Here is a 288358-nt window from a genome sequence, read left to right as displayed (position 1 = left end):
ATGAACTAATACAACATGGTATATATAATGGCATGCCGTTGTATGTGTTTAACATCCACTGTGCTCATCACAATCTGCTGGGACTCACGAAGGCACCTTCATTCAAATAAGATACTAATTAAAATATAACAACCTTGTTTTGCTAATCAAGTCACAACCCTGATGTTGCCTTGTGTGCTTATTCATTGCCCTCACTACGAATAATAATGATAACTTGATAATGTCCAACTCCTGATTTATAAAATATAGTCCACTCTTGCTATTTTCTATGTTTGCTGCCTTTACATGTCACTTGTTGTCACTGTGCACACATGAAATACATGAGTTTATTTTCTCCTTTCCTTGATCTGTGCTAAAACCATGAAGATAATTTACACAAGCAAAATCAATATTTTAACAACTGAGGAGGTATATACAGCCAAATTGTTATTTTATCTTTAAGGTAGCATGTGCATATGAGCACAAACAGCACAATCATACAATCAAAGAAACTGTACTATTCACACAAAAATGAGAATTTAGGCTGCCTGTGACACTGGACATCTCTTTCATCCAGTCCTCCTTTCCTCTTGCCCTGAAAAAATTGCCTCTACAAAAGTTCCAAGCACACAGGCAATTCTTATTTTCCTTTCATTGTCCCTGCAGGACAAGACAAGCAAACAAGGCTTGAGAGCGCATCATTTCATTTCCATATAGATGAAAAGTGTGCAATGAAATAAACAAGTGTCCATTTGTACACAAGGCACAATGGTTTTCATCTTGATGCTTCAGTATTGTTCGAAGTGCTCTTTGAATTACCTGAACAAAACACTAGATAGGATGATATTCACTGCATTGTAATTCTAAAAGGGTACTAATAGATTTTGCCAGTGTCCGAGCACTTGAGACATGAAACAGGTCAAAGCAACATGGGAAGTGAGATGATAGTATCCCTCTTCAGTCTTATTCACACCAGATGTCATTATATTCACTTATTGCAGCACCCATTCAATTCAGTTTAAGAGAAATAATAAATTGCACAAACTTCTCCACCAAAACGAGACTATTCTTTCAAGAAAAATGGCAAAAAAGCCCTTGAGAGGCTGTAGGAATTATCATTCTTGTCCGTCAAAGAAAGACGCAGTGTCATGTTGTTATAGAGACACAAGATGTAGGTTGGGGTGGGGGTGGATGGATGAACAAAACATCAGACTTTGACCCAAAAGAGAGTTGTTTGTTTCCTATTTCCAACCAACAGTCAGTGCTGGTTTATTTTAACCATGACTATGGTAATACTCAAACCTTAATAATGTGGTTATCATTTTAATTTAACAAAGACAGTCCCCTTACCGTAGCAAAGTAGTAATTATAACCCAAAACGTGCTCTTTCTCCATGCCTAACCAAGTCTTTTTACTGCCTAAGCCTAAACCAAACATTAACCATAGCAGATCATAAAACAGATGTAATAGTTTTGGGAAGCACTGACAATGATGTCCTGTGATGCCATATCTGTAAACGCTTGCTTGTGCTGTTCTTAAAGGATAAAGAATGTGTTTTGGCATAAACAGTGTGTAGTGTGAAGGCAGAGTAACAGATATGGTTGGATATATGCAATGAAGCAAGCACTGCAACCAAATAAGCATTTACGTAAAAATCTTGGTGTAAATTTTGATGATGATTATACTCAATCCCAAGGAAAAGAGAGGCTGAATTATTGGTGAAAGGCTTCTTTAATCTGTTCAGACTGCAGAAACCTATGGGGAGCTCTGATAGATGCAATGATCAAGGTTTATATTCCTTTGATCTGGACAACACCGGTTCTTTACCAAACCTCTCAAGACCAGTTTCCGAGCTTACACACACCAGCATCTCTCATCTTATGATGAAAAAGCTTGCGCGGCACACACAGCTAAACAATATTTTGCTCCCAGGTTCCAGGTCCCATTTGAGGAGATCACATCGGGACATGAAAGCATTCTTTTTTCCTTATATCCAACCACACTCATGTTTGCCTGAAGCGTCGATCCTCTGATGGTGGTAAATGAGTTAGAGACAATCCAAGTCTTGGGTTAATGGAGTAGTGAGCTGTTAATGCTGCTCGAGTGGTTGTAACAAAGCACTGAAGAGGCATAAAATGCAGAAATCGAAAAAACACCATACTGTCTTAGACATGTTGAATGATTGGAGATAAGCACAGGCAACGCATTTGCAAGATGCTCAGAACTGAAAAAAGTCAATGTGCTACATCCATTACAAATGAACCCTGAACTTACTTCAGTTTTAGTATCCAAGTGTTGACAACAGAATATGTGGCAATGTCTAATTAAGCATCCTGGAATAAATTATGCTAATGTACCCGTTAAATAACTTTTCTCCTCTCATAAGAGGTTAGTTGTTTTTAATCTCGCCCAATTAGCACATTAAACACAAAGTGCTACAGAACCGAGCAATACTGGAGCAAATGAGCCCACCAATCTAATTGGGAATTAATGAATGCTTTAAAGTGCTAGCAGCCAGTGCAATTGTAATTCAAAACAAGAGAAAATTAATCACAATAATTTCTGGGAGAGAAAGTTAGCATTAACATAATTGAAGCAGAGAGGATAAAAAGGCCATGGCAGCGTTGGGGAGCACGACTAATCAGTAATCCTCCATGGAGGAAATTGTTTGTTATTCCAATTAATTATCCACTGTACTTAATCACCTAAATTGCAACTGAAAACAATTTTTTGCCTTTTTCTCTAGCTTTCATATTACAGAAGATGAACTGTCCAAGGGTGTTTGTTGGTGGGTGGGAGAGGGGTCACTGCAATGGGAGCAAAAAGATCTGAGTTCAGATTTTGCTGTGACAAAACACTGTTTAAGCTCAACACTGGCACGTTTAAATTTCAACTTACTTTTCTTATTCGTTTCCCTCAGCTTCACTTGTTAAAGAGTTACTGCCTATCACCTTTGTATGAGGCTAGAGACCCATTTTTACACCCATGGTTCATGAATAAATGGCTTGAAAAATTGGAATTCATTGGCAGTGATACAGTCTGCTGTATATCCTTTGTGTTTTACAGTCTCATTGCAGGTATGATAGTCCTGAACAAGCAGCAACATTTATCCTGGACATGGGTAGGATTGTAATGATGTTGGGAGAGAATGTATCTGTTGCTTTCAGAGCATCTGTTGCCAATGCAGGCACAATGGCATTAGCAGCAAAAAGCCATGGAACATTAACCGCTCCCAACAGAACTTCCAGATGGATTTTGTTCTAATGGCATCATTATACGCTAAATTAAAAGGCGGGTAAATGGAAGTGCAAAAATTTAAATGACTGAAAAAAAATCTCTCAAGCTTGAGCTGTCTTTAGTGCGGGCCTCCGACAGAGAGATTGGGAGCTTAGCCACGCAATGAGTGTTAATCATACGCATATATAAAATAGTAATGAAGGAATGAATAGTACAGTAGGGTGGCAGTACACATTATGCTCAGTTATGTTTAACGCACCAGCCAAGACTGAAATGGCTGCTTTGCAGATGATGCGCTTGGCTTTTACTTGTTAACCTGTTAGATACTCTTCAAGTGATTTCCAAAGCTAATGGGGTAATTTTATGAAATCATCTTAATTCATATGTTATGCTGACATTGGCTGTAGTTCTTCATTGTTTTTTCAGTCTATAATGATATTAACAATAACTATAATTACTGCAAAGCCAACATTTATTTTCTTTTAAATATTTTTCTTCTTTTATTCTCATTGAAATCTGAAAATAAGCTGCCCTTTGCCAAAAACTGGGCTTATGCATTTGATAAAGGTGACAAAATATGATTATAAAGCTTTAAGCCATTAAAGTCATTAAGCCAAATAAGGACATATTTATGTCTTATATATGTCTTATACATTATGACGGCTGTATATGAACTAATATTCTTTTTGTCCATCACAGACTATTAGCAATATCATTGAGATGATAAAGCAATATCTTTTTAGCTGTTTACGAGGATCTCTGGGACACCAAACAGGATATTTAGATTAATATCCTTAAATGTTGTCTATAAAGACTGTCACTCACTTTCTCCTACTTCTCTGATAAAGTTGGGAAGCCACGGTGACAGTATTGCATAGTCCAAAGAAACAATGCAACACGCAACTGTGAGTGCAGACTCTGGGTCACCTGGAGCCCTGACCCTGACTGAGACCTTGTGACCTCTGTCTGGGCCTCGACAGACACTCGTGGCCTTAACCTTTAGCCTCTGACAAGCTGTTGTGTCCAAAACCATCTATAAGCTCCCTGTGTAAGGTCTGGTCCTTTCCTGGATCGATCAAACACAAGGAATGAGCTTTTGCCGGGAAAGAACAAGGTCATCGGCATATAGACATCATCAGACGATACATTGCGTGACGGTTCTCATTTTCTTGGAGATTTGATCACCCTTCAAATTAATACTTGATTTTCAATATCAAAAAAGGCAAGTTGTCAGATGTGAAACAGAAAATCACAGCAAGCAACACCTAGTTTATATGCTTTTCATGCTATCACAGTGTTTCTTTGTTTAAATTGCTTTCAGAAAAGAGCTTCAGAAAAAGTAATTGAGGCTATGTTTTACACCCGAGGTACAGAGTGTTCTGTATTGCTGCGGGAAGGGTCGGCAGCACTCACTGTGGTGAAGAGGGATGAAAGAGAGGGAGTTTGAGCTGCTACCCTCTGACCCGATAATTAAAAAGGAGAGATTCAACAAAACGCCATTATCAAAACAACTCTCCTAAACCCATTCAACATGACTTATTTCCTGAACACATAACAGATAATGTAACTGAGCAACCCTCTTGGTAATGATTGCTACTAATGTTCATATTGTCTACATTTAGCATGTTTTTTTTTAATTGTGTGGGTCATTTTTTAGTCACCGCACTTATGTGGCTATGACTGCTATCATTCACTCTTTATCTCTCCAAATAGGCAAATTTCAGTTCCAGTGTTTTCTCTGGACCTTGCATCGCAACTCCACTTTTACCAACATTTATGTGAATTTAACTTTCACGTGAAAGATAATTTTTGGATGATTTCGCCGATATCTACCTCCTGCTCCTCGCCCCCTTTTGAGTGTCCCTCCACCATATTTGTCTGCCTTGACAAAAGCTTCATCAGAGTCCCAGCCATTTTTGGTAATTGGGCCCATTTATTTCAAAGGTAAATTTAATGGTGTCTCTTATTTTTCAGCAGCGTGCTGAGGAATAAAGTAGACAACAATGCCCCCTTTCTCATGGTTCTATTTTCTTAATTTTAAAGGTGGTCAGTTATTAATTTATTTTCACTTTTTCTTTCATCTGCAACATACAATAAATTGTATGGAGCTCTTTAGTTAATGGTGGCAGTGGCAGTAGGTGTTTGTGTGTGTGCATGTGTGTGTGCATGTGTGTGAGCATGCATACTCATGTGTGTATTTGTGCATGCCATTTTGTGTGCCATCATGCATATACTGTAAATATGTGTTGTTTTCTTATGCAAGTGTGCACTGCATGCTTTTGTGACACCATGCATCATTTTCTGTCTGTATCTTGTCCATTTACTTGTTTGTGTGCGTGTGTGCGTGTGTGTGTGTGTGTTTTAAAGGGCATTTCCATATCTACTGTTCACACTGCAGCAGAGGGGGGTCACGCCAGACACCCCTCAATCCTTTTATTACACACCACAAAACATCAAAAGCCACGTAAGCAACCAAGGTGGAGAGAAATTACTTGTGTGTGATTTCTCTGCCTCTGACTCTCATGTCAGCTCTCCCCTTTATGTCAGTAATTGTGGGTGATTATTTTAACTGTGAAAAGGGTAGCAGGTAATAGAGGCTGATTAAATCCAATGGACAGCAGCCCAGACAACCCTTAAGACACAGCCATATAATAATCGTGAGAGCCAGCATCACCTACACAGCCTGTCCACTCACCTTATTTGCCGTGACACGAGGCCAGATGCAATTTAATGCATTTATTGTGGTGTTGGTCCCCATATTGACAGCTGTAAACAGTTGTGGTTAAATTGAATCTTGCAGCCCTGCCATGGTTCTCTATGGTAAAGCTTATGTTACAGTGACAAAATGTGCTGGCATACTCCAAAATGAGAAGAATGCACCTACACACTCGCACACTCAACACACACACACACACACACACACATACAGGGAGATGATATACTATCATTTGGCAACCGCAGGCTGACACAACAGGGATTAGTGTCAGTGCCGAGGTCTTTCTTTCAAAAAAACTAATATGAAAACTATTACTGCCAAGAAGCACGAACTCCTCATTTTTCATTCCTAACACCTTGTAATCTCAACTGGAGATATCCAGTTAAAAGGCCTGTTGGAACAAGTGCAATACAGTCATAATAGATAACCAAATAACCCCTCAATGTGAGCTGCTTATGATGTGCTAATTTGTTTATCTTATTCAGGGGTAGCGTTTACATGACAGATTACACAGTGAAAAATGTATCATTGTTCAACCATGTAATGATTAATATTATTATCATAAATGCTTTATGATTGTTGTGAGTATAGTGTTGTGTGGATTTTTACAGAAATGTATCTTAAGCTTGCAAGTGTTCATAGTCTCAATGGAATTAGAAGAGTGAAGTTTTAAAAAATTCATAAATTTTAGGGAAAAACAGGGAATACTTCATGCAAAAGTCCACATGAAAAACACATTTTGTGTGAACAGGTGGTTTGAAAGCTGTTAGTTGGTCACAGGGATTAAAAGAAATGACAACTTGTATGTATGCAACACAATCCCTCTCACAGTTCTGTTTCTTTTCATGCACGAATTTCCAAAATCAAAAGCCAGAATCAACAAAAGTGTTTTTTTTTATCTCAGCTCTGATATGTTGATATTTTACACCAGTGTGTTGCATCCTCTCTTGCAAAAGTTTTACACCAGGAACAGTGAAAATTCAGTCTTATTGCCTGAGGTTACGTCCAAAACATGGGCGACTATTTATTTAGAAAAACTCTCCAGAAATTAAATCACCATCTACTGAGTTTGGAATGAATTCTAAATGTGATCTTTATTGATGAACGAGGCTGGTTGAGTCGGCCATGAGCACAAAGAAGTCAGTCTGTTGGTGGTGGTGCCAACACTGATATAAATCACGTCTCCCCCATGCTATTAACTTTTGGAGCTATAGGGAGGTTAGGAGTGAGGCTGCTACAGGAACATCCCCTACAGAGACCCTTGGTGGATGGGGGACTTTACACCCAAGTAAACAACTCTCCCTGCCCAGAGGGCAGCACCAACAATACCCCATCCATTACAAAGAGCAGAGAAAGAAAGAGGGTGGGAAGCAAGGAAGGGAAAGAAACAACAAACATTTATTTACTGTCGCTGTTGTCACTTTTTCAGCCATTTTTTTCATGATTTACGATTGACTCCGAGAAGCTTGAGGTGAATTGATTGGGCCAGGTAAATTTAAGAAAGATGTATTGGCTCTGGTATGGAAGCAGCTCAGAAGTTGCTTTTAGAAAGAGCTGGAATATACATAAGAGATTAAACTTTCATCATATTACATGACATAATATGAAAGGCCACTCTGTCAAATGCTTGCAGCACTATGACACAATAAACAAAAGAAAAAAATGCATGATAATATCCCAGGTATTATCCAGAAAGTAAAGACTGCATCTCAAACACTCACTTAACATGAATATGAATGCTTTTACAAGAACATCTAACCACAACTATCATTACAGAGAGAAAAGCGCCGTCTCAGAAATAAAGTTCTCATTATTTAGCCGACAAAACCCCAAAGAATTTCGCAATCAAACACAAGTCTTCCCATTCATGAAGGAGAGGCACCTGTCATCTCCTCATCTGGCTTGTGTGAGTTATGAATTATGTCTTGGCTCCTGTGGGTTGTGTGATAATGGGAGTATGATTATTTTAACTACTGCTGTCCACCAACCACCTCACCTAAAGAGGATAAACTCACATTCCAGAAATGTCTGTAGCTGTGCCACAACTTCACTGAATAGCTTGAAAACCACTGTGACATTACATGACATACAATATTCATTGGCCTTGAAATCCACGTATTCCTCATCCAGAGTGAGCAGGAGAAGGTAAAATCGGATAATAAAATCACATACATACATTCCAGCAAGAACAATATAACTCTACTGCAGTAGTTTCTACTCTGTTTAATCAAAGGACTTTGAAGTTTTGGTCCTTGGCAAGTGTGAATGAACAGATTTAGTTATGTTGTGTCTGGTGGTACAGAGCATGTCTGGGATGGAAAGTACAGTATAAGGTAACTACGTCTTCCAGCTATGAACTCACCTGGATAAAGTGACCTGACACAGGATGTATCATCTTTGCCTTCAAAGGCCAAAGTAACATATTTTATTATTGATTTAAACTTATGTCTAGATAATGACTCAGATGTTTAATTTAGCTGCATTTTTACTTTTGTCTCTTTGATTCATATCGCTGGTATCTGTCATGTTTTACTGTTATTACTAGAACATCTACTGCCTCTACTTTATAACAGCAAATATAGGTTTTTCATTAAGATGCTGAATAAGCATGCTAATGCTTGTTCAGATATGAGACCAGCATGCCAAATTGCCATCAGAATAACGTAAAGGGGTTCATGATCTTTTTAGACTTTACTGTAAATTCTTTTTCATTTTTGTGGACTGAAGACAACTGACCTATGAGCCAAAGTTGCAGAGAGAATTGGAAAAGTAAAGGCAGAATGGCAGTGGGGAGAGAAGGAATGGAAAGAAGAGGTACAGCAAGTGATTATTGAGAAGACAAAGACCCTGCTGTCTTGGGCCTGACAGCACCCTCTACATCAGGTGCCCCCCATCCCTCCCTCCAAGCTCACCATCCAATTCCATCCAGACAAGGGAATTTCCTCCTCCCCACCACCCACCTATCATCCATTTATCCCTCCATTCATCTCTCTTTTCCCCAACAAATGAAAATAATAACACAAAACAACACAACAACCAACAGTTCGCTGTCCCTCCTTTCTCCAATCTCACATCCAAATCTCAGCTCCTCAGCATGACGGGTCTTTTGATCAGACCTCTCAAGTCGGTCCCAATGGTGGAAAGAGATACGTCTGAATCACGCAAAGAATGTAACTGGCAGGTTTTGGTGTGGTCTCGCCATCCTGTCTGCCAGCGAATTCCGCACAGTGCAGGCCAACAGTCGAGACGCCTGCGTTAACGCAAGTATTCAGTGTCGCAGACAAAGCTGGTTTTGCATTACATTAGTTTAATCAGACACTTTGAGACAACCGGCCAACTCACAATAGAATTACAGATGAAGCGCTTGCTTATAGAGGTTTACATTCTTCAGATAAGCAAGGACAGGAGTTGTTGACTGTGTGCCTAAACATTGTCTGGATCGTTTCCAAAGGACATGAACTAGATGGCTGACTACTCTTACCTGTGGATTTCCCCATGCCTTCAATCACTGTTCAGGCTGTTATTGAGTAACGTGTTTGTGAAGTGTGAGTCACCTGAGAGAGAAAAATTTTTGACTCACAAACACAAAAGTATCACAAAGTGTAAAAGGTGGAAGCAGAAAGCCAATCAGTATCTGTGGTCAACTAATGGCGCAACCATTCTTTAGAAAGTAACATCTGCTTCTTCATCACCAAGCACGAGTCTAGATGTAGACAGATGTATGAACGCTGTGGAGTCAAATGTCCTCTGCTCTGCTCTCCCTTTTCAGCTTTTTTGTAAGCACTTTTTCTGTTTCTTCCGTGAATTTACAAATTTTCTGGGGTTTTTCATGAGCCTGTCAAATTTTAGATTTTGACAGTTTTCAGGAAGAAAGGTTAAAAGTTTTTGTTGCAATGTTTTTCCCACGGATCAGTTTGCAAACAAACAGTACAGAGAGTCTTTATATTAGGATCAAGTTGGTGATATTCTATATTTTTGTTATTGTCACCAAATCCAATGAAAAGACCAAAACCATTTCCTAGTCAATCTTGATACTTTCTGAAATCGCCAGTCTGTTTGCTCCAAGCCCATTTGTTCCTACTGTAGACATACTTCTTTAAAAATTGGTCATGAATATATATTTTCATTTTCTAAAACGGCTAAATACCTTTAACATCCTTAAACAGCCAGGTGCAGTAGCTTTTAGGAAACATTACTCAAATAGATGTAAAAGGAGTAAACGTTTGTCGGGGACAGTTTTCAGCTGCAGATTCCAGTCTGCTACCGAGTCGTGTACAACAGCAGGATGGTGTGTGAAGGGTCAACTCAAAATAAACTACAGTGCCCATGTTTATGGTAATAAAGGCAGGCGGTGGTGCAATAGCATCGCTCGCTAATGTGTTTTATAGTTTTTCAACAACAATGGAGGAGTCTGGCACAGAGGAATAAGCTTTGCTGGGATTTGTCTACACAGGAAATATTAGTCATTGGGATCAATTCATTGTTGGTTTTGGTCTTTTTGTGGGATTTGTTAACAACAAGAAAAACATACAATATCATCAAAACTATCCTTTAAATATAAAGGGTTACAAAGTTCACCCCACTGTACTGAACCCCAGCCACAGGCAATGTGGACATGAAATAAAGTGTTAAAGAAAAAAAACACGCATTCAGATATCTTTCCCTGCCAGGAGATCGGGCCCTTGGGGCTCAGACATTGGACAAAAGAGTTTTAGCTCACACTTGTGACCCAATGAGCTATGTGCCCTACAGCGTAACACACAAAGGGAACAACACAGGTGATTCTACACATGCTCCCGTCCTGCTTTTTCAACACTTGTACTCTCTGTCTCTGTCACCCCGTGCTACTTACTGACATCAACCTTTGGCACACTGACAACGAAGTCCGGGTTTCAATTTACACAGCGACAGTTAACATCCAAGAGGTCTTCTTAGCTCTCTATACAGAGTCCATCCTTGAGTCCAGTATCATGAACTATTCCATTGTAATCAACAAATAAAACTTTTAGTTGGCAGAAACATAATTACAAATTCACGGGGAATTTTGGACAGCGGTGTCGCTTTCTTCCTCTCTGAATTTAGTTTCAATTGTACCAATGGACAATACAATAGTCTCTAGAGATGTGGCAATAAGAGGTCAGGACCTGAAACTGAACCCATGTGCGTAGAGTTTCAGGCGTGGGTAATCTTTCGCATTATTTTCATCCTCCACAACCAATGAAATTCATATTTGGATCACTGACTTAATGTCTTAAACACTTCTTAATGGCTCTTTTCTCGATTTGAAAGCTACACATGTAATCATCAATCAGTCAAAGTATGAGTGAATGAGACCGACAGCAAGGACAAAATGCACAGACTGGAGAGAGATATCACAGACAGTTGTTCGACTGACAATTTAACTGGCATTGAGTAATGACACATACCTTGTGTATGCCGGGGGATGTGTCATCACCTGCATGTTTGCCATTCAATCCGCACAGCCTTTTCCTTGTTAATTTACACAATAGCTGAACATGAGCATGCATGGGGCCGCAGTTTTACCTGGAGCCAACAGTGCAGAGTTACAAGTGAACCCAGGACAGAAAGGTAAAGCCACACCAGCAAGGGCTAAGAAGCGCAGAGTTCAAGGAAGGAAATGTGTTCATGTGTGCATGAGTATGAAGTCAGTGTAGTATAATATCTAAGGTATGTGTCACAGTAAAGTGCAAATTTAGTGCATCGGGATAGAAATTTACAGATAATGTTACAGAAAAAGGGATATACGTCACATAGCAGTACCCAGAAATGTGCATCGTTTATCTACAGTACTTTATCATTATAATATCATCATGTATGATATATAACCACATTATAGTGTATGATATGGACACTGTTTTTTTCCTGCCTTTTGTCAGATTTTGGGAAAGACACTCTTAATTTAATCCGGCTTTGGGAATTCCCAGAGTATTTACGGCTATCATTATCGTCTGGGATACGTTGTGTGATGAGCTACCTGATGCAACCAGACAAACGGTAAGCCTGCACTGACAGCATTAAGAAAACTGAATGAAGCAAACACACGGGTGGGTTTTTTTTATGCGCACTTACACACAAGTACACATGCAGAGATTTTTGGCAGGCTATATCATTCTACTGCATTGTTTGGTCAAAAGCCATCCACTCCAACCCACACCTGCTCTGCAACTCAACTTAGTATGTAAAGCACTAAAAAAATCTCTCGACAAACATCTGTTTTCAGAAAAAGCCCAATTAGATGTGTTACGTGCTGTTTGGTGACATGCACCCTTTGGCTTAATCACCAGATTTGCAAAGTTATGACCTCAATCACCGTTTCCAACTTTAAAATAGCTCTGCCTTCAGCCTGACTTGGCTAACAGGAAACCATTAAAGCACCAGCAATTACCATTCCCATCCATCCACACGGTCCCTATTTTATTTTAATCTGTTTAAGTGCATTTTCTACGCAAGGTTAAAATATGAATCCCCGTCGCCCCCTCCTCTCCTCGACGAGGCAGGGTTTTTCTGGTTTACTTGAGAGCACAATTTACGACTGATTTAATTTAGCCTCCGCAAACATTTCTAATGACATTAGGCCCAGTGCATATACTGACTGCCTCTCCCTCTTATTCCATTAACTCCTAAATCAGGTTTAAAGACCATACTGATGCTGGATGCTATTATGGGTGATTATCAAAACAACAGACAATGGGGCAAAGTGTTTACTAACTGGTTTAGCCATAATTTTGCGTAACCAGGACAGATGGGAACACTACAAATTACAAATCAATCTTTTCAATAATGAAGGACCCTACAGTGTGCTCACTCGGTCACATCTATTGTCATATGAAGCAACACAACATGTACAGTTCGTACTAAACCATTTTTTGCCTGAATTTTTACCGTTGGATGAAGAACATCATGAAAACAGATTCTGTTTTGACTCGTGCAGATAAGAACAAAATTAACACCCTCTATCCTGTGATCAAGCTGATCTCAAAACAAGCAAAATGCCGGACCTTTCTCAGCTGTTATTCATTCATGACTAAAACCTGAAGTGCTCTCTTAGATCACGCCTATTCAGCCTGTTTGACAAGGACTAATGACGGCCGTCCATCTGCATACATGCCTACAGCTGTCTCCCATCCTCATCCAGGTAATGATTGTGTTATTAACCCTGAACCCTTTTTCAAATTGTTATTAACTGCACAGGGAGAGAATGGGACTCAAACTGTCTCCGCTCACCTGTCACCAAAGCACCGCTGAGGATGATTTGATCCCGGCTGGCTATCAGTCACTGCCAAAGTTAGACCAAGGATGGAGAGGGATCATATCCACAAACGGACGAGACCCTTATGAATTCTTTTTATTACTGATTGTTTTGGTGCAATAACGAATGGGACATTTTATTTTCATCAACACTAACAGCACTCATATTGTATAATAGAGATCCATCAGTCTCAAAAATTACAAAAATGTATGTTTGGCATTTTACAAACAGTACAGGTGAATTTATTCTACACAAAGGGACATAAGGATCCTTGCTTGTCTAGTCCACCAGCAAGAAAAAAAAAAAAAAAAATAGCTGTGTTTGAAATCAGATGTTTAATTTATTTTGAAAAGTTAATACCACCACCTTATTTTCTGTCCATGAGTTTTGTTAAACTTTACTTTACAAGACTACTTTTTATACACTAAAGTGCAAAAAGAAATGCTCAAATGATTTTTAAACAATTTTTGAGGCATTGTTGTGTCTTTATATGGTCAAATTACAGAAAATAAGGGGAGGCTGATGAGTTTGGATGTTTCATGAGAATAGTAGGAAAATACTCTTAAGAACAATGCTGCTCTCACACCTCTATGGTAAACAGGTAGGTAGGGGGAACAGCTAACCTGGCTCTGTCTGAACAGATCCCACTAATTAACACCTTCTATCTCATTTGTTTGATTTGCAAAAAAAACAGCAAGCACCGTTCTTCCTGGGGTTATGTACCACACTACGTCTTGGCTCATCTCTCCTCCCTTATTTCCCCATTATATCTGTCCAATGATCGAATAATACAAACATTTTCTTTGAATATGAAACAAATCTTAGGCTTCTTGGCATCGTTATTGACTTTTGCGGTACCTGTATGACACGGTCATGCTACTGCTTGTTAATATCAGCTATGATCTTCATATCTGTGCCACAGCAGCAGGTAGTTAAACAAGAATTTCCTGTTCAAGAGTCATCTACTCTTAGTTCACACAGTTCAATGTGTGCATCTGTGTGGTTTATATTAATCTACTATGCTAATGTGATTGAGGTTAGCTATGACTGTGGCAAACTTCCTTTCATTCTCAAACTTTATTTTTACAGCAAAATGTGTTTCACTCTGTATGCTGTCATTTGTGTTTCAATCATCATGCAATCTTCTAGTACATAGTATATAATACAATACTGTACAACACAAAACAAGAAATCTTTGCGAGCTAGCCACAACATGCAACAATAGTTTGAAGGTTTAGACAGCTGGAGCTGAGGAGCTTTTACTGCAAAAGTACGAATCAAAACCAACAATTTCTTCAAAATACAAAAATGTGCCAAAATGTTATGTGCTGCAACCCCTGAATGTCTCATCTTGTTGTGCTAAATATACCACTATACAGATCAAGGCTGCCTCAAAAAATGTGATAAAAGTGCTTTTCCTTTTTGTGATGTGCAGTACCAGTTGCCTGTAAATACCTTTTAAATGCGTCCGTCTCTGTTCTCCGAAACCCTTCCTCATTCCAGGAAGTTTGCGTATCAGACACCAGTAAATAAATAAATAGATGTGCATCTGAGTGTATTTACAGTAAGTAACCAGAGAAAAAGACACACAAAAAAAGACACAGACTGACAACATATGGTGTGTGGCTCTCTGTGTGTGGATCTGAAGGGTTAGAGGTGAAGTGTAAAGCCGCAGGTTGGACAGGACCTTGAGGCCTCTCCCAGTGATAAATATGCAATACACCCCCCCCCCCGTTCACTCCACTTCTCTCCCTTTATTTCCCCCAATTAACGCAAACGCCAGTGAGACTGTAATTAAGCTGTGTCCAGGCAAAAGACTGCCTGCTGCTTTTAATGAATCCCCATTGATTCTTCCTTTATTTGCTATTGGTCTCCCTATAACATCCACAGGCCTGAAATAAATGGAAGTTAAAAGTTCAGCTCTTCCCATCCAGGTTGTACATTGTGCTGGGCTGTTTAATTAAAAAACCAGCAGACGATCGCTCTAAGCACATACACCATATCATGTGTGTATGTAAGTTTGTGTTGCTCACACTCTTGTATGTGTGCACATGAGGCTGTGTATGTGTGTGTGTGTGTGTGTGTGTGTGTGTGTGTGTGTGTGTGTGTGTGTGTGTGTGTGTGTGTGTGTGTGTGTGTGTGTGTGTGTGTGTGTGTGTGTGAGTGTGTGGCTGCAAATCACGACCCAGCTGGTCTGTGGGCTAATGAGTAGAACTACTGTGTCCCTCTCTCAAGTCTGAATGGGTGAGAGCTTTACAAGTTTCCAAACAAAGGCCAGGCAGACTCTCTCGTTTGTGAAAAAGGGATGACCTTGTGTAATCAATACCTTACAATTAAAAAAAATGCTGAAACCAATTAGCCAGATTGAGCTATTGCTAACGGCAAAATTGGTCTGATTGGAAGTCCAATGTGAGCACAATTAAAGATAAAAGGTTTGGTCAGGCAGAAGGGCAGAGTCAAACTGTCAATTGACTAGAATCACAGCAGGAGATACTCCAATACAGCCGCTGCAAACCTAAACATACATTGAATTGAAAGAATTACAATCTAAATTTAACATTAGGATGTTAAAGCACAGTTAACATTGTGAGAAATAAATGTTTTGCTGCCAGTGCTGGTGATATGGTTCTGTGTAAGTCACAAAACTAGTAACATGCTCTGTCATCTTTATTGTGGTTTAAATGCACATTAAGTTATAAAGTGCATCTGTAACCATCGTTTCCAGTCATTTCAAAACGTGACAAAGTGTAACGTTTTTTCTGTTGAATAATGAGTCTACAGTATTTTTTTCTTTTTCCATCTCTGCCTTCTGCTTGCTTCCACATTACAGCCTCTCAGACAGCTTTTTCTTGCAGCACGTAGGCACTTGTGTCAACTTGACTTGAAAGATGAGTAAGACAGGTGTCACTGTAAACTTCAAGCTTCATTTTTTTTGTCATATTTAGATAAGCTTTGTACGTTAATGTAATTAAATACATGGATTAATTCAACGAACCTGCTCAAGCCCTAATGTTCAAAGACACTCCCCAATCTTGCTCCATAAACTTGCATTTCTTCCCGCTCACTGTAACTGCAGTGCTCTGGGCTGACACTTGTGCTCAGCGAGAGAGAGCAGGTACATCAGCGAGAATAGAATATGAATGAACTGCGCATGTGCGCCAATCACTAGAGAGAAATTATTTGATTTTGTTCTAATTTACAGTACTTTATCCAACTTGAGACCATTTAAGTTAATTCTAATTTGTAACTTAAATTACTCTCTAATTTACAGCAGTTGGTTCGTCTCACTTGCTTTCCCAGGCTACACACATCTCACTTTTCTTAGGTGTAGATTTAGATGAGTAGCAGCATGAATAAAGGTTGGTCAAACGTCTGCTCGGTTTAGTTTGACCTCAGAATGCATTCAGTTCGTGTTAAGTGCACAAACCAGTTACTGTAATTGTAAACATGTAAATGTATCCGTTTGCATGGCCTTCAACCATGCAGGGCTTACAGTAACTGTTAACTGCTAACACGTAGACATGATGTCAGTGTTGTAAATGTGTAAACGTACTATAAATAGCTACTCTCTCTTTCACAGGCATCTTATCAAAAAAATCCTCCTTCAGCACAAATTTGAATATGCAAATCACTCGTACATTTATGCAAACTAGCACAACATGTAGCGACTTTCTGTTTGTTTTCAGTTTACGCTGCATGTCCTTATCTATAATACAGGAACGTGAAGTGTGCCCACATTCAGTGTCAATGTGCTCTTACTACCCCTCACCAAAGGATACGGTCCTCCTGAGAAAAACAACAGCATCAAACACCCCCAGACACGACATGTGTTTCCGTTGAAGTGAGATGGCTCTGTACAGGCCGTAGAAATTTGGACTCTTGTCCATCAGGAGCAAAGGAGGAAGTGGAGGCACGTTGTTGTAAAGCCACAAAGTCTGCAGAGGCAGGAAGTCAGGGTGGTTGGATGAGTCGAGCAAACATTGGATTTTGCAGATGGTGTTCACAGTCCATTTCCTACTGGCAGTCAGTGTTGTTTTTGTTAACCACGAGCATAATTGTTCCGTAACTCTGACAAAGCAGTTATTATTTTAACCATGACGACAAAGGCCGAAGTTGTATTTTAACCCAAACCACAATGATTTCCTGTTCTTAACCAAGACTTTATGAGGCACTAACAAATGATTTGGTCTTATTGATAGGGGCATCACTTACTAACAGTGCATTTTTTTTGGTTAAATGGAGGACTTGTGATCAGACTGCACACTGGTCATTGTTGCAGAAACACTCACTGAACCCCTCTGAGGTACAGATCTTCCACAACTGCAAGCAAATTACTTTTCAAATCCACAGACCACTCTCAATTTTTACTTATTTTTCTCTGCTTGGACAAAAGTAATGAAGTGTGAATGCGGAAGATACATGCAGAGTGCTTTCACCATTCTTTTTTCTTTTTTTTTTTTGTTCAGTCAACTGGCATGTTAACGAGGCCAATATTAAAAACACATTTCTCAATACAGCAGCCTGTGTATAGCATTGTAATGGGTATCACATCAGAATTGAAGGCACATTAGTTTAAATGCAGTGCAGAAGCTTCTCGCTCGTGCCTCCTATGCCTGAAATTTGCACTGAAATTACCCCAAACGAATATCACCCTCTAATGGATTAATAGCAAGATTTGATAAAAAGCTATTATGAAGAGTAAACCAACAACAAAGAAAGATCAGGATGGTGGAGAGACAGAGAGAAAAAAAACTGGTTGGTGCACCAAGCTTAATGGTTTTCCACCTGGGGGAAAGAGTAATTTAAACACATATATCGTACTCTTATTGAGTACATTTTGTCTCGCTCACCACAGAAAATGGCTCCAGCCTTCTTTTTACATTGATGAACAAAAGAAACCACACAAAGGAACAGAAACATTTTAAAGCCCAGCATCACATCTACAGAAGGCACCATCAACAAGCTCAAAATGATGCCCCTCTCCTGCACTTCTTTTTCGCCATTCCCCCAGCCTTTTGTCTCCCCTTTCTCTGCGCTAAGTAACCACCCTTGTTATATAATTAAAAGCACAAGTAGTTAATGTAACTGTTGTCCTGTCAGCCTGTCTTCCTTTAGAACAGTGTAAACTGGTTTGGATACTGGCCAATGTGAAGAATGTCACTGGCAAGAAAAATTAACAAGCTTAATCCAAATGCAAACCTCTTGAGACAGATATGAAATGCATTTTCAATAACAAGAGGCTGATAATGTACTTCTCTTTCTCTGCCAACACCCCCTCCTCTCTCTGCTGTTTTTCTCCTCCTTCCCCCCTTTTCATCCTCCCTAACAGATCTTCCGATAAATTAACTGCTTTTTAGTTTGCAGCTCCGGTCCCCATTAATCCATATGGGGAGAAGTGTAGTCAAGTTACACTAGAGAGAAGAGAACTGGTACATTTTAGCGATGCAATTAGGGCCCATTAGTCTTGGCTTTAATTAGAAGGCTGAAGCGTTGATATTTCAAGTGCTGGTTTGTGCTGGTGTTGTGTTTCCCCACAGCGTCGCTCGTCTCCGTCCTGGAGTAGGAGTCTGTCTGGCGCGTGTGCCGTTTTCTGCTTTTTTTTTTAGTTCTGTTTCTATTCTGAATCTGCTTCTGTGCTAAGTTCTGACTTTCCAGCCTGACAGACATTTTTCAAAAGCAGAGAGACAACATGTCTAATGAAGGGAAAAAAAACAAGTAAAAAAGGCAAAAAGATGATTAAGCATGAGGTGCATTAGAGGAAATTAGAGGTGTTAATGTGCCAAAAGGGAGAGTCCAAATAACTCCAGGGGAGAGAGAGAGAGAGAGCCAGAGAGAAAAAAGTGAGTCAGAGCTGAGTGAGGAGTTAAAACCTGAAGCCTCAAAGTCAAATTGATCTGCTTGAGGTGCCACATTTAATTGTTAGCCAACAGACAGACATGACATCTTAGCTCCGCTGCTCTCTCCCCGGCCACATTAGCCGACCGCACCGCTTCATGTTCACAGAGTGGAGGCAGACTGTCTGGAGGAGGAGCAACACTCATCCCTCCATCCTCCTTCCTGACTCATCACTGCTCTTCTGCCCTCAGCGGCAGGGACAACAGGAAAGGTCACAGCAGACCAAAACCACGGGGCAGAATTGACATTTCCCTCTTAGAGTATATGGAAAATTGGCAAATTCATATACAAAGACGTACAATCTTACTGTATAAATTTAAAGGGGGAAATGCATAGCTGCCCTCCTACATGATGAAAGATCAAGACGTGTTTAAATTAAACCATCAACAGGATTTTTCAGCTCAAACTACTCTGCCCTGCCTTCTACCACTCTACTTGTTCGACCAGGAATAGTTTATCAAAAACAACTGAGCTCATTATAGCCAATTAGGTCGTGATTCAGCTGTCTAGATAAACAAGTGGTGGCATGGTGGCACTAATGTGATAAGCAGCCTGTTTTTTCGGCTGCACACATGCACAAAAAAAACAGACACACACGCACATTAGGTAAAACACACATTTGTAGCAATAGACAGAATAAGAACCTCAAGGAGACAAATGCCAATAAGACAATATGTTACAGCTTGCATTAAAATATTCTGATATTGCAGCTTTATAGGCCGATATGTTTTACAGCTTATGCTGTAACAGTAAGAACAAAACATACATGTAGTTCATGCATATAAAATATCTGCCAAAGCCAGCTTCAGCTATTTTAGTTGTAAAACTAAACTATAACTGTGTCTTCAGTCTGCAACTAAAGTAAATTAATATCCATGTATTACAGTACATTTTTAACAGTACTTGTTCTAAGTGTAGCTCCTATATTTTACTAAAGAGGCATCCTTAAATATAGTTAATTCATTAATTAATATTAATTATGTTAATTAATATTAATTAACTGCAGCCTACTTCTTTTTTTATTAATTAACTGTAATATTAATCTCGTTAAACTCTCTATATATTGCTCTCTTATATATTGCTATTTATTATCAGTGGGGGTTACGTTACATTAGCGGTCAATAAAATTAATATACAATTAATGTCATAGCATAACTCATTCTTTCAGCCTTACTTCACTGCACGGAATAATTAAGTTCACTGCGGGATCTTTGAACAGTTTAATGTTGTATTGTCTTACGTTTGTGAAAAGTCGTTAACAAACAATAAAGAGTGCGAAGCAGTCATTACAAAGCTGTATTGTATATGACATCTCATTCACACTGCAGAACCTGTTCCGTCTGCTCAAGGCACCAACTGTAAGAGGAGTTATTAGATCCTGCACTCAGACAACAAATCTGTAACCTTTCTAGATTACAACATACCCTCAGCACTTCCTTATTGGCCCATCTGTAGCTAACTATTTTTCCATAGTGGTTTTATCTTTCCTCTGAATATGCTGTACAATCTAATCAGACTTTCACTGGTGGCTGGGTAGCCCCCAGCGGTGGGCTGTCAGCCTGGTCACAGACCTGTCGTGGCCTTCATGTTGACAGGCCAAGAGGAGGCCCCAGGGGATGAGGGGACCCAAACAACAAGAATCTATGGTGTCTCAGTGTCTCTCTCTCCCTGTCTCTCTCTTTCTCCCTCTGTGTGTGTGTGTGTGTGTGTGTGTGTGTGTGTGTTTTCTCAAACCTAAGAGAAAAAAAATAGGCTTGTCATTGTGACTAAGAACATCTGAACATTGATGGTAAGTTGTTAGTCATAATCATAATACAACCCAAGTGTTTACCTAAAGTTTTCAATTACATAACACTGGCAAAACTATCATTTCATTTGCCATCTAATATGACGGTGTAGTGTAAAACAAAAAATGTGTCAGAGTCAGGAAGGTGACTGTGTCCATTTTTCAGCCAGAGAATCTTTGGCAGCTCGGAGCGTGGTCGAGACCAAAGCTCCTTCATGTCTCTGTCTGTTTACAGGGCGAGCAAATCAAAGATGCGTCTCATTTCAGAGGCTGTAAAAGTGCGCCTGGGGATGGATCAGGTGTCTCTGATACACCCAATCCTCCCTGAGCAGCCTCTACTTACAGGCTACCAATCCATGTATCCTCCAAATGAACACTGCAAACAAGCAGTATAATTAAGTGTTCTCAGGAATAAAGTGTGTTATCCTTTCAAGTTATCTCGAAAATAGCATCCTGGTCATCATAACTGGATGGTCTGCTTGTACTCATTGGAACTGGTGCATTCCTGTCTTATTAAGATTTTAACCGCATCAACACCAATGTTGATTTGCAAACCAGCCTCTCTGAATATTGTGAAATAATTATCGACTGAACCTGGAACATTTCCGGGTTTACCAGCTATGACATTTTAAGCTTTCCACTGCAACAGTAACACAAACAGGGCATATCAGCTTATCATATGAAGCTCTATTAGTCCTTTTAGTGCATCACAGCTAAGGGCTTTTTCCCCTCATTCTATGAAAAAAAAAATCAATGGAGGTTTTCTGTTGAGTTTTCCCTTTCAATATTTTGTTTCTTGTGGTGTATTTATTTCCTGAGTGGTCACGAATAAAGCCCATCTAATCGAAACATCAATTTATTATCTGAAAATGCTTGTTCAAAAAAAGAAAAAAAAATTACTGGAAATTTCGCAGCCTCACATCCGCTTCAGCGTTGCTCCAAGAAGCTGCCTGAAATGAAATATGACTTAGTGTTTTTGATGCACTTTCAGGCATCAAAGTTCTCGGGGATTTCATTTCTGTGGCGGTAAGTGAAGGAGCTGTTAGCTTGTCTTTAGCTGAGTGATTTAAAGTCGCAGAGTGGACGTGTTGGCTGACTGGATGAGACAGTAGCAGTCCGGGCCAGGCGTCTGGGGCATACATCTCCTGACATTTATACCTCCTGGTTTGCATTTCCAGCCCTCCATCCCAAAGATGGCAGGGTGGGAAACAGCAGCATGGACAGGCCCATTACAGACAGCCAAACGGCCTCCATTTACAAATATTTTTTTGTAAATACCATATCATGTTCTTAACACAGCAGGTCCCCTGGGCTGTGCAAAGAGCCCTGTGAGAGTATGGCTGGATGTCAGTTTTGGGGCTTGTATCGAACTGCAAGCATCTGGAGGCTGGAGGTGTCTGTCCCATGTTCATGAGGGCAGAGAGCCTCCATGGATAACGTCCTGGGGGATCCTGCCTTCTGCTGCTCTAAGAGATTAAGAAATGCAAGCAAGGCCTTTCCTACCCCCTACACATATACACACACCTGCCACCACATAGACTCAAGCATATACGCACACATTATACACACAACACGTGGTGGCTCTCTGTCTTTCCATCCTTTCCTCCCCCTTCCCAATACATACATGGACACACATGGTCTCTCACACACAGCCACAAACTCCCCCTCCTGATTAGCTCATAATGGACGACTGATGTCCCAGAGACCCTAAGGACCTCCCCTGGGAGCCCTCCAACTCTGACCCCTATCTCCACCCTGCACTCCACCTTCTTAAAACACACTAAATAATCTTTCATTTGACAGGAGGTTGAATGAAATTCAGCTTAGAGCCGCATCATTTGCCCCAGACCATAGAATATTGATAAATGAATCACTGTCGTGCTAAGTTTTTTTCTCCTTTTTTTCCAGCTAGAAGGAAGGAGATGCCGGCTGATTTTGTCATTTTTGGTTGCACTGTAACATGCACATGAGTTATCACCAGCTCGTGGTAAAAGACTTGGATATCAGTTAAAACTGCAGGTTATTTTCAGGACATTTCATGCTGTAAATGTGACATTTCCAAGGCAAATAAACATGTATTCATAAACCTTGTGTGATTGGGCCTATGCCACCATGGAGACAATATCCGGCAGACTCATCAGAGCAGGCAATTAATCACCTCACTCTAAAATAAACAAAACAGGGATCCTAAACATGAGCCTATTAAATCAGCAAGCGGGGTTGGATGGCTGCTTTTAGATGCAACGTTTACATGTAATTATCTTCTTATATAATTAAGTGCATTCAGTTAACAAGCATCTTGCTAACGGGCCACATTGCTTACCCAAACGAGCGGCGGGCAGCCCAGAACGCTGAGTGAGTGAGTAATTAGAGCTCAGCATGCCAGTGTTAATGGAAGTGATCAAAAAAATCACTGCCAGAGAGAGAAAGAGTGAGGGAGGGAGTGAAGGAGGGAGGGAAGGAAAGAAAAGGGGGAACAGATCAGGAGAGGTGAGGCAGAAACGAAGCTTCAGAATTTGGGATATTAATGGAAAGGGGCAGATGTGTGGGTGTAGTCATTGAATTTTCAGTTTGATGACCCCCAAATTTCATCACCGTTGAAATGAATATCACTCAACGTGAAGCTGCATTTTGGCAATTAAGCTGTAATACACTGCACCGACTACTTCAGAGTGAGCAAACATACTGAACCTTAACACTTAATCTCAAACTGCAACACAAACAAATAGAGTTTGAGTGCTGCTGTCTTTAGCTGCATCCACAGTTTGAGTACAAAATACTGAACTTGAAATATAAAAAAATATATAAGATAAAAAAACAGAATATATAGTAATTATCACCAAAATAAAAGACATGATGATTTAAGAAGACATCATTAGACTACCTGCCTCAGCCCGCTCCCTAAAGGAATAGTTAGACATTTTGGAAAACACCGTTTATTTACTTTCTTGCTGAGTAACCATGTCACCTAGAAATGACATCTTTCCTGGACCTTAACTAAGTCATATCGCCAGTGTCACCATTTTGCAAAAATGCAATCTGACCAGCAATATGTCTCCTTCAGAACGTATCCGCTGTTGCAAATGAGTTGGGTATAAAAGCAATTTCATGTTTTTAAAAAATAGATTAAGGATAACAATATATAATGTGTTGATTAGTGAGGTTTAGTGGTGCTGGTATTGTACCCCTGAACAAAGCCAGGCTAGCTGTTTCCCCCTGATTTCAGTCATTATGCTAAGCTAAGCTAACCATCTTCTGATTCCAGCTTTATATCTAATGGACAGATATTAGAATGCTGTTGATGTTGTGAACCAGCTCTTAGCAAGAAAACAAATATGCATATTTGCCAAAATGCTGAACTATTCCTCTAAGAATCTAAGTGATTGACAGCTATTAGAAATGAAAAAGAAAAGCCAACAAAAAATGATACCATTCTTGTGTGTTGAGTTTTACATGACAGCCATTCATTAACAATGGTGAGTGACTAGTGTGTGTCTTTTACTGATCTGTTCATTTCAACCAAACACTTTTCTCTGCTCCCATAGTGCACAGCCATGAGCTCATCCAGCCTGGGGCAACGGGGGACAAGGGAGTGAACTTTGTCACACTCTACTCTGCAATATCACTTACTTATCTGTCTGAGAGAGAAACGTATGAACATGTTTGATTTCAGGTGTATTCCTAATCAAAACCCTACTGATACATATGGAAGTGTGGAAGTAGTGGATGTAGAATTCAAATGAATGTTCTCAGCTGTGAATAAAGTTCTTTTCTATTCTATTGTAAAAGCATGAATGGCTTCAGTATTTCAGGTAAACTATCTATATACTGAAGAACATTTCTGGCTCCCCAAAATCTCAAGAAATCCAAGCACTCTCTCTCTCTCTAGTTCTTAGCCTGCAGCTTCACATCACAACAATGAACAACAGCCTTCTAATGTCATGTCAAACCACAATCCTTCCAGTGCTCACCTCACTCTGTCAGCCCAGTCACAACCTCGCCACATAACCTCATAATTCCACACATAAAACACCCTCAAAGTCAACGCCATTGTTTGAGTTAGTATTGGTCCATAAGAGTGCCCAGGTGGAACCCAAAATACAAGCGGGCCAGCTAGGGTTCAAGGGGCCACATTGAATAGCTGCCAAAATTCCTCACACAGCACCGATTGCTACAGCTTACGGTGAAATTATGATACAAACTATGCAGCAAGTGAGTAAAGAATATCAGGTCCCTTTGTCCCGGCGCTTTCTATTGAGTTCAATAAACACTTATGCACTCTAAAGGACTCAAGCTCAAGGAGGGACAATGGCTCCCTTCAGAACTCGACACCAGACCTTTAACAATACAAAAATACTCTATCCTCCAAAGACTAATTGATGTTATTCGCCTTTTGATAAGTCAGAGGTAGGCAGACGTAATAGTAAAGAATATACGCACTGCTTTTGATGGCCTGTAACCTGAGTAACTGGAGTACAAAGAGGAAGAGACAACAAAAATGCTCAGTTTTTGGTTGCTTATCACCAAAGCCACGATCATTTGTGTTTTCAGGGCAACAAGAGTGTAATTTGAATAGGGGCAGACTTTAAAAGGGGAATTGCCGCTGTGTGCTGAGAGGACTTGGAACCGTCGGCCACTGGCCTGTGAGCATATTGGTTATTGATATTCTCTCCCTGTGTCACACATGCGCTGCATCTGGCCATCTGAACACAACGGCTGAAAAAGCCCTCAGAGCCAGGGTGAAACAAATACATTTGCACTTTTTTTTTTGGCAGCTGGAGCTGGCAGGTGAAATTGGTGGCTGTGCAGCCTGACAACTTGGCTGCAGTGCCATCTACTGGTGAGGGACACCAGGGCTGGGACGACCACACTCGGGAAGCAGGAGGTGGATGGAAATAACAGTGGAAACAGCAAAAGGGTTCATACTTAAGCTGAAAAGGTTTCAGATTTTACAATGCCATATGTGTATCTGTGATTTTGTCTTTCATGGTCAACCGCCATAAGAGGTACCATTTTTTCAAGAGCATAAAGCATGTATTTTCCAAAGCAGAAACGTCATTTTAGACTTGTGTGGGCAGGATCATTTCTCTCTCAAACATCCATGGTTCATATGCTGAAACAACGCGTATGCCATCAGGGACTAAAAGGGAGTGAAGCTGCGAGGGAGACCGAAGAATGACAAAGGGATCTAAACTTTGACTTTAACTGCTTGCCTAGCCCTCCAGGGGACCGGAGAAGTTTAAACATCACCAAACCACAACACATGGGGGAACTTGAACACAAAAGCACCATTTAAAAAAGCCTTTCACTGATGACAAGATGACAAGTCTAATTGAGACTGGTGATGCACCTGGCAGTAAAATGTAGCCCTTCAGTCATGTGACAGTCCCACAGACACAATTCACGCTCTGTGCATGTGTAATACAACATGTATCAATCACTATCAGATGAATGCGTAAGAAGAAGAAACACACACATACGCATTTGGCTTCATAGGAAGGCTGATGGCATATTCTATGTAGTAAACAAAGGAAAACATTCCATGGCTCTGTGTTTGATCTAAGTATATGCTGTTTTTGTCTTTTTTTGCCTCAGTGTTAAGTATCTTTATCATCCTTCAGTCTCTGCAATACATCACTGACCACCACAATGAAATGGGACTACGATGACATCATGCAGCAAGCCTGGAGGACAAATATAGATCATGTTTATCTTTAACAGATGATTCATTTGTGACATGGTAAAGAGATCTCCACTGACTGCTAAGGAAATGTTGCGCATTCAACTGATTCACTTAGCTGGCAGCCGTTGGATGGTCATCTCCATTGCTGCAACGGTAAGTTTTTTTTTTTTTTTTTTAAAAAGTACAAAATTCAGCATTAAATGATACTTTTTTTAGATGGAATATTTTAAATAGATGTTTGTACATGCTCTGTCCCGGGTTGTTGGCGAGCCAAAATTGTGCATTGATTAACAATTAAACAACCAAGCTGAGAAAAGAGATTATTATGAAACAAACTACAAAATAGATGAGGGACAAAAACAAAAGGCATAATGCAATCTTTCTTACAGTTCATTTTTTTCACTTCTTGTCCCCCTCCTCATCCCCCAAACCCTTGGGAAGCAGCACTCCAAGGTCTTTCATTTGAGCTTGTATTATGCCCCCATATCTCTGCTCATTTTTCATCCGCATTGCATTAAGTATTGATATTGATTTCTTGTAAATGGTGGCGAAATGGATGGCTCGCACTTTTTTGTGTTATTGTTCTGCAGCACTTGTAGGTAATTTATTATGGCTAAGGGTCCGGTGAGGCCTCCCAGTTCTGTGTCCCTCCTCCTGATGGAGCGTGCCAACCTGACTAACACAACACACCATGCACTGAAAGGCCACTCAAGAGGAGAATGAAGCATGAAGAAAGTGTGTATGCACGCTAGCACCAAGCGTGCACATGCATGCACACTCCGTCTCACCCTCAACATCGCTCACATTCATGGTCCACCATAAACCAGCACACATAAGCGGGTCCCTTGGAAAACATGCAGCAATAAACTGAAAAGTGCTAACTTTACAGGCATTTCTCAATCCTAACATTAGAGTTGTGCAGTGGGCAACTATTTTATTTCTCCTTTCCTCCTATTTTTGAATATTATTCTTTTTAGTGCTGTAGCAGCACTTGTACTGAAATCCATTCCCAGTTTTGTGACAAAGCGTGGCCTTCTTGACAAACTGGAGTGGTTTACTTGCATTGTCATCCTGGCCAATTTCTTTTCCCTGCTGCCGCGGCCCCAGCAGTCTATTTGCATTTCAATAGCCTCTCTGTCTGCCTCTATATTGCCTGATATTATGTCTGCCTTGTATGAATTCGAATTCAATGTCTGCATCTGCTGTTCCACTCGCAAGCCGTCCTCGTAAAAGGTGAAACATGAAATAAGGCTCGCAAGCAAAAGACATTGATAGTGTGTGATGATGTAAACCAAGACAAACGCATTATGGGGGCTCGTATATGGATTTCCTTTTATAAAAAATCTGTTTACATGCATGCTTTGCTTTTACATAAAACTGCAACAGAACAACCTTATAGCAAGATGATTGTGTGATTTCCATGGCCCTTAATAGAACTATTATTACCTGCAGGCCTACCAATAAGTTTTCACTTTTTCATGCTCTGTCTTAGCTACAGTAGCGGGGCAAAGTACAGCACGCACTTACAATACAGAGAGTAAGATCTGTTCTGAGGTAAAGCAAGGCGCTGAGATAAAACCGATACGTCCTGTTTACCGTCACCACAACACCAGCACTTGGCCACAAACCCTGGCTGGTGCCACAGTGTCGGACACCATGGGTCACATGACCCACACTAGACTCCCACAGAGGTCCCATAGGTATCCCAGAATTTTCTCTCCCTCTCTCTCTCTCTCCGTCTCTCTCGCGCACACAGGATGGGATATATGGGATGTCAGAAGGCCACAGGCAGCTACTGTTAAAGCAGGAGGATTTACTGGAATTTCTGCTTTTAAAAGATATAAAGCACCAATGGCTGATTAATCTCCGTTCATGGGATATTGGAGAGAAGATGTAAAGAGGAATATCAGTTGAGCTGCACATCCTGTGCTCCCTCCGGCAAATTGTGTTTTAGATTTCACCTTGGGACCACAGGGCTGCAACCAATCCTTTTCCAAAAGTGCAAGATTTTTGTGGCACTCTGATAATAATAAAAGAACATCAGAACAACAAAAGAACAAAAAAGTGAAAAATGCTGCATTATTAGTTACATGTTTTCTTCCCTCCTCTTAATGTTAACCTCTGCCAAATGTAGCTTCTGTTCAGAAACAATTAATGCCAACCAGTGTTGGGGTGCGCAGGCAGGCTAACAGCTGTGTTTGGGCCACTTGTTGTGCCTCCAGCACAGATAATTACAGCAATCCAAAAGCAGAGCAGCCGCTCGGGGAGTTTAATAATGTACAAGTAGTCGCTATCTCTTTATAGATCATGTTACTGCAGCACTCACTGACGTGTAATTTAGATCAATCAAAAAATATGGCAGGGCTATGAAACCACTGCCTTTGATAATAGTTGGCAGGTAGTAGTCACCCCCTGTTGTCGAAGCAGCTGATATAAAAGGCTTCATTCTGCCCTCCATCAAGGGGCCTGGTGTGCTACCACGTGTAACCCAGGCAACAGATACATAAAGCATTATGGGACTTGATTTAATTTGTCTAAATGGGAGCTGGAGTATCTTGGTTCTCAGTTCGAATGTCATTGTTAACCACCACTACAATGTAATGGGCTCCTCAACTTGGAGCTGCTGATTGTGTCCTGCTGGTATAGGAGGTTTTCCACTATATGCTGTTTTCTGACTCTGTGTGTGTGTGTGTGTGTGTGTGTGTGTGTGTACATGTGCAAGCATGCTGGGTGCATGCAGACAATATGGTGATTTAAAAAATGGGTGCTTCAAAGATATTACTAAACTTCTCTGTCAAGTGTTGCACTAGGGAACAAATATAAAGCCATAAGAACAGAGTCGCATCGTAAATAGGCCATAAACGATCATTTGATTCCTTAAAGTTTCCTGCCTCGAAAATAGTTTGGGGTCAGTAATTTACCTGCAGGCCAAAGCTTTATTCAGCATTATTTAGCTTTCTATGTATCTAAGGCATCGCAGGTCAGGCTTTGTTGTGAGGTATGAACTCCTTTGCTTGATTTGATCCATTGTGTACTTTCATATGAGCTCCCTGTTTCAGGCCATCTGAAGAACTATTTGAAGTGAGACAATTTAGCCAGTAATACCTGGGTATCATTTTCTACCTGTGCATGGGACTCTCCTTGCCTCTGGCTTGTTTTAAACTATCGGTACAATTCAAGTAGCTTCCTCTCCTTGTCCTACTTCTAACTTCCCCTCTTCTCCCTCCTTCCTTGCTTTCAACCCATGGGTCTTTGTTTTAAATGGCAATTCATCCCATTTGTCCGCTCAGCCACATTAAACATCAATTTCCTCACCGAGCACACATTACGACCCAATAGAAGAAATAAAATCTCAGCCATTTATTGTGCAACTCCCTCCTCCCTTTTTCTGGCATCGCTATCCACCACTGGCACCCTCATCAAAGCAGCCCACATCCAACAACAAGAGAGCAGCTACACAACAATGCCGATGCCATTCAACTTCCTCTTAAGTCGTTTTATACTTACTGCAAAACAGTAACGATTTCAAGGGCCTTTGAATTCCTCCAAGAGCCACCGGGTTTATAAAACATGCATGAGGTGTTCAGTAAACAATGCCCAATGGTCTTATTCCTTTTAAATAAAACTATTTCCATGAGATGTAAGAGAGACTTTAATATTGCCTTAAATATTAAAAGAGAGAACTGAGCCTCATCAATTTTTCATTTATTGGGCCCGCGTGTAAGGAGTCATCAATCTCAAAAGAAATTACTGACATTTTCATTTCAAATAAAAAAGGGTACACTTTATCCAGCGGTAATAGGGATTGCCACTCTTACACAGGGAACATTAAATGGCTTCTGGAGTGCTGAAAATGAGAAAAATTTCTTTTTTTGTCTCAGAACAGATTGTGGTTTTTAACCTTGTGAAGCAAACATGCATGAAATTGCTAAATAAAATGCAACATATTACACAGCTAATGCTCTAGCTTTTAAAGGGAATGTAGCTCATTACAAATCAATAATAGTGTGCCTTTAACAAGTGCATATTCTGTTTTCAACAAGCCCCGACTCACTGTGAAGTAATAACCGCCTGGTTGTTTTGCTGCTCGTTGATATTGATATCCTGTGACATAAATTCATTGTTTGATTCCATTGCTGTTATGATATATTGTTATAAATGTCTCCATCATTACAGCACCTCTCCGCCTGCTTGCCTTTAGGCTTGAAGGTTTGTAATTACTGCACAATAAACAAATGGTTTGGGTAATGGGGGAAAAAGGTCTGGGGCCTACAGGCACCAGAGAGGATTACAGGGAAAAGAGACCACTTTTCACCCCCAAAAACCCCTCAACCCTCACTGCAAGGCCTGTCCCACATCTCACCACAACTCCCCCTGTGGAATCACCCTCGCTGAATTATTAATCACTGAGCGGTGTTGATATATCATCAACCGTGTACATACATCGTGGAGGGAGGGAAACAAGGGTTACAGTAGGCCAAGATTTATAACAAAAGCTTGACATATGCTGCTAATTCACCTTGACAACACTGTCACTTCCTGCTCAGTGAATGATTGTCCAACAGAAGAAGAGTTTGTACGCAGTCTCGTTGCTAGGTACTTCCCGACACACACTGCTCCACCCATAACGGATGAATATTTGTTTATAATTTCTGTACACAAGTCTAGTTGTCAGTCCCCTGCTCACCCCGCGTGCTGCTGTCTCATTTGCATAGGTAGATTGAGACGCCGCAAGCGTAAGGAGGTCGGCCTGCGTGTTGGTGATGGAGGACGGTGATAAATAGAGCTCTCTCCCCATCATGGCACCTTTGTAAATGTTTGATTAGTTTTGAATGGATTACTGTTAGATTATCGGGTTTGGGGCCCAAACCTAGACATGGCTCTGCTACTCTGAGACAGTCCCTTACGGGTGTCCCTTGACAGAACGGTGGCTGCGTGTTGACAAAGAGCGAGAAGGGAGGAGGGCAGAGGCCATGTTTGTTTATGCAGAGTTGTCAAAATGTTTGAAAATGCCGTTGCTAACCCCTCTGGAATATCACGGATGTGGAGATAAAGGATCGACGCATCGTGAGGTTAGAGGTATGACACATTGAGGTTAGAGTTGACACAGTATAGAAAAAGAATTGCTCTCATTTTTTTTCAATTTGCAAACTTTTATTGAGTCTTATTCCATATTTCTGGAATCACGCTTGTTCCATTGCTCCCATATCAGCACAGCATTCCAGGGATATTTAACGGGTTGGTGGGAATCTCATAGTCAGACGGCTATAAATTTTCTAGGGCTGCTGTAAGACGCTCTTATATTGCTTGTGTGGCAATCAGACTGGTGATTATATGGGTAATGAAACATGTGCCTCCTCCCGGTGTCTGCCCCTTCCATTGCCTGTCTCTTTCCATCTCTTTCTCTAACTTTTCTTCCCCTCTCTGGTTAAAGCCTGTGATGGATGGGGCGTAACTATCAGGGGGAGTAGTAACCCATCACTTCTGAGGCCTATTATGCACAGCTGGATGCTGGGTATAGAGGGGGTACGAGCCGTGGAACAGTGACACCGTTGCGGGCTGCCTCACGGGTTAATGCTAACTCCGCTGCCCACCCCTGACGCCCCCCCAAATCTAATCCATTTGCTGGAAAACTTGTCTTGCATCTTGACAGCCCTGCCGCCATTGTGCCTCCTCTCTCTCAATCTGTTTAGCTTCCTGTTGTGACCTTTCATACAGTCAAATATATTAGCGAGTGGTGCACTCTCATTAAAACAGTGCATTAACCAAAAGACTCTTTGGAGTCTAAATGACAGCCGAAGGAACTGAAAGCTAATAGCCGTGGGCAGTTGGGGAAACTTAACTCATGAATCAGTGCGCTAATGCCAGAGCAGCAAGCCTGGAGCACTGTAAGCGTATGGCACAATCTTCACTCTCTCTCCCCTCTTGCTTCCTTGATCTCCTTCATTTTCCTCACTGACTCCCTTTTTTCCTCTCACCCTTTCCTTTTCCCTCTCTAACTGCTACTTATCTCTCATATTCACTATCACCGCTATGTTCATATCCCACTTCTCCCTGACACATTTATTCTTTTCTATCACTCTTTTACTCGATCATCCTTCCCCTGTCCTGCTATCTTATTTGTTCATTTCATTCTTTGTTCCCCTATTGTATTGCGCTGGTTGGTGCCATCATTTCTATTTTCTGCCTCCCTGCTCTTACAGTTCTTTCCCTGCGCTCTCCCTGACTCTTTATCCTCTCACATTGTTTTCAAAGAGGGGGCAAAGAAAGGGGAAAAAAAAAAAGTGTAGAAAAAAGACAGAGCTAAAGAGAGATGAAGATAGAGGAAAGAAAAAAAGAGCTAGTACAAGAAAGAGGAGAGTGAGACGAGTAAAAGAGGAGAGACTAAAAGCTCATTACTTTCCCCCTGATGGGAGAAAATGAGTGAGGGGGCAATAATAAAGCTTGAATTTTTCAATACTGTTAAAAATGGGGCTCTGACAGCTCACCGCCAGTGCAAGGGACAGGCGCCGACAACGCATGGTGAGCCACCGAATTAGCAATACCATACATCATAAAATCTAATTAAATCAAGGAGCAGAATCAAATTAGTTTTCTGTGACTCAAACCGCCCGCCAAAAGGGCTCTATTAAATGAACTGTAGAGAGGGAATTAAATAATTCACAGTGAGGGATTTTGCATTTATACAAAAATTGTGCACTTAATTGTCCGTGCTATATTACAGATTTGGCCTTATGTTAACAATGAGCCTAAAGCACACTTACTTGTGCGCACTGGGCACACATTAGGGCCTACATGGTCGACAAGGCTTCAAACTAAGGGGATATTAGAGTAACCATTGGCTCGATGCCACTGGTATAGTACAGCATAGGGGACCAGAGCAGGCAGAGGGTATACTGATTATACTCCAATGAGCTAGAATATGTAGAATGGAAGACAGCAGTGTTGAAAATAGGGTTAAACAGTGATTTAGATGTGAATATTAAGCAAGATATCACATTTGATGCTTCAGAAGTTATGTTTGGATCAGCAGTATGATGTTGGCTTGGACGTATTGAGAAACCCACAAGTAGACCATCAAACTAAACATATCAGATGAAGTTCTGTCATGAAAATGGAGCACTTTTGTTACAGCGCTGGGCGAGCGTTCAACCATCCCAGCTATTCTCTTCGTCTCTCACCCCCATACACCCTTTCTTTCAATCTCTCCATCTCCTGCGCTTCCCTCCCTGGCATCAAAACAGCACAACTTTATTATAGTCGCTGTCAATACCGTAATAATAAAAGAACGCGGAGGGGAGAGACTACCATATTACACTTTTAACGAGAATATAGCAGATGCACATTGAGTGAATATTGAGTTTTAAAACTTGTCGGCATGTGATTTGTGGCCCTGTCAGTACAAATATTTTTCAATGTCGTGGCAGCAAGCCGGGGCTGTCACTTCAGCGGTCAGCTGGGACGGGGGGAGGCAAAACACAATGATCTGGCCCTTAATGGAGAACCGCTGGGACTGGCATGGAGGTGATGAAGCACTGTTTAGTTTGCGGCTGCCATATTTCTGCTTGGGGACGCTATTATAAAACACAGTGTTATTTTGTCAGATTTCAATCATGAGCCAGGTTATTTGTCACCTGCTGTCACATTGTTGGGGCAAGTCAGGCTGACGGTGAATTATGACCTGTCCCAGCCCAGCCCCCCGCTCTGGTGAAGGCCAGAGTTTTCTTTAGTCTGGAGGTAAAACTAAATACAACTATATAGATCTGTTGTTCCACTTTTTGTCTCATTGTACTTGTACAGAAGACAAGGAATGCCATTAAAATGAGGTTTTACTTATCAGCACAACAAAGAATCAAAGAATCTTCTTTTTAGACTTCCCTCTTCTTCTTCATCGTCAATGTCCAATCACTCCTTCGTCATTATCCGTCTGTTATTTTCTTTTCAGTTGCAGTCTCATGGGGAGCCATCTTCCAGAGTAATCATAGGTCTCAGTGCATCTTTGTTAAGCAGGAGTGACAATGTCAAGTATCCTCATAGAAGAAGCCCCAGGGAGCCATGGTTTAATTTCGGCCAATAAAAAGTGCTATTTAGGTGGGCCAAATTCAAATATGACCTTATTGTGCTTCTGTATGGGCTAGTTATTAAGATAATAACGGTGTTCATCCTTTCTCGACACCCCATGTCCATCAAAAGAAGTGATCACAAATGGCCGGCAGGACATAAAAACATCCAACTGGAGGTCAAATTCTAGTCTTGGGAGCATCCATTCGTTGCTAATTCCTTTTGAAGCATTATATGATTTAACAATATCTTGCTCAATATGTTCATTTTTGTTTGAGGGTGGACTACAAAGTGATTCAAGCAATCAGTTCAGTGACATATGATGAACACTATGCCCCACATTTATCCCTGACAGATACCATGTAGAATGCTATTTAATTTTCCTTCTCAGCGGTTACATCTTCTGTATCTGAAATAGAAAGGAAAACAAGAGCCTGGCTCCTTGATTTGCTTATTGACATTGAAATCTGCTTTTCAGTTCACTGTACATATCTGCGACTCAGACACCCCTCAGTAACTTCATTTCCAAATCATATCAGTTTTATTTCCTTGTTGCCCTTGTGTTTGAACGTCATGGCCTCTACCCAAATGTAGAAAAGGTATAATACATTTGTGTCAAATGAACTGCCTGTATGCACCAATACTTTAGAGTGTTTATAGATCCTAATGATACCAAACTCAGCTGATATAAAAAATATGCAAATAGAATTTGATTACTAACACTGCCCTCTGTTAGTTGAGAGACAGGGGTGACATTGTGTACCTCCATCTCTCTTCCTTCTCCATGAATAAAGCTGTGTTATTGCTTCTGAAGGCAGTCCCGCTCTCTCTGCATGTCTCGTCTACATTATTGGAATGTTTAACAAACCACTTTTGTGAATTAAACGAAATATGTAAAGTGACAAACTTGTTCCATGTAACTGCCTTGTAAATGCCTTTCTGCATTTGAATCCCTCGACTGATTTAGGGATAAGATGGCTCTGACTCAGTAAATCTTCCTCTTGCATGCACAGACATGTAGAATACAGTATAAAACACATACACATGCAGCACAGCGGGCACATAAGCAAACACACACAACAACCATTAGCTTTGGCTGACACGATAGCCATTAGCACACTGTTTCCAGTTGTGTGTGTTCTATTCCAAAAGAAGAATCATTTACATAATGTCTGTTTTCCCCAAACGGTGTGAACAACCAGCACTCTGTGTAGGTTTCCTGCTGGCAAATGTTTCAAACTGACCTTGGGAAACGGTCCATCCGCAAACGCTACGCAGTTGCATCCATAATGGGCCTTTTACTTGTTTTTGCGTATATGTGTGTGTCCGCAAGCATGGGGATGTGCGTTTGAGAGAGTGTGTGTATCTGCATGTGCACACTTACACAATCCTGTGTGTGTCTACAGCTGATGACTGTGTGCCAGCCGGACGGCTTTTATACGTATTAATATTAATATGTGCCTGAGCTGCAGCCCATCACATACCTGCCCCTTGGTGCAGAGTGTCCAAGGGCGGCCATTATCACCCTGTTCTGACTGTCAGTGAACCTGGAGGAAAGTAAGACAGGCATGTTGACTAGCGTGCCAGGGTCAAACAGTCAGGGTAATACAGCTCAAACAACCAGTAATGTGGAGGATACTGCATGAAATGCATTTGGATGACTTGCATCTATTTGGATTGCAATTCATATACATGCTTATTGCCTATACATACGCATTCCAGCATAAGAAGGTGTACCATATGTGTACTGTGATAGAAAAATCCCTTCATGCTGATGTTTATCAGGCACCTTACCATGTATAATCTATGACAAGTACTATTCTTTTCCGACCAAGTTGGTGTCTTGGTCCAGAGGGCAGTATTGATGATAATGTTAACCATGTCCCATAAAATCAATCAATCAATGGAATATTAAATGTATATGTCTGGGAGGTTGTCAGTGAAGCGCTCAGGGGTGAATCTCCAATAGCCTGTCAGGGTTTATTGCCTTTTATGTGGGATTCACCAATGCACTGTTACCATGAAAATACACCTGTACAGTATATCAAAGACGCTGTGACACAGACAGAAAGTGAAGACAACCAAACACTCTCCATCTCTTTCTTTTCCCCCTCTCTTTTATGCACACAGACAGAAACGCACCCTACCACTACACACCAAAATAGATGAATTTTGCTTCAACAAAGGCAGTATGGTAATTAAATGTAAGATAAGACCATTCAGAATGCCCAAGACTGTGCCAGGCAAATATCCTGATCAGCTTAAAATCAACCAAGTGGAACAGAATAACAAAAATCCAAATTGGTTGGTCTAGATCAGCTTGATAGGGCTTTCAATATAATACACAACAATGGGCAAAATGAATAGGAATCAAATTACGAGAGCCGTGATATGGCATGAAACTGCATGGGGGAATTCAAGCACAATCACTTTTCAATGTGGCTTCCAATATTGCAGCCAATCCTCGCACGATTCATATCCGATCACAAATAATGTTTATCACCCTCATATCTCTCTCCCTAATGGAAAAGGCCTAGTGTTGGGGTTTAAGGAGTGCATTCATTTTTAATGAGGTCTGGGCATTGGCCAGAATGAAATGAACAGGCAGAGTTTTGGGCCGCGGTATAGCGACCATTGGCAGTAAAAGGTCGATCCATTCTATCTAATTTGACCAGGTAATGTGCGACTATAAGTTGCTAAGTTATTTATTACAGCCGAACAGCATTTTCTCTGTGATGTTACAGAACTGTTCAGAAAAATTGTGTAAAGCTCAGTTGCTCTTGCAAAGGATCACACCTTGGTAAAAACATGGAATACTACCTACAACAAAAAGCACAACAGTGTCTTTGTGTGGTTTCAAATCTATAATAATGAGGTCAGCGCTTTTACATACCCTTTGTCGTTGCTGCGTTTCCCATTTGTAAAACTACCTAAGTGTCGTATAATCTCTGCTTGTATGAATTATATATTCTATATGTTCATCTGATTTTCAACCAACAAAATTATGCATTGTCAGTGCTGGGAAAGGAAGCTATGTCACTTCAACCGAGTAATTCTCTACTGTGTTTATGTGTTCAGAAAGACCATCAAATTTCATGTAAAATAAGCTCTCATGCAGGAGAAGACACTCGTATTTTATGTCTAATTCTGGAGGAAAAGATGTATTTCCTGCTTCCCCAGGAAGCATGATTGGTGTGTGACTGCGTGTCGTGATGAGATCACTTGGCGGGGCTGAGGATAAAATGTCGCTTAGGATAATGTGATTGCCCTTAAGGTACAAGGAGGTGAATTATATTCCCTGATTTATAATCTGAAAATTAAAGACTCACTCATTTTCTAATTTAATTCCACCTTCAATGGAACAATGTTCACTCTGAGCCAAATTGGCGAATAATGTTACTAATTCAGATGCAGATGTAATTTCTATTCGGGGGGCTGCGGTACGTGGTGATGAACGAGTCCCGGATGGATCGTTGCCACTCCTATCTCCCCGTCTCGACAATTCCCCAGCAGTTGTGATAATAACCTGAGCAATAAAGGAGGGAGAGGCAGTGCTACCCTGTTCCACTCCTCATACCCCAAGTCATCTGATACTTCATCTAATAGTATTTCTGTCCTTTCCTGTGTCACTCTGTCTTAAGGCAGCTGACACTGTGCTCCTCCATACAGGAAAACAGAGTATGCTGAACATTATCGATGTAAAACTGCATTAAGGGGAAGACTCTTAATAACCTGCATAATTACTGCTGCCTTCTGCAATACAAAAAAGTCATTGCAATAAATCTGCTGTTAAAAACTTGATTGAATGCAGGGTAAATGTCAAGGTAATTATGAGGCGGTGAGGGTTAAAAGCAACGTTAAATCCTCCCACAGAGTGGTGACATTCAAGTAAGGGAGGAAGAGATAGTGAGGCAGGAAAGAGAGCGACAGGAAGAGAGCCGAGTTTGTAAATGTGTGAACCAGTACGAATCTAACAGTTCCTCACTTGTCACTGCCCCCTTATTTATGAATGCGAACCATTTGAGATATGACCCCTGTATGACTCGTTTCTTCCTGCACGCTAATGGGTCTATCACAGACAGAGTTCATCATGTAAAATATCATAATGACACAAACACGTTCAGCCTGCACATATGAGCACTGAATCACTGAGTCCTGGTTTAGCCATTTCCATTCTGGCTCACTTGACCTGGGGCTAGGGAGCACTGACCCTCAACACAAAACTCTCTCCAACCCAACGGCGTGGAAGGTCGCCAAGTGGATATAAAAGGGGACAAAAGGAAATGTGCGCATCCTCTTTTTTTTTTTGCACTCATTTTGCTCCCTACGCCACCCTGGGGATTAGAGAAGTGTCTGCATCCGTTCATCCATCTCAGCATGGAGCAGCCGTAATACAAGTATTTAGCAGGGGGGCTGTCTTAGGTCAGGTCATTTACTCACCGCTCAGCCTCCGTGAGGAGTGGAGGGATTGTGGGGTGGGAGGGGGGGGGGTGGCAGCACAGCTGAGAGGTTGTGGGTGCTGTGTCGTGTGCCTCCTCTTCAGAGCCTAATGATCTGCTGAGCATAATGACCCCAAGACGACGCGGCCTCTACAAGCCTTGACTAGGCATACTCTCGCCCCTCCCCACACTCTCTTCACTTCAGAAGTAATGTGAAAGAAAGGATTCTTTTTCTTGCTGTTTTGTTCTCCTCCGATCTCTCCCCCTCTGCTATCCCCCAGCCACTGTACCAGCCAAGGCTCTGTGACAAAAAGCCAATAGAGTTAGCTGCCAAGGCTTGGAGCTCTGAGAGGGATAACTGGCGCAGAAGGTTAAAGCAACAATGTGCTCAGCCCCATTGAGCTGCTCCTTCTGTGTTGATGGTGAATGTGTGTGTGTGTGTGTGTGTGTGTGTGTGTGTATGTGTGTGTGTGCGCGCGCATATGTGTGCACATATGCATGTGTGTGTGTCAAAATCAGTGTGTACGTAAGGTGTCAAGGGTTGTTAAAATGTATATGCTCTGATATATCTAAAAGAACACCTGTTCACTCGTGTATTCTACTGCTACCTAAATAATGAGGCCCTCATTTGATTTCAATCAAACCTTAGTTATGAGTTTAAGAGTTTAGGAGAAACTCAATGTGTGCATTGTGTAGAAGGAAAGAGCGCGAGGAGTAAAGCGCACGCACAGGCTTTGTAATTGCCTCGGTCGAAATGCTAATTATTTGCTCCTTTCATTTTGAAATGCTGACCGAAATGCAGTCATTTGACAGACTCTGAAGTGAAAAGCAAATGTCTGGGTTTTCAGATTACAAATGGCTCTCTTTTGCAGGTAACAATTTCAAGGCTGCTGCTTTTCCACAGAAGGGACACAGCTACAATGAAAGGTGTGATATCCCCTCTCTGCAAACCATAATGGTGCCTTGTTTGAAAATGACAGGTGTACGAATGAGGCCCTCTCTTTTCCTAAGTACGGCAAACCGTGGTCATTCACTCTGCTTTGTTTTTAGCGTAATAGCCCCATTTACAAAATGTCGGTGAAATTAATGTGGGACAAACGCGGCGGTAACTGAGCCAACTAATTTTTGCTCATTCAACTTGAATTATTAATAGGTGAGAAATATACCATATGCTTTCGGAGGAGCGGCATACATTCATTTTAAACAGAATTGCTGCTGTTTTGTGAAAAGTATAAGTAGCTTAACTGCTCTTTTCAAAAGGGGTGACTTATATGGAGGCCTTAATGATGTATAAATCAGCCTGTGTAATTACGCTTCCAGCTGCTGCCTTGGGCCGGGCTGAAACTATAGGCCCTCAGCACCAAGACAAGAGCCTTCATCACCTAAATCCCTTTTAATCAACCAGCACTGGTTTTCTCTCCACAGATCACATTATTATGAGTTATTTAGAGGGAGGGAGGAAAGGGGCCGTGTGTGTTCAGAGCTGTATGTTCTTATATGTGTGTGTGTGTGTGTATAAGAGAGGTTTAAAAGTTAGTATATGTGTAAATGTGCTTATATGTGTGAATCTGTCCACATATGCTTATTCACCATCACATACACAAAATGCATTTTTCTTACTCTGTAACTTAGGTAACCAATCGTATAATTTCACTTTGTCTGAAAATAAAGAAAAACAAATAAAATGACAAACACCATGCATCAGTGTTGGTGAGTTGATATGCTGTCACTCACGACTAACGCTTCATCACTCTGCTCACATGCACAGCACAGTCATTACAGGTTTAGAGCAGGGTTTAGCAGAGAAGTACCACCATGCGGTTCAGTCTTGGTGAAGAGACGGGGCACCACCTAGTGCACAGTCACTGCCACAGCTTCCAGCCTTATCTCCCTCTGTTGGACCCTTTGTTGGTGATTACATTTTTACATGCATTACATCCAGCACACATTGCAGACACCTGCAGTAAGATCGGCTACTGCATTTAACATCTGCAGTAAAATATAATTTCTGAAGTCCCTTGCCTTTTGCAAGAGCCTGTTGATGAAAGTTGAAACATGCCCAAGTGTGCTGTGACTGTGCTATAGATGACGGAGTGGGTGTTAAACATCTAACAGCTATTTCCCCGTCTCCCCTTTACATCCAAAACGGGTGAAAATGCTTCCTTGGCAAACACTCCTCGGCAGGGATACCAGCTGTGTGTAAAACTCTGTTCAAGAATCAGATTAGAAAACATTGTAGCAGCGGTGATGTTGAGGAACATGTCTGATGTCTTTATTTGTATGAAGTTCTGTCTTTGAAAGCCCACGTTTTGAGCATACAAACTCCACTTGTTTTGCAGAGCTTAGAAAGATGCAAAGCACTGTGGTCACGCTGGCGTACAATAAGGTCACAAACAACAACAGCCAACCCATGACTGATTGTAAATGTACAACAATGTGTTTTGAAATGTTCCCCTTCCTAAGAAAAGGTTAGGTAAATGGCATTGAAATTTAAATGTGGAAACTGTGGATGTCTGTCTGTATCCTTTTGTTGTGCAACACACTACTTCAGTTATCATTTACATGTCACCCTTATTCTGAGGTCACAAATATCTTTTGCATGCAAATGAGTTCTGTATAACCCTGACACATATCTACAGTCATCGTTCGAGTAATTTAAAATAATGCACAAGCCTGTGAGTAAATATTAAGAACTGAGAGGATCTATCATTTGTGACTGACAACAAAAATAAATAGCTAATTTGAGGCAGTAAACAAATCAAAATAAATAATCTAAATAGTCATACACACAGACTGTGCCTACCACAAAGCAAACCAATGGAAAATTGTGTCTGTTTATTTGTCTCTTGCCTTAAGCATACTCTGCCGTGGATGTTTGTAACAAAGATGGACATCTTAATAGTAAACAGAGTGAAACCATATTGGGATTAATGACCAAGCACCTTCTTGTTAATAGTCACATCAAACAAACAGGTCCTAATTGGCAAAGGTTCCAGCTTGGTGCTAAGTGGACACAGAGTGGGCGCTGCCTCTAAATCGGTCTCTTTGTCTGCTTTCATTAGTTGGTCAAGCCCCTACATTAAGGAGCCCACACTGGAGTCGTGTTTTCTTTGGTGGGTAATGAAACACACACCTGCTACTCTCAGGCGATGAATAGAAACTTGAAAATAATATCACCATCATGGGGCTTCTATTAGTGTTTACAATGCCTGTGTTTTGTGTTGGTTTTGTATTTGTCTCACTGTAGATGCTTGTGCCTCTATTTGTGCTGCAGTTTTAAGAAGACAGAGACAGACGAGACAGATATAGAGTGAGAGAGAGGAATAAAAGAGCAAAAGGAAAGGAAAGAGACGAAGGGAGCAAACTTAGATTCAAGCAGAGGTCAGTCCTGAGTTCAACTTCTCTCGTAGTCTGCAGTGCACCCTTTCTGGCCTGCAGCTGCCTGAGGGAAAATAATATTTACTAGAATATAATATTTATTTTAAGATTATACCCTCGAGACAGTCTTACATTTTATGATGTAAAGATTCCTGTGATAACATTTGCACAACAAAGTATTCGGACTGATTGTAGTATGTAACTGTACAAACACAGGCCCAATCAGAAAAAAATAAGAAAAAAAGCTGATATGAATATTTGTTTTCTGATACTATGAAATTAAGTGAACTGGTGATGAAAATTAAAATTAGATTGCTTAAATTCTCTTTGTCAAATTTATATACATGCGCACACACACATATGCGCACACACAAACATGCTGCTCCATCTTGAAATGCTAATTTATGATTAGCATCATTATGCATAAGTGTAATTTCACAAAAGCCTTCCCACAGTGGTGCACAAAAGACTCATTCACCGCCAGAGCTGCTCTGTGTGGGGAAGAATTATGGCACGCAGATGAATTCATTCATGTGGGAAAGGATTTATTTGATAATTATAGACCTTCACAGTTTTAATGCCACTTAATGAGGAGCTTGCATAGTGTGATTCCTACTTGGGCTGATGAATGGATGTTGGTTTTTATTCTGGTGTTTTCTGTTTTGCTCCATACAACATCTGTTAGCCTTTCTATGCTGAGAACTAGCTGAGGCAGTGCTTGTGGGGCCTGATTTGTCTCGTTGCGTATTCTACATTAAGTCACATTAAGTAGGCAGTTAATTAATAGGGTGGTGGTCAGGTGTGAATAAATATGGCAATAATGGTGCTAATATGAATACAGATACCATACATATAATTACTATTATAAATGTAATATTAATACTGCAAATTCTGGGAAAATGTTCAACCTAATCAAATGAATATATATATTTTAAATAACCTTACTTACTGTTACTTTTCACCTGACATTATAGGTTACCTCTGCTAGCAGCTAGCGATAAGCACAGACTCATACATCATCCTGTTCAAAGCTGCCGCTCTCTTACAACAATGTTTACCATAATACCAGTCTTAATGCTTCATAGCCATGTTGTTGTGGAGAGGTAATTAAGTTGCCAAAGTTTAATTGCTCAATCATCAGCAGTTAACAAAGAGGCGTCAGTGCCCCCCCTATACTTTCAACCTACTATATTTATAATGGCTAACAATTATAGCAAGGGCCCTTTAGCTGGGATAGCACTAGTAAAAGCTGCTGGCACTAATGAAAAGCTATAATCACTCCACCCACAGCAGTTATTAGTAGCAAATTATGGGTCAGTTGAAGGGCTAGCAGTTATATGCATTAAGATAAATAAAACGGCTGCTTGTGGCAAGTACAGCAAATGAATGAGTAGCATATGTACCTCTACTTCTACCCATAATGCCTACAACTTTTATTCTGGGGTTTTAAAATAGTTCATCTTTATAACATATATATATATATATATATATATATATATACACATTATACATATAACATTGTAAAGCTCTGATATGACAATCCATGTTTTTTGTAATTAAAAAGTGTTAACAGGTATATGTGTGTATTAATATATTGTATGCCTGCACATGAATATATACATATATATATACACGAATAAGAAACAGTTAAAACCAGTAATTGACCATCGCAAACTGAAAATCTCTAAGTCTTGATGGCCAGACTTCCAATGCATTTTCTTTTGCCAATAGAAGTATGCTCTACAAACTCTCTAATTGCAACATTACTATGCAGAGTGGCGTATAACCCCTTTCTCCCCATCATGCCTTCTCTCTCTCTCTGTTCCTTTGCCCTCTTGTCTTTCTTTCAGTCCTTCTCTCTGCCCTGCTCCTTCATCCTGTTTGGTTGCCAAGACAGGCCCATTGGAATGCTACGTCTCTTTGATCGAGTCTTCATTATCAGTGACTTTGTGACGCTCGGCTGTCTGAGGCTATGGGGGCTAGCTGAGGGAGAAGTGTGGCCTCCATGTGCAAGAGGCCTCTCCACACAAGACTGAACAGTCACTAGGCATCCCGCCTCCATTAATGAGAAGCATCCCCATCCACCGCAGTCCCCAGGCAGCCTCCACCAGGTGGAATGCTTGGCCCCTGTCACTCATAGCATTGCTGAGGGCTATTAGCAATTCATTATGTGACTGACTGAGCAGCTAGCTGTATCAATTAGGGGATAGTTGATATGTCTGTTATTGTCAGACTCTGAGATTGCACTGCTTTTCATTCAGCGTATGCTTTCGGTTTTGTGCTCAGTCAGAGTTGTTACATTTGTAGTTTTTCTCTGTGTGTGTGGGCTTGGCATAGCAATAGTGGGCAATAACACCGAGATGATAAAGAGTTCACCGATGAAAAGATATATGTTGATTAGCAAATTAGAACAAATCATGCTCTTTGCAGCACGGAGAAGTATATATATATAAAAAAACAATACATTTCTTCTTATTTGTTTTGGTCTCTGAAATCCTCCTCTTGAAAGCAGGAAAAGGAAAACTGTTGCCATCTGGAGGTAAAATGAAGTACTGTCAGAGTCTCTGTTTATCAAAGTCTGCATCATGGCAAGACCTGGGCCTCTGTTGAAGATAAGTTAGGGTTCCATTTGTTTTAAAACTGCCTTTGTATTATTAAAATACAATCCTTTCCATGTAACAGACTGTTTAAACTGTCACTTGAGGTACGCATGGCATCAACTGACACCCTACTACCGGTAAATCGGTTATATTATGCAATCATGACTTAACAGGAACAAGAAATAAACAGCAAGTATGCCAAAATCTAAAGCAATTACTGGTAATGTTTTGACAAGGTGTAATACTGAATATATAAAATTTGTTTAACAGCCAACACGCTTGCGGCCTGGCCTGGCTAATATATAAAATATCCTCAAAGAGCAAACCATTGTTTAGAGCCAGCTAGGCAAATCTCAGGCAAATTGCCCTTGTTGTTCAAAACATGATTCCTCATTTCACTCATAATGCATTTGGATAAGAGCATACCTCTTTGCATGCATATCTGATCATTACATATGTAGATTCAAACTGTGATGACCTCCATCACTGTTGGTACACATAAGGCACTCGATGTAAAAGACATATGAAACGGTCGTATAAAAATAGCTGTGCACATGTTGATTTACTCACCTAGGCCTTATTTGCATTAAAAACTGTGGAGAGATAGAGTGTCATTTGGGTTTGGTGGCCTGAGTTAACAACCCCTCTCTATCATTCTCTAACATGTCACTGTCAGATCTGCCAGCAATGTATGCAGACAAAGCATGTCACACACTCCTCTGGGCTCAGTGTGCGGTGCAAAAACACTTAGGTAGGTGACAGCAGAACACATTCAAAAACTGTCAGATGTCGACTCCATTCTGATCAGAACGATACATGAAAAAGCAACAAAAGACACGATGATGATAATAACACCAATTATCACATTTTGCTCAGGGATCAGAGGCAACAGCATTAAACCAGGTCACCATTACCAGATAAATGGCAGAACAAAACTCTTTTCTCTCCTGTGAAATTGTTTGTGAGCCATTAGCAATGCAGTGTAATGCCAATGGTTGACGTTGCTGTCTACTTAGCAGTGACGAGGGATGTGTATGTGTACGGGGAGGGTTCAGTAGTCTGGTGGGGGAGCAGTGCAGGGGATTGATCGGGGTCTCCGTTGTTGCCAAACCGGGGGTGAGGGTGTATTGGCGCGTAGACAATGAGCCTCGGCCAGCGCTGAAAGGCCCATTCTGCGGATCCCTGTTAGCTGTCTATTATCCTCGGTCTCCAGGGGGCTGCTAAATAGAGGGCATGTGTTAGGCAGACATTTATCATGTAATTACAGCACTAGGATCCGTTTCTGATGGTGTGTGATGATTACTAATAATTACTGTGCATTTCACGCCTCCAAAGGGCCCAGATGGGGTCCCAGGGCGTCAATACAAAGGAAGGGAGGGGGCAGGAGAAAAACAGGGGATGAGGGAGGGAAATGTGAAGAAACAGAAAGACAGATGAAGAGAAACTGAGGAGGGATAGTGTCTCGCTTTTACCATTCAGAGGTGCTCATTAGCTAAATGAATTGAACCATATGTGTCCACTTCCTAATTAACTGGATGAAAGGAAAGGAAATGAAAAAAAGAAAAACAAATTGAACACACTTGTACTATGTATGATTGTTGATATACGGCAATTTATATGGCAAATTAAAAAAAATATATATTTTTCAGAGTACAATTATAGATTATATTATTATCATATTAGCACTATTCTATTAAATATATAATATAGTATATAGATGGTGAAAACTCAGCCACAATAATGGAGGAAACACTCTTTGATATGTGATTTCCTGTAGGCATCCACCTATTGCTTTGTTTCAGAACCAATATACACATTTACACTGCACAAAAATAATAGCAAGGTTTCCTGTGGCTTGATTTGTGGTATCATGACTGATATACAATCATACTCAAAAGGTTCCATATCTGTAGCACTGACTAAATGAATGGGCTGAGACTAGGTTTTAAATAAAAAAGAGAAACACCCTCTTGTGAAAGCAGCCATCTTGCCTCCGTCGGAGTTGGAACCAATGCGGGTGAAATACAGTGGCTCCCAGTAGTATTTCTGCCCTCTACAGGAATCTGGATAAATCAAAGAGGTCAAACTGCCACTGATATGATGTAGTAAGGAAGCACAGGGATGGGCTATGCTGTAGAGTGTGCGTGTGTGTGCTTTGTGTGTGTGTGTGTGTGTGTGTGTGTGTGTGTGTGTGTGTGTGTGTGTGTGTGTGTGTGTGTGTGTGTGTGTGTGTGTGTGTGTGTGTGTGTGTGTTGCTGTGCGTCACTGAGACCTGCAGCCATGAACTGGAAAGGACAGATCAACGGTAGTACATGTCCCTGAATGCTGTAGTCAAGTTTTCGCTCTCTCCCAACCTTTAGTTTTCATTGTACCTGAAGCCCCATGTGCCCCCCATAAATACTCACATTAACCTGAACAACAAAATGATGGGGTCCTCTTTTGCTCTTTCAGGGGGCCTCTAGTAAAGACTACAAGGACTCCACCTGGTCAAGGTGAGCTCAAATGAAACCCACTGACTGGCAGGGTTTACCTGCAGCACAAAAGCCATCCGAATCAACATGGGAGGGGAGGTAGGGGGGTCGGTTGGGGAAGATGAGGACCGTCCTGTTTAATAGAAACAAATTGCTCTCCACTTCCCGGTGACACAGATAGCAGACCATTTGTGCCTGCTGGCCTTTGTTGGGAACAACAGAAAGGAAATGTACTCATCCTGGCCAGGGATAAAGTTCGGGGCTTTTTGTTACACGCCAGTTACCTTAGCCTCTGTGCCCACCCCCTTGAACAAGCACAGCGGTTAAGTAGTTCAGGTGCCTGCTACATTCTGTTAGATTAAAGGTCCCTGCTTCTGGTCCGAGTTGAATTGCCTCAGCTGGAGTTGAAGGGAGAGGAGGGGGAGAGGCGGGGAGGGAGCGGCGAAGTTGTAGGACCATGGGCCATGAATGGACATCTTGTGCGTGCTCACGGAGGCGAAACGTTTTGAGACAGCCGGCCGGCCTCTCTCTACACCAAGAACCTGAAAGAAAGTCTGTAGGGTGGGTTGGCGAGTAGGGCTGGAGGTGGGGGGTGGGGTACTCACCCTCACTCCTTTGCTCACTCCATATCTTCGTCCACATTTTCCCCAGGTTAGTGGAAAGTGGTACATTTGTTTCCAACAAGGACTAGGGCAGGTGGGTAGGATCTCAAAGGTCTTTTTGAAAGCTTGAACCACAGATTTTGTTGCCCCTATGGAACATGGACGTAAAGAAAATGGACACAATGCACACAGGACATGAGGGAGGGGTCTGTGTAACTGTGCGCCAATGCGCACCTGTGCTACCCATTCAATTACAGAGCGCCAGTGGATGCAGGGTCCAGAGAACAGTGGGTTGAACCCCTGAGGATAGAACAAAAGGTGACTGACATCTGACACATAGCAGGTTTAACTTACACACCAATTATTGATTGGCAGATGTGTGTTTGATTCCTTTGAACTCCACGGCTGTGTTCAGACTGTCCATTGGAGATTAATGTTTCACTACTGCAAAATCCACTGTTGAGGTTTGTATCATATCAGGTGTACTGTAAAGGTGTGTCACCAGGCAGTTATTAAAATCTCCAACACACACACAAGTGCACACACACACTTCTATTACTTTCTCTCCCCAGCCAGGTCTCCCAAATCAACCTGAAATTGGTCAAGCGGAGATGCATAACAGAGTCTGAGCATGTCTGACTTCCACAAACTCATTCCCAAGGTACAGGGTCAAGTGCAAGAGTCAAAGGTGAAGTCTGCCCTACAGGATTAAATTCCAGTCTGTGGGGAAACACGAAAACAAATTTTATTGAGTGTGCATGGGCAGGAGTGGTCTTTTAAATATTTCAGATGCTTGTATTTAACTAAAATAAAATGTTTTAGTGCAGTAAATCATACACACATTCATGCTTATACTGGGCTTCCTTCATTTCTTGGCTTTGACCTGTTTAGTCTGTCATTGTGAAGCTGCACTGTCCAAGCCCTGCATCTGTCCTCCAAACCCAGTAACACTCAAATGCACAGAAGTTACCAGCACGTCCCTTTGGATAATTATATCACGTGACAGGATTGCAAGAAGGTCAGAGTGCTGTATCACTTTATAGAGCAAGCCACATGCCTCTGTCTGTGTGACATGAAGTAAATGTTCAGTAATCCACATCTTAATCTTGTGCCGCGCTCAGTGCAGCTTAAAGAAACTGATACTCCTGTGACTACTTTAGCGGCTGATTGTGTTACCTTTACAATTCGGCTTCCCCTCCTTCCTGTTTTGTACCCTTGGAATGCCCGATAAAAGTATCCCCACTGTGGCTTTCCACCTGCACAGGAGAGGATATGGCAGTGGTCTGGGGTCAGCATTAATATTCAGCCCCATGAGGAATCTGCACAATATTAGCCTGTGACAAAGGTTACAAGGTGATATTGATGAAATTAAAAAAAATAAATAAAATAATATATATATGGTGATAGGTAAACAGAACTTTGAACTATGAAAAATATATTCTATATATATGGTGATAGGTAAAACAGAACTTTGAACTATGAAAAATATGCAGAAAACTGAACACAGTCCGCACAGGGAGTCCAGTGGTCATGACAATACGTTTAGGCATGATGCTATTAAATGTAACTATAGACTGTTCAGATTGTGCCTGGATGTATTATATCATATCACAAATATGTAAATACAGGCCTGGATCAGGAGTATCAGTAGAGTACCTGATTGTCTGACCAGCTGATTGGCCTGGACTGTCAGGCCCAGTGTTAAAAATGCAAAATGAAATGGGGAAAATCAATGCAAAATCATCACTGTGGAGGTGCAGTCAGAACTGTAGACCATCAAAGTGAAGACACTTGGCTGCTTTTAACTATTCTGAATGTTTTTGATGCAATTTATGTGTGTAGTAGTTAAATAAATTAACTTGCTAGCATAAACAGTATACAGAAAGAAAACACTGAAACAAAATGGTTATAGCATATGGTGAAAAAACTAGAGACAAATCATTAATAAAACCAAGTTCTTTCATGTCTGTTAACAGTTTCCTAAAAAACAAATCACTTTGTATGTTGTGATGTCTAATACATGTTTTCTGTTACTTTCTATACAATAAAAAGCATTCATATGCAAAGACTGTGGTTGTGGTTGTCAGCAGACGGTAACATATTTCTTTTCTTCCTCTAAATTCTATTTCATTCTATGCAGGGGGGAGGCAATTTATCTGTCATGGCTTCCAAAAGAGGCAGCTCACTTTGCCCCCCTCTGCCCCATTATACTGACAGAGGCCTTATTAGCCACAAGGGAAACCGGCCGCCACATGAATTTAGCCACTGTTCACCTCTGGGGCCAGGGCAAACCTCTTTTTACAATAGCGCCAATGATACTGAGATTTTCTTTTCAGTTATTAATTTGATAAATATATTAATTATGACCTGGAGATGACAGTCCAATCAGATTGTCAGGCGTCCAGCCGTGGGCCCCCACCCTCCACTTTGGTGATAAGTTCTCTCAGGTTTCTAGAGCTGTCATCCAGTGGGCTTGGGCTTCTTATCAGCACTGGGCCCATTCTAGGGATAATTTCCTGTGTGTCGTAATTAAATGGTGGCTCTCTGATGGTGAGCGACTCGTCTTTTAAAGCAGGAAAATGTTTCTGTGGGTATAAGTTGGGGGGCGGCAAACCTTTGTTAAGGTCAACATGATACGTATGACCAGAAACACTAAAACATGGTTGAGTGTCCGTGATAATTTCTCTGGATTTATTTGTTTAGGTTTGTTGGTATCAGTCTAACGTTAATCATGATCTTCTACTCTTGATTTTTTTCTATTTCACTTAGTCAATCTGATATGATTGCCTAATTTCTGGTAATTGTCCTAATAAAGAAGAAGGTATTTGTGGCCATTTGGACATGACTGGGCAGCAATGGACATTATGCAATAGGAACATCTGCTCATAGTCAGGGGAAATTCTCTCTCTCGCTCTCATACACACACCACACATCAAGGCAAAAGCACTTCAGAGTTCTGACATAAATAGGATATTGTGTGAGCAGCTGTGTGAAACTCAAACAAAACACACTTGGATAGTAGCCCGACCATTTCACCAATTTACCACCTTTAATTAAAAGTCCAGAGTGTTTTGAGAGAGGCACAGCAATCAGAGTCATGGTGTATTAGTTTACTGGCTACCACAGCTATGCTGTATGCACATCACCCATGGCCAAAAGAACTCACAATAATGCCATTACTGTAATATCTATAGAAAGTTTGAAATAATAACAATAACGTTGCTATTAGGCAAACTCATCTTTACTCTGTTTAATTTGTAATTTGTCTCTTTTTCTGGCAAATTAAGAGCACTCAAAGTACGAATGAAGAGAGAGAACCACAACCATAACTGTATTAAAACATACAAAAAGAGCAATGAAAAAAGGCAACAAGAGATCAACGTCTGCCATCAATGCAATGTCAACTGAAAGAAAATCCTTTGCGAGCAGCAGGGGAGAGAGTGTTTGTGTGTGAGAGACCGCAGCCTGACAACTAACCACTCTGATAAAACTGTGATTTATAGCAGAGGCTGGGAAAGTGCTTGATTCTGATTGGCTGCTGGGTGTCCATTATACAGTGATATAAGACACCTACTAAGTAGACACGGCTCTATATTAATGACTAACCAGGGCAGCAGGGACACAGTCAAAGCCTCTGCTTACAATTTAATGCAACAACCTAACTTATTTCCAGCAGCGAGTGTCTCATATTCTTATCACCACAGGATGGAGACTATCACTCGCACGCTGCAGGAAGTAGACTGCCCCTCTGAACCACACCATCACATCATTAGTTTGTAAAAACCTTGATATTTATTAGGGAACAATGGCATGGCTGGTTAGCTTGCTAGTTGTTTAAGTAAACATACTGTGAGACTATATCTACTATTTATCAATCGTAGGCAGTGTTATTGACTTTGAATCTTGCTAGCATAACATTAGCTTTCAGGCTAATGGCTGAGCCAAACGGTTCTATGAGCTTAGCGGACTAGAAAAGTAAATAAGATTTGTCCTATTTATTTTGTGAACAACATTTTCAGTTACCACGGTGCAACGTTAGTGTCAAATCCAGTTACATGGTAGCTGCAACAGCACAGTAACAGTAACTACACTACTACAGCTAAGACTTACTTTCTCAACCGCGGTGAGATCTTCAGGAGATGGGGACAGGTTGGCGGCTTCATTCGGCATTTCCTGCAGAGTGGGGTGTCTATCAACATCTTCTGTTCGACGGAATCCAAAAGAAGTCCCACACAGGCAAGCTAACTTTTATTCAGGTTACCGTAGAGTGTCTCTCGTCAAACATCTCCTCCGGCATGTTTTTGATGGGCCTTCAACCAATTCTTCTTCTTCTTCTACTACTACTATTATCACTGCTACCAATTCTTCTTCTTCTACTATTACTACCACTGCTACCAATTCTTCTTTTTCTACTACTATTAGAAATTCTTTTCCCCTACTACCAATTCTTCTTCTACTACTACCACCAATTCTTCTTCTACTACTACTAGACATTCTTTTTCTACTACTACCAATTCTTCTTCTACTACTACCACCAATTCTTCTTCTTCTTTAGGTTTTAGGGCGGGTTGCAAACATACTTCTAAGGCGCAAACCGCCACCTATTGTACCTGAGTAAATGAATGTAGCATTAGAATAGCTAGCTAGTTACTGTGTCAGGTCAACGTCTGTGTGTGTGAAGAGTGACAATGGACTGAAATGGAAATGGTTATTTACATGATAATGGATTATTTAGACTACAATGCCAAATGTGTGTTTTTAACATGATAACAAATATTTTATTTTATTTTATTTAAAATATCACAGTTGTCTTCAATACTGGTAAATATCGACTCCCTTTATGCAAATCCTCATGAACCCTCTCATTAAGTATACAGGAATTTTTACTTGGATTGTCTTCACTAACTTTTTCAGCAGAGAACAGCCCTTTAAAAAGATGGGTGTTTTCAAGGTTTATCTCTCCACATTTCTTTTTAAAGGAACCACAGGGTAGAAACTCATGGACAATCCCGACAGACCCAGGGATCCAGTGTGCCAGCACAAACGCAGGTGCACAGCAGTTCCTGGTATTAGAAATGGTGAAGAGCCACACAAACAGGCAAGTGAGTCTGTGTGAATGAACATGAAGCTAATTTGTTTAAAGACTAGCGAACCCATTGCCCAAGGGAGAGAGGTTAAGCTGGGGTGTGGTGCTCTTCAGGGTGCTGTTGGGGGACTGTAAAACCTGAAGGAACGAGGGAGACTGGTGGAGCAGCTCAGACAGGCAGAAACACTCAGGCAATATAATGTATAATATGCACTATAGACATATTAGTCAGTCCTGGCCAGGTTCTTAACCTAGCAGCAAGAAATGACGGGATCAGAGTGTAGCTCTGACAGGACCTGGAGTTTGACAAGACCACAAAAGCACAATACAAATACACTACAGTAGTCGCACTGGTAGTAGTAGCAGGACGCACAGGCTGGTGAGTAAATTAGGTGATCACAAAAGCAGGAAAATGTACTGATGGTGAAAAGATGTGGGTAAGATCTGAGAAACTGCAAAGCACACTCAGACTATAGGAAAAGGAACAGAAGAGGACGGATGTTACAGATATTTCAGTTACAAATATTTGTGATATGAAATTTATTGATGGTATTATCAAAGCACATTCTCAAATACATATTTTTAGGCCAAAAATTGAAAAACATGCCCCATCACTAGGTTTATTCACACATCAGCAAACTATAAAAACATTCCTGATACACATATGGGACATGGGGAGACAGAGCTTTCCATGTAAATCGTCCCCCGTGCCACCGGGCCTTGTCTGACAGCCGTCTGGACTTTAAAAAGGGGTGATAACTTAATTCTACTCATGTCAACACTACTGCAGGGGCCAAGAGGAAACTGTGGGCCTATTGTGTGTCTGTCATATCATCCTGCATTTCGTGGCCCCAAGAATGAAAAATATTTAAGTGGCTTTGATGTCCTGGGTCTTGTTGAACTGCTCTGATGGTCTGAAAGCATTTGAGTCCGGCTTTCCTTGATGCTCATCTTCCTTGTTTTATCCTTTTATCCTTTGCATATAAATCATCAAATATCGTGTGTGTACAGGCACTGCTTGCTTGTTGTGTGTGCAGGTTTAGCTGTGTGTAGAGCTGCTTGCACACAGCCTGCAATAGTGCCACATACCCTTGCTGAAGCAAACACAAGTGCAGGGCTTATAGTGGAACAACCCTGAGCTTGACAGCGTTGACAGCAGCTTCTATCTGCCAATCTCCCTGTGGATATTGTTGCAGTACTGGCAGACAGACAGCCAGGGCTTGTGGGCTGACAGATCCCCTCAGTCAGCAGGTTATCATTTCCAATTAAACCCTTTCATCTAAACGTACAGTCAACTCCTTGGCAAGCCAAAAAATGACCCGAATAAGACGTTATTAGACTATTTCAACAGGTAGCCATTTTTTTCAACCTCCGCCCTGTAACTGGAGGGGTTGGGCAATCTTTTAAAGCATTACGGTTCTAGATTCTTCAGCTATCTTGATCCAAATAGCTCAGGACTTCAACCGTCTGCGGTGGTCACGTTCTGTTTAGAGATAAACTTTCAAAATTGCTTTGGATTGACACACCGGCATGTCCTCTCTAACATGTGTACCAGCACAAGGGCCTTTTTGTCTCGCTTTGTTCTGTCGAGACCCACTGTGGACAGCGCTGTTACTATCCACTATGCAGGAGACATGAAGGAATGCATGCAGAGCTCAGTAACTGTCTGTTGAAAAAGGCCTCACAACGTCTCATTTCCTTTAATAAGATGGCCTCTAAGGCATCCGGATGGACCAACTAAATACAGATTAACCCTCAGCATCATCAGCAGCCACTCAGTCAACATGACTGACTCACTTGTGCATGTGCGTGTGTGTGTATAAGTGTACTTAAACTTCATAAGACTATACAGGCTTTGGCAGTGATAAATACTGATATTATATTTGATTTAGTAAAAGAATCTTTGACGCCACGTTATTCTACATTTTACATGTACAGACTGCAGAACTCTTTTTTTCAGTTACATAGGCTCAATGTGTGAACTAAGCACTGAATCTTAAAGGGAGTGACTAAATTGCATTGCAGCCACCTATTGGCAATGGCTCAAAAAGTACACGTCTGCAGTATTTGTTTTCTGTTTAAATGTTGTAATTTGTTATTTATTAGAAACAGTGAACGTCTTGGGACACAATTTGAGAAGAATATCCTGGTAATAAAGTGACATTAAATCATCGCTGGCACTGAACATTGGCATTTGACTTAATTTGTGAAGTGCTAATTTGTCCGATATAGCCATAATTCTTAGGGCAATAAAATGGCTGCATACTTAGAAAGCCCCCAGACACAGCACATTTCCCTTTCATATCACTTTTGTGCAAAAATCGTTCCATAGATGCTATTTCAGTCGAATCTCATAAGCAGAATTTGTTGTTTATGACCTCTAAATAATCTGACTGCGGTTGGTTGTGTGCTGGTTGAGGCGAGTAAAAGCATGCTCCCACAGCTTCAAGCAATAACAAGCTGCAGTACAGCTTGGCTATAACCTATTCACCTACCTGCAGATCCCGGCCAACCGTTCTGGCATGTGAGTTTGCTTTGCGCTTCGTCTAGTTTTACAAAGAGGGGTTTTAAGTGCAATTCAATTCACAATTTCCTCTTTTAGTTCTACAGTAAGATACACTCTCCGAAATGTAGCCCCTCTAACCCACACCAACTTCCTGCTCAAAGACACAAAAGTGTACACTATGAAAGCAGTCAAGAATTCAGATAAGTGCAGAATTAAACCCAATTTCAGATTGACTCCCTTTCCATCTGCTTAATCTGCTTTAATCGGACAATAATACTTTATTTATTCAGAGCAGGGGTAGTGTTGTCCGTTGGTGGGATGGAGAGGTTGCACTGTTAAGAATTTAGATAATGCAGAAAGTAATCCTTGGAGAGAGGGGGAAAGTTGAGAAAGGGAAAGAAGGTGAAAATAGGGAAAAGAAAGAGATAAAGCGGGAAAGACTGAAGAGAGGAAAGGAGGAAGAAGGAGAGAGAGGGAGCAAAAGAGGAGGGAGAGTGTTATCGGGCCACCTGTACCTGAGGTAAAGAAACACCGTCAGAAATACTAGGATAATCCTCTTGGTTTTAATGGTTTTGAAATGCTATGAAAGATTAGGTAAACAGCGCATTTGATTAATGGGAAAAGAAGTCAATTGGCCATGGAGCATGACGCAGCACACAATGCTCCTTTCATATCCTTGGTGCTGCTGAGAGCAGAGATGGTCACAGGGATGTCTTGGCACAGACAAGATTTTGTACATACCTCCCTCAGAGAGAGTACACTCTCACACTTTTTCAAGATTTGGAAACTTGAGTGAGCACGAGGAAGTATTGATGTGTGAAAAGCACACACTCAGAGAAGTCAAAGTGGATACGGAAATGGACGCAGAGCGATTAGGGATGATGCCATTCCGGTTTTGATGACAGGATTTCATGCGACGCTAAACGTTTCACTTACTCATCCCTGAAATTTTGAAACCAACTCTTGACAAACTGGATCTCTGCAGCCTCCCCCACCGATCCCTCTCCATTTCCTCTCTCCAGGTAAAGGTCAGCTAGCCCAGGTGCTTGCCCTCCACTTGACTCCTTTCCAGCAGACTGTGGCTAAAGTAGAATCTGCAGTGACCCATTCTAACTCAATGTCATCTATGCATGATCAAATCCCCCCAAAACAGCTTAGCTGGGCCGAACCCAGGCCTCGGGCCTATGGCATTAGTCATATGGCAGCAAGAACGGTGGAGGAGGGGAGGAACAGATTAGACTGAGAAGCTTATTCAAAAGTGTTTTTCATATGTAGCTAGAACTCACATTATCTACATACAAACATTTTGTTTGGGAAACCTTCAACAGTTAAGATTCATCAGCTAAGATCCAGCACCATATTATCATATTATCATATATGAACCATTATAGAGAAACAGATTATGGTTATAGCAAACAAAATATGGTTAAGATATGTATATACATAGTGACAGGCAACAAAAACACAAGCTTAGGAAAGATCATGGTTGCAGTTAATAAAAACACAAACATTTATTGTCTCCTGCATGATAGTAGAACCTCTATATCCCTACTTTCTACCTGCTGAACGTTGGCACTAGACATATTAAAGCATATATGCAAATTCCTAGTTATTCAGTCCACCAGTCAGAGACCAGAAAAACAGCGACAATAATAAAAACATAGCATAAATATAATAGACATGATATAAACATATAAATATAATATAAAAGTATCACAAATAGTCCAATAACCCTAGGGTCTTGCAAGAGAGGGTGTTGTGCTGTGACCAAAGGAGTGACTTTTATTACTCAATCAATCGCCTTTCATTTTATTGTCTCTCTTTATAAACCTACACCTTATTGCGCAAACGCATGCATTCACTTCCTTTAAGGTCACCCTTAAAGGTCCCATTGCCTGTTTAAGAATGTATTTGAGAGCTGGTTAATTGCTGAAAACAGTAAACAGGATGATTTGTTTGGTTTGTCGGGACTCTTGACCTCGACCCGACGGCACATTCTTGACTGACTGACTGCAGGATCAGAGGGAAGAGTTAACCAGGAGAAGACCGGTGTTACATAAACCACTTATTGACCTTGACAACCAAGTCAAGTCCCTATTTGTGTACATTTAGAAGAGAGGACGGCTCAATATTATGGGACAAACAACTCCTTCGTTGTTCATATGTGAAAGCCAGTTTTATTTTTTTGCCATACATTTTCATATGTAAACAATTAAAGAGCGATGACTCAACATGCTTCAGGATACCAGATAATCCACAATGGCTGCTAATCCCGCGTCCATAGCCAGAGGCAGCACAAGGCAGCATAAGCTCTCCTGTCCTCCCTGCTATCACCTGCCTATTTACTGCCATGCCATCCCTACGGCGCTTTCAGCCACTCTCCTTCTCTTTCTCCTTTCCTCTTTCCATCCGCTAATCCTCTTTAAGGACATTACCTGCTAATATATCCAGTCAGAAGGTATAAAAGCCCAGCTATCTCTTTACTGCCATCGGCAGTACGCTAAATAGGCCATTAATGGAGGAAGGCAAATGAGGGATACCATGGTTTTGACCCTAAATACCATTCAGATCCTGATCTATCTGAGTGGCAGTCTGAGGTGCACCATGTGTTGGGTCACAAGGAGCTGATGGAGAGAAAGGGGATGATGGCAAAAGCTAAAGTGTGGTTGGCCTTTAGTGTTTGAGACATTTCAAAGGATCAAATGTTTTTTGTGTCAGTTGTGAGGGGTTTGTTAAGGGCACATATAATGCCAGATTCAAACTCAGGAAAATCAGGAAATGATACCATATTAACATTGTTGTAAAAATAATGTTACGCTTCATTTTGACTGTCACTTGGAAGCTACTGTGGAAGTCAAATGGGGCAATTTCACACACTGGTGCCACCACATGGCAAAGAGTGGTAACTAAACAATTTCACAAACAATTAAGTTATTCATGCCAAATAACGCGATTAAACACACGTGTCTAATGGTTCATCTGTGATTTATTTAAGCAACTAAAAACTAAGCAACTACACTATGAATAGAGAATGATAGAGAATTTTTTTTATTTTTTTACCTATATCTTGCTTTGAGCTTTAAATGCTGTGTTTTTCACGTAGGATGGCAGTTAGTCAAACAGTGAGTGTGCAATATGTGAGTGCAACTTCATATACATCCTATCAATTCTCACTTCAATTTCTCAGTACAGACTTAAATCTGAAGTTATATATTGTCTTAATCCAATGCCATAATTTATAATGTGACTTGAAACAGTTTTAAAGACCTTCTGAAAAAACAAAACAAACAAAGTATGTTCTCTGTTGCTCCTTGTAGCAGGTTAACCTGCAAAGTTCACTCGTTGACTTGGCTTCGAGGTAGGGCAGCTGTTGTCCTGCTAATGGAGTGCCACTGACATCACTTTAATGAGACAGCACTAATGAGTGCTGACAGCTCAGGCAGCACACCACCCCATCACCTCCACCAGGTTCAGCAGGCAGAGTGTACAGAGAGCAGAGAGTGCCCCCCTTTGGTCAAAGCATGGAAATGACCACCACAATGCCTAGAGGTGCTTCAGCAAATAGATCCCCTCTCATTTCCTGTCTCTGTCATCTGTTAATATGAAGAGTTAAATAGAATGATATTGCATGTGAATTATCTTGTGTGAAAATCAGTTTAAACGCCATAACAACTGAGTTAGCATGACTATAGCTTCTATTAGTTAATAGACTAGAATAAAACATTTGCCTCTTCATTAACAGGTTTAAAATGAAATATTTGTAATAATTTGTATTAATAGCATTTTATGTCACACAAGTATTTATTTAAAAGCAATCAGCATCAGAGTAATTTATTTCATATAGTTTCTCATCCACTAGAGGGTAGCACTGCATCAAAAGTGTTAAAGCTACACAGTCCAACACTTCATAATGGTAAAGAAGACATGAGAAGTGCATTTGTTACAGTAAATGTCTAATATTCTAATAAAATAAACGGTCTGCGTTAATGTTTTTTTCACAAAATCAGGAGTCCTGTGAACTGTTGCTTGAAGAATTTTTGGAAAGATGTCAAAATCATTTAAAGCTCATTTCCCCACCATCGTCAGTGTGTGCTCAAGCAGCTGTATGTGAGTGTAATGAATTGTAGCAGCAGCAGAAATCCTGACTGTCAGTGAGGGTAGGGGACAGACAGATCAACACGTCTGTCCACCCACAGCTCAGACTGGGTGGGTGCGAGGATTGGTGCCACTGCTGCGTGACAACAGTGGCTTCTTATCACAGCGAGGAGACAAAGAAACAGGACAGATCCCACTTTCCTCATATCCCGCTAAGGGGCGCAGTCATGTCCTCCACACACCGCACCGAGGCCATTAACAGGGCTTTTCACTAAGCTGAGATGAGTCAGTGAACCAGCAACATTCAGCTATTCAATCACATTTAGTATCACACTGCCCTCACTTCTCTTTGAGTTTTTATGGTCGGAGGTAAAGAAGACACTGAGTTATAATGAGTTGCATTGACTGTCTGAACAGCCTGAACTGAAACATTACCAAGGTTTCTTTTTTTTCATGCCTTTTGTCATGTTTTTTTTTCCCCTCCTGTCAACGTAGCAGCTGTACCTCTCTGAATGGTCATGTTGCATTACGTTTCTGGAAAAAAGGACTCTTTCCCTCTTAAACCCATTACTTCTAAATGCTCTGTACACTTGAAACCATCATCCTACATCCTAAGTGGAACGTCTGTGCTTCAAAAATGTACAACCAAGTCAACACAAAGCACCTACAGAGAATAGTTGAGATAAGAGAAAATAAAATCATTTATTTTCATTGCTGAAGGAAAATGTTTGCATCTGTTTTTCTGAGAAATGAAAGAAGTGTCAACGGGTAGTTCCTACAAGTCAAGACTTCACTTTGTCTCCCAGTGATTTTTCTGAAAACTTTAAGTGAGTGGAGCAAATCAACTATGACACCTTGTAATCAGAGCTCTCACCTCCTGTGGGGCGGGCAGCTCTGCCAAGGAAGGAGAGGTTGTTTTGATGATGTATGGCTCAGACGCCAGTCAATCCTGCTCTTCAGAGGTGTTTTATTTTATGTAACAAGTGTGAAGTGAACGATGCTACCCCAGCATTATAACAGCTCAGGAGCATAAAAGAGAGAAACGATTAAATACACACATTAGGCTCAGACAAGCTAAATTATACGTCAGAATAATGCAATATTATGCAGGACTATATCTCAGAGAATCAGGGAAGCATCATGTTTTTTAGCTCATATTAGCAAAAATGACATAAGTATGAGTATTTGTTTTGCCCTTCAAAGAGCCTTTGATTTATTTTTAGGAGCACTTCATCAACTAAAGTGAATTCAACTAGTTATTACAAATACTTTGTGTGCTACTAGTGTGTGACCTTCATGGACTGTGCATTTACAACAAACTATCCCCTCAAGAGATTAAAATGCAGAAACATACTTGCATGCCTACGATTTAGCTGTTGCTCCTCTGAGTCACCAAACCGTTGTATGAAGGCATGAATCATGACACGGACAAGCAGGCCGGCCATGTATGTAGATGTGAATCTTACTCTACAGAAGTGAGACGGCTGTCCAAGCACAAACAAATAAAGAATAATACGAAAAGACAGCCTCTGAAATTGTGCATGAGCCAGTTGGGGCAGCAGCCAGGCGTGTTTATTCAGCCACAGGCACAAGTCATCTATTGCTAGCACTGCTCTGCTTCGTGCAAACTGTATAGTCCTTGCTCTGCTATGCTCGTGAGAATGTTTTACAAACTAACTTGTTCCTTTTTTTTTTTTAAATCAAGAGTCAACCGATATCCTCTATGGAGGAGAATATTCCTGTCTTTGAAGATACTTCAGATTCCCACAAGAATTAAAGGTTATGCACACACATATATGCAGATTTGTAGCCGCCAGCAGAAACCAGATAACAATGGAGTAAAGCCAGTCAGCTTCAGGCACATGAATCGCATGCACACACAATTAAAGAAAAAAAAAACACACATGCCCAGTGTATAAAGGTCCTGATGTGCACCATCATGATCTCTCATTAAGACTCCTCTCTTCATTTAAAAAACTAGTGGGAGCTGCTTACTGTCATGCTCGTGTACAGCGATGTCACGCTCATTACCAGAGAAAGCACATCAAAGCAGATGGGCGAGCACGATTAACTGAGCCTGGAATGGATGCAAGAATTTATGTACAGCCAAGATACAACCACCAGCCAACAGAAAAACCACAGCCTTTGAATCTACAGTAAACTGAAGATGAAAGTGGTCCTACAACACAGAGGGTACACAGTGATGCTGTCAGAGGAAGGACAATGCAGTTACAAACTGTATGCTTTTGAAAATCAGTTATCATGGCTGAACTAGAGTCACAATCATTTTATGGGAAATAACTGTGAGCTTTGCTTCAGGGCCAACATGAATGGTATCTACTTGCGCAGCAAATGTGCAACACAAGATGTCCTGCTGAGAGAACAGATCAATATTAAAGTCAGCTGGTATTAGTTAATCCATACAACCACAGAAAACAGACAATGATATTGCTTTGTTAGCTGAACACGTAATGGACTACAGCTTGACCTTGTGTATCGTTGGGTTTTCAAAAGACTCAAGAGCATTCCACTGGTAGGCATTGCGCGCTGTGTCATTCGCCCACGGCAAATGTAAAGCTCCAAAATGTCACTGCTTCAGGAACAAGAAACACAGCCTTGTTTTCAGCTTGACCACCCTGCGTTTTCGCTTCATTCAAAAGGGTTTTGAACAAGCTTCGTAAGACAAAGCAGGGTGAAGGTTTCTCAACCCACAGAGGAAAGCAAGCAATCAAACTTAGGTTAAAGCTGCATCTTTTTTTCATCCTACCGCTGAATGATGCCAAAGAAAGACATTTACAGATCATACACGTAGAGACTTTAATAACAGAAACAAAAGAACGCTCACTTAAATTAACTTTCTCTTCCTTTAGAGCACAAGTTGTCCCTGGTTATATACTTGATCTGCCATAAAACAGTAGTGAAAAACAGTTTGCCAGAAGATAGAAAACAAGAATGGTAGTGGAACACTTTTTTCATAATTCACATTCACAGCAGATATATTTTTATCCTAATAACTCCTCCAGTGATTGCAAAAGTTACAGGAGCTTGACGAGACTCCTGGAGGATTATATGTATGGCCTCGTGTAGCTGTAACCTTTCACCTCATTAAAGTCTGTAAGCAAATGAAGTTGAACTTTTTCCTATTTAGGGGAGCACTACAGAGACTTGAATTTCACCATCTGTTCCTTCACTATGTGGAAAGGGCAGAAGTGAAAAAATTTCACTCTCTCTCTGGAATTAATTAGAAAATCTGAGCAGCCACTATTGTCAATTTGTCATTCCTGATAATTTATAGGGTGGCGAGACAGCTGCACATGTGACCACTGTTATAACAAATAGACTGGTTTCTCTTATCCTTGTAGCCAGACAGCAGAGAAATCTCTTTCAATTAAACACTATAGATCACATCCATGCTTTTAATTTTGCTCCTGGAACTAATATGGGGAAAATCGTCTTTTTTGCAAATGAGTAATTTTAACTTTCATCCTTATTGGGGTTCTCAGTGAGCCTGTTAATTTGAATTTTCAACGAGCTCAGATGTATGGTGGTCTGTGACAGTGGTAAATGAGTCTATTCTGTATTCAAAGAACAGGTGAAAGTAGGAACTGCTATGTGACTAAAATAATATAACGGTCATAGATCACAGTCTTCACATGAAAAAACTCAGTCTGTAAGTTCATTCTGTAACTTCTGTTTTGTTTATGCAGTAGATCCTTCACCGCCACATTACAGCAACTACAGGATGAGGAAAATCATTTACGTCTTCTCCCATCAGCAGGACGATCAGCAGGCTTGTCGTCTGGGTCCTATGCCTCAAACATTACACTAGACCTGTATCAAATAATAGGCTGTTCTAATCTACGGGAGTACAAGATCAGTGGTCTGCACAGTTACTGCAAATCATGCAAAAAAATATATTCACTACTCTATCTACTGCCTGCTTGGCAATGCTCTGCAGCACAGTTATCAATAGAATCGCAGCACCTGTAGAACTTCATGCACTACTACAGACAATCGCAGTCTAAACTGTATTCCATCTGAAATGTTATTTCAATTGGTTGTTAACTGAACTGAGAAGAGGACACAATTTGAATATGTAATTCCTCTGAAGCTCCGCTTGCTATTGCACACGAGGCTCGCAATTCAGAAGTGGCTATTGTGCTATCTCTACACAGCAGAATTATATGGAGTGTGCTTGGAGCAACACTCTTTATAACCAGAAGAAATGATTTAGTTATCAGCAAGGTTAATGTGAAGGGTGTATGGGCAGTGAACTGCAGCCACAGCAACAGAGCCATAGGATTTGTATTTATCAGTTGTGGAAAGTGAAGTGAATACGTTCACCCAAGTACTACAATTTTGACTTTACTCGAGTAATTCCATTTTATGCTTCTTTATAGAGTTACTTTACTTTTTATTCCACTTAAAGGTCCAATGTGTAAGGTTCATTAGGGGGCTCTGTTGAAAAAAAGTATTCATAACTATGCTTTCAACTGTCCGATCTTCTATGATATGCAAAGCTGCAAGTGCAACAACTATATATTTCTGGATATATTTCCAAGACTATAAGAATCGTGAATTCACTTTGCCATAGACACCAGTTTCACAATTTGGTCAATGTTATTTCTCGTCTATGTGTGAGATCTGGATCTGTTCTAATATTTAATGGGTTCTTCCTTGGCCCATGCTACACCCTTCCACCAAGTTTCATTAAAATCGGGCCAGTAGTTTTTCCTTATCGCTGCTATTACCTCTTTGGTGGAGGTAATATTGAACCTTAGTGAAAGTTCAGTCTGAGAGACAGACCATCTTCACGCTCACTCATTATTTACATCCTCTTACTCTCTGTCTCTCTTTGTCTCTCTCTCCTGCTTCTTTCACTCCTTCATTTAAAGCTTTTTTTTGCCGCAGCTTCCATTAGCAGATCATCTTGTGGCTCTCAAAAATTAAAACTGTCCTTCTCTCTGCTTGCTGTCGATTGTCATTTCAGTCAGATCAATGCAATCCTCCTCCACACCATTCACCTCCAGTCCTCATCACACTCAGCGCCCAGAAGTCCTTCCACCGTGCTCATCAGAAATCCTGCCCCGCATCACATCCATCCAGCTCCACCCACCAGTGTCTAGACTTCATCTGGAGATTATTCTGTCCCTCCTGTGACATCTGTACCCTCTTCAGAAGATCACAATAGGCTCTAATTGCCCAAGACTGAAATTATCTTCATTATAAGCACATGTCAAATAAATTATTTTGATTCAGATTTCAGGTAAGTCTCTCCTAATTGAAATCAGTGAAACCAGTTGAAAAACCACTCACAGGAATAGTACTTTTACTTTTGACACTTATTTTGATGCATATTTTGCTCATAAAACATATGTACTTTTGCTGAAGCTACTAAAAGTAGCTTTTGAATACAGGAGTTTGAGTAAATACTTTTTCCACCACCTGTTATCTATGGGGGGCAGCATTGTGCTGCAGTGGTTAGCACTGCTGCTTCACAGCAAGAAGGTTCCAGGTTTGAATCCGCTGGTTTGTGGTTTGAACCTTGAACCTTTCTGTGTGGAGTTGACCTGCTGAATAAGTGAAAATGTTTTGGATACACTTTGGGTATTCCAGGTGCAGTTCATACAGTAAAATGGGCCAGACAGTAGGTCCATGGCCTGAGGTGGTTTATTCAGTTCTTCCACTCTGCCCTGCATATGATATGTTCAGGTGAGGGGGAGACAGGCTTTGGACCACATGATCCTGTGTTCAGGAGTCTCCAACAGGGAGACTTTGTCATCATCAACATCCAAAAACAAAGAGTCAATCACCATGTGTAAGTAAACCATGATTCTGAATGGAATCACTGTTAGTGAGACACTGATGCGATGTGAAGTAATGCAATCAATACTTTTACTTATTGCAGGCTAAAAGTGTGAACGTGTGAAAAGGCTGGGGGCTGCATACAAACAGTGCTGCTGTTTGCACAAACACTACTGCTGTATGTCCGAGGCACTGCTGTGGACTTAATAATCTGGATGGCGAAGTCCAGCTACACTGCTTCCATTTAAAGCGCCATATAAGGCTTTAAACACCGCACTGATGAGGCTCTGGGTCTCCCTCTATCGCAATGATTTCTCAGCTTTGGATTAAACTGTAAATTGCTGCTGAGAAATTTCAACAAATGAAGTGACGATGGTGATGTAGCTCAGTCTGGACAGACACTGATGATAATTAATATTACGATTTTAATATTCACGAACGTATGTAGTGTTTGCACAGAATACCTCATTGCCAAACCTGCTGTGTTCAACGTGATGTTCATGACATCAGCCTCAACACCAGTCACGCAATCGTGCGTCGAGCTGCTATTTTTACACTAAACGTCTATTTTTGAACAGGGGTGCACCAACGTGCCCCAGACTCTGGCAGAGAAGACAATATATAAGAAGCTGGAGAGACCGACAGCCTGAAGCACTTTCATGTCCTTTACAGAGCTGCCATCATCTCAATGCGCAATTGCGCAGCCAGGAAACCCTGAGCGATGCGACCAGCGGCATGCCAAGGGTGCTTGAAAACTACCGCAGCGCCTCACGAGAGCAAGCATCCTGCAGTGACTCCGTTCCCATGAAAAGGACTTCCCAATCTCCTCCAGAATAATGAGGCGAGCTGTATGAATTCCCTTCGATCTAATCGTGGACACCGCTGGAGGGACCGCTTTTTCTGTTGAAGACCTTTGGTTCTGCGGGAGCGTACGCATGGCAGTGTGTTGGATATGTTGTGACTGCAACTCGCGATGACAGTTTGCATCAGGACTGTGGATGCACTCATCAAAAGTCCGGATATTTGAGAGGAGGCACCATGGACGCAGCGGACATCGTTGCTTCCGTGTTGCTTTTGGGGATCATAGTCGTGTCGCTGCTGTCCAACGTGGTGGTGCTGATCTGCTTTGTGTACAACCCGGAGATCCGCAAACAGGTACCCGCACTTTTTACTCTCAACTTGACGTCTTGCAACCTGTTGCTAAGCGTGTTCAACATGCCACTAACTCTGGTCGGGCTCATCACCGCGGGCCACCCTGGAGGCAGCGGCTTCTGTCAAATTGTGGGTTTCCTCGACACTTTTCTCACCACAAACTCCATGCTCAGCATGGCAGCTCTCAGCATCGATAGATGGGTGGCGGTGGTGTTCCCGCTGAGCTACCACTCAAGAATACGGCACCGGGATGCAGTGATGGCGCTAGGATACACGTGGATACACTCACTTTGCTTCTCCACAGTGGCCACCTGCCGCTCATGGATCGGGTACCACCACCTTTACGCATCGTGCACTCTCTGCAATGTCAGGGCGAAGGAAGCCGGGACGCAGTTTATCATTTTCACGGTGGCTTTGCACTCTCTCACTTTCCTCCTCACGCTGATCGTGTTGTGCGTAACGTATCTGAAAGTGCTGAAAGTTGCAAGATTTCACTGTAAACGCATCGACGTGATCACAATGCAGACGTTGGTGCTGCTTGTGGATATTCACCCCAGGTAAACCTTCATTAGAGATGCGTTCAGCTTTATCCATTTGTCATTTTTAATGCATGTTTGTCCCTGTTCCCCTCATTTCCCAAGCATTTCAGGAGGAGCACGTTGACCCTGTGGTTAAATCAGAACACGCTCCAGTGAGGGTTAAGACATTTTGTCTGATTGAGACACAAACAGTGATTATGCCAGAAGACGTGCACTTAGTGTTTCATACAAAACATAAACAGGAGATGATGGTGCTGGATTTTCTCTGCTCTGCCTCACAAACAATCAAATCAGTTTTAATAATCAACCAGCTTGAGGATTTGCTGCTTTACTCTGTATTATGTAATGTTCATTAAACATCTTTACATATTAAATGTACTATATAAATAATTAAATGTAATTTAAACATAGTTTTGGATTTAGGAGAGGTGATTAGATGAAATAAACCCTTTAAAACTCTCACTTAAGATTGTGGATTGTGGCCTGTGATGCACATCCTTCAATACATTTTTATTAACCAGTTGATTGGTTACTTACCAGTATGGTTTTAATATTAATTGATAATTTAAATCAAACAGTATATACACAAAACTATCTGAAGTATCCCTTTAAGTGACTCCACATGAGTTTGAAATGCTGCTGACTGAACTCTGTCAAGCCTGCTGTGTTTACATTATCTCACAGGGGTCAGCGAGGCCTTCCTCTTGTTTTGTGTCACTGCCATCCATCCTGATCTAGTCAAATAATTACACCTTGAATTGCTCCCCATTTACATAATTGATATCTGTGCAGTGTGAAATTCCCCCACTGTAATCCTCAGCGGGAACAGCACACAGCTCACTGCTTTCTTCACATCCATCCCACATGTTTCCTCCGTGGACTGCTTCATTATATCTGCATGTCTCTGTTCATGCCTCCTGGGTACATAATGGTACCTGTGTGCTTTGGCAGTGTGCGTCAGAAATGCTTGGATGAGCAGAAGCGGAGGAGGCTGAGAGCTACCAAGAAGATCAGCACATTCATCGGCACATTTGTGGTGTGCTTCACCCCTTATGTGATTACAAGGTGAGTGGGGATTTATAATATTGTATTGGTTTCCTGCCTTTCTCTGCCTTTTGAATCACAAGATTGAAAAGAAACATACAGCTTCAAGGATGGAGACCATTGAACTGTGGCTGAATCCTAGGCATTTTGTCTTTGTTCAGAAATGCAAAAAGAAATGTAAAATGATCTTCCTAGTTTGGCTTAATAAGTAGAACAACTCTCTCAAGACTCATGCTCCTTGATGGAGGGATTTGGGTTTTCACATACCTTCTTGTGGCCGCTAATGTGTTTATGCTTGGTTTACCTTCAGAATACAGATGATGATTAGTATTGTCAGTCCTGTCTTGTTATCTTGTAACAATTTTACCATTTGTTACTGCTTTCTTTTCATAATATCATAGTTTATTGGTTCAACACACTTTTTTAATCCTTGTCGCTGAGCCTCCACAACTGGGAAGATGAGAGGGACAGAGAAAGAGAGAGAGAGAGAGAGAGAGAGAGAGAGAGAGATAGCAAATGAGTCAGTGATCGTATCACTGGCTCTCATTAGTATTGGTCCCACTATTAGTGGTGGCGACCTGTCAGAGGCTGTTAGAATTGCGTTATGGAAATAGACAGGAAGCGCATTAGGAGCTGTGCGGTGGTGAGACGTGTTAGATTTAAGCAGATCACGCTAATTAAGAAGACAGATTAACAACAAAACAATGTGCCTTTTGACTTTTACTTTGTCTTGGCTTTAATTTGATTTATTGGGGCAAAGCAAGTGTCAGGCGTTGGATTTGTTGTAAAATGATTTTTAACCAGCTAGAAGTCCAGAAGCAGAAAAAAATGACACCCATCAGTTCACATTCCCCAACACAATGATGACATTTCAGTGAAGTGAAATGATGACATTTTCACAATATTACAGCACTGAGGGAGGCTCATTTGCCTCAGATGTCTTCCACTCCAATTAAACTGATCTAAGAATTGGCCCAGTTGCTGCCTTTTGCCCACGGATGGTGTGTGACTTTTTTTTTCTTCTCTTTTTGCTTTATTTGAGGTAGAATTGTAGAGCTCTTCTCCCCAGGACCCTTAAGCCCTCACTGGGGTGTCCTGTCCAAGTGTTTGGCCTACAGCAAGGCAGCAAGCGACCCGTTTGTCTACTCGCTGCTGCGTCACCAGTACAGGAAGACCTGCAGCCTTCTGGCTAACAAAGTCCTAAAGAGGAGTCCACTCAACTCCTCCTCACTCAGGATGGAGAACAACGCAGAGAGGAACAACTCCAACACTGCAAACAACATCCAACCACCTACCAACAAGCCACTTAGCCAGTGAAGACAGCCACTTTCAGAGACAACGAGGGGACTTTTCAGTGCTAAAGGTGTCTTTGATTTTTGACTACTACTTTGAACACTCATGAAAACAGGGGTATGACAGAAGATTGACCTCTGTATGATGGTGTAAAATCAGAGTGAACAAGCTTGTCACCTAGATACTTGCTGAAGGACAAGGCTGGCAGTATCTTATATTCCTCTTATTGCCAACAAATCCCATGAAAAGACCAAAACCAATGATGCAAAAGTCCATCTGTCGTTACTTTCCCAGCATGTCTGTTGCACTCAGCCCCAAGCTAATTTGTTCCTACTGAGAACATAAGTCTTAAAAGTAGGTCACATATTAATAATTTCATCAAATATATTCCTTAAATTACTGGGCACTTCAGTTTTTCAAAAGTGTTCCTGAAACAGGAAAGTGTATATATTAAAAAGGTGTATTTGTAAGACACTACTTTCAGCAGCAAATTTAGTACACAAGTGAATATCCACAGCAGCAGGACTGTGTACAAATAAAATACAATTCCCATATTCATGTTAATGAAGAAACATATCACATAGTATGGTACAGAGGAATAAGCTGTATCAGGCTTTGGCTGCATAGGTAATAACTGTCAGTAGGATCAATTCTGTGAAAAATATAGAGTATCACAAGCCTTTAAAGGAGAGTAAACCGACCACTTTTGTAGGTTGTGTGTGTAGATTGTAATGGCATTAAGTGTAATAAAGTCTTTCTCTGCAAAGAGTGACAGTTTCTAATGAGACAATTTTGTAGCATACTGGTAAATTTGTGTCAAATAGCTTGTGTAACATGGAGATCAACTTTATGGTGACTAATTGTGTCATTAAAGGCACAAACTGCAATCCAAATGTGGACAAGAGTGTAGCCCCACGTCCAAAATTCAGACCACAGCAGCCTGCTATCACTCTCAGGTTGATTAGCAGGTTCTACATGAGAAGTAACACCAGACAAGAACTAAATATGAAGTATTAACATCCTCCGATGCTGTCAAAAATTTGGTTAAATAAGTAATGTATTACCACAGGACTGAAGCTCAGAGAATTTTCATTACCTCAAGTTAGTATAGTTGTAAAGTATGTGGTCTACAAGCAGCACAGTTTGGGTCTTATAATGTAAGAAGTTTTACATTCAACCTGAACTGAATGACTGAATATCTTGATTGAAAGTCAACCATAACTTCTGACCTCAGTGATGATTCTCTGGCTGGGTAGTCCATGTGTTCAAGGGATAATATAAAACAGATGATGATTTTGACAGTACAGTCATGTTATATGCACAGTAGTGCACTGCGCTGACTGGTTTAATTGAAATGACTGTATGTTGTAGCTGTGAGGCCTGAGTTCTAAAGTGCCTTTTTGACTGAGATCTGATCAAAGGAAACCTTTCACATACTGTCATTTTCTGGGTTATTCTGTGCTGTGTTTAAGCGTGATGATAGAGCCTGTTTGGTCAAATTGTAAGAAAGTAAGTAGTTTATTTTGTAATACCACCACATTGTATTGTTGCATCAGGAAAAACAGGGTAAAATATTGTTTGAATGTGGTAGCAACTATTCAGTGATGTGTAATTAACATTCCAGCTCATGCCATACAGTATGAGCGGCTGTGTGACGTCTGGGTTGTAAAAATGATTTATTTTGACAATCCTGACAAATCAGGATGTTGTGTTTTTACTTTACTGTGACAGTATGAAGCCTTTAAAAGGTGTAAAATCTATTTATTTTTGTCAAAACTGTGTCTGATTTTTTGCTAAATACGTTTGTGATTATATTGCAATAAATGCTGTGCATTTTGATATTTTAAAACCTCGCTGAGTTTCTTCTTATACATTTATTAATGCCTGACTTCACTGCTATATCACTTGAAATGATGCACAGCTGAGCAAATTTTAGCTTGAACAATGCTTTACCAAAAGACAAGTGTGCCAAATCTTAACACCTTTATTCTCCCACGCTGATTAAGTCAAGGAGAAGGAATAATTAATTTGAAAAATCATTTAAGATGTGTTCCACCCACCACTGCTGCTGTTGATGTGGCAGCAGAACAAAGACTTTATACAAAAGCATCAGGGCTGAGAGTTAAAGGCTCTCTTAATTGCAGAGCTTCTAGAAGGAGTGGGAAAAGACAAAAAGGAGGCGAGAAAATGAGAGTAAAGTCGGCACCACTTCGACAAGATCAGGCAGCTGTCACTGTACTAAAATATTCTGGGAATCTGTATCCTCCATCCTTCTTGCGTCATTATAAATCAAATTCCTATCATCGATCCCTCACAGTCTCTCTGGATAACCTTCTTCTTTCCCTTTACCCACTTTGGTAACAAGTACCTGAAACGATATCTGTTCTGGCTCTGTTAAAAACATGAAACAACCATGGCTTGTCACCCATCAAAGCTGCTTCCATTGGTTTGTCTTATTCACCAAGGTGTGTGTGTGTGGGGGGGCAGCTTTTACCACATCACTGTACTCACATTGAACAACAACCAAGGCCAATTAGTGGAAAGTATTTAGAAAATTTGAAAGGATTCCCAGTCTGAAGGTTTGCGTATAACCTAATCTCCCAGGGAGACTAAGTGAGTGGGTGAGAGGCAGACACAAACCTGCCACACATGAAACACAGAGTACAGACCTGATGATTTAGCCAAGATGCGTAGGAAGAACAAGAGAGGAGGGGAGGATAGCAGGGAAGACAAGTGCACCAGCTAACTTCACACAACCCAGATGTTATGGCAAAAGGGACTCTCCTGGTCTCGGGAAGTAAAAGCTGTCCCTTAAAATCATCATCAAGGCTTCGATGAGGTAAAATTCCTCACAAAAGATTTGACATGCTAAGTGTTTGGTTATCCTCGATAGATGCAAACATATCCTGCTGGACCATTAAATGATACTCATTTGAATCATGAGAATTAGAGCCGCTGGAGAACTAGATGTATTCTATACATGCATTTTTAACAGACTGCGAAGTAAAAGAAAGCGGCTGTCAAATTGTGCAGAACATTCAGACTCACCCATGCACAGCAGCTTCTTTTAATCAGCAGCAGCGACATTGAACTGCATAAGTAATGAATCATCCACCACACACTGAGAAAATGTAACTGATTGATCTTTTCAATTTCTGTATGCCAACTAAAGAGAAAACAATGCATTCTACTGTACGCTCCCCCAGGTTTTCTCGTTAATCCTACTAATACACAGCAGGTGTTACTCATCGGTCTGTGTTCAAAACTTTGCAAATCACTTAATCACAGCAACCAAAACATGAAGTGATAATGAACACTGAAGGTGTGCTTTTACATTATGTCTCATCTATTCCCAGTCTGTCGTTTCTTCGCCCTCAATCTCAACAGCAGCCTGACAGACTTGTCTGTAATTCTGCCAGTGGAACCATAGGACCGACTACTGGCGTGTAATGTGAATTATGGGAATGTTGTACCCAGATGTCATGGCATTCCCCGTGCCCCCAAGCAAACAACCCTGCACTGCTCACAGAGCTAATAAAAAGCGAACATCTATTTCTGTCCTGGAATGCTGTGTTTGTTTTTCTTTTGTGCTTTTTTTTTTTTTTCGTCTCAAATGCCTTTGCAGCAGTGTTTAAAGAGAATCGTTGCCTTGAAGAGAAAATCTCGTATCTCTAAATACATTTTTGAGTGCCCTGAAGGACTTCAGACAAATCGCTTTGATTTTAGTCTTTTGATTTTAACCAACTCATTTGGAAAAGCTTTCATCCGCATAATTATGTCAATTCAAAGAGGAGATAACCCAGAAAGACTGGAGTCATGTTTCCACAGGAAAACATTCATAAGCAGCATTCATAAGTTGTTTGTTTTGATATTATGTGTAATCCACCATATGCTCCACATGTCCTTGTCTACAGCAAAAATGTCAAGCTAATATTATGGTAATACCACTACAAGTGTATAATGTTGCAGCCATCTGGTCAGCGGGTAAACATTTACTCTTCTTATGAGTACACTGCTGTGTGTTTTTGTATCTGCATATGTGAGTAAACGTGGTATACTGATCCCCAGTTGCTTTGTTCAAAATTAGACTGAATTTAACAAGCTAGCTACAGTGGCCTACAACATAAACCTACAAGCATTGCACAAATGAAATGTTTGAGCTGATGATGGCACAAGATGAATTTAGAGATAATTAACTGTCTGCATGGCATGGTAATCCATCCAATAGTTGTCGAGACATTTTCTCGAAGCCACAAATGTCAACCAGTTAATGACACCAGAAGAGGGATCAGTGGATCACCAAACTCAATTGGATATTGAGATATTTTACCGGATAAATGAAAACCCTTAACCTGATGATTGTGCTGGATGAAAAGTCAGAGGATCATTTTACAAAAAAACATAAATGCCAACCTTAGTCATTGGATCACTTAAGTTCATCATCTGGGGAATATGTGACATGTGAGAAATTGAGAATTAAGCAGATACTCTAATGCTACACACATACATGTATTGGCTATACAGTAATCTATGTTCCATAGACGCACAAATCAAGATGCACCTGGTTTTTCTTCTGTAATAATTGGTAATCGTTAAAGCTATGAGATCTACAGCACAAAATCCACCTTTATCCATCAGTTATTGCTCCAGAATAATCAGCGGATGGCTTAAAAGAGACAGATTTAGAGTGCATTTAGATGTACAGTAAATAAAAGATGGGAGACTCTTTTCTTACAAAAAAAAAATACAAAAATACAATTCTTCTGCGGCTGCATCATGTTTTTCAGTTCAAGCAGAGACACTCGCTGCTCCTAGAAGTGTAGCTTCATCTCTGAGTCACATCCAGCGCTGAGTAATGCTGCCCTGATTCAAACAACAAAACTCCAGGGGAGGGAATTCTGCTACACTTTGAGCTTAAAATAGATCACAGGGTGATGCTCCGTATATATATATTTTTAATTCCTAATGAAAATTCTAGACCAGACAGCAGACACATTAAGGTGGAATCACAAGACTGTTATTTGCATGTGAATAGAGAATAGAGAATTGATTTGCATTCAAATGCTTGCAATGGGTATACTCACGTGTACTCAGTAATATCCTGCATAGCCACATTTACTATGGCCTAGAGTGACTTAAACTGTGCCTGCTGCTCTGAGAGCTGTGCTGCTGACGGTTAATGAGAGTGTGATACATGTTGCTTCAGAGTGAGTCATTTCCAACCATCTGTTTAATGATCAGAGGATACGATTACTGGAGAAAGTTTCAGTGGATATGTGATTTGGATGTACAGCAGATGGTTCCCGGTGACGGTTTTGATTTGTATCAAATGATGAAAAACACAATGATGCATAGTCGGGACATTTAGAAGGAACATTTGATTTATTTAGCAAGATTTAAGACAACATTTGACGATGTAGGTTAGCTAGAATAGCAGCAAATATAACACAAGCTGATAATAAATAAAGAATAGACTGTGACTTAGTTTTTATTATCCACATGGTATGACTTTCCCTGCTGAAATCTAGGTCTCATGTAGGGAAAAAAGCTTTACTGTTTTTATCAAAGTCAGTGCAGGGCTTGTGTGGGAGGCAGAAAGATAAATATTCTGCTGTAGCATGCCATATACAGAGGGCTGAATAAATGTGCTATAGATTAGAATTTGGTATGGTAAGATGCAAGATGACTTTCCTCTGTAAAACCATGTTCAGTTTTTCTTGAGTTGACTTCTTTAATAAGCTTGTACACGTTATATGATCTGAGCTGAGGAAGCACAATATATCAGCTGTAACACAGCTGCATCTGAGCACCATCTTCTAGATGTTTTAAGTCAGATTCAAACAAACAGATACCAAGCTAAGTGCAACAAACACTGTCTTTTCTGACCTTCGTGTCTCCAGTTAGCATGCTGCCCATGTTTACCAGTGCTGCCCAGTATACAAGGCACATATTCAGACAGCCGCATCCTACTTCATTGATGGAGCGCTGCACGCAGACTCCCAACTTGCTAAAATCCACTAACTTGACATGGCAGTGTTTCAATTTAAATGAAAGCCATTTCTTTCACCCAACATTCACACGTTTGTCACAAGCAATAATTGGAGTAATAATCAGTGCTACAGTGGCACTACAATGTACATCAGTGTAATTATTGTATGAAAACTGTTGTTTGCAATCTCATAACCATTCACAGCCATGTATTTTCCCAACATCATATAAACACACTGCTGCACCTTTGTCTAGTGTCATTTTTCTATAAAACCATCAGATAAACCTAAGGCTAAAAGCTGATGCTATGAAATGCATCTGACAGATGATTCCACCTTTTCATTACACTGCTGTCAGCTGCAGTGAAGGCTATGTGCGATAAAAATGTGCCAAAAAGACCCACTCTGACATGAGGTACCATTAAAAATCCCATCAGACAATAATTGAGACCAAAGAGGGGCACATCTAAACTGACACAGGGAGGACATATCCTTTTTTTAAGGTACGATAGAGCTCAGAGAGGGTTAAAGGTGAAGTAGAAGTGAAGACACCACTCAGGGTTGTGTTATATTTTAACAGATAGCAGTTCACAGTTTCATGCCCTGGGAGAAAAAAACACAGAACATTTGCTAATGCTGAGTGGCACAATATGGTGAGGAGAGTGTGATGTTCAAATGTAATAGGATGTGACTGTGACTCAGAAATCATATATGTTTTTCAGCTGTGTTCCACTTAGTCAATACTCTAATCCATGAGGAAATCTAACAGAGAAATGTACGGAGATTGTCATTACATGGAACAGAAAAAAACCTACAGGGGGGGAGGAATCTATCAAAAGGACGGAGAACAAAACTGATCCAGACAATCATTGGTTTGGCTAGCTAAGAGCCCGTGGCTTAGGGAAAATCCATCAAGTCATTTCATTAGGAGAGATCTCAGCAGTGAAAAGATCTAGAGACAATGGAGCCACTTTCTGGAGAACGGTGGTTACACAGGAATAAGCTGCTCTCTCAGAGGTCAAATGGACAACTAAGCTCAAGTCCTGTGAAAAGGAGAATTACTGTCAAGTGAAAACACTCGATAACAATAAACAAGAGAGACCTGGAATTGCAGATGCGTCTCTTGTAATTTCCCTGAGGTGAAGTCTAACAGTCCACGGAAGAAAAACGTTTGTCTAACGAAAAGGGAGGTGATCTGAGAATTGGAAAGGTACTCCAGTTCCATGGAAAACATTTATTTTTTCACTGTTGTCACAGACAGAATTTCCTGGGTTTGTCCACTGGCCTTTGGCAGTGGACATGCTCCCCCAGTGTCTGCATGTGTTTCCTCTAAGTGCTCCAGTTTCCTCCCACAGTCCAAACACATGCAGGTCAGATGAATTGGAAACTGTAGGTGTGATTGCTTTGTGACAGCCTTGTTAGACTGCCAACCTGTCCAGAGTATCTGCTTCTTTCCCAGTGTGCCCTGGGATAGGATCCAGCCCCCCGTGACCTTGCACAGATTGAGCACTGATAATGGACTGATGGAACCAATTTCAAGTTTGAAAACATCACCCAAAAGTTTTTCCACTGGTTTATTAGCGCTTTTTGTTTTCTAATCTGTAGCAGGTGATTACATCTTATTACATATTTTCACTTGTGCAGGCAGAACTACTTTGGTCCTTAATACTCACTTTGTTGATACTCCTGTCCTCTAGCACCACCACGAGTTTCTAATTGTTGGATTGGAATTATCTTATGACTTGCCAGGACATTCGGTACAGACATTCATGGTGCCTTGTGAATGAATTTTAACAACATTGGCAAATTAGCAGAATTTTCCTTTAGTGCCACCAGCAGATGAAATTGTTCACGTCTTCTGCAAAATAATGCAACATTCACAAGGTGGATCCGCACATTCATGGTTTCCAAATGATGTATCGATCTGACTTTTGTGATCCCACTTTTCTTATAGCACCACCATGATTCCCACATGAGTGGTTTTCAGTGAAATGTTTCAACATTTGGATGGATCGCCATTACATTTTTATGGGCTTTAATGGTCCCTCCAAGAATTCTAATCACTTTGTTGATGGATTAGACATCAAGTGCTGTCATGAGGCCAAAATTCAAAACTTGTCCAACACTTTGGTTTATGACCAAATACCTGCAAGATTACTGGTATTTCCGTCAACTTCAGCTGTATTTTGTGTTTTTGACAACTAAGAACACCAGGCGGCGGGACAAGCAGGACAGAGGAGCAGCCGTAGTGGACGGCTCCTCTCGCTGCGGCTGAGGACTGAGCAGTAAAGAGGTTCCTTTGTCCCCGGAGCCATCAGACATCTCAGTCAAGGGCAGTGGCTCATGACCCTCTCTCTCTCTCTCTTTCTACTGACTTTTATGACTTTTATTATTTATTATTTGTCCATTTTAATTTTATGGAGTATTGTCTGTGTGTATGTGTGTGTGTGCGTGTGCGTGTGTGTGTGTTACTTCTGTCTCCTTGCAGACTGAATCGTGTGCAAAGTGGCATGCATGTATATGGGGCACCAGTGAGCCCCGTCTCAATCACTATAAGCAACACCAGCACTGACAGCAGTGGACACCCATTAGTGGGCATGTGTATGCAGATGTGTGCAGAGAGAACTAAAATGGAAGGGGAATAATGGGACTGGTGTGACATTAACCCTGACAGAAAGGAAACATCATCACCTGCTGTGAACTATGAGGGTTCCTCGTCCATTCCCAACGGTCCACTGGCCACATCTCTCACTAATAAGGTGAGAGAGGAATGAGATATGCATGTTTGTGAATGCACGGAAAAGATCCAACCTGATCTCATGTACTTGTTAATCATGATGATAAAAAGACATGGTATCACAAGTATGTATACAGTATGTGATATCTTTTAATGATTCACAGGCTCCTGGAAATCGCTTATACATCACATAACGTTTATACAAATCTCCTCCAGATATTGTGATATTCTTGTTATTCACATAAAATGTGATAAATTCAAATGTAATAATTGTGTGATTGCCAAATGTCAAAATTGAAATGCAAAACCGACATAATAAACAACAGCAAAACAGATTAGTATTCCACACAAATCTGAGTCACATTATCACTGTTATTAATTTGTTACATTATCACATTACAAAAGCTGCTATCATTGCATTTCAAGTTTGACATAATTACTATTTGGGACAAATGAGATGAGTCAGACGTAAATCAACGCAGCAGCTCAGATGACAGGTGCAGATTGATATCGACAAGTACTCAATTGTCTATCTTACACACCACACACCCAAAAATATGACAGGAGACAAAGTCAAATGCCATTTTATATGTCAGCTAGTGTTTTTTTTATCACTGCATACTGTAATAACGATTAAACTGGTCACAAGACCTGTAATGTATGCACATTGTCCGTCATTTATTTATGTATTTATTTATTTATGTGTTTATTTATTATCTTGTTTGTTAAACATGAAGTAACAATTGTGTCAAGTAAACATCAAAAATTAACACTGATAAAAGTGATATAAGCATATAGACCTATACAAGCAGCAGTGACCACAATCTAGCAGCATTACTTGAGTGATGAACAGCTAACATGACCCGTTACTATTCTAATGATATCCTTTAAGATGTCGCTTCTCATTTCCCCCCTTCTTCCCTTACACCTCTGTCTCCTTCAGCAGCTCTGATCTTCTGGTGCTCAGGTCCGGGCTAATGATTTGTATTCACTGTGTTCTCTATTGATTCACTAATCAATGAGATGAGGATGCTCCAAAGCTTCAATTGCCTTTTATCTCCTCAACATGCACAATTTACCTCATGTCATCACAGATGAGTTGTACACAAGAGCCAAAGAAAATGACTGAAAAGATTTTTTAAGGATCAACTGAGTGAACACAACACCAAAAATTAAAACATAACCTGAGTTGCCATGGTTTCAGGGCCATGCAACAGGACCGTCTGTGTGTGTGTGTGTGTGTGTGTGTGTGTGTGTGTGTGTGTGTGTGTGTGCTATTTAACATGAACACATCTTAACCCCTCATTCAGTCCTCTGCTATCTGCTGTAACGTCTGCTATCTGTCCCTGAGGGTCACATTGTCAAAGCACAACAACACATGACATATCCACCTTTATTAAATCTGGGCAGTTTTTTGTGGGTTGGTCATCACTGATGTCAGAGCTGATGTAGTCTTCTCATGTACTTTATCTGACTTTTGGCAAGAAACATGTTGAGACGAGACAGTTTTGTATGTCTGGTAAAAAACAACAACATTGACGCGTGCACTTATGAGGCAAACTGATTTTCCATGCATTGCTTCCAGCAATTAGAAAAATCTAAATGTTTCCAACATTGTAGATGTTTTGGTCTACCATTAGACCTTTATAAGATTTCATTTTAAGTTTAATTAACTTACATGACATAACATAACTTACATAACGATTCAAACATTCACTGCACATGGGCGTGGATCATTTATGCTGACCATGCACGTATTTGCATATTCATCTTTAGTTTTAAGTGGAAAAAATTATGCATGGAATGAAGAAAAGAATATCAAAACCTGTCAAGCACAAAACTGAAAACTCTGTAAACGAATAGAAACACGGCATGTTATAGATTCTCGTCTCAAGAGGGGTTAGTGGTTTTATGGACAAAATTGTGATTTTGAGATTTTTGTTTGGTGCAGTTGTTAAAAAAACATGTTATCTTGGGTATCAACACATCCCTCAATGTAAACATAATGTACTTTTAATTAAATATTGGAACAAGTAGATACAGAAAATAAATGTCAGTCAGCGTCCATACAGTGAGGAAAAATGTTTCTTCTTCACTTAAAAACTAAGGGAAAATTTAAGAAGAAAACCTGAGTTCAAAAGGATAACCAAACGTTTCTTAAAAGAAACTTCTGAGCTCTTATATACATCAAATTTTAATGCAGACTGAGACATGTTAAATTATAAAAAGATAGAAAACCTTAACCTTTTTTGGCTCTTTGTTCCTGTTTATGTATTTAGTTTAATTATGTGTGCTCTTTTACTTGTGTGTACTGTCATACTAAAAGGCACGGAACAAAGTAAAGAGACATGTATGAGTAGACACATATAGCTTTTAGCACAGTGTGATAGTGCAGCATGTGTGTATTTCTTTGTAACACTGACGTGAAATGTTGCATTTCTCCATTTTACCAGATTGAAATAAACAGAGTCCCAGCAGTCCCAGCAGTGGCTCTCTCTATTGTGCAACCAAATGAGATAGCAGGATGAGTTTCCTCTCACTGAAATGGAAGTCACAGCACAGTTCAACCATGACTGATTGCCTCTGCTCAGGCCCAGCAGTACACAGAGATTTATCTCTATCATTCTTTTACTCTGTGTGTCCCTGCAAGCGTAAAACGAGACATGCCGCCTTCTGATATCGCTGACTGTTGTTGCTGCTGATGGGCGGCCATGCGGAAACAGATACAATACACAGGGTCAGATGTTTGTATTTAGTTCTGTGTGAGTAAAACATTTTTAAAAAACCCTGTAAATGTAATTCACCCATTTTTCTTCTATCAACAGAGTTTAGATTTTTAATTCTAAGCCAGTATTTGAACAACAGAGAGAAAGGCTGCTGTGAGAAATCCTGATGCTGCTTCACATATTTGACAACTCTTGGGACATCTTGTTTTTTGACATTTTCTAATTCACAGTCGTAAGGCTGTCTGCGTTCAAACTTGATTCCTTCTGACATAATTCAATTCAGTTCAATTCAATTCAATTCAATTTTTATTTGTATAGCCCAATATCACAACAGAGTTGTCTCACAGTGCTTTACAAAGTTCACTGAAATAAACAAGTGTAAGCGAACAAACAATCTAATAAAGAGTCCAGCAGTCGATGAGGCCAAAGGATCAGTCCGGTGGATCAGTCCGAGGCATCACCTGCCCTTTATGACCCTCCTTCTTCGGGAAGGAAAAACTCAAAAAACCCAGTGGGAAAAGAGAAACCTCCGGGAGCACCACAGTGAAGGAGAGATCCAGCTCCCAAGGACGGACAGGCTGTAGCCTTGGACAGACGCACATCCATTGGCTGGTGGAGAACCACATCAGCGGGACCAGGACCAGGATCCATAGGAACCAGGGAGCCACATCAGCAGAACCAGTTTTGGCAGGAAATTCTAAAAATGTATTGTAATACGGCCCACACACATGGAACCTGCGCTGGACTGTATTGTACTTCTTAGTCTCACCACTAGGTGGAGTAACTGTCTTGAACGAGGCAGCTTCTCCATAAAATCAGTAATAGAAGAAGAAATGTGCCACAGGTGACCCAAAATGGCAGAATTAAGCAAATGTAAGAAAGCAAGTGAGTGTAGAAAGTTTCAGACAGGGTGTGCGATGAGAGCACAGCTAATAACTGATGACGATCACTTTTGCATTACGGAGGAGCTGCTTGATGTTAGCAGGCTAAAGAGCACCACGACGGGTGAGGATGTTTTTGAAGCTGTGCCAGATGCAGTTGGCATGATGGGACTTAAATGGGACCAGCTGTGTGGAGGTACTATGGATGGAGCTCCAGCTGCACAGGCGAGCGCAAAGGAATCTACGGTGTCCGCCGAGGGTCAAGAAAGTGGAGGTAAGGCTGTTAATTCAAGCACCAGGGCTCTAACACTAGTGATGTGTCGGTCGCGAACAATCCGGTTCTTAGAGCCGGCTCTTTGAAGTGAACGACGGGAGCCGGCTCCTGATTGGTCTGTGTGTCCAAACTGAGCGGGGGCGGGGCGGGGGGGGCATGACGACACATAGCGCAGTGAGCACAGGAACTGGAGTGAGTGAGGGGGAGAGATGAGAGCGTGAGAGAGTATTGCTACATAGTCAGAGACTGCACACAGGACAGGTAAAAGACAAGCAAGGGAACCAGCTGTTAATGAAGGTGCCAGTGTGTCTACTGCTCCTACATTATCTATAGCATCATCCAGGACAACACCACAGCCACCAAGACCTACAGCCCTGAGCTCTATGAGCCAGTAAAACTAAATAATTTAAAATTAATAAAGCAATATAAATAATACATATTCTATATAATGTGTTTTTTACATTAGTAATTCATTTTACACATAATTTGGCAATAAATTTATTGAAGCAACAAAAAAATCTGAGGAGCCACTTGGGAGCCGAAACAGCCGGCTCTTTTTAGGGAGCCGAGCCCAAAGAGCCGGCTCTCTAAAACGAGCCGAAATTCCCATCACTATCTAACACAGACTATTTCAAGCTTCCCTCTCTGATGCTGGGGCTGGTGCTGGTGATGGGGGGGGTGTGCTGGCTGTGAGCTGGTTAAGTCGTGGCTCTGTGCTGCAGCGGTTTTATTCCCTGAGATCAGAAATGGACCAGTTTTGAAGAGAGAAGGAGCTCTTCATGAGCTCAGTGACCCTCTCTGGTTGGCATGTTTAGTGGATCTCACTGATCACCTTAACACACTGAACAAGAGCCTACAAGGCAAATACCAGCTTGTACCACAACTGATAAATGAAAGCCCCCTAATGGAAAGGCTGTTTTTTTCTTGAATCATTCAGTTATCAAGCAGAATTTACCTCCATTTGATTGATTTTGCCAACTTTAATCTACTAGAGGTGAGGCGATATACATCACCTCTAGTGGATTAAAGTTAGCAATATAGCTCACTTCTAGTGAGTGGCCCAGCCCTTTGTGTGTTTTTCTGAGAAGTTTGGACACCCCTGCTCTAGAGGACATCATCAATTCATGTCTTGATGCTCTGATTTCCATCTGTGGGAGACTTATATTTAGATACTGATGTTAAAACAGTAGAATTGAACTACAGAAATTCTTTTTTAAGGTGGATCTCTCCTTTAAGACTTTGTCCTGCCTTGTAAGGGTTCTTGTGTCAGCTGGGGTCTGTTTTATAAATAATCTAATAAAGACTTAATAAAAAATCTTCTCTGTCCAAGTCATAGAGTCCTATACTGATAATATTTTAGTTGGTATTGGTTGTTTCTTGTAGTTTGAAACACCCTGTTGTCACATGTACATACACACAAATCACACAAATGTGTTCCAATCCGCTTTAACAACCTTCAGTAAAACTAACTACGTCACTAAACTCCAACAGGTGACACAGTCTCTGCCTGTAGCTATTCTATGTTCTTTACTGTCGTCATTCAGTGACGTATTTTCACATTAGCTGAAGTACTCTAACATCTATGACTAAGACAAAGATGAAAATTGGCAGCATTCCTTTAACAATTGCCGTCTGCCAGTCTTTTTGTTAGCTATACACTAAAATTAGATTGAAAAAGAATCTAAATTGTCTTCTATGAATAAATGTAATGACAGGGGATGTATCATTATAATATGACATGATCATGGACCTATTCAAAAATTACTATATGAATCTCAAATTGTTTACGGTGTTACAATTATGAGAAGGATTCAGAATCAGGTCTGATTCACTGTCTGATTAGAGTAGAGACGAATCGTCAAATAATTGGATTAATTGGACAGAGCACTATCTGAATCATAGTACCAGATGTCTGCAATTTGCTGCTCTCAAGCATGCTTGATGTTGGATTTAATGTGCCTGCCCCAAACTACCTTTTTTTTTGCACAATGTGAATGTGGTTGTATCTGTCTTACTCATTTCCTATTTTTATATCATCGTCAGCAACAACGTCATTGTTCTCCTGCTGATCACCAACATTTTTAAAAAGGGCTTACTGGGTAAAGTTTAAATTTTGTGCCAGACAAAAGCAACTGCAGGGAATTTTTGCCTCCAACTTTCAGTGAGGAACAAGTAGGTTAGAACTCACACACACACACGAATGCAAAATACCAGAAAATTGAGGTTCAGACGTTAAATTGACCACATGGTGATTTGCTTTCCAGGCAGGTAAGGACTTTTGGGGTTGCAGTGGTTGAAGTCTGTTGATAAGTGGGTTGTTTTTTGCTCAGCACTCATGTAGCTCCAAGGTTATTAGTACTGTTTACAACAAGTACTGCAGGTTTACAGCTTGTTCAAAGACTTTTTTTTTTGTAAAACTTTGCTCTAATGTTGTTCCTACTTACAGTTTCCTAAGTGAAGTACTGAGGAGTTTTTTAAAAAAAAAAAAAAAACTAAAATCAGCTCTGAGCTGAATCTTTTCATCAAATCAACCCTGTTTTTCTAGGAATCAGGTTTATATGTAACAAATGTGCAACGGCAGAAACGTTTTGAAAGAAACATGATGCATCTTGGATTATGTTTAATATTAACAGAGTGAGGACATTTTATTCTTTGTTTTCTGCCTAAATGTCAATTCTTGCAGTACAACATCTGCTCGGTGTGACTCAGTGCGTATTGTTTGATCTTGTGTAGGTAATGAAACCACTTTGAGTAAGTTACGGGAATGAACATGGTTTCGGTTTGATATAAAAAAAAGGTCAGTGATGTCAAAGCAGTCTGAAAAACATGTGGTCACTGATTTGATTTTGCCCAGAAATATGACCTGAGATGAAATCAAATGTATTTTTAGATGTCAGCTAATGTTTTTATTATTATCATTGTCATTTTTATTATATTAACTTGAAGAACATATCTAAATGTTTGAAACATTACTATCAAAAATGATATTGCGTTAAACGATGCAGCCAGCAGCCGATTAGTTTACCGTTAAGATTGAATATGGGGGAACAGCTAGTCTGGATCTGTTTAAAGGTAATAAAATCTACCAATCAGCACCTCTGAAGCTGCTTTTATTTATTCATCTATTTGCTTGTTTGCCAAAGATGAAGTAACAATTGTTTCAATTAACAGGGAAAAGATGAACATTGATAAAAGTGATATAAGCATATAGACCTATACAAGTACCAGTGACCACAATCTAGCAGCATTACTTGAGTGATGAACAGCTAACATGACCCGTTACTATTCTAATGATATCCTTTAAGATGTCGCTTCTCATTTCCCCCCTTCTTCCCTTACACCTCTGTCTCCTTCAGCAGCTCTGATCTTCTGCTGCTCAGGTCCGGGCTAATGATTTGTATTCACTGTGTTCTCTATTGATTCACTAATCAATGAGCTGAGGATGCTCCAAAGCTTCAATTGCCTTTTATCTCCTCAACATGTACAATTTACCTCATGTCATCACAGATGAGTTGTACACAAGAGCCAAAGAAAAGGAGCAAGTATAGTTTTTAAGGATCAGTGGAGTGGATCAACGTAGGGTGTAATAGATAGAAAATATTCATCACATGAACCTCATCTTTACAAGCCAATAATAATGATGATGGTTGTTCTCCTCAGTTTTTTTCAACTGGGCGAGGAAAAGTTATTACGAGAAAAAAAGAACGGGTGCTCAGTTGACTCTCAAATCACTCCAGTTCCTAAAACAGACAACACAGTGTGTACAGTCCGATGTCTTACATGTACACAGTAAAGTGTCTCCTGTGCCTTGAAAAAATTCAATAATGTCACCTCATCTGTTTCTTCCACCTTTGAAAATCCTCGACAGGATTACCATCTATAACACATGAAGACAGCAATCAGCTAAGCCTTACCTTACTTACTTCAGCCCTGCTCCAACTGGAGCTCTGACGTCACCCACAAAAGCAATCACACTGTAAATGCACATAATCACAGAGCTAAATAGGGTGATCCTCTGGCACAGGCCTTCCTCAGTGCCTAATCTTTGATTTTCTATCCTCAATAAGTGCATGTTGATAATGACAGAGGGACGTCAGCAGTAGTCTGAATGGCATTAAGTGTAACAGGCAGTCAACCCATCAGACGAGGCACAGTTAAGGACTGTAATCTTCTTAAATGACAGTGAATAATGACAAAGCCTGGAGAAAAGAAAAGTGTTTACGGCATCAATGCATTCGTCATCCAGGAACTGCCTACACACTCTGGTCATGAGAGGGGCCATCCGGGAGGAGCTGGACTACCTGTGCAACCTGAATGGGCTGCAGGTAACACCTCATGCTATAGTGACAAAGACACCAGCAAAACGCAAAACTAGAGAAGAATCAGTTAGGAAGGAGAAGGAAAGAGCAACTGTCTGTGGCCACCACCTGTGAAACTTCCCTTTTTGGGGGTTGTCTTGCTGTTGTCACTTTCATTTGCACCAAAACCGGTGAAACTGATTCAGGCAGATTGATATCCCTGAAGTTTAACTGACTTGGAGTTATACTGTGATGATAAAGTGTTCCCTTAATTTTTTTTGAGCGGTGTAGTTTTATTTTCTCTGCCTCTATGACCCTTGAAATGAACTGGAGCACCTGGGCCCAGTGCTCCTATAGCTCCTGCAACTGAAACCTTAACTTTCTTTTGTTTAGACTTTGTTTTTGTTTTCACACTTACACTACATTACTCCAGCATAATGCACAGACTCACTGACACGCTGCACACGTATTGAAATGAATAATTTCAGTTTTCTATTTGCTTGACTGTTTCCCATTTTTGTCATGGCCCACAGGACTGCTTATGGCAAATATATTGAACAATTCTCAAGCACTAGACATTCATGTCCCACCATATCATATAAAATATGATAAAATCATAAAAGCAATACAAATTAGTTTGTGGTTTCAGGACAAAAATTAATCAAACCTGTTTGTTTTGCTCTGTCAATGTCAGAATTGAACGTTTTTTGCTTAGAAAATGTTTCTGTTCAAAAAACTGGTTCCCACACACAGAATAATGATCCAAGATTCTTCATTCAGCACATCTACAGTATGAACGTTCAACACTGTATCCTAGTCAGATACAGGCTAATGGTCTATGTGTTTACCTGCAGTATGTTGATATATTGCTGTACAGCTATTACTGTGAGGGTTTTTATTTTCTTTGCACTCTCCAGGATTGATTAATTGATATTTTCTGTTTCTTTTCGGTATAAGTATTTAGGACTGATTATAAATATATGTAATTATCCTGATCACCTGGAAGAATTTGATTGTAGGGTTCAGTCTGGTGCCTGGAGGGAGGAGTTGGGTCAAATTTGTCTCATCTAGTCTGACTGTCTGCAATACTATTAAACATCTTCTCTCCACTGGATTATATCCTTTTGGTTTGGTTATATTATAATATGTAATATATATTATGGTTTGTTTTTATTCTATGTTTTATTATTCCAATGATTAAACGGCTGTATAGCTGATGATGTGCTCTTAATCACAGGTCCAGCTATGTGAAATCCTCATAACTGAGAAAGGAAAACATTTATAATTCTGTGTGGGGAGACTTATTCAAGCTGACCTTGATCTTTAATCCTAAATACAACACTGTGAAATATCACGGTAGCAGCAGGTTTGTGGAGTGTTTGGATGTTGAGTGACTGAAGTTATTATCTGTATTTTAGTGCCCTCTTGTGTTTAATCCTAGAAAATGCACAAGGTGACTAAATTGTCTACTTTACATTAAATTGCCATTCCATTTTTCCCTTTTATTTCCCAGAAAGTATATATACACATATTAATAGTAATATTAATAAGTGTCCCTTTAATGGTTGGACTGTTGACTTTCTCTTAGACTCTCTAAAATCTGATGTTAAGTATAAATATAGTATTATAAATTATGTTTAGTGTCTCTTTCTAGGTAACATTTAAGGGAAATGGACAATAGAAACAATACAGGGGATGTTTATCTGTATAACAGTTCACATCACAGTGCCATGACCGCATGGTATTCAGCCCAGCCTTTTGGGCCAGAAATGAAGTGAACATTTTACCCAGAGGTGCATTTGAGATGATGAATATATGAAGATTTTAACAGATTGTATTGTAGGCTTTTATTCAGCAGTGCTAGCACGGCTTTTCAACACCATAAAAGCATCAAATTAAAACTCCAAATCAGTTTATTTCATTGATATCATCTTGATTTGATGAGTCGCTCACATTCTCTCAAACGCAAATAAATATCACAAACAAAACCCATACACGTATTCTGTAGAGTTTCATATAATTCCATATACAAATATACACCTGTGTATGAGTAAGTTACGGTGGGGAAACACTGTAGATTAATTTGCATCAGTAGGCATTTCTGCTTTAGCTGCTCGCTCTGGTTGTTCAGTCACATCCACCCACATTTCGTCTGAGCCCCCTCAGGTGGGTCTCCAGAGGAAGGCATTGTTGTTCAGCACACCGGCCAGTTTTTGGTTGAAGGGCTGGTGAAATTCCCTGAGGAGGTCTCTGGTGGCTGGAAGCATAGGACCCAGGTTCCTGTCTGCCGCTCGCCGGGTATTAGACATGGGCCGTTTGGTCAGCGCTGCCTCCACCTGCTCAGTCAGAGCACCTGCAGGGAGAATGGCAAGTCGGTGTCATATTGAAAAGATTTTAATGGATAAAGAGCACGTCACTCTGACAGATAAGGTAGTTTTTGGATACATACCCACACCCAGAAAATCAAAAACTTTCTTGATTGTCACTTTAAGGTTGGCTGCGTAGTCCTCCAGTCGAAGAACTAGAATCTGCTCTCTATGGAAAACTGTCAGCCAGTCCAGTAGGAAGATGAAGTAGGTCCCCAAATTTAGCCTCACCTGAAAGAACGTTAACACCATTAGTCTTTTTGTGAGGAGAAAGTCAACAGCAGACTTACAGGTGGTTGACAAATAATGTAAACATTACAAGGAAATTGACATCAGAGGTTAAAGCTGGTACCGTTCTTTTTAACTGTCATTAAATCCACTCAAAAGATAAAAAAAACAATAAACTGATCATACTAGTAAGGATCGTCTGTGAATCCAAAGCCTGATATAACTTCTATCTCTTCCATAGAGCTCCATCATTGTATGACATGTTGCAACATTAGGAACATGGACACTGCAACAAGGGAGTTTGCTGTGCTACAGCTACCTCAACCGATCAAAGTATCGGCAGACTAGCAACTCCCATTTTCTGGATGGTAAAATTGCCGTTTTTGTGAATGGAGTCTGGTGGTTTTGAAGCAAGTGATGAGAAAGAGAGAACAGGTTCAGTTTCCTGTTGAAAGAGCTGTCTGACGGCTGAGTAAAACTGTGGAAATAATATACCATATTGTATAAGTGTATAACATATACAAAACAATTAGATTTTTCTTTTTGTTTTTTGGTGGGCTTCTTTTAAGGTGGCTAAAATACGTTTTGCTGCTGCCCCTCTCCACAGCAGTACATTGCTTGGCGTCTCTGCCTGCTTCTCCAAACTGGGAGTGCGATGTCACAGTGTATTAAAGGCAATACACTGTCTATGGGTAAGTACCTCATACAACCCCATTTCAAATAACTCAAAGGTCAGACCAATGAAAAAAAAACAAATACAAAACTGCCATACTGTTTTTATTGGAACAGCGGCCACATATTGAAAGAAAGCAACCGAATAAATGGGGAAGAATAATTGCTCTAATGATTGTTATGATAATTTGGTGAATTTAAAGTCTGAGTCCTTCATGAAGTCATTGTTTAATTCCTGTTTGTTGAATGGTAAAATTAAGAATGAGACACTTTACTTGTTTTATTTAATCCAGATGCACAGACACTATGAGTCCTCAGGGGGGCACCACAGTACAACACCACCCACTAAAAATAAGAGTGGCACAAGCTTTAACAGATTTAGAAAGTACGTGTCCTCATCTCATCCATAACAGGTTCATATAAAGAGAAATAATCAAATGGTGTTTCTCTGAATGTTTTTGTTAGATTTGAGACAGATTCTTTTTCTCTTCCAGTGGTTTCAGGTTGAGCTGATTGCTGCTTTTACTGTAGTAAATCTCCCAGAATAGCAGTGCTGTCTCCTACATGTTGTGATCAGTGGTGACAACAGACAGACCTCATAACTCAGCTTAATCCTGTGGGAGCGCTGCCCGATAGATAGATGCAGAAGGGTCTGAAGTGACTCTGGACTGCAAGTTGGTCATATTTTTCTCTGTGTTGATATCCTTTTACTTGGAGGACAGGTGGAAATTCCAAAAGAAGACACTAGATGTTTATTGTTAGATATAATCAAATATAGCTATAAAAGGTGTAATTATTCTCACGTAAACTGATATTCAGACAATTAAAAGAGAGAACACAATTTAAGCTAACCGGCATGGCGTTGTAGAGGCTGGTGTTGTAGACGCAGGAACGAAGCGACCTCTCAGACAGGCAGGATTGAAACAACTGTACAGAGTCTACGACCTTCTGATGGAAGTCCTCTGCTGACTTGTTGGCCATCTTAAAGTACAGGTAGTCAGAATAAAGCCTGGAAAATAAGAAACAAGCAGTGCATGCCAGATATAACTATGATATGATATGACATTTTGCTGGATGTACAATAGGAGTTGTGATTTAAAGCAAATATATTCTACAGCAATGACAAATTACAGGAAAACACCTCAATCCAAACAGTTTCAGCACAGAAAATCAGCTTTGTATCCACGCAGGCAGATGTGTGGATGGATTTATCTGCAGTACCTCTCTACTGGGTCTCTAAGCATGATGATGATTTTGGCTCCGGGCTGGACTGTGTGGATGAAGTCCTGGGTCAAGAACGGGGGCTCTGTCTCCTCCCTGTCTCCGTGAAGATAGCTCCAGGCTTGGTTGTCCCACATAGTGGATGCACTGGCTTCACCTGTCAAGGCACTGACAGTCTTAGTATCACCAGGCAACAACAGTTCATTTAAAATTCAGTGAGTAGTGCAGACACTCAGGCATAATGTGGCGAAGTTGAGCTGAAAAAATGTTGCAAGAGATGTTGAAAAAACTTTCCTTATTTGGCATCATTATGCCTTCCTTATCTGCAAAGGAGCAGATTTGTGACTGTGCAGTTGCAACTTTTTAGATTTTAAAAATTAATGGTGTCATTTATTATCAATATCTGTGCAAAGTCCAAATAATGAGTGTTTTTCACTTCAGCAACCAAAGCCAAGTAAGCAGAAGCTTCTTATCAGCACATTTTCACAGAAAAAACTTAATATTGAGGATTAAAGGATTGCCCTTCAAAAGATCAGTACCATACTTCACTCCCAACTTCTTGCTTCATTATTCATTGAGGGTTATTTTCCAGTGTGGGAGCAAAGAAAGAATGAACCTAATTTATAATCACGTCTAGAAAATAAAGGTGGTGGTGGAGGCCCTCAGAGGCATTTGAGGTTCTTTGGACACACTGTGCTGTTCTCTTGGACCCCAGAATATCTAGAATAACACTGAAGTGCTCCTGAGGTCAGAGCCATTTGTGGGAAATTCACTGAAAATGAGCGAGGCCTGACAGTAAAGAAAAAGAAGACAAAAGAGAGCTGGAATTTGAATCATGGGCAGGATCCAATTGTTTGATTGTTCAAAGGTTCTCACAAGACGCCAAATGAAAACTATAAAGGCAAGAGATTCTTCCATCTGATGCACAATGGGCACTAACAATATCAAATCATACCCAAATCATACACACGAACACTTTCACATGTGTTCACCTGTTATGAGCCGGAGTGCTCGGTGGTTTCCAGACGAATTTCCACTGGTTTCGTCTTGTATGGTGTGGGCTGCCAAGTCAAACAGATCCAGGTAATTCTCCACTGGAAAACTTTCCTGGAAGCCATCTTTGAAACGGATATAACCTGCACCCCGAGATACACCAAAGTAGCACTCTATTATATTGTCTTTTATAAACTTCTTCACCATAAAATTCATTTAATGGACTGTATAGGCTTTGAATCAGGTTCAATAAATCAAAAAAAAATTAACAAACACAGAGCTTTTACATACCGAAAATATTATAATAGAGACAAACAGGCAGAATAGTAGTTATACAACAATTTCTTTCTGCAATTTACATATGCTGGACACACAGCACTTTCTGTAAGGAGATAACAGTAAAAGCTCTCTAAGATTGAGTTAATGAAGCCTTTTATTGTGACACAACTGCAGAAGGTTTTCAGCAACAGTCAGTGGTGGTAATTTCAGTTTCAGTCTCTACATTTGGACATTTTTATACTGCTGAATTAGATTTTATTGTCATAAATGATGCACTCCCCCTATAATGGGTTCATCCACAATACTATCATTTAATTCTGTTTATTAGGTTCTTTAAGATGCTTCATCTATTTGCCAGAGGAGTCACAAGTTCACATAAAAGTTTCTCACATAAAACACAGTTACTCTAAACTAGGGCTGCAGCAAATGATTATTTTCAATATCCATTCATCTGCCTTATTTTCTCAATTAATTGATCAAATGTTCATCTATAGAACTCGAAAACCATCAAATGTCATTGTGCTTACAAAAAAATAATAATTAATGAACTAATCATTGCAGCTCTAGTTTTCTGCCATCTGTCTCTTTCTTTTTGGATGAATTCAATCCACAGTTATGATGATTTCTCAGTCTGCCAGCTAGTTTTCACACACTTTTGCCAAAACCATCAAATCATTTAGAAAATGCCACCCATCTCCTGATGACTCACCAAAGCGTTTCCTGGTCCACCAGTGTGGCTCCTTCATCGCGTTGAACTTGACCTCCGGATGCAGCAGCAGCCTGTGGAACAGGTCAGTTGTGCCACACTTTGGTTGGCCGATGATGTAGAAGAATGGCAAGCAGCGCAGACGAAACAATTTTCCGTTTCTGTGATATAAGTGCAGGTGGAAGTTGGTCCTCAAGCGATCACACACAGTCTTGAAGGTCTTTGAGCGCAGAGTGAAGAGGTTCCTCCTGTACGGATCAGAGCTGAGTTCACTGGAGAACTCTTCATACCAGCAAGGGCTCTTAATGCCGGGCAGGAAATGTCGAGGAATTACAGAGAACAACTGCAGAGAGGAGCAAAATTACATCAGGCAATACAGCAGGAGGACCAAATAATGGTATAATATAGTGAAGCCCTCTGATAAATCATGATTTAGAGAAGGATATTAGGTTTCATTTTTGTTGAAACTGTCAGAGGTAACATTTAGCATTCTTGTGAAGCTTGCAGCTTATGGTGTTGTTTCATCAGAAGTGCTCTGGGGGCCTAAGAGTTGGCTGGTAAAAAACAGTTGTTTCTACTCTCACAGAGAACAGCAGCTATTTTCACTTCAATTCAAATCATTTAAACTATACACCCTTGGTTACAAGTTGTCATAACATAAAAAGCACTAAAAGTAATAGTCTAGAACTGGTAGCTCATTTATATGTCTAACACTGACCCATGCCACTAACTGTTATTCACCTCACTGACTCACTTGTGTTGCTACTTCTAATTATGATTCACACCATAACTCAGTCATAAACATTGCAAAATGACTTAGGCTAACAAAAAGTGTGATGAGAACATGCACCAGACACAGGAGAATTACAGTACATTAGCACATAGTAACAGCAGTCTGTAGGCCCTTAGCAGCACTTAGCGAGGCAGGTAACCTGATATTTACTCAACAGCCCTACAAACTTTGGCTGTAAAAACATTAAGTTGAATCAACACCTCTGTCAGTCTCAGCAAGCACTGCTCATTATGTGCTTCACCAAACATGCATTTACTGCAGGGTTGATTGTAAGGTGTTTATTTGTCAGTGTCCTGCGACATTTTCCAGTAAAGACTGAATCATCATTCGCCAGCATTGTTGGGTGAAAGCATTACATTACTGCAGCCTGGAATTACAAATAACAAAAACCTTTATTTTAGTTGGTCTAATGATGTACAACAGTCAGTCCACTTTCCCATAGACTTACATGGGAGTCCGTTTCAATGACATCCTTTTTTTCAGGCACCTTCCTGGGTGTGTATTCCAGTTTGGAGCTGATGATCCTCACCAGATGTTTCATGTCTATTAAATTCTTTTCAGGGGAAACTTCAGCTGCTGCCATGCTGGTCTGGACGACCGCAGGTCTGAGCTGATCGGGTGAGGGCGTGAACAGAAGTCCTTTCTTGTCCCAAGTCAGGATGTAGGAAGCCATGATGAGGAACGTCAGTGTCAAGCCCATCAGGAAGCTAACCACTTTGACTTTTGAGATGCGCCGCAGGTTAGTCAGTGACAAAAGGGAAACCCACTTGACATCTTCAGGCACGTTTGTGTGCCTGAAGTCAAAAAATGTCCTGACAGGCTTTTTCCCATAGTTCTCAGCCATGGGCAAGCTGTGGAGACTGTAATTGTAGTCCATTTGGGCATTGCTCCCATATTTGCAGTCTGATAGTGACATACTGACATAGAAGCAGAGTAGGCATGTAGAAAACGGAGCCGGGAAATTATTCTATCAAAGCTTCACCTACAGGAGGTTCTGTTTCCTGATGTGTCCATTCATCGTGGTTTTCAATCTGCAGGTCATCATTTGTCTTCATTTCTTACATGCACCCCAGTCTTCAGCAAGGCCTCCTGTAAACCAGAAGCAGTTGTTAAAACACGGCATATGGCTTTTTTCATATATGACTTCAGTTTACTTTTCACCAAAAGTACAGCAGTGCAGTTTCCTGTTAAGTATTTCCGTCATCTCCCATAATTCCAAGAAAGGTGGTATAAACGTTTTTAATATTTCTAACTATACTTCTTTCTGTAGCACAAGTCACCTCGAAAATGTTTGAGGTCAGCTACAGCGTGTGTGTGGTCTCCTGGATGGAGCTAACTTGCTTTATGATGAAGGTTATATAGCAGATGGAAAGACAAGCTCTACAAAGAGACTTTCAAGGTCCAAATAATAGTTACTCTGTAATTCAAAACTAGAAACACACGATTATTCTCTAAAAGCCTGCTGAGAGCTCTGTTTTGTTAACCTGGAAACATTATTTCAAGATCACAGAAAGAACCAAGGAAGATATTGATACAGGTGGACCCACAGAGTGGCAAATGTGTGCATTTTGTTGTCTTTTCCTTCCACGTGAATAATAAGAAGGTAGGCATTATTATTTTTAGGGTCCAGTGCTAATAGATTCCAGACATTACAGCTTAAAACATTTTTCTTACACTTTCTCAGCCAGGAACACATTTCGTTTTGTTTTGTTGGTGAATTTGTTAGATTTAACAGTCCCACTGGACCAGGGAATGAAGTCCTGCACCAGTTCTGGTGAACCACATGGAGCACACTCTAAGTTTAAAATGCCGTACAACTGGGCTTGTTAAAGTGCAACCAGTAAAAGAGGATGTGACTCAACATGTTCACACTTAGATCGTTAAAGGTGTAAATTCAACATATGATAAAAAGCACCACCACAGGTGCATCACACCTACTGAACCCGCACTTTGACTATAGCATGATTCCAGCCCCCCACTTTCTGCTGAGATGAAACGAAAACTAAAAGTTGTAAAAAAAACGAAACAAAAAGTACAAGAGAAAGAGTTCCCTACACATGACAGGATATTGGTCAAATTAGATTGACTGAATGGTCATGCAGTCAATAACAGCCATCTGTCCGACCCATCAGGTCAGGAGAGAGTAAATATTTGAAGTACAGTACTGTGTTGCAAAGATATGATATGGCTATTCAACTACTTAGTAGGTTAGACTTTTCTTTTGTAACTTTGTCTTGTTATGGATATCTCAGCTAACAATCATTCAACGTAAAATAAAATATGGCATCATAGTTGTTGCTACCTCAATCATCCCAGATGAAAGCCATGTGGCCAACAAATGTTTAGATCCTTTACGTACAGTGAGTAAAATAACACTACAAGTAAATGCCATGCATTCAATCGTTATTTCAGCAGAAGTGTGTAGGTAATATCAGCAAAATGCACTTAAAGTATGAAAAGTAAAAGTATTCAGTGTAGTAAAAAGCTTTCCGTCTCTGTTTTCCTATTATATCTGGTGTTTCTGATTAATATTACTGCTGCATTAATGTGTGTGTTGCATTTCACTGCTGGAGATGTTTAAGGTTGAGCTAAATTTAGCTGCTTTATATACTGTTGGATAGTTTAATCTACAGCAATGCATTGCGGCCTATAAGATCATCATATATTTGTAGCGCCACGTATTTCTAAAAAGCCTCAGCTCAGAAGAGCATCCTGTTTTCAGCTTTAAGATGATGGATTATTCAGCCGATCCAAGAGGGTTTCAAAATAGTTTATTTATTTTAAAAAGTAGGAGAATTTTGTCAATCTGTGAAGGAACACTTAATCCTTTAGTTAACACAAACATTCACAATCACCTCATCTGGAGAGTTTTCATCAGACTGGAAGGGTATGCAAAATTATAATCTCAAAACATGTCACACTGTCAGACAAATGCAGTTCTGTTATTCTTTGTATTTTTGTTGAAAGAACACCTGTTCTTTTAAAAGCACTGCTCCACCCCTGTCCCTCCACCTCAGGCATCTTAATCAACATCACTTGATTTTGTTCCATGAAAATAATTTCCAGCAATAATATTTAATCACTGCAAGCCAATAAGAAGCACCAACCAGCTCACAACCTTTTACTTATAGCACAGATGGTTCAGCCACCCACAGAAGTGATGGCAGGTTACCATCATAACTGCATCCTTTAGCTGACTGCAGCTAAATTATTGGACAATGCTGTGAAATAGATAGAATCCTAAGGAGGTTTTGACAGGTTACTGGCTGTGTTGAGTGAGCAGCTCTGGGATGGAAGGCGAAAACTCAAATGTTCACCCTCTGAGTAGTGACGTGACCGGAGTGTAATATCATGAGTGCAACTAGGCAGAAGCGGTTGATAATATGAAGCCCTCCATCGATTTTACACATCACGTTCAGTTTACTTATCATGAGAATTGCTACTCAGCTTGTGAAAACAGTTGAATCATCTCTTCTGCAAATCAGGAGGATGCTTGCAGAAAATAACCGAGATGATATCACAGGGTTATCTCAACCTAGGCTCAGAAAATGCTTCTTTTTTTTTTTAGAATAGTTTTTTTGGCCTTTTTACGGCTTTATTAGACAGAGGCAGCTGATGGATCGGAAAGGGGTGAGAGAGAGAGGGGAAGACATACAGCAGAGGACCACGGGCTGGAATCAAACCTGGACTCCTGCAGTAAGGCCAGAGCATTAATGGTACATTTTCTACCAATGCTGGCACAACAGAAAACCTGCATTACAAAATGAGGGCATGGAGTCTGAAAGACATCAGCATTTAAGCAGGGAGGGTCTAATGAAAGACACTATCGGGTTGCCGTATGAGAAGCGTAGACTCTGGCGTTTTGGTAGTTTGATGCATACAAAATGATAAAAAGTCAGGATATCTCTGCCTTTACTGCAGTCTACTGTTTTACTGTTGCAACAATGCTATTAATCTCATGCAAACTCTGCATCAATGCAAACTTGCTGAATGTGTACACAAAGGGCTTGAAAATTCCTCAAGAAAGCCTTCACACACTTACAGATTTCATAATGGGACAGCTCCGAGCCATTGCAGACTTATCAGGAATGCATGGCACTATCTGCAAGCCTGCATGGGTAGATGCTGAGGTTGGGCAAAGAATTTATTTTTGATCCTTCTAGAAGTGTTATGGGCCTCATTTAATGAAATATCAGTAGAGAGAAGTGGCCTGTTTAACATGTGACACCACTTTCTAAATGCAATTCTGAAATCTACAGTAGTTGGTAGTTTAAGTTATTAGTGAATGGTGCTTCTTCTGATTCCTGCTTCATCTTTATATGTGTTATATTTCCATATTTCCATGTTTTTAAATGAAGCCCCGTGTTTTGAAAAATATCATATCAATGAATGCTACTGTTCTCTGGTCTTATTGACTTCATGCCTTTGCATATCTTTATATCTACAAATCCAGGTAATAGTTATCCTCTCCGTTCTCTGTAACTATCAATGTATAACTCCTATTAAAGATTAACGTCTCGTTCAAGCAAAAATTCAAAGTGTGAGAGAAGAGAGAGATTTGAAAATGTGACAGAGCATAAAGAGGACAGCGAGAGTCAAGGGTAAAGCACGGAGTGGAGAAGCGAAGCAGCAGAGATGAGAAAAACAGTGTGAGAAAGAACAGGAAAGACAGCCTTTAGACCTCTTTGGTCTAAAAATCGATCTGCGGCTGTAAACAAACAGCAGGTGGGATTGACAAAGGTGAAATCCCACCATCAAAATCCTGCCAACTCAAAATAAAGAACCTGCATTCATCATTGCATTAAATGCCTTTGTTGTCCAAAGACCACAAAATGTCAAGACTGATCTGTTATCAAAGCCAGAATGGGATATTTCTCATGTTGTGTTGGGTTGTTTACACTGTGAATTTTTCACATTATCTGAAATCTTGTAGACTCAAGGTTGCTTTTTCTGATTTAATATAAGCTACATACACCTAAAATACACAGAACTACTTCGCACTATCATCCATCTATTTTGTGCTCCTATGCAGTAACTATACTTGCAATATATTTCTCTTCAGTACATTTTCTGTATTTCTCTATATTCCTCGAGATTACAAAGCCAATAGTTTAGTTTTGCAGGTATTTTGTCATGAGCCAAAGGACTGGATGAATTGGAATTTTAACCTGATGATGGCACAAGATAAAAAGCCAGAAGATTACCAAAGATAATACGATCCATCCTGAAAACAGTATGACAAATGTCATTTTAATCCATGTAATTTGATATTTTTTGCTGATAACCACATATGTCATCGTCATTCTGGCACGAGAGAAAAATATATGAAGATTTATCGTCCTGACACGATCAATGCATGTACAAAATTTCATGCCAATCCATCATGTAGTTGTTGGGATATTTCAGTCTGGACCAAAGTTGTGAAACAACTGACAAACCGGCGTTGCCAGCCATAGAGCCACACTGCAAAGCTAAAACACCCACACAAATATTCTCATATGCGCACATTTTTATTATTTTTTCTCACCTCTACAGTGATTTCAAGCCCTACAAATAGTGGTGTGTAAAGAGGATGGTGAATTTGGTCAGACAGTTGTTCAGTCTGTACAAATCAACATTTCCCAACAACTGCTATCTGAGTTTTGACACTAACGGTCCCAAGACAATTAATCGTAATGTCTTTGGCGAGCCCCTGATCTTTACATCAGGCCAAAAATTCCCATTTGTAGAAAAAACATGTCGAAATGAAAATAAAATGAAATGAAATGAAATGGGCAGACAGCCATGGAATTCAAAGAGCACAATTATGCTCTCACAGGATGAAATTTTTCCATTTTGGACACTGAGTATTCCTGTTGCTCCATCCTCAGGTCAAAATATCAACTTTGCACAAGATATCACATGAAGTAATATTCTATGAAATGTACTGACTCTATTCAGGCTGAGACTTGATTTCATTAACCCATAGCTTCTTTATTTTTAACACCATCCTCGGTGTTAAGTATACAAGAGCTGCTGTTTCTTACATTTCATTGAGATTAATGTAAATCCAGGTCTCATCTGTAGGTTCTGAATAGCCTTTTAAACCCAGATCTCCTCCTGTTCACATACTCTATCAAACCATGACTGCGATTTGGGGTTTTTTTCCAACACAACCAACAAAGTCCAATTGGAAATTATACCTTATGTTGTTTTATGTTGTGAAAACCCAGTATGTCTGGTCATCCTGAGCCAATTTAACCTTTACCTATTTATCTTTTTTCAGTGTCAATCATTCTGACATTACTGATCAAACTGATGTCATCAAGATAAAGCTAGATAAAGTACAAGCATGGGTCTCAGGTTACTGAGTTTAGCAAGTGCAGACATTTTATTTTGTTTATATAAAACTACTTCTTAACATCTCTGGACACTTCATGTCACACCATTAAAATGGTCAAACTCACATTGGATTACACACATTTGTATGTGATAATTACTTGTTCTCATGCCTTACTTTTTTGAATGAGATTAAGACTCAGTGCATCTCTAAAATCATTATGATTTATCCTCTGGGAACCATGACTGTCTGTACAAAGTGGCAATTCATGTAGTTCAGTGCGGCACATGGTCCAATCGCTGCACTCGAAAGCATTATCTGTAGCCCCTGAACGTAGCATGAAATTATATTTAAAAGGGTCCACTTCAGTGCTTTCCCTTTCAACAGCCTGCATTATAATACACTACTTGGCTACTACGTCACGCTGCACCCCCGAACAAGCATCTGTCATGCTAGACAACTTGTAGAAAGCTGGTGGTTGCATGGCAACTAGTGGTGCCTTGAGAGTGTGGGAATTACATTCTGTCGTCAATGCTAGTGCTGTTAGCTAAAGTTAGCGATGTAGATGGGAATGGAGCCAAACAGGAGGATAACTGTGACCAACTGTGAGGGAATCAGCACCAAAAGTCTCACAAGGGAGAGAAGTCATGTTGATATATTAACAAATTTATGATTAATGTTACTTATCAGTAATGATGTTTTTATTATACACACAAGAACACATTATAATGATAATGTGTCACTGTGATGTAGGGTAAGCTTCTGTCACTGCCAAAAGTGAAAATGTATCTCACGCTATGTCTCTCTTTTTCTGTCTGAAGCTGAGGACGTTTTCTGGCATCTTAATGTTTAATAAAAAAGTGATTGGTTTTGGAATCATTTTGTTTTATGTTTGCATTTGCTCCTGTGCACCTTTCAATTATATGCTGTCTCCCTGAGTTGGCACTCAGTCTCCAAAGTTTGAGAAAGCCTGATGTAGTTGACTTTTACTGAATAAGTGAAAACTTTGGCCTGTTGGTGGCGCTAAAGGAAAAGTCAATGTATCACTTCTGGTCATGGGAATTGATCCTCTAGAGATCATCAATATCTGTAGCAAATTTAATGACAGTCCATCCAATAGTTGTCAAGATATTGAACCTTACAAAGGCTATACTTAAGTGCATTATATTTGTAACAGTCACACGGACAAACCATGCAGCTCATTATTTTTAATAATCCCGAGCTGTACGGATTCTACAGCCGTGTGTCAAAGTTGAGATTCAACCGTTTGTGCTGCTGATAAATATTAGCAATTAGTACTGTCAACCTACAGGCCTATGTCTTCTTCTTTCTCTACTTTCACTAGATCGAGAACAAGGTAAACATATACTATGACATTCCAAAAGTCAGATGGGCTCTTATGCATCTGCTTGATTCGTTCACTGATATTCTCATTGGGGTGTTTAAGACATGCTCCTCAGACACTGCCTCCATGTCTTGCACCCTCTAATTAATCCCTCTCTACTTACCCTCCTTGACAAAACAATGATAATCAGCCTCAACTCATTCTGTGCTGCGGATACCAACTAAACAGCGAATGAAAATCAGCACTCCCACAGAGTTCCTCCACAGACGAAATGCTGCATGCTGTATGCGGATGTACTGCTGGTTAGCTTCAACACTATAAAATGCTAGCATGAAATAGAGCTTTTACAAATGCGAAGAATGATCCTCTGTGACCACAAAATCAGTTAAAGAGAGGAGGCAATCAGTTCAAAGAGCCAACACTCAGTGCACACACATATTCTCGCCTCTCCTGAAACATGTTTTAATCATGTCTTCATGTTTATATCTGTGTAAACACACCCTGACCTTGTACAGTACACTCTCTGACTAGGACTTGGCTGAATCCCAGCGCTGGGAAATGGGAGGCACAAGAAAAACCAATGCCACAAAAGGAAATAAGACTCCCTGTTGATAGGGAAGTCAAACAAAGACGGATGGGATGCCAAACTGTGTGGATGAAAAAGAAATCAGAATCCAAAGTAATTTTAAGGACAGATAGCAACAATTACTCCATGCTGGGATGTACTCAGAGATCAGGGTTTTTTTTTTCTTTCTTTCTCTGACCCTTTTCAAATCAGATTATGGATGAAATCTTGGCAGGAAATCTAACAGCTCCTTGAGAGCACAAATATCTCAGGAAGCGTTCTTTATCCGTCTCATAATGGTGTGATGGCTGGACGAGTCCTCCCTTTCCTTTTCACTACGTTCTAAGAAAAAAGATGATCAGGTTGATTTTCAGTGGCTGGAGAATGATGTTTGCCTTCACAGGAATGTAACTCCTTAATCTGTTAAATAAGAGGTGAAGGAAAATCATAGAAATGTGCTAAGAAAAGCACTAGAAATATTAAACATGTGGTGTCACACATGTGGTGTCTGCCTTGATCAGCCAGGTCACTACAGTCCACCTTGACATCTGGAGTGCAGATGTGGTCCTCAGTTAAACTGTGTATTTGTGCATGCATGTAAGTGTATATATCTACATGCATATGCTTTTCTAATAGCAACAGGTTTAGCAGGGCATTAAAACCAATGTGACATGAATAACAAGCAGAGAACATCTGACACGTTTGTCCTACTGTTTAATGAGTGAATGGGAGCAGGAATGGGCTGTTCTGAAGACAAGATGTGGATCTGAGGTCAGCCTGGGTGAGCCGTGCAAACTTTGTCACTTAAAGCATAATTAAATTTTTTTTTTTTACAACTTGGGCCTTATTTATTTTTACAACATCTGATCTTATTTTCAGGGGTTCTTTCCATTGTTTCTACCCGTTATTGTGCTCGCTCGGGTGATTCTTCTGATCTGGGACGCAGCATCAAAGTCTGACAGAGCAACAAACATGCGGTCAGATCAGCAGACAGTTTTGCCATCTTATCTAAAGCATTTTTCCTTTGGCGCTGAAACGGAAATTGAATGTACCCAAGTTTGTAATATTCCCTCATTGCACAGGAAAACTGAAGGAAGAACAGCAAATCAAAGTTAAGCCAGGACGTCAGTTCTGCATATATGTACTGAGGGAGACCTTCCTGCAAAAGCTCATTGGGCTTTGGTTAACATCCAAAGGCTGGTGGTGTCCTCAGACACGACACATGTATAGTCTTGAGCAGCAATCAGTGAATTTGGCTGCTGATTAGGCTGATGAAAAAACACTTGAAGACAGAACGTGTCAGCGTTGCTCAACTGCTACTACTTTTGACTGTGTGTGACGACCTACCACTGAAAATCCTTTGTGCACACAGAAAACAACCGCCACATGACATGTAGCAGCTTGATCTTACTTGCTGGATTACTTTATGAACTCTTGAGAGCCAAGAGCTGCTCACACACTCCAGTGCATCTAAAAGGCGGAAGAGGTAAAACTAAAAAAGGCTATATGTCATTTTTAAACCTTTATTATTGGTCTGCAATTTCTATGCATCACAAACATTATAGTTATGTCTTACAAAGTACTCATGACCATGTTTCACTTTGAGCAATGCCTGATCCCACATTATAATGTTTTTATACATTAGGGAAAATATTTGTGTTGGCTGGTGACTCAGACTGGATCTCAGAGCTGCAGCACATATGCAGCTAATTAAAGACATTTTGGTTTTCTTGCATTTAGTGAACTTTTACTGGTGGTTTTAAGCTATTTGGAGGTATAATCTTTAAGCATGCACTATAAAGTAAAAAATGTTCAGTGTTTAAACAGTAAATTAAAAATTTGGAGTAAAGTGTTACAAAATATGCAAGTCAAAATGGCTGAGGTAATATATGATGTACTGTAGATGTATGACCATGTTCATTTAGTGCATCAGGATGGCTAAAATTGGGTAATTTTACTGCATGTTATAGATAAACCTTCTTTTGTTGTGGTGGTATGCAAATTCAACCAAAGAACTCAATCTTATAGTAGAAAAAAATGAGTTCAGAGTCAACTGTAGCAAAGGAGAAAGCGCTCTGGTACTGCTGGATGAAAAACAAACAAAGAGAAATTCTCCTAAAAACCATCATCCACCAGGAAAATGACTCAGCTGCAGGACAGCTCAGGCAGAACAACAAGGGAGTGACAGATGCAGATAAAAGTATGACTACACTGAATCTCTCTTTGTGACGTAGTTTTTGTGTTAGAAGTAATGCAGAGCCAATGGTGCATTACTGAGAACTATTGTCAACTCTTGAAATAGAAATTCGGAGCTGATGCCAAAACACTTAAGTATCATGCAGTCCTCCCACATTCCTAATGTGCTCTGTTACAGAATCCCTTTCTTCCATTTGTGGTGGACCCCCAGAGTCCAGTCTAAACAATCTGATATGGTACAACTCTCTCCCTCTCCCTCTCCCGTCTCATACTTTTAGCATTACCTAAGCCTTCGAACATCAGCCCTTGCCAAAAGAAGCATGGCTGTGACATCTCAGCACCTCCAGACATTTGTACCGCAAACTTGGGGGGCAACCTAAAACCTTCCTGCCCGATAGACCAGACAGACGGCAGGGATGGGTGCAGCTGCCGTAGCGAGGTTTGCCTTGGGTGCGTGCAGAGTTTTGAGGCGTGGAGAGGCGTTACAAACCGACACGGCTCTTCACACACTCGGCTCCCGCTCTTTCTCGTTCCAATTAACAATGAAGTACAACTTCTGTGATTTAGAAGAGTCTGCAGAGGGGGTTTGTCCAAAGGTCATATGCCTACCTGTCAGGACCTCCGCTCTGCACCCTGAGCGGAGCTGTAGCCCCTTTAATAGACTAGAACCAGGAAAGCATGGGAAGCAAATGAACTGAATGCCAAACAGAATCAGTGAGTGTCCTCACACATCAACAGATCTCACCCCGCGCCTGAATCCAAACCAAAAATTAGCTTGTTTAGCTGAGATACTTGAGAGAAACCATTTAAGCATAATGGAAGGAATTAGCCTGGGGAAATCAGTCAAATGGTCAGCAGAGAATGTTTGTTATGTTACAATAAACAAAATAATAATTACAAGATAAGAGCCAGAAGTTGGGAGTATGTGCACAAATGTTTACAGCGGTTTATCTTCGTCCTCATAACACAGTCCTGTTCGCGGCTCGATCTCTGGTAGACCAAGAGTCTTTTACCCCCCCAGAGACATGTCACTGAGATATTCTGCAGCTGTTCAGTGAGGGAGAAAATGTAGCCAGGGGGATGTTAGTTTAAACACATAGTATGCATAAGGGGACTTTATATGTCATTTCTGGACACTTACTTAAAAGCCTGTGAGCAGCGTTTGGAGTTGATGTCTTTGTCTCACACAAGACTGGGTTTTTACTGGGTGTTGCTGGTTAGTGACAACTGATAAGCAAGACGTTTCCTCTCAGAGAGAGATGAGGACAACTGATAACTAGGTGAATCTGTTCCAAACCATGCAACAGTGTTTAGTTTCAGAGTGATGAACTTTCTAAGTAATTGGACAAAAACGTCACTCAGCTAAGGAATAATCTGTAATTACACCAGAAATCTAACAACACACCATCTCTCAATTTTAGTGATCTCAGAAATTGATTATCTGAACAAAAATACTCACACTGGAGTTGAGTCGGTTTAATCCAGGCGCCTCACGAGCCATGATGACCACCAACCAAGACGACTGAAACCACCTTGCAGGAGTCTGTTGGCAACGTGAAGTGACAGAAATGCGAGTGTATCCTCAGACTGAACCATGTTGACAAACGCTGGCTGGGTTTTGTCGCGGAAATGCGAGAACTTGCAGAGTCCCCATCTGACTGAGCTCCGCTGCGCGCTGCGGACAGTGAGGAGGAGAAAGGGGAGGTGCGCATGTGGATCCGCGCAGGAAACACCGGCAGCTGAACCGATCTTATCTGTACGACAACCTCCAAATGCTTTTAATGACTAGGTTTGCTTTGCTATTATGATAAATGGTAGAACTCAAGCAAACCAATAGATGCAGGCTACTTCTCCCCAAGGGGTCTCCTATTTCTCTCTGTGTGGGGAGTTAACAGCAAAGAGAAGAATAGTTCACCAAGTTCAAGTTTCATTAAAAGTTATCCTAATACGGGAAATGCTCAAATACACTTGATTCAAGATGAAAGAATCAATAAAAAATAACAAGCTGGATTCTCTGGATGCAAATCTGTGACCTGAACTCCATTCATGTATTGATTTACAGTGAGAACCTCCTTTTGTTGAAGCTCCTGTATCATCTTTAGTGTTTTAGAGCAAATTGTGATGTACAATACTCCAGTGTTCTCATGAATAGCACCATAACATGCTCACCATTTCCTGTCAGTGGTCCATTTTATTTCATTTGGCAGCATTTTCAAGTACAAGCACCACTCCTTGAATACACAGCAGCACTTCAGCCTTGAAATAATCCCCATATTATTAAATATGGATAGGATGAAAAGGTATTAAAATGTTTTTCCAGGGACAGAGAATACCTTAAGTACTTCAGCATCAATACCTGACAATGCCATCCCCTGCTAAGGGGCAGGAGGAACCCTTAAACCCTCAGTATTTTCATGTGGGTCAGTGGCTTCCCCAAACAGGAGCAATATATATATATATATATATATTCTGTGTGTTATATATATCAGAATCAGAATTCCTTTAATAATCCCCAGGGGGGAATTACTTTTTGTTACACACAGCTCCAAAAGAATAAGAATAAACTTCAAACACAAAAGTAAATCAGGTGAGTCCAGAGTCCAGGGTCCTAAGGCTATATGTCCAGGGGACAAAACGGCTACCAACGGCCATATGTTTACTGCACCTGGCAGAGTTAAAGTAGTACTTTCACAGCAAAAAGATGACAAGAGCTCTCTCCACCAGCATGTATTGGAGAGGGAACGTCTTAAAAACATATTACCAGCAAAAAAAGTAAAACAAATAATTAAAAAGATAGTTAAAAGTAAGAAAAAAAAAGAAAACGAGCAAGAGCAATCGTAACAGGCAGCATATACTTCCGCACATGCGCACTGGAACAATATATATATCTATAGATATATATATCTATATATCTATATATACAGAATATATAAAACAGAATTATCTCTCCTGAAGGTAGAAGGGCCAGGTCTTGTTCGAGCACACTGCCCCACCAGGCAACTGTGGGAGACAAAGGATGGGGATAGCAGGCCTAACACACACACACACACACACACACACAAAAACAAACACTTGATACCTGCAGTTTCTGCTACAAAATACCACACAGTGCAGAAAGGAGACAGTGAGTCAGCACGGACCAGTTCTTGTATTGCGTCAAACTGTTAAGATACATAACAGACAAAAGCAACCTATATGAAATGAAATTTCCATTGAGGATTATGACACACAGTGGGTGCCTTGCACACAAAGCCTAGCCAAGCACACAAGGGAGAAGTTTGCCTTCAGGGCTCTCTGCCAGAAAAACCTTCTGACAAAAATCCACTGTTAGGGTTAGGGTTACCCGAAGGCTTCCTGCCAGAAAGCCCTGAAGGTTTTTCTGGCAGGAAGCCCTGAAGGCAAAGTTCTCCCATGTGCTAGCCTACATACTGCTACTAAAGGTTAACCACGAATGTCAGCATAGTGGGGCATAGAAAAAATGTTGGGAAGGGATTTGAAATCAAATAAACAAACAAAAATGTAAAACTGTAGAAAGCAGTGATACATTTGACAGTTTTTGGTTTCAGTTTCAGTTACTTTCAGTCACCTTCCCGGCAGAGGTGAGGGTTTGACAGGAGGAGGCAAGAAGAGCATGATCTGCAAGTCTCTCTTCCCGAATCCACTCCGAGCCTCAAACACCCACAACAATGGCTTCAACCAACCTCCAGATCTGTTTCTGTCTGCCATTGCTTTTTCACATAAAGGCGTTTAAGGGTTAAAGGGACATTATGATGCTTTGGCAGAATTACACTGGAACATGTGTTAACATTAGCTAACACATGTCAGCTAGCTAATGTTAGTGTCTATGTGACAAAACAGAGAAACAGATTTTGGTTGCTGTTCTGGAATTCCAGGCGTCCTTCTAAAAGCCGTTGACGTAGATGTGTGGCCATGTTAGAGAGCGGCGGTCGGCGCCATAGCATTCTAACAGAAGCTGGACCAGCACCACCGCTCAGTCCCCGGGGGAGGATCTCCAACCCTGGGAAACTGAAGTGGTTTTAAAAATAATTCTGTTTGTGTTTGTCTGTGTAGCCCATGGTTTATGTAAAATCTTATTGATTCTAATAGAGCTGCTCAGCAGACAGTACTGAGGGGGTACTGAATAGGCTCTCTACATTCTCACATCTGAGACAAGGTTTATTACATTATCATTTCATGATCATCTGCAGGTCATGTGACTGTGTCACGTGACTATGAGTGTGCACCAAAACACACAAAACAATGTATGGCCTTGAGCGATTTGGGGAATAGCTGTCTATAAAACTTTCCAGCTTTCAAGTGCTTCTAACTTTTTATGAGTTCCAAACTGTGCCTTTGTTCTTAAGGGGTAACTGGCCTTGTAGTAGACTGATAAGTGCTGGTGCTTTTGGGAGTAATTTTGTGCAATCAGGGACATTTACTGGTTACATAATATCTACAGTATAAGAGGACAGCTGTCACATGCACGTGACAGGTGGGCTCACTGGTCTTTTAATTAAGTCATTGTGTTCTTTTAAACTAATGGAGATTCTTTTTCTTCATTAGTTGTCATGACTCATTCTGCCCGTGTGGGAGTAGGTGAGGAGATTTCACAACGGCATGTTAGCTAATGACAAAACCACAAGGTCTGTTGAAAGGAAACATAACTGTTTCACTGCTGGTACTCAATGATTAATAACAAGACATTTATCTCATGTTTTACGTACCTGAAAATGTATTTTGACTGTTCAACTCCATTGCAACAGCACAGTGACTCACACTGTATCAAATTCAAAAAAAGACACCAACAAATAACAAAGTATGTCCATAAATGCATTGCCAGTTACAGTTTTTATCCGCATAGATGGGTTTAACACTGTAAAAAAAAACCTATCATGATGAAACAAAATCCTTTCATTTCATTCGAGAATCATTTCACAAGATTGAGCAATCTCTATAAGCCCATTGACACGTTTCCTCCTCTTTACAGGAAGGAAATTATTTCTGTTGTCGAGAGCCAACTCCCTCGCCATTCTTCATGACATCTGCTTTTTGCAGAAAAAAATAAGAGAAATGAAGTGAAATGTTGAGGGCTGCCACGATGTTCATCTTTGGAGCTCCCGCCGGTTGCAACTTTAAAGAGGTGAGATGGTTCATTTCTGACAAGTGAAAGAGCCTGCCCTGGGAAACTGACGCTGCTCTATAAAGATAAAGTCTCATTTGAATAAACTGCCTCCCCTTTAGTGCATATCCATATGCATGAGACTCCAAGTCTAATTACTGTTAATTCCCGTTAAATTGTTTGTGATTTAGCCACATCTCACCAAGATGCACAAGCTGTGTGTATGAATGGAGTCTGACAGATAGATTTCCCCGCGGAGTCACCTGAATCACTTTTAATGACTTTGAATGTATCAGATGTCAATAGATCTACTTTTTCAAACACCATTAAATTATATTATCATTACATCATCACAGCAATTCTCCTCTTGCACCACTGTGAGGTTTTTAGCAAAATGTTTCATGTTTTATCTTGCACCTCAAAAAAATTACTGTTTTGGTTCACTCCCACCACTTTCAGAGTGATGTCTGCACAGTTTTCAGTCCTAAAAACCCACTGTGCACTACCTGTGCAGCACCAACTGGCATATCAACACAGTTAGCAACTAGCTGGTGAACATAATGGATTAGTTAGTAGTTATTGAGCCTGATATTTCACTCAGGAGATGGTAGAGACCAAAAACGGAGCTAAAAGAGAGTCATTATTGGACTTACTCATCAGGTGGACACAGACACAACTTTAAATGGATGATAATGTTCTCCGTAACCGCTGGATTTGTAAATTTGTAACTGTTTGCTAAAAAGGTTTTCATATGAACTCAAAACATGATGATACATCAATGTTATGTTCAAATACCGTTTCTGTTGACCCCAAGGCAACGGTTATTGCAGGTTTAAAAATTCAATCGTGACTTTTCTCCCCTCTCTTTTTACCTTTGGCTGTTTAAACATGTTCAAACATTGTGGTTTTAAACTTTAATGAGTATGCATTCAAAGCATAATTTTATTCAGTTGTTGCCTATGATTGCCATTATGTGAGGAACAGACTGAAATCTTACAAAGGAGAAATTGTTTTTTTCCCTTTCTACCTTTAGTGTGTAGCATGTTTAAAGACATGTACTCTCATATATTATGGAATTTACTGACTTATCCCAGAAGAACAGGCCTGCAAGCTTCCTCTGTCAACTCTGTAGAATTGACATTTTCTTCAAAGGCCTGCAGAAGTATTCCACAAGGTAAAATGTGTTTTTTCTACTGTTATTGGAGGTCCTTGAAGGAAAGCAAGGCTCATTAAAAAAAAAGCCTCTCTGTACGCCGCCTCCATCTCTACCTTTCCAGCATTAAGTCACAGAGTTAAATATATGGATGCCAGCTCACCTTGGAGTGTTTATTATCCAGCACAGAGACATCAGGATTTCAACAGCAAACACAGGCTTATGTCTCTTAACTTCTGATTGAGAAATTGTGCTTTGCAGAATCAGTGCATGAGAGGTGAGAGGCAGAAAACAGAGACTGTTGCATCTCTTTTCCAAATCTAACAGCAGCAACTGAGTTCATTACGCTGCTGCTGGTTCACGCAGCAGCCGTTGCGAGATAATGTTCTCTAATGAGTGTGCTGGAGCTGTTTGTTTGTGTGTGTGTGTGTGTGTGCAAGGGAGGACGAGCTCTCTTCCAGCACTGCGGTCTTTGACTTTGAGACAGACTGTAATTAACAGCGCTGTGTCCTCTTCTGTGTTATTAGCACAGCTGACCTTTGAATGCATCAGATCTCCTGTGTTTGGGTAGAGGTGAGGTGAAGGGAATATTAAACAGAGATTGTCAGTGAAAGGAAGTTTTGCAAATTATTGCTGGACGCTTTTGTTGTGTTGTTTTGACCAAGTGGTACATCAATACCCAGATTCTGCTAGAGTATCCATTTAGATATTTATCCTCACTGAAAAACACTGCAGGACTTCATACTAAATTTATCACAAAGCTACTATTTATTTCTAGCAGTGGGTTCACACAGTGGGAATGTGTAATTCATTGGCCCCAGCTGATCAGACGGCTGAATGGTTTTGTACTAAAGGGCCCAATGTAAGACTCCTCTAAGAGTGACGATGGGAAACACGATGCGAGTGCGACTGTCAGCACCATTTAAGTTCAGCCCAGAGTTAAAGCTGATTCAAGGATCTGGAATCCCCCCCTCATTTTACTCACGATTAAATCACATTACACTCATTTCCCAAACCATAAAGCCTTTTCCTTGGAAAATCTGCTTTCATCCAGTGCTTGACTCCCGTGCCAGTGGTCTTGTAATCACATCAGTGTGTCCATGTTGGCCTGTGCGCAAAGATTAGAACACAAATTCAAAAGATTTGTTAGCAGGGGAAAAGACGGACCAGATGAGCTTAATCGCCATTGCCTGCAAGAGATTTATCCAAGACATCACTCACACACTGGTATGCCATTTCCGGACTGTCTTGAGAAAAACCGTAACTGGGAAGAAATCCAAGTATTTCCCCAGAAGTCACATCAGGGTTGAAGTCTTGCTCTAAATCATAATTGCTCTTGGTGTAGCTCAATTGACCGCTTTAATTGTTTTGGCACTTTTTTGCCTCTCACAGGGAACTTTTCCATTTTTTCGGGGCACTTTTGTAAAGACATTGCTTTATCAAACCCACATTGCTGATCATAGAATCAACAAAATCAGTGAGTGAGAGCAAAGCCAGACTGAATGAGACAAAATATTGACTTTCTCTGGAAATCTAACACACGTTACACACCTTACTCCCTCATACAAATCCAACCTATGCAAAGTAGAGTTGGTTAAGCAAAATGGAAACTCTGATTTGATTATTATGAATATGGAAAAGAGGGTGCTTACTTATTTTTAACATTTCATTTCATTACATTATTTCCTAGTGGCAGGTAACAGCTGGAGAAGACAGCTAAAATGATGACAGACTGCAGGCAAACAGAAGGGAGCATTTGGTTTGTCAAACATTTGGCATATCTTCTTTCTCGAGCGCAGTAGCTGTCTGACGTCTGGGTGTTTTGCGTTTTAGCTTGGAGGATTTAGATGAAATTGAACCGAAGTGCACAGCTGGTGCTACAGTCATAATGTAATTATTCTGCCTGTTGTATTGAAGAATTGTGTAGCTATGTTCAACAAGTCTTGCTCTTGGTAATGGTGCTGTTTAATATTTTATGACTTCCAAGGTTTGTCATTGAACTGACCCAGACATGAGGTGGTACAGTCCAGCTCACATCTTCTCAAGAAATTCTCAAGCAGGGACCTCCAAACCTCCAAGGACTCGCCCCCGCCTTAAAACCTCAACCTGACTTTCACTTTCTACGGCTGATTAAAAGACCGTTATATGTTAGCGCCTTCTGCCGGCTGACTGGAGAAATCAGTTTTATCTCCTCCTGCCTTGGCTGAGGTCCCTGCAACACTGGAGGATTCAGCTGAAATACAAAACATCTAAGAGAGATGTCAAGCAAAATGATTCAAGCAATGGTAGGATGTCTGCAAATTCTCTGGGACAAGCTTCTGCTTTTTTGTTATTCTCTTTTTATGTGGCCTGCATGTTGCTCACAACAAGTCCATCCAACATTCTATTGTATCGCATGTCTTTATTCATAAAGCTTGTGACAGCATGCGGAATAAAATGTGAAAAAGCTCATAGAGAATTGGTCGTAGTTTAGTAATAAAAACACAGAGTGTGTGCTTTGACCATGATTTGACAAAGTTTATTCTCTTATTTTAGTCTTTACACTTTACAGATCTTGTGTTTGTCGAAGCATATAAAGGAATATTTTCTGTGATTTCAAAACCGGACTACACAGCCCACATGCTTTACCCACAATACCCCATTGAAATGAAAATGTATGATGTTCAGAGAGAAACGCAGAGTTCTGAATAAGCAGCAGTAGCTGGTGTGTGTAGGTGCAAATATTTGAACTGTTGCCATTCTGGCTTATAAATAAACTAACTTGGTGAAACCTCACAAACACAGTACAAGCTGCTCTGGGTGTAGACAGGTATGTGGCTCAAATATTGTATTGCTTCATTAGTTCAGGGATATTGTAATACTAGTTATGCACAGTTTTAGGTGTTTATAATTTTTGTGTTTGAATCTGCTTAATTTGATCATTTTGCAAATGTGAATTTGTCTGGAACCTCTCAGTTCATTTTCGATTTCCAAGGGACGTTATCAACCAACACAGACCGAAATGCCTCTGGACCACTGACTGTATAAAAGGAGCAGATGTAGCCAAAGTAACGTCAGCCTTTGGTATGTAGACTGCCATTTTGAAGGCTCAAGTTTTGCTTACAGGGGTCGCCATCTTGGTTTCATGTTCGTCGCCATCTTGTTTTTATGGAGCCAGAACTGCCGTTTGTTCCACAAAGACCACAACTGATTGGTTCGTTAGAACCGCCTTAACGCACAACCTGCTTTATCATCTATTTTCCTCTAAATGGGAACAGAATTTAATTAATGAACATCATGCTGAGCTGAAGCGACTGACACCATATACTCATTAGAAAAATGTTTACTTCAACATCCAGTGAGAAGTAGGCTAATTTTCTTGTAGACTTTCATACAATCTCACTTCTTTTTGCAATCAGCAGAGTCACCCCCTGCTGGCCATTAGGAACATTGAACATTTAAGGCACTTTCTCAATGGCTTCACTTTTCAGAACCTGAAGCTACATCTTCTACATACTTCTTTTACACAGTTAATGGCCTGGACGCTTACAACCAATCAGAGTAACAAGAAGTGTGACGTAGCACTCAGTTTAAATTAAACTTTTACCAAATGTTGTCAAAGTACAGCAAAGACTTTCTTATCAACAATAGCGTTAAGTGCAACTGTTCTGTACAGTCTTTGTATCAAACCAGCCCTGTATTAGATAAACTGCTGTAATTGTCGATCAGCTTGGAATCTGATTTTAACAAGAGGGGGAGCAGATGCATCTGCCAGAGTAAATAAAACATGAGCTTGCAGATTTTTATCTGGTTCCCAGGCTACTGTTTGACCTTTCTAGGATTAAATCAGCATGAAAGACTTTTATGTTGCAAAGTCAAGAACTAATTGATCCTTAATATCTAATGCGAGTGATGAGATTAGGTTCATAAATGAAATATGAAGATAGATAGCAATATTTAGTAAATTATTAGAGGGAATCGCACATGTTTCTATCCTTATTAAACACTCCCACAATGTTCCACCAGGAAACCTCTTCCTCCCTCTCTTCCTGTATCTCTTTTCACCTCCCACCCCACCACCCGCTCTTCCCATCTGACCTGTGAACCTCAGTGGAAACGATGTCGGCCCCTGTGGACCACCATGGCTGAAGATAGCACACACACATAGCAGGAAATCCTCAGCTCTATTTTATTTATTCAAACCTCCTACTCGTTTCTCTGCAAAAGATAAGTACAGCGAACATGGGCTGTTGATGGAATTTTCTCCCCATGCCACTGCTCACGCACACACGTACACACAGACATGAAAGCACTGTTACTATTAACACCTGACCTTGTCCCAGAGCATCCTCTGACATGAATTTTAAACAGGTGCCCTCTTTGTCCGGACCTAAATGACCCCCCTCAGACACCTTGCAAAATTATTCATTACATTGTCATATAACAGTTGCCCCAAGCCAAAATGTGGAATGTGTTCCTGATGCTGGAGTATTGATCAAAACTGTTAAATTCCTCTGCTGCATGCCAGGCTGAGCTGGAATGAAAAATATTACCCAATCAAAGCAGGGGACACCAGTCAGAACAAATGAAATCTAAAAGGAAGGGTACCAAATTTTTATTAATGTGTGTTGTGCATGTTTGTAAGCATGTGTATGGTATGCATATGGGAAAGAAGGGGGGGTGGGGGGGGCAAAAAATGCAGCTTTGCTACAATAACACCAGCACCTCAGCGACAGGTTGACATTGGCCAGGTTTTGACAGCAGTGAGAAAATCCTATCTAATTGAAGGATGCTTGTCAGACCTCTAACCGTCAAACTGATGTCAGGAGAAAATTGCCTACTAGCCATTCTTGGTCTGCTCTCCTCCTGTCTCTTTCCTCACTCACCTCCAGCCGATATAGACAGAAGCCTCTCATTCAACCGGTGTGTTGTAGATCAAAGAAGTGAAAGCACAACACACCCTTGAAAGATGTCAAGTAATGACACTGGCTTGACAGTGAGTTTGAAGCTCTCCTGTCCCAGTCCTCTGCTGTAGGACCGCACCGATCATCATGGCTGTTGTATCAAATCTTTCTTTTGTCTCTCCTGCTCTGCTGGCTGGCTTCTCTTAGCTCAGTGGGTGATATCATACATGAGTCAAGATTGTATTCCTCAGAATCATGCATCAATTACACCAGTGGTGCACTCAATTAGCTGGAAGTCTGCAAGTAATTCTGACTGCATTGTTCTGTTTTTCTAATTTCCCTGTCAATAATAAATCTGCATACATGACCTCCTAAAGGTCACGCTCCTCTAATAATTATCCATCTGTCCTTCAAATACGGTTACTGGAGCAGGACTGAGTGAATATAACTTTATTTAGCCAGGAAAGGGCCTTACTAACTTACAACAAGTTAAATTATGAAAAGATTATAAAAGATTCACAAAGCCCACAAGGTCAACATGATAAAGTAAGACAGCAACAAATGTAACATAAAAGATCACAAAAAAAACAGACACGCAGTAAATTAAAATGTTCTTTTAAAATAAGAATATACAATGGAAAATAAAACAGATTAGACTGGAGATCATAATGTGTCCTAAATTTCGCTAAATAGAGTTACTTGGTGTGTAACTGTCATAATCTTCTCTTCCATTAGTTCCTGCTTATAAAATGAAATTATGTAGATGGAAAGAAAGGAAATGGTGACCCTGTGTGGTTGTATTATGTAAGTGAAGGCTACAGACTCAGAGCCGATCATTTAAGTGAAAGTCCTGCATTCAACTGTGTGAAAGCACATGAAGAATTAGCAGCTAAATGCTCTAAAAAGTATTTAAAAGTATCTCATTACTAATAATGCCCCTTTAATACCACTTTATTATAAGGAAATCTTTATAGACAGTTTGTATTTAATTATTTACTCATGCTCGATCAGTTATAAACCATTACTAAAGGCAACTTTTGGCTTGCCGGGTTGTGAAGAAATCATCCCCCAGCAAGACAATTTACTTAATCAATCTTTGGTTCTTCACTTTCTAATAAGTCATGTATCTGCGGTTGTAACTGTTGATAAAATATTGATAAAATGCCCTTTTCTAGAGGGTAAGTGGTTGATATTTGACAATAAAGGTGTATCAAAAGACAGTGTTAAAACAATGTGACAGTGACAGTGCGGTGCTCAAGCTGATGATCACCTCCAAAGCCTTCTAACGAGGTCAGCTCGTTGTTTAACTGTCCGGTCCATTCATTTACTGTTTTAGTTCACGCCCACTGCTCTCATAAAGCAGTTTTCAGCCTCAGCAGGCAGCTGTTTTCAGAGGAAAGGCTCTATAAACCCACAATTCACCACTTGAGCACCAAACGGCAGACAGACACAGTCAAAGTCAAATGGGTGAAGATTGTGCAGAGCATTTAGCAACTAAAAAGCCAGATAATAATCCTCATTGGAAACTGAGGTGGAGACTAAAGACAGAGCTAAAAGAGAGTGAATATTGAACTTAGCTCATCAGGTGGCCAGACACACAACTCCTAATGAGAGATATCATTATATCTGCTGGATGCGTAAATTCATATCTGTTTGCCATATTAACTTAAAAAGTGGTGCTATATCAATGCTGCGTTTACAACTGGTTCTGATCCCCCCAAGTGCCAAATCATTCATTGTGTGTTAATGAGCTAAAAAGACAAAGCAAATGTCCTGCTGAGTATTATTATTATTCGTAAATTAACTTAGATTTATATACCGTGAGGTAGTTTGATTGATAACAATGCAGAATATGACATAAACTCATCATATGTTTTGTAGGGAGATTCTTTTTCTGCAAAGTAACTATTAACCACATAGCTGCGAAAAGTGTAAAGTACATTAAAATGGAAATAATCAAGCAGACCTACAGGTAGCTCAAAATGTACTTTTTCACCGTTAGTATATAGCAAGACTGGTTTTCAGAAGAAGATTTGAATATTAGAATAATCGTCTCAGGACATAAAATTGTTAAGATCCCTCTTGTTGTTATTTTTGGTAGCAGCTCAATCTCGTTTCCTGGAAAATTGCTGCATATGAGTACTTTCCACTGGCCCTGTAACAAGGACGTGATCTACCACCATTACAAACCTATTACTGATGTCACTTTTGGTTAAATTAATGTTAAAAGGGATGCAAGATGTCCTGCAGTTCACTATCATTTGAAACCTTTCCCCTTTTTTCCCCTAATACAGGAGCCACACACAGATGTTTTATGTATATTTTAATTAAGTTACACTGATAATGTTGTATAAATGGCAGCATAAGCTGTGCAAGCCTTTGAGAGGTAGAAACACAGCTGGGTATCGGATGGCTGCAATATGGCACAGTTTGAGATGTAAGACTATACACAGATGCAGGAAATGATAGCGAATGAGCTGTCAGATCGTGAGCAGGTGTTTCAGAAAACACAGTGGCACAGTTTATTGACAGAACTATAAAGGAACACTAATAAACAAATAATTCTTGTGCTCAGTCACAGATTAAATTTAATTTGGCATTTTGTTCTGATATATCAAGTTTTGGAAGAAGTCCGTGACAAAATATTAAAGTCAGTCCGTGGTGTAGTTTCATGAGGAAGGTGACAAAAGCTGAACCAAACAGGAGCGCCCTTTTCTCCATTTAGTTTGTATGTAACATGATGTGACATTAATGTGATTCTGGGCAGTAAAAGTTCAGCTGAATACTTATTGTGCTCCTGCCAGCTGCAACATGTCAGTCCTCTTTCATAGATGTGGATTAAAATAAGTCGGCTGGACGAAACCACTGGAGATGAAGGGGTGCAGGAGCCCTCCAGTGGATGAAAGCGGGACACCACCGGCCGTGTGGAGGATCACATTCCCAGAGCTGAAGTTGGGGAAAGTTTGGTGGTGGAAGCTGACGGGGCTTGACCCACACGTGGGCGGGTTTGGACTGACCATGGGGTTGGATCCGGGCTGCAAGGTGCTGTCCGCCCCGGGGTTCTGCTTTTTCCACTTGGTCCTCCTGTTCTGGAACCAGATTTTCACCTGGGTTTCGGTCAGACTCAAGGACAGAGCCAGGTTTAGTCTCTCGCACACGGACAGGTAGCGAGTTGTGCGGAACTTGTTTTCCAGAGCCACCAGTTGCTCGTACGTGAACGCGGTTCTGGCGCGCCGTGGTTTGGCGCAGGCCTGGTCCGCGCGTCGCCGCTTGTGCGGTGAGGGGTCCTGCAGGGTGACTGCTGACTCTCCGTCGTCCTGCTCCGAGGTGAGACAGGGCTCCGTTTCAGCCGGCGGGGAGAGCAGGAGGGGGTCAGAGACGGCTGCATGATGCTTGGAGGCTGCGGAGTGTTCGTCTCCTGCCTCTTCCCCTGTAAATAAAAAAAGAAGGGTAAGCTCACATCCTGCAGACCTCTGCAGCCAATTCAGCATGGACTGGAGTGGGTACGGAATTTGTAGATTTTAGTCATATTAAAATTGAATTGAAGCATTTTTTAAAGGTGAAACTGTGAGCATTGTCCATCCTTGATTCATCTTTCGATGGTATCCAGTGCATTCGTTTAGAAGATGATGAAAACATTGGACATCAGGGCTTGACAAGCTGACTTCATTTTCAAGGTGATTTCATCTACTAGAATACAATCAGTTGACCCTAAAACCGGTTAAATGGGCTGAACTGACTGTGGTGCTGAAAGGACAGCTCCTGGCAAGACGGAAGTCACATGTCAGAGCTGAAGGCCCTGCACCTGCCTGAGAAATAGATCTTCATTGTGCGACGATGTTCGTCATTGTCCTGTTTGAGCTGCAGTTTAAATACCAAACAGGACGGGCCTGGAGTTTACATCTGTAAAGTGTTTGATTAGGATCCTTGAGGTCGCTCGAGCGGAACGGAGCTCAGATTCAGAAGAAGGGGGGAGACTTGGTCACTAATCCTTAAATAATTTATAAACCACACAGCGCCTCAAATGTCATGTTGCGGAAAGAAATCCCGTCTAAATCCAGCTCCGCCACCTCAGCCATGACGTGCTAATGGAGTTTCATATTTGCGGACGGGTCGATAAATGTCATCTATTTAAAGGGAAGTTTTAATCGAACGATATTTAGGATCAGACATGGATGGGGTGTGAAGTTTGTACCTGCAAGGTGCTGGAGGGAGATATGCAGGATGCAGTAATGGGATATCGATCAAAGCGCGCAGAGGCATCCTCAATGGGACGATTTAAACAATTATCTAGCCTGCCTGTCCCAGTGCCAATCACACGCTGGGGCTCTGGGAGCAAGCCTTTGTGGCTTCCTTGAAAGGAAACGCAGCCTTGGAAATTAAGGGAAGGTCACACAGAGATGACAATAAATCTGATGGAAAATAGCGTCTTGCTTTCTGGTGTTTGGTCTCGACCCAGAGCGAAAAGTTTTTATTGTAAGATTTCTCATTTGTCTTATTTTGACAATGTGTGAACACGCATTTGTTGACAGGGCTGGATGTTTTATAATAATGTAATATTCGGCACAGGCAGTAAAACATACAAAACAATGCATTGCACGTACACGTTTGATTAACAGGCTGAATATTGTTCTTAAATTGTATGTTTTCTCTACCTGATTTCGTGCGCTCAACTCTGAAGTCCCCGCCTGCACTGCTGTCCGACTCCAGACTTGTTCCCTCTGCATTTGGCACTGGAAACTTCTCCTTGACGACGGAAAGTTCGTTCACCCTTTTGCTGTTGAATTTGTTTGGATCCAATATGTCAATTATAGAAAAGGAAATCTTATGACTGGACGTCATTGTCCCTCCGCAATCCTTGGGATCCGGCATCCTTTATGGAGAAAGACCTTTAAAGAAGGTAACGGACTGACGTGCGTAATTACGCGCGTGGAGAGGAACTTCTCATAGTTTAGTCTACTTCTTGTCTTCAGGCGTCATCAAATCGGATTAGTGGCGATGATCCCACGGAGAGTGGACTTAGCTCCTCTGCTTCTGTCCGTCAGTCTTGCAGGGTGAATGAGATGACCGGAGCGCGGTCTTTAAAGCGTCTGTCCCGCAGTCTCTCAACCAGACACGTGACACAAACACTATTAGTGTTTCACACGACCACCTAATGGGCTCAAAGCATTCGTCGATAATCACCCATATCATTAAATTCAATAATCCACGACCTGAAAGTAAATTGGGCACAGATGGCACTTGATCCATATCGGAGATTGCCCTGTCTCCCCAAATTGGACTCTTTTAGAGGCGTTACTGTCAGGAAGAGGATTTTTGTGTCCCTTGAGCGACAGAAAAAAACTTTCTCTTAATCGAAACCAACGGTTTCTGCATTTAAATTGGCTATTAATTGAAATGTTGCAGCATCACGATGTCTAGCTTTACAAATCATAACTTTTCTCATTGAAATGTAAAAACATAAATGCTTTCAAATTTCATTATTTCCAGTTAGTAACGGAGGCATCAGTAATCATTAGGCACAGATGTTAGTAGATGTGCAATAAATGGAACAAGAAATCAAGAATCTTCACATCTCCCGATTTTATCCAGGTGTTATTAAGGTGTTGAAAGTACACAGATGGTGATGAGGAGTACCAGGTATTATGAAGATATTGTGTTTCATTAACACTTCTAAATTGGTTTAAGTTAAAAACTGCATAAATACGTCTCTGAAGGTAACTAATGCTTATATCCTCTCTGTCCTGTCATTTTTGCAGATGTTCTCTTTTATGAATTTCAAGTCTTTTGTTGTTGTTTTTATCAAACCCTGATGATAGTATTTCGATTAAAGCATTCCCAGTGTCATTTGAACTGCATTGCAGGAACTTTCATGCACTTCAGTGACAAAAATTGTCGCTTGGAATGGCATGATTTGTTATTTTTTGATGTGGTAGAAAAGGATTTATGCTCCATTTGCTTGCACATGTAAGGTGATCATTTCTACCAAATGACAGTAAGTTGTACTTGAAAAATAAATAAGTATATTCATAAGATATGTTTAGATATTTTAGTTATTTTATTTTATATAGTAGTATAAGTATGCTTTGGATGGACTACAGGGATCTACGATGAATCACTATTCAAGATGCTTCTTTAGAGCATTAAAATAGCAGGCGTACAATGAATGCAGCTGATTGTTTTCTCACCTGAGGTGATAGATTTATATTCACAATCAGTCAGCTCCCTACTCTTTGCTATTAGTATTCAATATGAAGTGACATGGGGTTGTTTAAAGCTTGATGCCTGATGGCTAAAATGGTGAAACCAGCACTGGATCAATATTCTCAGCAGGTGTCCAATACAGATAAAACCTGATGGATACAGACAGTCATTTTGGATACTGGACGGCCAAACCAGTAACTGCAACAGCACACGAGGGTTTGTTTGAAGCTTCCTTCAACTCCTCAGTCCTTGAATGACCTAAACTATTTGCATTTTCAGTCAATGTGTCTCCTGTAATTTCTTTCAAATTACGTCTTTGTAGAATTAGAATAGATTCACATTGTTAATAAAACATTTTTTTCCCCAAGGATAGCTGTGGTTTTGTGTTTCTGCTTTGCTCCATGGGTTTATGCATTAACATATTTTACCATCTGAGCCTGTGAGGTCTACATTGTGTGACAGACAGACAGACAGAGGGCATTTCTCTGTCTGTAGATCTGTCTGCTGTTGGTGACATGGGGGATCTGATCATGTTTACACACTGTTAAAGGCCTCCCTGCACAGTTTCCTGTGTCACTTATACAGTTCAGAGTGATTACCTGCTACATGGAGGTTTCATTGCTACCCAGTCATAGTCTGGTGGACTGGCGTGGTCTGCAGTAGTTACATAGTCAAACATTTGTTAAAGCCTCCCCTACAGGGTGTCTGCGTGTCAGCATTTGCATGTGTATGGCGCTTGCACGGCCATTACTGTAACCCCTCCATATGAATAGAGCCCACTGCACACTGGAGGTTTACAACTTCCTACGAGAAAGCCCAGTGGCTGGACATCTGTTTGTGTGGATCAGCGGGACAAAGGGAACAAGCCCCGAGGACAAAGAGGCCCTCAGGTAGACTTGAGAGAGCGGGAACAGCAGCTGGCTCAGCTCTGAGTCCGTGGTGACCAGAGCAAGACTTCAGAGAGGAGGAGTGTTCCCTGTCCGGCACCACAGGGAGCCAAAGAGACACACTTCCATCCAAGACCTCCCTCTGTGGTCAATAAAGTCATCACTTCACAGGGAGGCTGCCTCCAGTCTGCTAAACGTCAGATAATTTGTCTAATGGCAGGAGCAGCATTATGAGCTGCAGCTCTACTCGCAGACCGTAGTGTCTATTGTTTTCTCTGAAGTCCTCCACTGTCTCCACAACTCTCCTTTAAAGTGGGGCTCAGACAAAGAATCAGCAAGTGTCTGCTGAACCATTCACCAAAACTGTTAGATCCTCTGTTCTGGATTCCTGAAGTTTCTAAGTTACAGAAACATGACCGAAGCACATACAAATCTTTTTATGCATGTCGTCATTTACTGTTTACCAGTTCCAAAAATGCACCAAACCAGATTTAGTTTCTATCTTTCTGTCTGTCTTAATTCATTTCAGTATGATGTATAAACATACCTACTACTTGGTTGACTTCACATTGCACATGAAGTCACCCGATTGCTTTTTTATTTTTATTCTTTTTTTAAAAAAAAGCTTTTACCAGAGAGTCGACACAGAGTTTCCACAGCATCCGTGTTTGCTTACCATTTATGATCTGGGGTTGATGATAACATAGCCTGCTTTCTGCAGCTGATTTGCTAATCCTAGATGCTGCACGTGCACCTTTGATAACAGGACTACTGAATGATAACTGATGCGTTGCCAGAATAACACAGCTTTAATCTCTGAAAGTTTTCACACTGTGCCGGCAAGAAATGACGTTATTTGGAAAATTGCAAGCTGTAATCCATAATTTGAATGATTGCTGTGTCTACCATGAAAAAATACTTTTGTGCCATTTTATCTGCACTCAGAGGCAGTTGGCACTGATGTGACCTAGTGTAGATCAAAGCAGTCATTCTGAACAGGTTTTAAGCCTCCCTCATTTTGCCAAGTCTCCCGTCTGCACCGCATGCCAGGTCTCCTTTCAGTTAGACCTCTGTGTTTGTTTGACTCTCTCTGACAACAAGGTCAGTGGCATTGCCCAGTAATTGTCCTAACGGCCTGTATACCTGTTGGGTGGAGGCGAGTAATGAGAGTTTTTCATTATGGGTGGGACGGGTGAGTGCGCCTGGCAGATGCTGACAGGCAGCAGATGTGTAAAGTTGGGGGTGATTTGTAAAGGGGTCAACGGCATCACAGAGGAGATGCAGGGCGATGTGGGGTGGGGGTGAATTATGCTGAGGGACATTGTCAGTCATACGGCGCCCCTGTCACAACAAGGTAAAGGTCAGTTCAAACGCTGATGTTGTCAACTAACGGCCTGTACAGTGTGATCATGACGGCAGAGTGCGCAAACTTTCTACTATATACTGACCAGACATGTCTAATTCAAAGTTTACTGCATTTTTTGGGCCTTTTTCCTGCTCAGGAAAACCACAGTTGTGCTCCCAACAAACTCAGAAAACAATTTTTCTAAGTCAATTCAACCAAAGTTAAGAGAGGAGAAGTGTAGTGCAAAGCTTTATTGATTCTCTGTTTCCATGTCATTGTTGTGTTGTGTCTGCAAGAGGAAAACTGAAAAATCCTGCCTCATTAATGACACACACAATATGCATTAGTTTCTTCAGGCATTCACATGGCTTTGCAGGCATACATGGATTCAGAAATCAATGAAGATCATGATCCTGAGTTATGAGATAGCAGTGGGTGATGGGCCAGGGATCAGCACATTTGATCACGTCTTTATTCCTTAATCTCTGCCTTACTTTTCATTTTAGACGGCAGAGAGCATTGTGATGCAAGTTAAAGAATATTAAATACTAATAGTATGGCTCACTCTTTGTGAAATACTGCTGAACAATCAAGTGACACAGCAGCATTATGTCTTCCCAGAGCACAAACACTGGTTACAGAGCTAAGTTATCTTGGCCTAACGCCCTGACGAGACCTTCACACGGTTCAGTCTGTAAATTAGGCTACACAGATATTTTGGCCAGCCTGTTGTCTCCGCACAAAACACCCAATGGCAAGCACAGGCAGGTGAGTGTTGTGGTGAGTGAAGCTGAGCGTACAGATCGTAGGAGACCAAGAGAGAGCTGGCAGAAAGTGTCGCAGCTGCCTGTTTTCCACGGGGCTGAGGCCTGCTAGTTATGGCTCTGTGGTCCCTGGCATCTGCACGGAGCGCACTGTCACTCAACGTGAGCATTGATTAGCCATTGTTCTGAGAAGGTCACATCATAATTCATTAACAATAATTAGTCCCGCAGTGCCACCTGCACTCCTTCTCTCAATTGCCCTGTTAAATTACGAGCAACCATCACGGTTCACGCGTGGAACAATGAAGATGTATCCACAACGTAAAGGCAAGAGCTATTAGTTACATTATTTAAATGGACCCGTTTAAACCTGGGGAGCTGTCTTTATGAAGGGCAATTAGGCACTAACCGTAATTGATAATTCGTGCTAATTACAATTAGGAAATATAAATAGTGGGTGTAGAATTAATCATCATTGCGGCTAAGCGAGGAGCAGCCGTGGTGCAGGCTGGGTAGGTGTGATGGAAGGCAATGGATTATGCCCCATTCATCTCCATCTAGTGCAGAAGCAGATTGTGTTTGTCCCTTTATATTTCTCCATTGACTATTATCTCTTTTTTGTTTCTGTGCCCTTGCCAAATAGTCCACAAGGCAGTCAAAGTGTGAGGCTGCAGTTAGTGAGCTGCAGGATGAGAGCACAGTGGCTCTGCAATAGTGATGTTACTGGGGGGACTGGTGTCTTTTCATCCGTCTCCAGCCTGAAATCATGACTTTAGAGCAGAGGTGCGTTGTTTACTGCTGAGTCAGATCTCTTTATATTTTAGAATTATAATTTTTTCATTTTTTTTTATCATTATCAATTGTTTTTGTTTTTCACTTCCGGTTTGGTCTATTATCAGTTTGAATTTGGCTGTTTCAGCTTTAATATAGAAAATGAATAATTGTTTCATTAGTTCAGTAGAGAAGACATTTTCTGAAGATATATTTATCTATGTTAAGAAAAGGTGCTGTTACTATTAACAGTTTCATTATATATTTTGAAGGATACATCTTTAACTATTGTTGGATTTTTTATTTTTTTTTTACTGTACGCATAAAAGTTCCCAGAAGACCAGACATCACATTTTCAAATATTGTTATTCGAATATATTTCAAAAATGGTAAGCTATCCTATAAAAAGAGCTTTAACATCAGAAATCAGAACTATTTATTAACATACTCTATTGTTTTACATTTTACATGTACACTGTTTTAGTTCACTTCTAGTTTTATCATAATTTGCGTTAGTATGTATTTCAGTTTTTAACGATAACATCATCAGTAGATTCATTCAGTCAGTCTAGTTTTAACGGACAGCAGAGGATGTTTTGGGAACCCTCTCATGCTGGTCACATTACTAATTAAATCTTGTCCCTTCTCCTCTAATCAGATGAAGGTCCTCCCAAGGTCACCTCATCTGACCTTTGAACTTGGTATCGCGGCCGCAGGGATGAGGCCGTGTGTTTTAATCGAGCACATTCACTTGTTTTTTCAATGCATGATGACAACATTATTTGACACAATGAGATGCAACCTGCTCAATCTCATAAAGAGATTCACGCTACGGCTTGTCTTGTTTGTATGCAACGATTACATTTAAACTACATACACTTCATCACCATGCTAAGAGAAGATGCCATGTTAAGTCAGCCATGCATGCAATCTAAACACCTGCATTAAGAAGTCAGCCTACACATTAATCGCCAAACATCTCTAGTCTAAGAAGAGACAACAGGCTGATTTGAATACAAATACCAAGCTGTCTTAGCTGAGCGAACAAACTAAAGGAAATGATCAGACTGGCCTCTGTGGTAGGCATGTTGACTCAGATGTGCCCCCATTAGACTTTATTGCTTTATTCACGAGGGATTTGAATTAATCATTGGTGTTAACGTGTGTGTAAGAGAGAGACAAAAAGAGGAAGGCGCTTCTTTATTCTGTCATTTGCAGATCCCAGCCTGCCCTGCTGCATGTGTATACACTAAGCTGAGGGTTTGGGTAAATGTGGTGAAACAAATAATTATTTATGATGAGGAGGAGCAGAACGGACCCAGTAAACATACGCTACCCTCCACACCAGGAATCAACCTAAAACTCCTTTCCCCTGAGCCCAGAGGTGCACTCATTACCATTGCATATCATGCTTCTACTCTTTCGAATTAGCTGTAGCTGTTTTCATTATAAGCAAATGGTATTAAAAGCAAAATGTTGAATATAAAAAATCATGTAATCAAGATTTTATCCATTAAAAAAATGGTTTTATGGAAAACTCCTGTTTCAAGTAGTAACAAATCTGGCACAGTTTAATGTTCTTACATGTAATTCTGTCAAATATGGTCCAAAAATGCTTCCTCAGTTCCCCTCTTTCATACTGTGGTCTTCAAACGGGGCCCTGCACCATGCGGCCCCCACTGGCTGGTGGTAATTGCTACAGTGAGAGCTGAATCAGTGGAGCTGCTCTAATCAATAAAGTCTTCATCAGCCATTTCCCCTGATGATTCTCCCTCATTTCTCCCTTAATTGTTCTTTTTCATCAAACAAGGTCTGTGCCGTGAGCATGTGTGTGTGTCTTTGTATATTTGTGTGCTCCCAGGAGCGTGTGCTCCAGTCGTCCCCCTCAATGGACTGCGGCTAACAGATTGCTAATGGAAGTTGGGCTGAAAACAGCGGAGGGAACCTTTGCCTCCTCTAACTAGACTGTGACCTCCATGGGAGGAGGATTACTGTTGATCCAGGCTCAAGCTTCCCCAGGGCAGCTTCATTTCTGACACTGAGCACGACCACTGACTCAAATTAAGACCTAAATATGTTCAGGCGACAGCTCAGCTGTGTTGTCCTTTAACCCTGTGCAATAAACAGGAATGTAGCTTCAGCCTTGAACAGAGGATGAAGACGACTGAGATCCAACATGCTCTTTATAAACCTCAAATTTAGTGTAACTAGCGATAAGTATAACTACATATTTTTATAAATTGTCTGGCACACGTGTAAAGCAGTTAAAGTTCATTCCTGATAATCATCTAAAGTACTTTTTTTAAAGGGTCAATTCATACAAATTATGGAAAAAAAGAACACATTTTCTCACTTATCCCTACTGGAATTCTGCTATGTACTTTAGCTATGTACTTTTTGTTTTACTTGGGTGGTAAATTTGTGAACTAATCCTTTAAGGACAGTGTTTAACCATAAGTGAGATGAGAAGTGAGAAGTGCCAGCAACATTTTACCAAGGGAACAGACAATCAAGTTTAATAAGTCATACATACAGAATGCACACATTCAACTATCTAAAAGCAAGATACAGCCTGTTGTGCTAAAGAGTGACTCAGATTTGCGATTTTAAGAGATTTTCTTATCCTTTTTTTCGTCTATGCCTGATGTTTCTGTTTTTAACTTCAGTTTTTAGGCTCCTGAACACATTGGCCAGTGTTCATAGTTGCCCTCTGCCGTCCTGTAACCTTCATCCTCAGACTGTTTCGGCCCATGACTGCCAAAGAATCGGAAATGATTGGGGTATAATTGTTTTCCTTTAGCACTTATTGCCCTTCTGTGCTAGTAAAACGCTGTGGGTCCTCTCCATCCCCCAGGGGGAGGAGTCGCTGGCTTTCATAAGGCGTCCGTCGTGGCTGTCTGGCTCTGCAGGCATCACTGCCCATGTGGAGCATCCAGCAGTCAAAGGAGCAGCTCTGGTGCAGAAAAAGAAGAGTGTGTGTGTGGGGGGGGGGGGTAGTTTGTCTTTCAGATAAATACAGTTCATAGCAGTGACGCCGAATTGCACTTCTTACAGCTATGACACCCACTTTTTCTGGTAGTGCTTTCATCTCCAGCGAGTACTTTGACACTGACAATCCACATGTTTTCCTTTTAATATGTGACAACTTAATGAGCCACTGTGAGCTCCCACAGTTTTAATTGAAATCAAAGTAAATCCAGAAACATCAAAATGATAAACACTGTTGAGCTGTTAAAAGAGGTTAAGTTTACAGATTTTGAGGAGTCAAAGCACATACTTCTTCACTACGTGCTTCAAATTACTTCTCGTGAATCACCAGTAATTCTGGTAAGTTGAGCTGGGCATCTTCTGCCAGGGGGGCTGTGGGTCATTAACTGCTCTTCATAAGGTATGACTCGACACAACCCAAAATTAAAAGTGCCATCACATTATTAATTTCGCACTTGCAGTACAGAATAGGGAATAAAGCACCAAGAAAAGACACAGTTAAAACACTTTTTGGTGTTCAAAGGTCAAAGTTTGCACATTTTCGATCATTTGTAAATATAGAATACAGGAGAGGTTCCAAACAACTACGCTAAGGAACCCCACATTATAATGCTTTGAGTCTTCCATGCTCTTTAGACACTCATTTGTCATTTGTGCTAATGCTGTGCTTGTGGAATGCCTTTCTCTATATGCACGCTTGTGGCTTGTAACCAATCCATTACTTCCCCATAATCTTAAATTTGAACAAACACAATTTTCTCTGACATTTTACTCAGCAGTGACTGAAGACTAATAGGGCGACTGGTGAAGGCAGGTCTCTTGTCCTTCGGCAGTGGGATGATATGTGTATGAGATGATACACATCACGCAAGGAAAACAGCTAATTTTGCCATTAGAGCACACACAGCGATAGGATTAATGCTGCAGAGGCACTCTGCCATAATAATAAATACAGCCTTGATGAATCTGTCCTATATTATGATTTATGGAAGCTTTAGGGTTGTTGACTTACAGGGCTTTATTGAGAAAATTAGATTTGAGTTGTCGAACAGCCGGGCCACTCATCTCCTCAGTAAACTGCTGTAGATTGTGCCGCCGTGGGTTTTATCGACATATCCCATTACTGAAGTCTTCACATTTTATGGCCATTTCTATAAATTCTGTCTGGGACAATCTCCACTCTCTGTGGGGCTGATGGAAAGATCATCTCGGGGCTGTTGTTTGACGCTTCAGCACCCTCTCGCATACACATTTACACACACACACACACACACACACACACACACACACACTCATCTATACATACTATGAGGTGTGTGACTAACTCTCTTCCCTCTCTATCTCATGATCAGAGATGCCCCTTTGCTCGGTGATGGAAATGATTCAGACTCCCCCAGACATCAAGGGAAAGGACGGGGAGTGTTGAATGAGTTTACAGATGATGAGAGTCTTAGTTCGGGTCAATCTGTATTTACAGCTCAATCACTTAACAGAGCAGGCCTCTCTATTAGACCTCTATCTATCTGCCTGGATGACAGTCAGCAGCAAATAGGGCAGTATGAGGGACAGGGAGGGCAACTGATAAGACCTCTGGGACACAGAGAGCGCTCTCATGGGGTCTACCTCAGTTTTCCTCCCATCCCCACCCCACTATTAACCCATTTAAGGCAATCATTAAATTATTCATCAATTATAGGCTATGCCCTTAATTAAAAAGGATGGGTTGGCATGGCTAAATTAACCAATTATCATTATAACCAATTTCCACCAGTAGTTTCCCATCCTCGGTGTCTTGGGGAGCAATTTTATTTTGTTTGTGTGGGAAAAAAAGCAAATTTAATCCCTGCCTGGCCCAGTTTGTCTCTGTGAACCCAACATAACAAAAAGCTGATCATACTTTTAAACACATATGGTACAATGTCCTGTTGATGTTATCCAAACTCCATTCAAATCCATTAACAGCATTTAAAAAGGACATCTTTGAAACACGTAGAACTATGACCACAAAGGACAGACACTGATTCATCCAAGTTTTAGGTGGGTGTGAGGAAATGCTGTAAAGTAAGAATGCTTTCAAAAATTGAATTGTTTATCAATTTGCAAAATGCAAAGTGAGCGAACAGAAGACAAATGTAAAACAATATACACATTATTTAATTTTCACACAGGACTGAACCACTGTTTGTGGTATTTTCTTTGTCAGAAGAGGGAGCAGTGACCTCAGAGATCTCACCCTGAATACTTCCCAGTTTCTCTGGAGGTCTACATGTGTGTTGTGATGTGAACAGAATTAGACAGTTGATGAATAATAAACCCTAAGGTTAATTCAATTTTATGTTCATGCTTGCAACACCTAGAGCAGCGATGCGACAACCTGAAATACCACATAATAACCTTTTATGTTACGAACTCACAAACTCTGTCACTGAAAAACTACTGGAGGAAAGTAATAGAAATAAAAATCACTCATAGTCACTGTGCAACATTACTAAAACATACTGTTCAGTTCATGGGGTAAACAATATGTAGTCGAGACCTCTGGGCTGAACATTGAACTCATCGTCTTGCACATATAAAAGTAAAATGGTGCCATCTGCTGGATCTACACTGAAACGACGTGCTACAGAGTGTGCTGGCTGCAGTGTTTACCCACAAATTGCCAATTTTTTATGATGGCCTTCATTAGTTTGGTCACTGGCTTTTGCCTTTACATGCTCAGTGTTACTTATGGTCATAAAATGCTCCAAGCCGAAATATTGCAAAAGCATGTGGTGGCTTGTATACTTGTGTGTGACTCTGTGTGACTGTGTGTGTGTGTGTGAGTGACTCCGTGTGACTGTGTGTGTGTGTGTGTGTGAGTGCCACAGGGAGGCTGCTGGATGCCTTTATTAAGTATGAACGTCATTCGCAGCACAGCTTGTTCCTTGGAGCCAACGAAAGGTGTTGTGCAACAGTCTGTGAAATGATTAGTGGCCCTGACAATGACTATTAGAAGATGAGCCTCCGATAGAAAGGTCAGGGTAGGGTTATCAAGGGATATAAACAAACACATGCATTAATATGCTGTCTCGTCTGTTTGTTAAACATTAGCGGTGTTATCCTGGGTCATTTCAGCTGGTAGATGAAGGACGGGTGACTGCCATACTGTTGTGCACAGACACACACATACGCAGACGCGCACACAGCTGCCATGCTGAAGTCAAAGCCATGTAGTTCTCCTCCCTGCCTCATCTATCTACCCACAAAGGCTCTGCTCAGGTTCAAAGCCCTGGGGAGTGTTTGACTCTGTACCCCTGACAGCTGCCTCTCAGCCAGGGTGTTGAATAATCATCGCTGGGCTTATTGGTTTGGTTATGGCTTCTCAAATTTCCTGTCCTTCTGCCAGATAGGCATCTAGATGGCTTTTTACTGGAGTACGGTGTAATAGAATGACATTTCTGGGAAGGGTGGCACATTAGCTGTAAATATGTTGCATTTCTGTGTAAGTTAACATTGTGGCTGAATGCAATTTGTAATGTGTTCTTTTACTTCTTCAAGGCCAGATGCAAAAGCTTTGGTTCACTGCATAAATAGTTATGTGCCGCCTTACCCAAACTTGTTTATACTCTATTATGCTCTCTCAATTACCTTCAGTATGCCCTGCAGGGCAAGACCAGCTGATTAGCTGAGATTATTTTACCAAGTCAGGAATTTAAAAGCAACCTGCTTGTTCAGTTTTACTCTCACTGCATGCAGAAACTATTAGCTCGAGTAAGTGCTATTATACAGCCTTTTGAGTAAATGGTGTAACCCCTTTATTCAGTGAAAGTCAATCTTGGGGGCTAATTGGGGAGTTCTTAGAGTAGATAAATCTGTTTTTCCATCTCTGTATCAGGTTACCTAATGCTCAGGGGGATTTGGGATGGCCTGACCTCTTTGTTACTCTGAATTAAAGCCATTGTCCAAATGTGAATTTGGGGGGAAACAGTTCAGTTTAGTGGGTCTTATTCCTCCAGTGCTGTTTGTGTGCATGACGTAAACAGGCAGAGACCCTGAAGGCACATGTGCACCCCGTAGACTCCTTCTCCGCCTCTTTCTCTCTTTCCCTCTTTCCCTACTTCCTCCTGCTGTCCTCTCGTCAGACTGGACTAATTGATGGATTGAATGGAAAGCAATTCACAGAGGTGAAGTCCAAAAATTGAGCGAGATTGTGACCCTCACAATATTGAACGAGGATCGTGCTCATGGCTTAATGGGTAAACTGTTTTTCCCATTAGCATTTCTACATTTCATTGTTCAGAGTAACAGCTAGAGAATTCATCAGTTTGTGGATTTTTCCAAAACTCATCTGCAAAAAGTTGCACAAGACAAAGCAATTCAACAGCTTTTCTTATCTCCGAGGAGCTCGCATGGAGTTGAGATTTATCGAGCTTCTCTGAGAAAGGAAAGTTGACCGAGATAACCAGTGTCATTCACAATGGGGCAGCATTCATCTGACAGACACAGACAGCAGGCCTGGTTGGAAACTAACATTTAAAGTAGAATTATATATGGCCTTGGTTACATGAACAAGTTATTCTGACAATTAAATATCATATCTGTGTGATTTATAGCCCAATAAATCCTCCCCAGTAATGATTGCTTAATTCTTGTTTAATCATCTTTCAGAGTCACCTGGGGCTGACCCAGTGAAGTTTAGCTAGCAGAGTTATTTTAATACTGTTAGAGAATGTTGAACTCTTGCCAGAGAGCTATATCAGCTCTGTGAGACAGCAAAAACTAAGCAGTTTTGAACACCAAAATAAAGTATCATTACCAGAGGAAAGTGTCAATCCTGTAGAAATGCTTAAAATATAATTATTAATTAGACACTATGAGAGAGTTTGGTTTTTAATAAGAATGGAATTTAATAAGCTTTTGCTTGATGCATGTGAACGACTTTTTTTGTTTTGGAGGAAAAGAGGAAACTATAGTGATTAAATGTCAGTCAACTTGTATTTTGTGGTATTTCAAGTTCACACTGTAACATTAGACTCAGCTGTACACAGGATGATACACATCAGAGAAGCCCCAGGCATGCCGTCACCAGGAAAACACACAAATCAGTAAACTGACGATCAGCATAAACTCCAAACATCCTCTGGACCTTACACCCTCACCCTGCAGCCTCGCTCTCGGTTTCCCACATGCTTTCCTCTCCTACGCAAATATTGTTTTCATTCCTTTTCATTTATGATTTACCAAAGATGACCAATACATTTCATGAGAGAAATCCTGCACAGTTCTCCACTCGTCTGCTGTGTCCTCCTCCCCATCCCTTCCAGATAAGTGCTGGCTTCCTGTATTGTTGTGCCAGTCTTCCAGGCAAGGAGCCACAGGGTCCCAGACCACTCTGCCAATTAGACTGCACACACGCAACTGCATGAACAGAAAAAGGGAGAGCGCTTTAAGTAAAAAGAGCCAGAGAGTGAAAACATGAAAGCTTTGGTTTTGTTCTCTGCCACCACCATTGTCATCACAATAGAGTTTTCTACATTTGTATGCCGTGACATATTTGAATACGTGTAATCACTGAGCACAACGCACAAACATAGGTACACAAAGGAGACTCAAAAGTTAAGTCTGTCTCTCTTCCCCCGAAAAAGGTCATAGCCTGACTGAACTGTTTTGTGTTTTGGTTTGCACCAGTTCAACTCCTTATGCATCTCTCAGATCAAAATCTTCATGTCAGTAAAAATGAAAACATTGCCTGCATACACATACTGCTGTTTATTATGACAAGGGTTTCGTGTCGGCGATAATGAAAGGCCTGTGGCTGTACTGAACACACACAGCTAGACAGACGGTGGCAGATCTAGATTCTGTGGCAGCGTACTTCAATGGCAGTTTCTGGTGCCTGCCAGAAGTGAAGCATGTACACACAAACTTTGGTCACACAATCACGCATTCATCAAAGTAAGGAGCTCAGGCGTGGGTAATATCACAGCACATGATATTCAGGCAGTAAACTTTCACAAAAACATGGACATAACTTCTCTCACACACATATGCAAGCATACTCTGTAAACAAATACAAGTAGTGAACACAATGTTACCACGGGGATTTACATGTCATGTGCCTCCTCTCTCAGTGTTTGTTTTGTTGTACTAGCAGAGGCCAATATGTCCCTTCAGGGAATTTGTCAGGACGTGAGTTTAGTGTTGGTGACTGCTGCTGTCAAAGCATGAAAAAGAGTCTCCACTTCCATCACCATTTCACGTCCGCCTGAAACATGACGTCAGTGCCGAGCTTGACTGTCTTCATTCCTTAAAGCTCTCCTCTCTTTGCCAGGGTTACACGGCGGTAGCATCCTTGGTATCGTCTTGTTCTCGTAACGAAACTCAACCCATCTTACCCCTCCAGCTTTTGCCTATAAACACCCATTTTCCTCCTCCCTTCACCCCTCCTCCCGCAACAGACCTTGACTCACGCACCCCAGGGGCCACCCAATGTCAAAAGGCAGACACCCCACCCCCACATCTACTCGCCCGTGACCCCCTAAGACCACAACAGGAACCACATTCTTTCCTTTGTGACTGGTCTTTCATCGTTCTCCACCACCGGGGCACCAGAAATAACCTGCAAGGAGTATTGTGTGGCAAAAACGGGGCCTTTTGTTCAGGCCTTGCCACAACGTGCTTATAAAGTAAACACGCCGTACTACGTCTTTCTCACTTTCTTTCTGCATGTCTCCAAATGCTTCTGTGTGTCTGTGTTAAGGCCCTTTACTGCTAATGTGCGGGAGTGACAGCTGAAGCTGCACATAGTAGTTTCATCAAGGAAATGCCCTTAAAGAAATCATGATATGATGTGTTTATAGGTATGTGTGCACTCAGGGAGTGTCAGTTAGTGCATCTTCCTCCTATAAACACAAGCTGTTCCCTTGAAACTGAGATAATTGTGTACATGGAACACACCTAGCTTCATGTTTTCTGTTAGAAGGTTACACAAAAAAAAAAAGCTAGACCTGGTAGTGAATTAAAAAGTCAGGTATATGCAGCCGCCACTCCTGTTGACCCAGAGGCTGCAGCAGTCAGACAGAGTCAGACAGGATCTGACAGGACAAGACAGTACGAGGTGTGGTGTGTTTATCTTTTGGTTAGGCTTCCTTCATTACACACGCACTTCCTGCATTACAGATAACCCCATGGAATTGTGGTAAACATCACCTCAGTTTTGCACTGTGTGTTCGTGCGCGTGTACAAGGATGCGGCCTTAAAAGTATGCGCTTGTTTGCATACATTTAAGGGGATAGTCTGACATTTTGAGACGTATGCTCATTTGCTTTCTGGCATAAAGATAGATGAGAAGATCGATACCACTCTCGTGTCTGTCTGTTAAATATGCTATACCGTGTTGCTGGTTAGCTTAGCTTAACATAAAGTTTGGAAACAGAGGGAAACAACTAGCCTGGCTCACCCTGAGAATAACAAAATCCACCTATATCTTGTAGGTTCAGTATGACAATAACAATTCAGCGTTTCAGGGGTTATGTGTCAGATGACTTCTTGCTGTTCCATGCAGTAACCTCCTAGAGATGCCGGTTGTCTGGCAAATGGTTCTTGAGGCCAGGAAAATGTCTAGAATATAGCCACTCATAACATAGTGAATTGTAATTTCAACGAGTTTTTTGAATGGACGTTGGACGGAGCCAGACTAGCCATTTCCCCCTGTTTCCAGTCTTTATGCTGAGCTAAGCTAATGGCTTTATATTTAAGGGATAGATGTTAGAGTCCTCTCATCTAACACCAACTCCAGAAAATGAAGTATATTTGCTAAACTAAACTAGTAACTACTAACTCCTTTAAGGTGCAAATAGTACATGAAGAGTGATGATCTTCCCTAACTGAAAGAGCAACTATAGCTTCACTCTCATCAGCAAAAAGCTCGAAAAAGACTCACTGACCTCTTATATAAGAGAGCGATGATGCCAAATATTGGTAATAGCCACTAGATTATCTCAGTAATTTATTTAACCATCAGAGAAGGTCAGGCATCTTAATTTGGCTTCTCATGGTCAAATATTAGCTTAACTGGGTTACTCTAACAGAATTATGGTGTTTGCATGTGTCAAACCAGGTTACTTGAGTGGGTGAGTTTAGAAAGACTTCTCTGTGCATGTAGTCCTTTATTAAACAAAATCAATTAAAGAAAAAAAGACAGGAGGTAGGGGAGGCGTGCAGCCGGACAGATGGAGGACAGAAACCTTACACCTATCTGTGGACGAGGAGGACCAGGTATGTCTGTAATGTCTGAAATGGAGGAGAGAGGAGAGGAAGAACTGATCTGATCAACAAGTATTCAATTATATTAATATTCTTGTTTACTTTCAGTCAGAAATGTGCTCATCAGAAAGAAGACTTTGACAGAGCGATGGCGGTTTAAAGTTAGCCCTACGCAGGGAAACCTCGCTTCAGGATTTCACAAAAGAAGGAAGAGTGATGTTTGTTTTGCATCTCAGATCACTCCCTCTTTCATAAACCCACAATTTCCATGTCAGCACTGAGTACCTTTCCCTGTCTGACACTCTCTGCTGGACAAACACCCTCAGTAATCCAACAGGCTTTATGCCAGCAACTAGATGGGAATCAGGTAATTCCAAGTAAAACGTGCATTGCAGTGTTCGCAGCAGGCCTACAAGTAAAGTAACAGTTATCTAGAAAAACAAGCATTGTCACGAGCCTGGAGTCCATCCAGTCGAGGAATCAGAGAATGAAACTGACACGGGAAAACACAGAAACTTGAGTGTTTTTTAAACTTTCTTTCTGAAAATAAATACAAAAATCTATCTATACATCATCACTGTCAGTAATCTGTAGATTTATTATGGTGGGTTTGAAGCTCTGATAAACCCATTGTACCCTACCTGTCCAGCACCAAACAGAAAAGAGGCAAAGTTAGTGACCAGCTTGTGAACATGGTGGAGCATTTAGCAGCCAGTTATTTCCCTTCGGAGTCAATAGCGATCAAACCGGAGCTAAAATGAGAGTGATTATTGGATTTGCATTCATTAGGCGGCGAGAAACATGACTCCAAATGAGTGCTAATGTTGTTCCGTGTCTGCTGGATGTGTGCAGTGGACAAGTGCATGCTGACACATTCTCCATAACAACATAATGATAATATATCACATATCAAGAATGTTGTGTTGTGCTTGTTGTGCTGCCCCCTACACTAACCAAAAAAAGTCAATTAATACACATTTGAACATGTTTTCATTCCTTTATCAGTGTTAATGGTGTTGCAACACACATTATCAGCACCACCATCATCACTGTGGTTATTTTTGCTGCTTGTATTTGTACATTAACCTATGTGCAGTTATGAGGGCTCACACACTTACAGGATCACCTGCCACAACAGCTATTTCAATGACTGGCAGCTCTCCAAAATATGATGCATGGGAGGAATTTTTGCCTCACGTCCTGGACATGAAATCCTCTGAATAGGAGGAAGCTTTTGATAAATATTTAGATACAGCTAAATTACAGTTATGTGTAGATCAGAAAGCAGATCAAATGTGTTTGTACGTTAATCTGTCCAAACAAAAAGTGTATACGCTGTTGTTGATCATCCAGTGCGCTCTGCCTTCATGTGACTGTGGCTGCAGTTTTTTAAGTGGTGAGGCCGTGGGGAGAGCAAAGCAGAGACGGGCCAGATGACACAGATTTGAAAGCACTTTGTGGCTGGTTTTGGCAGCTGGAAACACCACTATAACTTGCATGGTATGCACCAGGGGAAGATAAAATGGAGTGAAGAAAATAAAAGAAAAGTAGGGAATTGCTTTAAATGAACCTCCCTGTTTTCTGCAGGGAGGCTTTCAGAGTCTTTGTGTCTACCCAGAGCTGTAGATGGCTCCATATGGGCTTGGATTGAGAATATATATATATATATATATATATGTTTGCCATTTTTCCCCAGTGGAGGATATTAGAGAGCAGGAAAAACAAAATCTGATAATCTCACTCCACAGAGGTCAGGCAGAACATCTGGGATTGTGGAGAAAAACGTGAAACGCCAATTATGGCGCATTTTAAGTGAAAAGGGAACCAATTTTTGAAACAAACACAAGTCCCCTTTGATGCTAAAAAAGATTTATGCGGGTATCCCTGCTGCATAGATACTTTACACATGAGTCTTTATTTAACCAACTATTACAACTTCCTTGTTTTTAGCGCTAGACTTACGATGAGAGAAAGAAGTGGGGACACAAAGAGAGAAAGAGGTAATAATGACTAATGCTGAAAAAAGAAACTCGAACCCAGAACTCATAAAGCTCCTTCCTCCTTCTCTCCTGACACCCAATCAATCTGTCCCTGACATCCTGTTCTCAGTATGGTCCACCCATGAACGCAGGCCTGTTCACATGGTACCGCTTTGTTCTGGGCAGGTTATGTAACAGTTTGCTATAACACAGGGCCTGGATGTATTAAGCAGTCATTAGCTGACAATAACTTTCATTGTTGACAGTGTACACAAATACTGACATCAGTGTGATTATACGTCAGTGTGATTAACTGGTATAGAAATATTTGTTGGATGCTATAATTTAGCTGCCATCCTAAAGCATTTCACCTCATGATTGTCCCTTGAGGCTTATTATGATTCAGAAATTCAATGTTAGAAAATGGACTTTGCTCCATTTCCTTTGACTTTGCTCCTTGGGAAAAGAGCTGCCACTTGCTCTGGAGAGGACGGATCAGACTGCTCAGTGATGGAGTACAGAGGAGGATAAAAAGAGGAAGAGCAGACCCCCATCTCTGCTCCTTCCTCCAACCCTCCTCCCATCCCTCCGTCTCAACAATAGTTTGTGGGTGTCAAAGGAAAGGAAGAGTGATAATGTTGATTGAAAGCGCCAAGCCAGTGCTATAAAATGTTAGTCCACAGACTACAACTCATGTGCTTCACATTCCCACTGACTATTTTCCACAGCAAACCACAAGTCTGTAGTGATTTCCTACCCTCCAAGCAAATGTTATTATTAGACATACTTATTAATTTAATGTCAGTACACTCGTGAACAACACAGATTTAACTTTGCTTTTAACCTGAAGCCAAAATGAAGCTTCAGCAGTCTGATTTGCACAATTTGAGTGGGTATCTATCAAGGTTACATTATTTTCCTGCTTTGTGTTACTACTCCACCGTGACTGAGCCACTTAAATCATCAAATCACGAATCTTTGTCCTGCAGCTGTTGTACACCAAGTTTAAACTGACGTGTGTCAAAAGTTTGCCATAGGCTTCCTGGAGCATCCTCTCTGTGTCGGTGTGTCTGGAAGCCAGCTTTTGTTGCTTGCATGTGTTTTTTGTCTCAGTGTCTGGCAGTGGTACCAATAAATGAGCTGGTGACTTGTATCTCACGCCTCATGCCAAGATGTTTTGCCTGCTGACTGTTTCCTCCCTCCTCCTTCGCCTACTCTGATTTCTTTTTTTTTTCTGCTCTATTCTACCCATGTTTTCTTCTTTCAAGTCTTTGTTTACATTCACAGTGGATGGAAATCACAGACTCAGGAAGATGCAGCCAGGAACAACTGTTCTCTCCCTTTCTTCGTCCTTTCCTCCCCCTTTTTTCCTCACTGAAATGCAGGCGGTCGGGCATGCTTGGGGTTTCCAAACTAGCGTCTGTGTTGGGGGTCCCTGGAGAGCAACCCCGCCATAATAGCCGGGTGGAGTGGGCTGGCGAGCGCACGGGAGGGAAAATGAATAGCATGTTATGGGGCTTTCCAAACCCTAACTCCTTACAAGGCCTTTGTAGACTACATTGTGCTGAATTTACCCATATTTACCCCAGCTGACAAACCATCCAGCATGTGATGAAGGACAAAGGTTGAAAAATGTTTTGTAGCTTTCTCACACTCAAGCTTGTTGAAAAATACTGCGGCGGGGCTTTAACACTGTAAGTTTGCACAAGAGAAGTTGTTTAAATCTTGGCTGTTTGTGCGACATTGCTGCATTCTTGGTTAAACGCTCGATTCACTCTGCCCCATATTTCACAACTCATCCTCTCCTGTCCTCGTTTCCTCTTTTCTCAGAGACAGAAGTGTGTTGAGAGTGTGCACATGCACGTATTGTGCGTATATGCCGACGTGATGGAGTGCCTGTGGTATGCGTACATGTCACTGCCCATGCATGTGTGCATGTATGTCTGTATCCATGTGGGTGTGTGCCTCACTCTCTAAAGTAGCCTGCAGATTCTCGTGCAGGGGAGTAGGCCACGATACGGCTGTAAATCTTAAAGGGAAGCTGATAAATTGAAGAACCAGTGACAGTTTGACTTCCTCCCCCTAGAATGGACTTTGCTCCCTAACCTTGGGAAAAGAACTGCCACGTGCTCTGGAGAGGAGAGATCAGACATCTCAGTGATGTAGAACAGAGAAGGAGAAAATAAAAAGAAGAGGAGACCCCCCCCCATCTCTGCCCCTTCCTCTAACACTCCTCCCATCCCTTCATCTCAATGATTATGAGTGTATGTCAAAGGAAGGGAGGAGTGATTAAAAAAAAAAAAAAGAGCCAGAACAGACAGGCGTGAAGTGCATCCACTGACTCACTCGGTATGATACACAAACGCTGACTGACTCCTACAGGCAACCGTATTGTTTGATCCCTGAAAGGTGTACGCACACATGTGCACAAACGTACCGAAGCAGGGTGCACACTTTTTACACACACTGTGTAAACATGGAAAGAGGCCTTTCTCTTTTGTCACAGACAAACCTACTGGGAGCCAGAAATAACAGACACCAGCCCTGTCTTTGCTTACCTACAGAGCTCCATTGTCCTCTCTGTCTCTCTCATTTACTCAAATCTCTATGATAGCACAGTGTACATAAAGACACCAAACATTTGCACTTGATCACCCTGCAGAGTGTTTTTCCACGATGGCCGACTTAACTTGTGTTTCTGTATGAGACATTGAAGATGTAAGAGGAAGTGAAGACAGACACAACAGTTGAGTCTTTACAATGAAAGTTAAAGCCATTCACATTATTAAACAAAAATGCTGCAGGCAGATGAATGTGTACACACAATAAGCCTCCCTATCTTGCTCTCTTTGTCTTGTACAGGTGTAACCGTTCCCTCTCTCTCTGAAGAAGAGATCTAATAAGAAAAACACTATTCATTTTAACCTTGAGGGCTTTGCTTGGCTGAAAAAAGTCAAATGAGTGAGATATTACTTCTACAGAGATAATGGCAAGCTGCTGATGCTTTACCAAGAATTTTCTGAGCGCTCTAATTTTCTCTCGTCCCAGCTAGATCAAACAGGACTATCTGTGCCTATCCTTGACTGAGACCCACACCAAAGCAACAACACTGGCTCACACAGATTAGTAGTCTTTTAGCACTCGATGGGAACCTGACACACTGAAACATGCCGCATCAAGAATATCTTCTCCCACGGGATTTGATGGCGTTCCAAGATCCTGGTTGTCTCTCCTCCCGTCAGATTTTGGGAAACAAAATGAAGACATATATCAAACTGAATCCATTCATCAAGCAGCTACAGCTGTTTAATGAGCACTTTGCTGAATAAAATATGGGAGTTACAGGAAAAGGAGAGAGTTGGCTCAAATCAAGGATTAATGCCAAATATCTAATGAGTCGTTAGATGAAGTTTAAATCAGTTTTGAAAGATACATTTCGCCAGTTTATGAGCCTTACAGTAGTCTGAAAATGGGCCTCTTCTCATTTGTTCAAAATGCAGAACCAACAATTTCACCTCAGCTAATAAACATGATTATATCCCATAAAAATATACTGTGTGTTTTATGTATGGTTAATTATGATCGTCCCTTGAGTCCCAATTTATGTTTACTTGATCCGGCATATTTTCAACAGTATATAAATTAAGTTATGAGAAGAAAAAGATTTTTGTCACCTGCACACCAGAATCATCTCTTAGTCAGGGACTGATTGGGTTTTCAAGCTCGCTTTCTGCGGAAATATTAACATTTGCATTGAATACAAAAAAATCCAAGGACTTTTAAATATGTGTGCACCAATAAGGGACTTTTTGAAAGATAATTCAATGCAAGATTCTTCAATATAAGAGCTCTGTTAAAAAGTACAAGGTAATGACTTGAAGAAGGTTGTTAACCCTGGTGCAAAGTGTTTCAGATGAGCAGTATGTCCTTTTAAAAGTGTGTCTTCTTGCTGTGTTTGTTGATCAGCCAGAAACCAACCAGCCGATTTATCCAGGGACCTAATTTGAACCTAATTAGCATTTTCATGTTCATTTGTTGCCTGCCCTGCAGTTAATGTCAGTGGGGATAACATCTGCGATTGCTGCCTACTCGTCTACCCATGTTTACAGATGTGTGACCGTGGCAGGCGCCTTTCCTGTTTGCACCCACAGGGCCCAGCTGGAGGGTGGTAGAGTGGCTCTGATGGACGTCAGACTTATTCTTCTCACTCTGATTGTGTAATCTACTTAACACATCTCTATAGCAGTTCATTCAAGTCATGCACACAGAAGCGTTTTCAAATGAGCTGATTTACATGTGTGCATGCAAACAGCATCAATACATGTTGAAAATGTGTTTTTTGGAGGGCAGCAGGTGCCAGTAAGCTATTCTGAGCAGTAGAAACACTGTAAAAATGTACACCTATGCAAATCATTCATATGCTGGTATGTTGTGTTGTGTTGGGGCTACAGATTTATATATTTTGTATTAAACTTACTTGCATCGAACTCCTTCATTACATTGAAGGAAATTCCAGTATTTGTCAACATGGATTATATTCTCATGTGCATTGTGAGTACTGGTCATGATCACATTTTACCCACCAGTCTGTGTTTCGACCTCTGACTCACCAGCCACATCTTAGACTTAATTCAAATAAATCCAGTGTGGCTTAATCCGAGTTTTAAAGGTGGGAGTTAAAATAGAGCCGGCATAAATAAACAATTTATTTTGTACTGATCCTTTTACTAATTCTACATGTACCAGGTCTACACCGGTGCATACTGTCTCCAGGAAATAGCAACAGCCATACACTGTAAAGCTCTAACCTTATCCTGTTAATGTCTTTATATGTTACCAAATTAACTGCTAGTGATCAAAAGGGAAGTAATACAAGTTTTAACAGTGCTACAAGCTAACTACAGCACAGTGTGACAAAGTTAAGCTTGCTTTAAGCAGTGCAGGTGGTGACTGACTGACACATTTTCCCCTCGGGCCTTATAGTAGCTGTTTGCACTCGCTGCTGACATTGTTCAGTACTACAAACCCAAACACTCAATTTGACTTTGCTGCTCGGCTGCCACCTCTACTAGCTTTGGTATGGAGAATGTAATGGAGAATGAGAACAGTGACTCCATGTGCAAGTTCATACTGGGTTTCACGGACACGTGGCAACACAAACTGTACAGCATCAGGCCCATGTATATAGAAAATCTGAAAAACTGTGCAGTGTAAAACATACAGAAGTGTACTTTTCACCATAAGACCTTAATATTCCTCATCTCATCCTGCCATAATCACCCATTTGTGTTTTTTGTCTTTATTTATTTTGTTTGTTTGATTTTTCCCTGAGTTAACAGTTGCTTGAGGAGCAGGTGCATCTTGTAAAGGTCAAAGGTGAATTGTTCTTCTCAGGTCTTAAAATGTGATAATTGCCAGGTGTCTACCCTGCAGCCTGGAGTCTTTCAACAGCACTGACTTTGTTCTATTTTTTTTCCCCATTAAAAACTGCTCATCCAATGACGTGGTGACAACACCACGATCACAAAAACTGTTGGCATTTAAGCACTGGCAGACAAAGCTTGAATTTATTAGAATAAATCGAAGTATTATCCTACGAATGCATGTGAACAATTTGTGTTAAACTGAATAATGTTGTCAACCCAGGGGTCACCTCACATCCATTATCACCCCAGGTGGTCGTCGCACCAATTCAGGCTCTATTAGCCATGACCAAGCAAGACTCCTGAAATGACACCCCTGCTCCACCCCCACCCCCCACCCCGAGCCACCTTTATACCCAAGGTCAAAGGTAAACAGGCAGGCTGCAGCTGTGCTGTCTGTTTTCTCAATCTTGAAGTTGTTTCTAACAGTCACCCCTGAGTAATCGCTGATTTCAGTCTGATTACAGCTCAAGTGTCCTGTGTCTGCTTTGGTTACTCACATCGCAAGTTAGAGCTGAAAAAATAAGCATCACCAGTTTAAACTGAGACGGCAGCAGGCCTGAAGCTAGGTAACAAGTAAAGGCTTTTATACAGAACAGTGGTGCTAATCTGTTTACTCTGCTACCTACAAATGAAGCAGTTGTATGTGGGCAATCAGCTATTTGTTATTGTCATAGCAATTTTTTCCCCTCAGGAACTGTTCATTATTTTCTGCAGATATTCACTGACTACACACTTGTTTTGTCGGACCAGGAGGAAGGCTCTTCAGGCAGCACTAGTCAACCCAGATGTGACTGGTGTGATGGATGGATGTGGACCAGCCGGTGCAACAACATGTCTATTTCAGTCCCCCATTGTTTGGCACTCAGTCATCGCTGTGTATGTAGCAAGTCAACAGCCAGTCTCCTGTGTGTGCTACCCTTTACCTCACAAAAGAAAAGAGATTCATAAAAAAGGGGGCATGTGTTTCCTCTCTCTCAGCACGTGTCCTTCCACTGAGTAAAACTGCCCTTCTCCCACTTTCCTCTTTCTCATATTCTGTCATACACACACTCAACTGCAGCAAACACAGAATGGGGAAATGTTTGGGTGGCATGGCAACACATTTCCAAAATGGAATAAATGCCTGGCAGCATATGTGTTGTCAAATAGTCTGTGGCCCTGTGGCACTCCTTTTCTTGTAATAGGAGAGTGCTAAGTAGGGCTGGCGGCATCGGCCCTTTGAGAAACACTTGAGTTGAATGAGTTACTGTGAACACTGCAGAGCACATCCACGCCAGACAATGTTGCCATCTGTTCGCCATAAACTCAGCAAGATTTATGGTTCAGAGTTACAACGTGAATTCTGGATTTTCCAGGGTTTATCTCGATCAAGTCAACAACACCTACTGATCAGGTGGCGCCCGTCAGCTGCCTATCACTACCTCACGCTTTCTTCCTCTAACTGACAATTGCAAGGAAAAGACTGCTCTAAGTAACACTGTAATAGATAATGTCTGCTGTTCTATTGACCAAGTTATTAGCTGCTGGAGGAGACTAAACGGGCGATTAATTCTTATCCTCATATCCTCACGCCAGTATATAAACATATTTTATTGTTTTGGATTGTTTTTGAACCCATGAAGCAAACTGAAAACTCCTTGGGATTTTAGCTCATTACAGGATTTCACATCTGATTCCTGCAACAATAACTCTTCAAAAGATGCAAGCTTTTCCACCATCAGAGCAAACATGAGTTGTAGTGGCTTGCTTATGTAATGTCTGAATTATCCAAATTAGAATAAAAAAATGCAGGCTTACGCTAGAGGGATTTTCAGGTACTCCTGGTTGGGTGGCAATTACAAAACCAAGTCCTCACAGCATATTATGAAGATGTAAATCACACTGAGATGCAGACATGGAGGGGAGGGCACAGCATTCATGAGAACCATGGTGACAAAGTGTTGGGTTGCACTCTGTCACCTTTGAGTAGAGAATTAGTCAATCAGTGACATGCGACACTACCAGCCACCTGTCTAAGTACGATAGGTGTCTGTTAACACATGCAGGCACTTACAACTATACAAGTAGACTCAGATAAACGCAGCTGGTCTGGACAGGAAGATTAATGTGACTGACATAAAGCACAAACTGTACCTTCAGTAAAGAGGAAGAGCAGTTCTCAGCATTTTTGTCTCATGAATCCTGAGCAGAGAATCAATGCAAACTTGAGTTCAGTTCGTTTCTCAGCTGACTTTCCTTTTCTTATTTGTTTTATTGTCTCTTATTAGTGTTTATTTGTTCACTATATTTTTCTTGCTCTATTCCTACTGTGGATATCTTACATACTGTTTACTCACATGCATGTATTCTAATAGCTGTAATGTCTAATCCTTTATAAAAACTTCTACAGAGACTTCCTGATAGAGGTGGCCAATCAAGTTATACCAAGACCAGAAACACCAGTATCAATACAGATACCCATATTTTTCATTAATCATTAAAAGCAGCTAATGCACTATCATTTAAAGGAGAATCCATGTGTAGTGATTTATCAAGTGAATGTATCAGTGATCTGCTCCTTCTGAATGAATTCCTAATAAATTATTTGCCCTTATTCACCATTACTGTAATATTCTTTGATAATTGTTTAATAATATGCTTAAAACAAAAGACACTTGTAATTACTGCAACAAACAAAACATACTACACAAGTTACCACATTAAAGTAATGTAATTATCTTTCTTTCTGCAATCATCTATAATCATCTATATGTATATTTATCTGTTTGTATGATGTCTTGTCTGTCCTGTTCTGTTGCTGTTCCAGTTTTGACTACCTATCTGTAATATATAACAGCAACCTTCACTCCAAACACAAAGACAAACACAAGTTCAACCAGAGGAGGAGGAGAAGAGGCTTAAAGGCCTCAAACGTATCAGTATTTCATAAGAAGATAAACAAACATTCTTCTGAAGCTATTTTGCAGCCACGATTCCAACTCAGCTAGACATAAACACTAGATTACGCCTCAAATGGCTGACGAAAAGTGATGCCATTATTCTGACCTCCTCTGAAGTTCTCAAAGGATGGTTCAAGTGATTTTGCTGACAGCATAAAAAACACAGCGTTCTTTGAAAACGCAGCCAATGTTTTCTCACATGTAATCGAGGCGGTGCAGTCCAGGGTGCTGTAAATTTGTGTAACGTGGCCTTTCCTGTCTCTCTCTCTCCAAAGTCTACATTTGACAGCCACAACTACAATGCTCCCTATTTATAGCACTTTTACCTCAGATATTAACTCTCTCTCTCGCTTAGCCTGCCACTTCCTGCCAGAGAGGAAACGTGTGTGTGTGTGTGTGTGTGGTTTACTGACCTTTGGGAACAGTGAGCAACCAGAATTCTGTTGATGGCAACAGGATTTTGTATTTCCAGCCTTTTTGTGTGAAGTTATAGAAGTGAGGTGTGAACAGATCTCTGAGCCTTTCGCCAGATTTTGCCTGTTTTCAATTTCAGTGCGGTAAATCTGAGCACCCGGTTCTACTTTTCGTCATATCACCCCTATTCTTGCAACATGTACAGACACAGAGACAAATTCTCATCCACTGGGATTGAGAAAGAGAGAAAAGTGACAGCTCATACTGCAGTTTCCCAGCCAAAGTGACAGGTTTTCTGCATATACAAGCCTAACACGCTCAGTATCTGTTTCAGGGCCTTTGCATGACTGTGTGTGTTGTGCGTTTTTGGCTGCATGTTTGTGTAAGCCAACACCTCAGAGCTGAGATGTCGAAGTTCACCTTCCTTCAAGGCCATGAACGAAGGAAAAGCTGCAACTGGCTGGAACATCCTGTTTTGGACGTAAACACTGTTCAGAAGCCAGGGCTTTCCTCCCTGGGTTGGAAAAACAATCTGTCCTACCACTTTATTTCAACAATCAGCCTTCCCCCGGTGGACAGTAGTGATGATGACACAAGCCTTTAATGCAGACCCGTGCAGACGTAAGGCTTAGAGAGGGTGGCAGGTGCTTTGAGTTTGTTTCAGCAACTTGGACAGACATAAGAGGGACATAATAGGAAATCCCAGGGAGGAAGAAACATGCCCGGCTGACGTGTCAGTCTGTCTGTCTGTCTGAATTGCAGGTCCCGGGACATTTTCTCCTGACATCACCTCCTCTGGTCACGGCTTGCAGGTATATTCCATGTCTAGACTTCCTGCCATTTTGTTTGGGGCAGTGTCGGCAACATCAAGGCATTACACAGATGTTTACCTCACTTGCCGTATTTGTAAGAAAACAGCTAATTCATTTGCTACATAAATAGAGGACATCATAAATGCATCTACAGATATTCAAAACAATGACGTTTGAATGAGTGAGCTTCGGTAAATTGATTCGGAAGTTTGATGTAGGATGTGCGTGTGGTGGAACGAGTGCCACCAATATTATCGAGAAACTTTGCAACTTTAACAGACTTTTGATCTGTTAAAGTGAAATGTGTCCTTAACAGCAGCTTTGCTTAAAGTACAAAGCACTCATTAATAGGCTGAAATTGAACCAGACATGACTGCAGGCTGTAAATTTATTTCACATCCATTCTGTTAGAGGAGAGGCCTTGTATTCTTGCTCCTTTACAAACAGCTCATAGAAAACAGTTACTTAGAAAAATATATATTGATATTAGAACCGAAAGCTTGTGATTCAGTGTTGAATTCAAATATACAATTTGCATATTAAGAAACTACAAAAAAGTCAGAAAAGGTGGCTTCGATTGAGGCTATATTCTTGAAGAGAACAGGGAGGGCAAGCATTCAAAAGAAGGCACTGTCTGTTTCTGAACTCCTCATAAAGCTTATTGAGCCTACATTCAGCAAAAGAAAAAGGATTTATGTGTTCACAAAACAATGAAGAGGAAGGTCAAACGTAAGTCTGTGAGAAGATGAGAAGATACTTCTTCCTGTCGTGTACCCCACCCTGTTTCACCCCATCCTTGATGCCCCGACTTTCTCTGAAAAAAAAAAAAAAAAACTTGAGCTGAATACAGGAGAGCCCAGCTACTGCTACAGTACTACAAATCTAAGGTTAGCTGACTTTGGAAAGGTCATAAGGTTGAAATGACAGTGGGGGTTGGGTTTTCCTTTAAGACTAACCCTCACTTTCCTACTCCTGAGTTAAGCTGAATACCCAATACAAAAATAAAAACTAAGGTCACTGCTTTTTAATTCAAACAGTAAGAATGTTCAAGGCAAATGTGTCATTAAGAAGCCAGCCGTTAACAACATACTTAATCCTTTATCCTCTGCATCACTTTCCTTGTCTTTCCCTTTCGAAATTGACAAAAACCTCCTCTGCTCTTTTTCTCACAGCCCTTCTTAACAGTCATCTCTTGGTACATTATCAGTGTCGAATAACTTTCTTCAACAGTCCCGTCCTTTAAAATCTCCTATAAAATGTTCAGTTTCTTTCAATCTGGTCAAGATCCAGCTCTCCCCCCAGCTGGAAAATGTCCCTCTGTGTCCCACAGTCACCCTTCCAGAGGGTGCATTTGCCACCCACGATGCCTACAGGAGACCTGGGCCGAGAGTCCATGCTACAAGCCGAGTCGCTATCCAGCTCCTCGTAGGACGAATCCTCTTCCTCGTCATCTCCCGCCGCTTCCTGCCGTGACTCCAGTCCCAGCTCGGACACAGCGCTGAAGTCTGAATCTGGTTGGCTGGAGATCTCGGAGGTGGGAGGGGGCAAGCTTGATTGGCAGCCGTCTGTGGCTGAGAATCCGGGGCAACTCAAGCTCTGAAAAGTCTGGAGTTTCTGTATAGAGGAGACAGAGAGGAGAAATAGTTGTTGCTTTGTGCACCTTTGCTCATGTTTTCACTCTGACTTTACTTTAATGAGGCTGTGAAAGCAGCCTCAGGGGGAATTCGAGCTCAGGGTTTTCCAGAATGTCAGTTTGAGATTGGGTTTCAGTTTTGGCAGCCAAAAAAGCTGGCCTTCCCTTTCATCGATGGCATGTGAACATGTAAACACGAACACGTACACAAGCCATCAAGAACGTACACAAATTCTAAACCTTCTGGGTTGCTTGAGAAAACATACAAAACACTGAGATGAGTTGGAAACCACAAAGATATCCTGTTTCAAAGTGTGCTCTACATCTATTTATCACTGTGGAACCAACTGTGAAACAAATTCGGCATGACTGGAAACCCAAACCATTATAGTGGAGGACAGTTCTTGTTTAAGTTGTTACATGTGTTTTGTAGTTCTGCGCTGAGAAGTTGTCTCCTGGTTTGCTTTCATGCTCCCTTTTCACCCTGAATTCCTCTCTGCAACAAAGAAAGGCAGCCTTGCAGCGCAGTGAAGGGGTTAATGATCTCTGGAGTGCCCCAGCAGCAGATGTTGGAGGCATGGAGGTGAATAGAGATGAGGTTTTCTCTATAGAGCCTCAGCTTACATGACGGACACCTCTAATGTTCCCCAGTGTGTTGGGACATTGCTTTTCCTGTTACAATAAGCTGGGAGTCTCCCTTTCTAAAGTCTCACTTTAGTAGGCTTGCTTTTTTTTCTCACTGCCCTGATTTAGCACGGTCCAGAGGAAAACTATAACGCAGGATTTCGGCTGTCTGAGTTGAAGGTTTGCTCACTTTTGCTGGATTAACTTTACATGTAAGCTGCTCAAACGCAGGATTTTTCATCTGCAAACGCTTGAGGTGATCATGTGAGGTGTGGGAGACCTTCGCTGTAGTTACCCCACTGGAGTGGAAAAGGGGATTTCTGAGCCCTCGCTCTCTGTGTTCATACCCCTGTATTACCCCACTACTAATTATCACAGCAGAGGAGGAGACACAAGGAAGAGAGAGAGAAAGAAGGGGGAGAGGCAGCATCTCCACAATATGCTTTCTATAAAATCTACTGAGGTTTACTGGGATTAGGGTGGGTGTGGCGTTAGATTGGGGGCGCAGGGTTAGGTTTCTGCTGTGTACCCAGCTTTGCCTGTGTGTGTGTGTGTGTGTGTGTTTTTTTTCTTTCCTTCTTACCCCCACGCAGATGGAATACATCCAAACCATATTCACTACAGCCAGGCTATCTGACCTGCTGGTCACGTCTCACTTCACCCCCTGCACCAACCGAGAGTTCGATAGATTACTTTCTCAGTCTAACCACTTATTGACCACGAAATTCACACTTTAAACTTGTATTCATTAAAAATGTTACTCCAGATTTAGCAGTACACTTCTGAAAAGTTGAAAGACTCACAATGCACTTTTAAAAAAGAACAATCGAAGCAAGAATTGAAGCAAGACAGGCCGAGATGTCCTGACTTTTAGTAATTTGTATCAAATATCAAGCTACAACAACACTGGATACCACATTCCCCAGATTGAAACGTGTGGTAGAGTTCCCCTTTAATTGTACAGCCCCCAAGGCTCTGCTCGAAAAGACACATGCTTCGACCACTGGGGGCAGCAAACACATCACAAACCCAAAAGAAGAAGAAATGTGCATAGATTGAATCTTGGGTAGGGAAGGTGGAATCTACTAGTACCAATGACACAATAGGGCCAATACATGATGTAAATATAATGTACTACTTATCATAAGTGGGCTATGATACAGAGTAATATAGTGGAATAAAGTTATAAGACTTCTCACTATAACAGCCACATTGTCCATTTTTTTCAGAGCAAAACACTTTTTTATGCCCATAACTGATATTCTGGTAGACGTTACTCTAAATTTATTTTGTCTTTTGTTTATTCTAAACCATGTCGAACACAACCAGAGCTTCCACTGTAAGGACATTATCTCCAACATGTGATCTGCTGTGGGAAAAGCTCGACAACAAGAGGTTAGGTAAATATCCTCCTGATAATTAGGGACATACACCAAACAACACCCTGCTAAGTACTACGGCAAACTGTGACCTTAACTAGAGACACACTCAAATAAGCACACATGTACAGAGAGGCTCTCACACACACACACACACACACACACACACACACACACACGCTGGCACTTTACTGAACACATTTTAATGCACAGATTCAAAATGAGAATAATAAATGTCTATGGATTAGCGCTGTGCTGAAATGAGGTCAGATAAACAACATTCAGCGACACACTGCTCTGAGGAAGACAGGCAAACAGACCTCCAACAGCAAACAACTGTAAAACAAAAGAGAGGGCAGAGGTGCAAGCAAAGACAGGAGAACTTAACCCATTCCTGACAGCCAGACTGCATACTTGCACACCTCCACATTAATTATCTGTGTTGTGGTCTGCGTGTTTGTCTGGTATTCACTGTACCACAGAGAGAATGCATGGCAAATATGCGCAAACACCCAGATGCAAGGTGAGAAAAGCTATAGTTTGAAGATGCATAGATATATTAGTTTGAATAAAGCAGTGGTAATATGTGTCACTGCACACTGGCATTTGGTGATGCTTTCCAGTACCTTTGGGACAAGTCGCAGCATGTCATTACGCATGGCGAGCACCGCACCTCAAGACACCCACCTAGGTACGCCCGAGGGGCTGGGCGCTCAGCTATGATCACCATGTCTGCCATCCCAGGAATGGAGAGAGATGGAGAGAGGAGGGGAGCAGCTCAAACTTGGGCCAGTGAGAAGATATTAATAGAGGGGGAGTGTGGAGTTTGTCTGCAAGCTTCCCTGCAGAAATAATACTCCCTTTCTTCACCCTGCCATTTCTCTCCTGAATGCTCAGGCAACCGCACGCACGCATTTTCAAGCGTTCGCTCGACGCGCCCTCTTTTGCCACCTCTACTGCTAACTGCTAAGCCAAAAGTGGCCTGTCGTTTTTCTTCAAAATGAACAATGACCCAACTGAAGCTAAAGTGGACACAGACATAAAACAATCCCACTGACTCCTGGCCGGGCTGGCCTCATGCGGGCCACTTCCTCAAAAGCAAAGCGTCAACAATCATTCAGCAAGTGGCCTAGAATCAGGGGATTACATTCCCCGTCTGACAGCTCTCTTCATCTATGTCAAGGAAAAAACAATGAAGCGCCCAAGTGGAAGGGCAGCCAGGGATAAAGATGAGGCAGAGGACGGAGGAGTGAATTGATATACGCGGCTGACAGGGACGACATTCAAGGAATTTTGGGGGTGGTCGCATGTAAATCCCAGCGCTAGTCGAGCAATAGCTGATTAGCATGTCATGCATCCACAGAATTCACACCCGTCTTCATTGACGTGGTTGAGGAATCTAGAGGCCAAATTACACCATGTTCCACTGACAACACACACTGGGGACTTGCTATCGTGTTGTCTCTCGCAATCCTTAACCACCCCTCCCACCCACCCCCCTAAACCTTCAGCCTGTACAGCAACTTTCTGCATTTGTACGATCAGATAAATATAAAGTTTGCTGTGACAAATATTCAGACTGCATTACTCATCCACACAACAATAAAATGGAGTAAGTATGGTTGCAAGTGTGTGTAGGTGTGAGAAGTGATGACTCTTAATTCAAGATGGGGTGGAGTGGTGAACCTTTTCAGCCTGAGAGTCACACAGACCATTGGCAGTCGGTTCACACATTAATTGTGCCCGAAAAACAGCATCGGTAAAACAACCAAATGCCAACAATGCTGACATTTATAACTGCAGGTAGAAATCCCTTCCAAAAATATCACACAGTAACAAATTCCCATAAGAGGTGTGAAAATCTCATCTGTTCCCAACCCTGACGGTAATTCTTATGTTCTGTCTCTAGCAGAACAGACGCAGGTTGTAACCAGCCTGGTGTTTCCACGTTATCACTTCTTTTTCCAGTCAGTCTGCCAGATACTAACCCTCCTTTGGCTTTCACTGAGACAAGCCACCATGTAAACCTATAACAACTGCGTAAATCTTCAGCGGGCACTTCTGGAAGTTTTGGGTTATTTGATTTAGCTTAACATAGCACAACCCTGTTTGATTAAGGCTACAAGTCTTTCAGCTGGACTAGTTACAGAGAGTGAAAATAGTTGCGTAGCCAGAGACAGAGAAGTGAAAGGGTAAATGTGAACGAAATTATAGTGTATGCGCTGCGTAACTGCTTAGCTTCCTCGCTCCAGGTATGCAAGACCGTGATAAAACACAGCAGCAACAGATCTGAAATGATCCATCTAACCTGCAATCAAACAATCAAACAATCAAGTCAGTTCAACAACAACAAAAGAAATGGTTTGTTCACAGTGGTTAACAGGCAGTGCCTGCAAAGGTGTGCTTCTGCATCTGAGCATTGCTGCAACCAGAGGCAACATGAAACTGACTCCATGTGTGTGTGTGTGTGTTTGTGGATCTGTGCATATGTGTGATCATCATGCTAGATTTTCCCCTCTTAGCTGCTGGCATGACTAGAGGAAACACGCTCACTAGGCTCCATTACCGAAGCCTTGTTTATCCAACCCTGGCTAGGTCCTGAGGGTGACTGGCTGGGAACACAAATCTTTGGGAAAAGGAAGGGAGGGCGGAGGAATAAATTGATGGTACTTTCTAATAAGAGAGCAGGAAAAAGACAACATTTCCGTGACAGGAAGTATGAAAAGGGAAGATTTTAGTGCATCAAATGAATGTTCTGAGTCACTGCATCGTGTCTAAGTGCTAGTTGGCCATCAGTGGCTGCTGTTGATGTTGCAGCCTCTACGTAGAATTTAGAGAGCATTCGAATGAATAATGAAGCAGAATGTGATGTGAAGAATTAAATCTTTTAGAGCTCTGTAAAAACATCAGAGCACTGCCAAGCATCAAAACAGTACATGTCATTAAAATACTTCTACGGTTCTATTTTGGGTTTGGGTTTGTCCTTCTACTCTCTGTTCTACTGCTTCCTCTGACCTTACAAAAGAACAAACAAACTCTTGTCATGGGGAAAGTCATTTGGAGTTCTGGGCATCCAAATATCCCCACCATTAATCAGTTTTGGTTGCTCTATGAGCCACACAGAGGGCAGCATAAAGGGATGAAGCGGTACATGGAATGAGGGCTGGCAATACGGGGTTTAAGTTGCAGAGAGGAAGTAAATTAACAGTGAGGGGTCCAACCTTTGGATGGACTGTTTACCCAACAGAATAAATGAAATGATGGACCGGAGTCGGGCTTGCTGGAGCGTAGCGTTAGGCAGCCTGACCGAACATGAGGAATGCTTCTTTGGTAAGCACCACTCCCTGAGCTGGAGGGAGGGAGGCCTGAGATCACTTAGCCCCGAAGCCTCGGACCGACGACCCAGAAAACTTGATTCAGCTTGATTTAATCCAGTCAGTGATCAGACTCGGGGAGAGACAGCCCCAGTTATGTCTGAGTGTCTCTTGAACTTCTTGAGTTATATGTCTGTGTGGTAAGTACGTTTGGTCCAGGATTTAACCAGATGCAATAGAGGACATTCTGCATCATTTAAGTAGGATCAGAGATAAACTGATGGTGATTTATGTGTAATCAGTGAACAACGTTAATACTAAACTCCGTGAAACATACATTCAAGTGAACGTGCTTGTCTGTGCGTGTCAACTTGTGTTCAGCATTTCCAGCTAACCTGAGTCATCTTTGCCAGGTCCAGGGAGGGTCGCTGCTCCTGGGCATCTTCTGGTCTCCTGCGCTTCATGCCAATCTTTTTGTCGTTTAGCACACAGGGCTGGGACCTGCTCCGAGACAGACACCCCGTGCCTCCGGCTCTCTGGCTGGCTCGCCTCCCCAGTTCTGGGGTGGAGTCTGGAGAGCTGGCCTCCGACGCCTCTTCCCTCTGGAGCTCTGGCAGGCTGATCTGCTCGTGGGAGAGGGAGAGAGGCCGGAGGAGGTGGTGGTGGCGGGAGTGGTGCTGATGCGAGGAAGGAGAGGTAGGGGAGACAGGAGAGGCGGTGAACTGAGGGTGGAGAGGCAGTCGCTGGTTGAAGAATGGCAGGTCCAGAGCTCCATCTGAAGGGATACTACAACGTGAGGGCAAGCTGAAGCTGGAGCTACGCTGCATGGGAAAATGGCCACTGGAGAAACCCCCTCCTCCTCCTCGGACACTTCCTCCACTGTGGCACCTTCGTTTTTCCACCGTTGTCCACACTCTGGAGCCTTGGGGCCTCCAAGATGAGCGGAACCCACTGAATTCATCAGAGAACGACAAGGAGCGGCACTGGCGTTTGCTCGGGGGTGCCGCGGGAGCTTGGCTGGTAGCTGTAGTGGTGTAGTGTACAGTGGTGGACGGGGTGTGGGAATTGGAGCTGGTGATACTGCCGTCACCGAGGCTGAGATCTCTTATCAGACTGGTGATTGCTGTGGTGTTGCTTGGCTCCTTGGCCCAGTGCCAGCTCCCCGGCTCAGGCATCACATCCCACAGGCTCTCCAGACTGGCACCAGACTGGCATGGAGCTCTCTGCTGGATGGCACAGCTTTGCCCGAGGTCCAGCCACCTGTCTGCCTCTGCAATATTTAAAACATACAAACTTACTCTCATTGACCACAATAGCAGCCCTTTTTATGTCTTTGTAATACGCCGACTTGCATTATGTTACTTTATGATGAATTCTGGCTTAAAAAGGAAGGCAATAATATCTGAAAGGAACATTTGATACGCCAACCACAGAGAGAAAAAAGGTTCAAGCAAACAATGGTTGCTGTAAGTACAAGCCGTTTACCAGAAAAGGGGAAGATTATTTGGTAACTGAAGTAGGGAAGAATGGTCAAGGTGATTTAGGACACTTACACACTATAAAATAAAATCATGAACTTGTTCTTAAAAAGAAAATGAATCACCATTCATTTGGTTTAAGATGAAAGACAACATTACGCTAGAGGAAATAAGACTGTAGCTGTACAGTTAAAACCAGTGCTGCTTGCGAGCAACTGTACTGAGAGCTGAAAAGGTGAAGTTTCAGGAAGCATAGTGGCATTTACTAATCAATGTTTTATAAGTCTGGTTGTTTTTTATGAAGAACTTGGTGGAGCTCATTATCATGCACCGTTTTATTTGCCGACAGTAAGACATGCAGAGGAGCCTTAGCTGTAAGCTATGATGGCACCATACTCTTGGTACTAAAATCAAGTTGTCTCCATTATTTTCATAGTTACGGACAAAAAGCAATAACTACTTATCATAGAAGTCCTACATCACCAATCAAATCTGATTCCTCGGTTCAACACAGTCCACCAAATGTCACGGATGCTATTTTTGAGGCATCCAGCAGACACAAGCAGCATCCACATTCCTGACTATTTAAAACCAGGACCTGCAAGACTGATTACTCCAAAAACATGAATATATTACGATAAGAATCGGCCGGTGAAGCAAACTCCCATTAGTCATTTTCGATCCTCTTGGACCTCATAAGTCACTCCCATTAGTCAAGTGGTTAGCAGGATGTGCTTCAGAAAGCAGTATGACTTGCCAACTGTCTCACATTCTGCACAAAAGAGTCTATCACAAAGCTGTGGGAGATAATACACCTACAGTAAAGTGCCATAGTGGCTTGAGCTACAAAGCCAAGTGGTCAAGTTGTGAATCTATTGAAGCTTTTGGCAAAAAGGGCCCCTTGCTGATCCAAATCCCGTCCTTTTGGATGCTTGCCTCTAATTTTGGCGTGCTCTCTCACTGACTGGTGGACGGAAATGATTGTTTTGGGCGGACAAACAATGTACGGGGGCTACAGTGACGACCTGACAGGAATGTTAGGAAAACAACTTGACAAAGGGAGAAAGGGATGAACTTCAAAAAGGTCACCCTTTGAAAGCAAGAGACAGAGTGCTGGTCGAAGACATGCTAGACAATGTTAACGTGAACATTAACAGTGGAAACTGTTAACTCCTCCTCCCTGTGACGTCACTACCCCCCCCCCCCAAAAAAAAAAAAAAGTAAGAGAGGATAATGAGTGATAGTGGAGGCTTGTATTTACAGTAGCATGTCTGTTAACACAGGGGGTAATTACTGCAACACTGACAGAGCCAAAGGGAAATTGTTGACATAGACTAGAGCATATTCAATTACAGTAGACTCCCCTGAGAGTGGTGTGCAACGTTGTGTGGAGGCAGGTGCACCCTGATCATGAGAGGGGGATGAGTGACGGATAGAGAAAGGGAGAAGTGAGAGACGGAGGGGATAAACAGTGAGACAGTAATAGTCGGGGTCACTGTCCTTAATGGTTCAACTTATCAAGGGGCAAAGGCAAATTATGCCATTACATTTGTGAAAGTATCGTCACAAAGAGATCCAACCTCAACCATTGTTGCTGTGCAGATCTTGAGTGCATGCAGAGCACAGCGGGATGAGTTTTTATAGCGTGAAAGAAAAACCAAAGAAGGAGAGAGAACAAACGAAGAGACATATGTGGAGATAATGGAGATAACTCACCCACGGTTCCACAGGAGAAGAGGGTGGTCCCTCTGCTCATGGTGTGGAGGTCACGCTGTGGAGGATTGACAAACACAGGGGCCATCAGACAGGGAGAGCCAAAATAAACCACATGAGAAAAATCGATATCAATTTCATCACTGCATAGTTAGTGCCCTTGTATGTCCAGGACTTACTTAACCAGTGGTGCAAAGTAACTTAGACACTTAGGGCAATTCTAAGGTATTTAATCAACACTTCAGTTGAGTATTTCCATTTTATGCTTTATTTGCAAGTGAAATATTGTACTTTTTACTCTACTACACTTATTTGATAGCTACATTTACTAGTTTGCAGATTAAGATGCTAAAAACCTATAATGATCATATAAAATATGATATTGTCACACAGAATAACTGACCGATGCTGTAAATTACCTTTCTATTCTTACAGTGTAAGATAGTTAAAGTAACTCCACCTCATCCAGATACAAGTTTGAAACACTTAAAGCTGCACCTTTCATCACCTTAAAACAATAGACCAAATGACTATGTGTAATGAGAAAAAAAGTCACATGGATGAAGCCACAGAGAATGAACACACGACTCTGTAGCTCTTACAGCGAACTGCTTCAGTTTTACAACCTGCGACTTAACGGTTTTGGTCCCGTAAAGTTCTGATAAACCCACTGTCTGCTACCTGCTCAGCACCAAATGACACATTTAGCAGCTAAGGCCAGATATTTCCCTCAAGAGTTGGTGGAGACCAAAACAAAGCTGAAAGGAGAGTTAATATTGGACTTACATTCAAGGGTGCTTCATGTCTGCTGGACATATAGGCAACTGTTTGCTAACAAGTTTACTTAAACCAAAATCAGTTTTCTTCTTTATATATGGTGGCATTGCTAACTTTTACTATCACTCACTCCACCACTGTGTTAGGCCAAGCTTAGCAAAAGGCTAAAAACAGAACGAGGCTGCGACCATATGCTAGCTCTGTCATAAGTGAAAAACATTTTAACTTTTAAGATGATGCTGGGTGATTAATTTTACCCCTGAGCTATACTAACATACCACGCCTGTTTTATACTCCAGTTTTCATAGAGAACAAATGTTCTTTCTACTCAGGGAGTAATAAAAACTGTTTTGTGTACACACTCCGTTCTTTGAATCAGACACCTATTTTCTCTCATAGTTCACAGTCTTGGAACAGGGTGGTGACTGTCGTGCACAAAGGACAAAAGCAAAATGCCGTGATACATCGCTTTGACTCACCTTGACGTTATTACCACAACAAAATGTGTTGTCTAAGTTACAAGGCGTAGAATCCAAAATAAAGGCTATTGTGTTGTAGGCGATGATTAAATGAAACAAGTAGCACAGTGAAACCACAGGCCACAAACCACATTAACATGCTTAATTGATGAGTAAAAGAGAAATATTAAGCTCACCAAACCGCTAAACCGTCCAAAAGCCTTCATGCAGATCTACAGATCTACACACCTAGAAGATATCTCAAAACTTGATTAGGCTCTCAAGGTTGGAGGATGGCGGGAACACAAGAGAAACCCATCTCCAAGTTTGTTGACACGCATGCCAAGAATCTGTGAACTGAATGGTTGCGGGACCTTTCACGCCGAAGACACCATGATGCCAATCTGTGTTAAAGACTTTTTCTGACGCACAGCAGGATGTGTAGAAGCTTTGATCAGATTACAAATTCTACATACCTCATCTACTCTGTTGTGCAGTCTAACTGGTTTGGTGAGATGAAAACAAAATGTAAATAGTCGTATACTGAAACCAAGTTGTAGATGAAAAAGGAGATAATCTTTGTTCATTTCTCCAGGTTTTTCTTCTAATTTGTTGACAGTCTGCAGGTCTGGGACATATTTAGCCCACCACAGACATTAAAGATAAAATACTTTGGCTGATTGTTCTATATTTTTCTGCATTTACATAATTTTCTAAACTGACACCCCCACTAGACAAAACGTCTGAGGTGCTGATGTGTCATGCAGTGGAGCCAACAGTTAGTGAAATAATCCAACTCGAATCCAACAGAATGAATAGTTTTCATAGTTGTGCAGTTTTCGTTAAGTCTTATAATTGTTTTTTTTATGTGCATGTGTTTTTTTTTCCTAAATTAAGCTTGGTCTCAATTAGATTCCAGAGTGGGGTTGCTCATTTCAGTTGAGTATTCATTGTTTGAAAATGTTTTAGTTTAGTTTTTAGCAGTTTCAGTATTAGTTTTCCATTTCTATATATTATTTTATGGGGTATATTTGTCAGGGGTGGATTTAGGTAGTTCAGAGTTATTATTACAATATAAACACAACATATTGTGATAGTAGTTAACTCAGTCATGTAGTCATCCCAGTCTCAATAAACAAAAAACGGCTCTTCATGCTTGTAGCGTCGACACCTTTGACCAAATTGACAAAAGACTGAAACCAAAAACATTTCCAGTACATTTCTATTTATTTTAGTTAGTTTTGAAAGTACACAATTTAGTTTCAGTTAGTTTGGGTTTTTTTTCTACAATCTAGTTTTTATTTTCATTTCACTTAACTAAAATGTTGTAGTTTTAGTTTAGTTCTGCAAACCGCATTTCACTGTGACATTAATGACAGCTTAAGCCAGCTAAACATAAAATAATTCACACCCATTATGAACTACTAAACTGTGGTCTGCTCTCTCACATTGTGCAAGTGAATATACGTGACTACAGCAACTGTGGCATCTTCAGCATGTGGTTGTGCACTGATGTAATACGACCACTGGCCTGGTCATTTTGCTGACTGCTGCCCAACATGTGAAAAAACTTCAGCAATAATTAACAACCGTTTCTTTAGATGTGAAACTCAAGGGGTTTCATTTCTCTCACCAGCCGTCTCTCGATCTTCTTGGCCCTTACATCATTGACACCCTTCTTCTTTTCCAGTGTTTTCAAGAAAATGATCACCATGGTAACGCCCAGCTCTGCTCCAGTCTGATGGGTTGCAGAAAAAGGCCACGGGCAGCCATCTTAGATGACGACGTAGAGGGGATAGTGCATTTGGGGCAAACAGACGACCAATTGGTGACCTCCCATCTGCAATGCAGCCCTCAAGTGCAGATGATGATGGAGGTAGGAGGGTGTCACACTTTCGCCGATCCCTGTAATGATGGAAAGAGGCGTCAGTATTTTTTCTCTCTAAGGATTATATTTAGGATACAGTGTTATCTCATCACAACAGAACAAAACAGATGTTTTCCATTTTGCCACACTGCATCTACAGGTTCAAAAGTTGGAGGACAAAAAAAATTCAGTTTTTGGGTGTGACGATGAGCAAAGAGATGAGACACAGCTCAGGTGTGAGCATAGCCCAAATGAATGATGGGAAATTTGTTTGGTGGCCACAACCAGCGCCAAAGCAAAAATATTTGTCTCCATGATTAAATTAAAGTTTTTAATTTCACATTTTAAATCAATACTTTTACAAGATTTGTCATAAATCTGCTGAAGACAACTTATCTAATACAAGGGTCATGCAAATCCCTACAAATGTGTATCATCCATTAGTGACCCTATGTGACTAGACGCATGCAAACTGCAGTAACTGTGCATTGTTCAGTGATGTTTGAGCAGCACACAGTGCAGAATGAAGTCTAATAATATGAATAACACACCTAAATTACATAATCCACCTCTTTTAAAGGCCCCTCTACTCAAAACTGTGTTACGAGGAGGAATTTTTAACTACTATGCTATTTCAAGCTTGTTTTATATGTCAAGCAAGTACTAGGTGAGTTCAAGCACAGTTTTAATTTGTTTCTCACAAACAAAAATGGATGACAGGACAAACAGGAATGGAGTGCTGGTGGGTTTTTTTTCCTATGACAAATACAGCAGTACTTTAATTCATCCATAAATGAAGCAAGCCACTGTTTATAGTGTGTTACTATAGCAAACACACATTCACTATAATGTGCTTAATCAGTACAAACATAGGCTGCTATAACTTTGTTATATAAGAGTTTCATGTTTTTCAATTTGATTGTAACCGATTTTACCAACAAGAATGAGATGAAAAGCACAATTTAACTGCTGCTATAGAGTATAAAAAGCAGTGCCGACTTTCCATTCAACTCCCTGACAAGTATGGAAAATTTAACCTCAGCTCTCCATATAGCTTCATGCCCATACAGCTACTGTCTTTGTAAACAAAACATGCTGCCATATGTGTAATTGTTCCCTTATTCCTCTGAATAATGAAACATTTGGCGTGCAAACATTAACCAACAGAGCGTGTTGAAATCTGAACATGCTGTAAAAGAAAGTAAAGTTTAGCTAATCTGGGAAAATACATCACTTCACAAGACTACAGATGTGGCTAAGAAACAGGAATATATATATATATATGGAGCTGCGGTTTCCTCATTGACTGCCTGCACCCGCAGATGGTAAAGCACAGACAGTAGCCGCTTCAGTAAACACAAACTCTTTAAAACGCTTGGAGGGAGTTGTATGCAAGGCAGATGGTCCGTATGCTTTTTTTTTTTTTTTGGACAAACATGCCTTGTTCTGTCTGCTCTATTCAACTGTTCTGATGCTACTTAATACATGGACAGGTTCAGTTACGTGTTCTTTATCCTTAGTACAGAAGGGAAAAAAAGTCGTAAAAACTCGCTGTGATCTTGGACTTGACCTTCACTCTCTTAGCAAACCCTTAAACACACGGACACCATCCAATTAGAGAATACCTGCATGGTTGAGATCCCCCAATCAACTGTTGGCTAATGGCGGCTTTCTGCTGTGGAGCCGCACATGAGGCTAATGGATCTTCCAGACTTACTATGTTATCCGGCCCGTGTAACATGTGGTTTCATGTTGAGGGTGGTTGCACTTATATAACATGCTTTAGAGAGAAGCATGGAAGTGTTCACTGTGTTTTAAATGGTTTTTGCGGGACAGTAACTTGCGCAGAGCAAAAAGGGAAACATCATAAAGGAAAAGATGAGCAGGTTGTTCACTTTGGGATTTGATAGAGCAATTATATACCAGTCTAGTCATGCCTTGCTACTTCACCATATCATCTCTGTCCCGTCCCTCTTCTCCACCCCCATGACTACATGAAGACTATAAATGTTTCATGTAGGCCTGCCTCAAACCAACTTCTAGCATATGACTCCCATTATCTCCATTTATCCCAGAGAGTCAGTGGAGCACAACTGGGCCTCCGCAGGCAAGAGGGGCTGGTGGTGGTGGTGGTGGTGGTGGGAGTGAGAGGAGAAGGGAATGTTCTTCTTGATCAGTTTTGCAGATTACTTTACTGATTAGGACTGACACTGAGTAATGGGTGGGGCAGTGTAGCCGAGGGTTTTGTGTATGTATGTATGCCTTAGAGTGGGAGTTGAGTAGCCTGACAGTCAAGTGTAAAAGGTTGTGTGCCATTTGACTGATGCAGTTAGGAAGTGTGACGCGTTCCATTACGGCTGAAACAGCAACTCGACGGTGAGAAAGAGAGTGTGCGTGCATGAATGTACATGCGTGTCTGTCTGTGCTAACCTGCAGTCATATGCATGTGTGATGTTTAGTAACTGGCAAGTGGGGTCATGGGAGAGGGCAGACCGAGTGTGAACACAGACGTGGGGGCCATGCTTACTCAATGAACCGGCTCCTCATGATGGAGAAACCAGAGCTTAATGGAGGGAGAACTATAGAGCATCTACTGATCAGATCACACTTTCACTGCTTAAATTGAGTCTTCTCGTTGGCTACATCTCACTGTCTGAAAAAAACCCTTGTTGTTTGACTTGCTGTCACCCTAAAGAAAAACCAGGAAGAGCTCAGTTTGCAGTACACCTCACCTACAAGTTTAATGGGTCGTACTTTTACACCAACAATTTCCATTAAGAGTCCACCAAGTCTCATAAAGCCAGCCAAAATCTCACATGCTGCTTTTTACATTCTTCACCGAGACTGGTACCGTAAAGCTGGACCAATTAGCACACAAAGGACGGTGGCTGAAATGATGACTCCAGTTACCCCCTTTGATTAGCCCCATATTATACATAATTTAAATGGAGGCATTGTAGGTATCAAATGAAGCATGAGCCTAAGACTGGATGTGCTAGTTTAGTTCAATAGTAAAGAAGAAATCTGACATTTTCAGGACAGCTGCCATGGTTTTCTGGTTTGAGAAACAGCAGCCCGGCAAGTCGTGGTCAGGATGATGACGAGCTCCTGAAGTCACAGTCATCTACTTATCATACATCCTACTTGCTATAACGCCTACTGAGCCTTGCCAGGGGAGATTGAGTGACGCTTGGCTTTGCAATGGCGTCTTTTTAATTTGATAAACTAAACTGAAGGACAGTTTCACCCCTAAATGGAAACTACAATATTGTCCAGGCTAATAAAACATTCTAGGTTCATGCAACTAAATTCGACCTCCACAGTGGACTAAAATCTAATGGTAATTCAAGTCTGATTTGTGTACGCTGGGGTGCAGACAGCAGCTCTTGGCTCACAATAGCCAGTGACTCAGGAGGGCACTAGAAAGGGCAGCTAACATAATATGGCTCCTTGCCCAGGCTGTGATTTGTACAGGCAGATGAATAGAAGCCTATTTGGGGCCCCCTAAAGTTCTGTTACGGGGTGTTTGGTGTCCATCACCAATTGGCTCTGGTAACTGCATACTTGTGCGGAGCGCGTCTGATGTCAAGACTTTGATCGGTGACTAAGGCTGAAAGAAAGCCACTTATTTTCATACTAATGAAATAATGAGGACCAAATAAACAAAATACTGCATGCATATCAGATTCTCATCTAAAATGGTTGAATATTAATTACAAACTGAAATTTGAAATGTTTTCTCTAATCAGGCATTGCTAGAAAACATACTACCATCACAAATCTGTTATAATCTGACAAAACATAGTCGATGGCCACATGAACCAAAATTACAACATCAAAAATAGATGTTTTGCACACTCAGGTTTTTTTGTAGTCTGTGGTGAATAAAAGTGAGAGCCACTCTTTTGTGAAAGTCTGCGGACTGGATTGTTCATTCAGGGTGAACACGCAGCCGCCCCTCTCTCATATAATGAGGCCGAGGTCGTAAAAGCGGTCCCGGGGAGGTCAAGACATACCACTGAATGCACTGGCCATCACCCTAGCGCAAACCGGCACAGGAACACCAGCCAAAAGCAGCACGCCATCACAACACTAGATCTCCAGAAGTGCATAAACAATGAAGAGCTCATTCAGCCAAACTTCATGCGTTGTCAGTAGTCAGGTTCTGGCCTTCTTGAATGTTTCTCTAACAACAGTAATCATGAATTAATCTCTAAGCATGAACCAGTACTCACTGCCCCTACTTAATGAGAAATCTAAAAAGATCATTTGCTTTATTTTTTATTATCTTTAACAGCGGCCCTGAAATTAAAACTGAAGCTGAAAGTCTAGTTAATGGTGGCGTTCTTCTCATTGCTCACTTGGCATGAAGACACAGTGGCATAATGTGCATATGCAGGCTCACTTCTCTTTGCACTGAACGGGTTGTGCTTCCCTTGTGGTCACATGCCGCTGCTGAATTGGGTGTGGAACACGTCGACTTCATTACCAAATACATGAAGAGTGACAGACCTGAGTGATACCTACAAAGCACTGTGACACTGAGTTAACTAAACCACTTCTTCACCACTCGAGCTTTCACAAAAGAACACAGGAAGAACACAATCAAGTGGTGCAACAAACATCCCATCCCACCGTGATTTTACATTAACATTTATAGTGAGCTGAATCAGTAAGACTTGGCTCACTCCCACGGTGTTTACTCATGTGATACCTTTAAGATAAGGCTAACTTAGCACATCAGCTTTTGTTCTTTTACAGCCAGAGAGCAGATAAGTAATGTACAACATGGAATGTCAAATTATCTTTTTTTCCAGGTAAAATCAACTCAGAAAGAGTTGGGACCAGTTTGTCTCTGATTTACTTCGTAAAACAGTTGCAGTTGTTACACTGTTTCTATGAATTTAATAGGTAGCCATAGCAACCAAAAACAAAACAGAGGATAACGATGACAACTGCTGATGTGAAAAAAGGCAGACATCACCCAGCCAGTAAAGAATAATATCTGAACAGCTCATCGTGTCTTTATCAGTGAGTGTGTTTGTTATAGGAAACTGGACTATTGAACAAGGCCAGTTTACCGAGCTGCAGCACGGTGACATGCAACCTGCAAACACAACACAGCGTCTCTATTTAGGCTGGCTGAAATTTATTCAGGGACTGAGCCTCATGTCTCAGACCAGGGCTTAGTTAACTGAAATCCTGAGGAGCTTGACAGGCGTAGGATCAGGTGTTTCAGTTTGAGTAAAGGAGAGTATGGGGCCTCTTGCCCCCTGGAGTGACCCTTGCATGCCATGACTCTCCATACATCAGGTACCCCACTAATTACACTACCCCCCCCCCAATCAATCCTTGCCTTTCCGTCTGTGGTTTCTTCCATTATCCATGAGTGCTTGTTCTGTTCTGTGCACACTAACCAGAGCCCTAATCCATCAGGGATACATTACATGGGAGCCTACAGCGCTGCTCGCAATCCACTGCAATTGCTCAGCTCTATAAAGGAGGACCACTCCTATGTTGTGTAAGCCAGTGATGTTATACAGACTGTCACTACGAATCAACTACTAAAGTGATATTTCTGCTCTTACGTAATGCCACGCTCATGTTGCGGAGGTGCATTAAGGGTGACTTAAGTGTGCATGGGTGGGAAAATGTGAGAAAGAAAACTAAGAGCAGCATTCCAGCGGTCCATTCATTCATTCATTCATTCATTCATGAGGGGGGCTCAGCTCATCATATGGACCCTCTGACTGCTCAGCATCGTGTGTAGTAGGGTGTAAAACACATGCATCACAGTACAGATTCGCGAGAGCCAACTGAAAGCGTGTCATTTTGCCCATTTTCACCTAAAGACCACATGCAGACTGTTTACGCAGCTAATAATAGAGCAATGTGATTTCTCCAACTTCTTGGGAGTGCTGTCAAAAGTTGTTAAAAATATCCATCTTACTTTGTCCATCAGAGCAAGATTCACATATGTCAACAATGTTATAACAACGATGACTGGTTGCTTTTAACACTTGTAGAGCAGTTACACTCATGGGAATGATTTAATTTAATCAAATTGTGCCAAATCAAGTTGTGGACAAAATGTGTGAGTTGATCTAATCTTTGCTGAAAGACTCTGCAGCAAACCTAACCATTATTGGATTGACTTGTTGCACCCTTACTGTGCAGTGATGAAGTCCATATGCTGAGCAACAAGAAAGTAACAACAGCAGAACTTTTCTTGTATTCATCTTTTATTTTTCCCAGGCTATATGTTGGAATAGGAGTAAAAATGTGCTCACCAATACAAAAAACTACTGGCTTAAACGTCTCTTTTCCAATACTTCTGTCAGATCTGTCTGCACTGTGCTAAAATTGCCTCCTGACAATCTGCAATGAATCAGCTGATCTGCTGCCAGTAAACTAATTGGCTGCAAATCTTCCTGGTGTTGCGCTGTTGTTTGAAATGACCTGCAGGTGTATGTAAAACATACTGACAGACTCAAACCAAACTACTGAAAACCAATCAGAATATACCAAGAGGGCCTACAGCCAGGAGTAATGACACATGTCACCAACATAATTGGCCTTCTTTGTGCAAGCAGGATTGTCAGGATACATTGGCTCTGTTCTCAAGCCAAGGCTTGCACATAGAGCCACTTTTTGAGGACGTGACACAATAAGCGTCAGGCTTGTTTGAGGAAAAGCTGTTGCTGTTAACTGTAAAAGTTCTGCACCTTGAACTTGGTATTGAAATTTTGTCCCAACTGTGGAAAACAACTAGGCTACTAAAAATACAACAAATGTGGCTGTCTGTGCCAAACACCAACAGAAGCTTTCATTTCTCTTTTTTTTTTTTGGAGGGGGGGATTGTTTCATCAGACTGGATCTACAGAAAAACTCAGCAGCGCATGATTCAGACGGGAGCAATGCGACGGCTGACATTTTGAGGAGAATCAGCTGAGGAAAATGACCAGAAGAATGACAGCCACTGCCATTCATAACAGGGGCGTTATGATGACACATGGTAACAAAAGACAAAACATTAGCTAATCTGGGCTGTCAAACACAAGGCATGCACATACACACACACCTTTTGCATGCAACACCATCAGACTGCATATGCAAAGAAAGCGCGACTACATCTATACCAGTGAAGCTCTTTCTCTTTGGTCAGATGGAAATAAAACTAAGACCCAAGGGTATAAAGCCACTCATGTGATACTGTGATAAACAGCAACAACAGGGACAACTTCTTCTTTTTTTTTTTTTAAACTTAAGCTGATTCTTTACTATCACCACATAGAAGGACCAGTACGGGAAGTGCAGATAGGAGCAGTCCTACTGCATCCCAGCATGCTTTTCATCTCTAAGTAGAGTCTGGAGCCTGTCTTGGGGGGTTGGGGGAGTGCTTCTCTGGTGTATGTGAGAATGCCTCTTTTCTTTTCTTTTCAGCTGCAGGTCTTTGGCTCTGTGGGCGTCGAGACGCCAGATTTACAAATCTGTCATGTTAATGAGGAAGGAATATACAAAATAACAGCATTGAAAGAGATGTACTAACAAAATGAAATAACCAAAGTATTTGTTTTAAACTCCCCGAGGCCAAGTGATATGAGTTTGAGCGTGTCTGAAGCAGCAGCAGTTATGACTGCAGGTCAAAGAGAAGAAAAGGAAGCTTCTATTATGAATAGAGAGTAGCATGGAGGCACAGACAGGCATGGCTAACAATCCTTTTCTGGTAGTTTTGCATAATGCCTCGGGCCAGAGGACAAGCGAAAGAAAGAGAGCCACAGTATCAGTGTAACAGATAGACAAATAACATCTGAAAACAGACAAAAAGTTAGATTGAAATATACAGAAAGTTAAAAAGAGAGAAACTGACAGAGGGTGGAGAGTGGCAGAGTGTGTGTCAGTGTGTGGACGGGGGGGGGGGGGGGGGGTTGTACACACAGACGGAGAATGGACCAGTGGCTTGCTCAGCACACAGGCACACAGCTGCCCACTGACAGAATGGGGCTCTAATAGGGCCTTTTGCCTGGAACACAAAGACGCTGCAAATGTGTGCGTCTTAAGCACACACTGGAGTGCACAGTGATCCCCTCTAAAAACCCACCAGCCTTAATTGCTTCCATACATTATGTCTATAGTATATCCAAAACAAGTCTACAGACTAACAGTACCAGAGCTGCTGTTCAGTGCAATTCCAGTGCATCAAGTTGTGCTCCACTAACAAAATTTTAAAAAGCAAGAGGTGATAACCAGTAAAAGTGATTAATTAGTCAGTTATCAGATATTTCCAGATTTTAATAAAGAATATGTTCATTTTGATTGTATTTAATCAAAGTGGTAAAATGGTTCAGTTTACTTTTTTTTTTTTTAATCTATACCGAAACTCAGGTATTGGCACAAGTATAGAACTTTTTCAACCCAGTCCTTGTCAGGTAAAATCAAGAGGTACAGTAAACAACACATTGGGCAGCCAGATTCACATGATAGAAGGGTAAAAATTCTTGGCTGTTCAAGTCCAGCAATGGTTTATTTTGAAAATCAAAGGAAGGTGTAATCATCACCTTCCCCAAAACTGGTAAGGTGGATCAGAAATACTCCAACAGCCGTCCTCTGAGCCTAAGCAGCATTTGTGAGGCCCCCTTATCGACATCCTCTTTGTAATTAGACACTAGAGCTTGACACGTGATTTAATCTTTTGCCGGCTCTCTGCTTCACCTCCAGCCTGAACTTCAGTTACACCTTGCATTTGTGCGAGCAGTTTTCTGCACGGGATTCATGAGACAACTACTGACGCTTTCTGTTTAATTCATCAGGCCGGCCATCCCTGCAGGCCAAGGAAGAAACATTTCCAAGTACTTTCAATTAGGGTGCCCTGATACCAAACCAGTTCGTCGTGGTATTATGTTTTTGGTGTCCACAAAGATAAACCAACTGCCGTGCAATATTAGAGAGGGCAAAACATAAGCGCCAACAGTTACTTCCTAACCCACAAAGGAAGGGAAACAACCCTGACAAATAAGGAGTTAAGATCTTTGCTGCAACTGTGCTCCATAGAGTGTAATTCCATTCCATTTTAATCTAAGAAGGCAATAAAGTAGTTTCAAAATGAGTTTGAACCCTGTCCTGTGATTAAGACATACAGCCGCCAGCATATCCACACATATATATAGGTATTATAAGGTCACAATTTCCTTTAATCACCTGACACTAAAACATTTTTAGGATTCGGGTGGGACTCATCTGTAGGTTCTTATCGGTGTCTTATCAGTTTTCAACCTGGATTTCAGTTTCATAAAGGTGTAATAGCATAAATGTAGCACCTATGACTCTCTCTTAGGTAGTCATAACAAAGGAGCATTACACAGTGTGTATTTTGATTGGACTCCAAGGATGCAGCCTTACAGCTTTGCTCCGACAACTGAAACCAGATAGAGGAAGAACAAAGTGGCTCATAGTTTCAGCCTCCTCAGCATTAAGTCCCCCCACCCCAGCTCCTCTGATGAACTGCACTGAGAAAAACATGACAATTAGTAATTCTAGTTCGCTATCTCTGGAGGAAACGAAAACCTAAATGTGTGGTGGAGATTAGCGAGAGACATGAAACCAAGCCTCATGAGTCAAATCGCTCAAGCCTCTCTCAGTCTCCTCTCACAGGTTGTGGTGAGAAGATGTGTGTAAATATGAGCTGCGAGGCAACCACACTGCCTCTCCACCTACAGGTACTGAATTTGATGACAGCCTGAGTTTTATTACCACTGTTGATAGATGGAGGGGAGTTTGCTGGCTCAGGGGAGCTTGGTTAATGTGTGCACCCCCAGGTTATTAATCAGAGACGTTTAATGGCAGCAGCAGGTTGGTCAGACTGGGAGAGCAAACGCAGATTTTCCCTAATGCAGATGCTGAAACAAACATTTAAACTCCACTTTAAAGAGCAGATTTAGTCCAGTTGTAAGAGCTAAGCTGGAGTCATCAATGTGGGTGCACAAAGGGCTGCACAACAAGCTGCACTTAATTTGTCCATAATCTGATTTAAAGGTAGAAAAGAGAGATGGGGGAGAAAAAAAAAAGTAATTCAACAAAGAAAGAAGAAAAAAAAGACATTACTGTTTTCTGATTTTGTGCCCGAAAGTAACGAAAGTAACTAAGCATGTGCAGACAAAGTAAACTTGACGGCAAGGGAAAGAAGAAACGTGATGATGCATGCCTGAACACAGTGAAAACACAGTCATGTATCTGAACAAACGCCCTACTACCTGGCCAGGAGAGGCTCTTTCGATGTCAGGTCATCCTCGGCGAGGTGAGAAAGAGAAAAATCACCAGAAAGTTTCACACAGTTGCAGCCGCCAGCTCGGCGTAGCCAGCGCAGGACTGGGCAGGACTGCGAGCAGCTGAGAGCTCGCTGCTGCTTTCAGCCCGCAGCTCTGATTGTAACAATATCCGCGTCCGGACGAACCACTTCGACGGGGGGAGGGGACCGCAGGAAGAGAGAGCGATTACCAGACCCGTCCGCCATATTTCTGACAAACGCACCCCACCCCTTCCGAGTTGGTATGGTCCAAGCTCTTACGTTTGCAATACTCGTGCTACTTTGTATTTCTCTGCCTTTCATTGATGTTAATGGAGCAGAAAGGCGTCGATACGTCAGTGCCAGGAGAGCTGAGTTTATATTGATTATCAAAGAAAAGTAGCCAGCTTGCCTCTTGGTTGCTTCCCTCTCTCTTAAAGTCCTTAAAAAAAAACTTAACAACCAATAAAAGTGTAATTTAATGTCTTAATATATCATGCTGTAATGTGTTGCAGCCAAACTCCAAAGGCAGTGTGAGTGTGAAAAGGTCTGAAAGGCTTTGAAAGAGGAATCTTTCCCACTTCCACATTGGCTCTCCTGCTGTGGAAAACTTCACTGCTACACGGTGAAGTAATTCAATCAATCCACGAAAATCCTATTAGGAGACCTTCAAACGTGTTTCCAGGGAGACGAGGAGAAAAAACATAAATATTTGCAGTATCACACTTGAGAGGTTAAAATGAAAGCATGGCATTCATGCTGGTAGGGCAGCCAGTGGGCTATGGCATCGAGTCTGAAAGCTTATAGGTTAATATTATGAGTGGAATAAAAGTGTAGCTTCAAACATGTGCCAACCCAACAGCCGTGAAAGTGCTGACGGTGGTAAATGTACTGTACGGCTCAGTTCAGCCCAGCAAGATCTACACTTTCATGTTTTACTTTACCTCATGGTGGATGGTTGTAAAGTACTTTTTTAGAAAAAAAAAAAATACGACAGAAACAAATGGATCAAGCTTCCAGTCCAGTTTGACTTCATGAATGAGTCTCAGTTTCAAAATAATGAGTGTGACCAGCATATTACATTAGATTATTATCATTATATTAATCTTGCATATTAATAGCTGCAGGACTCCTACAGCACTTAATGACTTTATAAGGTTTTCATAAATAATAGGTTTTATGCAACGTTTCCAAAGTAAAGCTTTGAATGATGATTTGATTACCGTAACTGTGCAGCATCCACAAAACTGGCCAAAAACTCATGGCTTTATTTAGGCAAACAGGATTGTGGTGCAGTCTGTTTCTTAGCAACAGCACCTGTGCAATAGGAAATGAGTGGGCTGCAGTGTGCTATTCAAGGAGGTAACTTCAGTACATATTGAAGTCTACTGATACTGTGGCAGAATGTCCTTTAAACACTTGAGAAGATGTTTAAAGGACAGAGAGAGTGAACGTTGACAAAGTTAAACAAGAGGATGTTCAGCTGAGCTGGAAATCAACGGAGGTGGTTTCACTTCATGGGAAAGTCTCTGTGAGAGTTGTAAATGTGGGCATAATATGCACATCCAGGCAGGATATCCAGGGCCTTGTAAAATTCCAGGAGGTAATGCTTGTAAAGCTTGCATGTGTTTACTCAACGGCGTGCCTCAACATCGGCGGCTCCCATTGGACCACTGGCCCAGCATGCAATTAGGATCCAGAGTTTGGCAGTTATTAATGATGCCTTTCAGAGAGGAAATGGCAGATAGGCTTCTCTGCCACACAAGCCACAGGCTCTTGTTTATTCATTAATCATGGTCCTCGGGACCCCAAGCTCTGCTGGTTTCCAGTTAGGCCAATTAGGTTCAGGCTATTTTTCCCATGACATGAAAGGTGGATGCAATTAACTACCTGGTAGGACAAATCAGTGGTTTTCAAACTGTGGGTCAGGACTCTCAACAGGGTCTTTGCAAAGTAATTTAAGGGGCTATAAGATGATTTATGGAATAAGGAGAAACATTCAGTACAAATCATTGTGTAATCTTTTTCCTCATCTGGACGTTTTTCAAAGGAATACAGGATATATTTTTGCCCCATGGCCTGTAACTAACTAATTAAACAAATAAAGACTCCTTGTCTGGCTGAGCTATTACAACATACATAACCTCAGGAAAGTAATATTACAGTCAAGTGTCGAGGAGTTCACATATGAAATGCTCTTGAAGCCAAAAAACACTGTATAACATACTGTGAAGTTTTACCTTAATCTAACTGTGCCAGCTGTTTGTGTTACTCAGCTTTTTAAACTAGTTCACATCCAGTGTGAGATCTTTATAATAATCTTCAGTGATGTCTTATGGCTTTACTCTGTAATACACAGAAAGGTTAGGAGTTAACAGATATTCATGTGTATGCATTGAAACAGTTTTGAAAACAAAAGGTGAATACTTCAGTACTATGTCTGGAAAACTACACAAGATGCTGCTCTGTACATTCCACCATACAGGACCATGTTTAATGTTCGTAAACTGACATTGAACAAAATCTTCTTAACTGTCTGCATAAATGTATCACAAATACTACAGAAGCATTTCATATAAATATATTTAACAAGTGCTTACAGCACTGTGGATCAGTGAAGTGAATAGCAACAAAGAAAAACTCCACTGAGGTACAATACAAATCTGCTTCATTACACATAGATTTTATTTTTTAAAAATGAACACCATATAAACAGGTCTTGTATAAAATGTCTTAAAGTTCACGTGGCATGATTTCCTGTGGTAAACAGAAAAAAAGTGCAGAAATGATGAGACACAAAAGGCAAATGTCCTCCGGGGACATGTGAATCACAGTGCTCGCTTGAAGATGATTGCTGTCACAGTGTTGCCACTCTTCCCTCCAAACTGGAAATTGGGTGTAGGCAACTCCTGTACAAACTCAAATCCTGTGAGGCAACACAGAAAAAATGTGCAGGTTAAGAAACAAGCATTATGCAAAGTGCCAGAACATCAACATGCCAGGAATCTTTTCCTGCCGACTATGGCTACAGAGGGGAAGCACTGTGAGTCTACGAAGAACTATCCATCCACCATCTGCGCTGCTTCCTGGGGCCTGGTAAAGACAGGCTGTCACTGTGACAGATGAGATCTCAAAGCCCTTTGGCCCCCTGCAGGCTCTCCGGGGTGACTACAGAGGAGTGACAGCCAGTGGAAGCTTGCCCAGATTCTGACTTTACAAGGCTGTTGTTGCCTGCAGCTTAACAACCTGCCAGGTAACTGTTGCGGTAGTAGAACCGCATTTATTTATGTTTTGATTGAGGGTCGCACAACAAAAACTCCACAGGGAATTTTTAAAATTACAAGTTCGATGTGTTCAGGTTTATGTGTTTTCCCCTCCGGGCAGCTATTTCTTCTTGTTCATCACATTAATCTAGAAAAATCAACACTTCATTGACACCAGACCATGAAGAACAATATGTGGGTTAGGCTGCCTTTGTTTAAAAAGAAGTTTTAATCTAGTTAGCTGCCACAAACTGTCTTATTCTACTGTAGCACAAGAACACACGATTTATGTCAAAAGAGAGATCGCCACCCAACAGATGATACTGCTAGCGTGCGTCTGTCAAAAAGAATTTCTTGAAGAAGGGACTATTTTATATCCATTTCTTCTGAATTCAGGTATGAATGTTAGCCAGAGGAGCAGTCATTATATATTACATATATACTTATGGGTGTCTTAATTCAATGAAATGTAAAGCCTGTAACTGTTGTCAAACCAGGGGTCCTATTTACCCACTTTACAATACTAACAGACACTACAAAACACCCTAATAATGGTTATTTCTTAATAAATATTACTGCATAGATGTAATTTCTACATTAGCCAAGATCAAAGCACTGACCTTTTGCAAAATTCAATAAAAGGTTGAATAAACTGCAACAGGCAGCCAGAAAATAATGAACCAGGACCTGCTTGAATAATGGCGAGGTAGAATCAAAACTGCATAAGGACTTTACAAAATCCTAATTTACATTTTTCAAACATCCGATCGAAGGTCAGGCTTACAGAAAACTACTTGTCTGATTAGGATGGTTTTTGGAGAGTCAATCTGCCTTGTATGACTGTTGGAGAGCTGCATACAGGTCGTAAGCAGCTCTCACAGCAGAAAATAAATGATCTGACATGCAGTTATTAATTTCAGCATTTCCTCTTACCGTCACTGAATCTGTCTAGCAGCTGCTCTTTTGTCCAATTACAGGAAGTGAGAGCGAAGAAACCTTTGTCCTTAAGAGCATCTTTTAGAGCTTGGATGTAAAGTTTTTTGCCCTCCTTGGTGTGGTCTGGGTTTAAGCTTATTGCGTCGAATGTTCCTTTGTCGATGCAGACATCAAAACCCTTTAGCTCCCCTTGACAGTTTAAGAAATCCATCTCCTACAATAAAGAGAAAGTGAGAGGTTAAGGACACGTTTTTAGATGCAGGGTAAACTATGTAGTCATTTGAAGAGGGAATCTTACAGCATAAACCAAGATGAAATGTGTTATACCTCACAGGTTAACTTTAAGACTAAATTCCAACTGCTGACATGACAGCAGTTAATTCTGCGGGGGTTGCTGACCTACCATAACACCGGTGAAAGGAGCCCTTTATCTGGACACAGGGCAGAACACCAGATCTCTGGGGAGAGCTCAAGAGCCACACACTCACAAACCACGGGTCACAAAAGTCGCGATTTATGAAGGAGGATCAACAGCGATTCACTGGAGACAGAAATGTCTATATATTGTTGCAGCTGACACGAGTTCAGTTTGAGTATGAGCCTGGATGGAAAAACTGGGAGGATGTAGAGGGAATGTATGACGGTGATGCCAAAGCATCAGCACACAGTGACAGATGTAAATGGAGGCAGGGCTTGACACAGATTTGAGACTAAGAATGATCTTTGAGGAGCAACCTGACAAAGAAATGGTTTTATCAAGAGCCGAAATTCCTCACACTCCCTCAGACGCCATTCAAGACTACACATGCACACAAATTATTCTGGCACTCTGCAGTATTGAAGAAATGAACAGGATGCAAACGTACCATTTCTCTCTCTTCCTCATACACTCACTCACTCACTCACTCACTCACTCTAACACACACACACACACACTGTACTCCCCCTGTCCAGCTAAGGTCAATATTGACTTCAGTGGAAGGCATTCTGCCCAAGCAAAGCACACACCGTCATGGGTGTGTGATGCATATAACATATATGCAACTGTATCATGCACACAGGAGAGGAAAAGTCACTCATCACATCCCTTATAGACTGACCAGCGCAGCGTTTAGAACTTGTTTTTCTTGCATATGTATGTTAGTAGATGTGTTAAATCCTGCCAATTCAATGGGGTTTGAGGTGGTTTCATCTGAATGGTGGGCAGACTTCCATCACTTTTAAGGCCTTCTTCCTATCCAACTCGCCCACATGGTAAACACAGGAGAGTTTCCTCTAACCTTCCCAGGTCAGTTCACGGTATGCTGAAAGCTATATTGTATCATCAGCATTGGCACAATTTGGTCGCTTTTAATCACAACAAACATGTGACCTAGAGCAGAATGTAGCTCCTGTGTTATGATGATAATTATCTCTACATTAATACTGTAGTTTTAATGAAAAACGTAGCTGAACCTACCTTAACAGGGACATTCGTCAGGTCCTCCGCCCGCAAGACATTTCGGGCCAATTCTACAGACGCTGGGGAATAATCTATACCAGTCAGATTCCTGTATCCGTGTTTAGCCTTGACACAATAAAAACAGAGCACATTAAGAACAAAGCTTATCAACTGTTACAGAAATGTCTGAGAAAAGTTACAGTACTTAGTTAGCAAAGTCAGCCATTAAAGGCTCACACTGACTAAATCACAAACACATTTTCCATCTAACCGCTTGAGGTACTTAGCCGTGCAGATGGTGTTTGGTGAGGTTTTCAGATTGCTAAGACTTTTGTCATCACGCCAATACAAGGGAGGCAGAAAATACTTAATTTGTGGCTTTCTATGCTTTCATTCCAAGCTAAAGTGTTTCCACTAACAATAACCCTGGATAAACCACGGACGATGCCATATTTTTGTGATTTGTTGTGTTGTACAAGCTAGAATAGTGTCAAAATGTATTTCTATTCTGTTCACACCAGTTCAACTAGAAAGGCTCCATTTCCAGTGCCGATGTCAAGAATGGCAGCACTTTCGGGAATCTTGGCTTTGTCCATCCATCGGAGCACGCGGCGCATGCTTTCCTCCCCAAACCTTACAACAAGAAGAGGGAAACACACCGAGTTTAGTGATGAGACAGGTTATAGTCAGAAACCAAAAATACAGCGTTAAAGAAAACTCTTGTTGAGAGTCATCACATTTTGGCATGAAAAAAAAAATCCTCACTATTATATTGAGTGAAAATTTGGTATTAGTCAATGTCAGTACTCTGTAGAGATTACCATATCTCACCAACATCCCCGATGTCTTTGAAGGTCTCAAGCTCTTGTTGGTATACATCTTCCCAACTGCAGAAAAGGACAGTCATATAAACATCTAGAAGAACACTTCCTTTACTCTCTGTTACTACCTGTTTACATCCTGTACGTAGGTTTTATTACAACTCTTTATACCTGCATAGTACATTTATTTTACTACCTACAGACGAGCTGTTTATATTGACAGTTTTTTCATCCTTGCAACTACAGTAATATATATTTTCTCTTTACTGCACTATTATATCCATACCAAAGTATCATACTTTATATATTACATCTTATTCCTGTAATTTAACTTCTGCACTGCTTTATGTGCTACTTTATGCTTATGCTACATAGCTTTTCATTGCAAATGACTGCTTCGCTGTAATTGTTGTGCATATGACAAATAATAACCGTGAACGTAACACGCTGCTATAGTAGAAACATGATTATTCATTCATTTATATAGTGCAAAAATAAACTGAGAATTAATGAGTAGCCTGACTTTAAGTTGAATTGCTAAAATCTAGCTGTGGTTTCTTGCAAGCTGCCATGATGCTTGTTGCTCTTTTACGTCCAGGACTACAGCAAACATCACCATTAAAAGTTTAGAGGTTGCAGGGACATGCAGACTACTGTATTATCTTACAAAAAACTATAGGTTAAACCTTCTCTTAACGGTATGACAGCAATTATTTTCTAGCTAACAATTAAACTTTCTTCCTCTTGCTCTCAACAGCACATGCTAGACAATGTCTATTATAAGTTGAGGAGGCCTAAAATGCCTAATTAAGTTATTGTTCCACATAAAAACATCCTAAAACACATTTTAAAGGGTTAAAGTTGTGCCAGCTAGCTCTGTTGTTTGTAGTTAGCTGTGGAGCCTGGCGACAATAACCAGCCACCAATAACTTAGCAACGAAGCTAACGGAGCACAGCACTCACTATTCTTTCGTTCCCAGTTTTGAAGGCTCAAAGTCGGCATCCGAGCCTCTGTCCTCCTCTGTGTCCGAGGTATTTTCATCGCCATGTGGGCTTTCTGTGTGGACTTCCATGCTGCTGAGTACGCCGTCAACTCTTCGCCTACACTTCCCACAAGACGTTGCGTTTGAGGAGCGTGCTTTGCAACCGCAGGGGGCATCGGGATTGATAGGGATGTTTCCATCATGGCGGCATCCATTTCAGGTTATACTTTTAGTTCTGTGTGTTATCACAGCGCCAACAGCAACTCAGATCATGTAAGTATTCGACATTATGCTGACAAACTATTGTGCAGTGGTTACTAAAGTGTGCGTGGCTCGGAGATGTGTGTGATCGTCCATCAACACCGTTAGTTTGTGTTGTTTTCCAGTGTCATCATCCTGTTGCTGGCTAGCTAGTATCGGTTCCGTCTATTTACCGGCAAGTATGCCCTAATCAGACTGTGTAGCTGCAGATAAATGAAGACATGAATAGTGATTTTTAAGATGATATCATGTGTTACAGCTAGGCACGTCTTAAATATTTAGTTATAACACTCGCTACAAAGCGACATCCATTTAGATACCTGCTATGTCAATATGGGGAAAGTTTGAGCTCCAGGAAATACTCAGTAGTTAGCTGCTTAGCATGTTAGCTAAGCTTACCAGATCAAGTGACTTCCGTATGTCGGTGCTGCTACTATCTACAGTCACCCCGACCTGTTATCTGATAGCAGTTTAGTGTCGCATCAAAGATATGAAGCTAACACAGGAAATGTCTCAACCAGGTAACAATAACCCTTTTTGTTTTTGTCTTTTGCCAGGTTAGCTTTTTAGCCACTTAGCTAATGTTGATGTTATTTCAAGTCAATACCGTCTCATAAAGTGACCGACGTGCGTAAAAATATTTTCTTTTTTTGACTTTGGTTTGCTCGATCTGGAAACATAATCGAAGAGAAATGCTTTGTGATCAGTGTATGGCAGAGAAACCTTTCACACGAGCGTTAGAGCAAAGCTAAGCTAACGCTGTTTACATGACTTTTCCTCTTGTCAAGACTTCAGAAGTGGGCCCGGACAGGTGGATAGTTGCTACTTACAAGTCTGCCTGCATTCCTGACATAAGTAGAGACAGTAAAGCAGCTCTGTTGTTTACCAGCTGCTGTCACTTCCCAGTGGTGTTGGTGTATAAACAGTCAATGACTTAAAGTACTTGCAGAGCAAAAAAGTTGATTTTATGTTACCACATGCACCACATCTGACCACATCTGACCACATGTTTTTGTTGATGTGTACTTGCACAGGAGGGCTTCTTGTTAGGGGAAGTAAGACAAGAAGAGACTGTCAGCATCAGTGACACACAGATCAGCAGTGCGGAGTTGCTCCAGGTAGTAGGTAAGGCCCTGAAACACATAAAAATTACCATGTGTGGCATCTTAAGCAATAAGTAGTGAGCGATTAATGCCACGACAGAAGATTTAGTATCTCAGTTACATAGGCCCTTTTCGTGTCACACTTGGAAATGCAATGATAGAAATAATAACATTAATTTTGACTGAATTCCATTTAGCTGTCTTAGTGTCAGTGTCCTAGTATTGTGCATGCTGGCTCACTGTCACATTGCTGTGGCTTACTGGATTCAATTGTTTTATTGTCATATGTACAGATAAAAACAAGTTTCACCGCACAATAAAATTCTTGCTTTGCCCTTTCGTCTTATATGCCGCTTCAGGATTAAAAAAATAGATGGATATATTAATAGATAAATAGAAAAAGAAAAGTGATAAATAAACAGTGGCTATACAGTGTACACGCACGAGATTACTGGGACATTTGAATAGAACAGCGCAATTGTTAATATTATTACTACGACAAGTCAAAATGTCCGCTGTGTAATACAAGTTCTGTCAAGGCCCTTGTACACACACACACACACACACACACACACACACAGGTGTTTTCACTTATTTTGCTGTGTAGGCATGTACAGACTTAAGTGAGGTTGTTAACATGTCACTCAGTCCCCTTTTGATTTTGATGCATCTATTAGGAATAACTTTTATCAGTATTGAAGTAGACTACTTACCTTTTTAACAACATCAGGTCATTCCCTGTGCAGCACTGCCCAACCTTAACCTGAGGTGAAGTTAATCACCCATAAATTAAAACACCTGTGTAGGTGTGCACAGCGCTTTAAATCTGTTTAACAGACTGTTAAATAACTACTCATGTTGCATAGATGTCATGTTGAATAAGCAGCACAGTGACATACTAGACATAGTTGCCACACAGCACAGCTTTCAATATCAGTCAAGCAGACTAATGATCACGAATGACATTTAAAGAAGGGGAAACGCAACTGCTATGTCAGATTAACTCACTTTGACATTTCCATTTAAAATGGGTGATCATCAGTATAACAACTGGAGAGCCCCAGGATTAAATTTTAATCTAAATTTTAATATATTTGCTCAATATAATATCTGATGCTTGCTCATGTGGGAATTCTTGAATCCTTAATTTTGAATTCCTGAATCGTTGGGTCTCTCTCTAATTAAGGAGTTTGGTCTAGACCTGCTCTTTATGTAAAGCGTCTTGTGACAACGCTGTTGTGAATTGGCGCTATATGAATAAAGATTGATTGATTGATTGATATGGCATCATATTAAAAAGTCTCAATAGATTGCAAGTTTTTTCTGGTTGTGTGGATTACTTGGTTTTAGTGCTTCTTGAATTTCTCCTTTGCCCCTTCAGTCCTATTAAAAGTGTGCTTTGGTGCATCTGAATATGAAATGTAACTGGGTACGAAAGGATGCCAATAAGCAGCTTTGTGCTGAGCGCTTATCCCTCAGCCTCAGTTTACTCTCTCACAGTACAGATACAGATTTATGCTAATGACCTCTTTTTATAAAGTGGTTTGGAATAAGAGTCTGCTTTGTATTGTAAACTAAGACAACTGAAACTAAAAGCCAATGTAACATAATCAGTAACATGAGCGTTGCTGTTTTGCATGTTCTGGTTTACTGTTTCTTTCTTTGGCTTTAGGGACAAAACATTAATTTGAATTACAGATATCTTCATGGATATAATAAAAAAAATACCTATGTGAATGTGATGTAAGTCCTGTGCTGTGAATTTTGGTTGTGAGGCCACACTTTGTCTTACATTTGGATTATGCCTCTGAAGATTTGCTTGTATAATGCTACTTACTTAAACAAATCTAACTGTTTGTTCCCAACAGAAATCCATAACCATGATCCTTGTGCACAGTTGTTTAGGTAAGATATGAGCTTTTTATTCTCAAACCAGTACTATTATCATAGTTTGCAAATGGAATGCGGAAAAATGTCACCACATGTATAATTGTAGAACAATTTTTGCTATGATTGTTTCATCTAGGAAAAAAGTACTGTTGTCACCCACTGCATGTTGAGAGCCTGCTGTTATTGGGAGCATTTATTATTGTTTTTTCCCTCAATAAAAAGTGCCTCTTTGCAGAGTAGTGAGTTTTAGGTCGCTGTCATATAAGCTGCCTTACATCCAATTTAGCACATGCTGCATTAATTTGACATTGGACAGTAGATGGCCCCATCTGACAAGATTGGGTACTTGAAGTAGGCCAGAAGTAGGAGGAGGAGTAGGAATGTGATGAATCCGTTTGAACTTGTCTCTCCCCCCCCTACACCCCCATCAGCTTTTATGACTACGCAGGCAAAATCAATGAAGAAAATCTCAACAGCATCCTTAAAGATAGGCGGAAAGTGAGTAAATCTTCTGTTGTCTATTGGCATTTCAACATACATTGTCGATAATGTCCAATAAAATGTCACTGATACCCTCTTGTTACCTTTAAACGACAGCTACACTAAAATGAATCCCAATAAGTTGGACAGTTTTTTAAGTTTTAATGTAACCTGATGATTAACTGTGAAGAAAAACTGTGATTGGCTGGTGTATCTTACAATATGAACTAATGAACAATATGAAGTTTTAGAAATCACTTGAACTCTTGATTTCAACATATTTGGCTACAAATATTATATGAATAAATGTGCCATTGTATTGAAACTACTTGTTAGCTTTCCTCATTGAAGCATTTCAATAAGTGACAGATTTATAATGATTTGGAAGGTTGTCTTTCCTACTGGGATGGGGTTGGATTAGTGAGACTTTACTGGTTCAAACACAATTGTGTGTGTGTGTGTGTGTGTGTGTGTGTGTATATATATGTATATATATATAATTTTAATTAATTAATTATATATATATATAATTTTTTTTTTTTTCGGTCTTGTAGAACGTCATCGGTTGGTACCGATTCCGAAGGAACACGCAGCAGCAAATGTCGTTCCGGGAGCAGATCATCCACAAACAGCTGACTCAGCTGCTTGGTGTTCCCGACCTTGTCTTCCTACTTTTCAGCTTCATCTCCACCGCCAACAGCTCCACGCATGCACTGGAGTATGTGCTCTTCAGACCTAACCGCAGGTAATAAACTGCATGTTGACCATCGTGAGCAAATGCACACACACACTGCACAACTGCTGTCTGATCACTAAATATTTATTATTGTTCAGATGTTTGTGTAAGTTCCAACCCTGTCTACTTTTTGTCTAATTCTGCACCGATTTGCTCTGATCTGATCGGTATCAGGGCAGACAATAACCTTTTTAGTTTGATTTTCTGAATGTTAAAGTTAAAAGTGAGTTGAGGTATCAGGAGAGAAATAGACTGTGTAAATGATAAACTTTACAAAGTCATGAAATGCATGTGAGTATTCCATGATTTGACTGGTGCTAATTAGTAATCTCCATTTAGTAGGTACAACCAGAGGATCACCCTCACAATCCCAAATCTTGGCAACACAAGCCAGCAGGAATACAAAGTCTCCTCAGTGCCGAACACCTCACTCAACTACACCCAGGTCATCAAAGAGCATGGGTAAGGTTTGGATTCCCAATGTGTTTTTCTATTTTTTTGTGCTGCACCAATGTCATTGCCAACTCTGATTTTGCGGTCCAGACAGCCTTGTGTCTCCTCTGGCATGCGTAGAGTTGCAGCAGCCACCTGATTTTATCTGACAGCTTACCACAACTTCACCCTCACCTTGTGACTCCCTCCCATCCACAAGCTGGTGTCTCATCTTATCAGCAGAAGTTGCCTCTCTGCAATTAATACTTTTCTGTTTGATGGGGTGCACTGCTGGCAGGGATTTAACCTGGCTCTCTTTGGTGGTGTGCAAACCCAGCACCCAGGGCATCCAACATTTTTGTGTGTGTGTGTGTGTGGGTGTATGTCCTTGTCCTAGTCCTAGTTTACATTTGAAACTGTAAGTGGAATCATAATTTGCATGTGACTGACTGCAGTGAAAAGCTGCCGTGCAACAGGCTGAACATGCTTCTGCTTGTATGTCTGTGTCTTTGTGTCTGAACTTAGACCCACTTACGCCAGGGTTGAATGCAGCATGTGTCAGTCAGTGTCATCCAGGCTGAAGCTGCAGGGGGTTTATCCAGGCATGTCAGTCCAGCTCCTGATAGGATCACGTTATCTTCACCTCAGCTCATTCAGCTGATATTTGTGTGTGGAATAAGTTTAGTTCAAATAGATATAGACACGCCATTGCAGCTCCAATGCCTTTCTAATGTTGGATCATGTTAAACAATGACGTGTACTGTTTATTCATTATGTACTGAATGATATAATGTGATATATCTATTGGTAAATATCTTTCCAGGGCTGAATTCTTCGATAAAGATGGTGTGATGAAGGATATTCGAACAATATTCCAAGTCTACAGTGCACTGCAAGATAAAGTGCAGGTGAGTTGGATAACAGATAGCTAGTGGATACATGTTGACATGTTGTGAACTCATTTGCTCACTATTTGACTCAAAGAAAGTTTTCGTGTGAGTTTTTCCACCTGTTTGTCCTGTTCATCAGGTTGTGTGTGGGGAGGTAGAACAAAGTGAACGTGTGAAGGAGAAAATTCAAGAGGACGTGAACAAACTCAAACAACAAATTGCTCTCAGGAAACGCAAGACGGCAGAAGAGGAGAGAAGTACGCATCTGTTTTGCGTTCTATAAACTGGAATTATGTCATTCAGTTTCAAATGTATGCAGGTTCAGTTCCTCTGAGCTGATCCCTTTCCCTGGGGCCTTTTTAAAATATTTGGTCAGTCAATCGGTCAGACTTGATTTCCTCCCGTTTTATGTGCTCCTCTTTACCAGTTACCGCTTTCTCTCTTTTTCACAGGGCTCCGTGAGGCCCAAAATGCAGACTCCCATTCCACTCCAGATGAGAACACAGAACCCTCTGAGGCTTCCCCTCTGTCCAGGATAACGTTTCACACGCCCTCTGCCCCGGAGCGGCCCAGTACCTCACCTAACCCACCATCTTATGCTGACCTCTTGTCCCAGGACGACTCTCTGCTCTCGTCTTCTTCCCCGCCTACCAGTGCTGCTCTACTGCCTCGGCCCCAAGCTGTGGGCTCGCCGGGACACCCTACCCCTGGCCCGCTGGGGATGGGCTTGGGCCTGGGCCTCGGCGCTAGCTCCAATCCGGTTACCACTCCCAGCACACCGTACCTTGGCAATGGTGACGGATCAAGCTCTGACTCATTAGACAGACAAGCTGCAGGGCAGGAAGATGATGACGACGATGAGGATGACGACGAAGACGAAGATGAGGACAGTAGCGAATATGAGAACTTAGTGAGTGAAACCGGTCATCTGCCAATGGTCTCTGCCAGCATTTTAGCGCAGGGCCGACCAGCTGCCCTTAGTCCTGATGGGGACGCTCGTGGCTCACAGACCACATAGAAACATGCCACAGGGTGTGTATGGGACACAATTAAGTGACACACCTTGAGACATCTCAAGCAATCAAAGATAGACAAATATAGACGTGCCAGTCCTGAAAGTGAAAGGCATGCGCAGGTGGTGTCCTGCTGTGAGTATTTCTTCTTGTCTTAGTCTGATCTCCATTTTAAGGGGAAACTTTGCTAGGCTTTGCAGGCTTAACAGGTGTGTCTCACTGAGAGGAAAAAGTCGTCGGTTTTCTTTTTTTTTTTCTTTTTGGAATGGGGTCAATTTTGGTACTTCAGTGTGGATGTGTCTGGTTTCAGGGTCGGATGTGGGTATTACAACGTAATTTATGCCAACTGGTTGGCAAGCCGGCTCCCTGAAAGATGGGCCTCATTCCATGCTTTCTTTGTCTTTTTGTTTCACATTTGCATCACCAACTCTGAGCACCCACTCTTGCGTTACCTCTTGCACTATTTAATTAATTTTTTTGCCGTGTTTGAAACAAACCGTCTAAGAAAAGTAATGGGGAAATATTCTGCGGCCTTCAGACAATTTTTAAAATGAAGTAGGCAAATGGTTAATTTTTTAATTTGAAAAAAAGAGATATACGTAAGTAGAATTTCTTTAAAATGCACATTTCTCTCACTTGATTTTGGACATTTTCTTCTCCATATGCCACAGTCTTTCATTAATTAATCTTTCAGTTGCCTATTTAAATTATGAATAATAGATTTCAAGCTAAATTTAATCTGCCACTTCTATAATGGGTGCTTTATATATACATATACACACACACATATATATATATATACACATATATATGTGTGTGTGTGTATGTATATATATGTATATATATATTTTGTCAGAAACAGTTAATCTAATTTGATTGACAAGAATGTCAATGTCTCGTTCCTCTTGGATAACACTGAAATTGTATGCGCTTTGCTGCACTTAACTAAATTTAAGATTTCTTTATTATTGTGCTATACCAATGCTGTCATGTTGTGCCACTTGAGTAGTCCTCTTTGACCACCCTGAGCCAAAGTCAGCTCAGCTTTTGTGTGTTGTACGAGGGTTCACAGGGCAAACACAATGTACTGTAGCTTTACTAACCAGATGCTTTTGGTTCCCTTTCTGCTGCTGCAACACAGAGAGCTACCACTAAAAAAAAAAATCTGCATCTGTCTGTTCTTCTTCACATAAAAACCTGGCTGCTACTTCCACTTCACAATGCTGGCTGTCTCCAATACTACTGACCGTGATCATATAACCACTTCAAGCTCACTTCTCACTGACTTGTTCTCTATTAAAGTCATAATGGAAGGCTGATGCCCCCTGTAGTGTGTGAATTGCAACCTTGGGAACAGAGAGCGAGCGATCGCCTTCCTGTCTTGGCATAGCTGACAGCAGACCTCATGTATTCTGACCTGGTTGGGTCAATGTTACGTGTATGGACCTGGATAATGTGATGAAAACATCATGACCTTGCTTCAGTACACAGTGCCTTCCACTCAGGGCAGTTTCTATATCTGCACAGAGAACACATTCACAGATCTCTCTGGAGGGGTAAAATTATAACTTTTCGCGTCATGTTTGCAATAATTGACTTCCAGCTTTTTTTTTTTTTTTTTTAAGTCTTGCAGTTACATGCCTCCCTTTTGATGATGTGTTTGGTCTACCTGAAACAATCTTCACTGCTTCCCTTTTTACTCTCATGACGACTTCTAAGTGGACCTGTGTCTCATGGTTGCAGCTGTGACTTTGCTTGCTTTATTATGTGAAACTGGAATTATAACTGTAAAGTCGGAGGGAATCTACTTAATAACTGATGCTTCCTGCAAAGCAGAGTTGGTGTGATGGGCATGACTGACAGGCAGATGACTTTTTTTTTTTTTTAAACATCTGCCCTATTTGAAAACAACTGGGTAATGAGGTGTGATTGGGTGCTGGATGTAGGACACCCTCATTGCATGAACCGGTCAATTCTAGACACTGTTATATTCGGCATGGACAGACATTTGCACTGCACATGGAGGATGTCTAACGTATTGAGTAGCAGGTTGCACTCAGTTTGGAAATGAAGACACTTTGTGGTAGGAGAAGCTTTGCCTTGTGAACAAGCTCTGCTTTATTTACACAGCCTGTTTGTATGTCATGTTTTTTGCCTTAGGGTCATTTCATTTGCCCTGATGTGTAATGCCAATGCATCACTTGTCAGGAACTGGCACTCAAAATGTTACTTAATAATCACCCAGAGTAACATAATCACACAATGTTAAAAGAAATGACAAAATCAATTTGTTAGGAGTATGGTTTCCTTTGAGTACTGGAATATAATAAGGAAATATATAATGAATGTATAGTAGACAAGGGAGGGGGTTAGCATTTAAACAGCACTTACTGTATAAGTTGTCTCAGTTGAGTGTTGTGGTGGTACAGAACAGCCGTTTTCGATGTCGGTCCTCACTCTTAATCCTGGTCCTCAGTCCCTAGATGATTGCCCATCTTTCTGCCACCCCCAGGTGTAACCCTGACTTGGTCGCCAGAATGATAAGCAGTGGGGCTCTGATGCTGAGGACCAATGGAATAAAGCATGAGAGGACTGACATTGTTAGGATCCTATACCTGTCAAGTTCCAACATAATACAAATATACACTCATATACTCTTGCTGTATGGGGTGACCCTTTCTTCCCGAGTGGGCCATTGCAACGCTGACACCTCCCTGATAGCACAAAGTCCAGTGCACAGCTTAGATCTTCTCTGCTGAATATGTGTACTTGATGAAAGCAAACCAAGGACTTGCTTGGAGGAGCACAGAGAATATGGTTGTTAAACTGGGGGATAATAAATGAGACATGCATATGTGATATAATGGACCTTTGTTCTCTTATTGCCTTAAATGGAGTACCACTTTAAATTTTTAAAACAGTGTTTTGCAGGTTTGTTATAGAATATAAATTCTTAAAAATGACAGCAATTACTACAAACTTGTAGCTTCAAGTATGTGCAAAACCGTAAGTCATGTGTTTATTTCGGATGTGTATTTCTATGCGCAAAACACACCAGCGCTTGTATCAATGACATCACACTGGAGAGTGGGACGGGCTTTCCTGTAAGTTGCATCCACACATATATTTTTCCTCCGTTGAACAAATGACTTATTAATTATTATGCAAATTAAATTTCGATTTCAGATTGAGTAAATGGCCGTCAATAGTGATACTGCTAATAATCATAATAATATTAATTCAGGGCTCGGAACTGTTGCTCAAGCTGTCATGCATTACTGCAGAGTGCTTGCTGCAGTATTTTAACGATGACATCATTCCCTTATCCTTTTTGAGGGGACACCACGTGGTTGCTTGCCAGAGATGCAACAAATTACGATGCGCGAATTAAAAACAAACATGTTTTTTTTTTTATTACCCTATATTCCTGGGGCCACCGACTAAAAGAAAACTGTATCTAGACTGAATTGTCGTTGTTATGAATGTGACATTCGAGCCCTGTGTTGCCTTCACGGAGCCTTTAACAGTTGGAATGAGAAACGTAGAATCTGATTGGTCGTCGTCGAGGGATACACAAACATCAGCCAATCAGCTTCGTCGGCAGATTCAGGTGGTAAATCCTGATCCTGCCTCTGACTAACACAGCCCCACAGCTCTCTGCCCTCATAGTATATGTTTTTTTTTTTTTAGCCCTGCCTCGGTTGCTTCCCTTCCCGTGTGCCGCCATTAAAGTCCGTCAGCTTGGTGTTTGGAGATCGGGAAAAGGATTAAAAATGCTTTGAGGCATCAAAGAAGACGGCAGAGGGACGGGACGGGGGGGGCGGTGTGTACGGACCTTTAACTGCCAACTAAACGGCGCCCCGCAGGAGTAAATATGCGGTTATCGTCGGCCAAGTGAGAGGAGCCTGAGCACGGATCGGAGTGGGTTTCTCTGGTCTGGGGGGTGGGAGGGTGGGGGGACTCGGGGAAGCTCCGGGAAGCTCCATTTGTTTTGGCTGCAGTGGGAAATTGAGGAGTGTAAACACAGCAAAGCGAAGGTAAGAGCTTCACCGAGAGTTGACGAGGGCCTCCCAGCCGGAGCGGGGCAAAACATTATCCCGTAATGTTAGCCAGCAGCCAGCTAGCTAGCTTGGTTGTTAGTCCTGGTAACTGGTAACTGAACCGACACAGCCTAGTTATCGTGTAAGATAACTAACAGCTAGCTCGCTTCGTTGGTCTCTTATCAGGGGATGCAGCGAGTTGTTAGCTGTAAATTCACACACAAGCTTGTTGGTAATTTCAGCCGAATGTATGAATTTTACGCAGGAAACAATTTGTTGCACGTAAACAGGTTGGACGTGACTACTTTTAGCTGTTAAACACGGCTGAAGTTCATATATTGGCATGAATTTTTTTGGTAGCTTCGCCTTCAAAACATGCTTATATGTGACGGTGTGTTGGTAAACTTGGAGGCGTGGTGTAAACACAGCACAACCAACTCCAGGGAGGCAGCTAACCCCCCAACTTTAGCTCATTAGCTGTGTCTGATAGATTATTTTCAGAATATAGCACTGGCACATGTGGTTTGGATGACTCAGTTTTACACTTAGGTGATAGGCTTTGAGGTGAATTCAATTTCAGGACATCAGTAAGTGTCTTAACCAGTCACGCGCCTTCCTGCTGGGTGTCTGGTTTCATATGTCCTTGTCTCCTGTTACCCAGCTCAGTTGTAGGACACATTTGCCCGGTGTATGTAACTTACTGTATGTGTGTAAAGCCAGTGTGAGGTTTTTAATAGAAGTGCAGAAGGTCGGTGTTGCACTTAAGGCTTGCATCTTCGTCCTGGCTCTTTGCTCAGTGGGTCTCTAAACATTGCCCCCTTTGATTTTTTTTCTTCTTCTACAGCTTGGTGCTAGATCAGGAGCAGACAGCACTGTAGATTTTTGCAAGTGTTTGACAGTAAATGAGTCACAGGCTGAGCTGAAATAAAGCATGCTTTGTCTAACGTTTGGGTAAATTGAGTTATTGCAGAGATCACCACTGAGATCCTGTAAAGTTAGGCAGCATCTTTGCCTGTTTGAAAACAGAAACATTTTCTTCGAAGTGGTGCTGTCAGTTTCAATATGTTTTATTTGGCGTAACATTAAAGCATTTCGCTAAAATGCCTTGTCTATTTTTTCCCTCTGTACCCTAGTGTACTGCTTGCTGTGTTATCTCCTTAAGAGTGGATCTGCCGAGCTGAGAACCCCTCTGAACGGCAGAAAGCCTCCCTCAGTGGCGGTGCGACGATGACCGAGCTGGTTGCCAAGTGGGCCTGTGAATACTGCACATACGAGAACTGGCCGTCAGCCATCAAGTGCACCATGTGCCGCGCTCAGAGGCCCAGCGGGGGTGCCATCATTACTGAGGAGCCCTTCAAGAGCAGCCCGGCTCTGGATGCCAATCTGCACCAGTGGGACCCTGCCGGTCTCAGCAACAGCCCATCCCCGGGGGGCTGCAGCTTACTTATTTGTCCAGACTCCAGTGCCCGACCCCGTGTCCGCATTGCTGATGTACCCGAGACTAGTAGCAAGTGGTCATGCCACATGTGCACCTACCTGAACTGGCCTCGAGCCATCCGTTGCACCCAGTGCCTGTGCCAGAGACAACAGGCTCAACAACAACAGCACGGGCAACATGCAACCCATCAAGGACTTACCCAGCAGCCACGCAGCCCCACAGAATCACCCCAGACCTCAGGCTCTGGGTGCCGCCCTGCTGCCCCCACCACCACTACAGATCCCTGTGAGGAATATAATGACCGTAACAGGCTCAACACGCACACACAGCACTGGACCTGCGCTGCCTGCACTTACGAGAACTGGGCCAAGGCACTCAAGTGTGTGGTTTGCGACCACCCCAGGCCAAATAGTCTACTAGCTGAACCTATTGAACTGGCATCAGAGCCTGAGAGCCAACAACCTTCTTCGAAGCTTAACGAACAGGACAGGGACAACAGGAGGGGTGTTGTTGGGGTTGTGGTGGGGCAAGGAGTTGGGAGTGTGGGGAGTGGGCTGGGGGGTTGTAGCAGCAGCCAGAGGAGGTCACCCCCGACCTCGAAACGGGAGTCAGAGGTGAATATGGACTTTCAGAGGATTGAACTGGCATCGGGGGCTGGAATTGGGAGCAAAGAGGAGCTGGAGGTGGATTTCAAAAAACTGAAGCAGATTAAGAACAGGATGAGAAGGACTGATTGGCTCTTCCTCAATGCCTGTGTTGGTGAGTTTCAGGAATACATGATTTTATTGAACTACATATGACTTGTTGTCCTTCTGTTTTGTTTTGTGTTGAGTCGGGCAAGGAGTCAAATGAAAGGCAGGTCAAAAGAGAGATGGATGACTGTGAAATGGGATTTCCCAGAATCTGTGTGAATCATATGTTTTTATCATCTGAGAGGTAATTAGTTACAATCCATTTTATATGGCCAATTCCAGATGATTCTGATTTGCGATCTACTAATGCTGATATACTGTGTATGCGTAGAAATCCCCTGCATTCAGCTAGTGTGAAACTTCCCTACAGGAACAGCAACTGTCCGGCCACCCACACTGTAGACTGGCGAATGTGGAGTGGGAGGGAGGATGAACATTTTAAGAACAACTAGTGATTGTTTTTTTTTCTCCCTCTCTCACACCATTATCTCACTCTTTCTCCTGCCTTCGCCATGGCTAGTTTGTTCTGCACACCCACTCAACCTCCAGTCCTTTTTCGCTATCCGTCCCTTTGACAGACAATTCTTCTGTGCTACACTGACAGCACAAATTTGACAGCCATGCATGTATTTAATATCCCAAATGGAGCCCTTGTAGTGATTAATATTTATACGGTTTCATGCTGCTACTTTATTCAAAGTAAAGGAATCGTCGGGTCTGAATCACTGCAGTTAGTTTGCTTCTGGTCCTACTCTGGATCTCTTATTGCGCGTGACATGGTGAATTCCCTCATGTCTGGGTGGCTTGTCCCCTTTGGGACTAAGTCTCGTCTGGTCAGAATATCTGATGTGAGTAGATGTGATTTCCTCTTGCATATTAAAGTGTTCTCCTTATCTGATCGAAAATGTCCCCCAATATCTTCATCGTCTCTTTAAGGAAATGAAATCCAAGCTGTGACCTAAATCACTCCCTATTTGCCACCAAATTCAATACTTGTACTTAGGAAAATTTTAGGTCTGCAGCCAACGATCATTTTCATGAGCAATTAATCATTTGGTCTTGGAGAAAAAGGCATGTATGCCTAAGCGTATTGCTTATTTTTTCTGACCAACAGTCCAATGCACAAGAATATTCAGTTTAGTGTCAAACAAGAGGCAAACAAGACAAGAGGCAAATGTTCTCATCTGAGAAGCTGGGAACATGTTGGTATTTTTGCTTGAGAAATTACTTTGCTATTGGCAATTGTCTCAGCTCTAGAAATGCCATTTTTAGTGTCTAATTTCTTTGCCCTCAAGTCATTCCATATTTTGCAACCAAAATGGACTCTCCATAGCCAGCACACTACTGTTTGGCAATAAACCCTCAATGCAGTGGTTCACCTTTGCTCCTCAAATGAATGCTCAATATATAGTGAACTGCCTTGTGTTAATTATGTTGGGAGTAATGAGTGAGTGAATGAGGTGGGACCCAGCTGCAGTCACAGAGGACATAGAGAGAGTGCATTGAAGTGAGTCTGCCTCATGTCAGGGAGGTTTCCCTGTCGTTGTCGTATAGACCTGAGCGTTGGTAAACAGTGACCTAACAGCTCTGACATACGCTCTGATTCTCAAAGGAACCTGCTGCACTAAAAATAGCATGACCCATGCAACCAAAGTCAAACACAACTTCGTCTTGCGCGACAGCAACGACCTTCGCCCCGTGGTGCCGATGAGCCTCGTCCAACTCCCTAAACTCAACTGATGTTGATCTGTGGTGCCTGCATGTGTGGCTACACCTGCACAGAAAAAAACACCATTCGTCTATATTTATCATTATTAATGACACTGGTTCATTTAGGTGTGTCAGTGATAAATGTCAGTGAGACAGTACGCACACAGTAAAAGGGAAATTGAATGTTATTAAAGACACTTGTGCATTTCCTTGCTACAACATATCAAAATGTCTGACCCGAAAAAGCACTATGTCCTTTTTATTTAATAATTTAAATAATTTAACTCCTGTAAGTTTGGAAATCTCTGACAATCATTTTCCATATGAGGGCTTCTGTAAAAGCTGCCCTAATGCAGGTTTCCTTGAAGTAGAAATTATCCAGGGAAAACGTTTTCATTTGCATTTATTCATTTGGAGCTTTTGTTGAGAGTAACTCACAAATCACACACAATCCGCATTACAGTAGAAACGAAACAGTTTTCATGGGAAACTTGTGAAACGGTCTCTCCTTATTTGTACATTATTTTGCTTGCTTTAAGAAATGTAGGCCAAAGGACTTGATAAAAAACCTCACTTTTGCAGTTTGGGGGAAAGTAACAGTGCAGAGGAAAAGGAGATTTTGTTGTGAGCAAGATGTGGTGTAGTTTACCTTGTTTCTGCTGCCCAACTTGAAATCCTAACTCTGGTGGACATGCTGTGTTGAGTGTTTTTGCTGCAGGAATATGCTTATAGAGCAGAGAAGAAAACCCAAATTAGTTGGTATCAGAAATTGTCTGCATTATTTGCTTATTTAACCAACAATTACATTTTAGCTATAAGAGAGACCCTATTGAAAGAAAACAGCATGCGCTGTGTGGAGGAAAAACACCAGCATCACTTATCCTGATCCATTCTGTCTCATCAGTCTGTCTTTAAGTGTACCCCTGTTAGCGCATTTATGCCATGTCCGTTCTCTAAAGGATCTGTGGGTCTGCCAGGCTGCAGGCACGCCCACACTAATGGAGTGTTTTGTGGAAAGTGGTTGTGATCCCTCTCTATCACGCTGCGCTGCTATTGTGTAGTTTCTCTCCTCCTCTCTCCGAGTGCTAGCCAGCTCCACATGGCACAGCGAGTCCTTCCACCCACTCCATGTCTCTCGCGTTCTCGCTCTCACTCAATCACACACACGCACACACAGATTATGCAGCTGAGCATTGTGTGTGGTCCTTTGACGTGAGAACAAAAGCTCAACAGTGTTTAAAAGCTGTCAAATGTACGAGAGAATACTACACGGGCATTTACTGTATATACTAGAAATGGAACGAGAAGTTTTGTTTGGCTTTTGTAGCATTGAAATTATTTCAGACTATGAGGTTTGGTTGGATTTTATTCTGTCACAATACCACACTTGTCCGAACGTTTCATTCTCCATCCACTTCAATAGCTGCATTAGCTTTATCTCACTGTCTCACTGTCTCGCTGGTTTGATCACACTAACTGAGGCTGGCCTGAAACAGACAAGTTTTTATGTGTTGAGCTGATCACACAACCAATCCCCACTTAATTTTATCAGTGTGTGCACACTATTGCTTTGGTTTAGTTGTGCTAAAAATACCCCCATCCTGTAGCCTCTCAAGACTCTTCACTATTGTACACACGCATCACCTCAGCTTTTTTTCCCTCCCTCCTACATTAAAACACAGAGTAGACCAAAAATGGTTAAAGTCTGAGCATCAGATGTGTATGAGTTCATGGACTAAAAATTCTGTTGAACATCCAGTTACTTTGTGTGTGTTTAAAGGGAGGGGTTTAATGATGGATCACTGCAATGATAACTTACTTGCAAGCATAATAACATCAAAGGGTGTAGACTGTAGCACGCTGTCTGCTGCAGACAGTCAAGTATGGCTCTATAATTCAACTGTTTTGGTCTGTGTGCTGGCGGTTGGCATGAATTGTTACTATCGGATTGTAATATTGACACGTTGTGCCAGAAAGGCAAAGAAAAACAGACACCTGAGTCTTCCTGATCAAACAGATCCTTCAACCCTCATGCTGAAGATCTAAGCCTGAAGATTAAGAGGGAAAAAAGTAACTGACAGATTACAGTGTGGCCCCTTATTGTCTCTTCCCCTTGACTTCAAAGTCAGCAAAGTCTCAAAGCTGTTACAGCTGCAGAGGAGATAAAGCAGTCTGATCTCTAATATTTTGTACTTTTTGCTTGAGCACAGAATGTCCTCTGTACAAGGTTGTTCATAAGATAAGTCATTTTTGTAACTACTGTGTGCTCAGTCATGATGTGATTTGAACCACAGTGAGACCACTGGTTTCTAATTTAAACTGATAAACGTTTTTATTTACTTATCAGATCTTTTAATTTCTAATCATACCTGCGCTGTTAAAGCTCTGTTAGGAGGTCTATATAAGAAGTAACACATTAAAACTAGGATTTCTAATCGAATGCAAAATGTTCTTTTTTTGCAAACTGTATGCTGCCTAATTCTGTCACCTTTTTCCTTCTCCCTCGTCGTCTGAAAGGCGTTGTGGAAGGCGACCTGGCGGCTGTTGAGGCCTACAAGTCATCAGGAGGTGACATTGCTCGGCAGCTGACATCAGATGAGGTGCGCCTATTAAACCGGTCCTCAGCATTTGATGACGGCTTCACGCTGGTTCACCTCGCCATCCGCTTCCAGAGACAGGACATGCTGGCTGTGTTACTCACAGAGGTCAGTAGAGACAATCCATCGATTGTTACTCTTTCAGGAGTCACCTGTCCCAGGTTGTGTCTGATAGAGGGGTATCTTTTTGAAACACGTTTACACTGCAATTACACACTTAAACACTTTAAACACTTTGTGTACATGTGGTAGGATGACTGTCGAGCATTATGTGCAATAAATACATATTTTAATTGCCTTTTCTCAGTCATTAGCCATTTTACATCACTCAACTGTGTTTGTCACACCCCTACTCGCCTATAAAAAAATAAATAAAAATAAAATCTGTATATTTTTGGGGTGGCTGTGGCTCAGAGCTAGAGTGGGTCGTCCCTCAATCAGAAGGTCGAAGTGTCCTTGGGCAGGACACTGAACCCCAACTTACTCCTGTGAATGTGTGTGAAAGAAAAGTCTCCTCTAACTTAGATTCCTCCTGAATGAATGATGTGTGAATGGGTGAATGAGGATGTGATGTAAAAGCGCTTTGAGTAGTTGAAATGACTAGAAAGACGCCATACAAATACAGACAATTTACCATTAACCATATAAATGTGACAAACAAATACAAGACCATAAAGAGCGTCTCTGGTCATTGCAGCTTGGTTTTGCGTCAGAGATGCTGCAGCTTTTTCTTGTGACGTTATTTAATACCCAAAGAGATCAGCCTGGAGGAATCACAAGGGCACAGTTGTTTGTAGGGAGGAAAGGGACTGTATTTGGCCGCACACTTCCCTCTCTGTGCTTACAGGAGGTCAGATTTTTTAAAAAGCCCGGTGCAAAGAGCATGAAATAATCCCACATCCTGGTCTCAAGAGTCAGAGCCCTTACTCTATGATGTTTTGTTAAAAATGTGGTTTCCCTGGTGTGTTTATGTAACAAGATAAGTCGGCGTGTGTGTGTGTCTGCACTGTGCATGTACTGAGGTTGATTGCAGCTCGCTTGCTCGCCGTCAGCACCATGATCCCAGATTATCTGTAAGCGCACCTTTCCTCCCACATTCAGTCCCCGTCCCAGTTTCTTTTCCAAGGGGGTCAGTGAGTAACCACGGGATCAAGATTCCTCAAAGCAGACAACTGTTTGAACATCAAACACAGAAACATTTCTTTTCCTCCTCTTGTCCTAGAGGCAACTTAGATTGCATCAGAGAAAGTAAAATTAGCTCAGATCACAGAGTCATCTACCTAAACACACAAAAAGTAATGGCTTTTGTAAGAAATCAGGCTCCCACTATGCTGGTAAAAATAACTGTTTTTACTGTATATGTGCAAAACCTGAATTCATATTCAGCTGCCATCACTCGACAAAGCCTAAAGGTAAACACTGTAATTTCTTTTATCCAGAACATAGTCATGGTTGGAAGGGATTCCTTTGTAATGGCATCATCAGAAATTGCCTCGACTGCAGAAATGTATTTAAATTGAAAAACATCTGAGATCATCTCAGCCTTAACGTCCTGCCATCATTTTGCGTCTTTCCCTCCTGATTTCTTTCTCTGTTTACATCCTGTTTCTGTATTATTTGTAGAAAACAACTTGAAGGCTAAATAAATCCTCCTGTTGCCCAATGTACATTATCCCTACAGAATTTCAATCATTCCACTGATCACAAACAGGTTGCTATCTGTTGTTATCAGCTCCTTGCCATTAGTTTTTAACATGCACTGTGCCAACCTTCATGATGATCTTTCTCTTGTATAAATGACACATTTGATCAGATCACTTATTCCAGACAGCTGAGGCCTGTGGCTGTTCTTCCTCTTAGACCTCAGAGTTGCATTCGATACTGTTGATCACCGCATGCAGCTAAACTACCTTGAAAACTGTTTAGACTGTTTCAGAGCTTTTTTAAAATTTTATTTTGCTTTTCATTTTGCTCAGTTCCCATCCTCTGTCCCATATGCTCTTAATGTATCTGACTCATGTCTCCTTCTCTTTATCCTCCCCTCTCTGCAGGTGTCCCAACAGGCAGCCAAGTGTATTCCAGCCATGGTGTGTCCAGAGCTAACGGAGCAGATCCGTCGTGAGGTAGCGGCCTCTCTTCACCAGCGCAAGGGAGACTTCACCTGCTATTTCCTCACTGACTTAGTGACCTTCACCCTGCCAGCAGGTCAGTAAACAAATCAGAAAACAAACAACAATGTGACCTAAAAAATAAAAGATAAAGCTCGTTGGTGGAGACAGTTGGCTAAAAACAAGTGCTCACAACTTCATGAATATCATAGCATGAATTCCAGAAGTTGTCAAAGTGCACTTTCTGTGTTTTATATGAGGGAAACTGTGTAGCTGAAGAAACCCAGCCCAGCTATCCCCTCTCCGACATGCCGAGTGTGTGATAGAATGCTTGTTTTGTTTACTTGTGGTGTATGAAATTGCTTGTTGTTCGGATGCTGAGAGGACATAATGCTACGGTTGTCTGTTTCCAACTGCCAGAAGACGGAGGCTACCCCTGGCTGACTGTTTGTGTATTGTTCCTGCATACTGAGCACACCAGCCCGCCAACGACGCATGTCTCTCGTTCATAACAAAGCTATATATAGCGTTTTTGCCAGTGTCTCTATGTAAAATTGCACGCATTCAATGCTAATTCAGTCGAATTTCATTGTGTGGAATCGCTATTATGGTTCTGTGTGTTACTGGTAGCTAAGCTAAGGATTTTTGTTATGCAGTGTTTTCAGGACAATGAAGACCTTGGCTTCTGGCCACTATAGACAGCCACTCTGTTCAGTTCCACAAAGTCAATGCATTCATTTATTTTAGCTAAAGAATACACTACTGTGTTGACAAGAGCTCCAAGCAAGCAGTGAAAGCCAGTGGCTATTGTGCAAAGAACAAAACATGATGGCTTGAGTTGAAATGAGCCACGACAGAAAAATTCTCTAGTTGGCTTTTTCAGTCATTTTCAGTTATATTTTATAGCTACTTTCAGTAGAGATTAAGCTTTCATCAAATAAAATGTGAATAAAACTAAGAATGAATTCTTCCTGCTCTTCAAATAACCCTCCTCTCTCTTGAATTCTGTTATTCAGTCTTTTCTTTTTGTTTTTTTTTTGTTCCAGACATTGAGGACCTGCCCCCAGCAGTTCAGGAAAAACTGTTTGATGAGGTGCTGGACAGAGACGTGCAAAAAGGTGAAGTATTTACTCCGTCAACTCCATGACTTAGTGTCGCAGTAACACCTATCACATGCTGTGCTTGCATATGGATGCAATTGCTTTGAGAGAGCGAGAGAAACCAGATCCAAGATGACAACGATGGTCTGGCGGCTTGGCAAACAGAGGGAGGCCCCTCATAAACTGTATACTATAATGGGAAGGCTGCCGAATACTGGCAGCAGTTTTGTATTACTTGTATTTCTCCTCTTGCCAACACAGTGTTTTGCTTGTCTGCTTGTCACTCTGCCAAGAGTCTGTCTTTATCGTGTGCATCTGCCTTAATCAGCCTAATTGAATTTTAAGGATTTCTCTGATCCCCACTGAATGATTGTGCTTCCTCTCTGCATTTCGCCCACACCCCCATCAATTTCTTGCAACATTTTCTTTCTTTGGTATCCTGCCTGTATGTGTGTTCTGTTTAATCACCCCAATGTGTCAAATATTGAACACTGAAGTGTAGGTACAAAGAGGGACAAAAACCCTTATTTCACCTCCAGGATCTTCTCTGCATGTGATTGTCCAGCAATGAATTTTGGCAGAAACATGCAATGTCCAAGTGAACAGAAAACCGTGTCCCCTTTTTCATGTAAAGGGATTAAGGCGAGGCCAGTTCACCCTGCTTAAAAGCTGATTACCCAGTCATGTAAACCCTTCACCAAGTGAAGTGAATTTCATGCACATTTGTAGGAAAAAACCCAGGTCAGTGAACGCATCACGGCAGCAATCTGAGAGTAGAAAGGCAAGGTTATTGCTAGATGCTTTGTGTAGTGATTTAAACTAAACATATTGATCTTGTAGGGCAGTTGTTAGTGTAAACTAAGAAGCTCAACCACTAAATAAATGTTTCCACAGACAAATAAAAGCTCATTTGTAAATATCACACATTGCGAGAAAAGACTGTGCTGTGACTGTGCCACTACAGAGCCTTTTGTCTCACTGCACCGCCAGTCCAAATGCTCCAGTCCCAATCCCACAAACAATCTGTTTGAGTGGTAGCATCATCAACAGGCCTCTTTATACAAACTAATGTAAATACCTAGAATTTGACCAAAAACATGGTGGAATGTATGGCAGAAATGTGTCTGCTGTACATTTACACTCATGTGTCAAACTCAACAGTAAGTTTCGACTTCAAAACATTCATCCGTCTCAGACCTCCAGTCAAATATCAAAAACAACATGCTGTTTCGTGTCATGTTGGGCTGTGATGGGCCAGTGGCATAGCCATGACACCATGCAGGAGGAAAAATCAAACAATGTTCTGTCTGTTCAGCTGCAAGCAGCTTAAAGAGACTGAGCTTCACAAGGCAAAGCAGCACACTAAGTGTGACATTTTTATAATTCTTCAAAAACAGCAACAGTTGATGCTTTCGCTTGCACTTTGCAGCATGTTTCTGGCATGAATATTAGCACGTTAGCATTACAGTAAGACTCTATACTGTACTTTTTATCTGGTTTTCTCGCTGTAACCTGACTTCTAGCAGTCATCTGGTTTTGTGATGTACACACAGACCTTTGTAGACAGTGTTATGACAAATCCATCTGACAGGTGTGAGTAGTCATTAATATTCTACCAAACAGTCCTTTCAAATGTCATTTAAAAAAAAAGGCCTCTAAACAGCCATTAACTGTTGCACTTCTTAGCATCATGTATTCTCTTTGAGGTCAAATATGTAGCACCACTGAAATGTTTTGCAAAGAGATCCAGCTCTCAGTTCTTCCTCCACTCATTTTCAGAACTCGAAGAGGAGTCTCCCATCATCAACTGGTCTCTGGAGCTCGGGACTAGGCTGGACAGTCGACTGTATGCTCTATGGAACCGCACAGCCGGGGACTGTCTCCTCGACTCCGTGCTGCAGGCTACATGGGGCATCTATGACAAGGACTCAGTGCTGCGCAAGACCCTCCACGACAGCCTGCACGACTGCTCTCACTGGTGAGGCCTGCAGACCAGGGACTATGAACACAGATTACAGCATGTTAGAGTCCTTAAAACACAACCTGTGGACAGGCTGGCATGATTTGCATCTAGTCTGTGGCATATTCAAACTTTTATTTTTTTAAACGTTTATCAGACCGAATGACATAATGCACCACAACATCAGTAGCAGAAAAGAACTGACAGGAATTTCAGCTAGTCAGGTGTAGTTTTACAAAAACAAATTTTTCACCATCGCAGCATTAACAAAACATTCACCTCCCCCCCAACTATACTTTCAGCAAGTAGTTGGCTGCTTTACACAGAAATGTTTAGAAAAAGTGGGTAGGTTGAGGTTTTGGTCAAGGACACTGACGTAGTCGAAACTTGACATTCAACAGTCTGAAGTTACATGTTGTTTTCCTCTAGCATGACTACGCTGGAGTTTGGGACATGTGGTTTAGGGTTTGGAATATATACCCAGAATCCAAAGTTTAGATTGCCAGCTCATACACAGATCCGAGACTTTGATGTGGAAATGAGACGCTTTGACTGGGGCTTTAAACCAGTTTGAGATGGTACAAATTTTAAAGGAGACTGCTAAACTCTTACTCTACCATTTGAAAGCCAGAGTCTGATTCTACATGAACATAACAGCCCAGTGTGACTCACGTCTATCTCTCAGAAACTTGTGTTTTTCTGTGAGAAAATTGCTATTCCCGTATAATGAGTAATTGTCGTCCAACCTAAGAAACAACAGAGGACGGAGGAACGCGGTGAACAGCAGTCACATCAAGAGGTCAAATAACATTGTAGGCAAAACTGTGTGTGTGTATGGTCTGCAGGTTTTACACGCGCTGGAAGGAATGGGAGTCGTGGTATTCCCAGAGCTTCGGCCTGCACTTTTCACTTCGAGAGGAGCAGTGGCAGGAAGACTGGGCTTTCATCCTCTCCTTGGCTAGTCAGGTACATGCACATGAAAGCAAACAGGCACATTAATATGGAGGACAGCAGCTTGATGTGCTTAAAATGTGACACGCTAATGATGTATGAATTATGTAAGAAGCTTTACTACTCTTACCGCAGCATACTTAATCTGTAATGCCCTCTGAAAGTGCATTCTGTCTGTCATCAGCACTTCTCTGCTTCTCGCTGCACCATGTGACCTCACAGACTGAGTTTTTGGGCGGGTTGTTATTATGTCTGTTATTAAATCAGGGTGTGAAAGTGCGTTAATTGTGTGTTTTTATGGCTAGGGCACCAGTTGGTAGTGGTAATTTACAGTATTCAAGAATCGTTGCTTTGTAGTTTCACCGATCCCGGCTTTCTAACGTCTTTTTCCCTTTGTGTTGTGTTTTCTTTTACAGCCAGGATCCAGCTTGGAGCAGACCCACATTTTTGTTCTTGCACACATACTTCGTAGGCCCATTATCGTCTATGGAGTGAAGTATTACAAAAGTTTCCGTGGTGAAACACTCGGGTACACCCGTTTTCAAGGTGAGCAGTCAGTTTGGACCGTTCGGACTCATGTTGTTTCTCAAATATCACTAAATGGCGAGTGCAGCTCCATTCCAGTGGGCGCAGTACGACTAGTCTTCCTTTGTGAAATAGCTCCAGCCTACATGTGTCTGCATAGCTCACATAGCTGGCATAACTGCCCCTCTGATCTGTCAGGGATTGCTATTTACAACATGTATCAGTCTGGTATCTTTCAATTTAGGAGTATTTTATTACTTGGTGACTCAAAATAACATGAGCAACATAACAAAAACACCCCCATCTATCATAGGAGCACATTTAGAAGCATATTGTGATGCTGGGAAGTGTCCCACACACACGCCCAGATAGATTTGAACATGTGTAAACCATCAGAACCAGAGTCAAACAATCCTGCGAGTGTCTCGAGAAAGAGAGAGAGAGAGAGAGAGAGAGAGAGAGAGAGAGGGGTCCACGTTTATGGCAAGCAGTAAAAACAGCCTGGATTCAGTTTCCTTGCTGAGTGATGCTGCACAGGGATGATGAAAGAGCTCCGTAATGGCCAAGTGGTCGTGGTAAAGCCTGCCTGATGGATCCGTGATTTACTGTTGCCAGGAGCCAATGTAAAACACACAGAGGGAGACGCACATATGGGCGCCTATAGGGAGGGGAGGGGAGCTCCGTTAAAGTGGTGACCAAGTGAACCCAGTAAAAACACAGTGGTTACTGGGAGAGGAGCTAAACAGAGGCTTCTCAACCGTGGTGTCAGTTACAGAGGTATTCATGAGGTGTAAGAGCTGCTTTGTGTATTATGGAACTGAAGAAATATGAGACATGAATACTGTCTGTTTTCTACATATATTTATATATATATATATATACACTATCTCATTCTGTAGTTAGAATTGCCACTGTGTTTGGACATTTCCAATGCATTCACTCTGCTGCACTGTACAGTATCACAGGTAAAGCTAAAGAGGATTTTTGTTGAGAGTTCGTTTCATTACACTTTAAATGAACCAAGGCCAAGGAGGGGTTCCTGAATCTGGTCAGAACAAATGCAAAAACAAGTTTTGAAGTGGTAATTAATGCTAATCAAGCTAATAATAGTCACACCACTTTGAGAGGGATGAACCAAGATGAATTAATACTTAATTATTCGGAAGCATTCGTGATGTGTACGACCATTAAAAGCGAGCAGTAAAAGTACATCTTTGTACGCTTGACATAACTACGCAGTTTCTTATTATTTACGACACACATACTTACTGTAAGTGTTTAAACACTAGATTCTGTAATAACAACCGTGACATTGGTTTTAAAGTAGTGACACTAGATGTAATAAAGGTAATCACATACATGATCAACAGTGGACATCTCTTACATTTGACCTTTTGTTTTGTGAATTTAGATTTTAATATGGTTTATGTAAATGTCTTTGCCTCCGTCCTCCCTCTAGGTGTGTACTTGCCCCTTTTGTGGGAGCAGAGTTTCTGCTGGAAGAGCCCGATCGCTCTGGGCTACACGCGGGGTCACTTCTCAGCACTGGTGGCCATGGAGAACGACGGCTTCGACAATCGCGGCGCGGGCGCCAACCTCAACACAGACGACGACGTGACTGTCACGTTCCTGCCCCTGGTCGACAGCGAGAGGAAGCTGCTTCACATTCACTTCCTCTCGGCGCAGGAAGTAAGTGCCTCCGCCGCCGTGTGCGCAGATTTCTTGTTAGTGATTTTTAAACGTAGCTCACGATCGATGTGTTTTTTGTTGCGAGTGTGAAACCTGCAGGCTTTGTGTCAGAGGTTTCTCTCCTCCGTCAACACCAGTTTGAGAGACGGTGCTTCAGCAGGAGTGTACGATAACCTCAGTTTAGACCGGCGATGTGACTTTCTCTGACAGCTGTATTTATTCCTCCCGTCCTTCAGATGGGTAATGAAGAGCAACAGGAGAAGCTGCTGCGGGAGTGGTTGGACTGCTGTGTGACTGAAGGCGGGGTTCTGGTGGCCCTTCAGAAAAGCTCCCGTCGGCGCAACCACCCGCTCGTCACTCAGATGGTGGAGAAGTGGCTGGACGGATACCGGCAGATCCGCCCCTGTGCCTCTTTGTCCGACGGCGAGGAGGAGGAAGACGACGACGACGAGTGACAAAAGTGAAGCGGGGGGGAGGGGGTGGTCCACGGGGGGGCAGAACTCCTTCTCCTCTCTCCTACAGCTTATCTTTTAATTTCTTTTTTTTTTAAATTTGATTTCCTTTCCTGACACGGACAAACTGTGAAAGTCTTCAGGAGAGGACAGGGAACCACAAGCCCCCCTCCCACCTTCACCCCTGAGAGAAGACACTGCTACTCCTCTAGCACACGCAGGCACTCGGACAAACACGTTAAAAAAACACATTCAACACTTAACTTGAGACTGACAGACTCCACTGCTGCACAGCACAGATTTGGGGAGAGAATAAAGGTTTACGAATGCAAACGACCTTTTGATTTGTTTTGATTTTCAAATGTAAAGGAAAAAAAGGAATCTTTATCCATAGATGTAAATGCATGTGGTTGTTAACAAAAAAAAAAAAAAGAGTATAAGGAAATATACCAGCATTGATTCAGATCAACACTTTATATCTGTTCAGTGTGGGCACTGACAAAAGCACACTTCCAAATTGAACTTTTTGATGTTTTTTCCAGTTGTTAAAGAGTTGGCTTCTTCAGCATTTTGTTTTTGAATGGGCAGGGACAAAGCCAATAAATATCACTATCTTTAGACAACCAGAGGTTGTGTAATAGTAAATGACTTTAATCCTTATTACTAAGCACTGCACATTTATTAAAATATTTCTATATAAATACAGTATCATTGCTTGAATTAAGGTCATATATGAAGCTCTTAAAGGGAGATTTTTTTTCCCCCTTTACAAGTCAGATCTACACTCATTAAGGTTTAGCACACAAACATTCATGTTGGATCTTTGGTTTACCTTTTTTCAGGCTGATTGAACAGAGAAGCTGTGTGTGTGTGTGTGTGTGTGTGTGTGCGTGCGTGCGTGTGTGCGCGTGTGTGTGTGGTTGTGTGTGTGGTTTTCCCTTCTTTGATCTTACTCTACATATTTATTGTTTGGAGGCATATTTGAGTTAATAAGAGCTTTCTGTATATTTTTTTCCTCCTTTTTGTGGTTTTGTTAATTGTTCTCTCAATCGTGAAGGAGACACGTTGCACAGAAACACTGTTGCTGTGAGGAAAGAACAAACCATGACCATCAGTGAAAAGTTTACTTACGTTGTTTAGTACCTCATCTGGATGCCTAAAATCTGGTGCTTTTTTTCTGGGGGGGAGGGCAGGTGAGTGTGGGAGTGAAACACATTCGATGTCGACATAAACCACGAGTCTCATCGTTGATTCCTACTTCCTGTTTGTCCCTTTTTTCCTCATGGCGTTTGTTATCACGGTCACCCTTATGGTACGCGTCAGTTCACCACCTCTGTAACGCCTGTTTGTTGTCATTATGTGAACCCATCTTTAAGTTTTTTTTTTTTTTTTTTAATAAGGTCGTTGTGAGAGACTGCAACATATAAAACCAAAGCTGACAGAAAAAAAAGACAAAAAAACACGAGTTGTCGTTACTTTTTTTGCTGTGAATGTTTGCATTTTGTTTTTCCTTGCCATTGCGTACTGTAACCTCTTTCGTGTTTCATTCAAGTCATACACGTTTTGAGCATCACTTGTATGTTGCTTTGTATTTATGCAATAGTTGCAGTTGTGACTATGATGGTTTGTGGATTTAGGCCTGACTTCACCATACTGTGTAACGTAAAGAACAGGCAATATAAGGAAAAAAAAATAAAGGAAAACCTTTTTGAATGTCCAACTAAACTGTTTCCTGTCTGATATTTTAGTTGTTTCACGTATCAGTTAATGCTGTGGTCAGAAAATCCCAACACATCAACGCATCATCACGTCAATAGATTTGTGTCTATAAATACGACTTTTACTTTGACACTAAGTGCTTTTTTCAGAAAGTTTGAAGAGCCTCTGCAGCACCCTCTAGTGGATTTACAATATGTGACACTTCTTAGTACAAATGGGTCAGTTGAAGGTCATAAAGTAAAGATCTCGTCTTTAACGCCACTATAAGCAGTATATAAATGGTTCATAACAGTATAATGTAGTTGTAGGCAGATATAAGGACATTTTAATAGTTATATATACAATATGCAGATAGATGAGTTCCCTTATAACTTCAGAACTTGCCTGAGAGTCATCACGTTTATTTGTTTTTCTCATCATCAGAAGTAGCTCAGTGATAGTCTGCACATCCACGGGTACGCTGCAAACGGGAGCTGCTAACAGCTAATTTCGGCATAGTTTTAATGATGCCAATTTGCCAAAATGTTAACAAATGAAGCCTAAAACAAAACGGAACTCAGGAGGCCTAGCGCATAGCTCAGAGAATACACTTCATGTTAAGGAGCATCATGGGAACTGTATTTCCAGCTGTATTTCACATAGAAGCATAGAATAGTGTTTTTTAGCACAATAAATATCTGATGCCCTGGTTTAGAGGATGTTTAAGCATATAGGCCGTCCGAGAAAAGGAAAATCCCACAAATGTTCCACGGAGCCAACCATCAATCAGAACAGTAAGTTTTATTTATTGTTTCCAGCTGCACTGTATGCTATATGTTCACCTTGTACAAGAAACAAATACAAACACTCACACTAAAAACCAAACGATCAGCTTAGCAGCCGTCTCTTGCTAACGTCACGGGGCTAAGAGGGATGGATGTGGCTGCTGTTGTTCACAGAGGGCGCGATGCCTCCGACAGCCACAGCTGGCTTTCATTAGAGCAGAAAAACAAAGAAACTATAAGGAGGAGAGAGGGAGGGCGGGGTCCTTCACATAAGACTATGATTATAAGAACATTTAACAAGGCAATACAAATCTAACAGGACTGAAAACCTTGAACATCAAAAAACGCACATCTGATATATAAAAAAAAAAAATAAAAATACCACAAGGGAGAAAGAGGTGGAGACATGAAAAGTAATAATCCAGACTTGTTTTTTCTTTTCTGTTCAGATTTGGACATTTGAAGGTTAATATTTTTTTTTTCCTGAGTCAGTAAGAGATTTACTGTTTTAATTTTCCAAACACTTTCCTACCTTGCTTGCTGGTACTGTAGGTCCTTAGGATGCAAACAGATAATATTTTGGAAAAGAACCAAATATTGTCGGTACCTCAGTTCAGCAGAGTTGGAAAAGTTACAACAGCAATATTTAACTGAGGTGACACAGTCAACGTACAATATCTAACCACGGATGGCAGAATCTTTTTTTCTTTTTTTTTTCTTTTTGGTTTAAAATTTTTACCTCGAGCCGAAATAATCTTCCTGGAACTGGAAACCGCGTCTACGACCCCACGTCTTATCTCTACATTCAGGGGCCACCAGCCACGACGATCAGAAGAGAGCGAAGATGGAGTCCAGATTTGTGATGGAGACGGCTGATGCTGCTGACTTTTCTTGTCTGCTAAACATACGTGTAACTGTAAAATCCATTCATTTTCTCACACTGACAAACAGAAAAAACAGATATTCACTTGCAACAGAAACACAGAATATAGGATGGACAGAAGAAAATAATAAAAAAAAGAAACAAAATAACACAAGACATGTTTGCACTGAAATGGGTGAAGCTGACGAGGAGGGAGGGCAGACGGAGGCTCGTTTAATGAAGTCACTGTCTCTTCAAGCTCTTCCTTTAAACCAGGGAGGGGGCAGATTTCATCCTGCACGCAGTAATGTCAACGTGTCCCAGAAGTCAGTAAAACATGCCCAAAAATAAAGATAAAAACAAAAATATCACTTAAATCAATGAAGAACAAAAACAGATAGGGGGAGAAAAGGTTTCAGGTCTTCGACGCATGAGTTTGACGGTCAGTCCCATCTCAGTGTGGCAGCTCGAGTGTGCATCCACATCCGCTGTCCTCACGTGGGCTTAGTGGTTTCATACAAAAAGAAAACGTGTGAAACGTTGCCCGGCAGGCAGTCTGCTGGTAGGTTCAGATGGCTGAAGTCAAGCGTACGGTTGGATGGTTGAGTCGGTAGGTTCCCGGGTTTAAGTTTACATCGGTTTTAGCCCCCCTGCTCGGTTACAGCGGCAGTCCTACGGCTCAGTCATGTGCTCTCTCATGGGGTCGCCATGTTTGGAGGGTTGGTTGGGGGAGGTGGCCTGTGACGGATGGGTACCGGGGGGCAGGGTGTGGGCGATGGGCACTCCCCCAGGCACCAACCCCTCCATAGGTCCGGGAATCCCGCCGGGGGCGACGCCCACCACGCCAGGAGGGAATCTGGAGGTGGACAGGAGGTGAGCAACAGGTATGAGACAGAGCGCAGGAAGACTTGAACTCAAAGTAAACCTTTTTTTTGGTTTTCCACAATGATGCGATCTGCTGCTCAGTCGCACTGATCAACTACGCATTGGTTTTTCCAAGCTGACACTAATATTTGCTGCTCCTGATCATTACTGTCTGAAGTAGCTGCTGATAAAAAAAAGTACTGTGTGAAAGGAATACAGAATCAACACATGAAGGATGAAAAATCGTGTATTTCAAAATGAACTGCATATAATGGTATATTTCTGGGGACACAAACAAACAAACATGATCAAATCATCTCAGTTTTGGTTTTGGACTGACTAGGAATCATCACCTCTATGACACAACACATTTAGGTTAAACATGTAAGGTGCACTGCAGCATGGAGGCAATAAATGAGAGTGTAAGGAGTCCTAATCAGGTGCAGAGCGGGACTTCACACTTCACCCAAATTACAAAGAAAACACACTAGTTCTCTAAAATTCCCCACTATTAAGCCATACTGATTTTATTTGCTCAGATCTCTGAGAGATTTCTGAAGAGTTAAAACATTTAATCAGCCACATCTCTTCTCAGAAATAACGTCCCCAGTAAGTGAGAATATATATTTACTTTATAATTTGGGTGAACTGATCCTTTAATTCAGGGTGCAGGAAGGGGGAAACTTTGGGCGGAAACTCGAATAAATCAACTGATAACGTCCCATGTTTCTTACTGGGAGCTTTAAAAATAGATTTTCCTTGATAAACTACAGCGTGAGGCCCATCAAGCATCGGAATCTTTCTTCCCTGCAGTGACATGACCCCATGTCCTCCTCCTCCTCCTCCTGCTCCTCCTCCTCCTCCCCCTCCTCACTGCTTTCTGTCTTAACCCGTCACCTCACTACGAAAACAAAGTCACTGCACTGTTTTGAAACTCACAATTCTTGCAACGTGTTGCCTGAAATGAAACAATAATGGCAACTTATTCAGTGTCACGTATAGCTGTAAACGTATGAACACTTCTTTAAAAATGGCCTACATGGGAGTGATCCTGTACGCTGTGTTTCTGTTTCAGGGTGGGGGGGGGGTGGGTTAGGGAATTGATGAGATGCTGGGTTGAGTGGGTACAGTTACGGGACATGTGAGTCAAGAGTGTGAAGCAGAAAAAAGGCTACAGATTTCAATAAGATTTGTTTTTATTCATGATGTTGTTCATCGGCCTTTGGCCTGTGGGCCAGCGGTGGTAGTATTCATTTACCTGGTTGAGAATTAGGTATATAATTTGTCCTGCATTCCCCCCGTTGCTATGGCCTGTACCATGGTTTGGTTCACTCGGCTGTGTGAGAGAAGCAGTTCATTCTGGTTGAGACAATATAGAGACTGAGAAACGAAGAGCCTGAATGTAACAAGGGAGAAATTCATTTTGGGCCAACTTCTACGTATAAATACGCCACAAAAACTAGGACCCAGCCAAATATTCAGGAAAAGAAAGTCAGAAGTGTGACAAAACATACAGTATGAACATCTAGACTCCCCCTCCCCCCCCACGTGTTAAGCCTCATCTACTGCAGGTGTTGAGGTGACACAGGTGGTCTCTGTGCGAGGAGCGCAGCCTGCCGTGTTCACATAAATCCACCTCCTACCTGTACGCGGCACCATTGATCTCAGGGTGAACTTGAGGCGGCTGCTGCTCCATCATTCCCCAGGGTGCCGTGGTAATGAAGAAGTCTTTGTTGACGCAGTTTCGGAGGCTGTCGGGAATGCGGCCTGTGTCGGGGGCAAGAGGGAAACGGCGGTGAGCTGACGAAACTGAAATGCTTGGATGCGTGCAATCAAGGTTGCGTCTCCATACCGGTGATGGCTCTGCGTATTTCTGTGGCGGCGGCCTCTCTCATCTCCAGTGACGCCTGCTCGCTGTACCAGGCGGTGTGGGGTGTGCAGATCAAGTTGGGGGCGTCTTTCAGAGGACCTTGGGAAAAACTATTTGACAGGAAAAGGAAAAAAGAAAAAGTGACGCACGAGGAAGAGCATAGACACAAATGAACAGATTTTCGTGATAACGCTGAGATTTAACCGTCTACTTGTTATGGTGTATCAACGGTTATTATCGTCCTCTTGTAGGTTTTGGGAGTCTTGTCACGGACATTAAAGCCAACCCGTGTTAAAACAGCAAACAGTGTGATCGTAAACACCTGAAAGGCTCAGACTCGTGGACGTCCAAAGCAGCTCCACGTATCCTTCCTTCTTTCAGGGCCTGAGCCAAAGCTTTCTCGTCCACCAGACCTCCCCGCGCCGAATTGACCAGGAAAGCACCCTGACGCATCTAAACGCACACAAACACAGCAGCAGAGCATACGTTTTTTTATTCTCTCAGTAGTGACACTTTCAGCATTCAACACCCAGAGGTGCTGTTATTGGCTCAGGGCTGAGTAGGAGGACTTTTCAAATGAAGAGTGACAAGACAACGAAAGGCTTTTCAAAGAAAGGGTGCATTTAAACGACACTAATCCCTTCATCTTCACAGAAGCTCATCGGGGTATTAAGAAAGTAAATGGTGACGCAGATGAACAAATATTGTATTTAACTTGACTGTCTTTTAACATAATTGGTGAAAACATTCAGCTGTCAATTTCAGCAGCTGCCGACTTTCAAATAGCCACTAAACGCTGAATTTAACACAATTTGCAGTTCAACTTAAGTCCTCCAGGTGGCAGCAGTGATCAGGAGACAACTCAGAGGTTCACTCAAAAGTATTTCTTTGTGTTTATCATGTTAGGGGGAAAAATCTGTTCAGACAGCCACATTACGGGACCTCGCCTCCCATTTGGAGACAAAAAGCTTTGGTGCCCAAAGCGTGAACCATTAAATTTTGGGGTCAAAGTGCGTGCTGTGGTTAGCTTAGCTGCTGATTCGCCAAGTCTGCTCAAGTTGCATGCCAGGCCAGGCTGCCCACTCAGCTGGCAACTCTGACTTGGCTGGTCGGTAGCATTCCACGGCTCGTCACCGACTACTTTGTTGGCAACTTACAAAATAGGTGTGGTTGTGCACAAACATATCACAGACTTTGACAACAGGGTTTGTTTGATTACAATGCAGTGAAAATGTATACATTCACATCACCTAAGTGCTGAGAAAAGCCAGTGTTTACTGGTTTATGATATGAAAATGTTAAATCCCTACATTCTGTTTGGGTCAATCTTTTTTACTAAAACAAAAATATTATTTTATATATTATTTTTTCAACCTGGAAGTCTGTATGCTCAAACACGCACAAGAACACACGTTGATTGCACCTGCTCCCAGTACACCGAATGTACATGCCTCTTGTTCTGGATTGAATTCTTTGCATGTGCTTATTCTCAGTATCCTATTACTCATTAAAAGGTTGTTTTACGAAGCCCATTATTGAAAGCCAACCGAGCAGTGCTGGGAGCCGAGGAATGCCAGCGGCCAGCCAAGTCAGGTGCCAGTCCGCCGGGTTAAAGCTGTGCTACCAACCTCTGGGAATCATTAGCCGGATGAGGCCAGTGTGCAGCCTGCCTTGGAGGGTAATGATGGAAAAACAGCTTCTGCTAATCAATGTTTATCAGATTTCTCACCAGTTTTTTCCTGTGTTTGATGTGAGATTGTAAAATCAGTTTCCTTTATCACCTGAGCTTCATATTAGAGAGATACAGAATTAGTTTCCTGAGATTCCTGAGCTATAAAAGCCGGCCTCTACCTGTTTGATGGTGAAGTCGTTGATGAGGTGGTGGTTGTGTTCGTTCAGGTTGCAGTGCAGGGAGACGCAGTCGCTCTGGTACAGCAGGTCCTGGAGCGTGTAGACTCGCTGGACGCCGAGCGAGCGCTCCAAGCCGTCCTGGAGGTAGGGGTCGTAGAAGATCACGTTGAAGCCAAACGCCTTGGCCCGCATCGCCACCGCCTGGCCTGAGCGACCTGACGGGGGGCATGAGGTGGAAAGAAAGCGCTAAGAGACAGTTCAGACCCTCGTAGCTTAGTTCTAATACCCTCTACTCGGACTCTGCAGCCATCGCTTACATGACTGCACGTACGAGTACTAGCGCTGAAAGGATTCACTTTTATTTGTTGTTGTCTGACAGAAAATGAATCACATTGATTAAACCGTGATCATGATTGGTTAGTTGTTTAATGAGCAATAATGCCAAACATTCGCTATTTCAAGACATTCATGGTCCCCAGAGGATGAAATCTACTGATTTTGGATGGATAGTTGATCCACTGACTTTTCATCTGACGCCACCAACAGGTGAAAGTTTTCACTCTTCCTGTGAGACATCGTTTGGCCATTCCCTAACTTCTCCTATAGCGCCATCTTCAGGTTGACGTTTGTTGTTTTGGGTGAAATATTTTGACAACTATTGGATGGATTTCCATGAAATTTGGTATAGAGAGCGATGTCTCCCTTTGGATGAATAGTAATCCCTTTGGTGAGCCCTTAACCTTCAGATCAAACATTTAATGCATCAAACATTTTGGTTTATAACCAAAAAAAATAGTGATCTATTTTGTCATCCACAGCTGTGCTCTGTGTTTGATGCTAAATAGCCTGTGTTAGCGTGCTAAAACTCTGCACTAACTTGGTTTTAACACCTGCAATGTTACCATGGCCATTGTGAGCTTGTTAGCACGCTGGCATTGGCATTTAGCTCCAAGCATGCCTGAGTCCAGCCTCACAGAGCCTCTAGCGAGGCTGCAGACTCTTCGTCTTGTTCGCTATTTTTGACGTCTAGCAAACCTAACTATGAAAACTATGAGTCAATAATGTAAATACTGTTTTTTTTGCAGCCCTAATGAGTACCTAACTAAATTCTTTGTTAAACAAATGATCGTAGCTTTCGGTGATAAGTGGTGTCAGAGAGCGGCCTTGCAAAAATGAAGCTGCATTTCATCCTGAGATGTGAAAAGATACATTTTAATATGTGTAAAAGAAGCTGTCCCTTTTTCTAGTGCTTGAGACAGATCCTGCTGGCTATAGTAGTAGTGATATAGTTAATGAACAAAAAAAACCCTGCTTATGGATGATTGCCCACTCTCCTTTGAGTATAAACAAAACAATCAGCAAGTCAAGTTTGGACATTCATTCTGAAGTTCTGCCTAAAGCACAAACACTCCCACATATGTTATATGAACTCGATACACTCTCGAGTACCACTGTTTTGACTTTTGACGTTTCTAATAACGTGGCATCGCCGCGTCTAGTACCGCCCCAAAGAGGCAGCTCACCAAATCCGATGAGGCCAAGCGTCTCTCCTCGGATCCTGGCTGCCCCTGACGCCACCTCCCGGATCTGCTCCACGCTCTGGACCCGCGTGCCCTCCCGGAGAGCCTGGTACAGCCAGGTGTTCCGTCGGTACAGGTTGAGGATGTGACAAAGTGTTGAGTCTGCTGTTTCTTCTACAGCCGCTGAGGGGATATTACACACCGCAATGCCTGGGAAAGATATAATGGGAGAGAAAAATGAAGAAACAATGAGGCTCAAAAGATGACACGGACACTTCAAATGACTAATAACATAATTGCTTCACAGATTTAATAGTTATGACAGTTGCTTGTAATTACTGTAGCTGTTTGAGAGAGATTCATCTGTAGTTTTTTTTATGTCACAGAATAATTAGCTGGAAATCTCGTTTCTTTACGACCTTCAACGAAAAAAAAGTGCACTGCGTATAAAACTTGACTGTGAAGGATAAGAGGATAATTAAAGCTTCTAATTGTGTCAATGAAAAGAACATTTCTCAAAAAAACATCCACGTCAGCACACTAAAGCGTTTTTACCACAAACGACAATAATTAGGATATCACACTAAATCCTGCTCATACCAAACATATGCTGAAGGGGCCAAATGGGAATCTGAGGGAGAGTTTCATATCAGTTGGAGCATCTGCTCTGCATATGCAATCAGCTCCATTACATATTCTGTTTACAGTATGGAACAACGCCTGTTATATATGCTGTTTATGTTAAGTTAATATAGCCGGCAGAGTTTGGTTTGGCGCCCATTCAAAGATGTCCTCTCCTTATCCATAATGCATAACTTCTGTTTTTGTTGATTTGTGCTTTATTTCTTCTCATGCAGTACTGAATGAATGTGCCATATGGGCAGACGCGACCCCTCCATGTTCATTATTCTCAGCGTACTGAGCCTGCTGACTGATGCTGAACACCCTCCCTGTTTGTATTTGCCCTCCTCCTCTTTTGTCCCCGAGTCTCACCGAGCTCCCCGGCAGCCTTGATGTCGATGTTGTCGTAGCCGCTGCCGATGCGGATGATTATACGCAGCGCCTTGAACTTCTCTAAGTCCTCTCTGGTCAGGGTGATGGTGTGGTACATCATTGCACCGACTGCCTCGTTCAGCACCTGAGGGACATTAGAGAGGACGAGGCTTCGTCAGTTTAGCCTTGTTACGCTGGTGTTTCCTCAATAATCCTTTGCTTCGTTGAGATGGAGGAACACTGAAATGTGCATCCATTATGATCACAATATCATTATTGTCCTTAATCAGTATCCTCCCTTCATTTATACTCATGTTAATATGAATATAAAATAGGAGTGATTTCACTACCTCACACATTCCTGGACCTAAGTTTATGTCCACAATTCCTAAACTAAATGCAAATTAATTGTTTCCGTGTGCTCTACACTATGGTTGTATGTGTGTTTAGAATGAATGCTTGCCAAAGCTATTTTTTCTCACAATGCATTCACTCAGACTCTATGCAAACAAGGTTGGAGTAGGCAGGGCCGTAAAGTAGACTGACAGACCCTGAGAAGCCCAGAAGGCATAAGTAGCTGCTGCAAGCCATGGCTGCTAAATAACAGGTTTAAATTCACAACCTGCTAACTGAATTAACCTAATCCAGCAGATTAGCATAGCCATGAATTTCCATGCAACCTTTTCATTGGAGCTAGCTGTAGTGGGAGCTGGATGCTAAATTCAAGGTTAAAGCTCTCCTCATGCATTAATCTCATTACTTGAGTGGAGCAGGCCAGCGGCAGGCTTGGCCGGAGACGATGCTAGAAATTGACACGGAATCACAGTGGACGATTAAGCGTCAGGAATACAAGCTGAAAGCTCATTTACACCAAGTGGAAAAAGTGAGCAAGTGGGTTTTATTTTGTGTTTATTAGTTTAAAAAAAAAAAAAAAAACAACTCCCCTGCTGTTTCAGCTGGCATGGCACAGTGCATGTGCACCTTCACATTGTTTTGTACACAGCTATTACCCACAGCAAGGGATCATGAATATTGCAAAGCACATAAAGGCCTTACAATGGGAGCATACTAATATACTTATTTTACACTAGTGTAACTAATGGCATACTTACAAAGCGTTAATGAAACACTCTTGGTATAAGAGGGACTTACATAGCATGGACATAACAATAACTATATAATAGTGAGCTTTTCAGGGGCTTGTAGGAGCATCTTTTAGCTGTGGAATGAGCCACATTAGTGATCCACCCCTGCTTTCAGTCTTTCTGCTAAACTACTATCAACTGCTGGCTCTGGCCTCAGTATTAGTCTTCTCATCTAACCTAACCACGATGTTTATCACACTCCTGTTAGAGCTTTAATTCACTGCCTCCTTCCTGTGAGCTGAAAGTGTAATGAGAAATGAATATACTCATCTACATCAGGGGTTCTTAAGTTGTTAGTTGTTAAGGGCCAATTTGGGGAGGCTGGATTGGAGGGACACATAAGGAAAACTAGAAAAGATCCCTGCTGGGTGATCTCTGACACACACAGGGCACCGCTACAGGAAACACTACGTGATGGGGGAACATATTTTTACATTTGTTAACTCACTTTAATCAAGATAACAGACACAATGATTTATTCATGTTTTATTGTGGGTAACTTAAGTGCTCCGGACCAAAGAAGACCAAATTTTCCACGGATGTCAGCATTTGAGCCACAACAAGGCCAAAATATTAGGCTGATCGGTTCAGTATTATTCGAGATTAGCTGCGAACAGACAGGCAGATACACACACAACTGCAGGCATGTGCACACACGACCTAATGAATGATCACCCTCAGGCTTGCTACATAATTAGACCTTTGTTAATACCATCATCATCCCCTGTCTCACTAAACATTTCCTGTCGATCACTGTCAACTATCAAATAAATGCCTAAAATGACATGAAAATAAAAAACACTGCCATTCTTGTATCACAATGTGCTGACATGCTCCAGTTCTCTAGAAATTGCTTTTGCCCTGATTGATGTCGTGTTTTCTGCAAGAGCGAGATGTGTAATTTTCTCAATTACATTCTCAACTGTGTGAGTTTAGATTTTTAGTGCAATTTACTTTTAGCTTTTACTTGGCACTAAAACAGAACCACTTCATTAACTTCCACAACAGTGGTTACTGATACAGTCTCGTCTAAGACACTTGAAAAACAAACCACTTTTTTTTATTTCTGCAATTAAAATCCAAATCCTTGTGTGTCTTTGCAAGAAAAGTGCTGTATTAGTTAATAGACCGTGAGTGCTTTCTAAAAGTGTGCTCAACAGGGGCTGTGTAATTTCTGCAGGTCAATACTGGCTTGCCAATGCTCTTTGAGGGCACACGTATCAGAGTTTAAACCGTGATCCCTTAAGTGACAGATCCCCTAATCACTGCATCTGCTCACTTCCAGGCAGCGCATGCAAAACACAGCAGTGCGCTTTTGCTTGCTTGCTTGGTGTGTGAGTTTGAGTATTTACTTGTGTGTGAATAGTACTTCGCTACGGAAACTTGCAGTGAGGTTGTTGGCGTGTGTGTGTGTGTGTGTGTGTGTGTGTGTGTGTGTGTGTGTGTGTAGAGTGCCCCATCTGTACCCTCTGCTGCGCAGTTATCATTGTGGGAACGCTGCCAAAATCTATTCTCCCAGATGGGTACTCAGTATGTGTAATGTGTGACTACGAGAGCATCTTAATGGACAGAGACTGCTCGTGTTTTAGTGTGTTTGTATGTGTGTGTGCCATAAAATGCATGTGACGTAGGGGCAAAAGACAAGATAAAGACAGGACTTATATGAAGAAAAAGACCAAAAAACAAGGTCTCACCTCTAAATTCATATGATTAGGTTGGCATGAATGTAAAACTGACTACTTTTTAATTGTAAATTTGAAAACACTTAAGTGTTTGAGAGTTTAATACAAGGCTGCATCAGAAATGATATAACATGAACTGGAAGTCTTCCAATTCTCCCTTTGAGTCTAAAGACAAAAAACCCTCCAGCTTGGATTGTAAAATTGCTAGTGACTGACTCTAGTGTATAGGCAGTAAAATAAGACAAACGTTTCACCCACTCTGGCTTGGAACAATTATACTGCATTTCTATTACCAGCCTCCTCCTCCTTATTTAACAAAGCAGCACTTCAGCACCCAGTGGGATTAGAGTCAGTGATGAAACCATTGTAGTTGAACTGGAACAAGCCAGTGGGCTAAAATATCATTAAAACATTACAGAGGAGGAGACGATTCTTCTGCAGTCAACTGAAGGCAAACTATTCAAGAATCACATTCAATGTTCAAACTATGTCAGTGTCACAATGTGTGTGTGTGTGTGTGTGTGTGTGTGTGAGCCCGTTTCTGCTTATGAGTTCCTGAAGATACAACTACAGCTATTAGTCTTACAGCAAGCAGCACGGTCTAATGGTGTTGCTACAGAGGTCTACATGAGGTGGTCGGACACTTTCTGTAAACATTTTTTTATGCGTTTTTTTTAACGTACAAACAAGGACTCACTTCCTGTTTAAACACATTTACTGTCTAATAATTTGCTTAAGCTGCATATAAACTATATGGAAGAGGAATTGAAGGAGGGAGAAACATTAAGAAGCTGTGCATATAATTCAAAATCATTTTTTACCTTTCCTTTAATTGTTTACCCTGTGTACTTTAAAAAAAAAAGGCATTTAAATAATAATCATTGACTAAAGTTCCATTTGTAGTCAAATAGCTCCGGAAACAAGCTTGTAAATGCACCTAAAGTGAAGAATAATTTATCACAGATATGTGAGGTCAAGAATGAATCCATGCTAAATAATTAGAATGATCAAAACTACAATATCAAGACAGAACTTACAACAGTGTTAGACAATATATTTGAATCATATCGTGTTTCCAATATGTGAAGTTGCTTTTACTCTTCCACCCCCTGGACACATCATCGTTTTATTTCTTAATTTCCTTCGTTTTACTTTTTTTCTTGGCTCAGTAGAGGCAGATCCAAAGCATATCCACTCTAGACTTAATGTCTCTAAGCTCCAGATAGCCTGAAGCAACGAAAAATGAAACGTAAAACTACAACAACAGGAACTAATCAAAGTTAATTACATACATAAACAAAGGTGGCTAAAACGAGCTTATAAATAAGAAGCCTTCATGGTGAACACTCAAGATTTTGGACAAAGATAGCTGCTGCAGGTTTAACTGATAAAGATATAAAATAAAATGGGGGTAATGAAATCCTGTTATTTCCCACCAGTGAGAATTGCAACTACCTTTTCTACAAATGACAGACAAAAAGTTATTGGAAAGTTATTTTTGCACCTTTTCGTGTATCTCCTGTGTGGACTGGGCGTCACAGAAAGCCACGGTGGCCAGATCTTTGAGGATGGGCATCTCCACAGTGCAGTCGCGCCCATCCAGCAACGCCACCAGGGGGCGTGGGTGCATAGGCCCATTCATAATCTGGGGCCGAATACCTGCAGAGAGTCGGAGGGAGAAGAGAGGGAGTTAATTATTTATGTCTGGCACACACAAGTGAGCTGCAGAAGAGGCAGTAAAATGTAGGAAATGCACCCAGCAGCAGGAAGTATTGACACAGAATGGGACTGTGTGTTTTGCCTGTGTGAGAGGCTAAATCACCAGCACACACACACACACACACACACACACACACACACACACGTATGTGCAGTTCCCTACTTTAAACCACTATCATCATCTCCCTTACCTGGCAACACATACTGATTCACAGACACACAACGCTGGCGATATGAATACCCGCCTCGCTCGCTGTTGTCCACACTGTTACCAGGCAACAGGTCCTTTCACCCCATGAGGTCATCACCTCCATTATCCTATCACCATCCAGAACACGGCAGGCCACAGGCGTGTGTCTACACCATGTCGATAGTTTACAATATTGTTCTGATGCTGAGGAAAATCAGTAGGTGTTCACCTCTCCTCTCAAAGTCAATTTTTTGGGTTTCTATTTTTGCTTTGTTGTCGAGTTGTGATTTGACTCACCTCCAGGGTGAAAAGTGACAAACACTGCTGGAAACTAGAAATGTGCCATTATTGATGGATTCTGAGTATCTTAGTAGACAATTTCAAAGACTCCGATTCGGCTGACTCTGCCGGAGTGTGTCAAAAACCCCTTACTTTTTCTAAAATCAATGTGATGTATTCTTTAGCTAATAAGAAAATAGTGTAATGTTGTGGAAAAAATCTGACAGCGTGGACCCAAATTCCAGTAAAAAGAAGGAGAGAAAAAGAGGGAAAAGAAAAAGGAGGGAGGGGGGGGATCCACACACCACCGATCTCTGGCTCCCTGCTGCCTGTTGTCATGGTGATTAGAGGATTTGGGCAGGATTATGAAATATTTTATTTAGTGACATCTGCGCTGCTGGAGAGGACATCCAAGCATGCTCGCTCTATGTCTGTCTCTCTAACTACTCCAGTTTTGGGAAGCATGGACTGTGTTTGTGACCTACACAAACTACAACGTGCCAACATATGTACATTAAACAGATCAGATGTGTATACACACACAAACACATACAAAGAAACACGAGTTGCATGTAAATGTAGCTGTGCTGCAATTCTGCATCGTAGGCTCATTTTCTATTCAGCACAGTGAAAGTGCAACACCGGTATTTTTAAAGCAGGGCCACATTTTTACATATTATAGCTTTGAAGTGACTGCTACCTACAAAAAAAATTGGAACTGGTCCATTAGATCGGCTCCAACGGCAGAACCGGCGGCGAACACATTTTAATGGCTGCAATGTAATCCTTTGGGCCAACTGGGCCCGTTAAAGTACGTCCAATAAAAGTGCTAGTTTTTGCCACCGACAGGCTCAGATTGTTGTTCTAAGTGTCTGTCAACTTTACAGAGATACACCTGTAAGATCCTTTCTGTTGGACCACAAACAGTCGTTACATTGTGCTATTCTAACCCACCAGACTCCATTGACAAAAACAGTAATTTTACCTCCCAAAACACAGGAGCAGCTGGTCTACTGCTGCTTCGATTGGTTACTTTGTGTTATTTTGTCTTACACAAATATTGATCCAGTTTGATCCAAACTAACCATTTAAGACACGATAACACTAACTGATCACAACAGCAACTCGTGTAAAATTATCTTTCCAGGCTTGACCAAAGTAACGCAGTCCTGATGAAGCAGATTAGCTGAGATTTTGAGAACTAAACTCTTTTGAAAAATAGCAATAATGTTGTTCTTCACAAATTAAACTCTGATTGTTACTTATTTAGCCCTGAATACTTAATGTCTATTTATGCACAGTTTGATGCCTTTACACATACGCAAACACACACACAGATCTGCATATATACACACACACACACACAACATAAGTAATGACATTATACCTGCACTAGACCAATCAGGAACAAATGGAAATGGAATTCATTATGAAAAGAGCTTAATATTAGTGTCATTAGTGTCACAGCTTTGACAACCATGAATTGTTTTCTGTTTTCAGTGTTAATGCATCTAAAAACTGGTGGCATTTGCTCTGACGCTCTTCATTCAGACGACTCAGGGGTGAGAAATTGAGATTGAGGTGTGCAGAGGTGAGATGTATGCATCTCTTCAACCTGACATCTGACTATGCCAAAACTGCTGTGTTTTCACACAAGCGCTTTAGCAGTATAATCTCCATCCATACTAACAGGCAGAAGCAGAATATCTACTCTGCAGTTGCTTAGAAAACACTATGGAGGAAGAACAGCAATAGTGAAAAGGTGAGAGCAGATTTCTTTACTTGGACTGACGACAAGGTGGAAATGTTACTGAAAGAATAAGCATATAAAGAACATAAAGGTGGTGAAGGCAGCGGAAAAGCTGAGTTATCGTTTCAAAAGCCTCTGTATCCATCTGCCCAGAGTTTTTTAACAGTAAAATGGAGTCAGCAGCGTTTTCTGAAGTCTCTGTTTTGGGGGTGGTAGTGTGAACGCTAGGCCAAAATGTAGCAAAAGTTGTGCGTCTTAAAACCAAAATGTATTAGTGCGGATGAAGACACCAGTGATTCAGTTGGCTCATCACGAGGAGCACTTTCAGACGTGTACCGTCTCCTGTGCCTGTCTGAGGGTTTGAAAACATAACCCTGATGATGTCACGGTGATGTCATCAGGGTTATCTCAGCCTGGGCTCGAGACTTAACGGGCCTGCGATACAAACTGGATGTGTGGAGTTTAAAAGATGAGGGCATTTAAGAAGCAGGGCAGGTCTAACGACAGAAGTGACTGAACTGCATTATGGGAAATGTAGCTTGACTCACTCAAGACACTTTGAGTGATTTCAATTTTGATGAATTTTTAATCCGTCTCTTATGAGTTCCCCAACTTTACTTTACTTAATTGCTGGGGTGCCCTTTTAATCCACACATGGCGTCAGATCAATGACATCAAACGATCTGGTCTGGGCCATCACGGCTCTAAAATTATGGAAAAGTCTCCTTCAAACAACCAGAAGAATGGTTTTTATCCATGTAATCTTATCTTGATGTTCTGTTAGTTATTACTGACCTTCTTCTCCGGTTCATGTCTTTAAATTATTCCTTTGCTTCTAAGTTTTATGTTTTTCATCTTCGGTGCTTTGTGTTGATTTTATGAGGTGAGGGTTTTATAACTGTTTTGTGAGCCACTTTACAACCGCATTTCATGAAATACTGCGGAGATGAAGAGATTATTTTTTTTATTATATTTCATCACATTACAACCATTAACAATATTATTATTGTGCAGTGCTCCTAACAAAAGCAGCACTTCATGAAAGCCTAAATAGCATATCAAAGGAGAAGAATGATGGGAAAAGAAAAAAAGGTGGATAAATTCAGAAGGTTAAAAGAAATAATGTGGAAGGAGTGACCTCGATCTCTCTGTTCCATTTTTCTGAGTATAAGCTGAAAGCATGCATTATTCTGACCAGAGGGACCTATTGTGTGTGTGTGTCTGTGTGTGTGTGTGTGTGTGTGTGTACGTCTGCAGTTAGTGTGTGTTGGGGAGGGGGGGGGGGGAGAAGGGAAGGGGCTGCTTGCCAAACACACCTGTGGCTCCACAGCTCTCCCCGTGCCTCCTCATCACACTCCCACGGAGCTCATTATCACGAAGAAAATACTCGATCATCTACGAGTCACCGCACAACGCGCTGCGGCTCAAACACACGCAGCCTCGTGTGCGCACATGAAAACACTCAGCACACACTGAGAGGAAAAGGAGAGACAAACAGCCAACACACAATCACTTGCTTTTAGCGTATACACACACGGACGAGAAGCAGCTGGTGGAGACAGCAAAGTCACTCGTGGGAAGTCGGTCAAAATTCTGTTGATTAATTATTTCCTGGTGGCTAATACCCTTTCTCCAGCCTAATAAGGCAGAACGTGGCACCGTGTTTAACACATGATGAATCCGTGGATAATTAATGCCCAACAAGGCTGTTAATGATGGTCTTAATGACTCAGATACCTGGCCAGTGATACGAAGCAGCTCATTGGTTTTGGACAAAAAGAACTGAATCTCTCTCTCAGTCACTCCGCCAAAGAATGCTGAAAATGACAGTATGTTTATCATACATGAGCGACTGTCTTCTGTAGACTTGTGAAGGTCCAGACAATGAATAAAATCACAGCGGCTCATGCGATCATAACGTGCGCTCGTAAAAACATAAACACACACTCTGTTGGAAAGGTGTTGTTGACTGAGGCTCTGAAATTGCCTCTTGTCACAATCCCTCCAGGGACTGTCTGTCACATCAAAGTTAATGACTTCCGGGGCTCCAGTCTCCAGTCTCACACTGTCAGAAGTACACTACACTGTATTCTCTCCAGCTGGCGCAGGTCGAGCAGAAGCCACCGTCATTCTGAAGTTCTTAAACCAATCAAAATCGTCTGTGACAAGCTTTGACGGCACTAGCGGTGTCAGGGGGGGAAATGTTATTTAGGAAAATAGGGCTGAGTAGACGACGTATGGGTTGACCCTCTACAGCAGTGTGCTCGTAAGTCCATGATTCAGTTTCAAAGTCCACAAAGCAAACATTTCTACAGTGAAATTTTCCAAAAAAAAGATAAATGTAAGCGTGCTAATGCCTCATTGACCCGAAAGCTCAGAAAAGTTCTCAGGAGACATATTTAGAATACTTTCAAATGCACATTTAACTGCAATTAAACATAATTTTCCATTTTTTGACTCTCTTTTAACTGCAACTTTTAAGGAAGCTGCCCCTCAATACACACTTGAGAGGATATAGTCTTGCCTTAAATGTAAGAGAATTCACTCCACTGTACTCGGATCTGATAAGAAATTTTATAAGATCTGGGGCTTTTTCTTTGCATACTTTCAGACCTGCCATGTAGTAACAGTATGTGGTGCTCATCTCTTACACTTAACTCTACTGCAGGACTCCAAAAATATTTCATTTTGTGTTGCATTACTTATTTTTGAAACCACCCACATCGTTCACTCAAGTTGGTCGAGGTGTATTTTTGATTTGTGTAATTGCACACCACATCTAGGTTGTATTATAGGTACATACAATCTGTGAATCGTATGTATGCCCAGTATATAATTGATGTATTTATTTGTGTCATAAGTGTGTCAAACAAAAGCGGTGACTCAGTGTGTTGTGTTTAAATTACAAATCACTTGGAATAATTAATGGTGATGGCAGAACGTTCTCTGTACAATATCACTGAAAGTCACTAAACACTAATGATTATTAAACTAAATAACTATGATAACTAGTCAGTAACTTTTATTTGTTAAGACATTAAGCTCACTATCTGTACCACAGACACACATTATCACTTCTGGCTATCATACTATAAAAGCTGCCATACCGTATGTCTTATTTACAAGGACGTTATTGGCCCCTGTGGAATATTACAGATATTTAGAATTGGCTTCCAGCTGCAGACGGCTGTAATAAAAGTAATCTGTTGATGTTAAATGTAAGCAGCAACATGACGGTTACCTTACAACTTTAAATGCCTCACTTAAAGGTCCCATATTCTGCTCATTCAAGTTCATACTTATGTTTGGAGGTAAAGCCAAGAATAGATTTACTTGGTCTTATGTTAAAAAAAACACACGTTTCTCATAACAGACGTGGCTGCTGCAGGGGGTGGAGGAGGTCACATGACAGATGTGATACATCCCCTTATGACATCATAAGAGGAGCCAAATCTAAACAGTGTGTTTTCACTCACATTTACTGAAAGACGGAGAGAAAAAGAGAGGATGGTCTTTTCTCAGAGTCTGACGGTCTTTGTGGACGATGGGGACACATAGTTATGTTGAAAAGACATCAAAAGGTGCATCTTGCATAATATGGGAACTTTAAAGGAATCAAATGCATTTTTATCTAATGATAACAAAAAGACAATTTATGTAATGAGAGAGTTATTGAGATAATCCAACTTGTTATATAGAGATCAGAAGATTATTCCCTTATCACAAGGAAACAATCCATTATACTGAAGGGCCTTCTTTGCATTCACAAGTTATGGATTTCTCAACTGGCAAAGGAGCCAAAAAGGGAGAGAATATGTGAGTCTTATTCTAATAATGTACACTGTGTCACGCTAGGGTGGCTCCAATCACCACCGCTGATCACAGCAGCTGGTTTCATGGTAGTACTCATGGCTCAGAGGTCTAGCTACCACAGGGTATAAAAAAAAAAGCTGATTGCATCTGGTTCTTTCCTTTTACTTCATTTAACTCCCTCTCTCCGTCCCTCTTTCTCCCTCCCTGCTTGGGTCGGCACCAGCCTGGGGAGTTTGCAGCAGCTTGCCAGCCGCCCCGCCCTGCAGCCAGACCCAGAACCTGGACTCTAGGAAACGAAAGCAAAGCCAGAACTCTCCCTGTCCAAACACAGAGTCCCACCCAACACCAGACAGAACACCAGACTCACTATTCAGCAAGTAAAAAAAAAAAAAATGCACCGCGGACCCGTTTTTAAGTGCCTAGTTGCTGTTACGTAAACTTCTGTGAGCAGCAGAAACAACATGACTAAAGATGGTTTACATTAGGCGGTGGGATATTTTGGCTGGTAGTCTTTCAGATAAAATGCAAATTGCTTGTTTCAATTTCCTGTTATTGTACCCAAAGTATTTATCAGAGCACAGCAGCCAGCATTGTGTGTAAGCCAGCAAGTAATAAAGAAACAAAGCCAACAGCTTGACTAACTAAATCTAAACCGTGTTCAGTGTGACAGCAGATAGTATTATCCAGTGGAGGTCATGTGTCGCTCCGCTCCTCAAGGGAAGCTTGAATAGACTAAGGTTGATATCATCCTTTAGCCAACGCTAATCACAAACTGGATGATTCTGCAGGAAGTATGAAAACTTTTGGCAGAGCTGGCAGGAGCGTACTTTCAACCACAAATGGATTACAGATGCTTGAAAATAAAAAGCCTTTTTGGATTCTGACAGTAGAAAAAGAAGTCATCTTTTGAAATGTTAGGGGGAAAAAAATAGCAGGACTCATACAAATACGTCTCCCCTTAGTGAATACGATCTGGTGTCTAATTCTCTCGTTTGGAAGGGGCGATCTTGGAAAAGCAGCTTGAAGAGCTTCGCTGCTGGAGTCAGAGTTTTCAGAAGGGGAAAGATCATTTCCTAAATAGAGCGCAAACAATCAGCGAAAGAGATTTAACCTTTGCTCAGACCTGAGTTTCTCCTCTTGGGTTTGGAAACCAATTTCTAAATTGGAATAAAATCACACTACATCAGTTGTCTTTTAAATCTCGAGCTCTATTTTCTGACGGATCAGATGCTTTTGTTTTGTGGTTTCATGGATCTCCCAACACGCTTCGGTTGGTTTACAAAGACGATTTCATTTGTAAGCTAAAGCGCTCCCCTCGGATTCACTTGAGGCGTGTTTGTGAGGCTGTTACACACACCATGAAAGGCAAATAGTCCACTTTGGGACCGAAGAGTCGCATTAACTTACCTGAGCTATTGTGACTTCTTGAATAATTGCCCTGTGTACTCTTCCATCTCAGATCTCTGTTAACATCCCTCTGAGACACGTCAGTATCTCAGTGACACATTTTTTTCCCCCCCCTTTTATATCCTGATGTCATTTTCAGCTGACTTTAAATTACACAGGTGATTTCGCCATCAGCTCATTGTTTTCACTCTCTTCCTGACCATTTCCCACCTCTTTCCCCCTGGTGTTAGAAAGGTAACAAAATGATCCTAAACTACCCAAACTGGTGTGATAGATGCCGTGGACGCTCCCGCACATGATCCCCTGCATCAGTGGAACAATAAAAGTGCAAAAACAAAGGGAAGTGAGGAAGATTTTCCATGGCACGATGATGTCAGGGCCGCAGTGGCGGTCGCTGAGTTCACAGCGAGCTTTCCGAGAGAACTACTCTGCAGTTGATGCAGAGCCAAAACGGGCTCAACGGGCTTAGGACCAACAGCTGGTTCTGGTTACCTAGCAACTCCCAAGCTGGGGGCCTCAACGATGGGATAGTCCGAAAGTGAAGGGGAGGGGTGGACCGAGCCGATAACCCAGCGGGCTTTCTTTGTGCAAGTGCTGCAGTGAGAAAGGAAAAGCTTCATTACATCAAATCTTACCCCCAAAAGGCAACGTGCCACAGGCCACCCAACCTGGCAACCCAAGCATGGAGCTTTGAGGATTGAAGAGCAGCGTCCGAGCTAAAATGGCTCGGCTGGTGTTTCTCTGCGTCATTTCCCAGGGAGACATCAGAAACACAAATGCGCTTGCTGTGACACACACACACAGACACCGAAACACAGAGTTTGGCTGCACTAGTTTCACACACACCCACAGATGATAACCATTAATGATCGGTGATTATCAGGGATTTCACAGATTTTGGTAAGTAAAATGTTCAAGGGCATTCACAGCTCTGAGTGCCAATGCTCCGTACTACCCTGCTTATTTTCTCTTAGCGCTGGTTGTGGACGTCCACCTGCACACTACTTACAATATAAAACAGCAATGTTACGCTCCGTAACTCTGCATACATATTAACAAGAATCCAGCGCCTGTGTTCTTGGGAGTGTCTACTTTCTTGAGTGTGTTTACGATCCCCTGGCATCTGTAGAAACAAGAGGGGAGGTGTAATCTTTTTTTTGGCAGACTTGCCTCCTCCAGGCCCCCACCGGACCCTATCAGCACCCGGCTACACCGCCACCACCCCTGCCTGTCTCTTGTTCCACTATGTGGACACACAAAGACCCTGTTTGTCCTCCCCTCCCGCTGCCCTCCTCCCAACTTATCACCACCCAAACGCCCAGCCAAGAGGGGTGAGGGAGGGAAGAGATAAAGGGGTGAGAGAGAAAAGCAGGCCGAAATTACATGTAAAAGGTGTAAGGCAGAGAAGAGGAAGAAAGCGGAAAATATACACCGACATGTGTATATCGCAGGTGGTGCCGGTGGTACGACGGCACAAAGTGAGAGAGGAGCGTCCATCCATCACCATCTCCTCTTTAAATGTTGTCTTTTGTGCTTCGCTAGCAAGGCCTGAAAGCGATTGGGGTCCTGAGACAAAAGCAGCTGTCAGTGCTGATGAACAGCACAGTTTTACTTCACATGCACACACACATATACAAACACGAGCGCGTGCGTGCAGGTCTGGAACATGTGTACACGCAAACACACACAAAACTGGCAGGAGAGGCAGACAGCGGATCTGAGCTTCTACAGGGGCGGCCACCTTGGGTTACAAACCGGGGATGCAAAATCAAGAAGTAAGAAACGCGTCAATTTTCACAGGAAAATATATGAAGTACGACAGACTGGTTTTTCGGCAGGATTTTTAAAGGTTGTTTGCTGCTGTGAGAAAACACAACACTGATTGTTGGTTACAGTATACAAGGTATTTCTGTAACGTAGACAGTTCTGAGAAAAGGGTCCCACTTTGATCTAACTAATGTTTTGTGATCCAAATTCTACGTTCTTATGGAGTTTTCACCAGGTAATTACTTCTCTTCTCATACTGTTTTTACTTGTTTTCAAGCATCAAAGTGAGCACTAATAAATCCACAGATTTTCAAAAAATAATGAGCCCCAATTACATCTTTCTATGTACAGGACGTGCCTGAACACACACCCATGTGAAAGACAGCAATCAAGCACAGGAGCGACCATTAACACTCTCACACAGAGCCGCTTCGGCGACCTTTGACCCTTCAAATGACAGCCCATCTAATCTCACCCTCCTCTTGCTGCTGAGTTCTCTGTGGTTGCAAACCAAGCTAGTCCCAACACACTCACACGGGTGCTCGCCCTCATGTGCGCACACATGCACGCACGCACACACACACACACACACACACGCACACACACGCGCACACACACACTGTTTTCATGACACACTTCATTGCAAAAACATAAGAGGCTCATTAGCCTTAAAGCCAAATCCAACTCCCTCCCCCACAACCTCTCGCCATGACACACATAGAACACAGCTTTTTATTATTATCCTTGATGAGTACACACACTCACTCACACACACACACACACATACACACACACACACACACAAACACACACACATTTGCACAAGACAATGTGAAAACATGCTCCTTGCCTGGGAAATGCTGTCTCCACATTCTTCAAATCAGGAGATGCACATGGCAGAGGAAATGTAGTGGAGAGGGATATTGGGAAAAAGTGGGGTTGGGGGGATTCTCACACAGTATGCCCTGGGGTTATCCTCTCCTCTCTGCCTCCTCCTCCAGCCCCCCTTCCAGTCTCGGTCTTCCTTCACTGTCTTCTCTTGCTTTCCCACTGCTGGTTTCCAAATTTGTCCTCCTTCGTCACCTCACCCCCGGAACCTCCATTTCTCTTTTTCAGACGGCTGGTACTCTTCAGGGGGTGGGAAAAAAAATGGATGGTGGCACAGGAGGGCAGTGGGCAAGGGGGAGGATGGGAGAGCGAAAACTACGAACGTCAACCCCCCCCCTTGCGCCCAGTGCGGTTACAGCGGTGCCTTCAACTCCTTTAATCTGCAAAAAGGGGGGGAAAAAAAATTTGGATCTCTACTCGTCTTCAGCCAGCAATCAGCACTTCTGTGCGCTCTCCTCTCTCCTCCTCTTCAGCCAGATCACTTGTATCTTTTCCTCCTCAGACTCCTCTTCCCTGCTCCGTCACACTCTTCTCTCCCTTCACGGCAGGTTTGGGCTATTCATTCAGACGTCAGGCTCACTCCGTCAGCCTTTTGTTGCGAGTCACAGAAAGACAGAGAGACACACAGAGAGAAAGAGGGAGAGGGAGGGAGAGGGAGAGAAAGAGAGAGGAAGGGGTGCGCAGAGAAGAATGGAAGGGACGAAAAAAAGACAGAGAAAACAAGCTGGTGCCACAGCTATGAAGGAGAGAAAAAAAGCGGGAGGTAAATAAAAGAGACGAAAGAGAGGGAGAGAAAAAAAATCCTTGAAGAGCAGCACTCGCAGCGAGAGGTGCAGCGCTCCTGGCACACGTACGACTCCCTGTTCCATTCTATCCGACCTTCCCCTTCACTCAACATATTTTCCTTCGCTCTTTTTTTCCCCCCGCTCCCCTCCCTCCTTCCCTCCTTCCCTCCCTCCCTGGCTTTCTGTTTTATTATTTGTGATCTGGCCCTCACGGTCCTTTAAGAGTGCCAGCCCCTTTCTCTCTCTCTCTCCCCCCCCTTTTTTCTCAGTCTCACTCCCTCTTGCTCAAAAACTCTCTTTCACGATCTCAGTCTGCAATTTTTATCCTGCTCAGTCCTGGCTCAAGATGATTGGTTTCAACAAGCCATTAAAGGCCTCATCTCTTTGGCTTCAGCACAATAATGTTGCTAAGCCTCGCCACAAAGGACGAAGGCGAACATGCAAACCCAGAGACACGAGCGATGATGAAGGTAGATGCTGAGAAGTGCCCTCACGCTAGAGAAGTGACATGCAAAACGCTCCCTGCAATCTTATTGTACAGCTTTTCATAGAAAATCCCGCAGTTGCAAAATTAGTTCCAACATATACAAATATCTATAAGTCTCACACACACACCTGCTACTGAGCTCTCTGGGGAATCAGAGTGATTAAGGGTCTCTAGTGTGGTGACACTAGCACAGTCCATTCCTACATGTGAACTGTTGGTCACTCTTAAGAAAATGCTTCCAGGTCTCTAATTGATCCTGGGATTTAAACCCAAGCACAGGAGTGACAGATTAGCATGTTTACTAGTAGTAGTAGTGGAGGGGGGGGAGCCCAGCACTGAGCCAATTTGACTCTGACAGGTGTCTTAAAAAGGATTTTGATAATGACGATTAAGATGTCAGCGAGGGCTTCCAGGTCAACGTACGCAGACACAACACTGCGCTTGCAGAGGGAGCATGCATTCAGTGGATCAACAACAAAAAACAATCTGCAACTATTCTATTTAACTAATTGATTAATTGTTCAAGCTTGTCAAATGTATAGATTTGCTTCTCTTCCTTGTCTTGCATCATAGTAAACTGAAAACCTTTGTGCTTGGACTGAGACATTCAGATTTCAGATTTTATAGACCAAATGATTAATCAACCAACTGACAAAATTAGTATTATCACTTGTTAAAGGCTTATGATGGATATATGTGTGGCAGAAACAATAAGTATAAAGATATTACTGTGCATACGTGTTTTATAGGCTGGATCTTCAGGTAGATTAGAGCCCTTTCTTAATTTAAGCTTAAAAACATTAATATATAAATATATATTACATTTACCTCCACTGCTGTGACATCTACTTCTTCTGTCTTTGAGAAATCCATAGGCTATGAATATTCAAACATTGGTCATTTCTAGAGTTTAGATGCAATAACTTGTGCAGTGACTGTTAACTGTTATTTATATACACATTTCATAACATATTCTATTTTTTTATATGCATATGATGACAATTGTATGTGAGTTGCATGTGTGGTTCACTTTTACGTGTTTTTAATCATATTTCTATCAATGACACTGGGCTAAATGACAGAAGCACCTCTCTATATAACACAGTACTGCGTGCTAACACAGCACCACAAAGTACGCCTACACCAGAATGACTGTCCAGTTGAATTTACACCTCTCTAAAACTGTTCCAACAAAAAGCTAATATCATAACCTTCATGAAGGGAGGATTCATCAAATTAATTGCAGGACTGCTGCTTTAGACTGCTTTAGTTTTAGCTACACTGCATTGGTTTTTGCTAGGTGTGCCTAAACTGGCAACTGAGTGCATCTTTAATGTATGTTTTTTTAGCTCTCAAATATCAATCAGTATCAGCCTCAAGCATCCAGTATTGTTTAAGCTATAGTAAACATGAATGGACAAATAACTCAGTGTAATAAATTACTGCTGAAATGTTAGGCACATAGAACAGCCATGAGTTGACAACAATTTTGATTTTGCTTTTCTCTGTTTCATATCGTTGTAAATTGAATATCTTTGGGCTGTTGGTCACACAAAACAAGCAATCTGGAGATCTGCTGGATTCTGGGATGTTGTGATTGTCATTTTCACTGTTCTGACTGAATTTATAGCCTACATGATGGATTGAAAAGCTAATACAAAGATTAATCAGCAACGATTATTGTTAGTTGCGGCCATCTATTGACTGAATGAACAAAATGAAGTTGTGAATAAGTTGTGATCTACTCATTTACACTTTTAAACTATAAGAAAAGTGACAGTAAGCGAACACTAACGGAGAGTTTTAATGTTTTGACCAAATAAAGGAAAATAAAAAAAGTATTATATGCATTTCAGTGCTGCGGTTACAACCATGGTTACAACATGTGACCAGAGCCCAGAAATCAGGGCTGGAGTAAAAAAAAGCCTCATTCATGAAAAGAGAGCACTGGAGGGAGAGGAGCCTATGGAATAATCTGACCTCTAAAATTCACCATCACATCTGCCTACTGTGGTCTACATGGGGTGCTACTGAAACAGATCGTGGGGAGAAGGGGGAGTGGAAAAGAGGGGCAGTGAAAAGAAAACGAGAGAGACAGAGAGATGGCACAGCTGCAGGTGGACAACAGATGTAGGTTGTTGTTTTTTTTTTTTTTTTTTATTTCAGGGAGGCGATCTCAGGACATAAATTCTTGCTCTCCCATTCATACCCCGTCTGTGCGTCGCTCCACCTCCCCAACACCATCACTCTCCTACTCCACCTTTTTTTTTCTCAGTGACTTGAGCCAACTGGCCTGGTTAGAGAGAGAAAGAGATGGAGAGAGACGATGTGAGCGCGCAAGAGGGCGCGTGTGTGTGTGTGTGTGTGTGCATGTGCGCGTGTGTGTGTGAGAGAGAGAAACGATGGGGGGTGAATGGCGGGAGGCGTTGCTTATTACACCCCTCATGTATGCTGCAGGCTTAGACAAAAAGTGCGAACAGGCATCTATGAAAAATGAAACAATGAACAAATATGCGCGCGCACACACACACACACACACACACACACACACACACACACACACACACACACACACACACACACACAGTGAGAGTGAGGTATTGACTCATCCAGCAATTGGCTAGCTCAACTTTAGCTTGCTCAGAAATGTGTGTTTTGGCCAAATATATATATAAAAAAAAACATAATGTAAATTTAGCTTCGAATATGCAGTGATGGCTGCGTGCACGCGCACACACACACACACACAAATCCTCCTCTCTGTATGAGACTAAAAACACTGTGAAACACAATCCCATTTACAGCTCTGTGTGATCCTGAACACGACTGACATGCCTACTGAGAAATGTATAATATTTTCCTCGGGTGCAAATGAGATTCATCTGCACCTCTAAAGTTATCTCCCCCGCGCTTTTGTTAAAACACAGCCATGAAAAGTGTCAAATTCTGCAACGCCTGGTCACACACACACACACACACACACAGTGCATACAGAAAACATGGTCAGTCCTACCTCTTCTTCACTCTGGTTTAACACCCGTGAAGATTTCATTTTCTCAAAATGAATAATTCAGGGCGACTCCCTGGTTGGCAATGAGAGGCCAGGAGATGATATGAGAAGAGAGGAGAGGAGAGGAGAGGCCAGGACAGAAGAGGAGAGGAAGGAAAAGAAGGGAGGAAAAGATATCTGAGGGGTGGAGATGAGGAGGAGAGGAGAGGAGAGGAGGGAAAGAGAAAGAAAGGGGAGAAGATGCAATATGAGGAGAGGAGAGGATGTAGCAGGACTTTTGATGAGGAGAGTTGGAGTCAGGGTCTTTCAGCTTCTAATTTCATTGCTTTTTTTTCCTCCTTGCTGCAAATCTTTGAGCGTGTGGCCTCTGTCTGTCTGTCTGTCTGTCCTTCCTTCACCTGTGTGCTCACAACCAGCACTTAATCACTCCAAGTCTCTCTGAAAGTATACAGCAAACTGTCCAGAGGGAATTTTTTTACCGCCATGGCCAGACTTCACCTCTCAAGGTCCAGTTTCATTTGATGACAGCTGTACAGTATTTTATCTGTATTCTGCATTATTTAAGCTATCTAACAAACAAAAATGTCATATGCTGGTTCAAGCTTATTAAAGGTGAGAATTTGATGAATTCCAAAGTTAAACATCAATGTAAATGGAATATCTTTGGGTTTTGGATCATTGGAGGTAAAACAAAATATATAGTCAAAATAATAAATGGATTAAACTTGACAAATAAAGAACATGATTATCAGTTGCAGCCCTACAGTGGTTTATAAAGTGGTTCTTCTTCATATAATACAATCAAAACACAAACAAAAATTAGACTTGAGATGTCCTCCAGCTATCAATTGCTCCAAGATGGCATGACAGAGTTTCCATTTATGTAATCTCCTGTTTGTACTCCTCTGCCCATTTTCTAAGACTCGCTGCTTCTAAAGCAGTCAGTCTTTCACTATCTAATCTAAAGCAGCCCTGTGTGCATTTAGCTCTATTTGCTGGTCTTTCTTGCTCAATCGTCTATGTTCTGCTGCCTTTGGTTGGCTTCAATCACATCTTTCTTCGCTTCACTCATCTTCCTGCAGACTGTAACCCACAACCGCAGTCATGAATGGACATGCTGAGCTGGGTATGGCGTTTGTTTAGAAACATATTTCTCTCATTACCTCCAACTCCCCCAAAGAAAAACTGGGATCAATCTAGACAAAAGAAAAAGAGATGAGGAGAAAATGGGAACTCAAAATTTGTATAGATCTAATCCTGGCGTAGTGTGAGAGAGACCAAAGAATTTACTCACTCACGAGAGACGAGGAAATCGCTCCCTGACATTAAGGAACATCTGGTGAGGAGAGGAACCTTGCACTGTCACACAACAGATGACACACCTGCCAACAACTGTCTGCACACACATACACACACACACGCACAAAACACACACATCGTCCTGCAAGTAATTCTGCATGTTGGTGGATAAGCTAGTTTTGGAAGTTTCCCTGTAATGATATCTTCAAAATTCCCCAACACAGAAACACAGGAGCATTATGTTATGGCTACCAGCTTTAATTATTTTAACTACGATACCCATGATCCTCAGCCACCGTTGCAATAAGGTAGCATCTGTCAAACGCACCAATCATAGCTAGAAACAAATGAAAAAAATAATTGCAAGTGCAAACAAAACCCCACACTAATATCGATTCAGAAAACAAGAAAATAATAACTCCTTGGCTCAGTGATTGCATGTTTTCTCACAAAACACTCCTTTGGCATCATAGTTATCATCTCTTCTACAAACATTTGAACCCTTGACTTCTTATCAAACAACCAGATATGCTCTACCACAGTTGCTCATCTTTTATGCTAGTGATTCAACCGAAAGATTTCATACCCTTCCAAACCTTGGAAGTACTCCAACTATGAGTCACATACTATTATCTATGCACAAAATTAACTGTGCTTTGACTTCCAGGAAGGTGAACAAAACAGAATTTCACAAATTGAAACGGCAGAGGCTTTAAACGTTCAAATGCACAATTACGATAATGTCTATGTCGATCCCTTGTTGCTCTGAAAAAATCCCAATTTAATCCAGTAGCTGCTTTTCTCAAGGTTGTGGTACTGGTGAGCCATTCTCTCAGGTTAAAATAGGAAAAAAAGACACGACCAGAGTAACCAGCAGCATAATAAAAACAACCTTTGACTGTCAGACCAGATTAAGGCCAAAATTTGACCCTCACAGTCGAGCATGCAGCATCACCAGCTATCCTCATGGAGAGCCCAAGGTTGACCGACAGCTGTCAACACCCTGTTCCCCCTTCCCCCATCCTGCAAGCAGCAATCATCATCCACCAGTAGCAGGACTATGTCTCTTTCCGTACCTCTCTCTCTCTTCCTTAATCCCTCACTCAGTGTAACAACCGCCTGTAGCTTTGACCTGGACCCCGTTAATACATAAGCTGCTATCCCCAGAACTAATATGCTATAACCCTCCCCCATCATCACGCTAGGCCTGAGCAAGGAAGAAAATTGCGGCTACTATGTCACGCAGAGCAGAAATGACCTGCGCTGGCATCAGGTCGAGTCCACGGATGGGAGCCAACAAAATCCTCAGGGTGGAGGTAAAAGAGTGGAAGTTCCACAGTATCAAATACAGTGATTATGTTGATGTGGAGGATGGGGAGCGAAACCTAGTCAGTCGTATAAAGGCGGAGTTTTAATCAAGAGTATTTCACGAAGCATTATATAGTGAAGATGGCAGGAGCATCCAATTTATATTTGCACACAGACTATTAGAAATATTCTAACTGGTTCAACCTGCTTGTCACTACTGAATTGTCTGAGGCATCAAAATTCATTACTAATTGGATTAAATGGATGGTATTACTCCTGCTATCACAATATAATTTGTTAACAAAATTTCAATATGAAACTTTAACTGAAAGGCTGAATCTTATTTTGTTAGGTCTAAAATACATGTCTTCTTTTGAAAATGGCCAAGAAAAGCCTCCTAACTGCTATTTATACCACGTGAAAAGAGGTGAATGAATATGATTAATTAATAGTCTCCCACACGCATTAGATTAGCCAGCCATTTTGTTACAAACCAGAAGTAACGTGTAAATTTGCAGTGTTCTCTGACAATGGGCCGACCCTACAACAAGGAGCAAATCTGCCTACGATTACCACCAAAACCCACGTTGCCTAGCAACATACAATTTAGGAATATGCTTTCAGAGCAGCTTTGCGGCTCTGTCCATTAACAGATGAAATTACCAAAGCCACAAATGTCAGCCACATGCAAATGAGGTGCACTGTGCTGACTGTGTATGTACTAACAATGCGATCTAAGTGTATGTGGCAGACTTGAGGAAATCCTTTCCAAAGCATTTGTGCTAAGAGCAGCAGTCTGTTTTGAAAGCCATTGCAACCTTTAACTCTCTGCTCCAGCTGCATAGCTATGAGTATGCCTGGCTGGGCCTATGCATGCCCAATGGCCTGTCCAATCAAATACCTGCTTTCTTTTTGTAATGAATCTTAAAATGACTTAAGAAGTGGTTTGTATTCCTCATTTCTTTATCTATGTCTATGTGATATGCAGCATTTCATTTCACACTGCTGTGAAATGTAAAAGAGGGCAGGAGGTATCATTTTTGCACTGATTGGAGGTAACAATCAAAGTTCTTAGCGTTTCAAATCATGTGTGGCGTGTACTGTGATCGGCTGTTTAAATAGCATCACCAACTAAAATCTACCACAGTGTGCTAAACGGGTTGTTTCCACATAATAAATTCACTGGTGCTTCACTGTAGCATTAAAACGTAGCCTGATGACCAACAAAGTTAACTTGCAATGGCTAAATAAATGAACATTTGTGGCACTTTTCAAAAAGATACCAAGATTGGAGGAGCAAGTGGCTGTTGACACTGCTAATGTTACAGAATACGCTTATGTTACGGTGAGAAGGACATTGAATTAGCACCGTCAAACTCCACAATGGACAGGCCTTCACAGCCATTGGTATGGACTGACTAGAAGCAGCCGAGTTTTCCCCAAACTGTCACATCAGGAAAATAACGCTGCTTCTCTATAAGTTGGTATAATGACTTTAATTGAGTGAATTGAGTGTAGCAGATCAAAGGATGCTATCTTGTGCAAATGCTGTAGACATTTTCCCAGGATTTGTATGGAATATTCATTCATGATAGATGGATTTCGAGATCTCTAAAAAATCTCTAATCACGACTTGCTGACACGGCTTCTATGTCTGCAGATGAGATATGAAGAAAGATCATGGAAGTTATTGAACCATTGGTGGATCCATCTAATTGTGTGGGATTTTGTTATGATGATGCATCAGTGATGTTGGGGAAACAGAGGGGGGTCCATATTCGTCTGAAGCAAACCTTCCCACAAGCTGTTTACGTATACTGCAACTCCCATCAATTGAACCTGATCACTGCTGCTAGAGTCAGGAAATATCTACACCTTTTTTTGACATTGAATCAGCTGCACAGCTTCAAGTCTGAAGCCTCCAGCCACACACAATAAAAAAATACAAACTATTTGACACCAGTGACTTTGGAACATATGCACTACAGAGTTCTATGTTATGTGTCTCAGGCAGCGTTGATCTGATAAAAATTCTAAAAACAGCTTTTCCAAGTTTGGAGAAAGTGTTCAGAGCTGATGAGCAAGAATTATATCAGTGACGGGAATGTCACCTCTTCGCAACAGAGAAAAATGCCAGCAGCACTGACTAACACTTTGGTAATCACTTCTTTGGGGAAAACATCAATTAAAAAGAGCAGCACAGATCTAAGACAAATGTTGAATGCCATTCTGGATAGACAGATAACAGAGCTGAACTGCAGGTTTCAGGAAGACACAAAGAATCCTGCTAGCTGCAGCTTTCGCACTGCCTGGATCCACAACATTTTGTGAACTTGAACTGTTGAGGAGTCTAAGTGAGCGTTTTGGCATATACTTTGCAGAAGCTGAACACACGCAAAATGGATGCGGGACAAAACTATCCATCTTTAATGGAAGTGCTTGACAACTATCCAGCAGAGATTTTCCCCAATGTCAGTGCACAGCTGAAGGATATTATAACCCTGCCAATGATGTCAAGTACAGTAAGAAAGATAAAAACAAGACAGAGAACCTCAGTGTCAACAACTCCCTGAACAACATCAACCTTTTCTCTTTTGATCGGGAACTCTCAGACTCATCGGACATGATGAAATCGTATCCATCTACATCCATGCCTCATCCTGTAGGCCTTATTATGGATTAATATGACCCCAGGAAGGCATCAAAGGTGGGCCTACATTGTTATTTTTTGCAACAGTCAATTTGACAGCCTGTTGTGTTTTCTGCACCATACAAAAATATTGATGACATGAAATAATTTGGTTTAAGTTGTTCCTACATCTGCTATGGGGTGCTTGTTGGGATTCTGAATATCGAGTCTTGTAAGAATGGACAGGTTTGATTTTTGGGGCTGTCAGTATAATGAAACGGCGGGCCATAACAGAACACTGCTGCATTTGTAATGAACTGTAAATGCTTTGGGGTTATTTGTGTGATAAATTGTGTAGCCCATCCACTTGTATTCAGGCCCTACTGCAATTTCATTTGTGACTATGCCACTGATCTGCTCTTTATGCCAAAATACACAGAGATAGCAACAAAACTGCATCAGTTAAATCATTTGTTCCCAGTCAGCCATGGCTCCCATTGAAGTCCATTTGGCCCCACTGGCTATGTACAGTGGTTCAGAGTCTCACATAAAGCCAGGACGTTGGTCTGAACAGAATGAGAATATCTGAGGATTAGTGCAGCAGTGGAAATTGAGGATCTGATGGATTAAATCCCCCCTCTCTCTTCTCATTACAACCTGCACAGAGAAAACGACGCAATCACATATCGGCCATCAGCACTGTAATTCGATTTTATCTGTCCAGTGATGCTGCTAGTCAGCCTGTGTTAAGCGGGTGTTGATGGAGGAATCAGCCCTTATTGCCCCAAATGTTTGAAATATACTGTAATTAGGTCATGAATGTGAAAATTAAATAACTTTATGTAGCAGCTGAATTAAAGCTTTAATCTGATACGGGTAAATCATTCAGGTGATTACACAATAAGGACGCATTGACTGAATGAATTAAATTCCAAACAGGAATTGAAGCATGAATTTGGGGCACAAATCAAAATTCTATTCATTTAGCTGAAAACAATCTACCCTTAAAATAAATGTTTGACAGTTACTGAAACTCTACCTTTAATTCTTTTATACATCAGTTCAAATGTTAGTCTGGCAAAGCTAACTGCTATTTCAGGCAGGTCAGTGGTACACCTTGACAGCAGCAGGACTAAGGGAAGGCTGTGCAGCCGGAGAGGCTGTAAAGCCTTTCCAGGCATCTCTGATGCACCCTTATTATCATAATGCAGTAAGACATCATGTTTACAACAGCAGTGGCTTGGGGGCTGTGGAGAGATGGTGCGTGGTAGAGCAGAAAGGTCTTCATCAAAAGCAGCTGCAGTTACAGTGATACCACAGCTAAAGAGCTCTATACAACTAATGCTGCAATCACCATTATGCAACTTTATGAATGCAATATAGCTGAAGCAGAATATATGGTTTTAAAACTTGGCCTGCACTTTTGCTTCAATCACTTTCCAAGAGCATTACATACAGTCAATAAGAGTGAAATGAGGAAAATATATCTTCTCAAAGAGACTGTGGCAAAGGCAATAACGCATATTGTACACACATACACAAAGTAACACACATGCATGGCTGGAAATCTCATGTTCCCTGGTTGTTAACACCAATACACACAATACCTGACTTTTCTGGGCAGAGAAGGCTTAATATGAACTGTTCACACATGAATGCAGTGACTGACAGAGTCTGACATGAAGACAGTGCACGGTTGTTAAAATTTTAAAAGGTATCAGAAAGGGTGCTGACAGCTGTTACTCTCAAATCTTCTATATTACGCCTCATCACTGCCATTTTGTGTTACATTTAATAGGGCAATGTGTCATCCTGACAAAAGAACTGCGTGAGATTACTGGAATAATAAAGGACTTCACACAAAGTACATGGAATTCTGACAAATCTGCCTCTTGCAGAGATAAGCAGACAAGAAAGCGGGATGCAAGTATCATTTAAGGATCATGGCAAATGCACAAACCAAAAGTAGGACAAGGGATGGAAAGTTATCCTTTTATGGTTTTAATCAAAATTCTGACAACAGTTTTGGAGAAGCGATAGGCTGCCTATCGCTTCTCCAAAACTGTTGTTGTCAGAATTTTGACATTTAGATTTCGCTCCACTGACCTAGACAACAAGAAAAGACACATAATTTATCTGGTGTTGATGTAATGAGAGCAAAGTCATGACACCAAGCAAATAACAGCACTGGTCAGAAAGATAAAATGTTTCAGTGCTCAAATGCTCTATTAAAATTCTCATCTTGTTTGAACTGCCTTCAGGTCAGGCATCATACACCAGTGACCACATTCAGCTAAACAAATCACACACTCCCCTCAGTTGAATCATGGTTGTTCAAACCAGACTACGAAAAACACTTATTTGAAGATGATATACACACAAATAGGTTTATAGTGCATTTTCCCCCAAAGAAACAACAGTAACCTAACACCCAAGTTGTTGCTTTCAATATACTAATGACTCTTAGAAATGTCTAAATTGTGAAAAGATGATATGATGCGTCGCTATTCAAATGACAGAAATGGGAAATGACATCTAACATAAACCATACAAAAAATGAATAGCTCTAGCACAAATCCATTTTCTTATCTATTAAAAACATGTGAAACAGCCAAGAAAAAGCAAGACAAAACGTATCAAACGAACAACAGATGATGAGGATGGGAGGAGAAAAAAAAGGATTTACTTGTATCAGGAGAAGCCATAGTGGACACGATGACTGGTGGACCCGTCCGTCGACTTAGCTTCTGATTAGCAACCAGGGCACCTTGGCCTTGGCCTGGTGCTGTAATAGGGACAAGGGCATTGTCTTGTACAGGTCCGCCACTCTTACGCACAAGCTGAGGACTGGTGTGAGGGCTGTGCATGGGTGACAACGGCAGTATGTTCCTGTCCCTCTTCATCAGCTCCATGGGCACTGTGTAATTGGTAGAGTATGCCTTAGGTACCTGCTGTGGTGGCTGTGGTATAGCTGGCATGGACACGGGCATCTGCTGTGGCAAGGAGTGAATAGACCCTGGCATTGTAGGCATTGATCCAGTAATCTGCTGTGGCATTATCTGCATACTCTGCATGGACATCCCAGGCATTGTCATCCCAGAAGAGTAGGCTGACATGGGTCTTGATTGAACAGGCATAATGGCTCCAGCATATGGCCCTGGGGAGCGAGGTGGTTGGCCTGGGTAGCCTCCAGAGGCTTCAAGGAGGTGCTGAGAAGGGGCACTGCTGGGCCTTCTACCCATTACATCTCCCACCCTGATGGTCTGCATGGTCCCAGGGGTCTGTGGGGGCATCAGTTGGGGGTCCACTGTCAAAGCCTGTGGAGGATGCAGTGGATGGGGGTGCTGCTGCTGTTGGTAGATGTCAGAGCGATGGCTAAAGCTATTAGAGCGGCCTCGCATGGGTGTCTGAGGTTGGGAGTGGGCTGGCAGGGCATCAACGGGCCGCTTGCAGTTGTGGACCAAGCGAGACAGTACGCGAGCCTGGCCAAGGTTGGGGGCCACAGTGCGGACATCGTTCTCCTCCATAACAGCCAGCATGCTTGTGGAGTCAAATCCCTGCTGGATAACTGAGGAGATGGTGCTCTCAGAGAGGCCCTCATTTCGCAGCAAAGCTAGGAATTCAGGATCAACTGTCTTCTTGGGGTCCACAGGCAAAGGTGTTTGTGGGGCAGTAGGGGGAAGAGCAGGAAGAGGAGCAGGAAGTGGAGTGACTGGGGGAGGAGGGGCTGCAGGGGTGGCCTGCACGGGGGCAGGTGCAACTGGGACAACTGCTGCAGTCTGCACTGCAGCAGGTGGAGCAGGAAGTGGAGTCACCATAGAAAGGTTAGGGTCAGAGATGGGCATGGTAGGTGGAGGTGGTAGTGGCTGTTGCAGATTCTGCTGCACCTGTTCTTGCTGTAGTTGCTGTAACTGCTGTTGTTGAAGTTGCTGCTGTTGCAGTTGTTGCTGTTGAAGTTGTTGCTGCTGTATTTGTTGTTGCTGAAGTTGCTGTTGCTGTAACTGCTGCTGTTGTACTTGTTGCTGTTGTAACTGTTGCTGCTGTATTTGTTGTTGCTGGTGTAATTGTTGCTGCTGTATTTGTTGTTGCTGTTGTAACTGCTGTTGTTGTTGGATGGTGTATGGTGAGGCTGTCTCTTGCCTCATAATCATACCTTGACTGGCAGGATCTACTACTAGACAGGTAGCAGCCTGCTGCTGCGGATCCAGTGGACGGCCATTAACATCAGTATAGACCGCCTGACCAGTCAGAGGTGGAGGCTCACTGGCATACCGAGGAGATCCATGCTCTATACCATAGTGAGCAGGAGATGGGTCCCGGGAGGGTATGCGCTGTTGACCATCTGGCATCATTTTGGCAGCAGTTACAGCACCAGGTTCCCTATAAGCTCGATTCAATTCATGAGCAGTTGGAGGAGGGGGAGGAGGAGGTAGAGGCGATGAAGGGGCTTGAGGTCCTGCTCTTCCTCCCTGACCTTGATCCCACACAGCACGAGGCACAGATGTCATCCCAAAATGAGAGCCAGACCTACTGAGTGGATGAGGGTGAGGCGGCGGAGGCTGGTGTTCCGGCCGGTAAAAGCCCTCAGGTGGCCGAGGAGTCATAGCTGGGTCATGGGAATAGTAATCCTGATGTGGAATGGATCCTCGTTGAGCCATGGGCACACGTTCGTAGTGGTTTAGATCAGGCACAGATCCCTTCCTCAGTCCCCGTGGGTCGTGTCGCTCTGCGTAAACCTGTCCGTAGAGGGAGTCTTGGTAGGAATACGGGTCGCGCTTCAAATCCAGGTCAGGGGGATGCACTCCTGGTGGAGGCTCGTACCACCCTCCTCCCTCTCCGTATGACAGAGAGCTCCGCCGGCCAGCTACTCTTGCCTGCTGTTCGTAGACACTCTCAGCCCTGTCCCACTGACCCTCATTACCCCCTAATGTGTCCCAACTGTGGGAGCGACCAAGACTCAGCTGTTTGTTAGTGACGAGCATTGGCAAAAAAGGAAAAGTCAAGAAAGCGTTGACAAAAACACAAAACAAAACAAAAATAATGTTCCACTTGTAGCTGTTTTATGAAAGTTCTTTTTCAAGTCTTCACATACAGTAGAATGGAGAGAGGGAGGAGGAGAACAAGCAAAAAAGACGATGAAGCAGGGTCTACCGTTTCACCTGATATCAGGTTGTAATATTGTAAGTCCGTACTATCAGGTGACTCCCCCTTTGGCTGTCGGTCCTTGAATAATTAATCTCTGGTCATGCTGGCTTGTTGTGCAAGTGGAAAGAGGACACCACACACCAACCAACACATCACACCAAACCACACAAACTGCAAACGTAGCACTGCTATTCCAAGGAAGACACGGTAACAGGATGCATGCCAGAGATGGCCACGCAAACGTTCATAAAAAAGACAAAAAAATGAAAGGAGGGGATAGGTTGGGATGGGCAGGGGCTTGTACTAATCCAATAGGGTTTATCTCTCCCTTCTCTGGGACATTTTACTCGCTCTGCCGACTGCTATGAGGGATTACATCTAAATAAAGCCTGTTTAATTCCACTTCCCAATGTGACGTCATTTGAACCAGATACAAGCGTATCTGGTGATAGTGATGAAGATGATGATGGTGATGATGATGCCAATGACTTAGAGTCCACCCCCAAACCCCTCACCCTCTCCTGAAGAGTCACCTACCTGAAGCTGTTGATGATATGCTGCCGTCAACAGGTTTCAGTTTTTAGTTTGCCAGATTCACAGCGCGGGGAGGGGAGGCCAGGCAACACGGGCTGCTTCATTGAATACAAATGAAATACAGTTCTCTCAGTTAAGCCCCATGTGCTGTCAGTAAACATCAAATCCACTCTGATTGGACACTAATCCTCCAGGCCCCATGCTTGCAGCAGAGCCACCATGCAACTGCTGCCCAACTCACTCTGAAATGTCCTTGATGCCTTCGTGGTGCTGTCACTGCCCCACTCTCCTCGATTCGAGATCACTCAGACCTGCTGTCAGTATGTTAACCGGAGGACATTCAAAACTACAATGCTTGGATTGCATGGAGATTGCAGAACTAATAACAAAACCCACCTGCAATGTTTGTCCTATTTGCCCTGACTGTCATAAAAAAAAGATAATGCTGTTAAATGCTACATTTGTACAGAAAGTCAGAATCTCAAAATTGTCTTATTTGGCCATATATATTACTACACAAATTCTAAGCATATGCATCTTACTGTCAGTAAAATACTCTTTCTTAAAGCTCCTCTGATCTCCTTCACTAAGAGAGGCTCTGTAATCTGGATTGGCCCTTTTGCAGAGAAAAGTAAAACACTGGGGGAGTGTGTGTGTGTGTGTGTGTGTGTGTGTGTGTGTGGAAGAGGGGGAGGGTTCTTTTTGTAACAGCAGTTAATCCAAAGCACCTACAACCTTTGCCTTGCAACAAAAATCATGTTTGTTGAGCCGACACACACAACAGAAGCTCATTCCACCTGATTCAAATGTGGCATTATGAAAAAAGCTATAGTACAGCAGTATATAATATGCTTTAGCCATTGGTTTTACATGAAGTTGTAAATAATGGCATAACATTGCATTTAACCAAGGTTAACATATGACTCCGAGGCCACACCTACCTATCTAGCTTCCACTTCATGTCACTATGGCTGAAACCTGATCCCTTCTGCAGAGGATCCCTGTTTATTAATGCATGAAAACAGATGTAAGGTGAGGAAGTGTCCGTTTCCATCTAAATCTAATCTCAGAGCTAACCATAGGGAGGGGCAGTAATACATATTGTAGACTGAAGACAGTGGTGTTAATATGAGCATACTGAGAAATTTCCCTGAATATCTTACTGAGGGCCTGTGGAAACTGTGCAGGCATGTCCGTCCGTCAGCTCTAATATCTTGTTTAATCACAGTTATGTAATTAGAGTAGGAAGAGATCAGATATGGAGCCGGGTACTCTGCTGTTTTCACAACGAAAAAGCTATTGACGGTGGCTCGAAAACAAATTGTGCAGCAGAATGAGAACTTTTTTTCCCTCTAAGTAAGGTCAGAGGAACATTATTCAGCTTGATGTAAAAAAAGAAATTAAAATTTGAAGGACAGGAGGCAAACGCAAACCTTCACAGAGATCTAAACCCGACTGTAAGGATGAATTATTAAATCAAAGCTGAGAGTTGGAAAAATATCATTTTTGATGCCCATTTTGATGTTATCAGCCAGGGTTCTGCTGTTATAAGCAAAAATGAATTTCAACCGTTATTCATCACCTAAAAAGACTTGTGTTTTCTGATTTTGAGATCTAGGATAATAGTTTCTATTTTGGATAAAAAAAACATACATTTGTAAAAGTCAGACTTCATGTTTTTCATGTCTAATTTAAAAGCATTTCTACAAATATCATTGCAAACTAAACAGTCTTTTTTTTTTTTTATTGAAAGTAAACGCTTAGGTTTAGGAGAAAATGTTAAAAGCCAATATAGAGCATACACACACACACACACACACACACACACACACGTCAAGGGCAAGAGCCTATAGAGTATATGTGATCCTCTGGCTTCTTTCCCCAACCTCATCCACTCCTCTCATTACTTCTTGTAGCCCGGCTCTCAGGAGACTCTGGCTCCCAGTTCAGCAGATCACTCATCCCCATAAAGTCAAACTCAAACAGAGATACAGGGGCAGAGGTGTGTACTCAGGGTTTGCCCATCTAATCCTGACAGGAAAGTAAATCGGAGACTTCTGTTTGTCTCAAACTAAACATTGTTTGACTTTCAAATTCTAATGTTCCTCCATTTGCCATACTTGCCAGACTGTGCACACAACGCCAGATTCAATGTAACAGAGGGATTTAGGAATTAAGCCGGGGATTTTAGAACAAATATAATACCACCCCAGCAGAAGCTTATAAAGACCTTACATTGAATAAGACTTGACTGGTGAGAAACTCTAAACGAGTGAAACATATAGAAACAGCGAAAAATGAACCTCGAGTCACGATGCATTCATGTAGGTGTTTTAACTAACAGAGATCAGAAAACACACGTCTGCTTTAGCCTGGTTTAGTGTATTACATTTTCTTCTACACACTTCTCTTAGTATTACATTGAATGGAAATTGTATTAACCAGCAAGTAACAAGACAGACATGGTGTACAACAGTCAGATCTGTGGCTAACCTGTTACACAAGACACTTGTGAGTGTTGAATGAAGACTCTACATCACCCTGCCACTCAGCGCTCTCAGTCCTCGTCTCCACATTAATATTACAGCTAAGCCAGCAGAGGACCCAAAGGTGGGTCACTTTGTGTGTGCATGTGTGAGTGTGCATGTGTGCTCATCGGTGCATGTTTTAACCATGTGAAATGTTTCCATGCTTTACCAAATGTTGGAACTGGGGGGGGGGGGTTCGCATGCAACAAGCGCATTCAGAAATATGCTGTCACTCAACCCCACCCCCAAATCTATCCACCCGCTCAGTCACACACACACACACACACTCAGCTTGCACGATCACAGATCCCAGCTCAGCCTTTTGACCCTGTTCTGCTCATCTTCTGACGTGCAGCAGAGACAGCAGCGGCCACAGCGCTTCGTTAATGTCCCTTTTCATTCACACACGCAAACCGCCGCTAAAGCCTTGGCCTCGGTCTGATCTGTATACATGAATAAGAATCACACGCCAACTCAAAGCGAATGCTGCACAACGACAGAAATAAAAACAACTGTCTGCTACAGTGTGACATGTCACGTACTCAAGGCATGATTTGAATGTTAAACACACATTGACTTATGCATGAGCGTGGGGCAGGAGGCACTAACTGGAAATGGGATTATAATGCCAGGACTGCTGCAAAGAATAATGCTGTCAGATGAATTGTAATGCACACTTAACAGGCATTATGTACATGGCTGCCTTGTATGTGATTCCAGTAGGATTATTTGTCACAAAAACCATCTCCATAGGGACTTAATGGACTGTAAAATGGAGGTCGATGGCAATGAAGCTAGCACTTATCTAAATGACAATCATATACTCGGTTAGCATTCTGAATTGACACAGTTTTTTTTTCCCTAGTTTTGCTGGTATGCATGCTGTACATACACACAGCAGCAAAAGCCCACAATTTCTCCAGAATTTCCTCTGTCTGCTATTTTTCCAAGAGACTCCTCTACCCATGATCCACCTCCTTTGGGCGCATCCCATCACCCCACCTCTCCGGTCCATCCTTCATCCGATCTCCAGCCCAATCCAGAGATGCCACATGTCATTGTAATACTTATTGCCATAGCTGAGGGGTTCATTTTCAAATTGGATTTTTCCAGGAACCAATTTCCAACTTTCAACAACCGCTAAGCTACATGCCCTCTCAAACAAAGGCATATACAGACACCAAGAGGAAAATGAAAACCGTAACATAAAATTCAATTTAAGGTGTGCACGGGAGACAGTCACACTTTAACTGTGATAATAACACAATCACACACGCCAGCTTGCTACAAAAGATTATAAGAGTTTCCATTCCAGAAAGAAACACTACCATTTTTCTATCCGCTCCCCCGCCACTTCTCCATGCCCCTCCCTGCCTCTCCACAAAGCCTATAAAGGGGTCGTGGGTTTTGGTGAGGAGCCTGGAACAAGCCGGAGGGGGGGTCAGACCAAGAGACCGCTCCGATGACTTCATACCGGAGCTGGATGCCAGAGCGTGGGGAGACGAGTGGGAGGGAGGGAGGGATGAAAGCAGAGAGGTGGATGCAGCAGAGCCCTGAGTCTGTGCTGAAAAGCTCAGGGATACGAAGCCCCCCCTGCAGGGGAGGATGACATCAGGACACCCCCCCCTTCTCCTCCACAGCCTCCCTGGTTGTCCTCTCTATTTAATATGAAGTGTTTTGTGAAAAAAAATTGAGAGTATGAGTGATTCACAAGCTAAGTTTTATGGCATTTTAGCTCGACTGGCCACATTATTCACTGTTCACTGTTTAAACATCTCCTCCTCTTGTACACATGACAAAACAAGATGCATTATCAAGCATTAACATATTTATTTAACTGCCAACTAAAACACTTGGAATTGCCATGACAAATTACACTACCCCACCTTGTGGTGTTTGCGTCCAAGCACAGATTTACAACTTGTAAATCAACATTCAGGGACATGCTGTTACTGCGACCTAGTTCACGTCGCAGTGCTGCTCACATCCCATCTCTGCCCAGATCAGTCAGTTAGCTCTGGCTAAACGGCAATGGCAAAGACTTGCACTGCTGCCCAAGCCAAGGCATGCTGGGTACGCAGATGGAGCGGACAGAAGGAGAGAGAGCTGGTGAGCGAGAGAGAGAAAAAAGGGGGGAATGGGAGAGTATGGGAACTGATGCTCACAACAGATGTTTGCCACAGTTCCCTTATTGCAGTCACACTCTTCTTGGCACTTTATCAAACCGACAACAGAAGGAACAGTTGTACCATATACATTTTGAAAGCTGATATCTAAACTAAAACATGCCGTTAGGCTTAATATTGAAATTATTAATTTGGTTACTGGTGATTTTTTAAAAGAATCAAATAAAAGCCTTTTGTGTAGTGAAGTGTTGAAACAATTAGATGATTAATCAGTTAGTTGAGTGACACAAAGAAGCTAAAAAATACATTAATTAACAACCTTTTCACGGTTTCCCATAGTGTGTGTTTTTTAGCAGGGATGAACTCACTGCTAATATAAAAAATGCATAAACTTTCATAGGGATGTAACTAACAATTTTACTTATTGATTTCTCTGCCAATTATTTTCCTCATTTTAAAATTGCAAGACAAAAAAAACATTGGCAGGACAACACAGGGAAAACTAAACTATAAATACAGGACATGACAAATAATAAAAGTCTAGCCAGAAAGCGAGACAGCGAAGCGATATTAGTTGTCGGGCGTTGTGTTGATGTGGTGTGTGTGTGTGTGTGTGTGTGTGCGTGCGTGCCTGGCTGTGTCCCACACTGTCAGACTAGGAAGATGTCTATATGGTGGAGGGGAGATAAAGGGAGAAAAAGTAGCAGCGAGTTAAGCAGGAGCTCGGGGAGACAACCAAAGACACACACATAAATACATACATACATACATAACAAAAATACTAACACCAACTTTGACACGCCCTGACAAAATGATACTACAGCTGACATAACTACCACCATCACCACCAACACCATCACTAATAACGATATTAATAATAGAGTCAAGGAGGGTGCAGGCAGCACTTCTGGCCCAGCCACTGGCGGTGAAGCGAGGTCGGGACACCACTCGGGAGCTCTAGAACAGGCTGGCAGGGTCAGATATGCTGGGTCAACAGTATTTTTATTACTACCTTTAGGAATATCACTATTACTGCTACTATATCAGCAGTAATGGGGGGCATGTGTTTAGTCCGCCATGTCTATTAACAATAATAATGATGCCAATGATTAATTTAATGAACTATATCTACTAAATATATCAAATCATAGTTTTGGATGTAAGTTGTTGAAAAAGCCCATTTTAATTTCCCAGAGCCCAAGGTGATTCAAAATGCTTGTTTTATACAACATCAGCCAACAGTCCAAAACCCAAATATGTTTAATTAAATATGATATTAAAACAGAAACGCTGAAACCAGCAAATATTAGGCTTTTATGTTTGAAAAATGACAGAGTGACTATTGTTTAGGCTATCCTCTACTGACAAATAGGATCACAGGACACGATGTGTCCAAATCTGGGTGCTCACCAGCTCGGCTAAAGCAATTTTCTGGGGAAAACTGTACTTAACAGGCAAAAGTAAGTTATCAAGTCAAAAACAAGCAGAGATGATCTGTTTCCGGGCTCTCACATGTGAGGATTTGCCTCTTTTCCCTGTTTTATCCTCATAATTTGAATATTTCCTGAAGCATTCCAGTATTGTAAAAAGCCAATAAAGTTGAACTTTGAGTGTTGGTTGGACAAAACAATGAAAATCAGGATGTCACCTTGGGCTCTGGGATATTACGATGGGACATGTTTCACCGCTTCCCAGACAAATGGAATAAATTAAGTGACAACAAAAAAACATATATATATATAAATAAATAAAACTGATAGACTGACCAAAAATAAACCCACAAAAATCCACCATGAAAGTAAAGGACAGTTAATCACATCAGATATCCTCAATGGCAAAACATCCAGCGTTTCACTGAAATCTACATTCCAACACCGTGACCACTTTTGATGGGAGTAAACAGCCACACTTGATCAGCCATTTCGAATTCAATTTAGGCCAGAGGCGCGGCTCAGTTAGCCACTCATCACAATGGGTAAAGATGTAATCAATGCACTCCGCTGTGAAACATGTATTGGATTGACACAGTTCTCCTCAGAAGATAAATGGAGATTAGGGAAGCGTCTCTCGCTGTCTCGCCAAGTGTAACCCACGACGGTAACGCAATACAATCACTCCATAATGTTCTTGTTTTTGTCAATACGCATGATGCAAACTTTGATTTCTATTTCATGCCTCAGTCAAAAAAAAAAAAACTGTAAACACTGTTTATGGATAATGGTGGGTGGCTTTGACATTATGGTGCTCAACGCCCCATGCCTCTGGTTTTGAAATACCCTTTTTATATGGTTGAGCAGATTTAACACTACCGTGAAAACAACGTGATTCACCACCCTCTGATCTTTTAACTTCCTTGACGTGAATCACCCTCTTCTACACATTTTTAAGAGCAGCTGTGGAGAACTGCACCAGAACAAAACAGCTCCCCCCTCCATTTTGGTAGAATGACTTCATTGTTGATAAGCAGACACAGACACAGACACTGCTGAAGAAGTCTGCGGGGCAAATGGGGCAGATCAGAAAATATTGGTATATGGTGTTTAACGTATTGCCTCCTCAGACAGACCACAGTCATTCAGCAAAAGAGGGGGAGGGGGAGGGGGGGTTCCAAGCAAGCAGGGTTGGTGGTTTGGAGAGGATTGAGATGCCACATGTGGCTCTCATTCTGAGGGTGGAAACAGACAGCATCACTGGTTCATTTAGGAATCTGTTATATTGTGTTTCTCAATCTCAGTGGGATTTTCCTTGGACATGAACAAAGAGGAATGTTGATACTTGATACTCTGCAGAGTTTTAATTTGAACTAACTCAGTGTCACTAAGAAAATCCTATGGGTTCGCTTGTAGTGAGCTGAAGTGAAACTGGAACGTCTGTGCTCGGTTGCATAAGTAAGAAGACCTCATTCAAAATCACACTGACATTTAGAATAATACAATCTACTGAAGCTACAACTAGACCTTGCTTCACTCTATCTGGGATGTTTGAGTGAGTATAATACTATATCATTGTTTATTTAATATTTCAGTTTTAAGCAGTCTTTCACTCACATCATTTCCAAGACCGTCATAAACGGCCTTGGTTTGGCGGTTTGGCGGCCAGTTGAGCGACGGCCTGTGAGAATGGGCACAGAGGGCTGAACAGTGTAAATGTTATTCATACAGCAGGGACACAGGTCGGAGAGCTCACGTTAGAGGATAGTGCGAGTAGATGTCATGGACGGACAAGAGGGACACAGTTAAGAGCAGGGTATCCTTGAGCCAAACTAGATTACACAACATGTTGTGTTTTGTGAAGTGTTCAGAGCAGTTCGGAGCAGCCACACTCGCGGCCCCGGGGGGAAAGCCTGCAGTCACAGAAGAGAGCGAGATGTGATAATCATTCAAATGGGGATTTGTGGACAGTCGCACTCGTTTCCACGTACGAAACAGACAAAAGTAGTTTTGGAGGAGTTTTGGAGGAGGTTTGACCACGCAACATGCACCCTGTTTGAAGCACAATGACTCCTTAAACAATGACGCACCATATATTACAGGTGAAACTTCATAGGTGATACAACACATTTCACTTTTTGTGCAACGGGTTATAGAAGCAAGTGGAACGGCAACTAGTGGCTGGCAGCTACTAACAAAAAGGAGAATATAATGCAATGATCTTGCACTGTGCGGTATGGTGTATGCATTATTGGTGAATGGGCTTGGGGACACATAATGAACATTCAGTTATTCAGTGGCTCCTGTCGGTGGTTAAGTAAAAAAAAAAAAAAAATGAGCGAGGAAAAACGAAAGGAAAATAGTTTGCGCACACGCACACACACACACACACACACACACACACACACACACACACACACACACACACACACACGTAAATCAATCCCACTATCCTCTATAATCAATCCCAGGGCTCTGAGGAGTGCTTCACTTTATTACAAACTCCCTTCTTCGTCTCTCCAGCAATCTGGAAACATCGAACTCAAGCCTCGTTCAGCCATCAAGACAAACTCCTCTACAACACACACACACACACATACACACACACACACACACACACACACACACACACACACACACACACTCTTTCTCCCTCCTCGACAGCCTTCAAAGCTGAAGTTTGCGCTGAAGTTTGAAGCCTCGTCTGGTGCTCCCTTTTGACACACACAAACACACTTATGCAAACGATCCCACTAGATTCTCATTGAATTTGTAGCAGCAGGCAGAGAGGCTTAAATACTGGTGGAAACTTAATTTCCATAGAACAGTGAGGGGAGGGGGGGGGCAACTTTACGGGGGACAACACGAAACTGAGGAGCAAATACACACGCGCTCAAAGTTACATGTACACACACAAAGAGACAAGCATCCCACAACCTGAATAACCAATTTCCAGTGATCTGCAAATGTGTGGTCCGCATCGCAAACCCACATGAGCATAGAAAGCATAAAGAAAAGAGGCATAAAAGAATCCCGTCTCACCCTCACAGATCCTGTCCAGCCGCTGGCGCTTCACTTTATGTTTGTCGACCAAAGCCATCCTTTCACAGCTTGAAACGCTCTCTCCTCTCTTGATTTTTGTAACCACCTCTCCTCCTTAAAGTCTCAAATGCTCCGATCCTCCAGAAGTTAGCTAGACGATGTTTTACACCTGAAATTCAAGAAAGCAGGGACAAAGATTATTCTTGAAAGCCAGTCTGACAGTGACGTACACTCACTTTGATTTTTAAATTTAGGATTTAGCCTCAGTGGATTTACTAATTTATTCTTTTTTACATTGCGTTAATTGAGTTATTTTTAACCTGCCGTTCCTTTGGGAAGCGACACTGTACAAACAGTGACTTACAACAAGATACAACGAACAAGACACAGCACATTATACTGAATTATGCACAGCAGTACATCACGTACATCATATAAAAAGGTGTATATGCAAATTTAAGACAATAATAGGTGTGTATAATGCAAATAATAATAAAATGCAGAGTCCGTAGTTACAGAGCTTTAGCTGAATCATTCAACTGGCTTCAAGGCTACTGATTGAACTGCCGTGTGGTTGCATAGTCCGTGCAGTTGTTGCTCTGAACTGTAAAAATGTCTTTTGACTTCAAGCTCAAAGAGAAGATGGCAAAGTTTGATAACTTTCAGTTGCTGTTGCACAACTGGACACGTACTAATCATGATTTCCTGGCTTTCTGAAAGTGCATCACAAGAAATACAAGCGTTGTCATCTGAAAGCAATCATGCACAGTTGTTTCCGTCTCGAAAAACCTTGGCAGAATCACTGCCTTGCAAAATCAAACCATTTGCCTGCAGAAGCTTGACTCTCCACTAGAGGGAGCCTCCTGTCGGTGAGCACAATTTGTTTAATTTAATCAAGAAATGTCACTTCTGCAACCAGAGCCCCCGAATTCAGTGGAACACAGCAAAAGCAGACAAACAGAGAGTAAATGAGGCGTTTTACCAATCGTTTATGTTCAGTAACTGAATCTTCTAATTGATTCCTGCTGAAGCCTGGGGGACACGACACACTTTTTTGGGGAGAGATACACAGATAAAGGCACAAGAATGTGCGTGCACACACACACACACACACACACACACACCTAGGTACACACGCACACACAAAGACATAAGATAACGAGCACAATTGTGGGCTTGCACGCGCTCACATATACACACACTCTAAGGGCAGCGAGTCACACGGAGGAATGTGGGTCAGTTAGTCAGCAGACGGAAGGAGGTTGTATCAGCAGAATAAAGACATAAAGGGGGTTGGTGGGAGGGAGAGGAAAGTACGAGAAAAACAGCGTCTGACAGGATGAGTACAATGTGAAACCATCCTCCTCCAGCGTTTCAACTGTATCTTCTTCAGCATCCATAACTGTACCTCTGTTTCTTTCCCTCCTCACCTCTGGGCTCAATCCTGGAGTGCTTTACTTTGAGAGAATGGCTCTCACTTGACTATTTATATGATGATATATTGATATTGATATTGATAACTGTTATGTTTTGGCGGAGTGGCGGCAGGATTAGCAATAAGGCTGAGTGATGAATTGATGCTACACTTTTATTTGGCCAGCTGTTGGGGCATTCTCCCAGCTGGGGGCAGGAGGCGGTGGGTGGTGGTGCACTGCAGCTACAGTGAATGTAAACGAGACACGGTTGTAGGTGCTGCATTCAACGCACTGTGAGCTCCCGTCTTCCTCTGACACTCATAAACACGCTGCATGTCGGTTTTTAACCAAGCACATTTTGGCTTGCTTCACCAGTCAGCTGTGCCTCAGCTTCCCTCCTCCACAAGGTAAGCCTTCCTGCCAAAGAGCTGGAGACCCACATGTGGGAGTCAGAGGAGAAGTAATTGAGCAAGAGGGAAAGCAGGAAACAGTCGGTCAGAGGCGGGGGAGTCACACCGCCTTGGCTATGAATAGACTGGAGGAGACGTGCATGGGCATCTCCACCTCTGTGCTACATGAGCACTATGCTGCAGGTCATGAGTGCTTCTGGCCATTTAGTCGTCGTGAACTCTCCTGATATAGACTTCACTTCACTGACAGCTGCCTCAGTGGACAAACAGGAATGCAGGCTGATGCAGCGCACAGATGCCTGCAAATTATTTTTCAAAATCAGAACGCGCTACAGTATGTGGTTGTTATGCAATTGTGCAAAATCAGAATGGGAATAAAATGATACTATGACCATTCAATACTGTGCAATATAGCAGAGCTAGATTAACAGACAGACAGGTGCCTTTATTAAGACTCGAATTAAATAAAATTTAAAGCTAGCTTTCTAAAGTCATTGATTTTTGTGTGAACTGCATCCAAAATCAGCTCTGTGTTCAGATTTTAAAGTGGTTTTAATGCAAAGCAGTTACTTGAATTAGATTGTAAGGTATTCAGTATTAATGTTAATCTCAGTGGAACTGTATTGTGATGACAGCGACACGTTATCTTCAATCTCATCACAATAATGAGGTGTGCATGTTTTTTTTTTTGTCCACCACATATAATCTAGGTCTACATGTTCAGCACTGATTGACTCACTGAGAATACAGCATATTAAATATATCAATAAAGAATATTCCTCAATGTGTTGTTTAAAAATACCATTTTTGATAACTAGAACCTCAACTAAGTATCACTTATACTATCTATGACTTATGGGTGATGTACGCCCATCTTCATTCATTTTAAACATTCAAAGCATTTCATCGCTGGTGGTTTCAACTTCAAGGGATGGCAAAAACCCGCTGGCTCCGAAAAATGCCCCGCTCAGCAGTTTGAGAGCTCCATTTGACCAAAAACCCCAATTTGTGGCACACATGACTTCATTTCCATAAATTAATTCCAGACATTTGACTCATGTGAGGAGATCCACTCACATTCCCAGAGGAGAACAAGTAGACTCCACTAAGCGAGTTGAAAAGTCAACAACAAGTTTGAGGAGAGCTCTCGGCCAGAGGAGTGCCAAAGAGGAAGTACAGTTATCCTGCAGCCCTCAGCACCGTCGCTGCTGGATTGTTTCTTGACTAAGTGCTGTTATGTAACTTAACAATAAGGGGATTGACCTGAGAGAAAATACGTGCTTGGTGCTGGAGGACAGGAAGAGTGAAGGAGGGAAAAAAAAAAAAAAAAATCAGCAGAAAGTCACACACACACACACACACACACACACACACACAGCCTGACTGTGTGGAGAGGGCAGACAATCAGCTCAACACACACAGCACTGTGCTACTTGTGAATGTTACCAAGTCAGATTGTGAGCAAAGTAACAGTTATCTGATCTGATGAATGTAGCAAACCTCACAATATTCCTGGTGTTAGAAGTGGATTTTTTCCTTCTCTTTGATGTACAAGGCTTGTGACTTTGTGGGCTGACAAACATAACAATAAATACAATTCTGACTTCTACGAGCTATAGTAGGATTCATTCAGCACACACCTTTCCTATAATATAGCCAGTCTGCAATTTTTCAGGCACTGTTGGACGCTCCGCTGCGACCTGCCGCCTGCCTCAATGTCTGAATGAGACTATTTCCAAGGTAAATATTCTGTGCATCTAGTGTAATGCACATCACACATTAATGCACGGCAGCATCATCTGCATTTATGCAATAACTTGTTGTTCTTCTACTACATTAAGTTCTTAACTTGTGTATTTTTTATGAGTTTTCTTGCGCATTTGTACACTCTTTAAAAACTTGTTTTAAGTCCATCTTAGCGGCATAAATCCAAATTAAACAAAAAAGAATAGCTCATCCCCCATAAACTCAGTAGATATTTGCTCAAATTAATTAATCATACGAGTCATTTTTCAAGAAAACGTGTCAAATACTGGTCACTGATTCCAGCTTCTTCAATGTGAGATATCTTTTGAACAACCATTTTGACTATTAATTAACTAAAAGATTCAATCAGCGAAAGATCAGAAGAGAAAATGATCAGAAGATTGATCAGGAATGAAAAGAATCGTCAGTCGCAGTCAATAATAGAATTTTTCGCGGCATGCAGGAACTGACCATCAAAAATCTAAAGCAAAACACAAAACTGTCTCCTCACCTGCAGTAAGAGACAACACTTGTTTACCCAGTGATGGTTGAAGCTGCTGCCAAAACATTTTCTCCACCATCATCATGCACCACTAGCCACCAAAACAAATCGTTCATGTCAGAGGACTGTGACTGTCTATGTTTCTGGAAATACACACCGTTTTCACTCAGTTGGCATTTTTGGGCTGCAGAAGTACAAAGTTGCCCTGAAAAGCTTTAACTTAAGTGTTCATTTCAACAAATAACTTGAACGCCACTCATATGATCGACCTCAAGAGTGAAGCTTCTTTTTTTTAACACTTCAACAGTAGATAAATTATTGACACAGAGTTGAGTGGTGTTCAAAGTTAAGAGCTTTGTAGCACTTGTGAAATGTGGCAGATGTACACCACGGATAAGCTACCACAGATTCTCGACTGCATCTGAACACAGGTAAAATTTTCATGAAAATGCCACACACACAAAAAAAAAAAAAACATCTGAGTGCCGCCCCCACCAGGCGTTTCATTGCATTGTTGCAACTGTTGCATCACTCCGAGAGGTTATGAATTCATACAGTGCTTCTCCATCTGACACCGTGTACATCAAGAAATTTCACAAGCGGAAAGAGCTAGTTTTACACTTCAATTTTAGCTCTCTTTTAGTTCTTTATGTTACATCTCTTTCATTCACGCTCGTTCTTTTCTACTCCTTTTGTGATCAAAAGTGCATTACAAGACAGGCAGCCCGGGAGATCTCGTTTAAGTTGGCAATGGCAAAGAAGACATGGAGAGAGGGAAGAGAAAGTGAAAGAGAAACAGAAAGGTTTGTTTCTGACTGAGACCATCTCTCAGAGGAGCCTCAGTCAAAAGAAACCTGTGGGTTTGGCAAAGGGTGAAAAGGTACAGAGAGAAGTAAAGCTTTGACTTGATTATAACACGTTTGACTGAAATATCTGTGGAGGCTTCATCATTCATTTGGGGAAAAAAAAAAAAAAAATCACCTTGATTTTTCTTTTTTTTAGATCATCAGCTGAGCTTCCAGCCTTTGACCTCAGCTAACTAGTTCAACTATGTGAACTTAATGACCACCAGGCCACACACACAAAGGGACTAAGCTGTGCGAGTATGGGTTTGTAGTCAAAGAATTAAGCTGAGCCTGGTTGGTGCCTTTCAGATAAACTGGAAACTTTTTTTTTTACATGTGAAGTTCACATAAATAAATCCAATTTCTTCCCTCTGGCTATAATCTAAAAAATCTCTGTTAGCTTTCTTCTCTGTCTTTCACTTTTCAGATATCTTTGTTTTAAGTGCAGCCTCCACATGTGACGACCATGTGGTTCACGCATCATCCCTTTGAGGGAATAATTTGACATTTTGGGTATAAACGCTTATTCGATTTCTTGCTGAGACATAGATGAAAAGACTAACAATGCTCTTGTGTCTGTGCAGCCAATACGAAGCTACAACCAGCAGCCACTTAGTTTAGCTTGTTTGTTAAATGCATTAAAAAAAAAAGTACATCCTCTCCAAAAAAAAAAAGGCCACTTCGCCCAACCATGAAATAGTCCGATACAAAACTTCCCCTAAAACCACAAACAGTTTTTACACTTCTGTCTTCACATTAAACCAATGACCTGTAATGTGTTAATGGGTGGATGTTTTTAACCACTGGATGAAGCCAGGCCTCCCCGTTTTCAGTTTCTATGCTATGTTATGCTATGCTAAGCTAACTGGCTAGCTGGAACGAATGTGGTTCAATGTACATGCAGCAAGTCATAGGCCCAGGATAGAGTACAGTCAACATTTTGAGGTGGAATTGTGTAGCAGCTAAAGTGACTGCTTAAGCGTCCATGATTTATGTCCCTGAAAGTGCAAGATAGCAGAAAAAGAAGTGGCAGAGAGGGGAAGGTGGTTAAGGTTTCTCTTCTCTCATTAATCGGATAGTTGGGGCTCCGAGGGGCACGTAAAGCTGTCGCTCAGACCGCTGATTTACACCTTCCTCCTCCCTGCCAGCCCCTTTCTCCCTCCAACCCTCCCTGTCTAAACACACCAGTTAGTGACAATTAAAGCTCTCCTCTTCCTACCTCTCCATTATCATCACTATCCCCCAAGTCTGTCAGTCCATCTGCGCCTCTCCCTGTATCCTTTCTCCTTTTTTGCATGTCCTGTCAGCCCCTGGCAGATAGCGTCCTTTTCATTCCCCATTTCTCCTTCACATCTCCTTTTCTCTGAACCGTTTTCCCCATCCTCCCCCTTTTCCTCTCCCTCCCTCCCTCCCTCCCTCCTCTCGCATTCTCGCCATCTTTCTCTCAACTCTAAACGAAATGGGACTGCAGCAGCACTAACTGCTGACTTGGGCTAATGCACAATTTTGTAATAATGCCTATTCGTTTAAGTCACCCAGGAAACGCATAATGGTGACATTATTGTGCACGGCAGCCTAACCCATTGAGGCTTTCAGCATGGCCTGCATTCCTCCTCTCTCCAGCTCCTTACATCTAATGAACTAAAACAAAGTCTGGCATAAAATCTCCACTGGGATAATTGGCAATTTATTTTTCACAACACCACTACACAACAAAGACTTTCAACAATACAGTGTTTGAATTAAATAAAAAGTATTGTAAACCTGTCTCGGAATATTGCGTTGGTATGTTTTCTATATACTATATACTGACTGCATATTTACACATCTCAACTCACCCAGCAATCATGCATGTTAAAGCCCATGTACACATAAACATGCAATCCCGCCAAAACCCATGGTACTTAAGCTGACAGATAAAAGGCTGTGTCCAAGATGCTTTTATGGTGGTAATAAATCTTTCCCACTTTCTGTTGACATTCAACATGACAAGAATGCATCAGACCTTTTTTCTTTTTTCGCTGAGGAACAAAGCCCAGTTCTGAGAGTTAAAGTGCAGACACACTATCCTTACATTCAAAGATAGGCTTGTGCACTTGTGTAGCCAACTTCTCTTCAAGGTCATCCTTGGAGTGTGGTGGATGAGACCAAACTCCGTGGTGATGAATGCTTGACTTCTTATGAACATCTAATGATGAGTAGGATAAGTAGAAGTGTCATGATTTCGATTGTAAATCTAAACTTAGCTTTCAATTTCAACCTTTCAGCCTCAACAGATCTCACAGTATTTTCCTTCTTGCTCACATCTGAAGAAAAAGAAAAAAACTACAAAAGACTACACAGCGTAGCTTTCTGGTAGCCTGCAGCTGCACTTTTCAAGACACCATGGCCATTGATGCCCTGACTGGTGTATGATGTGTAAATAATGTTTGCATCAGTGACAAAAACACACGACATATTTGCAGGCATCATAAACAAAAAGACGAAGTCAAGTACTTTTTGAATGTGCCTGCCCCGTTATAAACAGTTTCTACGGATGACTTCCCAGATGGTTCTGCGGAAAATGACCTGAGACACACATAACATGAACTTTTCCTCCCGTTTTTCTAAACCCTAAATCACATGAAATATGCAAGTACAAAGTTTCATCAGAGGGCAAAATCAGGTAGCAAGAGTGTCTGAGGACGGTGGCATGACTTCCTCCAAAGGGTAAACTATGTCTAAGCCAGCACAAACCAATTATTGCTCCAGATCATGTGCAGTTCATGAATTGAAGTCTTACCAGTGGTACGTCGTAGTTTAAAGCCTGTGTGAAACTGTAACCAGCTGGTCACCTCGTCTTTCTCAGCTCTTTAGCACCTTTCCATCCACCTCACTATTCCTCAGCTAACAGCTCATAAACATGAGGCAAAAAAAAAGACACCTTACCATTTAGTCAAGTGTAAACAATTGAGTTCCATTTACTCAAAATGGCTAATCTGACGCTCACTGATTTCTTATTTCTTACACCTCTCCCAGTGAAACGTTTAAAACCCATTTCACTCTAACATGATAGAGACTAGAGAGGAAAGAGAAAGGCGAGGAAACAAAAATGCAATTATATTTTATGGCTATGGAATAATTATGCATCGGAGAGATAGACCTTCGATTTCATCTTTCAAAAAGATAATGAGATTAATGTTATGGAGCAGGGCCAGTATTTTAAACAATCTCTCAACAAATGGCTGATAGAGGAATGAAGATGCCACAATTTCACTTCAGGAGTAAATTTAGGATTTTCAAAGAAACATGACTAATGAGGAAAGACTATAAAAAGGACTGCTTCAAAGGGAGGGCAGGTAACAAGGCAAACACAAGACAGACAACCACAGATACCTTCTTTTCCATGTCATGTCATCATAATCACTGTGAACAGTTCATGGCAAAATCTATTACAATATTGCGGTTCAGCAGTACTGAGAAAATCTAGTCTCCACATAATAATTCTAAATGATTTCCACAAAATCCCCTCAGAGGAGTTTTAGTCTAATTAGATACACGTTTTGTGTGTTGAGGTTGGTAAGTGCTAATCTTAACTGTTGAACTCGACGATCTATCTTTCTCTAGCAATTAGCTACTAAGCAGCTGATGCATATGCAACAACTGTAAAAGCAATTAAACTGCAAATTAACTGTAGAAATCATTTCACAATTTGAGTGCAAATGCTCATGTTTTGAATGAACTTGGGTTCACATTTCTGGAGGGGGTAAATCATGATACACAGATGAAACCCTCACTATAGGAGAGCTCCTTGAACCCTAGTTCATAAATAGTGAACCCACTTTATCGAGTTTAACATTACGGAAACAAAACAGGATAAGTACTGTACCTGTGTATCTGAATGTGTGAAAATGTTTTGTACGGATACATTCAAATGTATGTGTATGTATGTAGACCTATGTATGTGAATGTTAAAAAGAGATCTGTAGCTGTACATGGCCTTCTGTGAACAAATTCTTTGCACAAATAATTTTAATAAGGCTTAAAGATGATCCACAACACAAAGGTTCGCAGTTACACATCTCTCTCTTTGTAGGTGAAAAAGTTCACTCACAACTCAAATGTATGCATCACTCCCAAGTAAAAGCTACAAGTACTTTTGTTCCACGTTTGACGCTTCCTTCTGAAAAGCCAACGGGGATGCTCAGATTAGCACATCATCTGACTATCCAATCAGAAATATCATTTCACTACCCCGATCATGGAGCCAGGGGGGCGAGCGTTTCCGGCAGTTTTCTTGTGGAGTGTGCCGAGGGGTAGATCGCCGGTGGCCCAGACACTCAAATGAGATCATTGATCAATCAGTCCTGATAAACTCCTCATCAATAGACTGATGCTAAAGGGTTAGTTTGGATTTCTATAAGTGGGGATGTATCGGTCAGTGTATTACCTACAGTAGAGGGTGTTCGGTGAACCCTGGTGTGACGCACGCTTGTAAATTAGCACAGAATCAGCGCAGCGACTTATCGGTCAGTCAGCGGTGATGGTGGATCAAGCTAAAAATGAGTGCCAGGGCCAGCTCCTGCTCACCAGGCTATTGGTCAGTGTAACATGGAGTAACATTTCAAACATTTCAATACTGATGCCAGTACTACAACTCAGTTTCAGTAGGCTACTGATACCAACACAAGAGTAATGTTTTTGATGAAATACTTAATCAAAGAACACGTACACAACACTAAGGATCTTGGAAAGCACTGACATGCAAATTTTTACTTGTGGGCTTTCAATACTTGAAATTTTGAGGTTCGAGACCAAGCCCTTCTAGTAATGTGCCTGTGGTTTACTAAACCATTAGCTAAACTTTGATAGCTAGGTTAGCCTAGTTCATCTAATCAATCAATCAATCAATCAATGTTTATTTATATAGCGCCACTTCATAACAGTGTTATCTCAAGACACTTTCCATAAAGAGCCGGTCTAGACCAAACTCTTTCATTAAGAGAGAGACCCAACGATTCAGGAATTTAAAAGCTAACCCCAACTCAAATTCAACTGTCTAATGGCAGTCATTTCTTACACATATGGTGATAACAAGAACAAAATGAAATATTCTAGCTTACTAAATTATGAGTTGAGCATCTTGGAGTGTGCTATCAAGGTCCAATGCTGTGAGCCATCTGGGCTGCAGGGAGGAGCCACTGTGCTCCAAATGAAAAAGGCAAAGCAGAACCAGGTACAGTGGTGATCTGCCCCACACTGCACGGTGCAAACATCCTGTCAGGTTGTTTTACAGCAAACTATGTATGAGGTAAATATACTGTAAGTTAGTTGAGTAAATGAGGTTAAGGAAAGGCCAAGCTTGCCCAAGAGGCCAACTCACCGTGAGCTGAATGCCACTGACCTAGATTAATACCAACCACAGCAGCGCCAGGACTATTAAACACACCCCGGTTTCCTGTATCCTGCCTTTCTGTCTGTGTGTGAAATGATTCCATCTGTCAGTCTCAGCTGGGCTGTGAGAACACTGCTGAATGCTGCTGCCCACACACACAGACACATATATACAGACGGACACCAAAAAACACAGACGTGTTGGCTGGGAACTGGGGCCAAGGTGGGTGTCTGGCTGCATCCAGCCTCCAGGGAGGGGACTGAAAAACTCGAATATGAGGAGCGAGACATGAGACGAGGACTGTGGTCGCGATGGTGTGCAGAAAACATCATACATAGCGGTCTTCGTTGATGAGGCTTTATAATTTCACCAATGAACACTAACCCCACAGAATATTTTGCGTCAGTGTGACCTAAAAAGACCTCTTTTCAATGAGGAGCAGGTTTTTATCTCTCGACACCATAGTGAGGCCGATGTATCACTGCGTTCATATGGCTGTGTTTCTATCTATGCCTGTGTGCAGGTATGTGCGTGTTTGTCTGCTTTTATGTATATGTACGCGTGTACCAAGGACGGCAGCTGGTATTGAATAGATACCAAACAGAAGAAACAGCCAGCCAGCGAAGAAGAGCCAGCACAACCCTCAGCCACCTGTGAGCAAGAGCACACAGTGATGAAACTGAGGAAAAAAAGGAGACAAGATAAGGGCGCAGACGGATTAGGAGACACAACTGATATTCAGAGAAAAATAAGGGAAAGAGCTTAGCAGCAGAAAAAAGGAGAGAGGAAAAAGGTCAGTGATGAGTTTTAACCAAGGGAGAAAAGACACGGACAAGTGGGTGAAAAGTGGAACAAAAGCTCTTTGAGTTATTTGAAATATTTCGGTAGTTCAAACTTCCCCTGAGGCTGAAAAGACCGGAAAACATATAACCTCTGTTCGAGTTCATCATCATTTCAGCTTGCCGTGTACAGTGAAATGAAAACACTTTTCTCGTGGCACATTCTAGACAAGATTAAAACAAAAAACAAACCCCACACGAACAGAAAAATGGTTTAAAAAACTAATAAAATGTGGAATATTAACAATACCAGCATAAAAGTGAATGGTGCGTGTAATTCATACGGTATTTCCCATGGTACATCAATTTTATGACAAAAATAAGGTCTTTCCTGCAGTGCCACACTGACTGCATGTCTGAACGAGATAATAGGACTTCTCACTTTCTTCATCTTCAAATTTGGCTGCGCTGCCTTTTTAAGCAGCGACATCAGTATGGCTGTAGGTAAAACACAGTCCCCATGCATCAGCAAAATCCCTGACAAGGCACTACCAATGAACTGTAGCTCTGTTATCGTACCAATGCACTCCCCTATCTCCCCATGGCACAAAAGTTCATTATTGGAAAAATGTTCACCTTAGGTCAAAAGATGTTGGAAGCCATAAATAAAAAGCAGCGCTCGCTTTTAGACTGGAAACAAAATCCTGTTCATTAAATGTTACATAGTTGTTATAGAGAGTCACGTCCCTGCTTGGTATGTCAAATATGTAGAATAAATAATAAAAAGATGTTGAAAAATTGCAGCAGACATGCGTATAATGCCTTAAAATAGCATTTGCTTTAACTGTCTGAACCCCCGACAGTCCCCGTGAATAGTCCCGAGGGGAGTATTCACAGAGGACTGGATAGGAGGGACTGAGAGTCTGTGGCTTCTCTCTGGCTCAGTGAAACATTAACATGGTAAATCCTTTTTGTTCAGGATCAGATATCAAACATCTCCATACAGGTGCAAATCAAACATGTCTTTGTGCGTACAAGCAGATGAGTTAAAAAGTCAGCCATCCCACTGAGCTTCCCAGCAGCCAAAGAATCAAAGCATTAGCCTCGGGCTCGCCAAACATTGGTAATATCCATATTCCTAATGGAGATAGCTGGGGTGACTCCATCGTTCAGCTCCGCCACTCACTTTGTCAACACTTCCATAACTGCTAGCAGTGGGTTTATAATACGCCACTTTTCATCACAGATGAGTGATGAGAGGCGGGATGACAGGTCACCCTGTTAAGCTCTCTATACAGCAACAAGTAGATAACTGCTTTTTTGTGTGACAGTGTGCCAGCATGTGCGAGTGTGTACGGGCGCCGATGCTCTGCAGCGGTGACCGTGCTGATGTCCGCAGCTCATTCAAATCGGAGGGAAGCGCAGCCTTTCACTTAGCAGCGTGGTTTAAGAGTCAAATGGTTTCATAGACATCTGCCAGATTTCCCTGTTTGGACTCCTGCCAGTAATTTATGCAAGCTAGGAGGCTGCTAGATGCATGAAAGCGTGGTAGGTGGACAGTTGGATGAACGTACGGCATTTAAAAATGACGGTTAGGTTATTCTATTGGCCTAAATGCACGGTCACACTACTGTAAAGAACAGGGAAACATGATCATTGGATCGAACAGAGCCATTGTGACTTAACTAGTGCTAGCATGTTAGTGGTTAGCTCGTTAGGCGAAACCCGGCCTTAATGGTCTAAGGTACATATCGTGTGATGGCGATATAAGAATTTGAAATCAATCCGGACCTTGGATGCATGCCATCCCACCTTCCTAAGCCTGAATATCTTGTGGTTCAACAATCACTCTTCATGCAAAGCTTACCACATCTATGTTGTAAGTAAACGGGCTCAAATTCAATACAAATTCTTGTCTAATGACAACATCAATTGTCCTGTTTCTACACAATGTGAAATCTAGACAGCAAGCAGGACTATGAGACCAAACACTCCACTAGCAGGTCAAAGTCCAGGGAGATCCATGGCATGTGTGGCTGGCTGCTGTTAACAAAAACAGCCCATAATGCACCAAGGACCCGACGCCTCACTCCAGGACTGCCTAACTAAAACCCCACGGGCCTCTTCTGAAACCAGCAGCCTTACTCTGCCACACAGCATGAGCAAGCTTGTAAAACAAGCTGTTAAACTTTATCTGCATCATAACCACAGAGATAATACACCACAGATGCCAGAATTTCAAAAACAGATTTCCCTGAGGGTTTTTTTTTTCTGAATATGAGCCTATTCTTTGTGCATATGTGTTGAGATAATCTCCATGCTGCCATAAAAACAGATGATATAATAAAAATTAGTATTATCAAGAAAAAAAAAACTTCAGACTCCACATAATCAGTTAATAAAATAAGCTGATGCACCTTCCACAGCTATTAGAAATAGCACTCAGACAGTGTGCTTGCATACTGAAAGTGTACATACTGTGCTGCTCCAGATTGAAACATCCTATTAGCGTGCACATTCACAGAGCCATTAGCATTTAAATATGCAGGAGCTGTGCCCCTTTCAAAATGCCATTTTTACTCTGCTTCAAGGAGAGTTTTCCAGTTGTCATAAACAACTTTTTTTTTTTCATTCAAGGACCTTTTCAAATGTCAGGGCCAATCAAACACAACACGACAGGTCTCTGGGTGGATAAAAAAAAAAAAAGCACAGCTCAGAGGGCAGAGAAGAAGAGTGAACTTATCATGCATATTCATGTGTTTGGAAGGTTCACTGACTGCCGTCTCGGAGAATTGTGAGGAGTGGCAAATCAGTTTGTGTGGTAAGAGACAGATGAAAAAACTGAGCTCCTTTTTTTTTTTTTTAAAACTCTTTTCTCCCCTTCACCATTTCCAAATGTCAATGTCACAGACCCACAATAGACAAGACTTTGTGTGCCCACAAGTGACTCCCAAAACCCCAACTCTTTTTTTTTTTTTCTTTTTTCCTCTTCTCTCCGTCAGCAAATTTGGACAGAAAAGTTTTCTCTGTGAAGTGGTGCTCAGCAGAATGGCAGACAAACAGAGCCATGTCTCCGCTGGCCAGAGCCCACTTCAGCATTTTAGACATCTCTTTCAGTTTACAGCTTTCCTAACATCAGCAGGATGGATCCTCCTGACACAAGTCTATGTCAGCTGGACTGGAATAGGGGCTCTGCCTAGACACAATGGAACCCTTCCTCCTCCTCCTCCTCCTCCTCCTCCTCCTCATGCCACCTCCCTCCTGAGACGCTGAGACAGGAGAGGGCGAGCAGGAAGGAAGCAACAAAAAAAAAAAAAAAAAGGAGGAAATAAAACACAATACATATGGCTGTACTTTCAGTCTGTGTGTACATGTGTGTAATCCTCTTCGGGAAACTTCAGCAGCTCGGACAGAGAGTGCTGCACGCCCCACTGGTATCTTCCTTTCCTTTCTCTGTTTCTGTCTGTCTCTTTCCCTCACTTCCTGCCTCTCTTCATTAGTCTCTGTCTCTTCTCCCTGGCTCCAGCAAGGCACAGTCATCCAGGAGGACATTATTAGCTGTCAGCATTAACAACCACCGTAGCAGCAACAGCAGCAGCAGCAGCAGCAGCAGAAGACTTGGTTTCGTAACAACGCTCACAGAAAGCCTCTTCTCTGCCCCAGCGAGAGGAGCAGGCAGTCAGGACAGCCTGCTGCGTGCAGATGGTGCTTTGTCTCTGCTAGTTCCTGCAAAAGTGACACACGGACACAGACACGAGCACACATGTACACGCACGGACTGTTGGAAGACGGCGCTACTATTCATTCCTAATCCTCTGTGGTTTGCATGAAAGTTAATGGCAGCTCTGGCTATGCTAAGTGAAAGAAGGGAGGTGAGGAGAAGATCTTTTTTTTTTTTCTTTTTCTTCCTGCTGGCAAACACACACACACACACACACACACACACACACACACAAACGCACTGTTCTATGCTAGAAAGACAAGTGCATTACATCCCTATTAGATCTCCAAACTACGCCCCTTCATCCATCCTCATCCTCCCCCCTCCTCGCTCCATCTCTATCTGGCATCATGTCCGTGCATGTAGTTGAGAGCAATTAGGACTTTTTTGGATGAAAATGGCCGTGGTCATTAAGGAGGAGCAGGGACTCCAAGTGCGATGGTTTACGCCAGGTGGGAGGCTATTAGACAGCCAAGTGGTGTGAGCAAACTCCCATGGTCATAAATACAGAGAGCAGCAAACATCCTCCACTGTTCCCCCACTGCTGCTAAGCGCTTTCCAATCATATATTCATTTAATAATTTAGAGAAATGCTCATTTATGCATCCACAACATACTGTACCCTCGCTCACTGTACCGTAAGCTACTGTAATTTCAATGATGGGCCTTGTTCACAGCGGACCTTTTAGCACATGTTACTAAATGATGTTGACGATGGCTCTGTTCTACTTAAGTGTCCCAGTGAGTCATGACGGTGTGACAGTGAGCCAGCATCCACTATACTGGGACCCTGAAACTGAGGTAGCTAAATGGAATTCAGCTGTCATGAAAAACACTCCCCCAAACACGAATGCGCACTGCCCGGTCACTACTGGGGTCAAAGATAGTGATGAGAAGATTGGCCGCATCTCTTTGTTCGTTCTGTACACAACCGCTGACTGACAGCCTGACTTTCTGTATAACAAACAAACGCCTCCGCTAAATGCCGCAATCATATAAACACAATCAAAATAGCTGTCATGAACCCATCTGTTGCTCATAGTTACTGCTCTCTCGTTCTGCAGCTCAGCGGATGTGGGATTTGTGCCCGAGCAAGAATCTGCCGCTGAGCTGTGGCTCAAATTTTTGAAAAGTTAGGGTTGTTTTTCAATTATGGGACAGAAATCTGCTTGCCTGTATTGTTTTATTTATTAGCATTTATCAAATAAAAATATAGACTGAAGTTAATGCTCACTGTCGATCATGAAGATCGCTTGTGCGACTCGCTTGCTAGCTTTACCAATAAGTCCAATCCTTTAATTTGCTCCAAATGAAATGTTTTCTTTAATAACAATAATAATAATAATACCTTCAATATCAATATCTTTTGGTTTTCAAATTGCTGGGAGGACAAAACAAGCTATCTGAAGACGTGACTGTGGGGTCTTCGGCTTTCACGATTTTCTGCCAAAAGACTAATTGATTAATCAAAAAAAAAAATGTTTTGACTCAAAGAGAGAAATATTCACAGATGAAAGCTTTTAGAATTAAGATCACAGCTTGAGCAACAAGACTCCCTGCCATTAAAACAACAAACCAAAAGCAGGGAAATGATGCAACAGTGGTCAGACATAATGCAGCAGTGCGACTTATTTCCTTAATCATTTTGGATGTTATATTTAAGATTTGGCAGCAATCTGTGGTTATGATTCTGCAGTTTTATGTTTGATTGTCTCAATTAAGAACCTTGGACTACAGTTTGCTTGTTTTCTGGCCACTCCGCCAGCTGAACGGGGAATGACTATTAAATACATTATTTTGGATTGGCAGAGCTTGCAAACAAGCTTGCACGATGCCAATGTGGCGAGAGCAAGCTACAGAGAAGCTGTGAGAGTATGAAAAACGACTTCAGCTGCACTTGACTGAACTGAGGATGTATCCATTTGTCCATACTGTGCATCACGTCGGTGGCAGACAAGAGTCAACGCACGCACGCACGCACACAGAAACACGGAGGGATTTAGAGCGTCCTGTATCCTTTGAGCACACTGTGCAAACAGGCTTTATCAGTGAGGAGAATCAGACACCTGCTGCTGTCTGGTGCAGTCCACTTCCACTCTCCCAAAACTATCCTTCACGACCACAAACGAGCGACTGACTCAGAGAGAACTGAGACACAACAGAGCATGTTATAACAAGCAAGAAACAGGTGGTGAATATTTGTAGAGTGCACCAATTACGCTAAACAAAGAGTGGATCTTTAAGGGGCTGTTCTTTGAGGTAAAACTATTACCAGCCAGCATGAGATACAGTACAGCACTTGCTCAAAGAATAAGTGAAGTGCAACTGTTCCCTCATCATTGCAGCTCTCAACTTGCAGCATGTACTCCTTCACAGCATAATCCTTGTTTTCAACATCAAAGCCTTAATACAATGTGAGAATTCAGTTTTAAGATGTCTAAAGATCTGTATGACAGAGATTCAGCAGGGATTTTGGAAACAAAGAACAATGTTTCACATTCGAAACTGCTAAACTTTTAAAAGCTTAACTGGCTAATTGGCTATAGTTGAGTGAATGTCTTCTTTTTTTTTTTTTTAAACTAAACTCTCAGTTAAAGAAAAGCTAGAAATTGCTCAATAAAAGATGATTTGCAGCCACGTCAAAAGACCTGTGGTATGAATCCTAAATCCTCCTGTCCTGAGATTTAGCACAGCAGTATGTCTGCGTGACATGAGGCTGTGCATTTTCGGCCTCTTGCAGATGGCACAGTGTAATTTCACACCCATTACCTCCTCTCCACAATGCATAGCACAATCACATGACAGTAAAATCCTCTCTAACCAACTCCTATGGGGACTTTTAGAAGCCGTTAGTGGCCCGGCCATTATGGGAATTCTCAGAAGAGTTCATAAGAGCTATTTCAGCAGCGTCCAAATTACTGTGTTAAATGGAGTATTAGCCTTCGAGAATATGATTAACCAATTGTAATTATTCTGCTTGTGTGACTTAAAAACAGGCAGTCAATGCATGATTCAGGATTTTTTTTTTTTCTCGTGCTGTGTATCTAGCACTTCCTCTTTATAAATGAATCATGTCAACAAAAGAGAAGGACGTGGCAGCAACTCGAGGAAGGAAATAAACATAACATGCACTCTCAGTCCAGAGAAAACCACACGCCAAATGAGCAAATGGTGAGAAAAGTGAGAGACGGCACCTGTGCTTTCAAACGGCATCATCTCTCCCCGCATCGGCGCACTTGCTCCCCAGCTTGCCTCTCCACTATCCAGCAGAAACACACAAATGAGTCCCTACACAAGCGTGTCGCACAGCAGATCAGCCATGTACAACAGTGCTCTCTACAAGCACAAATCATGTTCCTAATCACAGTACACTGACTCCACCAGACACCAGGGAATATCTGTTGAGGCAAATGAGACTCCTGATTTCCAATACAAAACACACACACACACACACACACACACACATATACAACAACAACACTGATAGCTTCCATCAAGCGCAAGCCGTGTGCATGACATCATAAATATTAAAGCGTTGGTTTTGCATTTTCTTGGCAGTTTCCTCCACTGCGATAAATCAAAAGGCCTGATAGGAGCTGCCATGTGCATTGTGATGCTGCCTGTGATGCGTTTGCCTTGGGAGGCCGGCTTTCATATCTGAACACATGCAGGCCGCAAAGACGTGAGAAGAAGTTCAACCCCCAGCTGAGTTGAAGGCGGTGGATGAGGGGAGGCGGCGTTGCAGGTGGGGCTGAACGAAGAGGCAAGACGGTAAACCAAGTGTGCAATGACAAACTCATTAGCACTAGATCTGTTGCATCATCAGCCACGGATATATTTCTGCGGTGAACACAGTGACTCAAAGCAGGCTTCTTGAGATGATCAGATGTTCCAATAAACGTGGCGTTTCAAATGCAAACATTCCCCTCTGTGTATCATTCACAAAGGCCTTTTCTCTGCAAGCAGGCTCCACTCTAAGTTCCCCAGCCTGTAGTGACAATACCCAATGTGTGTGTGTGTGTGTGTGTGTGTGTGTGTGTGTGTGTGTGTGAGGGGGGGGGGGGGAGCAGATGTCCGTTGCCAGCAGCACATCTGCATACAGCCTCAATCCCCACCCCTTCGCTGGCCAGACAATGGAGCCGCCCTCCTCCTCCTCCTCCTCCTCCACTTGAAGCTTTCTCCACTGGAGCCTCCAAATGCAGCAAGAAAAAAAAAAAAAAGAAGAAGAAGAGGAGGAGGAGGAGGAGGGAGAGTGGAGAGAGTTGCCTTTTCAGATCTGATGCCCTCTCTGGCTGTCAAAACTGTTAAAAAGAAGGATTATCCTCTGCTTCAACATGTGCAGGTGCTCATATGGACGCCTGATTGGGCCACTAATTAAGCATTCATTAATTAGCAGGCTACAGATGACAAGTGAAGTTCAAAATGGATTTGTTTGGTGGCACACACACTGCACAAAAACACACTTGCACCAAACTTTTGATCAAACTTAAGTGTAGCCAATATTCTTTAAATGCATTTTTTTTTTTAAAAACATACTATATTTACTATTACCTCACTTAATTGGCTCTCTTAATATGTCCACCATTACCTTATAATTGCCCAGCTCATTAGGAACTTAATAAAGCCCATTCCCACATCACCATGAAGTGGTATCGGCTAATGTCTACTCCCACCCTCCCTTGTCCCTCCTTGCTGATGGCGCAGGGACACATGGACAGCGACGCGAGTAATGTTACAGCTTTTCAAAACTAAAGCACACGCTGACACATTTTACACCACCTCTCCAACAGCCATGAAATCCTACCTCGACTGGGTGTTTACTCAGAGTTCAAACGTCGGCTTTGGGGGCTCCAGAAATAGCATCGCAGGCTACGCATTTCAAAGTCGCTTGTTATCTCGGATTTAGATAATGATCCACCTTTAGATGACATAAAAACTTAATCCTGGACGCAGCGGGACAAGCTCCGGCGCTGGGAGACGGTGCCTGGTGTCGCTTTTTACGGGGAGAAGTGGCGTCGGCTCTCGGTGTGCCTGGTTATCCTGCTGTTTACTTATACGGTTCATAAACACTCCTATTCTTTTCCTCCTGCCAGAATTGAGAGGTGTGTATCAGTTTGCTTTTCCTTTTTTTCTCTCTCGCTTTTTGAGTGAGGCGGAGCCTTTGCCCACTTCTCCCTCACACACACACACACACACACACACACACACACACACACTCTTCTTGCAGTTGATGAAGATGAAGATGGGACAGAGGGAATTTTCCAGAATGATCATTTATATTAGTGATTTTTCTCCTTTTAGACTCAATTCTTTTTGGTTTTCTCCTTCTGTAAGTTCAACTCTTTTACCAATCTCTTGCAAGTGGATTTTTCTGAATATTATCTCAACTTAAACTTGAAAAGATTAGATTTTAACCTTCTTTTTATTCAACATCTGTAGCCAATTGAGTCTTTTATCTAATGTGTGAATTAGCAAAACGTCTCAGATAGGCTAAGCTAACGCTAACTCTAGCATCACGACATAAGTTAGCTCGCTAATTATGTTTTATTAATACGTTAAATTATATTAAAGCTAACTGTCAGTGTTTTGTTAATGTAAGGTATGACTTTTTATTTATAGACTGTTCAGAGTCAATATTCAAACAGTTTGGAGTAGGGGGGAAGTGTTAGCGTAAAAGACGCTGTTTGCTCATTTAGCTAACGTTATTAGCTTTAGGTTTTCTAATTTGAGGCATATTGTGTTATTTTTGTTGAATGTAATTTAAAACTAAACCTACTAAACAGCATTTTGATCAAGCATTGACTATATTTAATGCTATCCTGCCTCTTTTACTCTTCGATGTAAATTGGTCATATTTTAGCGAGCTAATGTCAGTTTTGTCGGTTCAGTTGTACACCTGACAGTTGCTGGGTAAAAACTAAAACTAACTTTAAAACTAACCAGCGTTATTCTGTGTGGTGAAACCCATTTTAACAATATTATCATTCGACATTCCTTTCTTTTATCTTCCAAAAAAATGAAGTGTGTTCCTGGGGTTTACTTTTCCGCCACAGCTTTCGCCTATAGAAATCATAACCGTCATGATTTTAACAAAAAACTATTATTTCTTTAAACAGACAAAAGAACTACAGCTCCAATGAAAATGTACAAACACACCAAAGTTATCTTTGCTGTCTTAAAACTTTTGGACCCATTGACTCCCTTCCTTTGTCAGGCCATATTGTTCAGAGCACTTATAGAAAATGGGGTTTGTTAAATACCGAATAAAAGAAATGGCTGTCCTAATCAAACCATATGAAGCAAGCCACACAACTTTTAAAAAAACAGCTATTCCGAGGCTACATTTGTAGGTATTAGCATTTATTTAAATGTCAATGGGACACTGGAACACATATTACAGACTCTGTTATTTGTGTCTGGTCAAAATTGGTTGCCTTGTGTATGTCTAAAATCCTGCCTGCTCTGGCTGTAATTGCCCCCGTTGTACAGACATTCAGCGCTCAACTGCATGTTTACTCAGTTCATTCCTCCTCTTCACGCCACAGGTGCACAGCTGCAGCTGTGCCTTGATGTCATGCTTAAATCATGCAATCTATATTCTCCCTTTTGTTAGATCCAGTCTCAGCAGTAAAATGATTTGGACCCTCCATTCACTCACACAGTAGTGTCGGCCACAGAACGCGCCACAGATGGCAGATAGCATCTTTGGATTTCCCAGTCACTTCAATCTCTGCATACTTTTCCAGCACTTCCAGCAAATTGTAGTCTTTGAATGCAGCTTTCCACAAAGATAAAGGAAATCATAGTTAGCAATAGATTCATCATTCACATATTTTCTATTCTGTATCTCGCCATAGCTTCTGTACTGTGTTTGCTGTGTGTGTGTGGTCCCAGGCCTGGGGGCTCTTGGCTCTGTCCTGAGTGCATCTTTCCCTGTGGTCATTTTGTCTGCAGCACAATGTAACTACTGGGCATGAACCCAAACACTCTAAAGACCAACACCAGCCAACAGGGGAAACCAACTGAAGCATATGTTTTGCAATGGCAGCTAAGGTAATGGATGACAGGAGGAGGAAGAGACGGCGGAAACAGTCTGAATCACTGCTGTGTGGTTGTATCTATAAGTTAAAATGTTATTATCATTTTATTCTTATGCCAATTGAATAAAACAGTAAACATAAGTCACCTAAACTACTACTAAACCAGTATGTCAGAATCTAATAATGAATGACCAAATCAGTGATGCAGTGTATTATGTAGTGTTGTTTTAGTTAACATTTTGAATGTGAGTTGCTCCAAAATATGCTCTATTGTCAGAGATTTAATTCTACAAAAGACTGTTTACTATAGGTCACTTTGTGAAGCATCTTACTGTGTTTTATTTATTTCCGCACCTTTCAAAAAGCAATCATGTCATATGACTCACTCGTTGTTCCTCCTGCCACTAGCATAAGAATATGGTGACACTAAATCAATACAGTGCTGAAAATGATTGAAATATTCACCACATTAGGGTCTGATATTATGATTTGCTTTTGTTTATACACTACTTATTAGAGGATGACAGTCAAAACACACACACACACACACATGCACATGCACACACCTCTAATCTGTTCACTGTACACTGGATATTTGAGAGGATCAGTAGTGTGCAACTGCATATTTCTGCAGAGAGACATTATTTCTTCCCTCAATTCCTCCTGGCAGAGATCTGAGTGTTTGACCTTTTTAAAATGCAAAGCGATTCTTCTACTCCAGAGAGTGAACGGGAGGCTCATGATTGTGCCACTAAATTTGAGGGACTTAATGCAGTAACTCACAGAGAGGGAGAGCTGTTCTGCACCTGCTGAAGTCGAGACTTGGTTACGGGGATACAATAACATCTCCAAGGGTTATGTTAATCTTTAAAGACGGGTTATTCTTATGCTGCTCCACTCTTTACCTCATTTGAATGAATATTTCACTGCAACCTTGAATCAGTCTCTCATGCTTAAATCCCCTTATTGCATAGCATTTCCCTTTTACTTGGTCCTGCGTGCGTACAATAACAGTTAGGCCTTGTACTTTATAGTCTCTAATATCAAAATAAACTGCCGTTAATCTTTATTCATTCAGTCCAACAATTCATCCATCTTCTATTACATCAAATAATCCATTACTATTCTGAATAACATTGCATATATCACTATTGATAACCCAGCTACCTCTGTAATGACCTCACTTATAGTTTTACATTAACATTATACATTGTTTCACGTCTTTCCTCCTTAAAAAGGGGAAGTGCAGCTAATTGAACTTCAGCATCACTACCAGAGTACATATTATGATTATCAGAAGCCAAAAAGTGGATGTTAAATTGAGAATTTAACAACTTATGTCACACGCTGCGTATGGGATATTGTAATGAGCAGCTCATGGGTGTGTAATTTCCATCTAATAATGATGTCAGATTGTTAGGAGCATGCCATTGTGCTGTATCTACCTCCTCCACTAAATATGCATACAGTACAGCAGCAGACTGTCTTTTAACATCGCTCTTTGAGATGGCATAATATGATTCAAACAAAGCCACACAATACCACCTTGTCTGCACTCACGTGTAATTATATTCCACCACATTAAGGCCTCTGACACACGCATAGCACGCTTTAACAGACATTTATTGGCTTATATTTGTGCTTGCAATAGAATGCAAATGAGGCAGATTTACCCCTTTGACTGGAGAATAAGTGTGAAAACAGTTAATTAGACTTGTTGAGGGGTCTCCGGATGTTTTTGCTTCCTCCTACAGCAGGGAATAGAAAACTGTGAATGTTCATGTGAGATGTTCACACAGTTTCCAAGGCTGACTATATAAACTGTAGATATGGTATGTAATGGAGCAGAAAGCTGGAAGTTAAACAGTCACTTCGAAAAAAACAACAGTAGCCTGTGTACGGTGAACACAGAAAATACTAAGTGAAGGAAGCAGAATTTAAGATAAATTGTCTGAATTGTCACTTTGTTGAGGAGGACCATGTCAAATGCGACTAACTTCACACTTATATATTTTTCATCAGGCTCCTAAAATAACCACCTCCTTTTGGTCGAGTATGAGAGATTCTGTTGGGTGTGTGGTCTGTCTCCTGGTCTGTAAATTGGAAAAGATTTATTCATTTTACCTAATGAGATTTAAATGCTGTGATGCTGAGGTTATGAAGGAGCAGACTAGATGAAACTAAGAGGTGGAGCTTCTTAAGTAGTGATGAAATACTTGGTAATATTGTACAAATGTGGAAAGCCAAACTGAGCCACTGTTTGAGCTGTGTGTTTCTAAGTTGAATATAGAAATGTCCATTCTTGTCGCCTCAAGGTTTCCTCTGCACTCTTGCCCCTTACTCTAAACGTATAACAAAAACACAAGAGCAGAAGTTCAAAAGACTGATTCTGGTTGAAAAACGTGTTGGGATTGAACAAATATCTTATTTCACATACTAAAGCCATAGGCCACAAATGAAACTGTCATCTGTCTTACTATTATTTTAGCGTAATTGTGCTATTTAATCACAGCTGCAGTAGCTATGCTTTCAAACTGAGGACAGGAATACAGTTTTACTCATATGCACGATAAATTCATCTGTCCTTGTACAGTTTAAACTATTTTCTTGTTCTCTCTCGGGTGGGATACCAGAACAGACTGCTGCTTGTAGGTCTTTGTTTACAACCAGCCTAATGTAATTATACTCACCACCTACACACAAATTAGCATGCAAACTGTGTCAGAGGGCTGAGAAATACAGGGAGGAATGTGATTTAGTGCGAGGATAGGTCTGATCTTTTGAGGCAGTGTTTCTGCAGCGTTGCTTAGTACCATGTTGCCAGGCCGGCGCAGCACCTTGCGGCTACAACATGGGAGAGAAGGCCTGAGCAGGACGGCGGCTGACAAGCTCTAAAATACTCCATTTAAACACAAATGTACAGTGCAAAGACACACAAATACACACCGACAGAGCAGGGGAGCTCTTATCTCCACTGAACAAACTCCTCGAGTGATGGGAATGTTCTCAGGATGTTATCTTGTCCTCTGTGGAAACGAGATAGCCAGCCACCTTTATCACCACCCTCAGACTCTGGAGGACCCCTGACCATTACTGGAAGGACCATGTGGCTGCCAGGGGACACCAACCAACTGGCTGCCCCCCAAAAAAGAAACTGCCGGGGAATTGTAACTACTGCAAGAGTAATGACTGCCAGGAGATTGGATGGAGTCTCATGGTTAGGTACTTTAACCCAGCCAACTCTGTGTATTGAGGGCTTTGGACTTTACAGCTGTCATTTGGACAGGATGCTGAATGTGTGAACAAGGTGAAATGTTAAGGATGAGGAAAAGTCATGCTGGAAGCCTTGACACCTTATCAAAAAGGATATAAGATGAGAGGAGAAAAAAATCTAGAGAAATCGGGGGAAGCTAGACATTAGTTATAATTGGCAAAAGAATAAACAGAAATAAAAATATTTGAAATATGTGATTAAGCTGCAGAATCTCCATGGCAACTCTCTTTTCAAGTCACATCTTTAATGAAAAGGTAATGGACAAAATGCAAGATGCACAACTTCATAACATCAGAGCACATGCCAAAACTGACACGAGGAAAAAAATGATCTTATTTGACAAAAAGTGACAGAGTATGCTAAAACAGCACTGCAGCCTTTTTGAAAAGAAAACACACACGCACACACAATGTACCATGGCGACAAATCTTCCGTCTGTGGCTGTCATTCTGACTGTCTGGCAAATCCACCTCTTGTTTTCAAAGCTTTTTTTTCCTCTAACAGGTGCAAAACCTCTCAACTCAACACATCAAAGAGACACATGCACCTGTGAATAAATCACAGCAAATAGTAAGAATCCAGACTAGGCCCCCGCCAACACCAAAGAGGTAGGATTCAAAGTGTCTGATTTAATATTCATGAAGTGCAAGGCTTTGGTGGTTGAATGCTTGTTTACTGAGATGTGTCTTTTGTCCTTGGGAGAAGGTCTGATATTCCACCAAGTAACTGTATTTACATATACTTGCGGTTTAGCCTCTACATGATGCAACACGCACATCTCGCCTAACATGGAACATACAGCCGAAAACTGTCTAATGATTGTCACACAATTTCAGCATGCTCTCCTAAGAGATCTCACTCCCCTGTGAAGGACTAAAAAGCTTTACTGCTGTTCTGACAGAGCTAATGAGAGTTTCTGATTATGAAGTGTTTGGTAGCTTCCGTGCGGAGGAGTTGCTCAAGTTGTGGCAAGTCCAAAGGAAAGTGTAGTCTGCAAACTGCACCCACAGGGACAGAGGTGGCAGACAGCTAGTCAAGACCAGACAGAACCAACTGTTAAACACAGGAACAGGTGTTTTTCATTAATAAACACTTCTTTTCCTCTCATCAACGCTCTGCACCACTTTTAAAAAGTGCTTTAGATTAATTCAGGTGTGATCTGACCACCAAAAATGTTTAGAGGGTATATATATAGTAGGATTCAATGACATGGCAAAGATAGATTCAAAATAGAGCCGCTAACGTTTTTACCTCCAACTGTGCACCTGTCTTTTGTTTTTTTTTATCAAAGATATGGTCATTACAAACCCCTCGCCCTGCAGCTTGGAACCAGTCGTGCACCTGCAGGCAGCAACATGTGAGACAATCTCAAAGTGAAATCATAAAGGGTGGCAATGTCCAGACAGATGTCTCCCAGCTTTCTTCTCAGAGTATATAAAACCTGTGAGATGCCTGCCACCTTTTCAAAGTGAAACGAACTCCTACAAGGTCGACTCCGCATGTGGATCAGCTAATTACTACAGCTGAAAGCAAGCTTGTGAGAAAAACCCATCTCCCTGGTGGGTGCTTAAAGAAAGAAAGCAGCTGGTCAGAACGTACTTTGGAGAAAACATCAGCCAAAGGAGAGATTGGTTGGGGATACTGTTCTCTTAAGTGCTTCTCTCTGAGCAGTGTTCTCTGTTATTCGCTCCCACGCTTTCCTCTCTCGTATGGGCGGCACACACACATATCCATCCCTTTTATCCCCAAGGGTGAAACAAACCCGTGCATAATGACTTAAATCAAGCTTAATTTATTTCACATGCTCTAGTTTAATGTCTCCATGTTGAAATGCATTGAATAAAAATAGCTGGATTCTTTTTCTAATTATTTCCCTCCACATTTTCTCCAGAGCATGCACATTACACAGGGGTTTTGGTTATTACATCTCTCACACAACTTGGCTGTTGAACAAGTCAGTGGATCATCAGGCCAAATGATAACTCGTGCAGACCTGCTGCTCTCTGCTGGAAAAACTGTGAACTACAAACTGCCTTCACAGGGCTCCCATGATACAATCATGACCATCCATGATACCGTTTGGACACCATTGCTCCTCATTTCTCACCAAAGAAAAGTCCTACATTGATGAGCCCCTATAAAAACTAATTAATACTTCATGTTAGTAAACTAAGTATGCTCCAACATGCACTCCTGATGTACTCCTGTAAAATTAGTAAAACTTAACGTGTACATGTTGGGGAGCGCTACGACACAAAGATGGGTAAAACTGATGCCTCAACTGTCACTTGAATCAACGTCTGTCGAGACTGAGGAGCAAGTTTGACAGAAAAAAAATCTGTTGCTGTGGATTTAGAGAGAAATGACTTTACCAGACCTCTGTGGCCCACTGCTAATCTCTGCTTGAGGCCAGCAGCTACATTAGCTGCAACTAACACAACACACCAGTATCTCCAACCCGACTGCTGGCTGCAGAGTTGCACTGTGGGTAATGTTGTGGGTAATGTGCTGCTTTAAATACTCTGATAACATACCTGAAAGAATAATTTGTGCACACTAAAGTTAAATTTCAAGAATGTATAGATAAAATGCATGAACGTTTATCTAAATACAGCTTAATGATGTCTCAAAATAGCATCACCAATTGCACTTAAATGTAGTTTAGTGCTGATTATATATTGTCAGTACATTAAGATACTCCTGAGCTCTAAAAACAAGACGAAATGCTATCTGATGTTTCTAATTTTGTTCTTTATTTGACAGCTGGACTATGCTATATCCTCTCAATGGTGCATTCTAGTGGCTTAAATACAGGAGTCTCTTAAGGCTTGGAAGTTCCTGAGCAGTTGGTAGCTGCCAGCACTTGCAGGCTCTCCGAGTGGTCAGAGTCGTGTCGTCCAAACCACAGGAATTGCTCCCCTGCTCGTGCCAAAGCTGCCTCTGCAGACCTCTGCTGGTGGCTGCGGGGGAACCGTCTGGTGCTGGTCCGACCATTACCAGCCACGAACTCGGTCTGGTGGCCCGTGATGTTCCCCGCAGTCTCCTGAGCGCTGCCATCAGCTCCGTCATGGCACAGGCAGAAATGGGAATTGTGCTGTCTGTGGTCATCAGAACACTTCCTGCGTCCCACACCCTGGAGGGTACCAACATGACACAGATACAGAAAAGATTATTTTCAAGGAGCCATGTAGTGATTGATCTGAACATTTCATAATGCCTGAAAGTTCTCTCCATACTCACACGAGTAAAGATAGAGATGCTGTCTTTTAAGGCATACTTGTTGTCATGATCTGAGAACGAATACTCTCTAGATTCCTGTAAACAAGAAACTCATATTGAGACGACAATATGAAGTCTAATACAACTGAATATAGTGTAAAGGGATAAAAAAGAGGAGAGTGGGTCTTTCTTTGCAGTGATGATTTGATATGAAGTGCAATTAAATCTTTTAAAGCCCTGGGCTGTGACTGTACTGTTATGCATAACACTATTGTATATACACACCTGCTGAGTTTTCCTTTTAGGATAGCGCTCAGAGTTCAAAGCCTGAGGCAGAGACGATTTAACCTGAGTCAGCATGATCCCAGTGCTTGTACAAGTCTCACGATTCCTCTTCTCATTTTCTGGTGAACCTGGATGAGCAAACTGAGAAGAAAATGACAGAAAAGCTATTTACACGGCCAAGTTTTTATGTTATGATTTGTAATGATTCCGATTAATCGATGAAATGTAAAATTTCTTACCCATTTGCCATCATTGTTGATTGAGAAATATCGCTTTCCACCTTTTACCATTTCAACACAGTTTGACAGTGGTTTCACCGTACACCCCACACACACACAGACAGTCCAACTTAACAACCCATGCAAACACTGGTGACTATGGAAACACTCAGCCAACAAACAACCTGAAATGTGATCTCAGAGAGACGTAGAACTTAGTTAATTCTGATAGTAACAAAAAAAATACTCATCAAAAAAAAAGAACGTTTTTTGCTGAATATTTAAATGTATAAGCATTTGAAAATATACAATGTGGGATTTTGTTGCCTTTTTTCAAAATGTGAAGGAATAACATTCTTTGTTTAGTTAGTCAGCAACAGAAATTTGGGCAGCGTGGGAGAGTGTTTGAGAATGAACATCTTTGTTTTCAATCAGGAAAGCTTTTTCTGATGGATGACAAAGTGACAGACAAAGAGAGGAAATTCACTTGAAAACAAGCAAAATAAATATACAAGTGACTTTATTTTTCCACAACACTACAGACAAACAATAATACATTAATCTGAGATACACTTTGTTTTTTTCCATTTTAATAAGACATTAATCATTCCATTTTAAAATAGGTTTGAAACAAATCAGCTTTAAAAAAAACCCCAGATTATTCAATTCTTTTCAAATACTCTTTATGACCTCGGAGGTAAAACTGATTCAAAGTTGCAAAGGCACAAAGTCACTAATACTGAGCCCTGACTGTCCAACTACACCGCCTCATGCAATTTAAATGATGTGAACTGGATAAGCAAAGGTTGTTTCAGTAGTTTAGCACCAAAAGAAATGTCACAACTGGAAGGATTTAAAAAATAGATTTTGTGAAGGGTGTCACTCCGTCCAGATGTGGCAAGTTAACTGGAATGTAATTGACATTATTGGGGGAAAAGTCACTTTTGTTAAAGCAGAAGATGTAAAATTGGGAACCATATAAAGAGAATGTTAGACAAATAAAGCAATTTTTAGGGAAACAACAGATAAGAAACCATTTGTCATAACTAGTTGCGAGGGGATGCTTCTTGGCCATCATTTGGTCACACATGGGCAATTAGCTCGTCAACTACAAGTATGGAGAAGTGGACAAAGAGGTAGTCTTTGTGCTGAGAATTGTCATCTAGAGGGTCCCGTGGGAATAATCCACTTTTTCCACAGCTGAGACATGGTCGTGGTCTGAGAGTGCCTGGTGTACATCTGTTGTGTTATTGATCCCTGAGGACAAGACGAGCATGACAAAGAGCTTCACTTACATGTTTTAGGTTACACTCAACACACGGCTGACGAGAGGTTAGCATCCTTTCCTTCCATACATTATGAATCTAAAGGTCCTGATAAGAGCAGTAGCCAGGGGTTAATGCCATCAGTCCTTATATTCCTGTGAGACCACAGAAGCACAGGAGACCTGACCGACGGGGTTTAGGGCAACATAACTTTGGTGCGGTATATGAAGCACTCGATGGCTTTGAGCTGACTGCTGGGATTGTTCTCTACAGGCCCACTGCGGTATTTGATAAAGGCTAAATGGGCCTTCATCACTGCCATTAGTGATTTCATGACTACATTAACAATTACACATTAGCTTCACATTAACATTAAGAAGCGCTTTTCATCTTGATCTCACTTTGGATTATTTTAAGTAGGCTTGTATGAGGTACTTATCCATAGATAGTGGAAGACCTGCAGTTTTGTTGTGGTCAGCACAGCCCCAGTTTGTAGGAGCAGGCAGGAGTCCTGGCACAGATGCTTAGCAATGTACTGCTATTGATGGGAGCAGCAGAAAATTTGATTTTAGCAAAAATATTGCTAATGTATTCTTATAAAAAACAAGACTACTTTCATTGCTTTACATTGTCGCAAGACAGCCTGTTTGATTAGGGAACTGAAGCTGTTCTCTGTCTCTTCGATTGCTTAAAAGCCACCAGACCCTATTGACAAAAACAGTAATTATACCTCACAGAACACAAGAGTTCACTGTGCAACTGCTGCCTTGATCAATAAACTTAGATGTTAGTTCGGATCTGAACTAACCATTTAAAGCACGAAAGTGACACAATAACACAAGCAAACTAAGTGATCAAAGCTACTATACACTGACAAATATCGCCTTATGTGAGGTTAAATTATTGTTTTTGTGAATGGAGTCTGGTGGCTTTGAAGCTAGCAAGGGGAGAGAGCAGCTTCAGTTACCTGTCAACAGGCCTGTCTTACTGCACCGTAGAGCAGCGAAAATATTTTATGTTTTTCTATGTGGGCTTTTTTTAAGGTGGCTTAAACACATTTTTCTGCTGCCCCTGTCCACGGCAGTTCATTGCTTAGTGTCTGTGTCAGCACTCCTGTGCCTGCTGACTGCAATCTACTGTAAGCAATACATCAACTATGCATAAATACCTCTTACAACTCTCAAATAATCCGAACTATCCCTGTAAGAGGTTCATAAGAATGGTCTTAATGAAGGCTATGAGGACCCCTGTTTATGGCACTTAAGTAAGGGGCAGTCATTTGCTTGCTTATTGTACTGCGTAATGCTGATTCTTACTCTGAATGGCTGATGGAGAGGTTTCACTCGTATCACTCCAAGAGCTTGTCCCTATAGGAACGTACTCTTTCCCCATTTCCCTGTGGAGGTGCTTCTTCAGCTGACTGGCCAAACGACGCCACCTGGTGAAAAGCAGTAATCACCGAAAAACTTAAAATCTCCAAATCAATTAATTAAGTTATTATCCAGAGAGAGCGAGTCTTATTTACATCATATAGAGGTCCCCCATTACCTTTCCTGTGCGTCGTTGGACTTATTCAGCCTGTCTGCCTCCTTCCTCTTCTCCTCCATCCATCGTTGCAAAAGTTCCTCTTTCTCTGTCCAAGCCTGAGCCAGCGCCTCTTTTAGTGCTTTTTGCTCCGCATGCAAGGCTGCCAACTCTTTGGATTGATGCTCTATGGTGAACTCGAATTCTGAAAGGGTCGCCTTCAGGGTGTTACTCCCTTTAGCCAGAGTGAGTGCCTCTTGATGGTAGTGGGACACACTGAAACAGCAGAGTAATGAAATGGTGATTTATTATAGGCTTTCTCTGATCCCCTCATGGTGTTGTTATTTCAAATGTTTACATGTCACTATATGCCCACAGAAACCATATTTACACTCCTTTCGCTTTACTTTTTCTTTTGAAAACAACTGTGCTACATCATAAAATGTACTGTAATTTCTTCAACTTGCTCCATGATGTCTAATAGGTAGATAACATGTAAAGGACTGATCAAAACTACTGGAATGGGGAGAAAGGCTGAACTTCAAATATTGTTACTATTGTTACTATTTGCCTTGGACCTGGTCACTGATTTAGGAGAAAACAATATCCACTCCTAATGTCCCAAGAAGTTTTATTTAATGCTAAACATAACAAAATGTTAGCAAAAAAATTCCAGCCTCTCCCGACTTTTGAGAAAAGAACCGTGCGGACAGCTGTGGCTCAGATGTAAAGGGTGTCGTACACTAATCAGAGGATCGGCAGGTCGACTCCCAGCTCCTCCACTCTGCATGTGGAAGTGGAAGATCGCTGGGCGAGAACCAAACTGAGTTTGTGAATATTTAGTTTCCCCCTGATGAGCAGGAGGCACCTTGCATGGCAGCCCCTGACATCAGTGTATGAATAGTGAGTGAATGTAGTGGTGAAAAAGACTAGAAAGTTCCTAACAACTACACTTCACTTAAAACTCTCCAAAATGGTCTGACAATGCCTAATTTGACCCAACAACAAATGGGCTCGGCACCCAGTGCTCATTTGTCTCATGGGATTACCGACAGTTTTGTTGAGAGAAAGCTGGGGGGGATACTCTGATGGATATAACTCGTGAACTTGCAAATTACCGTGACTGCCAGTACTGCAGCTCAGCCTCTTTCAGATACAGCACAGCTGTCAGATCGGAGACAGTCTGAGACAGCTGGGGGAGGCAGAGAGCAAAGCATGAACTGATTGAATGGTTGATAATTGGAGAATATCACAACTTTAAAGTCTGTAATGATGAACATCTTTCAAGGTTACAAGCACCTAAAAATCTATCTAAGTTAAATCTATGTATTGTCTGATATTAAGAGGTATGCTTGAGGTTTGTGACAAATATCTGTGCAGACATAGTTAAATGAAAGCTGGATTTCTCTTACCTTTTCTGCCAGGTGCTCACTCTCTCTCAGCTGGAGTTGAAGGAGTCTGGTGTTTTTCCCAACTTCAACTCCACCTGAACTGAAAAGTAAAACCAATATACACATTTAAAAGAAATAAACACATTAAAAAATAATATTAAAATTACTAATATTAAAATAGGTAAAGTGAGTTTCTGACCTCTTACACTGAACATCATCCAAAATTTGTTGGCGGATTTCAAAACGTTCCTCCAGTCGAGACACTAGAAGGAAAACAGACAGAGGCTAAGACAGTGAGAACATCATCGTTGCAAAAGCAGACAAGGTTAAATAAGAACCTTACAGCCTGTGAAAACACCGACATATGGGAGTTTCTCAGTTTGGTCTCTCTGCTGCAGTCGGGCGCGCACGTGATTCTTCCAGCTTCCCATTGCTAAATTATTCTCAGCATAATTTTGGATCACGTTCAAGGTCCCCAAAAATGTCCTGAAGCGGCTTGGCGGTTTGCTTGGTTTCGTACGTCTTCAGCTCCCACTTGACCATCGGCGTGGTCAAAGACAGAAATGAGCAGCCTGCAGCAAAGTTTCACAGCTCCTCCCTGTTCAGTCAGTCAACTGCCTGACATTCCCCTGCTGGATATTACCTCTGACACCATGGTCCTATGATATGATGTCCTATGATATAACATAACATAACATAATATAATATAATATAATATAATATAATATAATATAATATAATATAATATAATATAATA

The 288358-nt window shown here is 41.6% G+C and overlaps 9 protein-coding genes across 11 annotated transcripts; 3 read left to right on the top strand and 6 right to left on the bottom strand.

Moving 5' to 3' along the window:
- Positions 1-66647: 66647 nt before the first annotated feature.
- On the top strand, positions 66648-69696 carry LOC139211155 (G-protein coupled receptor 26-like). Its single transcript, XM_070841427.1, has 3 exons — positions 66648-67318; positions 68252-68365; positions 69391-69696. The coding sequence occupies exons 1-3, from the start codon at positions 66648-66650 to the stop codon at positions 69659-69661; spliced, it is 1056 nt and encodes a 351-aa protein (XP_070697528.1). The 3' UTR covers positions 69662-69696.
- Positions 69697-88391: 18695 nt separating this feature from the next.
- Positions 88392-105926, bottom strand: LOC139210838 (carbohydrate sulfotransferase 15-like). The gene is made up of 8 exons (XM_070841013.1): positions 105683-105926; positions 94247-94887; positions 93009-93348; positions 92020-92163; positions 91028-91184; positions 90659-90815; positions 88990-89137; positions 88392-88893 (listed from the first exon to the last, which is right to left on the bottom strand). The coding sequence occupies exons 2-8, from the start codon at positions 94712-94714 to the stop codon at positions 88703-88705; spliced, it is 1605 nt and encodes a 534-aa protein (XP_070697114.1). The 5' UTR covers positions 94715-94887; positions 105683-105926; the 3' UTR covers positions 88392-88702.
- Positions 105927-118203: 12277 nt separating this feature from the next.
- nkx1.2la (NK1 transcription factor related 2-like,a) lies at positions 118204-120250 on the bottom strand. The gene is made up of 2 exons (XM_070841501.1): positions 120034-120250; positions 118204-118808 (listed from the first exon to the last, which is right to left on the bottom strand). Exons 1-2 carry the CDS (start codon positions 120248-120250, stop codon positions 118204-118206), a joined length of 822 nt encoding a protein of 273 aa, XP_070697602.1.
- A 28275-nt stretch (positions 120251-148525) lies between these two features.
- On the bottom strand, positions 148526-171776 carry LOC139211162 (protein FAM53B-like). Of its 2 annotated transcripts, none has more exons than XM_070841438.1 (5): positions 171642-171776; positions 161161-161419; positions 158296-158350; positions 155497-156371; positions 148526-149765 (listed from the first exon to the last, which is right to left on the bottom strand). In XM_070841438.1, the coding sequence occupies exons 2-5, from the start codon at positions 161239-161241 to the stop codon at positions 149412-149414; spliced, it is 1365 nt and encodes a 454-aa protein (XP_070697539.1). In that variant the 5' UTR covers positions 161242-161419; positions 171642-171776; the 3' UTR covers positions 148526-149411. The 2 variants fall into 2 exon arrangements, with proteins under 2 accessions (XP_070697539.1, XP_070697538.1); XM_070841437.1 differs by having other exon boundaries at positions 161161-161432; positions 171645-171776.
- A 2562-nt stretch (positions 171777-174338) lies between these two features.
- Positions 174339-179232, bottom strand: eef1akmt2 (EEF1A lysine methyltransferase 2). Its single transcript, XM_070840857.1, has 6 exons — positions 179101-179232; positions 178138-178203; positions 177835-177949; positions 177335-177442; positions 175873-176089; positions 174339-174602 (listed from the first exon to the last, which is right to left on the bottom strand). Exons 1-6 carry the CDS (start codon positions 179208-179210, stop codon positions 174505-174507), a joined length of 714 nt encoding a protein of 237 aa, XP_070696958.1. The 5' UTR covers positions 179211-179232; the 3' UTR covers positions 174339-174504.
- An 81-nt stretch (positions 179233-179313) lies between these two features.
- Positions 179314-188791, top strand: abraxas2 (abraxas 2, BRISC complex subunit). The gene is made up of 9 exons (XM_070840856.1): positions 179314-179393; positions 180416-180506; positions 182353-182389; positions 182806-182872; positions 183409-183599; positions 183930-184052; positions 184846-184930; positions 185052-185169; positions 185365-188791. The coding sequence occupies exons 1-9, from the start codon at positions 179322-179324 to the stop codon at positions 185928-185930; spliced, it is 1350 nt and encodes a 449-aa protein (XP_070696957.1). The 5' UTR covers positions 179314-179321; the 3' UTR covers positions 185931-188791.
- A 1116-nt stretch (positions 188792-189907) lies between these two features.
- zranb1b (zinc finger, RAN-binding domain containing 1b) lies at positions 189908-206900 on the top strand. The gene is made up of 10 exons (XM_070840591.1): positions 189908-189962; positions 191099-192162; positions 196323-196510; positions 198454-198607; positions 199557-199628; positions 201390-201588; positions 202416-202536; positions 202938-203067; positions 204506-204735; positions 204972-206900. The coding sequence occupies exons 2-10, from the start codon at positions 191193-191195 to the stop codon at positions 205188-205190; spliced, it is 2283 nt and encodes a 760-aa protein (XP_070696692.1). The 5' UTR covers positions 189908-189962; positions 191099-191192; the 3' UTR covers positions 205191-206900.
- Positions 206901-209303: 2403 nt separating this feature from the next.
- Positions 209304-274417, bottom strand: ctbp2a (C-terminal binding protein 2a). Of its 2 annotated transcripts, XM_070840590.1 has the most exons (11): positions 274190-274417; positions 254594-254762; positions 219962-220116; positions 215631-215775; positions 214641-214847; positions 213118-213332; positions 211589-211719; positions 211249-211376; positions 211040-211163; positions 210655-210732; positions 209304-209388 (listed from the first exon to the last, which is right to left on the bottom strand). In XM_070840590.1, exons 2-10 carry the CDS (start codon positions 254649-254651, stop codon positions 210666-210668), a joined length of 1230 nt encoding a protein of 409 aa, XP_070696691.1. In that variant the 5' UTR covers positions 254652-254762; positions 274190-274417; the 3' UTR covers positions 209304-209388; positions 210655-210665. The 2 variants fall into 2 exon arrangements, with proteins under 2 accessions (XP_070696691.1, XP_070696690.1); XM_070840589.1 differs by lacking the exons at positions 254594-254762; positions 274190-274417 and adding an exon at positions 242475-244770.
- Positions 274418-282430: 8013 nt separating this feature from the next.
- Positions 282431-283493, bottom strand: tex36 (testis expressed 36). The gene is made up of 4 exons (XM_070840461.1): positions 283443-283493; positions 283204-283344; positions 282940-283014; positions 282431-282832 (listed from the first exon to the last, which is right to left on the bottom strand). Exons 1-4 carry the CDS (start codon positions 283491-283493, stop codon positions 282521-282523), a joined length of 579 nt encoding a protein of 192 aa, XP_070696562.1. The 3' UTR covers positions 282431-282520.
- Positions 283494-288358: the final 4865 nt, after the last annotated feature.

The sequence above is a fragment of the Pempheris klunzingeri genome, chromosome 12 (genome assembly GCF_042242105.1).
Source record: "Pempheris klunzingeri isolate RE-2024b chromosome 12, fPemKlu1.hap1, whole genome shotgun sequence".
Taxonomy (NCBI): Eukaryota; Metazoa; Chordata; class Actinopteri; order Acropomatiformes; family Pempheridae; genus Pempheris; species Pempheris klunzingeri.
The sequence above is the reverse complement of the archived record's forward strand: the minus strand, read 5'-3'. Positions and strand labels throughout refer to the sequence as shown.

Bases quoted from the DNA above. Each gene is read 5' to 3' on its own strand.
- LOC139211162 (XM_070841438.1), bottom strand. From the start codon at position 161,241: ATGGTGATCATTTTCTTGAAAACACTGGAAAAGAAGAAGGGTGTCAAT. The intron at 158,351-161,160 runs GTGAGAGAAATG...AATCCTCCACAG, and splicing joins AGAAGATCGAGAGACGGCTG to CGTGACCTCCACACCATGAG. The intron at 149,766-155,496 runs GTTAGCTGGAAA...TCCTCTATACAG, and splicing joins ACCTGGCAAAGATGACTCAG to AAACTCCAGACTTTTCAGAG.
- zranb1b (XM_070840591.1), top strand. From the start codon at position 191,193: ATGACCGAGCTGGTTGCCAAGTGGGCCTGTGAATACTGCACATACGAG. The intron at 192,163-196,322 runs GTGAGTTTCAGG...GTCGTCTGAAAG, and splicing joins CTTCCTCAATGCCTGTGTTG to GCGTTGTGGAAGGCGACCTG. The intron at 201,589-202,415 runs GTGAGGCCTGCA...TATGGTCTGCAG, and splicing joins CTGCACGACTGCTCTCACTG to GTTTTACACGCGCTGGAAGG.
- LOC139211155 (XM_070841427.1), top strand. From the start codon at position 66,648: ATGGACGCAGCGGACATCGTTGCTTCCGTGTTGCTTTTGGGGATCATA. The intron at 67,319-68,251 runs GTAAACCTTCAT...GTGCTTTGGCAG, and splicing joins CTTGTGGATATTCACCCCAG to TGTGCGTCAGAAATGCTTGG. The intron at 68,366-69,390 runs GTGAGTGGGGAT...TATTTGAGGTAG, and splicing joins ACCCCTTATGTGATTACAAG to AATTGTAGAGCTCTTCTCCC.
- tex36 (XM_070840461.1), bottom strand. From the start codon at position 283,493: ATGGTAAAAGGTGGAAAGCGATATTTCTCAATCAACAATGATGGCAAA. The intron at 283,345-283,442 runs GTAAGAAATTTT...TTTTCTTCTCAG, and splicing joins TCAACAATGATGGCAAATGG to TTTGCTCATCCAGGTTCACC. The intron at 282,833-282,939 runs GTGAGTATGGAG...GGTACCCTCCAG, and splicing joins GCATCTCTATCTTTACTCGT to GGTGTGGGACGCAGGAAGTG.
- LOC139210838 (XM_070841013.1), bottom strand. From the start codon at position 94,714: ATGTCACTATCAGACTGCAAATATGGGAGCAATGCCCAAATGGACTAC. The intron at 90,816-91,027 runs GTACTGCAGATA...CTTATTTTCCAG, and splicing joins CTTAGAGACCCAGTAGAGAG to GCTTTATTCTGACTACCTGT. The intron at 89,138-90,658 runs GTTAGCTTAAAT...ACGTTCTTTCAG, and splicing joins GCCTCTACAACGCCATGCCG to GTGAGGCTAAATTTGGGGAC.
- ctbp2a (XM_070840589.1), bottom strand. From the start codon at position 244,770: ATGCTCGTCACTAACAAACAGCTGAGTCTTGGTCGCTCCCACAGTTGG. The intron at 211,720-213,117 runs GTAGAGGCCGGC...GTGTGCGTTTAG, and splicing joins ACGACTTCACCATCAAACAG to ATGCGTCAGGGTGCTTTCCT. The intron at 210,733-211,039 runs GTAGGAGGTGGA...TCTCTCACACAG, and splicing joins ATCAATGGTGCCGCGTACAG to CCGAGTGAACCAAACCATGG.
- eef1akmt2 (XM_070840857.1), bottom strand. From the start codon at position 179,210: ATGGAAGTCCACACAGAAAGCCCACATGGCGATGAAAATACCTCGGAC. The intron at 177,443-177,834 runs GTGTGAACAGAA...TATTGTGTCAAG, and splicing joins GAGCCTTTCTAGTTGAACTG to GCTAAACACGGATACAGGAA. The intron at 174,603-175,872 runs GTAAGAGGAAAT...GTTGCCTCACAG, and splicing joins GCTAGACAGATTCAGTGACG to GATTTGAGTTTGTACAGGAG.
- nkx1.2la (XM_070841501.1), bottom strand. From the start codon at position 120,250: ATGCCGGATCCCAAGGATTGCGGAGGGACAATGACGTCCAGTCATAAG. The intron at 118,809-120,033 runs GTAGAGAAAACA...TTTTATTTACAG, and splicing joins AGTTGAGCGCACGAAATCAG to GGGAAGAGGCAGGAGACGAA.
- abraxas2 (XM_070840856.1), top strand. From the start codon at position 179,322: ATGGCGGCATCCATTTCAGGTTATACTTTTAGTTCTGTGTGTTATCAC. The intron at 180,507-182,352 runs GTAAGGCCCTGA...TGTTCCCAACAG, and splicing joins GGAGTTGCTCCAGGTAGTAG to AAATCCATAACCATGATCCT. The intron at 183,600-183,929 runs GTAATAAACTGC...ATCTCCATTTAG, and splicing joins CTCTTCAGACCTAACCGCAG to TAGGTACAACCAGAGGATCA.